This window comes from Ambystoma mexicanum, chromosome 13 (assembly GCF_040938575.1).
Source record: "Ambystoma mexicanum isolate Mex_15411 chromosome 13, UKY_AmexF1_1, whole genome shotgun sequence".
Taxonomy (NCBI): domain Eukaryota; kingdom Metazoa; phylum Chordata; class Amphibia; order Caudata; family Ambystomatidae; genus Ambystoma; species Ambystoma mexicanum.
In genome coordinates, this window is record NC_090938.1 from 271782499 (window position 1) to 272070856 (window position 288358).

Here is a 288358-nt window from a genome sequence, read left to right on the forward strand (position 1 = left end):
CTGCTTCTTCAGGTCGCAGGGCTGTTTGTCTAATGGGAAATAGATGCGTCATTGTAAGTAGGCTAGTTCCCATTAGACGAGAGGACCTTTCTGCCTCTCCAGGTCAGAGGGCCGTTTCTCTAAGGGGAAAAAGATGATTCAGTGTGAGTAGGCTAGTTCCCATTAGACGAGAGGAACTTTCTGCCTCTCCGGGTCAGAATGCTCTTTCTTTAATGGGAAATAGATGCTTCAGCGTGAGTAGGCTAGTTCCCATTAGACTAGAAGGCCTTTCTGCCTCTCCAGGTTGGAGGGCTGTTTCTCTAATGGAAAAGAGCTGCGTCAGTGTGAGTAGCCTAGTTCCCGTTAGACAAGAGGACCTTTCTGCTTCTGCAGGTCAGAGGGCTGTTTCTCTTATGGGAAATATATGCTTCATTGTTAGTAGGATAGTTCCCATTAGACGAGAGGACCTTTCTGCCTCTCCGGGTCAGAAGACCGTTTCTCTAATGGGAAATATATGCTTCATTGTGAGTAGGCTAGTTCCCATTAGAAGACAGAACCTTTCTGCCTCTCCAGGTCAGAGGGCATTTCTCTAACGTGCAATAGCTAGTTCAGTGTGAGTATGCCAGTTCCCATTAGACAAGAGGACCTTTCTACCTCTCCAGGTTGGAGGGTTGTTTCTTTAACTGGAAAGAGCTGTGTCAGTGTGAATAGGCTAGTGCCCATTAGGCAAGAGGACCTTTCTGCTTCCCCTGGTCAGAGGGCCGTTTCTCTAATGGGAAATAGATGGTTCAGTGTGAGTAGGCTACTTCCCATTAGAAGAGAGTACCCTTCTGCCTCTCCAGGTGGGAGGGCCGTTTCTCTAATGGGAATTAGCTGCTTCAGTGTGAATAGGCATTAGACGAGAGGACCTTTCTGCCTCTCCAGGTTGGATGGCTGTTTCTCTAATGGGAAAGAGCTGCGTCAGTATGAGTAGCCTAGTTTCCATTAGACAAGAGGACCTTTCTGCTTCTGCAGGTCAGAGGGCTGTTTCTCTAATGGGAAATAGATGCTTCGGTGTGAGTAGGATAGTTCTGATTAGACAAGAGGACCTTTCTGACTCTCCAGGTCAGAGGGCCATTTCTCTAATGGGAAATAGCTGCGTCAGTGTGAGTAGGCTAATTCCCATTAGACGAGAGGACCTTTCCGTTTCTGCAGGTCAGAGGGCTGTTTCTCTAATGGGAAATAGATGCTTCATTGTGAGTAGGCTATTTCCCATTAGACAAGAGGACCTTTCTGACTCTCCAGGTCAGAGGGCCATTTCTCTAATGGGAAATAGCTGCGTCAGTGTGAGTAGGCTAATTCACATTAGACGAGAGGACCTTTCTGTTTCTGCAGGTCAGAGGGCTGTTTCTCTAATGGGAAATAGATGCTTCATTGTGAGTAGGCTATTTCCCATTAGACAAGAGGACCTTTCTGCCTCTCCAGGTTTGAGGGCCATTTCTCTAATGGGAAAGAGCTGCGTCAGTGTGAGTAGGCTAATTCCCATTAGACGAGAGGACCTTTCTGTTTCTGCAGGTCAGAGGGCTGTTTCTCTAATGGGAAATAGCTGCTTCAGTGTGAGTAGGCTAGTTCCCATTAGACGAGAGGACCTTTCTGCTTCTTCAGGTCGCAGGGCTGTTTCTCTAATGGGAAATAGATGCGTCATTGTGAGTAGGCTGGTTCCAATTAGATGAGAGGACCTTTCTGCCTCTCCAGGTCAAAGGGCCGTTTCTCTAATGGGAAACAGATGATTCAGTGTGAGTAGGCTACTTCCCATTAGATGAGAGGAACATTCTGCCTCTCCGGGTCGAAGGGCCATTTCTCTAATGGGAAATAGATGCTTCAGTGTGAGTAGGCTAGTTCTCATTAGACAAGAGGAACTTTCTGACTCTCCAGGTCGGAGGGCCGTTTCTCTAATAGGAAATAGCTGCTTCAGTGTGAGTAGGCTAGTTCCCATTAGACAAGAGGACCTTTCTGCCACGCCAAGTTGGAGGGCCATTTTTCTAATGGGAAAGAGCTGTGTCAGTGTGAGTAGGCTAGTTCCAATTAGACGAGAGGATCTTTCTGCTTCTTCAGGTCGCAGGGTGCTTTCTTTATGGGAAATAGATGCATCCTTGTGAGTAGGCTAGTTCCCATCAGGCGAGAGGACCTTTCTGCCTCTCCAGGTCAGAGGGCCGTTTCTCTAAGGGGAAAAAGATGATTCAGTGTGAGTAGGCTAGTTCCCATTAAACGAGAGGAACTTTCTGCCTCTCCGGGTCAGAATGCTCTTTCTTTAATGGGAAATAGATGCTTCAGCGTGAGTAGGCTAGTTCCCATTAGACTAGAAGGCCTTTCTGCCTCTCCAGGTTGGAGGGCTGTTTCTCTAATGGAAAAGAGCTGCGTCAGTGTGAGTAGCCTAGTTCCCGTTAGACAAGAGGACCTTTCTGCTTCTGCAGGTCAGAGGGCTGTTTCTCTTATGGGAAATATATGCTTCATTGTTAGTAGGATAGTTCCCATTAGACGAGAGGACCTTTCTGCCTCTCCGGGTCAGAAGACCGTTTCTCTAATGGGAAATATATGCTTCATTGTGAGTAGGCTAGTTCCCATTAGAAGACAGAACCTTTCTGCCTCTCCAGGTCAGAGGGCATTTCTCTAACGTGCAATAGCTAGTTCAGTGTGAGTATGCCAGTTCCCATTAGACAAGAGGACCTTTCTACCTCTCCAGGTTGGAGGGTTGTTTCTTTAACTGGAAAGAGCTGTGTCAGTGTGAATAGGCTAGTGCCCATTAGGCAAGAGGACCTTTCTGCTTCCCCTGGTCAGAGGGCCGTTTCTCTAATGGGAAATAGATGGTTCAGTGTGAGTAGGCTACTTCCCATTAGAAGAGAGTACCCTTCTGCCTCTCCAGGTGGGAGGGCCGTTTCTCTAATGGGAATTAGCTGCTTCAGTGTGAATAGGCATTAGACGAGAGGACCTTTCTGCCTCTCCAGGTTGGATGGCTGTTTCTCTAATGGGAAAGAGCTGCGTCAGTATGAGTAGCCTAGTTTCCATTAGACAAGAGGACCTTTCTGCTTCTGCAGGTCAGAGGGATGTTTCTCTAATGGGAAATAGATGCTTCGGTGTGAGTAGGATAGTTCTGATTAGACAAGAGGACCTTTCTGACTCTCCAGGTCAGAGGGCCATTTCTCTAATGGGAAATAGCTGCGTCAGTGTGAGTAGGCTAATTCCCATTAGACGAGAGGACCTTTCCGTTTCTGCAGGTCAGAGGGCTGTTTCTCTAATGGGAAATAGATGCTTCATTGTGAGTAGGCTATTTCCCATTAGACAAGAGGACCTTTCTGACTCTCCAGGTCAGAGGGCCATTTCTCTAATGGGAAATAGCTGCGTCAGTGTGAGTAGGCTAATTCACATTAGACGAGAGGACCTTTCTGTTTCTGCAGGTCAGAAGGCTGTTTCTCTAATGGGAAATAGATGCTTCATTGTGAGTAGGCTATTTCCCATTAGACAAGAGGACCTTTCTGCCTCTCCAGGTTTGAGGGCCATTTCTCTAATGGGAAAGAGCTGCGTCAGTGTGAGTAGGCTAATTCCCATTAGACGAGAGGACCTTTCTGTTTCTGCAGGTCAGAGGGCTGTTTCTCTAATGGGAAATAGCTGCTTCAGTGTGAGTAGGCTAGTTCCCATTAGACGAGAGGACCTTTCTGCTTCTTCAGGTCGCAGGGCTGTTTCTCTAATGGGAAATAGATGCGTCATTGTGAGTAGGCTGGTTCCAATTAGATGAGAGGACCTTTCTGCCTCTCCAGGTCAAAGGGCCGTTTCTCTAATGGGAAACAGATGATTCAGTGTGAGTAGGCTACTTCCCATTAGATGAGAGGAACATTCTGCCTCTCCGGGTCGAAGGGCCATTTCTCTAATGGGAAATAGATGCTTCAGTGTGAGTAGGCTAGTTCTCATTAGACAAGAGGAACTTTCTGACTCTCCAGGTCGGAGGGCCGTTTCTCTAATAGGAAATAGCTGCTTCAGTGTGAGTAGGCTAGTTCCCATTAGACAAGAGGACCTTTCTGCCACGCCAAGTTGGAGGGCCATTTTTCTAATGGGAAAGAGCTGTGTCAGTGTGAGTAGGCTAGTTCCAATTAGACGAGAGGATCTTTCTGCTTCTTCAGGTCGCAGGGTGCTTTCTTTATGGGAAATAGATGCATCCTTGTGAGTAGGCTAGTTCCCATCAGGCGAGAGGACCTTTCTGCCTCTCCAGGTTGGAGGGCCGTTTCTCTAATGGGAAATAGATGCTTCAGATTGAGTAGGCTAGTTCCCATTAGACAAGGGGAACTTTCTGGCCTCTCTAGGTTGGAGGTCCCTTTCTCTATTGGGAAATAGATGCTTCATTGTGAATAGACTAGTTCCCATCAGATGAGAGGACCTTTCTGCCTCTGCAGGTCGAAGGGCCGTTTCTCTAATGGGAAATAGATGCTTCAGTGTGAGTGGGCTAGTTCCCATTAGACGAGAGGACCTTTCTGCTTCTTCAGGTCGCAGGGCTGTTTCTCTAATGAGAAATAGATGCGTCATTGTGAGTAGGCTGGTTCCCATTAGACGAGAGGACCTTTCTGCCTCTCCGGGTCAGAGGGCCGTTTCTCTAATGGGAAATAGATGCTTCAGTGTGAGTAGGCTAGTTCCGATTAGACGAGAGGGTCTTTCTGCCTCTCTAGGTTGGAGGGCTGTTTCTCTAATGAGAAATAGATGCTTCCTTGTGAATAGTTTAGTTCCCATTAGACAAGAGGACCTTTCTGGCCTCTCCAGGTTGGAGGGCCGTTTCTCTAATAGGAAATAGATGCTTCATTGTGAGTAGGCTATTTCCCATTAGACAAGAGGACCTTTCTGCTTCTCCAGGTCGGAGGGCCGTTTCTCTAATGGGACATAGCTGCTTCTGTGTGAGTAGGCATTAGACGAGAGGAACTTTCTACCTCTCCAGGTTGGAGGGATGTTTCTCTAATGGGAAAGAGCTGCGTCAGTGTGAGTAGCCTAGTTCCCATTAGACAAGAGGACCTTTCTGCTTCTGCAGGTCAGAGGGATGTTTCTCTAATGGGAAATAGCTGCTTCAGTGTGAGTAGGCATTAGACGAGAGGACATTTCTGCCTCTCCAGGTTGGAGGGCCGTTTCTCTAATGGTAAGTAGCTGCTTCAGTGTGAGTGGGCTAGTTCCCTTTAGACGAGAGGACCTTTCGGCCTCTCCAGGTCGGAGGGCAGTTTCTCTAATGGGAAATAGCTGCTTCAGTGTGAGTAGGCTAGTTCCCATTAGACAAGAGGAACTTTCTGCCTCGCCAAGTTGGAGGGCCGATTTTCTAATGCAAAACAGCTGCGTCAGTGTGAGTAGGCTAGTTCCCATTATACAAGAGGACCTTTAGGCCTCTCCAGGTCAGAGGGCCATTTCTCTAATGGGAAATAGCTGCTTCAGTGTGAGTAGGCTAGTTCCCATTAGACAAGAGGACCTTTCTGCCTCCCCAGGTTGGAGGGCCGTTTCTCTATTGGGAAATAGCTGCTTCAGTGTGAGTAGGCTAGTTCCCATTAGATGAGAGGAACTTTCTGCTTCTTCAGGTCGCAGGGCTGTTTGTCTAATGGGAAATAGATGCGTCATTGTAAGTAGGCTAGTTCCCATTAGACGAGAGGACCTTTCTGCCTCTCCAGGTCAGAGGGCCGTTTCTCTAAGGGGAAAAAGATGATTCAGTGTGAGTAGGCTAGTTCCCATTAGACGAGAGGAACTTTCTGCCTCTCCGGGTCAGAATGCTCTTTCTTTAATGGGAAATAGATGCTTCAGCGTGAGTAGGCTAGTTCCCATTAGACTAGAAGGCCTTTCTGCCTCTCCAGGTTGGAGGGCTGTTTCTCTAATGGAAAAGAGCTGCGTCAGTGTGAGTAGCCTAGTTCCCGTTAGACAAGAGGACCTTTCTGCTTCTGCAGGTCAGAGGGCTGTTTCTCTTATGGGAAATATATGCTTCATTGTTAGTAGGATAGTTCCCATTAGACGAGAGGACCTTTCTGCCTCTCCGGGTCAGAAGACCGTTTCTCTAATGGGAAATATATGCTTCATTGTGAGTAGGCTAGTTCACATTAGAAGACAGAACCTTTCTGCCTCTCCAGGTCAGAGGGCATTTCTCTAACGTGCAATAGCTAGTTCAGTGTGAGTATGCCAGTTCCCATTAGACAAGAGGACCTTTCTACCTCTCCAGGTTGGAGGGTTGTTTCTTTAACTGGAAAGAGCTGTGTCAGTGTGAATAGGCTAGTGCCCATTAGGCAAGAGGACCTTTCTGCTTCCCCTGGTCAGAGGGCCGTTTCTCTAATGGGAAATAGATGGTTCAGTGTGAGTAGGCTACTTCCCATTAGAAGAGAGTACCCTTCTGCCTCTCCAGGTGGGAGGGCCGTTTCTCTAATGGGAATTAGCTGCTTCAGTGTGAATAGGCATTAGACGAGAGGACCTTTCTGCCTCTCCAGGTTGGATGGCTGTTTCTCTAATGGGAAAGAGCTGCGTCAGTATGAGTAGCCTAGTTTCCATTAGACAAGAGGACCTTTCTGCTTCTGCAGGTCAGAGGGCTGTTTCTCTAATGGGAAATAGATGCTTCGGTGTGAGTAGGATAGTTCTGATTAGACAAGAGGACCTTTCTGACTCTCCAGGTCAGAGGGCCATTTCTCTAATGGGAAATAGCTGCGTCAGTGTGAGTAGGCTAATTCCCATTAGACGAGAGGACCTTTCCGTTTCTGCAGGTCAGAGGGCTGTTTCTCTAATGGGAAATAGATGCTTCATTGTGAGTAGGCTATTTCCCATTAGACAAGAGGACCTTTCTGACTCTCCAGGTCAGAGGGCCATTTCTCTAATGGGAAATAGCTGCGTCAGTGTGAGTAGGCTAATTCACATTAGACGAGAGGACCTTTCTGTTTCTGCAGGTCAGAGGGCTGTTTCTCTAATGGGAAATAGATGCTTCATTGTGAGTAGGCTATTTCCCATTAGACAAGAGGACCTTTCTGCCTCTCCAGGTTTGAGGGCCATTTCTCTAATGGGAAAGAGCTGCGTCAGTGTGAGTAGGCTAATTCCCATTAGACGAGAGGACCTTTCTGTTTCTGAAGGTCAGAGGGCTGTTTCTCTAATGGGAAATAGCTGCTTCAGTGTGAGTAGGCTAGTTCCCATTAGACGAGAGGACCTTTCTGCTTCTTCAGGTCGCAGGGCTGTTTCTCTAATGGGAAATAGATGCGTCATTGTGAGTAGGCTGGTTCCAATTAGATGAGAGGACCTTTCTGCCTCTCCAGGTCAAAGGGCCGTTTCTCTAATGGGAAACAGATGATTCAGTGTGAGTAGGCTACTTCCCATTAGATGAGAGGAACATTCTGCCTCTCCGGGTCGAAGGGCCATTTCTCTAATGGGAAATAGATGCTTCAGTGTGAGTAGGCTAGTTCTCATTAGACAAGAGGAACTTTCTGACTCTCCAGGTCGGAGAGCCGTTTCTCTAATAGGAAATAGCTGCTTCAGTGTGAGTAGGCTAGTTCCCATTAGACAAGAGGACCTTTCTGCCTCGCCAAGTTGGAGGACCATTTTTCTAATGGGAAAGAGCTGTGTCAGTGTGAGTAGGCTAGTTCCAATTAGACGAGAGGATCTTTCTGCTTCTTCAGGTCGCAGGGCGCTTTCGTTATGGGAAATAGATGCATCCTTGTGAGTAGGCTAGTTCCCATCAGGCGAGAGGACCTTTCTGCCTCTCCAGGTTGGAGGGCCGTTTCTCTAATGGGAAATAGATGCTTCAGTTTGAGTAGGCTAGTTCCCATTAGACAAGGGGAACTTTCTGGCCTCTCTAGGTTGGAGGGCCCTTTCTCTAATGGGAAATAGATGCTTCATTGTGAATAGACTAGTTCCCATTAGATGAGAGGACCTTTCTGCCTCTGCAGGTCGAAGGGCCGTTTCTCTAATGGGAAATAGATGCTTCAGTGTGAGTGGGCGAGTTCCCATTAGACGCGAGGACCTTTCTGCTTCTTCAGGTCCAAGGGCTGTTTCTCTAAAGAGAAATAGATGCGTCATTGTGAGTAGGCTGGTTCCCATTAGACGAGAGGACCTTTCTGCCTCTCCGGGTCAGAGGGCCGTATCTCTAATGGGAAACAGATGATTCAGTGTGAGTAGGCTAGTTCCCATCAGACGAGAGGACCTTTCTGCCTCTCCGGGTCAGAAGGCCGTTTCTCTAATGGGAAATAGATGCTTCAGTGTGAGTAGGCTAGTTCCCATTAGACAAGAGGACCTTTCTGGCCTCTCCAGGTTGGAGGGCCGTTTCTCTAATAGGAAATAGATGCTTCATTGTGAGTAGGCTATTTCCCATTAGACGAGAGGACCTTTCTGCTTCTCCAAGTCGGAGGGCTGTTTCTCTAATGGGACATAGCTGCTTCTGTGTGATTAGGCATTAGACGAGAGGAACTTTCTACCTCTGCAGGTTCGAGGGATGTTTCTCTAATGGGAAAGAGCTGCGTCAGTGTGAGTAGCCTAGTTCCCATTAGACAAGAGGACCTTTCTGCTTCTGCAGGTCAGAGGGATGTTTCTCTAATGGGAAATAGATGCTTCAGTGTGAGTAGGCTAGTTCCCATAAGACGAGAGGACCTTTCTGACTCTCCAGGTCGGAGGGCCGTTTCTCTAATGGGAAATAGCTGCTTCAGTGTGAGTAGGCTAGTTCCCATTAGACAAGAGGAACTTTCTGCCTCGCCAATTTGGAGGGCCGTTTCTCTAATGGGAAATAGCTGCTTCAGTGTGAGCAGGTATTAGACGAGAGGATCTTTCTACCTCTCCAAGTTGGAGGGCTGTTTCTCTAATGGGAAAGAGCTGTGTCAGTATGAGTAGCCTAGTTCCCATTAGACAAGAGGACCTTTCTGCTTCTGCAGGTCAGAGGGCTGTTTCTCTAATGGGAAATAGATGCTTCAGTGTGAGTAGTCTAGTTCCAATTAGACGAGAGGAACTTTCTGATTCTCAAGGTCGGAGGGCCGTTTCTCTAATAGGAAATAGATGCTTCATTGTGAGTAGGCTAGTTCCCATTAGATGAGAGGAACGTTCTGCTCTCCGTGTCGAAGGGCCATTCTGTAATGGGAAATAGATGCTTCAGTGTGAGTAGGCTAGTTCTCATTAGACGAGAGGAACTTTCTGACTCTCCAGGTCGGAGGGCCGTTCCTCTAATGGGAAATAGCTGCTTCAGTGTGGGTAGGCTAGTTCCCATTAGACAAGAGGACCTTTCTGCCTCTCCAGGTTGAAGGGCCATTTCTCTAATAGGAAATAGATGCTTCAGTGTGAGTAGGCTGGTTCCAATTAGACGAGAGGAACTTTCTGGTTCTCGAGGTCGGAGGGCCGTTTCTCTAATAGGAAATAGATGCTTCATTGTGAGTAGACTAGTTCCCATTCGATGAGAGGAACGTTCTGCCTCTTCGGGTCGAAGGGCCATTTCTCTAAAGGGAAATAGATGCTTCAGTGTGAGTAGGCTAGTTCTCATTAGACGAGAGGAACTTTCTGACTCTCCAGTTCGGAGGGCCGTTTCTCTAATGGGAAATAGCTGCTTCAGTGTGAGTAGGCTAGTTCCCATTAGACAAGAGGAACTTTCTGCCTCTCCAGGTTGAAGGGCCGTTTCTCTAATAGGAAATAGATGCTTCAGTGTGAGTAGGCTGGTTCCAATTAGACGAGAGGAACTTTCTGGTTCTCGAGGTCGGAGGGCCGTTTCTCTAATAGGAAATAGATGCTTCATTGTGAGTAGACTAGTTCTCATTCGATGAGAGGAAAGTTCTGCCTCTCCGGGTCGAAGGGCCATTTCTCTAATGGGAAATAGATGCTTCAGTGTGAGTAGGCTAGTTCTCATTAGACGAGAGGAACTTTCTGACTCTCCAGGTCGGAGGGCCGTTTCTCTAATGGGAAATAACTGCTTCAGTGTGAGTAGGCTAGTTCCCATTAGACAAGAGGAACTTTCTGCCTCGCCAAGTTGGAGGGCCGTTTCTCTAATGGGAAATAGCTGCTTCAGTGTGAGCAGGTATTAGACGAGAGGATCTTTTTACCTCTCCAAGTTGGAGGGCTGTTTCTCTAATGGGAAAGAGCTGCGTCAGTATGAGTAGCCTAGTTCCCATTAGACAAGAGGACCTTTCTGCTTCTGCAGGTCAGAGGGCTGTTTCTCTAATGGGAAATAGATGCTTCATTGTGAGTAGGCTATTTCCCATTAGACAAGAGGACCTTTCTGACTCTCCAGGTCAGAGGGCCATTTCTCTAATGGGAAATAGCTGCGTCAGTGTGAGTAGGCGAATTCACATTATACGAGAGGACCTTTCTGTTTCTGCAGGTCAGAGGGCTGTTTCTCTAATGGGAAATAGATGCTTCATTGTGAGTAGGATATTTCCCATTAGACAAGAGGACCTTTCTGCCTCTCCAGGTTTGAGGGCCATTTCTCTAATGGGAAAGAGCTGCGTCAGTGTGAGTAGGCTAATTCCCATTAGACGAGAGGACCTTTCTGTTTCTGCAGGTCAGAGGGCTGTTTCTCTAATGGGAAATAGCTGCTTCAGTGTGAGTAGGCTAGTTCCCATTAGACGAGAGGACCTTTCTGCTTCTACAGGTCGCAGGGCTGTTTCTCTAATGGGAAATAGATGCGTCATTGTGAGTAGGCTGGTTCCAATTAGACGAGAGGACCTTTCTGCCTCTCCAGGTCAGAGGGCCGTTTCTCTAATGGGAAACAGATGATTCAGTGTGAGTAGGCTACTTCCCATTAGATGAGAGGAACATTCTGCCTCTCCGGGTCGAAGGGCCATTTCTCTAATGGGAAATAGATGCTTCAGTGTGAGTAGGCTAGTTCTCATTAGACAAGAGGAACTTTCTGACTCTCCAGGTCGGAGGGCCGTTTCTCTAATAGGAAATAGCTGCTTCAGTGTGAGTAGGCTAGTTCCCATTAGACAAGAGGACCTTTCGGCCTCGCCAAGTTGGAGGACCATTTTTCTAATGGGAAAGAGCTGTGTCAGTGTGAGTAGGCTAGTTCCAATTAGACGAGAGGATCTTTCTGCTTCTTCAGGTCGCAGGGCGCTTTCTTTATGGGAAATAGATGCATCCTTGTGCGTAGGCTAGTTCCCATCAGGCGAGAGGACCTTTCTGCCTCTCCAGGTTGGAGGGCCGTTTCTCTAATGGGAAATAGATGCTTCAGTTTGAGTAGGCTAGTTCCCATTAGACAAGGGGAACTTTCTGGCCTCTCTAGGTTGGAGCGCCCTTTCTCTAATGGGAAATAGATGCTTCATTGTGAATAGACTAGTTCCCATTAGATGAGAGGACCTTTCTGCCTCTGCAGGTCGAAGGGCCGTTTCTCTAATGGGAAATAGATGCTTCAGTGTGAGTGGGCGAGTTCCCATTAGACGCGAGAACCTTTCTGCTTCTTCAGGTCCAAGGGCTGTTTCTCTAAAGAGAAATAGATGCGTCATTGTGAGTAGGCTGGTTCCCATTAGACGAGAGGACCTTTCTGCCTCTCCGGGTCAGAGGGCCCTTTCTCTAATGGGAAACAGATGATTCAGTGTGAGTAGGCTAGTTCCCATTAGACGAGAGGACCTTTCTGCCTCTCCGGGTCAGAAGGCCGTTTCTCTAATGGGAAATAGATGCTTCAGTGTGAGTAGGCTAGTTCCGATTAGACGAGAGGGTCTTTCTGCCTCTCTAGGTTGGAGGGCTGTTTCTCTAATGGGAAATAGATGCTTCCTTGTGAATAGGCTAGTTCCCATTAGACAAGAGGACCTCTCTGGCCTCTCCAGGTTGGAGTGCCGTTTCTCTAATAGGAAATAGATGCTTCATTGTGAGTAGGCTATTTCCCATTAGACGAGAGGACCTTTCTGCTTCTCCAGGTCGGAGGGCCGTTTCTCTAATGGGACATAGCTGCTTCTGTGTGAGTAGGCATTAGACGAGAGGAACTTTCTACCTCTGCAGGTTCGAGGGATGTTTCTCTAATGGGAAAGAGCTGCGTCAGTGTGAGTAGCCTAATTCCCATTAGACAAGAGGACCTTTCTGCTTCTGCAGGTCAGAGGGATGTTTCTCTAATGGGAAATAGATGCTTCAGTGTGAGTAGGCTAGTTCTCATAAGACGAGAGGACCTTCCTGACTCTCCAGGTCGGAGGGCCGTTTCTCTAATGGGAAATAGCTGCTTCAGTGTGAGTAAGCTAGTTCCCATTAGACAAGAGGAACTTTCTGCCTCGACAAGTTGGAGTGCCGTTTCTCTAATGGGAAATAGCTGCTTCAGTGTGAGCAGGTATTAGATGAGAGGATCTTTCTACCTCTCCAAGTTGGAGGGCTGTTTCTCTAATGGGAAAGAGCTGCGTCAGTATGAGTAGCCTAGTTCCCATTTGACAAGAGGACCTTTCTGCTTCTGCAGGTCAGAGGGCTGTTTCTCTAATGGGAAATATATGCTTCAGTGTGAGTAGTCTAGTTCCAATTAGACGAGAGGAACTTTCTGATTCTCAAGGTCGGAGGGCCGTTTCTCTAATAGGAAATAGATGCTTCATTGTGAGTAGGCTAGTTCCCATTAGATGAGAGGAACGTTCTGCCTCTCCGTGTCGAAGGGCCATTCTGTAATGGGAAATAGATGCTTCAGTGTGAGTAGGCTAGTTCTCATTAGACGAGAGGAACTTTCTGACTCTCCAGGTCGGAGGGCCGTTCCTCTAATGGGAAATAGCTGCTTCAGTGTGGGTAGGCTAGTTCCCATTAGACAAGAGGACCTTTCTGCCTCTCCAGGTTGAAGGGCCGTTTCTCTAATAGGAAATAGATGCTTCAGTGTGAGTAGGCTGGTTCCAATTAGACGAGAGGAACTTTCTGGTTCTCGAGGTCAGAGGGCCGTTTCTCTAATAGGAAATAGATGCTTCATTGTGAGTAGACTAGTTCCCATTCGATGAGAGGAACGTTCTGCCTCTCCGGGTCGAAGGGCCATTTCTCTAACGGGAAATAGATGCTTCAGTGTGAGTAGGCTAGTTCTCATTAGACGAGAGGAACTTTCTGACTCTCCAGTTCGGAGGGCCGTTTCTCTAATGGGAAATAGCTGCTTCACTGTGAGTAGGCTAGTTCCCATTAGACAAGAGGAACTTTCTGCCTCTCCAGGTTGAAGGGCCGTTTCTCTAATAGGAAATAGATGCTTCAGTGTGAGTAGGCTGGTTCCAATTAGACGAGAGGAACTTTCTGGTTCTCGAGGTCGGAGGGCCGTTTCTCTAATAGGAAATAGATGCTTCATTGTGAGTAGACTAGTTCCCATTCGATGAGAGGAACGTTCTGCCTCTCCGGGTCGAAGGGCCATTTCTCGAATGGGAAATAGATGCTTCAGTGTGAGTAGGCTAGTTCTCATTAGACGAGAGGAACTTTCTGACTCTCCAGGTCGGAGGGCCGTTTCTCTAATGGGAAATAGCTGCTTCAGTGTGAGTAGGCTAGTTCCCATTAGACAAGAGGAACTTTCTGCCTCGCCAAGTTGGAGGGCCGTTTCTCTAATGGGAAATAGCTGCTTCAGTGTGAGCAGGTATTAGACGAGAGGATCTTTCTACCTCTCCAAGTTGGAGGGCTATTTCTCTAATGGGAAAGAGCTGCGTCAGTATGAGTAGCCTAGTTCCCATTAGACAAGAGGACCTTTCTGCTTCTGCAGGTCAGAGGGCTGTGTCTCTAATGGGAAATAGATGCTTCAGTGTGAGTAGTCTAGTTCCAATTAGACGAGAGGAACTTTCTGATTCTCAAGGTCGGGGGGCCGTTTCTCTAATAGGAAATAGATGCTTCATTGTGAGTAGGCTAGTTCCCATTAGATGAGAGGAACGTTCTGCCTCTCCGTTTCGAAGAGCCATTCTGTAATGGGAAATAGATGCTTCAGTGTGAGTAGGCTAGTTCTCATTAGACGAGAGGAACTTTCTGACTCTCCAGGTCGGAGGGCCGTTCCTCTAATGGGAAATAGCTGCTTCACTGTGGGTAGGCTAGTTCCCATTAGACAAGAGGACCTTTCTGCCTCTCCAGGTTGAAGGGCTGTTTCTCTAATAGGAAATAGATGCTTCAGTGTGAGTAGGCTGGTTCCAATTAGACGAGAGGAACTTTCTGGTTCTCGAGGTCGGAGGGCCGTTTCTCTAATAGGAAATAGATGCTTCATTGTGAGTAGACTAGTTCCCATTCGATGAGAGGAACGTTCTGCCTCTCCGGGGCGAAGGGCCATTTCTCTAATGGGAAATAGATGCTTCAGTGTGAGTAGGCTAGTTCTCATTAGACGAGAGGAACTTTCTGACTCTCCAGTTCGGAGGGCCGTTTCTCTAATGGGAAATAGCTGCTTCAGTGTGAGTAGGCTAGTTCCCATTAGACAAGAGGACCTTTCTGCCTCGCCAAGTTGGAGGCCCGTTTTTCTAATGGGAAAGAGCTGCATCAGTGTGAGTAGGCTAGTTCCCATTAGAGGAGAGGACGTTTCTGCCTCTCCAGGTTGGAGGGTCGTTTCTCTAATGGGAAATAGATGCTTCCTTGTGAGTAGGCTAGTTCCCATTAGACGAGAGGACCTTTCTGCCTCTCCAGGTGGAGGGCGGTTTCTCTAATAGGAAATAGGTGTTACGCTCACCTGGCTCCCACAGGGGCGTCGATCTGAAATGGACAGCTGCGGTCTCCACCAATGTGATGCGTAGTGCCGAGATGACAGACTGGACTGGCCCACCTAGCTTCGTTTGCTTGGCCCGTAGGAGTATTCTTCTGCAAATGGAGAAAGTGAATTAACCACCCGTGGAGTTGAGCGTTAACCCCCACCCCCGCTGTTCTCCCCAATGATCACCTTTAATGTCCCCTCTTATAGTCTCACCTGATGGTTTCGAAAGATGAGCTCTCCATCCTGCATTGAGCGCAGGGGCGCGTAGATAACCAGTTGCTTCACTGGTTCGAAGGAATAGGTGAGTTCCAGAACAATTTTGACTCTGAGATTTCCAGCAACACGCCGTAGGTATATAGTTCGTAAGAGTTCAAATGTCTGACTTTCACTCTTGTCCGATTCCTTGCAGGTTGCAGCTTGACCCTAGCGAAGAGTTCCTCGTGGCAACCGGTAACATTCAGGTAAGGATTTGTATTATCCAACACAGTTCGATAAAATAATGTCAGTATGTAACCTATTGCTTTCTTCCTTATTCAGGTGCTGGGAGAAATTATGAAGTCTCAGGGAATAATGCCTCTGGCGGTAAAATTAGGTAAGTCTATTGTGGTGAGGAGGATTCCCCTTGTATGTCCCTTTGTTTCACCTTGCTGTCCTTTTGTTTCCCCTTAGGGGCCGGGGTACAGCGAAGATGCGGTGGAGGCTCCGCCGACCCGTGAAGAGGAATAGTACCCCCGGCGGTAAAATCAGGTAAGTCTATGGGGGGTAACTAATATTGCCTCTGTTTATTCCCTTGGCTCACCTTGCTATTCTTGTGTTCCCCTTAGGTGCCGGAGTGTGGCGGGAACATGCAGAAGGATGCAGTGAATTGTAAAGATGATGCGAAGGCCGGTGAGTTCAGCGCGGCGCTGCAGCAGGCGAGGCGACGCGCATAAAATAACTTCTTTCTTCGAGCGCGAAGACGTGGTGGATCGGGAATTCAGGTAAGGATCAAAGGTATTGCTCTTGTTCTAACCTTTTCTCCTTCTTTTCCCTTTTTCTAGGAGCTCCAGACTCGAGGCGGGCGTGGCAGAAGACTGGATGCAGACTTGCAGGCACGGTGAGCGTTACGCTGCTGGATGCAGAATAACGCGAAGCGTGTGCTGCTCTTCGTGCGTGGTTTAAATAGCCTCCAAAGTAGTCCCAGGTAAGTATTCCTCCCTGATCCCACCCGAGTAAAAAATAGTCCCTAGGTAAAGTAGTCCCTTCCAAGCCTATTTTGGCTTGGAGCTCTGCAGCATGGTCTGCATCAGGTAAGTTTGCAGCATGGTCTGCATCAGGTAAGTTTCAATCTATGAGCCTGGCGCTTATGGCGCCAGGACTGACTCTCCATGTGAGCTTGGCGCCATAGACGCGAGGACTGCACCCAAATGGCCCCTAGCAGGGGTTGTTGGGCTTACTGGGAATAACTTGATGCCTGCTTCCGGGGCTGCTGGACTTGATCTGGATCCCCGGGGGTAGGCATCATGACAATAGGTGCTTCAGTTTGAGTAGGCTCTTTCCCATTAGACAAGGGGAACTTTCTGGCCTCTCCAGGTTGGTGGTCCATTTCTCTAATGGGAAATACATGCTTCATTGTGAGTCGACTACTTCCAATTAGATGAGAGGACCTTTCTGCCTCTCCAGGTCGAAGGGCCGTTTCTCTAATGGGAAATAGATGCTTCAGTATGAGTGGGCTAGTTCCCATTAGACGAGAGGACCTTTCGCCTCTCCAGGTCGGAGGGCCGTTTCTCTAATGGGAAATAGCTGCTTCAGTGTGAGCAGGCTAGTTCCCATTAGACAAGAGGAATTTTCTGCCTCATCAAGTTGAAGGGCCACTTTTCTAATGCAAAAGAGCTGCTTCAGTGTGAGTAGGCTAGTTCCCATTAGACAAGAGGAACTTTCTGCCTCTCCAGGTCAGAGGGTCGTTTCTCTAATGGGAAATAGCTGCTTCAGTGTGAGTAGGCTAGTTCCCATTAGACGAGAGGACCTTATTGCTTCTTCAGGTCGCAGGGCTGTTTCGCTAATGGGAAATAGATGCGTCATTGTGAGTAGGCTAGTTCCCATTAGACGAGAGGACCTTTCTGCCTCTCTAGGTCAGAGGGCCGTTTCTTTAATGGGAAACAGATGATTCAGATTGAGTAGGCTAGTTCCCATTAGACGAGAGGACCTTTCTCCCTCTCCGGGTCAGAAGGCTATTTCTCTAATGGGAAATAGATGCTTCAGTGTGAGTAGGCTAGTTCCGATTAGACGAGAGGGCCTTTCTGCCTCTCCAGGTTGGAGGGCTGTTTCTCTAATGGGAAATAGATGCTTCTTTGTGAATAGTCTAGTTCCCATTAGACGAGAGGACCTTTCTGGCCTCTCCAGATCGGAGGGCCGTTTCTGTAATGGGAAATAGCTGCTTCAGTGTGAGTAGGCATTAGACGAGAGGATCTTTCTGCCTCTCCAGGTTGGAGGGCTGTTTCTCTAATGGGAAAGAGCTGCGTCAGTGTGAGTAGCCTAGTTCCCATTAGAGAAGAGAACCTTTCTGCTTCGGCAGGTCAGAGGGCTGTTTCTCTAATGGGAAATAGATGCTTCAGTGTGAGCAGGCTAGTTCTCATAAGACGAGAGGACCTTTCTGACTCTCGAGGTCGGAGGCCCGTTTCTCTAATGGGAAATAGCTGCTTCATGTGAGTAGGCTAGTTCCCATTAGACAAGAGGAACTTTCTGCCTCGCCAAGTTGGAGGGCCGTTTCTCTAATGGGAAATAGCTGCTTCAGTGTGAGTAGGCATTAGACGAGAGGACATTTCTGCCTCTCCAGGTTGGAGGGCTGTTTCTCTAATGGGAAAGAGCTTCGTCAGTATGAGTAGCCTAGTTCCCATTAGATAAGAGGACCTTTCTGCTTCTGCAGGTCAGAGGGCTGTTTCTCTAATGGGAAATAGATGCTTCAGTGTGAGTAGGCTAGTTCTCATAAGACGAGAGGACCTTTCTGACTCTCCAGATCGGAGGGTTGTTTCTCTAATGGTAAGTAGCTGCTTCAGTGTGAGTGGGCTAGTTCCCTTTAGACGAGAGGACCTTTTGGCCTCTCCAGGTCGGAGGGCAGTTTCTCTAATGGGAAATAGCTGCTTCAGTGTGAGTAGGCTAGTTGCCATTAGACAAGAGGACCTTTCTGCCTCGCCAAGTTGGAGGGCCAATTTTCTAATGCAAAAGAGCTGCGTCAGTGTGAGTAGGCTAGTTCCCATTAGACAAGAGGACCTTTCTGCCTCTCCAGGTCAGAGGGCCATTTCTCTAATGGGAAATAGCTGCTTCAGTGTGAGTAGGCTAGTTCCCATTAGACGAGAGGACCTTTCTGCTTCTTCAGGTCGCAGGGCTGTTTCTCTAATGGGAAATAGATGCCTCATTGTGAGTAGGCTGGTTCCAATTAGACGAGAGGACCTTTCTGCCTCTCCAGGTCAGAGGGCCGTTTCTCTAATGGGAAACAGATGATTCAGTGTGAGTAGGCTACTTCTCATTAGATGAGAGGAACATTCTGCCTCTCCGGGTCGAAGGGCCATTTCTCTAATGGGAAATAGATGCTTCAGTGTGAGTAGGCTAGTTCTCATTAGACAAGAGGAACTTTCTGACTCTCCAGGTCGGAGGGCCGTTTCTCTAATAGGAAATAGCTGCTTCAGTTTGAGTAGGCTAGTTCCCATTAGACAAGAGGACCTTTCTGCCTCGCCAAGTTGGAGGGCCATTTTTCTAATGGGAAAGAGCTGTGTCAGTGTGAGTAGGCTAGTTCCAATTAGACGAGAGGATCTTTCTGCTTCTTCAGGTCGCAGGGCGCTCTCTTTATGGGAAATAGATGCATCCTTGTGAGTAGGCTAGTTCCCATCAGGTGAGAGGACCTTTCTGCCTCTCCATGTTGGAGGGCCGTTTCTCTAATGGGAAATAGATGCTTCAGTTTGAGTAGGCTAGTTCCCATTAGACAAGGGGAACTTTCTGGCCTCTCTAGGTTGGAGGGCCCCTTCTCTAATGGGAAATAGATGCTTCAGTGTGAGTGGGCTAGTTCCCATTAGACGAGAGGACCTTTCTGCTTCTTCAGGTCGCAGGGCTGTTTCTCTAATGAGAAATAGATGCGTCATTGTGAGTAGGCTGGTTCCCATTAGACGAGAGGACCTTTCTGCCTCGCCGGGGCAGAGGGCCGTTTCTCTAATGGGAAACAGATGATTCAGTGTGAGTAGGCTAGTTCCCATTAGACGAGAGGACCTTTCTGCCTCTCCGGGTCAGAAGGCCGTTTCTCTAATGGGAAATAGATGCTTCAGTGTGAGTAGGCTAGTTCCGATTAGACGAGAGGGTCTTTCTGCCTCTCTAGGTTGGAGGGCTGTTTCTCTAATGGAAAATAGATGCTTCCTTGTGAATAGGCTAGTTCCCATTAGACAAGAGGACCTTTCTGGCCTCTCCAGGTTGGAGGGCCGTTTCTCTAATAGGAAATAGATGCTTCATTGTGAGTAGGCTATTTCCCATTAGATGAGAGGACCTTTCTGCTTCTCCAGGTCGGAGGGCCGTTTCTCTAATGGGACATAGCTGCTTCTGTGTGAGTAGGCATTAGACGAGAGGAACCTTCTACCTCTCCAGGTTGGAGGGATGTTTCTCTAATGGGAAAGAGCTGCGTCAGTGTGAGTAGCCTAGTTCCCCTTAGAGAAGAGAACCTTTCTGCTTCTGCAGGTTAGAGGGATGTTTCTCTAATGGGAAATAGATGCTTCAGTGTGAGTAGGCTAGTTCTCATAAAACGAGAGGACCTTTCTGGCTCTCCAGGTCGGAGGGCCGTTTCTCTAATGGGAAATAGCTTCTTCAGTGTGAGTAGGCTAGTTCCCATTAGACAAGAGGAACTTTCTGCCTCGCCAAGTTGGAGGGCCGTTTTTCTAATGGGAAATAGCTGCTTCAGTGTGAGCAGGTATTAGACGAGAGGACCTTTCTACCTCTCCAAGTTGGAGGGCTGTTTCTCTAATGGGAAAGAGCTGCGTCAGTATGAGTAGCCTAGTTCCCATTAGACAAGAGGACCTTTCTGCTTCTGCAGGTCAGAGGGCTGTTTCTCTAATGGGAAATAGATGCTTCAGTGTGAGTAGTCTAGTTCCAATTAGATGAGAGGAACTTTCTGGTTCTCGAGGTCGGAGGGCCGTTTCTCTAATAGGAAATAGATGCTTCATTGTGAGTAGGCTAGTTCCCATTAGATGAGAGGAACGTTCTGCCTCTCCGTGTCAAAGGGCCATTTTGTAATGGGAAATGGATGCTTCAGTGTGAGTAGGCTAGTTCTCATTAGACGAGAGGAACTTTCTGACTCTCCAGGTCGGAGGGCCGTTCCTCTAATGGGAAATAGCTGCTTCAGTGTGGGTAGGCTAGTTCCCATTAGACAAGAGGACCTTTCTGCCTCTCCAGGTTGGAGGGCCGTTTCTCTAATAGGAAATAGATGCTTCAGTGTGAGTAGGCTGGTTCCAATTAGACGAGAGGAACTTTCTGGTTCTCAAGGTCGGAGGGCCGTTTCTCTAATAGGAAATAGATGCTTCATTGTGAGTAGTCTAGTTCCCATTCGATGAGAGGAACGTTCTGCCTCTCCGGGTCGAAGGGCCATTTCTCTAATGGGAAATAGATGCTTCAGTGTGAGTAGGCTAGTTCTCATTAGACGAGAGGAACTTTCTGACTCTCCAGGTCGGAGGGCCGTTTCTCTAATGGGAAATAGCTGCTTCAGTGTGAGTAGGCTAGTTCCCATTAGACAAGCGGACCTTTCTGCCTCGCCAAGTTGGAGGGCCGTTTTTCTAATGGGAAAGAGCTGCATTAGTGTGAGTAGGCTAGTTCCCATTAGAGGAGAGGACCTTTCTGCCTCTCCAGGTTGATGGGCCATTTCTCTAATAGGAAATAGATGCTTCAGTGTGAGTAGGCTGGTTCCAATTAGACGAGAGGAACTTTCTGGTTCTCGAGGTCGGAGGGCCGTTTCTCTAATAGGAAATAGATGCTTCATTGTGAGTAGACTAGTTCCCATTCGATGAGAGGAACGTTCTGCCTCTCCGGGGCGAAGGGCCATTTCTCTAATGGGAAATAGATGCTTCAGTGTGAGTAGGCTAGTTCTCATTAGACGAGAGGAACTTTCTGAATCTCCAGTTCGGAGGGCCGTTTCTCTAATGGGAAATAGCTGCTTCAGTGTGAGTAGGCTAGTTCCCATTAGACAAGAGGACCTTTCTGCCTCGCCAAGTTGGAGGCCCGTTTTTCTAATGGGAAAGAGCTGCATCAGTGTGAGTTGGCTAGTTCCCATTAGAGGAGAGGACGTTTCTGCCTCTCCAGGTTGGAGGGTCGTTTCTCTAATGGGAAATAGCTGCTTCAGTCTGAGTAGGCTAGTTCACATTAGACGAGAGGATCTTTCTGCTTCTTCAGGTCGCAGGGCTGTTTCTCTAATGGGAAATAGATGCTTCCTTGTGAGTAGGCTAGTTCCCATTAGACGAGAGGACCTTTCTGCCTCTCCAGGTGGAGGGTGGTTTCTCTAACAGGAAATAGGTGTTACGCTCACCTGGCTCCCACAGGGGCGTCGATCTGAAATGGACAGCTGCGGTCTCCAGGTCTCCACCAATGTGATGCGTAGTGCCGAGATGACAGACTGGGCTGGCCCACCTAGCTTCGTTTGCTTGGCCCGTAGGAGTATTCTTCTGCAAATGGAGAAAGGGAATTAACCACCCGTGGAGTTGAGCGTTAACCCCCACCCCTGCTGTTCTCCCCACTGATCACCTTTAATGTCCCCTCTTATAGTCTCACCTGATGGTTTCGAAAGATGAGCTCTCCATCCTGCATTGAGCGCAGGGGCGCGTAGATAACCAGTTGCTTCACTGGTTCGAAGGAATAGGTGAGTTCCAGAACAATTTTGACTCTGAGATTTCCAGCAAGACGCCGTAGGTATATAGTTCGTAAGAGTTCAAATGCCTGACTTTCACTCTTGTCTGATTCCTTGCAGGTTGCAGCTTGACCCTAGCGAAGAGTTCCTCGTGGCAACCGGTAACATTCAGGTAAGGATTTGTATTATCCAACACAGTTCGATAAAATAATGTCAGTATGTAACCTATTGCTTTCTCCCTTATTCAGGTGCTGGGAGAAATTATGAAGTCTCAGGGAATAATGCATCTGGCGGTAAAATTAGGTAAGTCTATTGTGGTGAGGAGGATTCCCCTTGTATGTCCCTTTGTTTCACCTTGCTGTCCTTTTGTTTCCCCTTAGGGGCCGGGGTACAGCGAAGATGCGGTGGAGGCTGCGCCGACCCGTGAAGAGGAATAGTACCCCCGGCGGTAAAATCAGGTAAGTCTATGGGGGGTAACTAATATTGCCTCTGTTTATTCCCTTGGCTCACCTTGCTATTCTTGTGTTCCCCTTAGGTGCCGGAGTGTGGCGGGGAACATGCAGAAGGATGCAGTGAATTGTAAAGATGATGCGAAGGCCGGTGAGTTCAGCGCGGCGCTGCAGCAGGCGAGGCGACGCGCATAAAATAACTTCTTTCTTCGAGCGCGAAGACGTGGTGGATCGGGAATTCAGGTAAGGATCAAAGGTATTGCTCTTGTTCTAACCTTTTCTCCTTCTTTCTCCCTTTTTCTAGGAGCTCCAGACTCGAGGCGGGCGTGGCAGAAGACTGGATGCAGACTTGCAGGCACGGTGAGCGTTACGCTGCTGGATGCAGAATAACGCAAAGCGTGTGCTGCTCTTCGGGCGTGGTTTAAATAGCCACCAAAGTAGTCCCAGGTAAGTATTTCTCCCCGATCCCACCCGAGTAAAAAATAGTCCCTAGGTAAAGTAGTCCCTTCCAAGCCTATTTTGGCTTGGAGCTCTGCAGCATGGTCTGCATCAGGTAAGTTTGCAGCATGGTCTGCATCAGGTAAGTTTCAATCTATGAGCCTGGCCCCTATGGCGCCAGGACTGACTCTCCATGTGAGCTTGGCGCCATAGACGCCAGGACTGCACCCAAATGGCCCCTAGCAGGGGTTGTTGGGCTTACTTGGAATAACTTGATGCCTGCTTCCGGGGCTGCTGCACTTGATCTGGATCCCCGGGGGTAGGCATCATGACAATAGGTGCTTCAGTTTGAGTAGGCTCTTTCCCATTAGACAAGGGGAACTTTCTGGCCTCTCCGGGTTGGTGGTCCATTTCTCTAATGGGAAATACATGCTTCATTGTGAGTAGACTACTTCCAATTAGATGAGAGGACCTTTCTGCCTCTCCAGGTCGAAGGGCCGTTTCTCTAATGGGAAATAGATGCTTCAGTATGAGTGGGCTAGTTCCCATTAGACGAGAGGACCTTTCGCCTCTCCAGGTCGGAGGGCCGTTTCTCTAATGGGAAATAGCTGCTTCAGTGTGAGCAGGCTAGTTCCCATTAGACAAGAGGAATTTTCTGCCTCATCAAGTTGAAGGGCCACTTTTCTAATGCAAAAGAGCTGCTTCAGTGTGAGTAGGCTAGTTCCCATTAGACAAGAGGAACTTTCTGCCTCTCCAGGTCAGAGGGTCGTTTCTCTAATGGGAAATAGCTGCTTCAGTGTGAGTAGGCTAGTTCCCATTAGACGAGAGGACCTTTCTGCTTCTTCAGGTCGCAGGGCTGTTTCTCTAATGGGAAATAGATGCGTCATTGTGAGTAGGCTAGTTCCCATTAGACGAGAGGACCTTTCTGCCTCTCCAGGTCAGAGGGCCGTTTCTTTAATGGGAAATAGATGCTTCAGCGTGAGTAGGCTAGTTCCCATTAGACGAGAGGGCCTTTCTGCCTCTCCAGGTTGGAGGGCTGTTTCTCTAATTGGAAATAGATGCTTCTTTGTGAATAGTCTAGTTCCCATTAGACGAGAGGACCTTTCTGGCCTCTCCAGATCGGAGGGCCGTTTCTGTAATGGGAAATAGCTGCTTCAGTGTGAGTAGGCATTAGACGAGAGGATCTTTCTGCCTCTCCAGGTTGGAGGGCTGTTTCTCTAATGGGAAAGAGCTGCGTCAGTGTGAGTAGCCTAGTTCCCATTAGAGAAGAGAACCTTTCTGCTTCGGCAGGTCAGAGGGCTGTTTCTCTAATGTGAAATAGATGCTTCAGTGTGAGCAGGCTAGTTCTCATAAGACGAGAGGACCTTTCTGACTCTCGAGGTCGGAGGCCCGTTTCTCTAATGGGAAATAGCTGCTTCAGTGTGAGTAGGCTAGTTCCCATTAGACAAGAGGAACTTTCTGCCTCGCCAAGTTGGAGGGCCGTTTCTCTAATGGGAAATAGCTGCTTCAGTGTGAGTAGGCATTAGACGAGAGGACATTTCTGCCTCTCCAGGTTGGAGGGCTGTTTCTCTAATGGGAAAGAGCTGCGTCAGTACGAGTAGCCTAGTTCCCATTAGACAAGAGGACCTTTCTGCTTCTGCAGGTCAGAGGGCTGTTTCTCTAATGGGAAATAGATGCTTCAGTGTGAGTAGGCTAGTTCTCATTAGATGAGAGGACCTTTCTGACTCTCCAGATCGGAGGGTCGTTTCTCTAATGGTAAGTAGCTGCTTCAGTGTGAGTGGGGTATTTCCCTTTAGACGAGAGGACCTTTCTGCCTCTCCAGGTCAGAGTGCCATTTCTCTAATGGGAAATAGCTGCTTCAGTGTGAGTAGGCTAGTTCCCATTAGATGAGAGGACCTTTCTGCTTCTTCAGGTCGCAGGGCTGTTTCTCTAATGGGAAATAGATGCGTCATTGTGAGTAGGCTGGTTCCAATTAGACGAGAGGACCTTTCTGCCTCTCCAGGTCAGAGGGCCGTTTCTCTAATGGGAAACAGATGATTCAGTGTGAGTAGGCTACTTCCCATTAGATGAGAGGAACATTCTGCCTCTCCGGGTCGAAGGGCCATTTCTCTAATGGGAAATAGATGCTTCAGTGTGAGTAGGCTAGTTCTCATTAGACAAGAGGAACTTTCTGACTCTCCAGGTCGGAGGGCCGTTTCTCTAATAGGAAATAGCTGCTTCAGTTTGAGTAGGCTAGTTCCCATTAGACAAGAGGACCTTTCTGCCTCGCCAAGTTGGAGGGCCATTTTTCTAATGGGAAAGAGCTGTGTCAGTGTGAGTAGGCTAGTTCCAATTAGACGAGAGGATCTTTCTGCTTCTTCAGGTCGCAGGGCGCTTTCTTTATGGGAAATAGATGCATCCTTGTGAGTAGGCTAGTTCCCATCAGGTGAGAGGACCTTTCTGCCTCTCCATGTTGGAGGGCCGTTTCTCTAATGGGAAATAGATGCTTCAGTTTGAGTAGGCTAGTTCCCATTAGACAAGGGGAACTTTCTGGCCTCTCTAGGTTGGAGGGCCCTTTCTCTAATGGGAAATAGATGCTTCAGTGTGAGTGGGCTAGTTCCCATTAGACGAGAGGACCTTTCTGCTTCTTCAGGTCGCAGGGCTGTTTCTCTAATGAGAAATAGATGCGTCATTGTGAGTAGGCTGGTTCCCATTAGACGAGAGGACCTTTCTGCATCTCCGGGTCAGAGCGCCGTTTCTCTAATGGGAAACAGATGATTCAGTGTGAGTAGGCTAGTTCCCATTAGACGAGAGGACCTTTCTGCCTCTCCGGGTCAGAAGGCCGTTTCTCTAATGGGAAATAGATGCTTCAGTGTGAGTAGGCTAGTTCCGATTAGACGAGAGGGTCTTTCTGCCTCTCTAGGTTGGAGGGCTGTTTCTCTAATGGAAAATAGATGCTTCCTTGTGAATAGGCTAGTTCCCATTAGACAAGAGGACCTTTCTGGCCTCTCCAGGTTGGAGGGCCGTTTCTCTAATAGGAAATAGATGCTTCATTGTGAGTAGGCTATTTCCCATTAGATGAGAGGACCTTTCTGCTTCTCCAGGTCGGAGGGCCGTTTCTCTAATGGGACATAGCTGCTTCTGTGTGAGTAGGCATTAGACGAGAGGAACCTTCTACCTCTCCAGGTTGGAGGGATGTTTCTCTAATGGGAAAGAGCTGCGTCAGTGTGAGTAGCCTAGTTCCCATTAGAGAAGAGAACCTTTCTGCTTCTGCAGGTTAGAGGGATGTTTCTCTAATGGGAAATAGATGCTTCAGTGTGAGTAGGCTAGTTCTCATAAGACGAGAGGACCTTTCTGACTCTCCAGGTCGGAGGGCCGTTTCTCTAATGGGAAATAGCTTCTTCAGTGTGAGTAGGCTAGTTCCCATTAGACAAGAGGAACTTTCTGCCTCGCCAAGTTGGAGGGCCGTTTTTCTAATGGGAAATAGCTGCTTCAGTGTGAGCAGGTATTAGACGAGAGGACCTTTCTACCTCTCCGAGTTGGAGGGCTGTTTCTCTAATCGGAAAGAGCTGCGTCAGTATGAGTAGCCTAGTTCCCATTATACAAGAGGACCTTTCTGCTTCTGCAGGTCAGAGGGCTGTTTCTCTAATGGGAAATAGATGCTTCAGTGTGAGTAGTCTAGTTCCAATTAGATGAGAGTAACTTTCTGGTTCTCGAGGTCGGAGGGCCGTTTCTCTAATAGGAAATAGATGCTTCATTGTGAGTAGGCTAGTTCCCATTAGATGAGAGGAACGTTCTGCCTCTCCGTGTCAAAGGGCCATTCTGTAATGGGATATAGATGCTTCAGTGTGAGTAGGCTAGTTCTCATTAGACGAGAGGAACTTTCTGACTCTCCAGGTCGGAGGGCCGTTCCTCTAATGGGAAATAGCTGCTTCAGTGTGGGTAGGCTAGTTCCCATTAGACAAGAGGACCTTCCTGCCTCTCCAGGTTGGAGGGCCGTTTCTCTAATAGGAAATAGATGCTTCAGTGTGAGTAGGCTGGTTCCAATTAGACGAGAGGAACTTTCTGGTTCTCAAGGTCGGAGGGCCGTTTCTCTAATAGGAAATAGATGCTTCATTGTGAGTAGACTAGTTCCCATTCGATGAGAGGAACGTTCTGCCTCTCCGGGTCGAAGGGCCATTTCTCTAATGGGAAATAGATGCTTCAGTGTGAGTAGGCTAGTTCTCATTAGACGAGAGGAACTTTCTGACTCTCCAGGTCGGAGGGCCGTTTCTCTAATGGGAAATAGCTGCTTCAGTGTGAGTAGGCTAGTTCCCATTAGACAAGCGGACCTTTCTGCCTCACCAAGTTGGAGGGCCATTTTTCTAATGGGAAAGAGCTGCATCAGTGTGAGTAGGCTAGTTCCCATTAGAGGAGAGGACCTTTCTGCCTCTCCAGGTTGGAGGGTTGTTTCTCTAATGGGAAATAGCTGCTTCAGTGTGAGTAGGCTAGTTCACATTAGACAAGAGGATCTTTCTGCTTCTTCAGGTCGCAGGGCTGTTTCTCTAATGGGAAATAGATGCTTCCTTGTGAGTAGGCTAGTTCCCATTAGACGAGAGGACCTTTCTGCCTCTCCAGGTGGAGGGCCGTTTCTCTAATAGGAAATAGGTGTTACGCTCACCTGGCTCCCACAGGGGCGTCGATCTGAAATGGACAGCTGCGGTCTCCACCAATATGATGCGTAGTGCCGAGATGACAGACTGGACTGACCCACCTAGCTTCGTTTTCTTGGCCCGTAGGAGTATTCTTCTGCAAATGGAGAAAGGGAATTAACCACCCATGGAGTTGAGCGTTAACCCCCACCCCCGCTGTTCTCCCCACTGATCACCTTTAATGTCCCCTCTTATAGTCTCACCTGATGGTTGGAAAGATGAGCTCACCATCCTGCATTGAGCGCAGGGTCGCGTAGATAACCAGTTGCTTCACTGGTTCGAAGGAATCGGTGAGTTCCAGAACAATTTTGACTCTGAGATTTCCAGCAAGATGCCGTAGGTATATAGTTCGTAAGAGTTCAAATGTCTGACTTTCACTCTTGTCCGATTCCTTGCAGGTTGCAGCTTGACCCTAGCGAAGGGTTCCTCGTGGCAACCGGTAACATTCAGGTAAGGATTTGTATTATCCAACACAGTTCGATAAAATAATGTCAGTATGTAACCTGTTGCTTTCTCCCTTATTCAGGTGCTGGGAGAAATTATGAAGTCTCGGGGAATAATGCCTCCGGCGGTAAAATTAGGTAAGTCTATTGTGGTGAGGAGGATTCTCCTTGTTTGTCCCTTTGTTTCACCTTGCTGTCCTTTTGTTTCCCCTTAGGGGCCGGGGTACGGCGAAGATGCGGTGGAGGCTGCGCCGACCCGTGAAGAGGAATAGTACCCCCGGCGGTAAAATCAGGGAAGTCTATGGGGCGTAACTAATATTGCCTCTGTTTATTCCCTTGGCTCACCTTGCTGTTCTTGTGTTCCCCTTAGGTGCCGGAGTGCAGCGGGAACTTGCAGAAGGATGCAGTGATTAGTGAAGATGCTGCGAAGGCCGGTGAGTTCAGCGCGGCGCTGCAGCAGGTGAGGCGACCGCATAAAATAACTTCTTTCTTCCAGCTCGAAGGCGCGGTGGATCGGGAATTCAGGTAAGGATCAAAGGTATTGCTCTTGTTCTAACCTTTTCTCCTTCTTTCTCCCTTTTTCTAGGAGCTCCAGACTCGAGGCGGGCGTGGCAGAAGACTGGATGCAGACTTGCAGGCACGGTGAGCGTTACGCTGCTGGTTGCAGAATAACGCGAAGCGTGTGCTGCTCTTCGGGCGTGGTTTAAATAGCCTCCAAAGTGGTCCCAGGTAAGTATTCCTCCCCGACCCCACCCGAGTAAAAAATAGTCCCTAGGTAAAGTAGTCCCTTTCAAGCCTCTTTTGGCTTGGAGCTCTGCAGCATGGTCTGCATCAGGTAAGTTTGCAGCATGGTCTGCATCAGGTAAGTTTTAATCTATGAGCCTGGCGCCTATGGCGCCAGGACTGTCTCTCCATATGAGCCTGGCGCCATAGACGCCAGGACTGCACCCAAATGGCCCCTAGCAGGGGTTGTTGGGCTTACTTGGAATAACTTGATGCCTGCTGGACTTGATCTGGATCCCCGGGGGTAGGTGTCATGATCTCTGCTTCCAAAAGATCAGGACTTGCCCGACTCCCTTGGAAGCAGACCCATAACCCCAGTTCCGAGTGCCAGCCAGTCCCAATTGGGACCTTTTGGACCCTGTCCTGGCCCCAGTGGCACCAGGCTCATAAAGATGCCCAGTCCCAGCGCTGGAAGCGCCGGGCTCATAATGCTTGGGTGGACTTACCTGCAGCAGACCATGCTGCTTACTTACCTGCCAGTTGAACCCCTGATCCACTTCTGTTTGGGACTACTTTTCCTGTTGGGTGGGGCAGGAGCCACTCCCTAGGTTCAGAACACTGGAACTCTTCTGGAAAGCAGGAACTCTTTTCTTACCTAGGCGTGGCTGTGGAAGGAGACACCTAAGCACTACAGGAGGCTATTTAAACCACACCCGATGGATGACTCTTGCTTTGTGTTATTCTGCATTCTCTGCAGCAGAACGCTCATCGTGTCTTCTGCTTCTGATCCTGGGCCTAAGGGGACAAAGGCTTGCCATCCTGGAATCCAGTGTTCAGCAGCACCTGTAAAGACAAAGAAAGAACAGGTTAGCACTACGGTCTTCAGTGGCAGCGCATCTCTTACCTGGTCCATCGGCTGTCACCAACGCCTCGCGCTGCATTCCGGCATCTGCAAGACAAAGGCTTACCTACTCTTCGCATGCTCCGGAGGTCTTCGCACTGCATTCCGGCATCTGAAAGACAAAAGCTTACCAGCTCTTCGCACGCTCCGGAGGCCTTCGGCGCTGCATCCCGCATCTGAAAGACAAAAGAAGGTGCGTTTAAAGACATTGGGCAACTTTATTACTCACCTGCCATTACTCCTTCCCACGCCAAATCCAGTGGGTATTCCAGCACCCTTCAGCTTCTCTAAAGCTCCGAACTTGTACCTGCAAGATAAAAGGGACAGTTAGTGCGCATCGTGAAGCAGGCTACAAGCGCTTACTTACGTGCTTTCAGGCGCTTCTATTCCTCACGCAGGTTCGATCCTCAACTCTCATCAGCCCGCCATCCGCCATCGCCGGAACCCTGCAAAACAAGAGATATCATTACAAAAGACTTTTAAGACATTTGAAGTGCCCAGAATTTACCGTTCGTGCAGTTAACGACGGACAGCAGTCCTCTGAGGTCAAGAGGCCTGCACCCTTATCCAGTGAAGAAACTGGTTACGGCACCATGCCCCAAGGCAGATGGAGAGCTCGGCGTTCACTTACCTAAGGTGAGGGCGTTAACCTTTGGGGTTCTACAGGAGAAGAGAAAGGGAAGAGGAGAGAGGCACCCAATAACCCCAGTTCATTAATCCCATATTTTCTATCTGCAGACATCTTACTCTTCGAGTCAGACATACAGTGCACAGAGGTCCAGCCCAAAGAGCCAACCATGTGTTACACATCACCTTTGAAGATACGGCATTCACCCAGTCAAGACCGGCGCCTCTGCGGGAATCAGGTGAGCGTTACAGAACACAAAGCCTACCGCAAAACTCCCACCCAGGCGCTATGGAAACCTCGGATACCGACCAGCTAGCCCAGTTACTTGGGGAACTAAGAGCAGAAGTGCATGCAGCCCGTCAGGAAACGAATGCTCTAAGAAGGGAACTGATTATTTCCAAGGAGCGAACAGACGATCTCGCTAGACAATTGCTACAGTCACAAGCCGGACAAACTCTGTTAACCGCATCAGGGGCAAATCTTCCTTCAACATCCTCTACGAACCCAGTGCAGATCAACCTACCTGGGAATGTACCTCTGGCTCCGCCCGAACGATTTTCTGGTGACCCAAAGAGGTTTGCAGTATTTATTAATCAGTGCCGGTTGCACTTCTTATGCCGGCCAGCAGCCTTTCCAACTGATCAAGCTAAGGTAGCTTTCGTGCTTTCGTACCTTAGTGGCAATGCGGCAGACTAGTCGATCCCTCTAGTTAATCAAGATGATCCGGTTCTCCATGATTTTCAAGCTTTTCAGCTCAGTATGGAAAAACAGTTTGCAAGACATTCACAGGGGCAGGCCTTGGACAATGAGCTCCTTTCATTGCGACAGGGTAATCAAGACCTTTTGGCTTATATTGCGTCTTTCAACAGACTTATAGTGGAAACTCGATGGCCTGAGGACAAAAGGATTACGCTGTTTTATAGAGGTCTACGTGGAGAGCTCAAAGATGTGTTAGCCCAAGTAGTGAATCCCCCGCAAGACTGTTCGGACTATATTGACTTAGTCGTTCAAATTGACCACAGACTGCAGAACAGGAAGGCCGATCGTTCCAAGTTTGATGCTCGAGTATTTTCCAAACCACCAACTCCTACCAAAGGAGTAGACTCCGGGGAACCCATGCAAATAGGGGGCCTGAAAGGACCACTAACACAAAAGGAAAGGAGAAAACAGCTGCAATTATGCCTCTATTGCGGAAACTCGGGGCACTTTCTTCGAGACTGTCCGGTGAAACCAGCCAAGAAGGCAGTAGGAGCTGCAGTTACCAGGGTCACAAACTCTGAGCAGGGAAACGACCTCACCCGACAAGAATAGAGGTCCTCTTGCCGAGCGTTAAAACCAGTTCAGTGACCTCGCATTTCGTGATACCTATGGTCCTCATTAGCCCTGAACATCCGGATCGATTACATGGAATTGAAGCTTACGTCGACAGCGGTGCCATCGGCAATTATGTGGATCATGAAATGGTTTTGAGGATGAATCTGACTCTTTGTCCAAAGGCTGTAAAGGACGTCATTACTACGGTGGATGGTGCGGAGATAGCCTCCGGACCAGCAATGCATACCACCCAAGAAGTGACGCTAGTAAGTCAAGATGGACACCATGAGAAGATCGTGTTCGATGTGATCAAGGCCCCTCAGTTCCAGATTATTCTAGGAATTCCTTGGTTAGAGAAGCACAACCCTCAGATCGATTGGCGAGCAAGAACGGTTCAGTTTCCAGAATGTGTCTCTACTTGTCACCCTCGACCTGGTGTTGCACTGGCAGCAATTTCCTCGGAGGCTCCCCAGTTACCTCCTGAATACCGAGAATTCCAAGATGTTTTCCGGAAGGATGAGGCTAACTCTCTACCTCCTCATAGGTCTTATGACTGCCAGATAGACCTGATACCTGGATCTACCCCTCCTTGTAGTAGAATTTATGCCCTCACCGAGCCTGAGAATCTTCACCTCCGACAATACCTGGATCAATACCTAGCGAATGGGTTTATTCGTCCTTCCAAGTCCCCTGCTTCCTCAGCTTTGTTCTTCGTTCCAAAAAAAGAAGGGGACCTTAGAACCTTAGAACTTGGGGGACCTTAGAACTTGTATAGATTATCGCGCCCTGAATCAGATCACCGTTAAGAATAGATAACCGTTACCTTTGATCCCTGAACTCCTGGACCAAGTCAGAAAAGCATGCATATATACAAAGCTGGATCTTAGAGAAGCCTACCACTTGGTACGAGTAAAAGAGGGCGATGAATGGAAGACGGCCTTCCGCACCAAGTATGGGCTATTTGAATATCAGGTCATGCCCTTCGGACTTTGCAATGCCCGGCCGCCTTTCAATATTTTATGAACGATGTCCTCAGAGAGCTCATAGATGTGTGTGTTGTTATTTACATTGACGACATCCTCGTTTATTCTTCATCGGAAACTGAACATCGGAAACACGTGAAAATGGTCCTCGAGAGATTGCGTCAACACAAACCTTTCGCTAAGTTGGAAAAATGTGTTTTCAACGTGACTGAAGTTGAATTCTTGGGATTCATATTATCACCTAGCGGAGTGCGTATGGATTCAAAGAAGGTCGATGCAATTCTCAAATGGCCATCGCCATCCTCCGTAAAAGGTGTTCAAAGCATGTTAGGCTTCGCTAACTTTTACCGCAGGTTTATCCCCGAATTCTCTCAAATAGTCCAGCCCATCACCGCCTTGTTAAAGAAAAACAAACGTTTTGAATGGTCTACCGAGGCGGAACAAGCTTTCCAGAATTTGAAGACTAGATTTATCTCTGCACCGATCTTAAAACATCCTCGCCCAGAACTCCCCTACATCGTTGAAACTGATGCTTCGAGCCTTGCCATGGGGGCAGTTCTATCACAAAAGGACCCAGTAACCAATCAGTTGCATCCCGTGGCATTTTGGTCCCGCAAATTCTCGCCTCCTGAAATCAATTACACTATTACTGATAAGGAACTTCTAGATATCAAGTCCGCCTTTAAGGCTTGGCGGCATTATCTTCTGGGGGCCCGACACACCGTTACTGTGATTACAGATCACCGAAACCTGCAATATTTGAAAACCGCAAAAGCTCAATCCTCTAGGCAACTCCGTTGGGCACTATTCTTTGCCGAGTTTGACTTCATAATTACCTATCGACCTGGTGCAAAAAATGGTAAAGCTGATGCCCTTTCTCGGATGGGAGTGGAAGAACATTTGATCAATCCTAAACCTGTACCTATCATACCCGAACAAAGAATTCTAGGTGTAATCGCCACACAATCCATAGAGGAAGTTAAGGATAAAGCCAGGCTACTGGTAACTCCAGCAGACATACAGAATTGGCATCTGCAGGGAAAGGACTTTACGGTGAAGGACAACCTATTATATTTCTCTTGTTATCACGATTCTTTAATGAAAGGACATCCCGGTATGACCAAGACCTCGGAAAAGATCAAGCGCTACTTCTGGTGGCCGTCTTGGAAAAAAGATATCAGAGACTTTATAATGTCCTGTGGAGTATGCGCCCAAAACAAGAGTCAAAAGGAAAAACCAGCCGGCCTCTTACGCCCTATTGACATCCCGCCTCGCCCTTGGCATACGCTTTCAATGGACTTCATCACCGATCTACCTCCATGCTCCGGATACAATACGATCCTAGTAATCGTGGACCTATTATCCAAGATGGCGCATTTCATTCCACTCAAAGGCTTACCAACAGCAGCAACTCTGGCCCGAGAATTTCTCGAAAACATCGTCCGACTGCACGGTTTTCCTTCAGTTCTAATTTCGGATCGAGGTAGTCAATTTATTTCTCATTTTTGGCGAAGTTGCTGTCGGTCGGCTCAAATTGATGTGAGACTTTCGACCAGCCACCACCCTCAAACCGACGGACAAACCGAGAGGACCAATCAAACTCTGGAACAGTATTTGCGCTGCATGCTACAACAAACTGAAAAAACTTGGAAAGATATCCTTTGGATAGCCGAATATGCCTACAATAACTCTGTTCACTCGGGAACTGGGAAGACCCCGTTTTTTCTTTTATACGGTAGTCACCCTCGAACCTCGGAGTTGGATCCACTCCAAGATCTTGGAACACCAGCAGTAGACCACCTGCATTCTACAATCACCCAAGCCTTTAAGGAAGCCGTTTCTCACCTTCAAAGGGCTAAAGAACAATACAAGAAAGGTGCAGACCAACATCGGAAGGAAGCCCCCCAATATCAAGTAGGAGATCAAGTCTGGTTATCCACCAAATATCTACCTCTAAAAGGACCACGCACATTCAACCCAAGATACCTTGGTCCCTATTCCATCACTACCATAGTAAATCCAGTAGCGGTCAAGTTGGACTTGCCCCCTCACATGAAGATACATCCGGTCTTCCACGTCTCTCTATTAAAACCCGAGCAACCTCAAACCTGACTAACTACATCTCCAAAACCTATTCTAGTTGATGGAGAACTCGAGTTTGAAGTCAAAAGCATCCTGGATTCCAAGATCTCCAAATCTAAACTATTTTACCTGATTGACTGGAAAGGCTACTGTCTCCAAGAAAGATCCTGGAAACCTGCAGAATATGTCCACGCCCCTCGTCTAATCAAAAGATTTCATCGAACATTTCCTAACAAGCCCAAACCCCCGGAGAAGCCCGGTTTGGGAGGGGCCTTGAGGGGGGGTGCTGTCATTATCTCTGCTTCCAAAAGATCAGGACTTGCCCGACTCCCTTGGAAGCAGACCCATAACCCCGGTTCCGAGTGCCAGCCAGTCCCAATTGGGACCTTTTGGACCCTGTCCTGGCGCCAGTGGCACCAGGCTCATAAAGATGCCCAGTCCCAGCGCTGGAAGCGCCGGGCTCATAATGCTTGGGTGGACTTACCTGCAGCAGACCATGCTGCTTACTTACCTGCCAGTTGAACCCCTGATCCTCTTCTGTTTGGGACTAATTCTCCTGTTGGGTGGGGCAGGAGCCACTCCCTAGGTTCAGAACACTGGAACTCTTCTGGAAAGCAGGAACTCTTTTCTTACCTAGGCGTGGCTGTGGAAGGAGACACCTAAGCACTACAGGAGGCTATTTAAACCACACCCGATGGATGAATCTTGCTTTGTGTTATTCTGCATTCTCTGCAGCAGAACGCTCATCGTGTCTTCTGCTTCTGATCCTGGGCCTAAGGGGACAAAGGCTTACCATCCTGGAATCCAGTCTTCAGCAGCACCTGTAAAGACAAAGAAAGAACAGATTAGCACTACGGTCTTCAGTGGCAGCGCATCTCTTACCTGGTCCATCGGCTGTCACCAACGCCTCGCGCTGCATTCCGGCATCTGAAAGACAAAGGCTTACCTACTCTTCGCATGCTCCGGAGGTCTTCGCACTGCATTCCGGCATCTGAAAGACAAAAGCTTACCAGCTCTTCGCACGCTCCGGAGGCCTTCGGCGCTGCATCCCGCATCTGAAAGACAAAAGAAGGTGCGTTTAAAGACATTGGGCAACTTTATTACTCACCTGCCATTACTCCTTCCCACGCCAAATCCAGTGGGTATTCCAGCACCCTTCAGCTTCTCTAAAGCTCCGAACTTGTACCTGCAAGATAAAAGGGACAGTTAGTGCGCATCGTGAAGCAGGCTACAAGCGCTTACTTACGTGCTTCCAGGCGCTTCTATTCCTCACGCAGGTTCGATCCTCAACTCTCATCAGCCCGCCATCCGCCATCGCCGGAACCCTGCAAAACAAGAGATATCATTACAAAAGACTTTTAAGACATTTGAAGTGCCCAGAACTTACCGTTCGTGCAGTTAACGACGGACAGCAGTCCTCTGAGGTCAAGAGGCCTGCACCCTTATCCAGTGAAGAAACTGGTTATGGCACCCTGCCCCAAGGCAGATGGAGAGCTCGGCGTTCACTTACCTAAGGTGAGGGCGTTAACCTTTGGGGTTCTACAGGAGAAGAGAAAGGGAAGAGGAGAGAGGCACCCAATAACCCCAGTTCATTAATCCCATATTTTCTATCTGCAGACATCTTACTCTTCGAGTCAGACATACAGTGCACAGAGGTCCAGCCCAAAGAGCCAACCGTGTGTTACACATCACCTTTGAAGATACAGCATTCACCCAGTCAAGACCGGCGCCTCTGCGGGAATCAGGTGAGCGTTACAGAAGGCATCATGACAATAGGTGCTTCAGTTTGAGTAGACTAGTTCCCAGTAGACAAGGGGAACTTTCTGGCCTCTCCAGGTTGGTGGTCCGTTTCTCTAATGGGAAATACATGCTTCATTGTGAGTAGACTAGTTCCAATTAGATCAGAGGACCTTTCTTCCTCTCCAGGTCGAAGGGCCGTTTCTCTAATGGGAAATAGATGCTTCAGTGTGAGTGGGCTAGTTCCCATTAGACGAGAGGACATTTCGGCCTCTCCAGGTCGGCGGGCCGTTTCTCTAATGGGAAATAGCTTCTTCAGTGTGAGTAGGCTAGTTCCCATTAGACAAGAGGAATTTTCTGCCTCATCAAGTTGGAGGGCCACTTTTCTAATGCGAAAGACCTGCGTCAGTGTGAGTAGGCTAGTTCCCATTAGACAAGAGGACCTTTCTGCCTCTCCAGGTCAGAGGGTTGTTTCTCTAATGGGAAATGGCTGCTTCAGTGTGAGTAGGCTAGTTCCCATTAGACGAGAGGACCTTTCTGCTTCTTCAGGTTGCAGGGCTGTTTCTCTAATGGGAAATAGATGTGTTATTGGGAGTAGGCTAGTTCCCATTAGACGAGAGGACCTTTCTGCCTCTCCAGGTTGGAGGGCTGTTTCTCTAATGGGAAATAGATGCTTCTTTGTGAATAGTCTAGTTCCCATTAGACGAGAGGACCTTTCTGGCCTCTCCAGATCGGAGGGCCGTTTCTCTAATGGGAAATAGCTGCTTCAGTGTGAGTAGGCATTAGACGAGAGGATCTTTCTGCCTCTCCAGGTTGGAGGGCTGTTTCTCTAATGGGAAAGAGCTGCGTCAGTGTGAGTAGCCTAGTTCCCATTAGAGAAGCAAAACTTTCTGCTTCTGCAGGTCAGAGGGCTGTTTCTCTAATGGGAAATAGATGCTTCAGTGTGATTAGGCTAGTTCTCAGAAGACGAGAGGACCTTTCTGACTCTCCAGGTCGGAGGGCTGTTTCTCTAATGGGAAATAGCTGCTTCAGTGTGAGTAGGCTAGTTCCTATTAGACAAGAGGAACTTTCTGCCTCGCCAAGTTGGAGGGCCGTTTCTCTAATGGGAAATAGCTGCTTCAGTGTGAGTAGGCATTAGACGAGAGGACATTTCTGCCTCTCCAGGTTGGAGGGCTGTTTCTCTAATGGGAAAGAGCGTGCGTTAGTATGAGTAGCCTAGTTCCCATTAGACAAGAGGACCTTTCTGCTTCTGCAGGTCAGAGGGCTGTTTCTCTAATGGGAACCAGATGCTTCAGTGTGAGTAGGCTAGTTCTCATTAGACGAGAGGACCTTTCTGACTCTCCAGATCGGAGGGCCGTTTCTCTAATGGTAAGTAGCTGCTTCAGTGTGAGTGGGCTAGTTCCCATTAGACGAGAGGACCTTTCGGCCTCTCCAGGTCGGAGGGCAGGTTCTCTAATGGGAAATAGCTGCTTCAGTGTGAGTAGGCTAGTTCCCATTAGACAAGAGGACCTTTCTGCCTCGCCAAGTTGGAGGGCCAATTTTCTAATGCAAAAGAGCTGCGTCAGTGTGAGTAGGCTAGTTCCCATTAGACAAGAGGACCTTTCTGCCTCTCCGGGTCAGAGGGCCATTTCTCTAATGGGAAATAGCTGCTTCAGTGTGAGTAGGCTAGTTCCCATTAGACAAGAGGACCTTTCTGACTCTCCAGATCGGAGGGCCGTTTCTCTAATGGTAAGTAGCTGCTTCAGTGTGAGTGGGCTAGTTCCCATTAGACGAGAGGACCTTTCGGCCTCTCCAGGTCGGAGGGCAGTTTCTCTAATGGGAAATAGCTGCTTCAGTGTGAGTAGGCTAGTTCCCATTAGACAAGAGGACCTTTCTGCCTCGCCAAGTTGGAGGGCCAATTTTCTAATGCAAAAGAGCTGCGTCAGTGTGAGTAGGCTAGTTCCCATTAGACAAGAGGACCTTTCTGCCTCTCCGGGTCAGAGGGCCATTTCTCTAATGGGAAATAGCTGCTTCAGTGTGAGTAGGCTAGTTCCCATTAGACAAGAGGACCTTTCTGACTCTCCAGATCGGAGGGCCGTTTCTCTAATGGTAAGTAGCTGCTTCAGTGTGAGTGGGCTAGTTCCCATTAGACGAGAGGACCTTTCGGCCTCTCCAGGTCGGAGGGCAGTTTCTCTAATGGGAAATAGCTGCTTCAGTGTGAGTAGGCTAGTTCCCATTAGACAAGAGGACCTTTCTGCCTCGCCAAGTTGGAGGGCCAATTTTCTAATGCAAAAGAGCTGCGTCAGTGTGAGTAGGCTAGTTCCCATTAGACAAGAGGACCTTTCTGCCTCTCTGGGTCAGAGGGCCATTTCTCTAATGGGAAATAGCTGCTTCAGTGTGAGTAGGCTAGTTCCCATTAGACAAGAGGACCTTTCTGCCTCCCCAGGTTGGAGGGCCGTTTCTCTAATGGGAAATAGATGCTTCAGTGTGAGTAGGCTAGTTCACATTAGACGAGAGGACCTTTCTGCTTCTTCAGGTCGCAGGGCTGTTTCTCTAATGTGAAATAGATGCGTCATTGTAAGTAGGCTAGTTCCCATTAGACGAGAGGACCTTTCTGCCTCTCCAGGTCAGAGGTCCGTTTCTCTAATGGGAAAAAGATGCTTCAGCGTGAGTAGGCTAGTTCCCATTAGACTAGAAGGCCTTTCTGCCTCTCCAGGTTGGAGGGCTGTTTCTCTAATGGAAAAGAGCTGCGGTAGTGTGAGTAGCCTAGTTCCCGTTAGACAAGAGGACCTTTCTGCTTCTGCAGGTCAGAGGGCTGTTTCTCTTATGGGAAATATATGCTTCATTGTTAGTAGGCTAGTTCCCATTAGACGAGAGGACCTTTCTGCCTCTCCGGGTCAGAAGACTGTTTCTCTAATGGGAAATATATGCTTCATTGTGAGTAGACTAGTTCCCATTAGAAGACAGGACCTTTCTGCCTCTCCAGGTCAGAGGGCATTTCTCTAACGCGCAATAGCTAGTTCAGTGTGAGTAGGCAAGTTCCCATTAGACAAGAGGACCTTTCTACCTCTCCAGGTTGGAGGGCCGTTTCTCTAACTGGAAAGAGCTGTGTCAGTGTGAATAGGCTAGTGCCCATTAGACAAGAGGACCTTTCTGCTTCCCCAGGTCAGAGGGCCGTTTCTCTAATGGGAAATAGATGCTTCAGTGTGAGTAGTCCACTTCCCATTAGAAGAGAGAACCCTTCTGCCTCTCCAGGTGGGAGGGCCGTTTCTCTAATGGGAATTAGCTGCTTCACTGTGAATAGGCATTAGAAAGGAGGACCTTTCTGCCTCTCCAGGTTGGAGGGTTTTTTCTCTAATGGGAAATATCTGCTTCAGGGTGAGTAGGCTAGTTCCCATTAGACAAGAGGACCTTTCTGCCTCTCCAGGTTGGAGGGCCGTTTCTCTAATGGGAAAGAGCTGTGTCAGTGTGAGGAGCCTCGTTCCCATTAGACAGGAGGACCTTTCTGCTTCTCCAGGTCAGAGGGCTGTTTCTCTTATGGGATATATATGCTTCATTATTTGTAGGCTAATTCTCATTAGACGAGGGGAACTTTTTGCCTCTCCAGTTTGGAGGGCCATTTCTCTAATGGGAAATAGCTGCTTCATTGTGAGTAGGCATTGGACGAGAGGACCTTTCTGCCTCTGCAGGTTGGAGGGTTGTTTCTCTAATGGGAAATAGCTGCTTCATTGTGAGTAGGCTAGTTCCCATTAGACGAGAGGACCTTTCTGCCTCTCCAGGTTGGAGGGCAGTTTCTCTAATGGGAAAGAGCAGCGTCAGTGTGAGTAGTCTAGTTCCCATTACACGAGAGGACCTTTCTGCTTCTCCACGTCAGAGGGCCGTTTCTCTTATGGGAAATAGACGTTTCATTGTGAGTAGACTAGTTCCCAACAGAAGGGAGGAACTTTCTGCCTCTCCAGGTCGTAGTGTAGGCAAATGATGTACTCACCACCCCAATACAAAGGATAGTTCAAGCAGTGTTTTTGTAAATGCTAACCCTCATAATCAAGGGGATACCAAATATGACAACGATATATCAACTGTTATATTTGGTATCCCCAGAAAAAAAGGATGTGATAACTTCCAGCAGGCGTCCCAGTGTAGAATTATGATGTGTTGCCCTCCCAAATACAAGGGATAATACAAGCAGTGTTTTGTTAAATGCTAACTCTCAAAATCAAGGGGATACCAAATATTACAATGCTATATCAGCTGTTATATTTCACAATCCCCAGAAAAAAAGGATGGGAGGAATTACAGAAGGAGGCATAGTACAGGCAAATGATGTATTCACCCCCCCCACCCAATACAAGGGATAGTTGAAGCAGTGCTTTGATAAATGTTAACCATCGAAATCAAGGGGATGCAAATATTACAATGCTATATCAGCTGTTATATTTGGTATCCCCAGAAAAAAAGGATTGGATGACTTCCAGAAGGTGTCACAGTATAGACCGATAATGCACTCCCCCATTCACGGGATAGTTCAAGCAGTGTTTTGTTTTGTTAAATGCTGACCCTCAAAATCAAGGGGATACCAAATATTACAAAGCTTTATCAGCTGGTATATTTGGTATCCCCAGAAAAAAGGAAGGAATGGCATCCAGAAGGAGTCACAGTGTACACCTATGATATACTCCCCTCCCCAATACAAGGGATAGTTCAAACAGTGGTTTGTTAAATGCTAACCCTTAAAATCAAGGGGATACCACATATTACTATGCTATATCAGCTGTTATATTTCAGAATGCCCAGAAAAAAGGATTGGAGGACTTATAGAAGGAGGCAGAGTGTAGGCAGATTATGTATTCACCCCCCCCCACCCGATTCAAGGGATAGTTGAAGCAGCGCTTTGACAAATGTTAACCATCGAAATCAAGGGGATGCAAATATTACAATGCTATATCAGCTGTTATATTGGGTATCCCAAGAAAAAAGGGATGGAATGACTTCCAGAAGGAGTCACAGTGTAGACGTATGATGTACTCCCCTCCCCCAATACCAGGAATCGTTCAAGCAGTGTGTTTTTAAATGCTAAACCTCCGAATCAAGGGAATACCAAATATTACAACACTATATCAGCTGTTATATTTTGTATCACTAGAAAAAAGGATGGGCGGACTTACAGAAGGAAGCATAGTGTAGGCAAATGATGTAACCACCCATGTACAATGGCTAGTTCAAGAAGTGTTTTGTTAAATGCTAACCCTCACAATCAAGGGGATACCAAATATTATAAAGCTATAAAAGCTGTTATATTTGGTATCCCCAGATAAAAAGGATGTGATGGCATCCAGGAGTCACAGTGTAGAATTATGATGTACTCCTCTTCCCAATACAAGGGATAGTTCAAGCAGTGTTTTGTTAAATGCTAACTCTCAAAATCAAGGGGATAGCAAATATTACATAGCTATATCAGCTGTTATATTTGGTATCCCCAGAAAAAAAGGAAGGGATGGCATCCAGAAGGAGTCACAGTGTACACCTTCGATGCACTCCCCTCCACAATACAAGGGATTGTTCAAGCAGTGTTTTTTTAAATGTGAACCCTCAAAATCAATAGGATACCAAATATGACAACGCTATATCAGCTGTTATATTTAGGTATCACCAGAAAAAAAGGATGTGATGACTTCCAGCAGGCGTCCCAGTGTAGAATTATGATGTATTCCCCTCCCCAATACAAGGGATAGTACAAGCACTGTTTTGTTAAATGATATCTCTCAAAATCAAGGGGATACCAAATATTACAATACTTTATCAGCTGTTATATTTTGTAATCCCCAGAAAAAGGATGGAAGGACTTACAGAAGGAGGCATAGAGTAGGCAAATGATGTATTCAACCTCCTCACCCCCACCAGATACAAGGGATAGTTAAAGCAGTGCTTTGAAAAATGTTAACCATCGAAATCAAGGGGATGCAAATATTACAATGCTAGATCAGCTGTTATATTTGGTTTTCCCAGACAAAAAGGATGGGATAACTTCCAGAAGGAGTCACAGTGTAGACGTATGATGTACTCCCCTCCCCCATACCCGGGATAGTTCAATCAGTGTTTTGTTAAATACTAACCCTCAAAAACAAAGGGATACCAAATATTTCAAAGCTATATCAGCTGTTATATTTGGTATCCCCAGAAAAAAAGGAAGGGATGGCATCCAGAAGGAGTCACCGTGTACACCTATGATATACTCCCCTCCCCAATACAAGGGATAGTTCAAACAGTGGTTTGTTAAATGCTAACCCTTAAAATCAAGGGGATACCACATATTACTATGCTATATCAGCTGTTATATTTCAGAATCCCCAGAAAAAAGGATTGGAGGACTTATAGAAGGAGGCAGAGTGTAGGCAGATTATGTATTCACCCCCCCCCCCCCCCCCACCCGATTCAAGGGATAGTTGAAGCAGCGCTTTGACAAATGTTAACCATCGAAATCAAGGGGATGCAAATATTACAATGCTATATCAGCTGTTATATTGGGTACCCCAAGAAAAAAGGGATGGAATGACTTCCAGAAGGAGTCACAGTGTAGACGTATGATGTACTCCCCTCCCCCAATACCAGGAATTGTTCAAGCAGTGTGTTTTTAAATGCTAAACCTCCGAATCAAGGGAATACCAAATATTACAACACTATATCAGCTGTTATATTTTGTATCACCAGAAAAAAGGATGGGCGGACTTACAGAAGGAAGCATAGTGTAGGCAAATGATGTAACCACCCATGTACAATGGCTAGTTCAAGAAGTGTTTTGTTAAATGCTAACCCTCACAATCAAGGGGATACCAAATATTATAAAGCTATAAAAGCTGTTATATTTGGTATCCCCAGATAAAAAGGATGTGATGGCATCCAGGAGTCACAGTGTAGAATTATGATGTACTCCTCTTCCCAATACAAGGGATAGTTCAAGCAGTGTTTTGTTAAATGCTAACTCTCAAAATCAAGGGGATAGCAAATATTACATAGCTATATCAGCTGTTATATTTGGTATCCCCAGAAAAAAAGGAAGGGATGGCATCCAGAAGGAGTCACAGTGTACACCTTCGATGCACTCCCCTCCACAATACAAGGGATTGTTCAAGCAGTGTTTTATTAAATGTGAACCCTCAAAATCAATGGGATACCAAATATGACAACGCTATATCAGCTGTTATATTTAGGTATCACCAGAAAAAAAGGATGTGATGACTTCCAGCAGGCGTCCCAGTGTAGAATTATGATGTATTCCCCTCCCCAATACAAGGGATAGTACAAGCACTGTTTTGTTAAATGATATCTCTCAAAATCAAGGGGATACCAAATATTACAATACTTTATCAGCTGTTATATTTTGTAATCCCCAGAAAAAGGATGGAAGGACTTACAGAAGGAGGCATAGAGTAGGCAAATGATGTATTCAACCTCCCCACCCCCACCAGATACAAGGGATAGTTAAAGCAGTGCTTTGATAAATGTTAACCATCGAAATCAAGGGGATGCAAATATTACAATGCTAGATCAGCTGTTATATTTGGTTTTCCCAGACAAAAAGGATGGGATAACTTCCAGAAGGAGTCACAGTGTAGACGTATGATGTACTCCCCTCCCCCATACCCGGGATAGTTCAATCAGTGTTTTGTTAAATACTAACCCTCAAAAACAAAGGGATACCAAATATTTCAAAGCTATATCAGCTGTTATATTTGGTATCCCCAGAAAAAAAGGAAGGGATGGCATCCAGAAGGAGTCACCGTGTACACCTATGATGATCTCCCCACCCCAATACAAGGGATAGTTCAAAGAGTGTTCTGTTAAATGCTAACTCTCAAAATCTAGGGGATACCAAATATTACAGTGCTATATCAGCTGTTATATTTCATAATTCGCAGACAAAAGGATGGGCTAACTTCCATCAGGTGTCCCAGTGTAGAATTATGATGTATTTCCCTCCTCAAAACAAGGTATAGTTCAAGCAGTGTTTTGTTAAATGCTAACTCTCAAAATCAAGACGGATACCAAATTTTACAATGTGATTTCAGCTGTTATATTTCGTTATCCCCAGAAAAAAGGATGGGATGACTTCCAGATGGAGTCACAGTGTAGACGTATGATGTACTCCCCTCCCCCAATACCAGGAATAGTTCAAGCTGTGTTTTTTTAAATGCTAAACCTCAAAATCAAGGGAATACCAAATATTACAACACTATATCAGCTGTTATATTTTGTATCACGAGAAAAATGGATGGGCGGATTTACAGAAGGAAGCATAGTGTAGGCAAATTATGTACTCATCACCCCTATACAATGGCTAGTTCAAGAAGTGTGTTGTTAAATGCTAACCCTCACAATCAAGAGGATAACAAATATTACAATGCTATATCAGCTGTTATATTGGGTATCCCAAGAAAAAAGGGATGGGATGACTTCCAGAAGGAGTCACAGTGTACACGTATGATGTACTCCCCTCCCCCAATACCAGGAATAGTTCAAGCAGTGTTTTTTTAAATGCTAAACCTCCAAATCAAGGGAATACCAAATATTACAACACTAAATCAGCTGTTACATTTGGCATCCCCTGTAAAACAAAGGATGTGATGACTTCCAGCAGGTGTCCCAGTGTAGAATTATGATATATTCCCCTCCCCAATACAAGGGATAGTACAAGCAGTGTTTTGTTAAATGCTATCTCTCAAAATCAAGGGGATACCAAATATTACAATACTATATCAGCTGTTATATTTCCTAATCCCCAGAAAAAGGATGGGAGGACTTACAGAAGGAGGCATAGAGTAGGAAAATTATGTATTCAACCTCCCCACCCCCACCAGATACAATGGATAGTTGAAGCAGTGCTTTGATAAATGTGAACCATCGAAATCAAGGGGATGCACATATTACAATGCTAGATCAGCTGTTATATTTGGTTTCCCCATACAAAAAGGATGGGATAACTTCCAGAAGGAATCACAGTGTAGACGTATGATGTACTACCCTCCCCCGATACAAGGGCTAGTTCAAGCAGTGTTTTGTTAAATGCTAACCCTCAAAATCAAGGGGATGCCAAATATTACAAAGCAATATCAGCTGTTATATTTGGTATCCCCAGAAAAAAAAGAAGGGATGGCATCCAGAAGGAGTCACAGTATACAGCTTTGATGTACTCCCCTCCCCAATACAAGGGATAGTTCAAGCAGTGTTTAGTTAAATGCTAACCCTCAAATTCAAGGGGATACCAAATATTACAAAGCTATATCAGCTGCTATATTTGGCATCCTCAGATAAAAAGGAATGGATAGCATCCAGAAGGAGTAACAGTGTACACCTATGATGTACTCCCCTGCCCAATACAAGGGATAGTTCATGCAGTGTTTTCTTAAATGCTAACTCTCAAAATCCAGGGGATACCAAATATTACAATGCTATATCAGTGATTATGTTTTGTATCCCAGAAAAAAGGAAGGGATGACATCCAGAATGAGTCACGGTGTATACCTACGATGTACTCCCCTGCCCAATACAAGGGATAGTTCATGCAGTGTTTTCTGAAATGCTAACTCTCAAAATCCAGGGGATACCAAATATTATAACGCAATATCAGCTGTTATATTTGGTAACCCTCAGAAGAAAAGGATCTGATGACTTTCAGTAGGTGTCTCAGTATAGAATAATCCTCAATACAATAGATAGTACAAGCAGTGTTTTGTTAAATGCTAGCACTCAAAATCAAGGGAGTACCAAATATTACAATGCTATATCAGCTGATATATTTGGTATCCCCAGATAAAAAGGATTGGATGACTTCCAGAAGGAGTCACATTGTAGACGTATGATGTACTCACCTCCCCCAATACCAGGGATAGTTCAAGCAGTGTTTTGTTAAATGCAAACCCTCAAAATGAAGTGGATACCAAATATTACAAGACTCTGTCAGCTGTTATATTTTGTATCCCCAGAAAAAAAGATGGGCAGACTTACAGAAGGAGGACTAGGGTAGGCAAATGATGTACTCACCACTCCGATTCTGGGCTAGTTCAAGCATTGTTTTGTTAAATACTAACCCTGAAAATCTTACAATCTCTAAACCAGTATTTAGTATTAATGCAGTACTCACAGTTCTCCTTGGCTTGTGTGGACAGGTCCTGCCTTGGGTGTGAAGACTGGTCCTTGAAGAATTGGGTGGAGCGTCCCCTTAGGTGTGCAGAGGCCAGAACTGGGCTCTGTGCACCCTGGGGGGCGCACCCTTGGGAAGCCCTCTTGGGGCAAAAAACCCAACAGACAGAATAGGAGCTGGACTGGCGGCCGATGTATCTGGAATCCTCTGGTCAGGTCTGCACAAAGTCCAGGTGCCAAGGAATGGGATATGAGGAGGCACTGTAACCAGCAGTATTCAGGGTCCGGTAGCTGTCAAAGGATCCAAAAATGTGCGTAGAATAGTAGAGTGGAATTGGATGGCCCAGGTAGCAGATAGCCACTAGTAGCAGGTGAAATGACAGCGGTTTACCATGGAAAAAAAGCACCGCTAGGGAAGGAAGGAACAAAGGCTAGCCGCCAGAAGGAGGCGTGGCCAAAATTGCAACATCCTTGGAGACGAACCCTGATAGAATGGAGGAAGCCTCAGGCAACAGTGGAACTGCAGAAAAAAATTAAAGAAGCTACCGCAAGAAGTGTGCGGAAGCTCAGGAGAAGCAGAGCAGCCGCGGAGAAGAAGGAAGAGCAGACGCTGCAGGAAGAAAGCAGTGGGCGCAAAGCAAAAGGAAAGAAAAAATATTAAAAGGGTAGAAGACTAAGACTGTGGAAAAAATAGCGTCAGAAAAGTAGTGAAGAAACACACACAGCAAACAGAAGACATCTCGGAGGAGTGGAGGAAAGACAGGGAAACAAGAACAGAACGGAGTAGCAAAAAGCTGCAAATGTAAAGGAAGGAAAGCAGGTAAGGCAATGCTAAGGCAATATTGGGCGACTAGCAACGCACTTACCTGCTCCGCTCCAGCGCAGTTATAGGAATGAGAGGAACAGAGAATTCAGGCTCCGCCATCGTAGATGGAGGACTAGACCTGTCGCCACAGTGCTCTGTAAGGGAACCAAGAAGCCGCCATCTTGGTTTCTATTTAGCATAGCGTGGATGGTGTAAGGACCGGGAGGTTCTAACACAAAATCAAGGGGATACCAAATGTCACAAAGCTATATCAGCTGTTATATTTGGTATCCCCAGAAAAAAATGAATGGATGGCATCCAGAAGGAGTCACAGTGTGCACCTATGATGTACTCCCCTCCCCAATACAAGGGATAGTTAAAAGTGTTTTGTTAAATGCTAACCTTCACAATCAAGGGGATACCAAATATTACAAAGCTATATTAGCTGTTATATTTGGTATCCCCAGAAATAGGAAGGGATGGCATCCAGGAGGAGTCACAATGTACACCTATGATGTACTCCCCCCCCCCAATTCAAGGGATAGTTCAAGCAGTGTTTTGTTAAATGCTAACCCTCAAAATCAAGGGGATATCAAATATTACAATGCTATATCAGATGTTATATTTTGTATACCCAGAAAAAAAGGATGGGATGACTTCCAGCAGACGTCACAGTGTAGAATTATGATGTACTTCCTTCCCCAATACAATGCTAATTTAAGTGGCCTTTTGTTAAATTTTAGCCCATGAAATGAAGGTGGCACCAAATATTACATGCTATGTTGTTTGGTCGTTGTATAGCGCTTACTGCCATTAGTATGGCCTAGAACCGCTATGAGGTTAAATGCCCTTGGAAGACTGTAGTCTGATGATTGAGAAGTGATGAGGGCTTGTAAAATGCATGTGTGTATTTATAGCAATTACGAAGGTAGCTTAGGTTGGGAGTGGCTAGGTCCCTACCAGCAACCTTTGATTATAAGTAGGTGGGGCTGGTGCTATGAAAGTATTGAAGGAGTCACAGGAGTCATGCGAGTCCCTACGAGTCAAGCTATGTGAAAGGGCTGGACAAAGTTTTGCATGGGAATCAGCTGTATTCTACTTGAAAAAGCCACTTGGGCCAAGGGTGATCAGAGCCGTAGCCAGAATTGTCTAACAAGTGTGGCCTGAATCTAATGTAGTTGGACCCACTGCAGTGACATTAACACCGCTCAGGCCCTACCTTGTCTTCGCCTCAGAGGTTGATGTGTGTTTAGGCTATGTGTATTGCAGTTGCTTGTGGCTGTGCAGGCCTATCCCCCGCAGGGGCACAACTGTATTCCCTCGGATGCAGTGCATGATTATTTTCTTGCAGAGCATATCATATAGGTCTGTTTAGGAAGCGCTATGTATCCCCTATTTGCTTCTCCTCTGCTTCCAGTTTCCTGGGAAAGAGTGGGTGAATGGTTCAAGCCCGAGTGATCCGACTAATACTGTTAGGGTGCCGATGGGAAGTGCCAGTTCTTGAGAGCCTTCCTGTAGGTGAGATGGTCCTCTATGCAGCGGATAGTTAGTGGAAGTGAGTTCCATATGGTGGGTGATCGAACATTATCTATCATATTTGGCATCCCCACAAAAGAGGAAAGGATAAGAGGACTCCAACAAGGAGAATATAGTGCAGATAAAGTCTGTAATCACTACCCAATACAACGGCTGTTGAAGCAGCATTTTTGTTTAATGTGTCCTTTGAAATCTAGTGGATAGCAAATATTACAGCGCTGAATTTGCCGTTTTAGTTGGCATCCGCAATAGACCTAGATGGTAGGACTCCAAGAAAGAAAATATCATGCAGGCACTTATTCTACTTACCTCTTCAAAACAAGGCCCTATAATCTGGTGTTTTGTTAAATTTGAACCCTCAAAATCAAAGGTATACTAAATATTGCTGCACTGAATTCTTTATTATGTTAGCAACCCCATGTAAAATGGCGGGGAGTACTCAAAGTTTCCATGGGGCTTGTGCCTTGACTGAGTAAGGAGTCAATCAGCACAAATGTTTTTGGGTATGCAGTGAATATAACGAAATGAAAATAACGAATAACTTTTTTAACTAAAAATAATTAATGAAAAAATTTCGAATTTTTGGTTCAAAGTATATGTGGGGAGTGGGTAAGGGATTAAAACAGGTAGAGAGGGTTTTGGGATGGGGTAATAAGGTTAGGCAAACTGGAAGTTTGGGGGGGGGCCCAAATTGAAAAACATGGATCCATGTTTTTGCAATGCATGCTGCATACTCTCTAGCAGTACCGCTAAATTCTTAACAAGGCCACTGTATTGTAGCTTAATTAAGACACTATATTGGCTACTACATTTGGCTACTACATTTGGCATCCCAACAACAAAATTATGAGAGGACTCGAAAGAAGAATGTTGTGCAGGCACATACTCTACTGTCTCCACCCCCAAATACAAGGGAGGTTCAAGTAGCATGTTGTTAAATGTTAACCTTTGAAATCAAGGAAATACCCAATATTACAGCACGGAATCAGCTGCTATAGCTAGCATCCACACAAACATGGATGAGAGGACTCCAAGCAGGAGAGTATAATGCAAACACATCCACTGTTCACCTCCCCAATTCAAGGCCAAATCAAGTATATTTGTAAAGGATTAACCCTCGAAATTAAGGGGTTACCAAATAATACAGGACTGAATATGATATCATAATTGGTATTCCCAGAAAAATGAGTCGGAGTACTCCAAAAAAGAGAAAGGAAACGTTACTCACTGCAGGAACTACTGTACTTCTTGTAAAAGTTCTCTTTCCTCCATAGTTATGTGAGTTCCTGCATAGATTCCTGCAGGATTGGATGGCTTGTAACTCTCTAGCCTTAAACAATAATAAAACCGAACTAATGATAGTATCCTCCAAGAACACCCGGAGCAAACTAGATACTGATTACTCCAACTTCCTTATTACAGGCAACATCATCACAGTCCAGAGGAAGGTAAAAACTCTGGGAGTTGTCTTAGACGACGAATTATCCATGAAGCTGCATGTCTCTTACATCAGGTCTAGCTGCGGACTGATCAATAAGCGAATCAATTACATCCGTCCATTTCTAACAGCCGAAAACTGTGCTCTTCTATCCACGGCATTGATAAACTCCAGACTGGACTATTGCAATAGCCTATTGTCTGGTACTACTGCCACAAATATACAATCCTTACAAGTGGCCCAGAACAATGCTGTGCGGACCATCTTCACTCAATCTCGTTGCTCCCAGATCTCCATTTTCAGGATGAAGCTTCATTGGCTACCAGTTAAACATCGCAATTCACATAAAATGCTTACTACAACACACAAATACCTCTCTTTCAGCAGTCCCATCTACTTGTCTGAACGCATTAACATCAAGAGCAATGGAAGAAATCTTTGTTCATCCTCTGCCACAGTCCTTGCTTCCCCCAGATTTAAGACTGCAACATTTGGAACCACCACGCTTGATGTTCAGGGCCCTCTACTGTGGAATGCTCTGCCGGCCGGGCTACGACAAATCAAAAACTACCTCTTATTTAAAAAAGCCATAAAAACTTACCTTTTGAACATGGAGTAATCCTTATGACCCCTTTCTGATCCTGCTTGCTCTCTCTTGTTGTCCTGTCTATGTCTGTGTTTTTTGTGTTCCCTGAGGCCAATGGGCATGTGGCGCGTTATAAGAATTAAATTTAAATAAAATAAAATAGCGGGAATGCGGCTGGAGCTATGGCAAGCCCAAGTGCTCTTCCGCTTTAAGTAGTTAGAGAGTGGAGCGGGCCATGTGCATGTAGCGCTACCACGCCCTGTGCCCTGCCTCCTGCGCGCTTCCCCCTCAGTCTTTGACCCATTGAGAGGACTGGAAGGACCTATTTAACTAGCTTAGGTGGATTGAGAGCAGGTGGATGGAGTAAAGGGGACAATGGACTAGGAGTACAGTAGTTGCTACGTTGAGCAACTTTTCCTTACTCTTTCATCCCGTCCTCTTTCCTCCATATTTATTGGGAAGTATAAAACACTACTGTAACCGAAGGAGGATGGCATCTACACTGTTGCAAAGATATTCCTTATGACTGCTTGTCTGAATCGGGCGTGAAACCTGGATCTTGAATCCAGTGAGTCGTGTTTACAGAAAGCTGAAGGGGAAGCTCATATCTCTGCTTTGACTTTGGAAGGCTACTGCCATGTTCTTAGCTCTCGTCAAGTGGGCATGCAGGTCTTGGAGGGAGTTTGCCCTGCGTTTGGTAAGCGTGAGACTATATCTGGCTATAGTGGTTTTAGCCACCGGCCTACCTTGATGTCCCCCACCAAAGGTTAAAAACAGTCTATCTGAGGACCTGTGAGGCCTAGCCCTCTTGATAAAACACCCCAAGGCCCTTCGATCCTCCAAACAATGGAGACATGTATCTGCTTCTGTCTGAGGTTTGGGGAAAAATACCATTCTTGATTTATGTGGTCAGTAAGACCCCTTTGTTTCTGTTGAAGGACAGGTAGGGCTCCTGGATGAATGAAACCTGCAGTTTGCTGATAGGAAGGGCTGGGGTAATTGCCACTAGAAAATATGTTTTCCATGTCACCAGACGTAAATCAAATAGCGCGATTGGCTTGAAGGGCTTGTCCATGAGAGCTATAAAGACTATATTCAGATTACAGCTCACAATAGAATGTCGTGTCAGAGGGAAAAGATGGACAATTCCCCCGAAGTGTCGTTCGATGGCTGGATTGGCAAAGGAGACCAGCTTGTCATTATTTGAGAGGTATGTCCCGATAGCCACTAGATACAGTCTGTTTGAGTCTTGAGTGCTAATTTCTATAGTCAAGGAGCAATCCTTTGTGTTAATTTGGAGTAGGTTTCTTTGGTAGATAAGTGAAAGTGGGCGGAAGAGAAAAACAATCCTGACACTAGATTGTGTTACCAATTAGAGAGACAAACAGGTGTCCACAAGCTTGTGGAACACTCACGTCTCCTGCACACCTCATTTTATTGTGATCCAATCAACATTTCAAAAAGTCTGGCTAACTATTTGGGGATACCTGTTATATTTAACTTTATAGAAATAATTTCACTTCAATAGTTTTATTTCATCAGACTAACTCAGGTTTAACCAATTCCCAAAATGCATAGAGCAACTTATATGATGCATGGATTACTGATTTGAGAATCTTGATCATTGTCTTGTTGTTGAAAGGCAATTGTGTTTACAATATAAAGTGTTTGAAAAAATATATTTTTACATAAATAATCAAGATTGTTGATATATGAAAACTACAGAAGTGAAATTATTTCTATAAAGTTAAACATAAAAGGCATCCATAAGTAATTAGCCAGACTGTTTGAAATGTTGATTGGATCAGAATAAAATTAGGTGTGCAGGGGATGGGAGTGTTCCAGAAGCTTGTGGACACCTATTTGTCTCTCTGATGAGACTAGTCCCAGAATTAACAATACTTGTGAAGAAGGAAAGGATGTCATCTATGGATGCATGTAGACAGACAATCCCTTAACTTTCCCAGCATCCAATGGCAAAAAAGGAAACTATTTTCCTTTGTGCTGATATCACATACAAGGCTTCCAGGATGTCCCAATTACCAGAAGGTTGTCTTCCAATAATCCCAAGTGAGAATAGATCAATGTTTTAGGTGTGAGAGCACCAAAGTAAGTGATCATGGGCAAAGGTCTATTACTTTCCCCCCTTTCTGGTGAAGCAGGTCCAAAATGAGGAAGAGAAGGAGAGGTGGTCCACTTGCCATAAGTAGTAGCTCTGAGAACCAATGTCTGTGCGGCATTGGGGGGCTGTTAGGAGATGTTCGCAATGACTGGAGGCTCTGAATGTCTGCAAGACTTTGGGAATCGGAGGGAGAGGGGGAAATGCATATGCAAACTGGTTGTTCCAAGAGACTGGCAATGCATTTCCCTGGGAATGTTTCCCTTTTTCCTGACATTAGGCATAATGAAGACACTTGTTCAGTTCCAATGTGAATAGATCCAGTGAGGGAAGACCTCTGGAGGTAAAAATCTTCCAGAGGATCTGCTTGCTCAACTCCCATTTGAAATTGCCGAAGGATCTCCTGCTTAGCTTGTCTGCTGGAACATTGTCTGTTCCTGCTAGATGAGCTGCTTGTGGCAGTATATTGTTAATCCTCGCCCACTCCCATAGTGCACAGCCAGAGCACATAGTTTCCCCGACCTGGTGCCTCCCTGCTTGTTGATGTAGAGCATTGTTGTCAGGTTGTCCATCAGCATAAGGATTTTGGAGATCTCTATCACTGGCAAGAATGCGTGCAAGGATAGGAAGGGCACCTTTGATTTCAGGAAATGTATTTGCTCCTCAGAGTCATCCTCGTTCCATTTGTCATGCACATGGAGATCTCACAAAGTTGCTCTCCACCCTGATAGGGAAGAGTCTGTTGGGATGGTAAACTGGTGATGAAGATCCTGGAATGCAGTGCCTATTCAGAGGCTCCTGGATCGGCCCACCACAGACGATACTGCTGGAGTCAGGTCTTTCCACCTTGATTAGGGAGTCAGAGATGTAGCTGGGTGCGACACATCCTCAATCTGGCGATTGGCATTGGCAGAACACTGTTCACTATCAAACCCAACAGACATAGGAACTACTGAGCTTCTCTCTGTCTCATTTCCCTGCCTCCTACTCTCTTCCCTGCTATTCCTCCCACAGTCTCATCACTGGTCTTCACCCGGGCTGCTGTGCCATGGCAGACTGGGACTTTTCTTTTCCCAGGCTACACGACAGAGCATCCTAGAACTTTTCAGCCTTGCTGTTCATCCGGGCTGACCATTGAGCCAGCCTGGGACTTTCTTTACTGCTCCGCTCTCTGGGTGGAGCGTACTCACCACTCTTCCGCTCCCGGGTCACACCTAGCATATGCAGCACAGGAGGACTTTTAGTAGGTGCGCACCTTACCAGGTCCGCGAGGTCAGCTGACTGGGGCATGGCTGGACAGCCTGGTTTGGGCTGCCCCTTCACTCAGCCCAGACTGGGCTGCTCCTCTTCTGTCCGGGCGGCCCCACGCACGCCACCGGTCCCATTGTTATTTCTAGGCCCATCCAGTCTAGCCACAAGGTGGGCCGACACCCCCCACGTCCATGTGTCTGCTGAGCTACCCCTGCCAAGCAGCTAGCTCACTCCTTGGGGGCTTCCTCATGTGAGATCCGGTGCTTCACAGTCTCTGTGCCTTGGAGGACTGCTCAAGACAGCGGCCCCTCGTGGGGTTATTTTCTTTTTGTGCCCCTTTCATTTTCAATTATCTTTTTTTTTCTTCACTGGATTATTTTCTTCCTTGACCAGTCCATGTTTGGGCAATGGAGTTCTGTTTCATTGTTCTCACCTTTCTTTACTTTTTTTTAAAATTCCATCCATCTTCAAGGAAACACACACACAACATTTAATAAAGTACATTTATTAACCCTGGTGTATGTGTCTTAATTTCTAGGATCCCTTAGTGGACAAGCATGTAGCCCCTAGTATGCAAGTCTCTTGGGTGCCCCAGGCTACATCAGTGTTCTCATAGTCACACCTTGTACTGTCTTTCCTCGCCACGTATCTCACACAAATGTATACTTACAATAGAGAGCCACTAACACTCCTAAGACAATACCTCGCCTACGCCAAAAACCTCCACGATCCGCAGCTCCCTCCTTTCTTCTGTTGGACTTTTGGTCGCCATTCACCTCCTCCTCTGACCTCACCCGATTCACCAACACTTCTCATTTCCTGTCCCTTACTTATATATCTCTGCCTGTGTAAGGGATGGTCATCTGTCCCTATCCAAATCCTATTGCTGCCTTCCTCCCCCAGGTATGTCTGTGAGAGAAAAGGCTTTGAAACGGGTCTTAGCCCGCCGACATTCTCTTCATGGACCTGCCACAAGGAGATCTGGCAGTGCTGGAAGATGGAGTGCAAAGTTCGTTTTTAGGGACCCTATCATTAAGTCTGGGGACCTTTGCCTTTACAAGTGCATGGTGGTCTAGTGGATCAGGATACCGGCGAGTTCAAGCCATTGCAAGGCTGAGCTGTGCTTCTGTTCTGCGTCCCTGCATGGTGGGAGCCGGACTTTCTCTACCTCTCGCCCACTCCACTATAGTGATCAGGTCTCAGTGGCGCTGGAGCGCTGGAATTGTAAGTAGTCACTTCTGATCTTCCTGCCTTTTCTCCACATGTCTCTGTGTTCACTGGCTGTTCTTCTCTTATTGTGGACTCTGAAATGGAACGAGAAGAATGGCGAGCATATGCATGCAGAGGCACAGCTTGAAACATAGCTCTTCAGAGAAACAAGTGGGCACAAGAAGGAGGGGAAGGAATTGAGTCCCTCTCTGCTGCCACCATCCCCTTCAGGGGTAGGCAAAAAGATATATGAGATTTAGAAATGACACCCCAGTCCTGGCAGTAGGAGATAGAGCAATAGAAGGGGGGGGGGGAGAAGAGGGAAAGAGTGGAGGGGCGTGTTTGAAGCAGGGAAGAAGATAACCTCGATTTTAGAAGGATTCTGATGAAGATAATGGAATGCCATCCAAGCAGAGAGATTGAGTTGTAGGTCTGAAGAAAAGGAAAGGACGATTTGAGAGTCATGTGCTTAGAGATGGTGGGAGACTCCAAAGGAGGAACTAATGAAATCTAGAGGAGTCCTATATAAGGAGAAAAGAAAAGGGCCTAGGACGGAAAACACCATAAATAAGTGGAAACGAAGGGGAGAATTAATGAGGCAGGAAACAGAGAAGGTGCCTGCTGAACGATAAAAAGCAAACCACAGTAACCAAGATTGTGGTGAGAGTACAGAAGAATAGGAGTATTCCACAGTGTTGAAAGCAGCCGAGAGATCAAGGAGGACAAGACGAAAAGAGATCTTAGAGTAACACACAGTAAGGAGAGAGTTGGAGACTGCAAGAAGAGCTGTTTCCATGGAATGCAGAGGTCGTAAGCCTGATTGATGAGGGGAGATAAGTGCATTAGAAATTATATGAGGAGAGATCTGGGAGTAAACTATGCGCTCCAGATGTTTAGAGAGAAAAGGCAGACGAGAGATAGGACAGAAGTTAGCTGGAAAGGAAGGGACCAAGGAAGGATTTTTGAGGATAGCTAAAATAGATTATTAAAGGAAGAAGGAAATATAGCATTTGAGAGTGAGGAGTTGAAAAGAGCCATATGAAACGGAATGAGAAGGGGGATCAACTGAAGGAACAAGAGAGGAAAGGAAAGGGCTGGTAGAGTGGTTCTTGACCACCTTTTTATAAGGCCCAATTATTGGCCTTGTCACACTAGTTACACTCTAGGAAACATTTAAGGAGTACACAATGGGTATTATACAGTGGTGTGGAAGGAATGATTATCGAAAGGGAAAAGCATGAATTGTCCTCCTTATGGACCCTTGATAATGAGCATGCCAGAACAGAGACCATGCTCTCATACATTCTCTACAACCAAACCTGTACTGTATCTTGTTTGTGGCAGATCAAAAGGGTCATATTCCTTTGTTAACCGGGTTTAGCAAGGTGATTTTGTGAGGGTCAAATCAAGGTAGGGCTCTGGCATGGCTTCCTCATTAAGACCAAGGGTTTGCCTATCCTGGATATCCACAACATGTAGAGTATGCTTCGTAGATAGCTGATAAAGAGATCAACCAGGTGTTCACGTCCTTTCATAGAGAGCTATACGCTGACAGTGATTTGGTATCTCATACAGGATACCCTGGAAGTCTCTCCGTTTGCCATGTCATGAAGAGCTGAATGCTCCTTTCACTGTGCATTGAACCAAGATTCACCGGTACAATGGAGGTCTCTAAGGAATGCACCCCCTGCTATCTCCGTACCTCCTGTGGTTGTGGGGGAGGTGAATCAGTTTTGTGTACTTCCTGATTGCGTGGGTGAGACGATAATCGCACTGCTAGTAAAGTGAACTGCGACCCCCAAGCTCCCAAGGCATGTGGTCCATTGAGACCCTGATCGATGATCAATGTAGACGATAACATTTCTCCCAAAATTCTTGTGGGCAGGCTGCTGAAATATGCTGTTCTACATCCTCACTCAAACCAATCATACAGTGGTTGCTGCATTTGTTGACTCTGAGAAAGCATTTGATTCTGTGTCCTGAGGGTACATGCTCACTGTCATGGGTAAAATGTGGGGCTGAGGGTTACTTCTCAGACTATTCTTTTTCTACTCCTGTCCTAGACAAAGGGTATTTGGTGCTGGGCATTCTTGTGCATGTTTCCCATTGTGATTAGTACTAAGCAGGGATCCCAACTCTCTCTGCTCCTCTTTACCTCACACAGGGGATTGACACTTGTAGGCCACAAAGACATTATTTCATTTTATACAGTTGATATCTTACCATAAGGGAAGAACTCCTCTCATAACCTAGCCCCAATCACACAGGTGATGGCAAGATTTGGGGGCTATTTCAGCCTGCAAATGAACTGATCCAAATCACATTGTATTCCCTTGACCGGCTCCATAGATGCCCTGCTGAGTTGGAGCATTACAGGTAGATTGGGCCTCTATTACCTGCTTAGGGATTTGGGTTTGTACTGGAGCCACCGCGCATCAGCGTGGGAACCAAAGGGTCATGCCTGGTGGCCCGCCTCTCCCCTACAAGCGGCTGGCGAGGTGGGGGATGGCTACGATCGACATAGTGGTTAAACTCAGTAATACTACCCCACAGCGCTCATTTCGTGTCGAGTTGAGATCCATCAAGAGGTTGCTCTGGGGACACATGGTTGTGCAGGTGAGATTCAAGAGAGAAGGAAGGTGGATGGTATCTTACAGTTACACTCCATATGGTTTTAAACTCGCAGGTGAATCTATGTATGTTTTCCTTTGAGGATCCTGTGGTGAGTCAGAAGAAGGAGTGACTTAATTTAAGGCATTTTCGTGACTTATTTTGAAATTAAAAGGAAAATAAAATAACTCCTCTCTAGCCCTAAGCTAGGAGTTATGCCTACCTAACAAACTAACTCAGGTGTTCGTCTGTTGTTGAGTCTCCAAAAATAATCACTGTCCTCTGTCGAATTCTAATCTGCTCTGCCCCTATCACTATTCCAAACCAACGAGGGTACAGGAGAATGACTTCCTTCTCCTGTACTTTGCTCTTAGCAAAAGGCACTTCAATAATTAATCTTTAAGTAGTTTCTAGTCACTATTTTCATCAGTTCATAACGTTTTACTTTAACACTGACTTTAGCACTGGGCTTTTCTTTCCTGAGATGCCTTTCTTCTTCCTCTTCATTCAATATATTCTTTATGCCCTGGGATATAGTGCACAATTCCTTTCCTTGCTGAGCCAGCCAATAACACTCTTGTCCACTTTCTCAGTATCTTACCACACACTCTTATCACAAAGTCTATTTCTTCCAACACATGTAATCACTTGGTTTACACTCCCTGCTGTCACTGGGATGAGTATGAATATGCCAATGATGATTGTTACTCAATTCTTCTCCTTTACGTTTACTGAGATGAGAATGTTTGGTCCAGTAATCATTCAGCTTTAATTTCCAGTTGTCTTTATTACTGGGACGGGTGGGACTGTACCAGTAATATTGCACAATTGACCTTCTCTTCTCAATATTACTAGGACAAGTATGGTTGCGCCAGTAATGATCCACACTTGGTCTTCTCACATTAATATTACTGGGACGAGTATGATTCTGGTGTTCATCATCTTCAAAATCCCTCACGGGTTTCCCACTGTCCGCGTTACTTGCTCTCCAGGAGTTTGACGTTGTGATGCTGAAAATGCATTGGAGGGACAGGGCCTCCCAGTCCTTGTCCTGTAGTCCTTTTTCATTTGTGTTCTGTATTGTTTTCTGCCCAGGAGTCATGTGGGACTCCTGTCAGTGCAGCTCTTCCTGTTTTTGGTTTGTTGTACAGCCCCATGGGATACCCTTATGGCACCCATGGGTGGGGGTACAACCCTGTGCCCCTAGTGTATGTTTTTGGGCACCTGTGTGTGGCCCACAGAGCAGGGTATGGGCTGGTGGCAGCTCCATGCTGAATTTGACAGGTACTCTGAGTATCCTCCATTTTGGGATACCCAGGCTCTGCCATTGGAATCAGTTGATTCCTGATAGGAAACAAGAGGGCCCCTGAGGCCGCACCGGAGAAGGCCAGACCAACGATGCGCCGAGGAGCATCCGCTGCTGAGTTTCCCGCCACCCAAAGACCGTAGATATGCTGGACGACTCAACGCCCTTGCTGGGCCACAGTTCTTCCCAATCTCTTTGCGGTCCTGAACTATCAACATCGAGGTGCCCCACACGCTTCTTCCTTGCAGGACATCTTCAAATCATCGTCGATGAGCACCGCAGGGACCGAAGCTGCCGCCTCAATGCTGACTTCACTTTCTTTGAGGGATCTCGACGATCCGTGGATCCTGTTTAAAAGGGAGATGCTCAAGAGGATCCGTCAACGACTCGTCATCGAAATCTACTATTCCAGGTACATTGGGGTGGTAGAAACATTATAGAAGGTATTAAGACTTATTGAACAATATATGGACTGGGCTGGTAGTGTATCTTTATTTTACAGGTTGCCCAGGTGGGGAGATCTCCACACAGAACTGTGTTTAACGTTAGGGGCCAGTATTCTGCCAATTGTTCTAACCAACTGCTTTCCTCCTATATCTATTGTTGGTTACCTTTATTAAGTGATTTGTGTGACATTTAACCAGAGTACAGTTGATGCACTTTAATGAAATCTGATAATAATTGTGGTACCACTTAGAACTGAATATATTTGCCATTGTAGATTAACTGAGCACAAAGTGAGTTATTGTGATTGTGTATATAACTTGAACCTTAATTATATAAAGACTGTGTTTTAACTAATACAGTGTGTGGACATTCCTTTGTGGGTGCTTGGGGACTACACTGTACTTAAGAACCAGCCTGCATCACTTTCTGAGAATCTAGGCCTTGATTGCTCATCCATTGCTACCAATCTTTACACTGGTGTCAGCGGTGGAATGCTTATAGTTTTAAGAATCAGTATATAACCATGCCACTTACAAAATATCTGCACTTTGTTAAATTGAGGTTTAGTTGTGTACAAGATAACTGCATTACAAGCAATGGAGTCTATTGCAAATGGTAAACTAACTAGGATGAGCTTAGAAGCTCTCCAGAGTGCTTGTGAAGCCAGGGAGCTAGACTTTGTGGATAAGTCTAGGACTGAGCTGATAGCTGCCCTGGTGGACTACCAGACTGATGCTGAAACTCTTGAAGGGGGGATGCAACCAATGAGGCCCCTGGGGATGTTGCTGAATCTGGTTCTTGGAATGCCACCATTCCTGCTGCCTCAGTTCCAACCCCCAGTAATTCTGTGGAACTTGAGTTATTAAGGATGAAATTGGCCTTTGAATACCGCAAGTTGGAAATAACACGTGGAACTCAAGAATAGGGATCTTGAACTCAAAGACAAGGACACTGAATGTCAGAGAATCCAACTAGAGAAAGCTAGAGTGGAGACTTCAGCTAAACACGTTGAGAGTGTCAGGTCCCCAGCCACCAAGTTTATGAAATATTTGGTTGGTGTGTTTGTGGAGGGTTCAGATATCCTCCAATGGGTTGAAGCGTTTGAAATGGCTTGTGCAATTCATCATGTAGAAAAGAGAGATTGGGCGAAGTGTTTGTTAAGCAGAGTGCCTCAAACTGGATATGACTGTATTCTGAAACTGAGTGTGGAAGAAAGGGGTCAGTATGAGTGCATGAAGTCTTAAAGGTTCAGGGATTTTAAGAAAAGAGAAAATATGTCTTGGGTTGACTGGGTGAGTGCTGCACACTGAACATGATGGGGTGGATTGATAGATACAAGGTGAAAACTTGTGTTGAATTGTCCCACCTTTTGTTTTGTTTAGCATTTTTCTGAAGCCTGTTCACCAGAGCTGCATCAGTATGTTGCTGACCAGAACATTTTGGATCCCTTTAAGCTGTCCGGGCTAGCTGACAAGTGGGTCTCCCACCGGGTGTCCCCTAAGGACTCCAGTGGGAAGGACAAGGACAAAGAAAAGGGCACCTCTCAAAAAGCTGAGGAGTCCCAGTAGCAATCACAGTCAGGTAAACCAAAACCTTCCTCTCCTAAGACCCACAAATCTAGTGGGGATAATTCATCTGTGGATGGGAATAAGAGTAGTGGTCCACCTGCTGCAAAGCAGGCTCCCAATGGTTCCAGTACCGTAACCCGCATTCCTGCCACTTGTTGGGACTGTGGAGCTCTGGATCACAAGAAGGGTGACCCCAAGTGTAAAGGTAAGGCACTTGGAGTCCAGGCGGTCAGCCTGAGCTACCCTTACCCCATGTCTGAGGTGGAGGCCACTGTCCTCCCTTCCTCTACAGGGAACACATTTGCGGCTCCTGTACATATTTCCTTAGAGTCCCTTGGGGCCTGGGACCAGTATGCGGAAGTACTGGCGACTATCCCACAGAACACCTGTAGGTTTTTGAGAAGTGTCCTCTTGAATGGCCAGACTTCTACTGGTTTGAGAGACAATGGGGCAAGCATGACAGTGGTGGACAAGACCCTGCTCAAGCCAGAAGACTATGTAGGTGCTCCTCTGAGAACCACCAGGTTAGCTCGTGGGCCTTCCAAATTATCTCCTGTAGCCTTAGTCACACTCATGATTGGAGACAAGACAGCAAAGTGTCCTGCCCTGGTTCAGGACAATGTCCCTGCTAACATTCTGTTAGGAAATGATCTAGTAGAGTTGGGGTTGATCTCGCATGGTCTACCCATGACTGCTGCTGCAGTCACTAGGTCACAGGTGACACAGGGTCTGGCTGTGAGTCAGGTACCCGAGCCAAAGGCAAAGCCTAAGGCAAGAAGACGCAAGAACAAGAAGGCCACATCTGTGAAAGGGGCTCCTTCTCTTCCTGCTGTTCCTACAGCACCCATTGGGATCCATTCTCCGGACTTGCTGGGTCCAGTGGAAAACCCAAACTCACCTCTTGAGGGAGAAGAGGCAGAAGACCCTCCTACGTGAGAGGTTCTCAACCCGGAGGATCACCCCGACCTTTAATGCCTCCCAGGCAGACTTCTGTAAGGGACAGAGAGAGTGCCACTCTCTCTCTCGAGGGTCTGAGGAAACAGGCCCTGTCCCAGGCACAAGGAGAAGTGCCTAGAACATTCCGAATCTATTGGGAGGGTGAGCTCCTTGTTTGTGAGCCCCCTAAGCCTAAACCTGGAGCCCTCAAGGGGTTGCTGGTACCCCAGGTTTTCAGGCCCTTCCTACAGGCCTTCCTACTGCAGTTGGCGCATGAGGTGCCCTTGGCTGGTCATCTTGGTACCAAGAAGACTAAGCAGAAGCTCCCTGTCCATTTCTACTGACCTCGGATGGGAGTAGAAGTGGAGTCCCACTGCAGGACCTGCCCAACTTGTCAGTTATCTGGCAAGACTGGAGGCAGTGGCATTGCCCCACTGCAACCAATGCCAGTGGTTGGCACACCGTTTGAGAGGGTGGGGATCAACATTGTCGGTCCCCTTGACCATCCCATTTCGGGTGGACATAGGTTCATCCTGGTCTTGGTTGATCATGCCACCAGGTACCCTGAGGCTATACCCATTCGGACTGTTACTGCCAAGGTGGTTGCCAGGGCTCTCCTGGGCATTTTCACCCGTGTTGGATTCCCCAAGGAGGTTGTCTCTGACAGAGGATCTAACTTCATGTCTAGTTACATGGAAACCATGTGGAAAGAGTGGGGGTAACCTACAAGTTCTCCACCTCTTACCATCTCCAGACCAATGGTCAGGTTGAGAGATTTAATAAAACTCTCAAGGGCCTGCTAGGTGCTTTGGAAGAGCCCCTAAGGGGGACATGGGATCTCCTCCTGCCATGCCTGCTGTTCGCTTACAGAGAGGTACCTCAAGAGGGTGTTGGTTTCAGCCCCTTTGAGTTACTCTTTGGATATCCTGTGAGGGGCCCCTTGCCTTGATCAGAGAAGGTTTGGAAGCTACCCCTCCAGGTCCCGCCAAGCAAGTGGGGGACTATGTACTTGCTTGGCGGGAGGAGATCCCATGTCCTCCTTAGGGGCTCTTCCAAAGCACCTAGCAGGCCCTTGAGAGTTTTATTAAATCTCTCATCCTGACCATTGGTCTGGAGATGAGGCCTCAGACGGAGGATGACACAGATGATGGGTCAGGTGACAGCAAATCTCAAGGCCAGCCAGGAATTGAACAAGTGCTGGCATGACCTTAAAGCCTCGCAAGTGGATTGGACTCTGGGACAGAACATCCTTGTGATGGAGCCTACCAAGCCTAGAGCTTTGGCAGACAAGTGGACTGGACCCTTCAGGATCATCTCCAAGATGGGCAAAGTCAATTATCTGGTAGACATGGGAGTCCCTGGTGTAGCCCCTCAGGTATTCCATGTGAACAGACTCAAGCATTTCCACAGGCGAGCAGAAGTCTCATGTCTCTTGCTAGCTTCAGAAGAGGATGAGAGTGAGCCCCTTCCTGATTTGCTGGATAGCAACCCTCAGGATGGCTACGTGGAAGGAGTGCATCTCTCTCCGGATCTGGTGACAGAGCAGCAGGGGGACTGCAGGGCTTTGCTCCATCAGTATGCCTCTCTGTTTTTACTGATTAACAAGGGGGGTCCTGGGAGTCCCTCTGCCAGACATTAGTCCTGGTTACGAGAGACTTACCCAGAGTCTTTAGCTCACTATCTTTCACAGAGAAGAAATATCCCAAACATATCAGTCTTTGTCCTGCCCTGGGGCAGTCCAGCACCGAAATGCTAGGCAATTCTCCTCTGAACAAGAGTACCAACAGAAACCCCAGACACGTGTTTCGGTCTGGTTGGACCTCATCAGTAGGGTGGATCTGTGCCCCTCTAAGAATAGTGAGCAAGGGGTCCACGTCTGGATTCCCCTAGTAACTTAGGGTGAGACCCAAAGTTACTTAGATATGCAGATTAACAATGGGGGTCCTGGGAGTCCCTCTGCCAGACATTAGTCCTGGTTACGAGAGACTTACCCAGAGTCTTTAGCTCACTATCTTTCACAGAGAAGAAATATCCCAAACATATCAGTCTTTGTCCTGCCCTGGGGCAGTCCAGCACCGAAATGCTAGGCAATTCTCCTCTGAACAAGAGTACCAGCAGAAACCCCAGACACGTGTTTCGGTCTGGTTGGACCTCATCAGTAGGGTGGATCTGTGCCTCTCTAAGAATAGTGAGCAAGGGGTCCACGTCTGGATTCCCCTAGTAACTTAGGGTGAGACCCAAAGTTACTTAGATATGCAGATTAACAAGGGGGGTCCTGGGAGTCCCTCTGCCAGACATTAGTCCTGGTTACGAGAGACTTACCCAGAGTCTTTAGCTCACTATCTTTCACAGAGAAGAAATATCCCAAAAATATCAGTCTTTGTCCTGCCCTGGGGCAGTCCAGCACCGAAATGCTAGGCAATTCTCCTCTGAACGTGTTTCGGTCTGGTTGGACCTCATCAGTAGGGTGGATCTGTGCCTCTCTAAGAATAGTGAGCAAGGGGTCCACGTCTGGATTCCCCTAGTAACTTAGGGTGAGACCCAAAGTTACTTAGATATTACTAGGGGAATCCAGACGTGGACCCCTTGCTCACTATTCTTAGAGAGGCACAGATCTACCCTACTGATGAGGTCCAACCAGACCGAAACACGTGTCTGGGGTTTCTGTTGGTACTCTTGTTCAGAGGAGAATTGCCTAGCATTTCGGTGCTGGACTGCCCCAGGGTAGGACAAAGACTGATATGTTTGGGATATTTCTTCTCTGTGAAAGATAGTGAGCTAAAGACTCTGGGTAAGTCTCTCGTAACCAGGACTAATGTCTGGCAGAGGGACTCCCAGGACCCCCCTTGTTAATCTCTGTTTTTACTGACACGAGGCCTTACACCGTGGTGTAGGCACGAAATTGACACTGGTGACAGTGTGCCTCTCAAAAGCAGGTGCTACTGTATGTCAGATACCGTTAAGAACCACATCCAGGCTGAGGTCGCCAAGATGTTGGATCTGGATGTTATTGAATCCTCAACCAGTCCCTGGTCCAGTCCCGTGGTCTTTGTCCCCAAGGCAAGTTCCCAGGCAGGTAGCAAGGATTGGAGGTTCTGTGTGGACTACTGAAGAGTAAATGCCGTCACCAAAACTGACGCACACCCATTGACCAGGGCTGATGAGCTTGTGGACACCATAGGTGCTGGCAAATTTTGAGCACCTTTAACCTTACCTCAGGCTATTGGCAAATAGCTCTGACGGATCATGCTAAGGAAAAGACGGCGCTCTCAATACCTGAGGGACTCTACCAGTTTAGGGTCATGCCTTTTGGGTTGAAGAATGCCTCTGCCACCTATCAGAGATTGGTCAATCATGCGCTCAGTGGGCTGGAGGCCTTTTGTGTGGCCTACTTAGACGACATTGCTGTCTACAGTTTCACCTGGGAAGAGCATTTGGCACATCTGGATAAGGTGTTGCAGACCTTGAAAAGGGCTAACCTCACTATCAACGCCACCAAGTGCCAGATAACTCAGGAGAAACTCACGTATCTTGGTCATGAGGTAGGTGGGGGTCAAATCCAACCTTTCCTCAGTAAAGTACAAGATGTACATGACTGGGAGACTCCCACTACACAAACCCAGGTGAGAGCCTTTTTGGGCCTCACTGGGTATTATCGCAATTTCTTGCCATACTATGGAACCATAGATGCACCCCTGACAGCTCTGACTTCACCCAAACAGCCTAGGAAGATTAATTGGACTGTAGACTGTCAGAGGGCCTTTGATGGCGTGAAAGAAAGTCTGTGTAGGGCACCTGTGTTGTGTGTGCCTGACCACAGCAAACCCTTTATCGTCCAGACGGATGCCTGCGGTACCGGAATTGGAGCTGTCTTGTCCCAGTTAGATAACAAAGGGAGGGAACATCCTATCATGTTCATCAGTAGACAACTCAAGGGTAGAGAACTTAGGTGGGCTACTGTTGAAAAGGTATGTTTCATTATAGTTTGGAGCCTTAGGTGTTTTAGGCCCTACCTTATGGGGTCTACGTTCAAGGTCCAAACAGATCATAAGCCCCTGAAGTGGCTTATGCAGATGAAGGGTGAGAACCCAAAACTGCTCAGGTGGTCCATTAGCCTGCAAGGGCTAGACTTCACCATAGAGCATAGACCAGGGAAGAGTCACAATAATGCAGATGGCCTTTCCAGAAGGTATGTTGACCATCTGGATGAGGGTGTCTATCTCGTGGGAGATTAGGCACCCTAGCATCAGTCTGGGGGTGGAGGGGCGACTGTGATGCTGGAAATGCATTGGAAGGACAGGACCTCCCTGTCCTTGTCATGTAGTCCTTTTTCATTTGTGTTCTGTATTGTTTGCTGCCCAGGAGTCCATGTGGGACTCCTGGCAGTGCAGCTCTTCCTGTTTTTGGTTTGGCGTACAGCCCCATGGGATACCCTTATGGCCCCCATGGGTGGGGGTACAACCCTGTGCCCCTAGTGTATGTTGTAGGGCACCTGTGTGTGGCCCACAGAGCAGGGTATGGGCTGGTGACAGCTCCATGCTGAATTTAACAGGCATCCTCCATTTTGGGATACCCAGGCCCTGCCATTGGAATCAGTTGATTCCTGATAGGAAACAAGATGGCCTCTGTGGCCTCTTGCTTTCTGTTGCCTGTTACCTTGTTTTCCCAAAGTCCTGGGAAGCCCTAACTCTGTCCCTTCCCCCTGACTGGCTGTTTGGTAGAAGTTCCATATATGGTGTTGTTGTGAAGTCCAGGCAAGACTGGCTGGAGCCTTCCCAGTGACTGTATGTTATGGGTGCACCCTTTGGGTGGGACCTGAGTGAATGGAGTTTGTGACCAATATGCACTTCTTGTTGTGGATGTCTGTTATCTGGTGTTTGACACAATGACTGAGACAGCCCTGCCCGAAACTGGTATGAATGCAGTGTGTAGTGCTGAATGGCTGGGCACTTGTCCCAATACACATTCCTTGTTGTGAGTGTCTAAGAGGGAGGAGAATGGCCTGAATGCACTGTATGCCTGATTGGCTGACTGACTGCTGAATGCCCTTCTGAGTGATTGGGTGCCTGAGTGTGACCCAGCAGAATGAATGGGAGATCAACTGGTATATCTGGGGGCCTCTCACTGCTAGAAATCATTCAGAAGCTGGAGTTGAAACTGACCTTGAAACTGAAGCTGAATCTTGACGCCGAGCCTGACGAAGAAGGTTGACTGCTGTCTCCCTTTGCCGAAATCAGAAAGCCGCTGAGCCGTCGAGACTGATCGAAGAGAGGACCTGGTTAGGCACCCTCTTCCCATGCTCCGAGCGACAATCGAGCACCGCTAATCTTCGCCGAAGCTCCCTGGAAGTCCGACTCTCGACAGGCTGCCGACCGGAGACGCAGACTGCTGAGGAGAATGAAGATAAGCACTGGACATTCTGTCCACCGTCGTCGACCAGGGTTCACAGGTTTGCTATAACCGCTGGAGGCCCTTCAAAGCCGTGTTGCCTACAAGAGGGGACCACTTGACGCCATGCCATAAATGACCGGAGTCGCAATGCTCCCTTGCCTAAGACTTTTGATTCACGGATGCGCTCGTCCGCACTGCCGCCCGCCTTATCCTGCCGGAGAAGGCCATGCCGTCGACGCACTGAGGAGCATCCACCGGTGGGTTTGCCACCACCCAAACATCGTAGCGACGTCGGACGACTCAATGCCCTTGCTGGGCCACAGTTATTCACAAACTCTTTGCAGTCCTGAATTATCGACATCGAGGTGCCCCCACACGCCTCTTCCTTGCAGGACGTCTTCAAATCCCCGTCAACGACCACCTCTGGGACCGAAGCTACCGTCTCGATGCCGAGTTCACTTTCTTCGAGGAATCCCGATGATCCGAGGTTCCTGCTTTAAAGGAAGCCGCTCAAGAAGGATCCTTCGACGACTCGTCGTCGAAATCTACTATTCCAGGTACATTGGGTGGTAGAAACATAAGAGAAGGAAATAAGACTTATTAAACAATATTTAGACTGGGCTGGTAGTGTATCTTTATTTTACAGGTTCCCCAGGTGGGGGGATCTCCACCCAGAACTGTGTTTACCGGTAGGGGCCAGTATTCTGCCAATTGTTCTAACCAACTGCTTTCCTCCTATATCTATTGTTGGTTACCTTTATTAAGTGGTATGTGTGACATTTAACCAGAATACAGTTGATGCACTTTAATGAAATCTGATAATAATTGTGGTACTACTTAGAACTGTATATATTTGCCATTGTAGATTAACTGAGCACAAAGTAAGTTATTGTGATTGTGTATATAACTTGAACCTTAATTATATAAAGACTGTGTTTTAACTAATACAGTCTGTGGACATTCCTTTGTGGGTGCTTGGGGACTACACTGTACTTAAGAACCAGCCTGCATCACTTTCTGAGAAGCTAGGCCTTGATTGCTCGTCCATTGCTACCAACAATAGAGAATCTTGGCTGGGGTCCTCTTTGCCTCTTCTCTACCATATGGAGAGCAGGAGTACAGACACCCCGCTCCAGTCTTTACAGACGTCACCATACCTGCTCACAGGATTGGAGCTCCTCTTTTTCTGGTCAGGACGGCTTCCCTGTTCTCTTCGACTCTCTGGGTTTCTTGGCATCCTTTTGGCGGTGCCCATGTACCAGTGGCCTCGGCGCAGTTAGCAGACTGGTTGGGGTTTCCTTACCCTTGCTTCTCCGGCTCCCAGCTCTCCCGGCTCATCCCTCGCAGGACAAAGTTGCCTTCACGGAACACAGGACCTCCTAGATTCGATCAGCTGTGACTGCAACGCAGGTTTGAAGCTCCTGTGTTTCTCCTTCCCGGCGATGACTCTCCAATAGGAGTCCTTCATCTCTTTTTATGTCACTTGGCTGGGCCCTCCCCAGTGGAGGATTATAGTCCTCTTACTCTTTCCACTGAGTGATCAGCATCACTCGCTCATTCTTCCTCTTCACAGTACCAGTAGTATTTATTTCTTATGGTTGATTCATAAACCTTAGGTCACAATAACAAACAGTGGTTTGATCTTCTTGAGGCTGTGGATGGTCCCAGAGTGAGTAACTCAGGGAGTTCCTTGGTGGAACAGGAGTCCTTGACACCAAGGGGGGAGTCTCTCCCGGTGAAGTCCTGCTTGCCTGTACCGCTAGGCAAGGTATCGCCTAGCGGGCTCACCTCCCTATCCTCCCAGGGAAAGGCTCCCCCCTTGGGAGAAGTGACTGAATCTTGTGATTCGTCACAATCCCTTCTGAGCAATCAACCTCCAGTTGGGGTGCCACATCACTACCAAAACTGCTCTCAGACCCTGCTCTTAACAATTTAGCCCTAACATCTCACTCCTATTTGCAAAGTGGCTGGGATTGTTGTGTATGAGTGGTCCCATTTAAAATGTTCCTGCCCTAAGGGTAACACACCAGAAGAGCTTAATAGAGCTTACACTATGTAGATCATTGGAGCTACCGGGCCTAGTCTTTCACATGGCCGAGGGCAACAAGAGACAATCTAATTTGTCTTTTTTCAAATAAAGATCTTCCTGCTGCACCCAGACAGAAGACTCACACCTCCAAGATGACTTCAACAAGAGAATAAAATGGGTCAGTGGTGGCCTTGGAATCCTTGATAGCTGAGGCTCCGGCCAATGCACAGCAAGGGGACCAGTCCAAATTGTCCATCAAACTTACCCAAATGAAATTGGGCTTGACCCAGTTAACAGCAAATTCAACAAAGGATTGAGAAGTAAAACGGATGTATATCTGAGGTAGGGCATCAAGGAGGGTTTCTGAAAGACAGCAGTTCAGAAGTGAGCCACGCCATAAAAGCACTGCAACAGGATGTGAATGGGATCCAAGCCAAGAATGAATATTGTATGGGTGGTCTGCATACCTGAATCTATTCCGGCGAGCAACATGAAAATCTTTATGATGACGTTCATTAGGGAAGCGCTCTGTGACCCCTAACTATCTACGCAGTTCTTGATGGCGAGGGCACATTGAGTAGCCAGTCCAAATCCTCCACCTGGTCAAAATGCCCGCCAAATGATTGTCAGACTGTTGAACTATAGACATCGAGATCTGATTCTACGGCGAGCCCGTGAATTAGCCAAACTAAACGATCTAGAGGCTAGAATCTCCTTTTACCCAGACTTTACACCATCCATCCAAAAGGCCCGACTATCATTCACCTCTGTAAAGCTCAAATTGTGGGACAAAGGCTTGAAATATGCGATATTGTACCCGTCCAATCTTCTTATCATTCAAAACAATAAAACACACTTGTTTACTGGCCCAAAAGGAAGCACACTCTTATCTGGACTCCCTCCCAGCCTTTGAAAATACCAGAATCCCTGAGTTGAGCAGGATCTGGGAGTTGTGAGGCAGGCATGGTACCAAGAGTTAGACACAGACACAAAGATACAAGTTTCAACACCTTTATACTTTCTGGATGGGGTTGGAGACTTCCTAACTGGCCCTATATCTAGAATGGGAGAAGTCTCGAACCATCAAAGAAAAAATAACATAGTCAATGTCAGTCAGTCAAAATAAGAAAAGTCTATGTCAGAAACCTATGCTTGCCCTCACGCTTTTACAATAGCTAAGTGTGGGGAAATGTATCAAAACAAAAGAGTATATCAAAAGAAAGTCAGAATGGCAATGGAGGTGGTTCACAACTCCCTTCCCCAAGTTCAAGTCACTGGGGTTCTTTAAGAGTTCCTTTCGGGAGGCCAGTTCGCACAGTTCAAATAGTTCACACAAGTCTTTCAGGCTTCCCTAGCAATGGGTTGGAAAGCATGCAAGGGTCCAGCGGTGCGCTTTTGGTGGAGTGACCTCCAAAAGTGGACGCTTGCTGAAACCTCAGTGTGGCAAGATGCGGCCTGCCACGGCCAGGGAACACACAATGTGGACTTAGATTCCTGGAAGCATATGGTGTAGGAATTGTGGCCTTCGGCACATGAGAATGCCAGGGTGCCAGTATTACACAGGCACAATTAACGGGCTAGTGGGAAGAGAAGGTGAGGGAAAGTAGGGTGTATGGTGTAGTACAATGCATGTGGAATAGGCTGGGTTGGAGATGGGGGGGATATGGAGGGTGTGTGGTTATGCAGACACAATCCGCTGTACAATGTCATGTAATGTTATGGGAGTCTGTAAATTACACTGTTGTTACCAAACCAATAAATATGTTATTTAAAAAAAAGGCTTTCAGGCTTCCCTCGCCTGATTCAGTTTCAACTCAACACAACACAGTTCTCTCAGGCTTCACTCGCCTGATTCACCAACAGATCAATATAACACAGTTCTCTCAGGCTTCCCTCATCTGATTCACCATCAGCTCAAAGTAACACAGTTCAAGTATAACGATATTTCAGGGTGACTCTGTCACCATAGGCCCCTCAGGCTTCCCCTACCTGAGTCTGGACTTTTCTTTACTTTAGAAAACGATTCAAAACAGTTTTACAACAGGCCCCTCAGGCTTCCCTCACCTGATTTCGGACCTCTCTGGGCTTTATCTTCTTTCAATTCGTATTTCACTCCAAAGTATTCCCTTCCCCAACCTTCTTGGTTGTCGGTTCACTTTCACGTCGAAGACTTTCGAAATTGCATAGAATTCCTCAGGTCTATGCATGACCAATTCGACACAATGCATCTTTGTAATCATAGTTCGAGATTCTTTCACAGTTCACAGTGATTTTCGATAATGCGTTTCGTTCTGAAGGACCATTCTGTTACACTGTACTTCTGAACAATCAAGTCTTTCTCTACACGCATCTGCCGTCACACGTATAACCTTGCTTGCAACTTTGTTATCATTCACGTCTTCACAAACCAGGCACTCTTTTCATCCAAGGACTCACCAGCTGTGATTGCTTTCAACACATCCTTCACTGCTCTCATGTCCGAGATCAGGGTCTCTTCCTCTTGCCCCTCGGACCATCCCAGACACTCTTGTTGTTCCGGTAGAAACTAGTAACCTTTACGCACATCAAAGAAAGGATTCCTCCAGCTTTTTGGCTTTGCTCTCGGAACCCTTTCGGCTTCGTGGAGACACGGATCCCTCACCTGGCTTTCGCTTGCTCTCCTCTGCAGTCTGCTAGCCCCTTGGCCTTACATTCCCCTGAACCTGGTTCCCAACAGCCCTTGCTCAGCTGTTCCTTCTCGTACCCATCCTCGTTCTCTGAGTGCTTCTTTGCTCTACCTCTTATACTCTGTTTGGCCGTCAATGTGCTTCAGGTGTGTGTAATTGTGACTGAGTTCCTGACCCTGCATGGCCTCATTAGTGGGACAGGGCCATTGCATCTTACTAGCGGTGATCTTCCTAATCCCAGTCTTCTTCTTCTGCGTCTCAGTAGTCGGGTTGTCAGAGAGAGAATGTGATTTATGGGGGTTGTAGTATCCCATAAATGCAGAGGGAATATTGGGTGATAGCTGTCAGGAAATGGGGGATACCATGTATCGCCTTCGGGTGTCTCTTCCCCACTTCCTGAGGACCCCTACCCAGGTGATCCTCCCTCGCTTGCCCGCCCCCAGGGTCGGGACCCAATAGCAATGGCCCTTCCCTGGCCAGCTGAGTAAGGTACCCTCAGGGACTGGGCAGCGAAACACCCTTAGGTTTTTCACAGAGTAGAATATCGGAATGCACCCTCAACACCTTGACAGAAGGGTATAATTGAATGATGTAAGTTGAATAAACAGTGTCCCCGATGTCCCCACAATATTACGGTTTAACTCTTCTCTTTCATTGCACCTTTGACTCTATCACAAGGATGCCTACTGGGGTATCGTCCCCCAGCATATGCTTAATGATATAACTTCTAAGTCCATTTATGTCAAAATTTGACGATTCTGGAGCTCGTGCCTCGCCCACTCGAAGTGGGGGCGAAAAGGATGAGCGACTCGACTTTGCCTTTGGGCAGTTGCTCAAGATTTGATATTTCGGTTTGTTTGATGGTATGGATTGGTATTGTCACTGCGTGCTGTGGTCTGGAAATGTGGTTGGGGAGGGAATGGCTCGGCTTCCGGAGAGCAATGCAATGCAAAACTTAAAATTACTTCATATCACAGCACAGGGTTATCACAACATGCAGCCTCTTTAGTGCAACATCATGACGTCACCAAATCACTTCTAACGGGATACCCCAATTCCCCCCTCCTGGATGTGTGTATGTTATTAAATTGGAATGTTAAGGGTCTCAATATGCCTATAAAGGCCCACAGGGTACAATCCTACTATAACCGGGAGGGGCGAAAACAATCCTACTGCAATAAATGCAGCTCTCAAGCCAGGACACTGAGTCCTTTGCTAAGCTTTCAGGCTCCTCCAGATTTGTATATCCTTCTCTTCTAAATCACATGGAGTTCTCACCTTAATTGATAAGTCCCTTAGATTCAAAGTAGATAGTCATGAGCGAGATCTGACGGCCGCTAATTGATAGTTACAGGCACACTTGCCCACACTAACATGACCATTGTCAATAGATACGCCCCAAATATTGATTACCCTACATTTCATAATCTCCTGCTTGGTAAATGTCAGTCAGTCTTGTATTTTGTTTATTTGTATAGCGCTCCCAGCCCGTTGGCATCTGGGCACATTTCTTACATAGCAGTTGCATAGGTACAATGACAAATGTCACAAATTACAGAATGTATTTACATAGAGAGAAAAAAAGCGCAGAGGTACACAAAATGCACTTGATTTCCAAGGGTACATTTGTTATACATTAAAAGAGAAGCATTTGCCTGGGATTGGATATTTATGGAATTGCAGACAAGTCGAGTGGTCGTGTGTCTATGGTTCTTGAGCAAGGAGCCAGGTTTTGGCGTTCCTCCTGAATGGGTGGTAGGCTTGTTCAGTCCTGAGTGGTACAGGAAGATTGTTCCATAATTTGGCTGCAAGGACAGGGAAGCTACTCCCACCTGCCTTTTGTAGCTTGGAGCCAGGTACTTTAAGGCAGTGTGCTAGGCTGATCTCAGAGGGGGGTCAGAGGCGGTGCAGTGAAGCTTTTGGTTAGGTAGCTGGGTGCTAGGTTAGAGAGACATTTGTGGGTAAGTGAAAGGCTTTTATAGGCGATCCTTTGCTTAACCGAAAGCCAATTCAGGTTACGTCTTACAACGGAAACATGATGCGATCTGGGAATATTCAATGCTGCCCTGATGGCATTATTTTGCAGACCTTGCCTCTTTCTCAGGTTATGTTGACTGGTTCCCAGGTAGAGAGTGTTAAAATAGTCTAGCTTGGAGAGTACTAGAGCTCTGGCTATGGAAATGCAGTTGGGTGTAGAGAGACATGGTCTGCAGGCCTTGATTAATTTGCATGTGTATGCTGTAGAGGAGGCCGAAGCGTTAACCTGTCTTGATAGGTTTAGAGATGAGTCTATGTAGATGGAAAGAGTTTTCACATCTTTGGACACCTTGATGGAACTGCCATCAATATTCAAAGTTTCAAATTGTTTGACTAATTTGTTAAGTTTAAGCTTGGAGCCTAAGAGGAGAAGCTCTGTCTTCTCGTCATTAAGACATAGACCTTGTTTGGCCATCCAGGCTTGAATGATACTGTAGATGTTGTTAAGTACTTTGGTGTCTGTGTCATAGTCTCCAGTGACAGGGATGAGTATCTTGGTGTCATCTGCGTAGTAAGTGTAGGCGACACCCAGGTTGTCCAGGTCATCGAACAGGGGCTTTGTAAATACATTGTATAGGGTAGGGGAAACGCAAGAGCCTTGGGGGACACCGCACGTGACAGGTGCGGGGTTGGCCCGGGTAGCTGGCGAAAAAACTCTCATTGATCTATTCTCTAAAAATTACTGTATCATGTAATGGATCTGTTGGAAAAGAGTGCTGCTGATGTTAGGTGCGAGCACAGGATTTTGTGGTCTACTAGGTCGAACGCCGCTGACAGTTCTAGTAGAAGGAGGAGGGCAAGTTTACCTTTGTCTTTTAACTCCTCAATTTGTGTCTTTCAGTCAATTAGGGCCGTCACAGTACCGTGCCTTGGCCTGAAGACTGATTGCCTTAGGCACAGGAGGTTTTTTGTTTCTAAATGATCTTGGATCTGCAGATACGCTGTTCTATCAATGATTTTGAGGAGAAATGGGACTGTGGTGATCGGTCTATAGTTAGTGGGGTATTAGGGTGAAGAGTTGGCTTCTTGAGTAACGGGAGGACCCATGTGTCTTTAAAGTTGTTGGGAACTATGCCTGTTTCAAATGAGGTGTTGATTAGTGTGGTGATCAGGCAGTCAGTCAATATGTTTATTTGGATCAAATAATCCATCGGACACATACAAAGTACAACAACACAATACATAATAAAATAAAATTACCGCCCACTCTTGCTTATAAAATAAAATATTCCAGAATAAAAATACCAATCAAATCACAACTCTCTGTAAAAGTGAATAATGATAACACAGAGTGCAAACAATTCATAGAATTCAATACAATCCAATAGGGTGCATACTTTAAAATTCATAGGTTATGAACATTCATAAGAATTGCTGAGGGGGGAAAGAGAACCACAAAATACCCCCAGTTCATTAGGGCCAAAACTCCTTCAAGTTTTCCAGTAGATGACTATTCTTTTCAGAACACTTGGGTTAACAGCCCCTTTCTTTGAAACATGGCTCTTTTAAAAAATGATAGTAGTGCCCAAGCTGTCAGGACAAAATATGCTATCAAAAGAAACAGAAATGCCGGCCTATAGGTGCGGATGTTAGCTGACCTAAGGACCGGCAGTAGGGTTTACCGTCTGATACTTTCATAGGCTGGGCAGAACAATAAAAGATGATCCATGTCCTCTCTAGAATCACCATATGCTTTACTTTAATTTATTGAACTCATAGTGCGCAGCAATGGACCCGTGGGCTTGATGGCGCAGGCAAGACAAATACATAGAACATAAGCAAGGGTCAGGCAGGGAGAAAAATTAGCAGAAGCAAGAGGTTTAATCAAACAACCAATTGTTTTACTTTTTCTTGAAAGGATCTAGTTTTGTTTCCAGCCTAAGATCCAACGGCATGCTATTCCAGGCAGACGGTGCCGCTATGGCGAAAGCTCCTTTTTCCGCCCTTTTGGATTTGCTTCTTGGGATCATTAGCATTTTTGCCTCGTTTGATCTGAGTGATCGGTAGGTGGTCTTGAACGTAATAAGTTCATTCAGATAACAGGGCATAATGCCCAAAAGGCTCTTAAAAGGTAATCAGGAGGAGGCAGAATGAATTCTCCCCTCCACATGGAGCCAATGCAACGTTCTTCTGGCTGGCGTGACACGGTCACGTCTAGCTAGACCTGTGACAACCCTTACAGCCCCGTTTTACATAACCTGGTGCCGGTTTATTTCGGTTTTACTAATGCCAGTCAATAGACTGTAACAATAGTGCATTTTTAACCTACTATGGCTCTTGCTAGCGTTTCCGCATTAATCTGGGAAATCATGGGTTGCAAAAATGTGCAAAGAGTCTTAGATAGTAGGCAGCTCCGGAGACCACTCTCCCCACGTGGGCCTTCATGGAGAGGTGCTGGTCCAAGATGACTCCAAGGGACTTTACTTTCTTGAGGGTATCAATCTTTATTTCTCCAAGTTGGAAATTTCTGTACCAGGGGTCCAGCTTGGAGATCAATCTAGGAGACCTCACAATCATAAGTTCCGCCTTGGACCTATTCAAAGCCAATCCATTCATGACAATCCAATTATCAATGCATGTTTATGCTTTATTTATCCGGTCTTCGTCTTGTGCATGATCATACATAGAGTATCATCCGCAAAATGTGTAAACCAGATACCTTCTTGCTCGTGCATCGCAAAAAAAAGGAGCTGTAAAGATGTTATAAAAACAAGGAGATAGACTTGCTCCTTGCGGAACTTCATATTCAGTCGGCACTGTAGCTGTTTCGGCAATTTCCAAGCAGGCAGAGCTGACCCGGTTCTGGAGGAAAGAGGCTACCCAGCGGTAAGCATTGGTAGAAAACGCTGCCACTTATTCGAGCCTGGTGACCAACAACATATGGTCAACCAGGTCGAAAGTGGCAGAGAGATCCAACAGCATAAGCATGGTTGTGTCTCCCTTGCCGAGGTTGGACAAGAGCCTAGATTTAAGGGAGCTGGGCTGCCCGCCACATCAGAGTACCCACTCCATTTAGATGTAGTTCCCTTCAGCTGCAGGCAAACAAATCTAGCGCAGGTGATCAGCCAGCAAACTCTTTTAGTAGAACCCCAAATTAAATAGGGCTGAATCTCCTTCACCCGGCTGATCACTGCATGTGCTTTGTCTGAATTGGTTGCGAACTCCATTAAATCCCTTTTCATCTTGAATGCTTCTCCCAGGCTGCTTTTATAGGATCTCATTTGGCCTTTGGTCAACATGTTATCTGGGGGTGAATGTTCCCTGATGTTTCCGCGGGACAAAGCTTGATCAATACAGTAGAGCCACATGATTTTCCTCCAATTATCCCTTGCCATTAAAGAGCTAATGATGAAGTGGCATAGGGTAGTGTATTGATTCGCCGAATCCAGAAGGTTATTGGTGCCAGGGCCCATTGGTCCTCTCAGAATTCCATTCCCAGTTCCTTGTGAATAGAGATACAGTGGGTGGATCCCGGGAGACCCAATAGCTTTCTGAAAAATGTATTCTCCTTCACTTAAATATCAGGGGCTTTCTGAAAACCCCATACTGGTGCTCCATATAAGGTCACTGCTTTCATCTGGGCAGAGTAGATTTTTAAGACAACATCCAGCGGTTATCCCTGGCAGCAGCACAAAAAACTAGAGATCCCTCCCACTTGTTGACTTAACTTAGCTGATTGTTTCTTGATATGCGCATTATCTTTGATTGTCTCTGGGAATCTAACCCCCAGATAGTCAAATTCCTTAACTCTGGGGATTATCTCCCCATTGCAAAGCATTCGATGCTTCTTCGCCGACCTCTTTCGTCCCATACATCCCATTACTGCAAATTTCTTTGTGTTAATTTTGAGACCCAGATTTTCCATAAAGGCTGCGTAGGCAGATATCAGCACCTGGAGGGCCCTTGGAGTCCTTGCAATTAGCACAGAGCCATCTGCGTATGCCAGGACTGGAAATGCCCTGCCCCCCAGATACAGATAATCTGCCTTGTATCCACCAGAGCCTTGAGAAGCCCATAATATAAAGGGTGAAATGAATCAAGGACAAGACACACCACTGCTAGACTCCACACCTGACCCTAAAGCATGCAGTCCACTGTACCCCTGAACCACTGCGCACACAAGGCTTGTTCTCCCTATGCAGTTCTTGTAACACCACCAAGATGGCCTCTCGACAACCCATGGAGCCGAGTATCACCCACAACCTTTATCTATCCACTTTGTTGAAGGCCATGCTCAGATCCATGAATGCAAGATACACTCCCTCCCACTACAGAAAACTGAGTTCGAAACAAGTAGGTATAGATTGAGAGTCTGTTCCATAGTACCCACCCATGGACGAAATCCAAGCTGGACATCAGAGAGGACCACCCTCTCCGATAACCAGGACTCAATCTGCCACAGCAGAACCCTTCCGAAGATTTTAAAAGAGGTGTCCAATAACGAGATGGGTCTGTAGTGCATAGAACCCGCTGGGTACCCTTTCTTAAAGATGGGAAAAATATAGCTGATTTCCACGAGGGTGGATATGAGCCTGTATCCATGCAAGCATTGAACACCTTGGTCAGCAAAGGAGCCCAAAAATTCAAATTATCCTGAAAAAGGACTTAGGGGATCGCATCAAGGCACGGTGCTCGTTTCCCAGCCTGTTGAGTGATGGCCGGAGACACATCCTCTAGCCTAAACTGTGGTGGAGGGTACCTTCTTCCAAGGCTTTCCGCTTGAACCCCACCACCAAACAGTTTGCCAAAATACCCCACCCATGCTGCTTCTTCCATATGCGTAACGCTAGACCTCTCCATTTTAACAGTGAATGGGCCCCCTTTCACAAATTCCCCAAAAGCTTTCTGGTCATTGCACCTTGAGGCACCCAAGAAGCCCTCCCAAGCTTCCTCTTCAATTTCAGTGTTCCTTCTCTTTAACTCCCCATGATAGTGCACTCTGGCCTGATCAATATCCCCCTTGTGCCGATCGGTGCTTTCAAGGCCTTAGGAGTGCTTTCTTGGCATTGGTACAGGCCTCATCATACCACTCTCTTTTATGTGGCTTCACATTCTTTTTACAATGTATCGTAAAGCCCATGGGCAAAGCACCCTATAGCTTCGTGAACTGTTCAACTACCTGCCCAGGGGTTGCAGTGCTGTTCAAAATATCATAGATAAGGGATAGTTTCTCTGACAAAGTGTGTAAGTATAGGTTGAAGTCCTGTATTCTTTCCCATTTAATTTTCCTAATCGAGGCGAGTTTTGGTTTTACCAAGCACACAAGGGTGTCTTGGAGCCCACCCACCTACCACTCCATTCAGTTTCAGACAGATTGGGTGATGATCCCTACTGACATCCATAAGCACTTCAAAACCCACAATCCTATCCTACAATTCTAGGGAGATACAAAAATAGACAATCGTCGACGAACCTTGGTGATTATTGATGGTAAGGTTACCCAGTATATTGCGTGGTATGCATCCGTTTACCATGCTCATCCCCCATTCAATGAGCCATAAACACATTTGGAGTCCTTTTGCACACACCCGTCCATCTTTCATCGTGGGCAAGGAAATGTTCAGTGACCAGTCCTCCAGTGAATCTAATAGATTCTTTGGCAGACCTACACCCAATTTGAGGTTAAAAGCTCCTCCTCACCTGTATTGCTCCTTACGATTCCTCCTGGTTAGAAATAACTAATCAATAAACACCTTGACCTTGGCTAACCTGTCTTCCTCAGCCTTATGGGGCTGTTAAAGAGGTTAAAAATTATTAATGAGTCCCCCGTAGGGGGTGAAATACAGAGCACCTGTAGGTAGTCCATGTTAGTCTCCACTACCCTAACCCTACAGGTTAGGGAGGCCTTAATGAAAATGGCCAGACCCCCATAACATCATCCTTTAGCATTTCCTTTCACTGAGATCCCCTACGATGTGGAGCCAATTAACAGTGGGGTGTCCAAGGCTCAGGTCTTTTGCAGGAGAATGACATTGTGGGTTTTTGAAAACTCCACAGTTCCTTCCTCTTCGAATTTCCCCCTAAGACATAATGAATGCCAATGCAGCACTTCAAACCTCAAAAGTCCTGGTATCGGATGGTCTAATGGCTGTATTTTTTTATTAATTTTGTCCAAAAGTGTCCCTGTGCTTGTTGAAAGTCTGGCAAGAAGCTTTACAGCAAGGCGCCCTCCCTCCTTCTTTGGTGAAGCCATGACTACGCTAATCCTGAAGCCCAAAAAATACCCCAATAATTGTGCCTCCTATAGACCCATAGCGCTATTACCTACGTGTGGTGGCACATATCTAGTTGGCAGATATTAACTCTTGTCAGGAAGTTCTGTGGATGAGGGGGCGGATAGAAAAAGGGGGTGAGTGGTGTAAGGAACTCATGGTGGCAACAGTAAAGACAGACACAAGTGATGACAGTTCAAAGGTGTTTATTAAACTATATGCCGGTTGGAAAAACGCCTAACCTAAACCTAAATCTAAGATAGGAGCAAGCGTCAACCATCAAATGAAAATAAGGCAGTTCTTGTGACGTTGTGTCAAATGAAAAAGGGCCTATACTAAGAATCCTTTTGCCAAACCTTACAACTAAGACAAAAAGGGTGTGGGATAGTTTTCAAGAAAAGAAAGAAGAGTTCACAAATAATATGTCAGGATGTGGTGGCCTGGATCTTCCTTCCCCACGTTTTGGGCATGGGTTGAGGTGGAATCTTTGAGCACAGCACAGTCTCAAGCTCTCCCAGCGTGAAACGACAGTTCTGTTTTAGCTTATCAGGAGCCTCGATGGCCAAGTCTCTTTTACCTTCAAAAAGTCTCTTGCCTTCGAGGGTGACTAAAATAACAAACAAACACAAAGTTCCTTTTCAGGTATCAATCACTTTCCATGAATCAAATATACAGTCCCTTTTTAGTGGGTCTTGGGTGATCCCCACTGTTACGCTCACCTGGTTCCACGGGGCGCCACCCAGCAATCGGTGTCCAGGTATCCCTCCCTGCGATGCCCAGTAGTGACCAGCGGAAGAATCCTGCCAGAAATACAGGTAAACAATGTTTAGGACCGGGTAACTGGGATTAACAGCCTCCCACCACCCGGTATGTCTGCGGTCCATCTGGTCCCTCTCACCTTGTTCTTGATGTTGGCGGGATCTCCGTCCTGCAGTCTCGGCAGGGGCGCGTGGTGCTTTGCGGGCTATGGCGGTCGAGTTACTTCACTGATGCCGGCCCGACGTGAGTCTTTCAGGTAGGTCTTATTGCTATGATGTTTTGCTGTCCTAGCATGCCTTTCTTGAATTAACAATGTCTTTTTTCTCTTCCTTAGGTACGTGGAAGTCCAATTTGTGGCGAAGATTGGATTCGGGGTTCGCTGGTAAGTATTAGCATTTTTGGAGCACCTAGGCACGGCGAGTTGGCGCTTAACGCAGCGCTAAGGTGCCTTGCCTTTGATAACCTGTTATCTTTTGTCTTCACAGGTCGCGGTGCTCCGCCGGAGTGTAGAATTCCAGAGATGTTGCGGAATGAAGTGCGAGTGGGAAGGTAAGCCTTTTGGCGGAGTTCGTTAATTGTGTAAAATGTCTAATGCCTTGTCTTTCCCTTTCTGCAGGTCCGTCGATCCGAAAGAGCGCTGGTTCCAGGATGCCAGTCGGAAGAGCTAAGGACCGCTAAGGATGGAATTCAGGTAAGCTGCAAGCTTCTCTAACGATGTCTTCTTTCTTTTTCTGCAGATGCTGTTTTCACCGAGGTTCGTGGCTGAAGCTGAATGCGGTGAGCATCACGTTGCAGAATTGCAAACTAATGCGAAGCGTGTCAGTCCAGTCGGGCGTGGTTTAAATAGCTTCAAGAAAGAAGTCCAGGTAAAAGAGTTCCAAGGTGCCACACCCAAACCATCCTTCTGCAAGCCAGGTTCCAAGAAGCCTGATTCTGTGGATGCTTCCACATTGAATGACAGTAACAAAAAGTAGTTCCCAAGCACAAACTCATTATTAAGTATGAGCCTGGCACCAAAGGCACCAGGACTGGCCCCAAGAAGGCCTAGGTTGGGATTTAGTGGAGACTGGGGTCAAGGCCCCCCATGGCCTATGGGTAGGCCAGGGGGGCTTCGGGGAGAGGGTTGTGACACCCACCCTGGGATCCTCCTCTTCCAGGCCTGGATCGTAAAACAGTTCCTATCGATATCAAGGCATTCGGTGGTTGAGTCTCCTGTTCCTGAGGGCCTGATAGGTTTACAAAAATGACTAACAAACACAAAGTTCTGTTCTATGTATTTCTCGGGTAATGGCTTCACCCCTGGTTCCCCCTCTTCTGGTGCAGACCCCTTGTTGCTTGCAGCCTCCCTCCAACGGGTTAACTATGGCTTATTTCTCGGGTGATGGCTTCACCCGTGGGTCCCCCTCTTCCGGGTGCAAACTCCTCTTTTCTTTCAGCCTGTAACGCTCACCTGATTCCCGCAGAGGCGCCGGTCTTGACTGGGCGAATACCGTATCTTCAAAGGTGATGTGTAACACACGGTTGGCTCTTTGGGCTGGACCTCTGTGCACTGTATGTCTGACTCGAAGAGTAAGATGTCTGCAGATAGAAAATATGGGATTAATGAACTGGGTTATTGGGTGTCTCTCTCTTCTTCCCTTTCTCTTCTCCTGTAGAACCCCAAAGGTTAACGCTCTCACCTTAGGTAAGTGAACGCCGTGCTCTCCATCTGCCTCGGGGCAGGGTGCCGTAGCCAGTTTCTTCACTGGATAAGGGTGCAGGCCTCTTGACTTCAGAGGACTGCTGTCCGTCGTTTACTGCACGAACGGTAAGTTCCGAGCATTTCAAATGTCTTTAAAAGTCTTTTGTAATGATGTCTCTTGTTTTGCAGGGTTCCGGCGATGGCGGATGACGGGCCGAAGTGAGTTGAGGGTGGAACCCGTGTGAGGAATAGAAGCGCCTGGAAGCACGTAAGTAAGCGCTTGTTGCATGCTTCACGATGCGCACTAACTGTCCTTTTATCTTGCAGGTACAAGTTCGGAGCTGCTGAAGGGTGCCGGAATACCCACTGGGTTCGGCGTGGGAAGGAGTAATGGCACGTGAGTATTAAAGTTACCCAATGTCTTTAAACGCACCTTCTTTTGTCTTTCAGATGCGGGATGCAGCGCCGAAGGCCTCCGGAGCGTGCGAAGAGTTGGTAAGCTTTTGTCTTTCAGATGCCGGAATGCAGTGCGAAGACCTCCGGAGCACGCGAAGAGTAGGTAAGCCTTTGTCTTTCGGATGCCGGAATGCAGCGCGAGGCGTTGGTGACAGCCAATGGACCAGGTAAGAGATGCGCTGTCACTGAAGACCGTAGTGCTAACCTGTTCTTTCTTGTCTTTATAGGTGTTGCTGAAGACTGGATTCAGGATGGTAAGCCTTTTTCCCTTAGGCCCAGGATCAGATGCAGAAGACACGATGAGCGTTCTGCTGCAGAGGATGCAGAATAACGCAAAGCAAGATTCATCCGTCGGGTGTGGTTTAAATAGCCTCCTGTAGTGCTTTGGTGTCTCCTTCCACAGCCTCGCCTAGAAGAAAAAGAGTTCCTGCTTTCCAGAAGAGTTCCAGTGTTCTGAACCTAGCGAGTGGCTCCTGCCCCACCCAACAGGAAAAGTAGTCCCAAACAGAAGAGGATCAGAGGCTCAACTGGCAGGTAAGTAAGCAGCATGGTCTGCTGCAGGTAAGTCCAGCCAAGCATTATGAGCCCGGCGCTTCCAGCGCTGGGACTGGGCATATTTATGAGCCTGGTGCCACTGGCGCCAGGACAGGGTCCAAAAGGTCCCAATTGGGACTGATTGGCACTTGGAACCTGGGTTATGGGTCTGCTTCCAAGGGAGCTGGGTAAGTCCTGACCTTTTGGAAGCAGAGATCATGACAGCACCCCCCCTCAAGGCCCCTCCCAAACCGGGCTTCTCCGGGGGTTTGGGCTTGTCAGGAAATGTTCGGTGAAATCTTTTGATTAGACGAGGAGCGTGGACATATTCTGCAGGTTCCCAGGATCTTTCTTGGGGGCCGTAGCCTTTCCAGTCAATTAGGTAAAATAGTTTAGATTTGGAGATCTTGGAGTCCAGAATGCTTTTGACTTCAAACTCGAGTTCTCCATCGACTAGGATAGGTTTTGGAGATTTAGTTAGTCGGGTTTGAGGTTGCACGGGTTTTAATAGAGAGACGTGGAAGACCGGATGTATCTTCATGTGAGGGGGCAAGTCCAACTTGACCGCTACTAGGTTTACTATGGTAGTGATGGAATAGGGACCAAGGTACCTTGGGTTGAATGTGCGTGGTCCTTTTAGAGGTAGATATTTGGTGGATAACCAGACTTGATCTCCTACTTGATATTGGGGGGCTTCCTTCCGATGTTGATCTGCTCCTTTCTTGTATTGTTCCTTAGCCCTTTGAAGGTGAGAAACGGCTTACTTAAAGGCTTGGGTGATTGTAGAATGCATGTAGTCTACTGCTGGTGTTCCAAGATCTTGGAGTGGATCCAACTCCGAGGTTCGAGGGTGACTGCCGTATAAAAGAAAAAACGGGGTTTTCCCAGTTCCCGAGTGGACAGAGTTATTGTAGGCATATTCGGCTATCCAAAGGATATCTTTCCAAGTTTTTTCAGTTTGTTGCAGCATGCAGCGTAAATACTGTTCCAGAGTTTGATTGGTCCTCTCGGTTTGTCCGTCGGTTTGAGGGTGGTGACTGGTCGATAGTCTCACATCAATTTGAGCCGACCGACAGCAACTTCGCCAAAAATGAGAAATAAATTGACTACCTCGATCCAAAATTAGAACTGAAGGAAAACCGTGCAGTCGGACGATGTTTTCGAGAAATTCTCGGGCCAGAGTTGCTGCTGTTGGCAAGCCTTTGAGTGGAATGAAATGCGCCATCTTGGAGAATAAGTCCACGATTACTAGGATCGTATTGTATCAGGAGCATGGAGGTAGATCGGTGATGAAGTCCATAGAAAGCGTATGCCAAGGGCGAGGTGGGATGTCAATAGGGCGTAAGAGGCTGGCTGGTTTTTCCTTTTGACTCTTGTTTTGGGCGCATACTCCACAGGACATTATAAAGTCTCTGATATCTTTTTTCCAAGACGGCCACCAGAAGTAGCGCTTGATCTTTTCTGAGGTTTTGGCCATACCGGGATGTCCTTCCATTAAAGAATCGTGATAACAAGAGATTACCTTTTTCTGTAAATCTGTGCTGGGCAGGTATAATCGTTCTTGGAAATACAATAAGTTGTCCTTAACTGCAAAGTCCTTTCCCTGCAGATGCCAATTCTGTATGTCTGCTGGAGTTACAAGTTGCCTGGCTTTATCCTTAACTTCCTCTATGGATTGTGTGGCGATTACACCCAGAATTCTTTGTTCGGGAATGATAGATACAGGTTTAGGGTTGATCAAGTGTTCTTCCACTCCCATCCGAGAAAGGGCATCAGCTTTACCATTTTTTGTACCAGGTCGATAGGTAATTATGAAGTCAAACTCGGCACAGAATAGTGCCCAACGGAGTTGTCTAGAGGATTGGGCTTTTGCGGTTTTTAAATATTGCAGGTTTCGGTGATCCGTAATCACAGTAACGGTGTGTCGGGCCCCCAGAAGATAATGCCGCCAAGCCTTAAAGGCAGACTTGATAGCCAGAAGTTCCTTATCAGTAATCGTGTAATTGATTTCAGGAGGCGAGAATTTGCGGGACCAAAATGCCACGGGATGCAACTGATTGGTTACTGGGTCCTTTTGTGATAGAACTGCCCCCATGGCAAGGCTCGAAGCATCAGTTTCAACGATGTAGGGGAGTTCGGGGCGAGGGTGTTTTAAAATTAGTGCACAGATAAATTTAGTCTTCAAATTCTGGAAAGCTTGTTCCGCCTCGGTAGACCATTCAAAACGTTTGTTTTTCTTTAACAAGGCGGTGATGGGCTGGACTATTCGGGAGAATTCGGGGATAAACCTGCGGTAAAAGTTAGCGAAGCCTAACATGCTTTGAACACCTTTCACGGAGGATGGTGATGGCCATTTGAGAATTGCATCGACCTTCTTTGAATCCATACGCACTCCGCTAGGTGATAATATGAATCCCAAGAATTCAACTTCAGTTACGTTGAAAACACATTTTTCCAACTTAGCGAAAAGTTTGTGTTGACGCAATCTCTCGAGGACCATTTTCACGTGTTTCCGATGTTCAGATTCCGATGAAGAATAAACGAGGATGTCGTCAATGTAAACAACAACACACACATCTATGAGCTCTCTGAGGACATCGTTCATAAAATATTGAAAGGCGGCCGGGGCATTGCAAAGTCCGAAGGGCATGACCTGATATTCAAATAGCCCATACTTGGTGCGGAAGGCCGTCTTCCATTCATCGCCCTCTTTTACTCGTACCAAGTGGTAGGCTCCTCTAAGATCCAGCTTTGTATATATGCATGCTTTTCTGACTTGGTCCAGGAGTTCAGGGATCAAAGGTAACGGATATCTATTCTTAACGGTGATCTGGTTCAGGGCGCGATAATCTGTACAAGTTCTAAGGTCTCCTTCTTTTTTTGGAATGAAGAACAAAGCTGAAGAAGCAGGGGACTTGGAAGGACGAATAAACCCATTCGCTAGGTATTGATCCAGGTATTGTCGGAGGTGAAGGTTCTCAGGCTCGGTGAGGGCATAAATTCTACTACAAGGAGGAGTAGATCCAGGTATCAGGTCTATCTGGCAGTCATAAGACCTATGAGGAGGTAGAGAGTTAGCCTGATCCTTCCGGAAAACATCTTGGAATTCTAGGTATTCGGGAGGTAACTGGGGAGTCTCCGAAGAAATTGCTGCCAGTGCAACACCAGGTGGAGGGTGACAAGTAGAGACACATTCTGGAAACTGAACCGTTCTTGCTCGCCATTCGATCTGAGGATTGTGTTTCTCTAACCAAGGTATTCCTAGAATAATCTGGAACTGAGGGGCCTTGATCACATCGAACACAATCTTCTCATGGTGTCCATCTTGACTTACTAGCGTCACTTCTTGAGTGGTATGCGTTACTGGTCCGGAGGCTATCTCCGTACCATCCACCGTAGTAATGACGTCCTTTACAGCCTTGGGACAAAGAGTTAGATTCATCCTCAAAACCATTTCATGATCCACATAATTGCCGATGGCACCGCTGTCGACGTAAGCTTCAATCGCTTGTAATCGATCCGGATGATCAGGGCTAATGAGGACCATAGGTATCACGAAATGCGAGGTCACGGAACTGGTTTTAATGCTCGGCAAGAGGACCTCTATTCTTGTCGGGCGAGGTTGTTTCCCTGCTCAGAGTTTGTGACCTTGGTAACTGCAGCTCCTACTGCCTTCTTGGCTGGTTTCACCGGACAGTCTCGAAGAAAGTGCCCTGAGTTTCCGCAATAGAGGCATAATTGCAACTGTTTTCTCCTTTCCCGCTCCTTTTGTGTTAGTGGTCCTTTCAGGCCCCCTATTTGCATGGGTTCCCCGGAGTCTACTCCTTTGGATGGAGTTGGTGGTTTGGAGAATACTCGAACATCAAACTTGGAACGATCGGCCTTCCTGTTCTGCAGTCTGTGATCTATTTGAACGACTAAGTCTATATAGTCCGAACAGTCTTGCGGGGGATTCACTACTTGGGCTAACACATCTTTGAGCTCTCCACGTAGACCTCTATAAAACAGCGTAATCCTTTTGTCCTCAGGCCATTGAGTTTCCACTACCAGTCTGTTGAAAGACGCAATATAAGCCAAAAGGTCTTGATTACCCTGTCGCAACGAAAGAAGCTCATTGTCCAAGGCCTGCCCCTGTGAATGTCTTGCGAACAGTTTTTCCATACTGAGCTGAAAAGCTTGAAAATCATGGAGAACCGGATCATCTTGATTAACTAGAGGGATCGACCAGTCTGCCGCATTGCCACTAAGGTACGAAAGCACGAAAGCTACTTTAGCTTGATCAGTTGGAAAGGCTGGTCTGATCCTGGGTTCCCTTAGTCCCAGGATCAGATGCAGAAGACACGATGAGCGTTCTGCTGCAGAGGATGCAGAATAACGCAAAGCAAGATTCATCCATCGGGTGTGGTTTAAATAGCCTCCTGTAGTGCTTAGGTGTCTCCTTCCACAGCCTCGCCTAGAAGAAAAAGAGTTCCTGCTTTCCAGAAGAGTTCCAGTGTTCTGAACCTAGGGAGGGGCTCCTGCCCCACCCAACAGGAAAAGTAGTCCCAAACAGAAGAGGATCAGAGGCTCAACTGGCAGGTAAGTAAGCAGCATGGTCTGCTGCAGGTAAGTCCACCCAAGCATTATGAGCCCGGCGCTTCCAGCGCTGGGACTGGGCATATTTATGAGCCTGGTGCCACTGGCGCCAGGACAGGGTCCAAAAGGTCCCAATTGGGACTGATTGGCACTCGGAACCTGGGTTATGGGTCTGCTTCCAAGGGAGTTGGGTAAGTCCTGACCTTTTGGAAGCAGAGATCATGACACAGCCTCCCTCCACCGGGTTTAATATGGCTTTCTCTTGGTTCCCAAATCTTAATGTCTTTTCTAATAGTTCATAGTGGACATCCCTCTACCGGGTTCACGTTTGTCAAAGCACTATTTCTTGGGATTTTAGACTTTGTCCCCTCTTCGTCAGCATCCATCTTCCAGGTTCAATCTTGTCAACTTCACATTCACATTTACTTTCAATGTATGAGGAATTCACTTCCCTTGCTTTGTAAAGGTACTTAGGTCAATGGCTTTCGACTGTATGGGGATTTTGCTTTGCCTCCTGTATGATCACTTTGAGCTATCTTGGCAGCTCTCCTATAGCCTTTTTGGTATCTGTATTTTCACTCAGACGGGGATCGACCAGAGTTTCTCGGAGCAGCAACCACGTGGTGCCGGTCCCCTTCTGCAGCTGATATCCCCTTTACAATTTTACAGTTCTTTGAACTTCTCTTAGTTTGCCACTTTGCGACTTTCATTCCCCACAGTCCGGTTCTTATCGGTTTCCCCTTTGACTCACCGGCTGTGATGAATCACTTGGCTTGCCTCGCAACTGGAGCCAAGGCCAGTACCACAGTATCAGGAGTCTCCCTCGCTCCGGCTTATCAGTGTTGATACCCTCTGTGTACCGTTGACATCTGCCGCAGGATACTTGGGCTATTGTCCTCGGTCTTACGATTCCTTCTGCAGAGGATTTGTTGGGTTTTGTCGAGAAGGGCAAGGTTGTGTCTCTCCTCGTCGGCCTCTCGATGTTTGCCGCCTTTCTCCTCCTCTTGAACTGCCTGGTCTGGACAGCTGTCTCGTTGTGCGGTCTGCCTTGCTCGTACTATGCTCTCTTGATCCCCCTTGTATCCCACTGGGGAAGGGAAAGGGCTGTCAGGTGTGTGTGATTCTGATCAATTGCCTGACTTTGCCTGACCCTGGTATTGTGACAAATCAGGTAAACAGCCCTTGTGTTATTGTCTTTCATGTTGTGCGAAAGTATTCATGTCGGAAAAGGGGGGCAGTGTTTTTTAATATCCTACAGAAGAAAATGGGGAAAAGGTGCTGAAGAAAGGGGGATACTGCGTCTCACCCATCGGTGTCCCACTTCCACTCCCTGAGGACCCCCCCATCCAGGTGATCCACCCTCACTAGTCCACCCCCAGGAATTGGATCCAATAGCGATGGCCGTGTCCTGGCCACCTGGATGACTGATCACTGGGATTTAGCCAGGGAGACACCTTCAGGTTTCCCAGAGGCGTAGGGTGGCGCAAGCTTTAATCAGCCACTGAGTGACTAGTGTATGTTTTTTATAATGAAGGGAAAGTGTGAAAGGGAATTGTATCTGGGGAATTACAAGAAACTGGAGGCTCTGCCAAAGCCAGGGTGAGTTGGCAGTTAGTTGACAAGTTGTCCCACTGAGCTTGATCATAACCCTGGGGAATGGCTTCCTCCGAGGGTTTGTGTCAGGTTGCTTGATTGTCGTGAAGAGTATTGAAACCTCCGTCCCCAAGTACCACAGAGAGAGAATACAAGAGTACTCCCTATGCGATCATTGAGGCCACAGGTGGGTAGTTCTTGCAGCTCAGATCCACAGGAAATGTTGAAACCCAAGGCAGCTGTAAAGAAAATCTTTATTAGCAATCAACTAAGCAAACAGGCAGAATAAAGAACAGGGCTTACCTAAACTGATGGGTGAGGAAGCCCAGAACCTAAGATAGTTGGTAATTCCGTGGATGGGCACGTGAGCTGGTTTCCCCGATGACAGTAGGGGGTAGAACTGTAGGCTGGGTTAAAACCCAACTTGCCCTCCTGTAACTTGATGAAAGAAAGGACCAAAAATCCAAAGTACTTGATAACGTAATGCAGTGAAGAGACCAATGCCAAGTCCAATTCAGGGTAATCCAAGACAGTCCAAAAGGCATTCCGAGTACGAGAGGATCCAGCAAACAGAGCCAAAGACGTGAGCAAAAGCAAATCCAAAAACAATCCAAGAGTCAAGAAGCCGTGAAAACATAAGATATCCAAACGCTGTACAGAGTCCTCCAAAGAACAGCTGTGAAGCGCGGACGTGCGGAAGTTCAGCGCTTAAATAGCGGAAGCTTCAGCGTCAGCTGATCCGCAACACGTGACCCGCGGAAGCGACACGTGAGCGTGGTCTCCATGATCGCGGACTTGACTTTCTGCGAGCAGCGTCCTGTAGCCGGCGTCTGCGAGCTCCCTCTTGCAGATGCCATGGCAGACGCCAATGAAGGAATGGAGAACCCCTGAGTCTGCATGTGTGGCCCTTGAAGTAAACCCGCTCACGTGACAACCTTCCACTGTGAGGGACATGGAGTGGAAACCTGACTGAGGTAACTGGTGTATTGTGAGTGTTGCCTGTCCTATTGTCTGAGCCTGTCCTATTGTCTGACCTAGATGTTTGCGAAAAAGGGACAGAATGAGAGGACAGAGTGACAGTTTGACAGCTGAGAACTAGGTCTGCCTCCAGTCACAGTCTCCAGCTACAGCACACACAGACTCGTTTTTGGGATACTGAGAATGGTAGGATCCCTCTCTGACTGTTTCATTGTATTTCACTTACGCACATGTGTGAAGCAGCTGCATCCCCCATGTACAGCCGCCAATCACTCACATAAATATTAGAGCAGTGTCTTCTGCTTCTGGAACATGTCTCTGAAGTACAGGCAAGGCCCAGTTCGGTCCAGAATCTTGCAACGTGCCACCTCAGCAATCTCTACCCCATGAGGCCGATGGGCAGCTGTAAACTCGGTCTGCCGCAGGGAGTCCCTCTGTATCTGGAGGGTGATAGGGCACCGCTGCCACACCAGCTCAGGGAAGCCTTTCAAAAGCTACTTACTGGTGGTGCTGGTGTAGCAGCAACATCCTATTTAAATTAAAAGCTCTAAGCCGCTGTGTTGGAGCGGAGAGCTTATCACTTAAATAGTGTGCCGCTGCCACACCAGCATGGGCAGTCTTTCAAAGGCTGTCCCATTCTGGTGTAGCAGCAGCTCACTAGTTTATGAAAAAAGCCCCGCTCCCATGCTGGAGCACCCAGTGCCAGCACGAGAGCGGGTATTTTTTGTTTAAATAGGGTGCCTTAACCATGCCAGCTTGGCGGAGCCCTTGAAAGTCTCCCCTGAGTTGGCATGGCATCTGCACCCTTTGAAAAGCTACTCTGCCACGCTGGGAAGCAGCAGCGCCCAACTAAGTTGGACGCTGCTGTCGCCCAGCACAGTGGAGCCTTTTATTTTACATGAGGTGCATCGGCCACTGCCATGCCAGCACAAAGGAGCTCTTTAAAGGCCCCTCCATGATGGTGTGGCAGAGGCTAGGGTGCCTCATGTAAATTATGTTAATGTGGCATCCCAGGCAACTTCCCAGGTCGCATATGCCTAAGGTTGGAGCTTCCTTAATACCCGCAGGGACAGACACATGCAAATTATCTGATTTTGTTACACGTTAACATCAAAATGGTTTAATCATAGTGCTGCTAGAAAGAACCACATTTTTTGATGAAATGAGCTACCCGCCTTTCTAAGAAGGGACATTTGTTTTTATGAGGAGCAAATTGTAATATATGTTTCCGTTTTTCGGGGGTGTGCTGTAGGGGCCACTGCTTTTCCTTGTATAGAATGGTCGGTATGTGCAGTGCATGTAACAGACAATTCAGAGCAGGCATATTAACCCTTTGTGCAATCTAACTGGGAATGGGACATTCTGACCCGTAGGATATAAGTATATCTCTGCAAAAGAGACATGAACACCCCTGACTAAATTACAGGGACTCAAACATTTATCTCTTATTTGATTCATTTTTTATTTAACTTTTTATTTTAGTAGAATTATTTGAGTACTGATTAAATGTTGAATATTTAGGCTTTGTCTCCACTGGGTGCTGGTTTAGTTCCCTGTGAGCCAGAATGAATGCCCTAAATGATTTTTCATTTTGCATTATTCATATTAGCAAAGTTTTTATTTTAGGATCAGACAGCAGGCAACCATTGACAAACACAGTCGGGCATTGCTGACTTTCGCCAACGTCCAAACCAGCCACGGTTGCCTATCCCCAAGCCAATCATTGCCAACCATGGCCCACATCCCCAATCATAGCCAACCATTGCCAAACATCGCCAATCGTGGTCAAGTCTTGCCGATCGTGGATGGCGATTGTGGACCATGGCCGACTATAGCCATCGGTTGAGCCAGTAAGGTTTTTCCGTGGGTTGAATCCCCACCAAAGAGATCTGAGGATCACCTCTAGACTGAGCCTTTTATGCTTTCGGGTCTATCAAAGACCTTGAAATTATGAGGTTAATGGTCAAGGTGTATTATTGAAGTGGCAAGAGTACATTTAGTTTATGGAGGGTGTTTTGCCAAAGATTATGTGAGAGGGACGGGTAGAGAGAGAGAAAGACAAACACAATTCAAGCACCCAATGTGGCATCCTGAAAATCATCATGGAAGGGATAAACACATGCTATAAGTGTAATCCCCACCTCTGGAACACAACCAATCACTGGGGAACCCTTGAATGGCATTAATATGCATGGCAATTAATCTGTTTTTACATACTGCCTGCGCCGGCTGTATGCATCTCCTTCTTAACAAATGTATGATATACACAGCCTATAAGCTAGCTAGACTGGTAATATTGCTTTGGAGAGGATTACTACACTTGCTACAGTGATCTGCATGTGAGCAGGAGTAGGTGACAATTTTATTTTATTTATTTCAAATATTTTCATGGTAAAACATATTCTAATGAGGCCTCACAGCGTTGAAAACATTGACAGCTTGCAAGGTTGCTGAAATAGGAACTGTTCCATTATTTTTAAAGGTATTTCTATTGACATATACAAAGAAACAAGATTATTTCCCCTGCCCCCGCGCATCCCACCCCCTCACCCCACCCCGCATCCAAACCAAAATGCTTACCAATTACAGATTCACAGTATATTCCTCAGCTTCATTTACATAATGTTCATAATCCTCAAATTGTGTGGACACCATTGTTGCACAAAGTCCCTATTGAGATACTCCAGCACATCAACCCATTCCTGCCGCAATTGTTCTTGTTCTCCTTGCAGGTTATATACATCATCCACTCCAAGGCTACAAACCCCCACAGTTTAATCAGCCAATCTCGAACTCCCGGCGGCTTCTTCTGCATCCAAGCGCCGCAATAACCAACCACGCGCCGATCGCCATCAACATAAAGGCCTTGCTCTGCGTTTTAGTGAGTACTATATTCTCTGTGTCTAATAGACCACATAGCCACACTGTTGGAGACCATTTATCAGTTTTAGGAAAGGATTTAGTTACCTGTTGCATGATCTCCCCCCAAAAATTCTCTAATTCTGGGCAATCCCACCAAATTTGCCGCCGGTCCCCCTTCGTTCCGCACTCTCTCGAACTTTCCTACGAAGAGGCTGGAAACATTGTATGGAGTTTCTCAGGCATATAATGCCACCGATACATAACCCTGTACCATGCCTCCATTATCTGTATGCATATCGTTAGTTTAGGGATATTTTTCCACAAAAATACCCAATACTCCTTCGGCAATTCAGTCCCCAATGTTTTCTTCCATTTAAGCGTATACCTCCAATTCTGTTCTTTTTTCACATGAAGGAAGATCAAATACAGTTTAGAGACCATTTGTCTATTCCCAGAGTGGGTAGTGACGCGTTTCTCAAATAGCGTGAGGTCTCTCTCCACCGCTTCCCTCAACCCCAAACTATTCAGCCAATGTTGTAGTTGGTAATATTCAAGCCTAACCCTTTCCTCTAGCCCCAGTCTGGGTTTACACTATTCAAACGTGCTCAAGGCCCCTCCCTGTACCATATCCCCTATCTTTATACAGCTCACTTTTCACCATTCCTAAAATGATTCCCTCACCTTCCCTGGGTAAATCTGTGGATTCTCAAACAGTGGGGTGAATGGTGACGGGCGTGTAGATAAAGCCCCTCTATCCAGCAGGCGATCGCATATCTCTACCACTACTGATAGCACACTGCTAGCTTTTATATTCAGGGGTCTATCATGTCATTCCAGCCATAACATCCCATCTAGTGGGCATCCAGCCGCTGCTCGATCCATTTGTACCCATCATTTCCCAGTGTCCCCGTTAAACCATTCACGGGGCACCCGTAACTGTGCAGCCTCAAAATACTTTTCAAAGTGTGGCAAGCCCAGTCCCCAATATTCCCTAGATGCTGTTAAAATACGAAAAACCACTGTCGGTTTCGTATGCCGCTAGATATACTTCTTAATTTCTTTATTAAGTTCCTTAAAGTATGATCTAGAGATCATTACTGGAAGAGTTTGAAACTTATACAGCCATCTGGGTAGAATCACCATCTTAACTGTGGCTATCCTACCGAACCATGATATGGATTCCATCTTCCTAGATCTTTTTTCACTTGCTCTAACGCCTGTGTGTAATTGCATTCATATAATTGAGAAACCGTCCTGGTTATATTGAACCTCAAGTATTTTATATACTTATCCGCCTCTGTAAATCGCGAATAGGCAGATAACTCGTCCTTCTGACTTGGGGACAGACCTAGCTCCTAAATTTCCAACTTCCCCCTATTAACTTTCAACTCTGCCACCCGTTAGATTCTCCAATTCCTCCAATAAATTTGGTATTGATTGGTTGGGTTCTTGCAGCATCAATAACATATCATCTGCGAAAGCTGCAATCTTATGAACCACACTCCCAAACCTAATGTCCTATATTCCATCTCTTGCCCTATTTTTACTTAGAAATAGTTCCAGGTACAAAGCGTATAAGAGGGGCGAAAGTGGGCACCCTTGATGGGTACCCATACTAATTCTGTGGCTACGTGAGATCTGTGTATTAATCACCAATCATAATGTAGGAGACTGATCATCGGCCCGCACCATTTGAACAAATTTAGGTCCCATGCTAATTTTCCCATCACTTCACTGGGTGCTAGGTTAGCGAGACATTTGTGGGTAAGTGAAAGACTTTTATAGGCGATCCTTTGCTTAACCGAAAGCCAATTCAGGTTGCGTCTTACAACGGAAACATGATGCGATCTGGGAATATTCAATGCTGCCCTGATGGCATTATTTTGCAGACCTTGCATCTTTCTCAGGTTATGTTGTCTGGTTCCCAGGTAGAGAGTGTTACAATAGTCTAGCTTGGAGAGTACTAGAGCTCTGGCTATGGAAATGCAGTTGGGTGTAGAGAGACATGGTCTGCAGGCCTTGATTAATTTGCATGTGTATGCTGTAGAGGAGGCCGAAGCGTTAACCTGTCTTGATAGGTTTAGAGATGAGTCTATGTAGATGGAAAGAGTTTTCACATCTTTGGACACCTTGATGGAACTGCCATCAATATTCAAAGTTTCAAATTGTTTGACTAATTTGTTAAGTTTAAGCTTGGAGCCTAAGAGGAGAAGCTCTGTCTTCTCGTCATTAAGACATAGACCTTGTTTGGCCATCCAGGCTTGAATGATACTGTAGATGTTGTTAAGTACTTTGGTGTCTGTGTCATAGTCTCCAGTGACAGGGATGAGTATCTTGGTGTCATCTGCGTAATAAGTGTAGGCGACACCCACGTTGTCCAGGTCATCGAACAGGGGCTTTGTAAATACATTGTATAGGGTAGGGGAAACGCAAGAGCCTTGGGGGACACCGCACGTGACAGGTGTGGGGTTGGCCCGGGTAGCTGGCGAAAAAACTCTCATTGATCTATTCTCTAAAAATGACTGTATCATGTGATGGATCTGTTGGAAAAGAGTGCTGCTGATGTTAGGTGCGAGCACAGGATTTTGTGGTCTACTAGGTCGAACGCCGCTGACAGTTCTAGTAGAAGGAGGAGGGCAAGTTTACCTTTGTCTTTTAACTCCTCAATTTGTGTCCTTCAGTCAATTAGGGCCGTCACAGTACCGTGCCTTGGCCTGAAGCCTGATTGCCTTAGGCCCAGGAGGTTTTTTGTTTCTAAATGATCTTGGATCTGCAGATACGCTGTTCTATCAATGATTTTGAGGAGAAATGGGACCGTGGTGATCGGTCTATAGTTAGTGGGGTAATAGGGTGAAGAGTTGGCTTCTTGAGTAACGGGAGGACCCATGTGTCTTTAAAGTTGTTGGGAACTATGCCTGTTTCGAATGAGGTGTTGATTAGTGTGGTGATCAGGCAGTCAGTCAATATGTTTATTTGGATCAAATAATCCATCGGACACATACAAAGTACAACAACACAATACATAATAAAATAAAATTACCGCCCACTCTTGCTTATAAAATAAAATATTCCAGAATAAAAATACCAATCAAATCACAACTCTCTGTAAAAGTGAATAATGATAACACAGAGTGCAAACAATTCATAGAATTCAATACAATCCAATAGGGTGCATACTTTAAAATTCATAGGTTATGAACATTCATAAGAATTGCTGAGGAGGGAAAGAGAACCACAAAATACCCCCAGTTCATTAGGGCCAAAACTCCTTCAAGTTTTCCAGTAGATGACTATTCTTTTCAGAACACTTGGGTTAACAGCCAGCCTATAGGTGCGGATGTTAGCTGACCTAAGGACCGGCAGTAGGGTTTACCGTCTGATACTTTCATAGGCTGGGCAGAACAATAAAAGATGATCCATGTCCTCTCTAGAATCACCACATGCTTTACTTTAATTTATTGAACTCATAGTGCGCAGCAATGGACCCGTGGGCTTGATGGCGCAGACAAGACAAATACATAGAACATAATCAAGGGTCAGCCAGGCAGAAAAATTAGCAGAAGCAAGAGGTTTAATCAAACAACCAATTGTTTTACTTTTTCTTGAAAGGATCTAGTTTTGTTTCCAGCCTAAGATCCAACGGCATGCTATTCCAGGCAGACGGTGCCGCTATGGCGAAAGCTCCTTTTTCCGCCCTTTTGGATTTGCTTCTTGGGATCATTAGCATTTTTGCCTCGTTTGATCTGAGTGATCGGGAGGTGGTCTTGAACGTAATAAGTTCATTCAGATAACAGGGCATAATGCCCAAAAGGCTCTTAAAAGGTAATCAGGAGGAGGCAGAATGAATTCTCCCCTCCACATGGAGCCAATGCAACGTTCTTCTGGCTGGCGTGACACGGTCACGTCTAGCTAGACCTGTGACAACCCTTACAGCCCCGTTTTACATAACCTGGTGCCGGTTTATTTCGGTTTTACTAATGCCAGTCAATAGACTGTAACAATAGTGCATTTTTAACCTACTATGGCTCTTGCTAGCGTTTCCGCATTAATCTGGGAAATCATGGGTTGCAAAAATGTGCAAAGAGTCTTAGATAGTAGGCAGCTCCAGAGACCACTCTCCCCACGTGGGCCTTCATGGAGAGGTGCTGGTCCAAGATGACTCCAAGGGACTTTACTTTCTTGAGGGTATCAATCTTTATTTTTCCAAGTTGGAATTTCTGTACCAGGGGTCCAGCTTGGAGATCAATCTAGGAGACCTCACAATCATAAGTTCCGCCTTGGACCTATTCAAAGCCAATCCATTCATGACAATCCAATGCATGTTTATGCTTTATTTATCCGGTCTTCGTCTTGTGCATGATCATACATAGAGTATCATCCGCAAAATTTGTAAACCAGATACTTTCTTGCTCGTGCATCGCAAAAAAAAGGAGCTGTAAAGATGTTATAAAAACAAGGAGATAGACTTGCTCCTTGCGGAACTTCATATTCAGTCGGCACTGTAGCTGTTTCGGCAATTTCCAAGCAGGCAGAGCTGACCCGGTTCTGGAGGAAAGAGGCTACCCAGCGGTAAGCATTGGTAGAAAACACTGCCACTTATTCGAGCCTGGTGACCAACAACATATGGTCAACCAGGTCGAAAGTGGCAGAGAGATCCAACAGCATAAGCATGGTTGTGTCTCCCTTGCCGAGGTTGGACAAGAGCCTAGATTTAAGGGAGCTGGGCTGCCCGCCACATCAGAGTACCCACTCCATTTAGATGTGGTTCCCCTCAGCTGCAGGCAAACAAATCTAGCGCAGGTGATCAGCCAGCATACTCTTTTAGTAGAACCCCAAATTAAATAGGGCTGAATCTCCTTCACCCGGCTGATCACTGCATGTGCTTTGTCTGAATTGGTTGCGAACTCCATTAAATCCCTTTTCATCTTGAATGCTTCTCCCAGGCTGCTTTTATAGGATCTCATTTGGCCTTTGGTCAACAGGTTATCTGGGGGTGAATGTTCCCTGATGTTTCCGCTGGACAAAGCTTGATCAGTACAGTAGAGCCACATGATTTTCCTCCAATTATCCCTTGCCATTAAAGAGCTAATGATGAAGTGGCATAGGGTAGTGTATTGATTCGCCGAATCCAGAAAGTTATTGGTGCCAGGGCCCATTGGTCCTCTCAGAATTCCATTCCCAGTTCCTTGTGAATAGAGATACAGTGGGTGGATCCCGGGAGACCCAATAGCTTTGTGAAAAATGTATTCTCCTTCACTTAAATATCAGGGGCTTTCTGAAAACCCCATACTGATGCTCCATATAAGGTCACTGCTTTCATCTGGGCAGAGTAGATTTTTAAGACAACATCCAGCGGTTATCCCTGGCAGCAGGACAAAAAACTAGAGATCCCTCCCACTTGTTGACTTAACTTAGCTGATTGTTTCTTGATATGCGCATTATCTTTGATTGTCTCTGAGAATCTAACCCCCAGATAGTCAAATTCCTTGACTCTGGGGATTATCTCCCCATTGCAAAGCATTCGATGCTTCTTCGCCGACCTCTTTCGTCCCATACATCCCATTACTGCAAATTTCTTTGTGTTAATTGTGAGACCCAGATTTTCCATAAAGGCTGCGTAGGCAGATATCAGCACCTGGAGGGCCCTTGGAGTCCTTGCAATTAGCACAGAGCCATCTGCGTATGCCAGGACTGGAAATGCCCTGCCCCCCAGATACAGATAATCTGCCTTGTATCCACCAGAGCCTTGAGAAGCCCATAATATAAAGGGTGAAATGAATCAAGGACAAGACACACCACTGCTAAACTCCACACCTGACCCTAAAGCATGCAGTCCACTGTACCCCTGAACCACTGCGCACACAAGGCTTGTTCTCCCTATGCAGTTCTTGTAACACCACCAAGATGGCTTCTGGACAACCCATGGAGCCGAGTATCACCCACAACCTTTATCTATCCACTTTGTTGAAGGCCATGCTCAGGTCCATGAATGCAAGATACACTCCCTCCCACTACAGAAAACTGAGTTCGAAACAAGTAGGCATAGATTGAGAGTCTGTTCCACAGTACCCATCCATGGACGAAATCCAAGCTGGACATCAGAGAGGACCACCCTCTCCGATAACCAGGACTCAATCTGCCCCAGCAGAACCCTTCCGAAGATTTTAAAAGAGGTGTCCAATAACGAGATGGGTCTGTAGTGCATAGAACCCGCTGGGTCCCCTTTCTTAAAGATGGGAAAAATATAGCTGATTTCCACGAGGGTGGATATGAGCCTGTATCCATGCAAGCATTGAACACCTTGGTCAGCAAAGGAGCCCAAAAATTCAAATTATCCTGAAAAAGGACTTAGGGGATCGCATCAAGGCCCGGTGCTCGTTTCCGAGCCTGTTGAGTGATGGCCTGAGACACATCCTCTAGCCTAAACTGTGGTGGAGGGTACCTTCTTCCAAGGCTTTCCGCTTGAACCCCACCACCAAACAGTTTGCCAAAATACCCCACCCATGCTGCTTCTTCCATATGCGTAACGCTAGACCTCTCCATTTTAACAGTGAATGGGCCCCCTTTCACAAATTCCCCAAAAGCTTTCTGGTCATTGCACCTTGAGGCACCCAAAAAGCCCTCCCAAGCTTCTTCTTCAATTTCAGTGTTCCTTCTCTTTAACTCCCCATGATAGTGCACTCTGGCCTGATCAATATCCCCCTTGTGCCGATCAGTGCTTTCAAGGCCTTAGGAGTGCTTTCTTGGCATTGGTACAGGCCTCATCATACCACTCTCTTTTATGTGGCTTCACATTCTTTTTACAATGTATCGTAAAGCCCATGGGCAAAGCACCCTATAGCTTCGTGAACTGTTCAACTACCTGCCCAGGGGTTGCAGTGCTGTTCACAATATCATAGATAAGGGATAGTTTCTCTGACAAAGTGTGTAAGTATAGGTTGAAGTCCTGTATTCTTTCCCATTTAATTTTCCTAATCGAGGCGAGTTTTGGTTTTACCAAGCACACAAGGGTGTCTTGGAGCCCACCCACCTACCACTCCATTCAGTTTCAGACAGATTGGGTGATGATCCCTACTGACATCCATAAGCACTTCAAAACCCACAATCCTATCCTACAATTCTAGGGAGATACAAAAATAGACAATCGTCGACGAACCTTGGTGATTATTGATGGTAAGGTTACCCAGTATATTGCGTGGTATGCATCCGTTTACCATGCTCATCCCCCATTCAATGAGCCATAAACACATTTGGAGTCCTTTTGCACACACCCGTCCATCTTTCATTGTGGGCAAGGAAATGTTCAGTGACCAGTCCTCCAGTGAATCTAATAGATTCTTTGGCAGACCTACACCCAATTTGAGGTTAAAAGCTCCTCCTCACCTGTATTGCTCCTTACGATTCCTCCTGGTTAGAAATAACTAATCAATAAACACCTTGACCTTGGCTAACCTGTCTTCCTCAGCCTTATGGGGCTGTTAAAGAGGTTCAAAATTATTAATGAGTCCCCTGTAGGGGGTGAAATACAGAGCACCTGTAGGTAGTCCATGTTAGTCTCCACTACCCTAATCCTACAGGTTAGGGAGGCCTTAATGAAAATGGCCAGACCCCCATAACATCGTCCTCTAGCATTTCCTTTCACTGAGATCCCCTACGATGTGGAGCCAATTAACAGTGGGGTGTCCAAGGCTCAGGTCTTTTGCAGGAGAATGACATTGTGGGTTTTTGAAAACTCCACAGTTCCTTCCTCTTCGAATTTCCCCCTAAGACATAATGAATGCCAATGCAGCACTTCAAACCTCAAAAGTCCTGGTATCGGACGGTCTAATGGCTGTATTTTTTTATTAATTTTGTCCAAAAGTGTCCCTGTGCTTGTTGAAAGTCTGGCAAGAAGCTTTACAGCAAGGCGCCCTTCCTCCTTCTTTGGTGAAGCCATGACTACGCTAATCCTGAAGCCCAAAAAATACCCCAATAATTGTGCCTCCTTTAGACCCATAGCGCTATTACCTACGTGTGGTGGCACATATCTAGTTGGCAGATATTAACTCTTGTCAGGAAGTTCTGTGGATGAGGGGGCGGATAGAAAAAGGGGGTGAGTGGTGTAAGGAACTCATGGTGGCAACAGTAAAGACAGACACAAGTGATCACAGTTCAAAGGTGTTTATTAAACTATATGCCGGTTGGAAAAACGCCTAACCTAAACCTAAATCTAAGATAGGAGCAAGCGTCAACCATCAAATGAAAATAAGGCAGTTCTTGTGGCGTTGTGTCAAATGAAAAAGGGCCTATACTAAGAATCCTATTGCCAAACCTTACAACTAAGACAAAAAGGGTGTGGGATAGTTTTCAAGAAAAGAAAGAAGAGTTCACAAATAATATGACAGGATGTGGTGGCCTGGATCTTCCTTCCCCACGTTTTGGGCATGGGTTGAGGTGGAATCTTTGAGCACAGCACAGTCTCAAGCTCTCCCAGCGTGAAACGACAGTTCTGTTTTAGCTTATCAGGAGCCTCGATGGCCAAGTCTCTTTTACCTTCAAAAAGTCTCTTGCCTTCGAGGGTGACTAAAATAACAAACAAACACAAAGTTCCTTTTCAGGTATCAATCACTTTCCATAAATCAAATATACAGTCCCTTTTTAGTGGGTCTTGGGTGATCCCCACTATTACGCTCACCTGGTTCCACGGGGCGCCACCCAGCAATCGGTATCCAGGTATCCCTCCCTGCGATGCCCAGTAGTGACCAGCGGAAGAATCCTGCCAGAAATACAGGTAAACAATGTTTAGGACCGGGTAACTGGGATTAACAGCCTCCCACCACCCGGTATGTCTGCGGTCCCTCTGGGCTTCCTCTCACCTTGTTCTTGATGTTGGCAGGATCTCCGTCCTGCTGTCTCGGCAGGGGCGCGTGGTGCTTTGCGGGCTATGGCGGTCGAGTTACTTCACTGATGCCGGCCCGAAGTGAGTCTTTCAGGTAGGTCTTATTGCTATGATGTTTTGCTGTCCTAGCATGCCTTTCTGGAATTAGCAATGTCTTTTTTCTCTTCCTTAGGTACGTGGAAGTCCAATTTGTGGCGAAGATTGGATTCGGGGTTCGCTGGTAAGTATTAGCATTTTTGGAGCACCTAGGCGCGGCGAGTTGGCGCTTAACGCAGCGCTAAGGTGCCTTGCCTTTGATAACCTGTTATCTTTTGTCTTCACAGGTCGCAGTGCTCCGCCGGAGTGTAGAATTCCAGAGATGTTGCGGAATGAAGTGCGAGTGGGAAGGTAAGCCTTTTGGCGGAGTTCGTTAATTGTGTAAAATGTCTAATGCCTAGTCTTTCCCTTTCTGCAGGTCTGTCGATCCGAAAGAGCGCTGGTTCCAGGATGCGGTCGGAAGAGCTGAGGACCGTTCGGGTTGGATTTCAGGTAAGCTGCAAGCTTTTCTAACAATGTCTTCTTTCTTTTTCTGCAGATGCTGTTTATCCGAGGTTCGTGGCTGAAGCTGAACGCAGTGAGCGTCACGTTGCAGAATTGCAAACTAACGCGAAGCGTGTCAGTTCAGTCGGGCGTGGTTTAAATAGTTTCAAGAAAGAAGTCCAGGTAAAAGAGTTCCAAGGTGCCACACCCAAACCATCCTTCTGCAAGCCAGGTTCCAAGAAGCCAGATTCTGTGGATGATTCCACATTGAATGACAGTAACAAAAAGTAGTTCCCAAGCACAAACTCATTATTAAGTATGAGCCTGGTGTCAAAGGCACCAGGACTGGCCCCAAGAAGGCCTAGGTTGGGATTTAGTGGAGACTGGGGTCAAGGCTCCCCCTGGACCATCGGTAGGCCAGGGGGGCTTCGGGGTGAGGGTCGTGACAGCACTCCCCCCCAAGGCCCCTCTCAAGGTGTTCCTTCTGTCCGGTCCAGGTTTAGTCGGGAAGTTTCGATGGTACCTTTTGATTAGACGTGGTGCGTGAACATTTTCGCTGGGTTCCCAGGATCTATCTTGGGGTCCAAACCCTTCCAATCTATTAGATAGTATAGCTTGCCCCTAGAGTACTTAGAATCCAGCGTACCTTTAATTTCAAATTCTGGTTCCCCGTCGACAAGAATAGGTTTAGGTGCCGTTCCAATACGTGTGCCTGGTTGCATCGGTTTTACCAGGGACACATGGAATACTGGGTGGATACGTAGATTGGATGGCAAATCTAATTTGACGGCCGCTGGATTGCCTTGATAGTATAGGGACCCACATACTTGGTTGAAAGGTCCGGGTTCCTTTGATGGGGATAAATCTGGTGGCTAACCAGACCTTGGGCCTCATTACACGGTAGGTGGTGGACCAAAGTGCTATTAGCACCTTGGTCCTTGCCGGTAAAATACCGGCACCGCCTTGGAGGAAAGGGGAATTACCGCCCTATTCCAAGGTTGGCGGGGCGGTAATTCCCTCTTCCCCCATTGCCCTTCCCCATTCCCATTTTTGCCCCATAGGGTATAATGGGAATGGGGAAGGTGCTAATTACGGTACCGAAAATTGCGGTACTGTAATTAGCACCCTGGTCCCTTTGAGGGTTGGTTTTTAATGCCTGCCAAAAAGCAGACGTTAAAGTACCAACCCGCAAAGGGACCTCCTAGTAAGGCGGTAAGGGTTAACGGTCACCGGTACCATTACCGGTGACCGTTAACCCTTACCGCCTTCCGTGTAATGAGGCACCTTGTCTCCTACTTGATAAGTGGGGGCCGTAGTCCTGTGTTGGTCGGCGAATTGTTTTTGTTTGTCTTTGGCGTGCGTTAGATGTTCTTTGGCCTTTTAAAAGCTTGAGTGATGTTGGTGTGAAGTGTTACTACCGTGGGCATTTCTAATCTGGTTGGGAGGTCCAATTCCGAGGTACGCGGGTGTCTGCCATAAAGAGTATAAAAGGGCGTTTGTCCCGTACTGGAATGTAAGGAGTTGTTATAAGTGTACTCGGCTATCCATAGCAAGTCTTTCCAGTCTCTTAGCTCGTGATGTAACATACATCGCAGGTACTGCTCTAGGGTCTGGTTGGTCCTTTCGGTCTGGCTGTCTGTTTGAGGGTGATGGCTAGTGGATAGCCGAACGTCAATTTGTGCCATAGCACAGCACTTCCTCCAAAAGTTAGAAACGAACTGACTACCTCGATCGGAGATCAGGACTGACGGAAAGCCATGTAATTTAACAATATTGTCCAGAAATACCTTGGCTAACGTGGATGCATCTGGAAGACCCTTGAGTGGAATAAAGTGGGCCATTTTTGAGAATAGGTCGACAACTACAAGAATGGTTTTAAACCCTTGACTAGTAGGTAGCTCAGTGATGAAATCGAGGGAAAGAGTGTGCCATGGCGCTGGAGGAATGTCCAAAGGTTTCAGAAGGCCAGATGGTTTGTGTTTTTGCAAATTATTCTGTGCGCAGACTCCACAAGACTGAATGTATTGGATGATATCTCTTCGCCAGGTGGGCCACCAGAAGTTCTGTTTAACCTTGGCTAAGGTTTTGGTAATTACGGGGTGTCCCTCGATTAGGGAGTCATGGTAACTTGAAATAACCTGTTGTTGTAAGTTCTTGGTGGGTATGTATAAGCGATTCTTGAAGAATGGTAGTTGGTCTTGGACGGAATACTGTTCTCCTTGCACTTGCCACGCAAGGTAGGCATCCGGATTCATGCTCTGTTGAATTTCTTTTTTCATTTCTGTGTGGGTGAAGGCAGTAGTAAGGCCTAAGAGCTTGTCTACTGGTATGATGGGGACTGGACCTGGAGCCGTATGAACCAAGTCATTAGTGTCAGTACGAGAAAGTGCGTCAGCCTTTCCATTCTTGACGCTGGGTCGAAACGTTATGACAAAATCATATTCGGCGAAGAAGAGAGCCCATCGCAGCTGGCGTGAAGATTGGGCTTTGGCTGTCTTAAGATATTGCAGGTTTCGATGGTCAGTGATTACTGTAATGGTATGTCTGGCTCCCAGAATGTAGTGTCGCCAGGCTTTAAAGGCGGACTTGATTGCCAAGAGTTCTTTGTCTGTTATTGCATAATTTATTTCTGGGGGTGAGAACTTCTTTGACCAGAAGGCCACGGGATGTAGCTGGCCAGTTTCGGGATCCTTTTGAGAGAGGACAGCTCCCATTGCTATACTGGAAGCGTCCGTTTCCACGATGTACGGGAGGTCTGGACGTGGATGTCGCAGGATTGGGGCTGAGGTGAATCTTTTTTTTGGTTCCTGAAAAGCCTTTTCTGCATCTTCAGTCCAGGCGAATTTTTTGTTATTTTTTGCAGTAATGCAGTGATTGGGTGTACGATTTGAGAGAAGTCTGGTATAAACCATCGATAAAAGTTCGCAAAGCCTAACATGCTTTGTACTCCTTTTACAGACGTTGGTGATGGCCATTTCAGAACGGCGTCGACTTTGTGCAGGTCCATCCTGATTCCTCCGGGAGCAAGAATGAAGCCTAGAAACTCTACTTCAGTTACGTGAAAATTGCACTTTTCCATCTTGGCAAATAAAAGATGTTCACAGAGTTTGGCGAGGACTGAACGGACATGTTTGACATGGTCTTGTTTGGAAGTTGAGTACACCAGGATGTCATCAATGTACACTAAGGCGCAGATATCAATTAGCTCCCTCAGGACGTCATTCATGAAGTATTGGAATGCTGCCGGTGCGCTGCATAACCCAAAGGGCATGACTTGATATTCGAACAAATCATATTTAGTACGGAATGCAGTTTTCCATTTGTCACCGCTTCTGACCCGAACCAGGTGATATGCTCCCCGAAGGTCCAATTTGGTGTAAATTTGAGCATCTTTGACCTGGTCCAGCATTTCCGGAATGAGTGGCAAAGGGTAACGGTTCTTTACAGTGCTCTGGTTCAATGCGCGGTAGTCAATACAGGTCCTTAAGTCCCCTTCTTTTTTCGGTACGAAGAACAAAGGACTGGCTGCAGGGGACTTCGACAGATGGATGAATCCGTTTGCGAGGTATTGGTCCAAATAGGACTTCAGGTGAAGGTTTTCGGGTTCAGTTAGAGCATAGATTCTCCCACAGGGGACTTGGGCACTAGGGACAAGGTCGATTTGACAGTCATAGGGCCTGTGGGGTTGCAGGGTATTTGCCTGGTCCTTCTGGAATACATCCTGGAAATCGCGGTATTCCTCAGGCAGATTACTGATTGCACCCAAGACAGATGTCGTTGTTCGGGGAGTTGTTGAACTACTTCAAGCTGTCTTCTGTTCTTGGTAATAACAGGTTAGAGAACAGTCACTGGGGAAGGTTAATTTCCTGTCTCGACAGTTAATCAAAGGATTATGAGCGACTAACCATGGCATCCCTAATATAAGCCGAAATTGAGGCGCTTTGATGATGTCAAACGAAATGAGTTCTCTATGCCCATCCTGACACAGCAATGTTATTTCAGCTGTGCATTGGGTAACGGGTTCGGAAGCAATTTCAGTTCCATCAACTGTAGTCACCTTATCAGTAGTCGGCTTGAAACATAAGGAGAGTCCCATCTCTGCAACCAGATCCTGATCAATATAATTTCCGACTGCCCCACTGTCGATGTAAGCCTAAATGGCATGCATTCTTGAGGACCGTTGGTTGTTGATTAGGATTACTGGTATTGCAAAGTGTGAGATCGGTTCCTCCTTTCTCTCACTCGACAAACTGACCTCTACGTTTGTCGAGCTGGGTAGTTTTCCGACTTAGGTTCTTTTTCCTCATCTTTCTCAGTGGCCCCGATGACCTTCCTAGGGGGTTTTACTGGGCAGTCCTTCAGAAAGTGTCCTGATTTTCCACAGTACAGGCATAGTTGTAGCTGCCTTCTTTTGTCTCGCTCTTGTTTGGTTAACGGGGGTCGTACTCCCCAAGTTGCATGGGCTCCACAGGGTTTTCTTGTACATGAGTTACATTGTCTCTTGACCAATCATACACTGCCCGTGGATCCATTTTGGAGCGATCTGCTTTTCGGTCTTGCAGCCGATGATCTAATTGCATGACTAAGTTTATGAACTCCGAACAGTCTCGAGGGGGGTCCACTACTTGAGCTAGAACGTCTTTTAACTCTCCACTTAACCCCTGATGAAACAACGTGGTTCTCTTGTTTTCAGGCCACCTAGCTTCAGCGACCAATCTGTTGAAAGTTGCGATGTACGTTACCAAATCCTGATTTCCTTGTCGGAGGGAAAGGAATTCATTGTCCACAGCTTGTTCTCGAGTGTGACGGGCAAACAGCTTCTCCATCTCCCTCTGAAATCCCCCAAAGTCATGTAATATAGGATCATCATGGGTCACTAACGGTACTGACCAATCTGCTGCGCTACCGCTCAAATACGATAGAATAAAGGCCACCCGAGCTTGGTCATTCAGAAATGCTCCTGGCCTGCAAAGAAAGTGAAGGTGGCATTGAGTCATGAAAGAGGCATATTTCTGTAGATCGCCTGTAAATCGTTCCGGTGGGGCTAAAGGAACTGCTCCTGGTAGAGTAATTTGCACCGGAGTTCAAGAAGAGGTAGGCAGTGTAGGGTTCTGCATCGTTGGATTGCCTCCCGGCAGGGGTGTCTGGCCTGCCTGTGATGTCAAGTATTGTCTGCTAAAGTCTTCTGTGCGCTACTTAGTCACAATTAAATCTCTTCGGAGAGCATTAGTCTCCTGACGGGGAGAATGAACCTCGGCACGTAATTCTCCAATCAGTTGGGCCAATTGGTCTAGTTCTGAGGTTCCCATGGCGCCCAGGTGGATTTTAGTTTGGAGGCTTCGCGTTCTGTTTTGCTTACCTGGTTCCACGGGGGCGCCACCCAGCAATCGGTGTCCAGGTATCCCTCCCTGCGATGCCCAGTAGTGACCAGCGGAAGAATCCTGACAGAAATACAGGTAAACAATGTTTAGGACCGGGTAACTTGGATTAACAGCCTCCCACCACCCGGTATGTCTGCGGTCCCTCTGGGCTTCCTCTCACCTTGTTCTTGATGTTGGCGGGTTCTCTGTCCTGCTGTCTCAGCAGGGGCGCGTGGTGCTTTGCGGGCTATGGCGGTCGAGTTACTTCACTGATGCCGGCCCGACGTGAGTCTTTCAGGTAGGTCTTATTGCTATGATGTTTTGCTGTCCTAGCATGCCTTTCTTGAATTAACAATGTCTTTTTTCTCTTCCTTAGGTAGGTGGAAGTCCAATTTGTGGCGAAGATTGGATTCGGGGGTTCACTGGTAAGTATTAGCGTTTTTGGAGCGCCTAGACGCGGCGAGTTGGCGCTTAACGCAGCGCTAAGGTGCCTTGCCTTTGTTAACCTCTTATCTTTTGTCTTCACAGGTCGCGGTGCTCCGCCGGAGTGTAGAATTCCAGAGATGTTGCGGAATGAAGTGCGAGTGGGAAGGTAAGCCTTTTGGCGGAGTTCGTTAATTGTGTAAAATGTCTAATGCCTTGTCTTTCCCTTTCTGCAGGTCCGTCGATCCGAAGGAGCGCTGGTTCCAGGATTCCGATCAGAAGAGCTAAGGACCGCTAAGGATGGAATTCAGGTAAGCTGCAAGCTTCTCTAACGATGTCTTCTTTCTTTTTCTGCAGATGTTGTTTTCTCCGAGGTTCGTGGCTGAAGCTGAACGCGGTGAGCATCACGTTGCAGAATTGCAAACTAATGCGAAGCGTGTCAGTCCAGTCGGGCGTGGTTTAAATAGCTTCAAGAAAGAAGTCCAGGTAAAAGAGTTCCAAGGTGCCACACCCAAACCATCCTTCTGCAAGCCAGGTTCCAAGAAGCCTGATTCTGTGGATGCTTCCACATTGAATGACAGTAACAAAAAGTAGTTCCCAAGCACAAACTCATTATTAAGTATGAGCCTGGCACCAAAGGCACCAGGACTGGCCCCAAGAAGGCCTAGGTTGGGATTTAGTGGAGACTGGGGTCAAGGCCCCCCATGGCCTATGGGTAGGCCAGGGGGGCTTCGGGGAGAGGGTTGTGACACCCACCCTGGGATCCTCCTCTTCCAGGCCTGGATCGTAAAACAGTTCCTATCGATATCAAGGCATTCGGTGGTTGAGTCTCCTGTTCCTGAGGGCCTGATAGGTTTACAAAAATGACTAACAAACACAAAGTTCTGTTCTATGTATTTCTCGGGTAATGGATTCACCCCTGGTTCCCCCTCTTCTGGCGCAGACCCCTTGTTGCTTGCAGCCTCCCTCCAACGGGTTAACTATGGCTTATTTCTCGGGTGATGGCTTCACCCGTGGGTCCCCCCCTTCCGGGTGCAAACTCCTCTTTTCTTTCAGCCTCCCTCCACCGGGTTTAATATGGCTTTCTCTTGGTTCCCAAATCTTAATGTCTTTTCTAATAGTTCATAGTGGACATCCCTCTACCGGGTTCACGTTTGTCAAAGCACTATTTCTTGGGATTTTAGACTTTGTCCCCTCTTCGTCAGCATCCATCTTCCAGGTTCAATCTTGTCAACTTCACATTCACATTTACTTTCAATGTATGAGGAATTCACTTCCCTTGCTTTGTAAAGGTACTTAGGTCAATGGCTTTCGACTCTATGGGGATTTTGCTTTGCCTCCTGTATGATCACTTTGAGCTATCTTGGCAGCTCTCCTATAGCCTTTTTGGTATCTGTATTTTCACTCAGACGGGGATCGACCAGAGTTTCTCGGAGCAGCAACCACGTGGTGCCGGTCCCCTTCTGCAGCTGATACCCCCTTTACAATTTTACAGTTCTTTGAACTTCTCTTAGTTTGCCACTTTGCGACTTTCATTCCCCACAGTCCGGTTCTTATCGGTTTCCCCTTTGACTCACCGGCTGTGATGAATCACTTGGCTTGCCTCGCAACTGGAGCCAAGGCCAGTACCACAGTATCAGGAGTCTCCCTCACTCCGGCTTATCAGTGTTGATACCCTCTGTGTACCGTTGACATCTGCCGCAGGATACTTGGGCTATTGTCCTCGGTCTTACGATTCCTTCTGCAGAGGATTTGTTGGGTTTTGTCGAGAAGGGCAAGGTTGTGTCTCTCCTCGTCGGCCTCTCGATGTTTGCCGCCTTTCTCCTCCTCTTGAACTGCCTGGTCTGGACAGCTGTCTCGTTGTGCGGTCTGCCTTGCTCGTACTATGCTCTCTTGATCCCCCTTGTATCCCACTGGGGAAGGGAAAGGGCTGTCAGGTGTGTGTGATTCTGATCAATTGCCTGACTTTGCCTGACCCTGGTATTGTGACAAATCAGGTAAACAGCCCTTGTGTTATTGTCTTTCATGTTGTGCGAAAGTATTCATGTCGGAAAAGGGGGGCAGTGTTTTTTAATATCCTACAGAAGAAAATGGGGAAAAGGTGCTGAAGAAAGGGGGATACTGCGTCTCACCCATCGGTGTCCCACTTCCACTCCCTGAGGACCCCCCCATCCAGGTGATCCACCCTCACTAGTCCACCCCCAGGAATTGGATCCAATAGCGATGGCCGTGTCCTGGCCACCTGGATGACTGATCACTGGGATTTAGCCAGGGAGACACCTTCAGGTTTCCCAGAGGCGTAGGGTGGCGCAAGCTTTAATCAGCCACTGAGTGACTAGTGTATGTTTTTTATAATGAAGGGAAAGTGTGAAAGGGAATTGTATCTGGGGAATTACAAGAAACTGGAGGCTCTGCCAAAGCCAGGGTGAGTTGGCAGTTAGTTGACAAGTTGTCCCACTGAGCTTGATCATAACCCTGGGGAATGGCTTCCTCCGAGGGTTTGTGTCAGGTTGCTTGATTGTCGTGAAGAGTATTGAAACCTCCGTCCCCAAGTACCACAGAGAGAGAATACAAGAGTACTCCCTATGCGATCATTGAGGCCACAGGTGGGTAGTTCTTGCAGCTCAGATCCACAGGAAATGTTGAAACCCAAGGCAGCTGTAAAGAAAATCTTTATTAGCAATCAACTGAGCACAGTACAAGCAAACAGGCAGAATAAAGAACAGGGCTTACCTAAACTGATGGGTGAGGAAGCCCAGAACCTAAGATAGTTGGTAATTCCGTGGATGGGCACGTGAGCTAGTTTCCTCGATGACAGTAGGGAGTAGAACTGTAGGCTGGGTTAAAACCCAACTTGCCCTCCTGTAACTTGATGAAACAAAGGACCAAAATCCAAAGTACTTGATAACGTAATGCAGTGAAGAGACCAATGCCAAGTCCAATTCAGGGTAATCCAAGACAGTCCAAAAGGCGTTCCGAGTTCGAGAGGATCCAGCAAACAGAGCCAAAGACGTGAGCAAAAGCAAATCCAAAAACAATCCAAGAGTCAAGAAGCCGTGAAAACACAAGATATCCAAACGCTGTACAGAGTCCTCCAAAGAACAGCTGTGAAGCGCGGACGTGCGGAAGTTCAGCGCTTAAATAGCGGAAGCTTCAGCGTCAGCTGATCCGCAACACGTCACGTGACCCGCGGAAACGACACGTGAGCGTGGTCTCCATGATCGCGGACTTGACTTTCTGTGAGCAGCGTCCTGTAGCCGGCGTCTGCAAGCTCCCTCTTGCAGATGCCATGGCAGACGCCAATGAAGGAACGGAGAACCCCTGAGTCTGCATGTGTGGCCCTTGGGGTAAACCCGCTCACGTGACAACCTTCCACTGTGAGGGACATGGAGTGGAAACCTGACTGGGGTAACTGGTGTATTGTGAGTGTTGCCTGTCCTATTGTCTGACCATGTCCTATTGTATGACCTAGATGTTTGCGAAAAAGGGACAGAATGAGAGGACAGCATGACAGAGACCCCCCCCAAAGGCCCACGACCCCGTGGGCACAACGGATTGTCCCTATAGAAACTGGAAACCAAACAAGGGGCATGTACATCACCATGAGCGCTCCTCCGGGCCATAACCCTTCCAATCCACCAGGTACTGCAAACCCCCTTTGAAGAAACGAGAACCCAGAATAGCAGACACTTCAAAAACATCCGGGGAGGAAGGGGAAACTGGAGCACCAGGGGAACGAAGACGGGTAGAACCAGGGTAAGGTTTGAGAAGAGAGCCATGAAAGACGGGATGAAGCCACCATGAAACCGGGACTCGAAGGCGATAGGCCACAGGGTTGATCACTCGGGAGACCACAAAAGGACCAACGAAGCGGGGCAACAACTTGTGGCAACCCGGTAGATGCAGATGACGAGAAGAAAGCCAAACTCTATCCCCCACAGCAAACGAAGGGGCCACAGAATGTTTCCGGTCTGCGGCAGCCTTCATGGAATCCTGGGCTTCTTTGAGATGCAGCAAGGTCTGCGCGTGGACAGCCGAGATGTCTCTGATGCAAGAAGAGGCAGCCGGATTACCAGAAAGCGAAATATCCGGGATGGGCAGGATTTTAGGGTGCTGACCATACAAGACATAGAAGGGAGAGAAACCAGTGGAAGAGTGCACCGCATTGTTATAGGCGAATTCAGCCAAATGCAAGATGCGAAACCAGGATTGTTGATGCTGGAGAATCAGTCAACGCAGATACTGCTCCATGGTTTGATTAACCCTCTCGGTCTGTCCATCCGTCTCCGGATGGTAGGCCGAAGAGTAACGTGATCCCCACTAATCTAGTCAAGGCGCGCCAAAAACGAGAAGTGAACTGAGGACCCCTGACGGATACCAACACTGATGGTAAACCAAAAAGGCATACGATGGACTTGAAAAACAATCCTGCCAGAACAGGAGCAGAGGGAATGCCCGAGCATGGAATAAATCGTGCCATTTTGGTGAACCAGTCTACCACAATCCAGATGGAATCAAAACCTTGAACACGGGGAAGGTCCATCACGAAATCCATCGTCACGGTATGCCAGGGCCTCGGGGGTATGGGAAGAGGCTGCAGGAGACCCAACGGTCGTCCTTTCCTATGTTTGGATTGGGCACAAACAGAGCAAGTGTTAACATAGCATTCCACATCCCTTCTCATGGAAGGCCACCAACACCAACGTTGTAGAAGCCAAAGTGTTCTTCGCTGCCCAGGATGTGCATGAACAGGGAGATCATGGGACCATTCAAGAGCCAGATTACGAATATCAGTGGTGGATAGAAACAACTTGTTCTGAAAGAAAGGCAGACCGTCTTGTAATACCAAATCCCAATCTGAAAGTAAGGATGGGTGTGTGGAAACCCACTTACGGACCATATCCAGCAGAGTCAGAGAAGGAGTACAGAGGCATATCACATGTTTCTTATCTAGCAGGGACTCAGGATAGATTGGCAATGAAACCCCCCCAGGAGAGCGAGACAAAGCATCAGCCTTACCATGAACGTTACCCGAACGATGCATGATCTGGAAATCGTAAGCGACAAAAAACAGATGCCACCTAACATGTCTGCTATTCGAGCATTTCAGAGAAGCTAAATCGCGTAGATTCTGATGATCCGAGAATACCGTCACCCGATGTTTTGCACCCAGGAGATGGTGACGCCATACTTGGAAAGCCTCTTTGACAGCCAGAAGTTCTTTTTCGGTCACTGTATAGTGACACTCTGTGGGTGTAAACTTCCGGGAATGAAAGTCGACTGGATGCAAGCATCCAGTAGAGACACATTCTTGAGACAGTATTGCCCCTAAGGCAGTGGTCTTCAAACTTTTTATGCCATGGCCCCCCTGAGCAGAAAATAAATTGTTCGGGACCCCCCTGCCCCGCCCCTCTGTGTTGGTGTTTTTTTTTTTTTTTATAGAGAGGGCTGCAGAATGCGTGGTGCCATAATTATGAAGGGATATGCTGTTGGGGAGACATTCCAAGACACTAGGACAATCACATCCAATCCAAACATAGAAACCGTGCAAGTAAACACAAAATTCTCCAGTAGGGCTTTTATTTTCTCAAAATACATTCCTATTAGTATATTCAGCAGAAGGCAATTTGATTTTACAGAGCAAGCACTAATGGGAAGGGTGGGCCTGTCTCTCTGCAGAAAGTGAGTCAATGTGTGGCTTTATTTTTGAGACCGCCACTCTGAGGTTGCCCTCCACTTCCAGCCTTGTGCGGTATTTAGTTTTCAGTACAGCCAATGCTGAAAAGCCTATTTCGCACAAGTAGGAAGACCCAAAGGGTAAGAGAGACTGTATAGCAGACCTTGCCAATGTAGGATACTCCAGGATTACCTTCAGCCAAAAGTCACCCACTGCAATGTTCCTAAATTCAGATTGCAGAATAGTGTCCGACTGAACCTCAATCAGCTCCTCCAGGGCATCAAATGGAAGATGCACCACCTCCATGCTCTCATTGGCTAAAATTGCTCCACACACCACACACTGAGGCCTCGTTTCACCTCTGATCACAACGGAAGTAAATCCAAGGTCTAAATATGTGCCATCAAACTTTCTGGCTTTTGCAGGTTTTTTTCCTGTGTCAATGTCTGCGTCTGCCTTCCTTTTCACACTACCGTTTTTGGGCAAAAAGAAGTGCTCCATTTCAAAATGGGTTCCTCACCTATGAAAAAATGTAAACTCCCATATTAATGCCTTTTCATATGCTTTGTTGATAACCTCATTTACGTACCGAATGAGGTACAGTAGGATTTGAAAACGATAATTCAAAAACAAAAATGCAAAACATGTAGCTGTGACAAAATCACACATGCACTAGAAGGCTTTTGAGCAAAAATGAGGGGCTGAAAAAAACATGGTCCTCCAATAGTGCACCACATGTTTTGTGGTGTTCTACATGTACTATGGGTCCCGACTTGAAGATCTGGTTAGTTTGTAGAATCCAAAGAAAGGCAAGGGACATTGCTAACTGCTTGTGCTGGCCACAATCCATTGGGGCATTATGTGGTGGTCCTCCAAGAAAGAAATTGTACCTTTGCCTCCAATAAGCCTTGAGACAACCATAGCCGCTTCACCCACCCCTTCACAATTCACTATTCACTTGTACAGAGACCTCATTTCTCACCCGCTTAGAGTGGAACCAGTCTGCGGCATACAGCTTGTAATGCAAAGCGCACATATTAAGCAGCATCACAAAAAAACAGGACTGAATACATCACTGAGCTAAATGAATTCTGACTGGCAACATGGGGGCAGTTGCTCCCCCTCCCTGAAGACTTAGTGAAGGCCCCTCTCATGTGAAAAGTTTGAAATGCCCTGGCGACTGTAATTTGAAACTGAGGAAATGCCCTGGCGCCTGTAATTTGAAACGGATGAAATGCCCTGGCGCCTTCCCTGGCCACTGGTGCTGCAAGAGACATGAGGACCATGGGGTCTTTTTTCTATTCACTTGTACGGAGTCCCCACAGACCTCTTTTCTCCCCTGCTTAGAGTGGAACCAGTCAGCGGTATACAGCTTGTAATGCAAAGCGCACATTTTAAGCACCAGCACACAAAAAAAACAGAGCACTGAATATATCACCGAGCTAAATGAATTCTGACTGGAAACATGGGGGCAGTTGCTCCTCCTGCCCCCAAGACTCAGTGAAGGCCCCTCTCATGTGAAAAGTTTGAAATGCCCTGGCGCCTCCAATTCGAAAGCGATATAATGCCCTGGCGCTGTCCCTGGACACTGCTCCTGCAGGAGAAATAAGGACTGTGGGGACCTCTGTTCTATCAACTAGAACAGAGGCCCCCACGCCTCGATTTTCCTTGTGTTTCTGGTCACTTTATTTATTGGTCATGTATGTAAATGCCACTTACCTTTTTGAAAGTAAAAAGAATAGAAAAGCAGGAACCTGGTGACAGCATGTAACTCCGGAGTTGATGGACGCAATCTGAAGCAGGATCACTGAAGCTGCAGGTGAGTACTATTTATTGTTGGAAGACGTGGCGCCTTCCATCCTCATTGGCTGTCAGTCAGCCAGATTGAGCTAGCAGCACAGCTTGAGGCCCTTGCCAAATGCAAGTTTAGAGAAGCTGGCTGTTATGGATTGGCTCACTCTCCCTACCACCCCTCCCATCTGAAAGTAGGGCAGTTTGTCACTAATGTGCCATCATTAGTGGTTTCCTGCTCTGCATTCATATGGGAGGGGCTGGTCATCCCTGCAAAACAAGGTGTGCGCTTTACCTTGTTTCATGAATAGGCTCCTAATGGAGCCTGCAGGGCCTCACAAAAGCCAGGCCCCCTGACCTCAGTGTGACAGGGGTCGGGCCTTTGTGGGGCCTCAGGCTCCATTAGGAGCCTATTCATGAAGACAAAAGAAAAAGCGCACACCTTCTTTTGCCGACTTGTCATCACGGCAAACAAAGTGTGTGTGTGTTTTTTTTTTTCTTTCTAAATAGGCTTCTAATGCGAGCCTGAGACCTGACAAAGCCCAGCCCCTGTCGCACTAAGCATGTGTGGCAGGGGCCGTGGATCGGGCTGTTGCTCTTTGATGAAGCAACAGCCTGATCCTTTGGTAATGGATGCTAATGTTTACTTTCAAGCTGTGGATGCGCGGACCCCTGGGCATGAGGCTGCGACCCACCAGAGGGCCGCGACCCACAGTTTGAATAACGCTGCCCTAAGGCGAACGAGGACGCGTCCGCCTCAACTATAAAAGGGAGATCATTGTCAGGGTGTTGTAGGACAGGAGCAGTGGTAAATGCAGCTTTTAGGGTATCAAATGCAAGTTGTTGATCGTTGGACCAATTAAATGGAACTAGAGGACTGGTCAAAAGAGTAAGAGGTGCTGCTATGGAAGAAAATCCAGAAAAGAATCTTCTATAGTAGTTAGCAAAACCCAAAAAAGACTGTAATGCTTTAAGGTTGGTGGGGGACGGCCACTCCAAAACCGCTTTGACTTTGGCATGGTTCATAGTGAGACAATCAGGAGTGATGTGAAACCCTAAAAATTCAATGTTGTCAGTGTGGAATTGACATTTTTCGGGTTTCGCAAAAAGGGAGAACATTAGTACCTCCCTTACGTGTCTGATGTGTTCCTCTTGAGAACGTGAAAAAATGAGAATGTCATCCAGGTAGACCACCATAAATACATCCAGAATATCACTAAATATTTCATTCATGAAGCGCTGGAATGTAGCAGGCGCATTGCAAAGGCCGAAAGGCATGACCAAATATTCATATAATCCGTAACGAGTGCAAAAGGCCGTTTTCCACTCATCACCCTTTCTCACACATACTAGATTATACGCACCTCTGAGATCCAACTTAGTGTATACTGAAGCATGCATGAGGCAATCCAATAGGGGCGTGATGAGAGGAATAGGATACCTGTCCTTTTTAGTGATGGCCTTTAGACGTCGGTAATCAACACATGGGCAAAGGTCTCCCTCCTTCTTTGGGACAAAGAAGATAGGGCTGGCTGCTGGAGATGAAGATGGACGTATGTGACCCTTACGTAGGGACTCTTGAATGTACGTTTTCAAAGCTTGTTCCTCAGTAGGAGATAGCGAATATATACGACCCTTTGGGACTACAGAATCTGGAAGTAATTCAATAGGGCAATCGTACAACCTATGAGGTGGAAGGATTTCTGATGATCCCTTATCAAAGACATCCAGGTAGTCTCGATAAGGCTCTGGAATTGCCTCAGTTACAAGACCAACAATGTGCGTGTCTGCCAAGGTAACGGGAGAAGGTTCCAAAGTGAGTTGTGAACAGTACTGAGAAATTGGGCTGGAGTGCTCTCAGTAGAGGGTGTAGTAAGGCAAAACTCCTAGCAAACCTCTGACTCAAAGAACACAGAACCAGTCTTCCAATTGATCAAAGGGTTATGCAGACGCAACCAAGGGATGTCTAAGATAAGGCCATATTGAGGCATGGAGATCAAGTCAAAGCTAATGGTTTCTTTGTGGTTAGTTTGTATGACCAAAGTAAGAGGTGCTGTCTGTTGTTTAACTGGGCCAGAGACTAACAAACTCCCAACTCCTGTACGGGTTCTGGTCGGGTCTTGGCGATAAGAGGGAGTTTAAGTGTGTGGATCATATTGATATCGATATAATTGCCAGTGGCATCAGAATCGATGATGACAGTTACTGAATGTGAGACCTCAATACTGGGTTGTAACAATGCATGTACCATCACAGATCTGATGGTGCCAAACGCAGGTACCTGGTCCGGGGAGTGACTTATAGCGCTCAAACCCACCCCCGGGTCTATGGTCGAGCTGCCCGAAAACCCTGAGCTTTAGCCTTTGTGCGACGTGGACATTCTTTCACAAAGTGACCAATCAACCCACAATAATAGCAAGCATTGTCCACCCTCCTGCGCTCCGTTTCCGTGGAAGTTAAAGGACTACGTAGACCTCCCACTTGCATAGGTTCAGGAACAGACTCAGAATGAGAGGAACCTGTAGAAGTGATAGAACCAGAAAACCCAGCTCAAGCTTTCCGTTCTGAACGCCTGGCATCAACCTGGAGAGCCAGATCTACTAAATCGGGGAACGCTGTGGGCAAGGAAGGAACTACTGATAAAGCGTCCTTCATAGCGTTGTTCAGACCTTTGTATAATACCACAGCCCTCTTGTTCTCAGGCCATGAAGTCTCGGCTGACGGTTGAATTTTGTAATATATTCAATGAGTGTTCCCCTGCCTTGATGTAATTCTAATAGTTCTAGATCCCTGGACTGAGCTTTGTGACGGGTGTCAAAGACACGGGACATTTCTGTGACCAGGAGGTCAAAATCGTATAATGCTGGGTTATTGTTCTCAAGAAGTGGGTTGGCCCAGGCAGCGGCTGTTCCAGATAAATGTGATAACAGAAAGGCAGCCTTAGAAGTAGGATCGGGGAAGGAGGCAGGTCGACACAGGAAGTGTAACTTGCACTGATTTATAAATGTGCGGTACTTGGTGGGATCCCCCTGGAATCTTTCAGGTGCAGCCAATGGAAAAGGAGTGGGTAGAATCACGGGAGCAGGAGTGGTTGGGACTGGGGCCTGGGGAACTGGGGCAGGTGATGCCGCGTCCCCGAACTCTGCATCTGCAGATAATGGATTACGGGTACTCTGAATAGCATCTAAACGTTGGTGAAGGGCTGTGGTGGCTGCAGCCATGTCCGCTCTTAGTACTGTGATTGCTTGAATCATAGCTGCCATGGGGTCATACGCGGCACCCTGCATACTCTGCACGACAAAGAATGGCTTCACAGTCTGTCAGGTTGCTTGATTGTCGTGAAGAGTATTGAAACCTCCGTCCCCAAGTACCACAGAGAGAGAATACAAGAGTACTCCCTATGCGATCATTGAGGCCACAGGTGGGTAGTTCTTGCAGCTCGGATCCACGGGAAATGTTGAAACCCAAGGCAGCTGTAAAGAAAATCTTTATTAGCAATCAACTAAGCAAACAGGCAGAATAAAGAACAGGGCTTACCTAAACTGATGGGTGAGGAAGCCCAGAACCTAAGATAGTTGGTAATTCCGTGGATGGGCACGTGAGCTGGTTTCCCCGATGACAGTAGGGAGAAGAACTGTAGGCTGGGTTAAAACCCAACTTGCCCTCCTGTAACTTGATGAAAGAAAGGACCAAAATCCAAAGTACTTGATAACATAATGCAGTGAAGAGACCAATGCCAAGTCCAATTCAGGGTAATCCAAGACAGTCCAAAAGGCATTCCGAGTTCGAGATGATCCAGCAAACAGAGCCAAAGACGTGAGCAAAAGCAAATCCAAAAACAATCCAAGAGTCAAGAAGCCGTGAAAACATAAGATATCCAAACGCTGTACAGAGTCCTCCAAAGAACAGCTGTGAAGCGCGGACGTGCGGAAGTTCAGCACTTAAATAGCAGAAGCTTCAGCGTCAGCTGATCCGCGACACGTCACGTGACCCGCGGAAGCGACACGTGAGCATGGTCTCCATGATCGCGGACTTGACTTTCTGCGAGCAGCGTCCTGTAGCCGGCGTCTGCGAGCTCCCTCTTGCAGGCGCCATGGCAGACGCCAATGAAGGAATGGAGAACCCCTGAGTCTGCATGTGTGGCCCTTGAAGTAAACCCGCTCACGTGACAACCTTCCACTGTGAGGGACATGGAGTGGAAACCTGACTGAGGTAACTGGTGTATTGTGAGTGTTGCCTGTCCTATTGTCTGAGCCTGTCCTATTGTCTGACCTAGATGTTTGCGAAAATGGGACAGAATGAGAGGACAGCGTGACAGTTTGACAGCTGAGAACTAGGTCTGCCTCCAGTCACAGTCTCCAGCTACAGCACAAACAGACTCATTTTTGGGATACTGAGAATGGTAGGATCCCTCTCTGACTGTTTCAATGTATTTCACTTACGCACATGTGTGAAGGAGCTGCATCCCCCATGTACAGCCGCCACTCACTCACATAAATACTAGAGCAGTGTCTTCTGCTTCTGGAACATGTCTCTGAAGTACAGGCAAGGCCCAGTTCGGTCCAGAATCTTGCAACGTGCCACCTCAGCAATCTCTACCCCATGAGGCCGATGGGCAGCTGTAAACTCGGTCTGCCGCAGGGAGTCCCTCTGTATCTGGAGGGTGATAGGGCACCGCTGCCACACCAGCTCAGGGAAGCCTTTCAAAAGCTACTTACTGGTGGTGCTGGTGTAGCAGCAACATCCTATTTAAATTAAAAGCTCTAAGCCGCTGTGTTGGAGCGGAGAGCTTATCACTTAAATAGTGTGCCGCTGCCACACCAGCATGGGCAGTCTTTCAAAGGCTGTCCCATTCTGGTGTAGCAGCAGCGCACTAGTTTATGAAAAAAGCCCCGCTCCCATGCTGGAGCACCCAGTGCCAGCACGAGAGCGGGTATTTTTTGTTTAAATAGGGTGCCTTAACCATGCCAGCTTGGCGGAGCCCTTGAAAGTCTTCCCTGAGTTGGCATGGCATCTGCACCCTTTGAAAAGCTACTCTGCCACGCTGGGAAGCAGCAGCGCCCAACTAAGTTGGACGCTGCTGTCGCCCAGCACAGTGGAGCCTTTTATTTTACATGAGGTGCATCGGCCACTGCCATGCCAGCACAAAGGAGCTCTTTAAAGGCCCCTCCATGATGGTGTGGCAGAGGCTAGGGTGCCTCATGTAAATTATGTTAATGTGGCATCCCAGGCAACTGCCCAGGTCGCATATGCCTAAGGTTGGAGCTTCCTTAATACCCGCAGGGACAGACACATGCAAATTATCTGATTGTGTTACACGTTAACATCAAAATGGTTTAATCATAGTGCCGCTAGAAAGAACCACCTTTTTTGTTGAAATGGGCTACCCTCCTTTCTAAGAAGGGACATTTGTTTTTATGAGGAGCAAATTGTAATATATGTTTCCGTTTTTCTGGGGTGTGCTGCAGGGGCCACTGCTTTTCCATTGTATAGAATGGTCGGTATGTGCAGTGCATGTAACAGACAATTCAGAGCAGGCATATTAACCCTTTGTGCAATCTAACTGGGAATGGGACATTCTGACCCGTAGGATATAAGTATATCTCTGCAAAAGAGACATGAACACCCCTGACTAAATTACAGGGACTCAAACATTTATCTCTTATTTGATTCATTTTTTATTTAACTTTTTATTTTAGTAGAATTATTTGAGTACTAATTAAATGTTGAATATTTAAGTTTTGTCTCCACTGGGTGCTGGTTTAGTTCCCTGTGAGCCAGAATGAATGCCCTAAATGATTTTTCATTTTGCATTATTCATATTAGCAAAGTTTTTATTTTAGGATCAGAGAGCAGGCAACCATTGACAAACACAGTCGGCCACTGCTGACTTTCGCCAACGTCCAAACCAGCCACGGTTGCCTATCCCCAAGCCAATCATTGCCAACCATGGCCCACATCCCCAATCATAGCCAACCATTGCCAAACATCGCCAATCGTGGTCAAGTCTTGCCGATCGTGGATGGCGATTGTGGACCATGGCCGACTATAGCCATCGGTTGAGCCAGTAAGGTTTTTCCGTGGGTTGAATCCCCACCAAAGAGATCTGAGGATCACCTCTAGACTGAGCCTTTTATGCTTTCAGGTCTATCAAAGACCTTGAAATTATGAGGTTAATGGTCAAGGTGTATTATTGAAATGGCAAGAGTACATTTAGTTTATGGAGGGTGTTTTGCCAAAGATTATGTGAGAGGGACGGGTAAAGAGGGAGAAAGACAAACACAATTCAAGCACCCAATGTGGCATCCTGAAAATCATCATGGAAGGGATAAACACATGCTATAAGTGTAATCCCCACCTCTGGAACACAACCAATCACTGGGGAACCCTTGAATGGCATTAATATGCATGGCAATTAATCTGTTTTTACATACTACCTGCGCCGGCTGTATGCATCTCCTTCTTAACAAATGTATGATATACACAGCCTATAAGCTAGCTAGACTGGTAATATTGCTTTGGAGAGGATTACTACACTTGCTACAGTGATCTGCATGTGAGCAGGAGTAGGTGACAATTTTATTTTATTTATTTCAAATATTTTCATGGTGAAACATATTCTAATGAGGCCTCACAGCGTTGAAAACATTGACAGCTTGCAAGGTTGCTGAAATAGGAACTGTTGCATTATTTTTAAAGGTATTTCTATTGACATATACAAAGAAACAAGATTATTTCCCCTGCCCCCGCGCATCCCACCCCCTCACCCCACCCTGCATCCAAACCAAAATGCTTACCAATAACAGATTCACAGTATATTCCTCAGCTTCATTTACATAATGTTCATAATCCTCAAATTGTGTGGACACCATTGTTGCACAAAGTCCCTATTGAGATACTCCAGCACATCAACCCATTCCTGCCGCAATTGTTCTTGTTCTCCTTGCAGGTTATATACATCATCCACTCCAAGGCTACAAACCCCCACAGTTTAATCAGCCAATCTCGAACCCCCGGCGGCTTCTTCTGCATCCAAGCGCCGCAATAACCGACCATGCGCCGATCGCCATCAACATAAAGGCCTTGCTCTGCGTTTTAGTGAGTACTATATTCTCTGTGTCTAATAGACCACATAGCCACACTGTTGGAGACCATTTATCAGTTTTAGGAAAGGATTTAGTTACCTGTTGCATGATCTCCCCCCAAAAATTCTCTAATTCTGGGCAATCCCACCAAATTTGCCGCCAGTCCCCCTTCGTTCCGCACTCTCTCCAACTTTCCTCCGAAGAGGCTGGAAACATTGTATGGAGTTTCTCAGGCATATAATGCCACTGATACATAACCCTATACCATGCCTCCATTATCTGTATGCATATCGTTAGTTTAGGGATATTTTTCCACAAGAATACCCAATACTCCTTCGGCAATTCAGTCCCCAATGTTTTCTTCCATTTAAGCGTATACCTCCAATTCTGTTCTTTTTTCACATGAAGGAAGATCAAATACAGTTTAGAGACCATTTGTCTATTCCCAGAGTGGGTAGTGACGCATTTCTCAAATAGCGTGAGGTCTCTCTCCACCGCTTCCCTCAACCCCAAACTATTCAGCCAATGTTGTAGTTGGTAATATTCAAGCCTAACCCTTTCCTCTAGCCCCAGTCTGGGTTTACACTATTCAAACGTGCTCAAGGCCCCTCCCTGTACCATATCCCCTATCTTTATACAGCTCACTTTTCACCATTCCTTAATTGATTCCCTCACCTTCCCTGGGTAATTCTGTGGATTCTCAAACAGTGGGGTGAATGGTGACGGGCGTGTAGATAAAGCCCCTCTATCCAGCAGGCGATCGCATATCTCTACCACTACTGATAGCACACTGCTAGCTTTTATATTCAGGGGTCTATCATGTCATTCCAGCCATAACATCCCATCTAGTGGGCATCCAGCCGCTGCTCGATCCATTTGTACCCATGATTTCCCAGTGTCCCCGTTAAACCATTCACGGGGCACCCGTAACTGTGCAGCCTCAAAATACTTTTCAAAGTGTGGCAAGCCCAGTCCCCAATATTCCCTAGATGCTGTTAAAATACGAAAAACCACTCTCGGTTTCGTATGCTGCTAGATATACTTCCTAATTTCTTTATTAAGTTCCTTAAAGTATGATCTAGAGATCATTACTGGAAGAGTTTGAAACTTATACAGCCATCTGGGTAGAATCACCATCTTAACTGTGGCTATCCTACCGAACCATGATATGGATTCCATCTTCCTAGATCTTTTTTCACTTGCTCTAACGCCTGTGTGTAATTGCATTCATACAATTGAGAAACCGTCCTGGTTATATTAAACCACAAGTATTTTATATACTTATCCGCCTCTGTAAATCGCAAATAGGCAGATAACTCGTCCTTCTGACTTGGGGACAGACCTAGCTCCTAAATTTCCAACTTCCCCCTATTAACTTTCAACTCTGCCACCCGTTAGATTCTCCAATTCCTCCAATAAATTTGGTATTGATTGGTTGGGTTCTTGCAGCATCAATAACATATCATCTGCGAAAGCCGCAATCTTATGAACCACACTCCCAAACCTAATGTCCTTTATTCCATCTCTTGCCCTATTTTTACTTAGAAATGGTTCCAGGTACAAAGCGTATAAGAGGGGCGAAAGTGGGCACCCTTGACGGGTACCCATACTAATTCTGTGGCTACGTGAGATCTGTGTATTAATCACCAATCATAATGTAGGAGACTGATAATCGGCCCGCACCATTTGAACAAATTTAGGTCCCATGCTAATTTTCCCATCACTTTAAACAAAAAAGGCCATTCTACCCGATCAAGCGCCTTTTCGGCATCAAGGGAAAGTATGACTGCAGGGATTTGTTTAATTTGAACCTTTTCTAGGATATGTGCAACTCTTCTAATATTATCCGAAGTGTGTCTACCTACTATAAATCCTGATTGATCCATATGTATTAATGAAGGCAAGCAAGGTGCTAATCTTGCTGCCAGGATACTTGCATAAAACTTTGCATCAATGTTTAAAAAAGCAATATGTCTATAGGACCCACATCTCGTTGGGTCCTTCCCCGGTTTCCCAAATACTACAACTTTAGCCTCTGACATTGTAGGTGTGACTGCCCCTTAAATACCGATCACATTGAAAACTTCCATCAACTTCAGGGCCAGTTGCTTAGCACACTTTTCAAAAAACAGCGCCGGAAATCGATCCGGTCCCAGAGCCCTATTTAATGACAAAGCCTTTCTAGCTGTCATCACTTCTTCCTCTGTTATCGTCTTATCCAGGTCTGCCAGCTCTTCTGGAGTTATTTTAGGCAAGTCTATTCTAGTAAAATATTCTTGAATCTCTCCCACCCCCGGATAGTCTGACGTATACAATATTTCATAATGTTGAGCAAATGCTTCAGTTATTTTCACCATCCCCATCGCCACTGACCCATCAGATCGATTTATTTGTTGTATCAATTTTGCAGCGTCTGCACTCCTCAGTTGAAGAGCCAACAGCCTGTCCACCTTGTTGGCCCGGATATAATATCCCAGCTTGCATATCAACAAAGAACTCTCAGCCTTTCTAGTTCTCAATAGGTTTAGCTGGTTATTCACCACTTTCAATGTATTAGTTAACCGCCACGTCCTCAGACTGGCGGTAGCTATCTGAGTCTCCCGCAGTTGAGATTCTAGTTCTAGCTTGGCCTCATCTTCTCCCTCTGTGCTTTGAGCACTATAAACTGTCCCCGGATAACTGCTTTGAAAGCATCCCATCTGACCTCTGGAGACACCTCATGAGAGGTATTCATAGCAAAATATTCCTCTATCTTGGCTCGAACCACATCGGCTATTACCTCATTGTGTGGAAGATCTCTAGGAAATCTCCATGCCCATAACCCCACCCGTGGACCAAAATCCCTAAACTGAACGACCAAAGGGGCATGATCCTTCAGTGCTATTGCTCCCAAATCAACTTCTTTCACCTCACCCAACGATTCTACCATCACCCACACATAGTCTATTCTTGATAGCGAATGGTAAACATGTGAGAAACATGTAAACCCCTTATCATCGCTCTTTTTCATTCTCCACACATCCTGCAATGTTAAGTTCTCAAAACTTCTCTTCAACACTTGCGAGGGTTGTATCGTGCCTACCCCCCGCCCCCAGACCTATCTACTTTAGGATCCTAAGCCATGTTAAAGTCCCCTGCTAAAATTATGTCACCGCTAGCAAATTCTTCCAGTTTATTTAATACTTCCAATATATATGCTAACTGCCCTGTATTTGGCACATACACCATAGCTAATGTTCGGATCTACGTGATTTTACCGAACCAAAAACTTCCACTCCCAAAAGTCTGTTTATTTTTTTTTTCAATTTTCCGCAAATATATATTTGGGGGGAGACCCCCCAAAGCCCCCCACCTTACCCCTATGCCTGTTTTATTCACTTTATCCCTATATATATATATATATATATATATATATATATATATATATATATATATATACTTTAGCGGGTCGAACTTTTGCCAGTAGATAATTTTGTACAATACCTAATGTTAGCGATTTAAATTCTATACTTTCTGCTGCAACACTGTCATCTTCAACAAATGTTTAATGCCTATAAGAACACCCAGAATCTTCCCCCACCGCATTAGACTTGAATACTCTGTCAAACATTCGAAATCTCCCCAGCGCCCTATCCACTTTTCTAATATGTGTATCTTGCAACATTAAAATATCAACAGTCTCTTTTAATTATCATCTCTACCTTTCTCTGTTTAGCCAGCGAATTCAACCCCCTAACATTATATGAAAATACTTTGAATATTTACTATATATTTGGTTTCGCGACTAACTGTGTAATCTTCCCCATGAATACCTCTTCTTTTTCCTTCTGTTCAGTATTCCCACCCTCCCTCCCTCACTTTCCCACCCCCCTTCCCAGGCCCAGGCCGATGATCCTATGATAACCTCAGGACAGATACCTCAAGCTAAGGCCTGATAGAATTCCTGGGGACATTCCAAGCGGGAAGTCTCCTACAACCTCCCTTGAGTTCCAAGAATTTCCCGCCGATCCCCCACCCTGACCAACCATTATATCTTCCCAGTGTTATACTCATTTATAGTTGCTAAGGTCCTCCCACCTCAGAATAAACATTATCAGCCTTTTTAGGAGGTGCCAGTGCCACTCCCTTCCAACCTACCTCCCAAACCTCTCCCTCGAGGGCCCTTTAAAACAGGTACCACAACCCCCTCGCTTCCCCTTTACCAGTGACCAATCCCAACGCTGCATCCCTTGCTGAGCAGAAGACCCTGCCCGGCTCTCTTCATGCCTCTCTTCCTCTTCTATATGTAGCAGTGTCAGGCCCACGGCACTCGCAGTTATGCGATGTTGTGTCCCTTCCAGGATAAATAACAACAAACAAAAAGGAAAGGTCCACTTGTACAAAATGTGTCTTGCTTTCAGAGTCTGTGTGTCAGGGTTATGACCAGGAATGTGTGTGGTGTGACAGGTGGGGGTAACTGGAGAGGAAAAAAGCAGCGAAGCTCAGAGCACAGGGGTCAAAACTCCAACGTGAGCGGTTGCACTCTTCAGAGCTCCAGCCTCAGTGGATAACGCGAGGGGCCACGCCCCAAGGAATCTCCATTCCAGCCCCTCGCTCATAGATAAGTGGTGCATGCTCAGCTGCAGAGAAGGGACGCATATTGCTGGGGAAAGGAGTCATAGGGGATCATGCACAGGGGGCACCGCCCCAAGTCCTTAAACCCCTCTGCGCTTCTGAAAGCTAAGTCTTGCACATATTGTTTAACTTGGCATAGTGCATGGAGCAGCGCCTGCCTCACTGCGCCGCATGTTGAGACCGTGCATGTCAATCGGGCGCTGCATGTTTGACTACTAATTAGTCACGTGCGGCTACAGCAAATTCTAAACCTGTGGTTTGGGAAGCCGCAAGCTCAGAAACGGATTGATGCTCTGAGCCACGTGCGGTGTAGAATTACTGTATGAGAAGGGCCACACGCGGCTGACAGACGCGCAGGGCTCCCGCGTGCGGTTCATATAAACGCACGCCAAAAGCCAAAAACAGTTGGCAGCTGCACATAAAAACCACGTGCGGTACTAAGGAACGCACTACCTGAGCCAGGTGCAGCATCTAGAATAAACAGTGTGTTCTAAGAAGCCCGCATGAGTATGGCTTAGACAATACTATAGTGCATGAGACAAGTCTGTAGTGCATGAACGTTTGTGACACTGTGTTGTAATCAGAACCATGCAGAGCAATTCTAGTTTAAGCTCTTGTTGCATCGTTTGAACCGCTTCTGAGAAAAAAAGACCTGGAGTGCGCAGGCAGGAGGCCAGCACTCAACCCCAAAGCTAAGTGCCCTTTGGTTTCTTGTTCTAGCTTGACTGAAAACACAGCCAAAGAAGGATGCATGTATGTATGAATGCGTGGAATGGGGTTGCGGACGCCTGTGTAAGTTTGTACTTGCAGGTGCCAAAACCTCAGAGGGGGGTGGTTGGTTCGTGCCACTCCTGGACTCCTGGAGCCGTGACACTGTGTAACTTGACCCATGTCTCTCTGCTTCTGGAGCATTGCTGATACAGCTGAATCTGCATACCATTGATCGCTACTTCACCAGCTGCCCGTGCTGCCCGTTGAATGTTCTCTTTCACAGATTAATTTGTCATAGCAGCCACCACATCCCTGGGTTTAGCCCCTGTCTCTCTCCTTCTCGGGCCCACCCTATGAATCTGATCAATTCCTATGTCCTCCGGCTGTATGTCCGTCAGCAAGCTACCAAAACATTGTTGAACCGTAGCCTTCAAATCTACGTCCGTAACCGATTCACTTAAGCCTTTGATACGAATGTTAACTCTTCTTCATCGGTTCTCTAAATCTTCAACTTGTAGCTCCAAGTTATGGGAAACTCTCGCCAAGTGCTCCAATAATTCACTGTTTTGTCGGACCTCCTCAGACTTTTCTGTGAAGCCTTGTTCTGTGATATTGACTCTGCCACACAGCTCTTTCAATTCCCCTTTAAAGGAATAGTGTGCTCAAAAATATTATTGTCCCAAGCGTTTGGACATGTGGTTTTAAGCAAACTGTGATCGATCGTAAAAACATTTCCTATGCACCTTACCATAGTTTTCCTCACTTTTACACATGTGAAATCAAGCAGCAGGGCGTGGCCACCTTATGCTAATCTTATCCGTTGCCGCATCGGCCTAAACTCAAGTGCCCCTGCGGCACTAAATCATATCCCCCGCCCCTGAAGCTGACATCACTATTCCTATGATATGTTCCACCTATTTTCATAACGTTAGTGGGCAGCGTAGCCAAACGCACCCAGTCATCACCTACGTATAAACGTCACATGCCGCAGAACCTGGAATATCAACACCCACATCCTCTCACAGCACAGCGCATCTTAAATTGGAATAGAAAACACTATTTTTGAAGGAAACATCAATACTCTGCAAATTATAATATGCTTTTATTTCACAACAAACCCTCTGTGAACATCCGTCAATTTCAATTTTCAATTCTGTTTTCTTCAAGCATCAAATCTTTAGCATGAGTCACACAGTGTTCCTTTTGATGGAAAAAGCGCCTTTGATGCACCTTGAATCACAAGTCATTGGCATCGGCTTCTTGCTAGACCACCGTAAACGATGATGGGTTACTCCTCGTCGCTGGTACCGCAAAAAGGCATATAGGTCCGGGGCGATCGTCCCACAACAGATTGACATCCATCCATTCAGTTGTATCTGGCCCTTCCAGTTGAAGAAGCCATCAATTGGTATCTGGAAACGTTGACATTCGCAGTAAGGAAGGATGTAGCTGTGTAGAAAACATAAAGAAAATATATTTCAGTAGCCGTTCTTTATTGAAATGTATCGAAACCTGGAAACAATGGAAACCCAGAGAAACATTGTGCAAAGATGTGCTTCAGAGTTTATTGTCGTCTATTAAGTTTAGCTCGCAATCTGTTGCGGAAGCTGACAGAAAAATTCTAACAACACATAGAGGGCATTATAATGGAATATTAGCAAAGAACTTTGGGTGCTGGACTGCCCATGTGCCCGGGACAAAGACAAATACATACGGGTTGTGTTTGCGTGTCACCACAGTATGCCACAACCAACAACCCATTACAATGCAAGATGGCAATACCGGCCAGAAAATGAAACCTTGATTCATTTTCTACTAGCTCGTCTACCATCAAACTTACATTATATTTGGTATTTCCATTTTCGTGGCGTAACGCAGAGTGCCCGCTCGTGCCCACTCAGTCCAACGCTTCTCATATGATGAAATAACATGTTGCTTTGTCCAATTTTAAAATGGTGAACCATATCTTTTTTTTTAAACATCACAGCATCCTACAACCCATAGCGAATCCTCACTTTCTTCCAAGCGTAACAACAATTGAACCTTGTTAGGAGCAAGTACGTTAAGTTTCGTTTTCCCGAAGGAAACCCACAAATTAAAAACATGCTGTACAATGAGCTTCGGTGTGAACTCTCCACAAGCAACATCAAACGCTGTGACCTTCAATCCTTGCAGTGATTAGCCCGGCCAACCGACCAGGCATTTCAAATATGTTTGAAAAATAAACAAATTGTCAGTGTTTGATCATTGCTAAAGCCAACATTGAATGACTGTATTTTCCATGAGAACTGACTCTCGCGGAGCTGGCAGGGGAAGGGTGCTGGCTGTGCGCGGCGTTCAGAGAGGGAGAAGCTGATAATTCGGGGCCTAGAAAAGGATTGTGTTATGAAGAGACCTAATGTACTCGACTCTACACCATTTCATCCCCATTGCCACGTCTCCGTGGGCCCTGTTTTCGCAGAGGAATGTGCTCTGCGGATAACGTGAGACACTGACAAGTCATAAATCCACGTGTCTTTCCATCTCCACTGAACTTCCCGTGCACTAACAACCTCACCCTGCAGTTCCTTTCATGCTGATATCCATCTGACCCTCCTGTGCCCTGATCAGTGAAGGACCCACAAGAGCTGGCTGAATGCGGGAAGGGGGAAGACTTACACTGTATGGCATCCTACAATAGGCACTTCTTACGAAGAAAAGTTGGCAAAGAGGATACATTTGAAAACACAATTTGGACGCTATGACTACCTATGTCGAGCTTTACAGACACCAAGCAACCACAGATATGCATGTTATCTTTCGTGATTTAAATGAATGATTCATAAACAGGATTAAAAGTGCATAATTAAATACTTCTTAATACTTTTAATAGCTTTGAAATTCGAGTTTAATAGCATTCCATTGTTCATGTACAAAGTACCAACATTGGGGAACATATCCCAACAGTTATATTGACCAACACGGCAAATCATTTGTACCGGGAAGTAAACTGTTCAACGACTTCTGCTTTAGGTGGACAGGGCTCGGTTGCAATGTTTTGCGGCATTGTTTGTCCCCTAGGAATAAAATCATGATCGATTCCATGAGTATACATGGCCAACACAGTCAAAGCGAGATCTTTCACAAAATCGAATTCCATTTCCTGGTATATACTGGCTTGGCCACCCATATTTTGCTTCGCTTTGCAAATGCCATGGTGTAACGGGGCTTCCCAAAGTATCCACCAGTTTTTGACTGTTCTCTGCTGATATTCTCGTTATGCTCTAATACCGCTAGTAGTGTTCTACATTGTATGGCGTCAATGCCGAAATGCAACCTCTTGGGTCTGTACTCTAGGCACATATTGTAGAACACCTCCAAATCTCTGGTGTGACAGAATTCTGTGAGTCCCTTTAGGTCTCTTGAAAGACTTTTTATCAAACACGATCTTTTCAAGAGCTTTGTGTGGAGGTGAAGATGGAACCAACCACTTCTTCTTGCGTTCCTGCGATAAAGGTCCATGTTCACATTCATGAAAATGTTGGTTTTCGGTCCATGAGTGAACATTGGAACAGTGGTGCATCAATGAGCGCCATTTTTCAATTAGAATTTCCACAGACCCATGACAAGTTTTGGAGCTCCAACAAAGATGGTTTGTGAAAGACTGAGACCACTGAAAAATATTTCCCGAACCTTTCTTTTTCCCAGCAGCAGAAATTTTTTTATTCACTGATTTGGCAACGTGCCATACATCAAATTGATGACAAATGTTTGGAAACTGCTCTCGCATGGCCTCGGCTATTTGCATTCCCTCGATTGAAGATGTTCGACAGATTTTAAAAAACCATGTTTCTCCATGGCCACAGAGGATTTACATTCGGTCACCTACACAATCGCCAAACTCACCATTTTTTTTGTTTCCATGTCTTGAAAGTGGTATGTGCAGTACTTTGCTGAAAATCCTGGGCTATCACACTGTCTGTCGCCAGCTAGCCTGAACCGTTTGCCAGAGAATGTGTTTTCAATTGAGATTTGTTCAATTTTCCACACTTCACTAATAGCGGGTGTGAAGGGTGGATTTATAGTCGGAGACAGACTAGTGCTAAAATAATATTTATTTTTGGCTTAAGGCAGCAGATGCTGAAAGAAAAACTGTTAAGTCCTCCCGGTTATCTTCACCGGTATCTTGTCCTCCTGTAATACAACGGCGTTGGGCCTGGCTTGGTCCTATCTCGAGCCGCTGTCCGGATAGGCCCACCACTCTGGTTCGCTCTCCTCTCTCCTCCCCGTGTCCTGTGTAATGAGAACCACCCATTAGTCATCCTGGTCGCTCTTTTATCACAGCCGGAGGTATCAAGCCCCCACCAATCCCTGAGGGTTTGAGTTAGCCCCCTTTTTATTGGTTCCTGGGACATGGTCCCACCTCTCTTAAGGGTTGCCATCCCAGTGTGTTGCTCTTCCCGATCCCCTGGTGGTGGAGGGCGGTGGTGTTGGCCCCGTTCCCCTGCTGGTGGAGGGCGGTGGTGTTGGCCATGCGGTTGTGGCCGCGACGCGTAGGGACGCGTCCTGAGGCTGGGCCCTCCCCCCCTGCAACGTGCAGCTCCAGCAGCGTCATGAGCAGCACGGGACCAGCGAGCCGGGCGCTGCTCCCCCGTGTCCCGGCGCCGTCGTGAACACTGCTCCCCACCCCCCGGACTGGGGCGAACAGGTGAGTGACGAGCGGCCCCGCCGCGGCTGCACATAGCGGCTTCCTCCGCGGCCCCGCCGGGTCCACCCGTAGCGGCTTTAGTCGCGCGGCTAGCCTCCGCGGGTTTTCCTTTCCCCTCTCTGGCCGCGGACTCGGCAGCGCCTCCCGACTCGTGTGGGCCGGCTTCACGCCGCGGCCGCCGCGGCACCATCCGAGGCGCTGCTGCTTCACACATCCCCACCCCAATCCCAGGCCGTTCGGGCCAGGGTGAACACCTAGACAGATAGTCAGCCACCAGCTGAAACCTGGCAGGTCTGTGCAATGTGACGAAATCAAATGGCTGAAGGGAGAGAAACCAGCGGAGGACCCTCTGGTTCGTGTCCTTATGTTGGGCCAGCCACTGGAGGGGTGCATGGTCGGTGTACAGAGTGAACCGGCGACCCAACAGATAGTACCGGAGCGAGTCAACAGCCCACTTGATGGCCAAACACTCCTTCTCAATGGTTGAGTAAGCCGCTTCATGGGGTAACAATTTCCGACTGATGAAGCACACCGGTTGCAGGCCCTCCCCATTCTTCTGCGATAACACAGCTCCCAGGCCCTGGTTTGAGGCGTCCGTTTGTAAAAAGAAATGTTTCTGGAAGTCCGGGCAACAGAGGACCGGGTTGGACGTGATCCTTTGTTTTAGGTGTGCTATGGCGTTCAAGGCCTTCGGGTCGTTGGTCAGGTTGGGATTCCCCTTGAGTCTCAATGCGTCCGTTAAGGGAGCGGCTATCGAGGAGAAGTCAGGGATAAATCTTCTGTAATACCCGATCAATCCCAGGAAAGCTCGTATTTGTTTCCTGTTGGTAGGAGTCGGTATATCTTGGATAGCCTGTGTTTTGGACAACTGCGGTTTCAGCACTCCCCCACCCACTATGTGGCCCAGATATTTGGTTTCGTTGGTTCCCATCGTGGTCTTCCTGGGGTTGATATGTAGGCCTGTCTTCTGTAATTCAGCCACTACTTGTTCCAGATGGTTCAGATGCGATTCCCAGGATTGGCTGTATACCACAATATCGTCCAGGTAGGCAGCGGCGTATCCAGTATGTGGTCTCAGTATGATGTCCATCAATCTCTGGAATGTGGCGGGAGCCCCGTGGAGACCAAAGGGTAGGACTTTATACTGATATAAGCCTCGTGGGGTGGAAAAGGCAGTTTTCTCCCTGTCCTGGGAGCGAAGGGGTATTTGCCAATAGCCCTTGGTTAAATCGAGAGTGCTTAAGAAACAGGCTGCTCCAAGGCCCTCCAGGAGTTCGTCCATCCGAGGCATCGGATAGGCTTCGTATCGGGACACCGCGTTCAATTGTCTGTAGTCCATACAGAAACGAACCGAGCCATCCGGCTTAGGGACAAGCACTATGGGTGATGACCAAACGCTGACCGAAGGCTCGATGATGTCCATCCTTAGCATCTCGTCCACTTCGGAATTGATGATGGTTCGCCTGGCTTCGGGTATCCGGTAGGGTCTAAGCCTCACAGGTGGTCCGGGATCTGTTTTGATGACATGCTCAAGCACATCTGTTCTTCCAGGTAATGCGGAAAAGGCGTCAGCATAAGGGGACAACCGGTTCCTGATGTCCGTCTTCATTTCGAGGGTAAGGGTGTCTCCCCAATTGACTGAATCTAGGGTATCAGGAACGGTGTTCGGGATCTCGTCCGGTTTGGCTTCCTCTATGCATACAAAGGCGCCCAGAAGAGGCTCATTCCATTTTTTTAGAAGGTTGATATGATAGACCTTTTCAGGGGTGGTACGATCAGGCTGGTGTACCCGGTAGGTTACTGGGCTTAGTACTTCCGTGACCTTGTACGGCCCTCTCCATCTAGCCAACAGTTTATTGGTGCTAGTGGGCAGGAGTACCAATACCTGGTCCCCTGGGTTAAAGGTTCTCATACGGCTCCCCTTGTTATAGTTTCTTTCTTGTGTTGTCTGTGCACGTCCAAGGTTATCTTGGGCCAGGGTACGAAGTGCGGTTAGGTGTTCCTTTAATTCCTCTGTATACTCGTTTAAAGACACTTCTTCTGTGGTTTCCCATTCCTCTTTAACCAGGTCTAGTATTGTTTGAGGTTGTCTCCCAAACAAGAGCTCGAAGGGAGAAAAACCGGTGGACGACTGGGGGGTGTCTCTTAACACCATTAACACTAGGGGAATCACCCGATCCCAGTTTTTTCCGTCTGGTCCCGTCACCCTTCTTAACATCTTCTTGATTGTTTGATTATAACGTTCTACCAGCCCATCAGTCTGGGGATGATATACTGAGGTTCTCAACTGGTTGATCTGGAACTGTCCACATACTTGTTTTAAGAGGGTCGACATAAAATTGGTCCCCTGGTCGGTGATTATCTCGGAGGGAATCCCTACTCGGGCAAAGAATGGAATTAGCTGGTCGCATAACAACCGGGCCGATGTTCCCTTTAGGGGAAAGGCCTCGGGGTATCGAGTGGCATAGTCGACTACGACCAGTAAGTATCTATAACCACGGCTGGCTGGTTCCAGGGGCCCCACTATGTCCATGCCGATCCTCTGGAATGGGATTGAAATGAGGGGCATTTTCTGTAGTGGTGCCCTTGCGGGTAGAACCCCGCTAGTCAATTGGCAGGTGGGGCAGTTCTTGCAGTGTTGGGCAACCTCCCCATATATGCCGGGCCAGTAAAACCTCTTTAGTAGGTTTTGTTGGGTTTTAAGAGAGGCCATGTGACCTCCACAGGGATGGTTGTGGGCCAATTGTATCACTATAAGTCGATGGCTCTTTGGTAGCACCAGTTGTTCCTTCATGGCGTCGTCGTCACCCTTATACCTTCGGTATAGGAGACCTTGTCGCAGTAGAAACCCTGGGCCTCTGGCGATGTTGGGTTCCCCTTCCCGGGCGGCCCTTTCTCTGGCCACTCGTAGGGTGGGGTCAGTTAGGGTCTCCCCCCTTATGGTGTCTTCGTTGTCTTCTAGCTTCCAGTCGATAGGCCGGGTCATATAACTGGCCTGACACCATGCCATCCGGGTCCTCCTCTTTCGCCCGGGTGGGGGTTCCTGGGAGACGGGGTCGGTTCCTGTAACATCGGATTTGGACGGGGACTGCCCCTCCCTGGCATCCCTTAATGTCTGACCGAAACCGGGGAGGTCGGTCCCAATTACCACCGGGGTTGGGAGACAAGGTAGGACGGCAACCCTCAAGGGAGAGGAGGTTTCATTCAAGTCAATTACTACATCCTTCATCGAATAACATTTGGTGTCCCCATGAATGCATCGGATAGGTACGGTTACATTAGGTAAGCAGGGAGCGTTACTCACAGTTGGTGATATGGCGGTCTGCCTGCTGCCGCTGTCCAAAAGGGCACGTGATGGTCGGCCGTCGACTCGAACGTCCACCACATATGGTCCTGGGACACCGTTCTCGTCTATCGGGGTCAGATAGCCGATGTCCATGGGTTCGACTGTTCTTCTCCTGGGACAAAACCGGGCTATGTGGCCCCACTCGTTGCACTCATAGCACTGCGGTTGCTTGTAACCAGAGGTCGGTGCTGGGGCCTTCTCCTCGTTTCCTGGTCTCTTGTCTTCGGGTCTCCTGTTGTTCTCATCGGGAGGTCTCCATCTTATGGGTAAGGCTCGGTTACCCCTAATCATTTGGGGGTCGGATATCGGGATGGCGGTGCGGGCCGATACCCCTGTAGCTGGTAGTCGGAAGTGGCCTGCCTTCTGGTATGCCGATGCAATATCCACGGCTTCGGTCAGGGTGGGTTGATGGTGTTGCCTAACCCATTTCTGCATCTGGCCGGGCAGGGCTTCGATGAATTGTTCCAGAATGATTTTATCGATTAGGGGTTGGTTAGCGGGGTTTGGAGCCGACAACCACTTCTCTGCTAGGTCCTTTATCCTATAGTACAGCTGGCGTGGATTCTCCCCGGTCCTGAGCCTGGTTTCCCTCAGTCGGATCCGGTAGGCCTCGTCGTCCAGGCCCAAGCGGTCTAGTACGGCAGCCTTGATCTCCCCGTACGGCGTGTTGCCGTTGGGGTTTACCGCCTGATAGGCACCCTGCATCACCCCGGACAGTAGGGGGGCGACGTACTGACCCCACCGGTCAGGAGGCCACTGTGCGTTTCTGGCTATACGTTCAAAACTCGTAAAGAAGAAGGCGGGATCCTCTCCGTCCTTATACTTTTGTAGGAGGGCCGAGGGCACCAGTGGTTGGTTTCTAGTGCTGGCCACTGCATCGGTGAGACGGGACATGGCCTCATGCTGGTTGTCCTGTGCGGTGGTCAATATAGAGCCTTGCAGCTGTATGGCTTGTTGAAAGGCTTGCCGATCCGCAGCTGCTTGTTGGGACTGCAGTTGTAGCATCTGTTGCAATTGTTGTTGGCCCTCAGACAAGGTCTTTATCAATGACTCCATCGCGCTGTCTAAAATCCCACCTTCGTCGCCAGTGTGAAGGGTGGATTTATAGTCGGAGACAGACTAGTGCTAAAATAATATTTATTTTTGGCTTAAGGCAGCAGATGCTGAAAGAAAAACTGTTAAGTCCTCCCGGTTATCTTCACCGGTATCTTGTCCTCCTGTAATACAACGGCGTTGGGCCTGGCTTGGTCCTATCTCGAGCCGCTGTCCGGATAGGCCCACCACTCTGGTTCGCTCTCCTCTCTCCTCCCCGTGTCCTGTGTAATGAGAACCACCCATTAGTCATCCTGGTCGCTCTTTTATCACAGCCGGAGGTATCAAGCCCCCACCAATCCCTGAGGGTTTGAGTTAGCCCCCTTTTTATTGGTTCCTGGGACATGGTCCCACCTCTCTTAAGGGTTGCCATCCCAGTGTGTTGCTCTTCCCGATCCCCTGGTGGTGGAGGGCGGTGGTGTTGGCCCCGTTCCCCTGCTGGTGGAGGGCGGTGGTGTTGGCCATGCGGTTGTGGCCGCGACGCGTAGGGACGCGTCCTGAGGCTGGGCCCTCCCCCCCTGCAACGTGCAGCTCCAGCAGCGTCATGAGCAGCACGGGACCAGCGAGCCGGGCGCTGCTCCCCCGTGTCCCGGCGCCGTCGTGAACACTGCTCCCCACCCCCCGGACTGGGGCGAACAGGTGAGTGACGAGCGGCCCCGCCGCGGCTGCACATAGCGGCTTCCTCCGCGGCCCCGCCGGGTCCACCCGTAGCGGCTTTAGTCGCGCGGCTAGCCTCCGCGGGTTTTCCTTTCCCCTCTCTGGCCGCGGACTCGGCAGCGCCTCCCGACTCGTGTGGGCCGGCTTCACGCCGCGGCCGCCGCGGCACCATCCGAGGCGCTGCTGCTTCACAGCGGGTAACAAAAATTCTCTTTGATATTTATAGTATTTATAGTACTGTGTTTTAGGTAGGAACTGAATTCCAACAAATTGACAGAAACTTACTAAAAGTGGAACCACTGAAAAGCAAAGCTGCTGAACATAGTAGATTTCCAGCTGGCACTTTTCCGAGCATCGGTTGAGCGTACCACGGAAATGTCTTATGGAGCTGGACACAGCTGGCTTGGAGTTTCAGGTTAGTGCCTTGTAAAACACGAGTCACATTCACCAATGGCAGCCCGCATATTGTCCCACTCACTGCATGGACACATTTCAGCCTCAGTATAATCTCTGCTAGGCAGCTGTCAAATACAATGTATTTGTGCTCCTTTATTAGCAAATTGTTGTGCGCGAATGTGGTTTGTGACTCAAGTGTGATGGACAAATCGGCCCAACTGCCCATACTGAAGTCGAGATCTTTGGCAAGTTCCTCTGTCAATTGCGTAGAAGCTTCAGTTTCTGTTAGTTCTGCTTGTGCAATTTGCACACAAATTGGAGAAACTGTCAACATCAAATGTTTATTGGGTAGAATTATTTTTGCCGGTGTATATTGTGTCAAGTGGTCTGTGAGGTATTCCAATCCATCTGCATTATATTCAGTATCATCTTGTGTATTTCTCACATTGTAGCAATTTTCCAAGTACACCTTGCTGGCTTCGCCGATCATATTCAATTCATTTTCTGGCCATTGGACATAAGCATCTCAAATCTGCTTATTGACTGGACCACGCTGCGCCTCAAATTGTAGTTGCTCCATGGTGAAATCTGTTTGGCAAGCAGCATATTTGGTTTCATTTGTTGTCTGCGTCTTCATACTTCTTTTCTTTCTGGGCCTCTAGGAGATGGGTTGTAAAACATGTTCAATGTATAGCACATACACAACAGATAGCACTTAAAATACAAAACAATGTTATGCAGAAAAGACAAGCCAAAAACACTTGTAGAAAACAAAATTGTTTGTTATTTACCCTTGTTTTCTTGATTTTCTGTAAAACAGTGGTCTTCTCTGTAACCACCACACCCGCAAGCTGATCCGCCACCTGTGATCCCTGTGCCTCTACTTCTAATTCCACACCTTGTGTAAATTCCTTGAATGGAATATTCATTAAAAATAAAAAAAATAGTCAATCGTATTGGAAATTAAAAACTTTAATTGCACACAGCGCTTACAAACATACCCTTGCAAAGAGTCTACATCGTTTTGTCAAAATATACATTTAAAATTTCACTGGATTGATGGCAAGTGTACTTGATCAGAGAGCACTGTGCAAAACATACTGATTGTGATGTTGCCTCAAACATTTTGCAATGTATTCTGCATTAGGGAGGAAGTGTAACGTTGGAACTGAAATCATAAAAGTTTGAAACACTGCATGTTTATATGAATGTCACTGTCTAATAGTATCCTATGTGGGATTTACTTTCTTTCATTCAAGGGAACTGTCAGTAAGCATACCTCATACTCTGGACCTGCTCCAAAGGACAATGTAATTGTAGTCGAAGTACCAGCATCCCCCTGTAACACAGTACTTGTTTTAGTACAGATGAAAACAGCGAAATGGAAATGAGACAATGAGATGCAGACAATGGTACATATTAAGAGAAACCCTAAATGACACAGGGCTTCATTCCGAGTTCGGAGATAACCACACCGCTATTTGCGACATGGCTGCCTCCGAACTCGTCGAAACTCCGGCCTGGTGAATGGAGTAATTACTGGTCCATTCCGAGGTCAGAGGGACCGGTAATTCCCCATTCACCAGGGCCATTCCCCATTCCCATTTGAGCCCCCATAGGACTCAATGGGAAGGGGGGAGGCGGCAATAATGGTACCCTCATTTATGGTACCGTTATTGACCCTGTAGTCCCTTTGCGAGTCCCATCCTTAACGCCTGCTAAGAGCAGGCTAAAAGCAGGCGTTAAGGAAGGACCCGCAAAGGGAATTCGTAACAGGGCAGTAAGGGTTTAACGGTACCGGTCTCGTTACCGGTGACCGTTAACCCGTACTGCTCTACTCGGAATGAGGCCCATATAGTGTAAACAACCGACCGGATGCACTAATAGAATTCATATTCTTTTAAATTCCAAGCATAATATATTCTGGAAATTGAAAAATAAAATTACCTGATAGGCGCTTGAAGTTGTTGTTGACTCAGGTAAATAAATGGATGCAGAATCTTGCTCCTTTATTTTCAGTGCATTGTGATGAAGTGGCAAAAGGGACAATAAGATTTACATTTGATATGTCAGAAGATCCAACTGTCGAGAATATGAACTTCTGCAAGTCTGTAGAGTTCACCATTGATATACTGGACATGTTGGCGATTTCACCAGGGTCTGTGCTTCCATCAGTAAGATCTCCTAAAAAAATTGATATGTCAAGCATACTGATTACGAAAAGATTATGCTTCTTTTTACGGGCAGTATGGCATTGTTTTCTATGGTCATATTCACTTGCTTTAATGCTCCATAAACCCGCAACAGATGCGTATTAAAATGTGGTATAGTTTCAAAAGAAATAGAATCTGGTAAATATGTAAACTTTAGTAAGAAACATTTACACCGAAAGCACCAATCCGTTCATGTAGTTGTTACCTGTTCAGTACCCCACAGCTAATTCATCATCCGGGACTCACCTGAGGCAGCGGGTGCATGAGTAGAGTTGGAATAGCATTTGGAAGCAATTTACGAGACGTTCTGAGTCAATGCTTTTTTGTGTACTGCATTTGGTTGTACATTTCATCTGTAAAGTGCAGGCTGCAGATGCGGAATTGATTGGCCCTCGAGTCTCCGAAGATTTCCTGGCCTCCACATTCAAACTCGTCCACCCGAAAACCACATCGAACCCATTCTCTTATTAAATCAAGATCCCTTGGGAATTTATGCAGGATTGTGCCCTCACGTTTGATCTGGCTCCTGGAACGGCAACCGAAAACCATACAAGCAGCCATCCTTGAAAAATAGATAAGATCTGTAATGTCAAAATGTAATGAATGCATTAGATTGATGGACTTATATAAAAGTTTTCTATGCAATGTTTGTTTTGGTCAAAGAATAAAAACCTGTGTAGTGTAGTTGAATATATACTTGGATAACGCTGATACAGAATTGATTGATTCATGCATCAAAAGGAAACATGCTTGTAGACATGGTCAGAGAAAGATGCAATTCTATCACAATTGACACTGATGAAATTTGCTACATATCGAGATCAGAACACTTTAAACATTAGACAATGGTAAAGTCATTGAGATTAATGAACATTACACTACTGGGTACACTCGGTCGAAATTGCTAGAAATTTTTAGATCAGAAAGGGATGATTATAGTGAAGTTAATAGGTGACCTGCCCTTACCTTGACTAACAAACAATTAGATTCAGCAAGCAGGGTAGTTAGTAGCAGGAGAACAGGTCGCGCGATCAAGAGTTAGACTTCCAGTGCGCACAGGTGTTCATAGGTAGCACGATCACGATTTGACTTCCATTGCTCACAGATGTTCTCAGGATAAATAGCAAGGGGTTTATAAAGAACTAGAAAAGTGGGTGTGTACGTAAATTAGTGACATGTTTATGTCACGGTCTGCCCCTGGAGGAGCCTGGAGACACTGAGTCTGGCGCCGCCATGTGAACAATGACCCCTGTGTGGAAGATACCTTTGAAGTGTACATGGTGTTTGACACATTGGCAGATCCCGCCATGCCTGCCCCCTTGGGAACGCGTGGCCAAAGGTGCGAACTGCCATTGAGACCGGAGGGGGCATGGTTGCCTATGAGGCATGCAGAAAAGGCCCGGAACATTGCTGAAGGGAGACACACTTATGTGGATTGCAGGGTTGCGGTCTGCCTAGGGGCGGGAGGAGCCTGGAGACACTGGGTCTGGCGAGACCATGTGAACAATCGCCCCTGTGCGGAAGATACCTTTGAAGTGTACATGGTGTTCGACACATCAGCCGATCCCTCCATGCCTGCCCCCTCGGGAGCACACGGCCACAGGTGCGAACTGCCATTGCGACTGGAGGGGGCATGCAGAAAAGGCCCGGAAAACTTCTAAAGGGAGACACACTTATGTGGATTGCAGGGGCGCGGTCTGCCTCGGGGGGGGGGGGACCTGGAGACACTGGGTCTGGTGAGGCCATGTGAACAATGGCCCCTGTGCGGAAGATAGCTTTGAAGTGTACATGGTGTTTGGCACCTCGGCCGATCCCACCCTGGCAGCCCGCTTGGGAGCACAGGTGCGAACTGCCATTGATACAGAAGGGGAAATGGTTGTGTTAGGGGAGATGTGGTGTGTACTGCCCGCTGTACCATTCTCGCCCCAGGTAAAAGATGTGAGTCAAGGGGGGATCCATCTCTGCCCCTCCAGTATCTATGTGTATCATCTATTTCTTAATATAAGTGTATTAACGCTGTGATAGTGTATGTAGGTTTGACTCCATTTAGTCTCTCCTAAATGCCATCATTTGCGAGGCCTCTGTCGCTCTGCTGAATTGTCTGCTTTCCCTCTCAGAGCGACGTGCACAGCCAGGCCCGCCACATCCACCCCCTGACAGTGCTGCTCTATTCCTGTTCTCACGAAAACTCAGCTATTTCATTGTTGCTATTAGCAAGTATCAAGAACTGACATGATTTGCTGATCGCAGACTGTGGGACCAATGCCTGCTCCAGACCCAGTGCCACATCCATCTCTGGTGACCGACTCATGCCCTTTGTACCCCCTCACTGCTAAGCTAAGGTCCAGTGCCCTCATGCCCTCGATTCCCTTTGAATGCAGCTGCCTATCAAGTCCTCCCTCTGGACCACCCTAAATTGCCCACCATATAACAATCTTTGTGCAGTCATATATCCACTCCTAAAACTAACACGTATCTCCCATGTGTCTGGAACCAAGAGGCTCAGGGGAAACAACTCACTGATCAGCTCTTCTGATAAGGCACCTAAAAGGAAGACCCTTGCCCCATGCACCCATAAAATCTTGGGTTACAATGCCCATATATTTGTCTGCATTTTGGAAACGACCGCTTTTGATGAAATAACCAATGCCATTCATCTTTCAGCAAGAGGGGTCTGATTTATGGGAGCCAGGAAATGCTGGGTCTGGCGAGGCCATGTGAACAATGGCCCCTGCGCGGAAGATACCTTTGAAGTGTACTTGGTGTTTGACACCTTGGCCGCTCCCGCCTTGCCAGCCCCCCTGTGAGCGCACAGCCACAGATGCCAACTGCCATTGATACTGGAGGGGGCATGGATTATTGGTGATGGGGTGAGCATTTACAGGGCACCAACCGTTGCTGTATGTCACCCAAACAAGTGAGCATGTCCTTGATTTACTGAAAAATTTAAAAAACTATTGATAAAAGAAGATTTTTGTTGCTGATGTTGATGGCACAAATGTACTAAAAATTGTATACTTCTGGTTGCAGCACAGTGTGGGTAAATCCCAAGTACTGTCCGCTGTCGCTGGGGAACTTGGAGCGAATGGCTCCAACGACACAGGCGGGTATTATTCGTCCAACGCGGTATTCAAGCCTCCCATGAAGCCACCATGTAAATGAACGATAGGCCACCAGCCTATTCCACCTGCGGAAGAGAAGCATACATACTGTATTTAAATGAACCTCATAAGTGCACAAACCTTATTTGAAAATGCACCCTGTATCCATAGTTGCCCATACAAATGTTACTTCATGGATCAATCAACTTGAGCTTTAAAGTGTAGACACATTACAAAAGTGAACACCCATGCAATCCTTAATGTTTGGGGCACAGAGAAATGTTGTTTCTTGGTTGTACGTGAGAGACACATAAAATGAACACTATGATTTCCCCAAAGCGCGAGAGATGTATTAACTTGCAAGACCACATTCATTTGGCAGTGATAGATCAAAGTTACGACAATATAGGAGACAAACATGAAATGTTAGTGGCTTCAGTGGTCAAAGTGACATCACATCTGGAGTACACTTACTCGTTACTTGGATTGCGAGGGCAAACTGTTGCGCGAAGTTCGTGCATAAGCACCATCATGATCCTCAACACAGACCTTGTGAGGCAGGCTGCCTTGAAGTCATGCATCTCAGTAACGCATAGCGGTGGTGTGCCTTCTTCCGATATGTAGGCCTTGCATCCTGAGTTTTAACTGCAGCAGCAGCTCTCCTTCTCGGTTGGCATGACCTCGCACCGATTGCAGGTACACCAGGTGGAGACATCTTCCATGCGACTAGGCTCTGGCTCAGAATCCGGTGATTCGTCCTTCTAACTGTCATCCCATGCCCCATCGTTTGCGCATCTTTCTCGTTCAACTAATTCTGCCTCGGAATACTGCGGCTCGTGCTGGTAGGGCTGTATTGTTGCCATTATATGACAAAATTAAAATCGATAGTAATGCTAGTACTAGTATATGTTTGCACGGGCTACGAGCAATGAAGAGAGCTGAACAGAGCAGAAATGAGTCACAGTATATTCGAAAAAAATACAGTGAAACGATTGAAAAAGCAACTCTGATGTTGTCTGATGAGAAGCAGCCTGTTTATACTTATTGAGGAAAGAGACGTCCTGCCATTTCCATGGAGACACGCCATTAGCTCGCGCACAGAGAACGTTGACACGAGATGTGCATTTGCGTTGTGAAATGCGCTGTACGTGTCTAGTGATGTCAGCTTCAGGGGCGAGGGTTATGATTTAGTGCCTTGAGTGCACTATTCCTTTAACTTCCACTATGGAGGCACTCAACTCTTCCCGCAGTGATGTAAATTGCAGTTGAAAATTATCTATAAGCCTCCCTTCCATCCCCTGCAAAGACTCCTTAAGGTTCTCTTTGCTAAACGCCATTTCTCCAGGCTCCATACCGTCTCTTTTCAATTCATCCCCACTGTGCTTTTTAGTCGAGCCTGCCTGTAAATCTCCACCTTGCTTCCAGCACCGCTTGAGCTGCCCTTCTTGTTCCACCGATGGCTGCCTCTGTCTAGTGTGGACAGCCATGTCATTTGATTTTGACATCAGGGCCTTAGTCGCGTTTTATGTTCCCTCACGGTGGTACTAATACAGTTCGACTTACTCCTATTTTCAACCCTCACTGCCTGGGCGGCCGTCGATCACTGATCATTTTCAATTATAAGTGGTTACAGGCTTCCACTACCTGCAACCAGTGTGGCTTTGTAGCTTGTCCCCTCTATTCCCCCTCAGCAACACTCACTGAATATGAACTGAAGAGAATTGGCCCGAACCCTCAATATGAACCCACAGTACAGCAAATTGGTTGGCAACTTGTTTCTGCCTTGATCAAAAATGATGGCCCACAGTTCCAATGCTCCACCACCTTCAAGGTGCCTCGATCCAGGTAACTCTGCTCTTTTATTGCAGATGACCCCACTCACTGTCTCTGCTTTCCTGAATGTTACACCTTCTTCTGGGACAAAGTTAGTCCAACCATGGGTTTCACTTGTGCATTCTCTGTATTATCTAGCCACCCGAAAAGGTCCATGTAATAATGCCGTCCAGACCCAGTACTGGTCTTTCTGCAGTTCAGTGCCACCAATACTTATATACATCCGCGCCTTTCCTTCAGGTAACTGGGCCTCCGTATATCACCATCCACCATAGTATGTCTCTATCCCTGCCAGAAATCCTGGAAACCTCAAAGGGCACAAAGCGTCAGCTCCTCCTCAACCCTTCAACCAGACTGCGATATACAATCTTTCCCTTCCCCACTGTGAGCCCACACAGCTGCTATATAAGCCCTACCGTAGCCATTGCAAGGGCATACACTTTACCCTGCTTTGGGCTCTTGTCATTACTACCTACTGTCTGTCTGCATTAATGCTGCTTTGAGCCCATTGCAGCCATCACAGCTGCATGCCGGCTTCACCCACTGTAATAGGCGATGCTCTGTTGCTCTGTTACACGTTGGAGCATTTCCACACTTAAAGTCTCCCCCAATCGGGCCCCCGCTGCCATGTACCTGTCCAGAGGGGGAACGTTGCCTGCTCATCGATGCCTCCCGCTGTGCACGGTCCGCGTAACTCTTCAATGTACCTCTCTGCCTGGGGGGATAACGCATTACAGTTGCCAGCACATTCTACGTCTCCATGGTAATATATACTGCGCTCCATCCAGGCTGCCCCTGCTCCTGTGAACTCCGCCGACACGAACAACAGATGATAATCACTTTACTTAACGCCGTAACTGCATCACGCTGGTCTTCACCGACGTCCTTTCCCTTCCTTTGTCATTATGATAGAACTGCACATTTAAAGTCTGGCACCATAACACAGTTCTTCGTTTGCCTCACGTCTCTCCTGCACCGGCCGGGCCTCCACTTTCTCAGTTCTGGGGCAACTCCCCCACTGGTCATTCCGTTTAAAGTGATATTTGCACCCACTGTCTAAAAAAGGGAGTGGGAGCCGATCCACCACCAGGAAATGCCCTTTAAGCGCTCTCCGTTGGGTCTTCCTCAATGGTGCCCAGCCCACCAGAAGACTTGTATATGGGCCTGCTTATTCTCGGCCAGGGTCGGAGCAAGGGATCCAACGTACCTACTCACTGGCGGCCATCTTGGATCCTCCAAGAGTATCATCTGGTATGGCAGACTTTGCTAAACCAGGGGATTACACTAAGAACTGCACTAGAAGCAGCTAACATGCTTTGTTTGTTTGTTTGTTTTATTATTTATAATGCGCGAGCATACCCGGGGGTATCAGGGCGCAGCCTTTACAAGAATTTTCGAAGCTTAGTTACAGTACAAAGAATATGCATGATACAAGAATAGAATACAACAATGTTATGTACAAAACAGTAGTGGGCCAACAAAGCCAGCAGTTCGTTATATACAGGTAAGCAGGAAGGCACACATGGTTACAGTTTGAGCGGGTAGTGCTGGGCACTTCATGGTGTTAGTGGGTCTCCAGTTTCAGCCAGGAGACTACCAGGGAGCAGATGTTCTGATAGGGCATGTCTTCTCTAAGGTTTGTAGGCAGAGAATTCCATAACTTGGCAGCTTTTACCGCAAAGCTGTTGCCGCCTATGGTGGCCCGTTTGTAGTGGGGAACAGATGGACAGTTTTTGTATGAAGTTCTGGTGGGTCTTAATGAGGACTGTCGGTGGAATCTGTTGATCAGGTAAGTTGGGGCTGCATTGTTAAGCGACTTGTGAGTAAGTGATGCAGTTTTCAGTAGAATTGTATCTCTGGTGGAGAGCCAGTTGTTTTGTTGATGAGTCCTGTAACGTGTTCTCTTCTGGAAATGCCCAGAGCTGCTCTGAGGGCGTTGTTCTGCAGGGTTTGCAGTTTGCTTGTGGTGGCCTTAGTGGCTCCCAGGTAAAGGGCATTACAGTAGTCGAGGCGAGACAAAATAAGAGCTCTGGCGATTGTCAGACAGCTGGAGTCAGACAGGAAGGGTTTAGCTGCGCGGATTAATTTACATGTATAAGCCGTAGAGGATGCAAGGGAGCTCACTTGTCTTTTGAGGCAGCTTGTGGCAGTGGGGCTTCAGAGGAAAGGCTTGTTGAGCGAACTACACTATGCACACCAGCATGGTGTGATGGCAGCATAGATGCTTTATGAAGAATAATAGAGTATCTTGTTAACAATAACAAGACTATGGGCCTCATTATGACCCTGGCGGTCCAGAAACTATGGTACCGGTAAGCATGTCGGTACCCTAGTTCCCGGACCGCCATACTACGGGCAGTGCTCGCGGGTGCCTGACAGCCCGCCAGGTTTTTCCTGGCGGGCTGACCGGGACCCGCGAGCACATCACGTCGGATGCACCGGCACAACTCTGTATGTGCCGGTGCATCTGACGTCCCCACCCCCATTCAGCCCTACGGGGCAGAAGGGGGATGAGGAGGCCCTTGATTCCGGCACCAGAAAATGGGCAAGTACCGGGTCCGCCTAACTCGGCATGACCCGGTTCTTGTCCATTCACGGGTGCCGGAAAAAATGCAACTCTGGCGGCAGCCGTGCCGTTTTTACCGGCACGGCTACCGCCAGAGTTGTAATGAGGCCCCATGTTCTTCAGTTAAGGAAGTCAACTTTATCTGTAGGAATGCTCATTTCTACACATATCTCTCAGGCACATTACCTTCTTGTTCCTCTTCCTTGTCCCAGTACCTATTTTTAAGGTATCAGCCTCTTTGACAGAAACCCTTTAGGTGTCGGCATGTGAGGAGGGCCATAGCTTGTAGATGTTGTTTGGCACACAGCTTGCAGGCTTAATTGGTGCTGTAAACACGCTACTGTTGTAATAAAAATGCTAAAGCCAGGTCTGCATTCAGCCACTTGATTTATAAGCACTCTGTGTTTATTTCATCAAAGTCCTCTTAAGCACAAGCATTGGCAAAGCCACCAGTTTGGCATGTGTATAATATTAGTAACTTGACGGGCACTGCTTAGATGCCCAGGTACTCGCACCATTTTGCACCTGCAACTATCAATGGACAGTTAATATCAATACGACTGTGTCTGGAAAGTGCCTTTACCATGCCTACACAAAAGCCCAAACTGCTGGCATTGCTTTTTTTTTTAATATAATTTTATTAATTTTTCAACACAACCAAAAATACAAACCAAACACGCAGTGCAATTTACAACCGTTGCATTAACATCAATTAGTCTTCGCCCACTGCCCGCCCAATCCCACCCCCCTTCACGGGCCTGTTTGTCCTTCACATTCAGTATCTGCTATACGTGGCAGGGTGTCACCTTCCTCGGATTCCTCTGGATCCGATATTGTTCCGAATAGTCCAGCTATTAATGATTTCCATGCCATCAGGGTACCCACTTCTTCTTCCCCACTCATGCTACTTGCTTCCTGCCATACCACTGTTTCAGCCTCAACCCATTTCTGTAACTCCCTCCACCACACCTCCACCCGTGGCCTGTGACACTTTTTCCATCCCATAGCAATCCTCCACTTTGCAAGCACATATGCTAAGTCTTTCAGTTTCCCAACATGCTTCAGTTTTCGTGGTCTGGGAAACCCTCCCAGCAGGCAGGCCCAGGCCGTGTCTATGATGAGGGTGACCCCTTTCTCTGCTAGTTTTGGTGCCACTTCTTTCCAGAAACACTCAATTACTGGGCATGACCAAAACATGTGTGTCATATCAGCGTTCTCTTCATCGCACTTAGGGCACGCCTGTCGCCCAGCATTTCTAAACTTAGATATCATCAGAGGGGTCATACACGCTCTATGCGTTACATACAGCTGTATTTGCTTTAATCTGGCATTCCTAGATACCTTCTTGTGGTATCCCAGGGCACGCTCCCACATCCCATCCTCCATCTGGGCTCCCACCTCTGCTTCCCAATCCAATCTCAAATGTGTCAATTCTTTCCCAACCTTAATCATTACCATCTCATACAATCGAGAGATCTCATGCCCCCCCTCAGCTATGTCATATATCATCCCCATAATGGCGTCTGGTTGCTCCGCCAACACTGTCTCAGGCCACATTTTCTGAATTTTCCGCACCAACCTGTGATACGTAACATACTGGCCCTCGTGCAATCCCGCCTCTTGCCCCAATCCTTCGAAATCTCTGATGGTGCCCTCCTGCCAAATGTCCCCCAACGTTATCAGCCCGACCGACTCCCAGTAGGTTCTGATAATCACCCTCAGCTGCTTATCTCCTTCTGCCAAAGCAACCAGCGGCACCTGCGGGGAACACGGGAGCGGGTCCCCCATCATCCTACATGCCCGGCGCCACATTTTCCAACCCAGCACAATCATCCCCGGGCGCTCCTTCATTTCTGACTCAGGCAACCAGACAATTTCCTTCAGGTAAAACGGTGCACAGTCCCGCCCAAACAATCTAAATTCGGGGGTCACTTCATCGGAGAGCCATTTGGCCACATATTGCAGTTGTCCCGCTACATAATACACCTCAAAATTAGGTAGTTTAATACCCCCTTTCTCATGAAAATTTTGCAACTTCCATAGCGCCACTCTATTCCGGGTACCATGCCACAGGAAGTCTCTACACATACCATTCAGTTGAACAAAAAACCTCTTGGGAATCATGTGTGGAATAGTACTAAAATAATGTAGGAGCCTAGGCAGGACCACCATCTTAAGCATCGCCCCTCGTCCCATCATTGCCAAGGGCAATTTCTCCCAAAACCGCATACATTTACGGATTTTTCCAATGGCCATCTCGGTATTATGCCTATGTTCCTCTTCCGCTGTATGATACACATTTATGCCAAGGTATCGGAAGGAACCAATAGTCCATGGCACTGGCAACACCGGCAACCTTTCTACAGGGGTTCCCTTATAACTACCCAACAGGAAGATGCTGGACTTTTGGGGATTCACAGCTATGCCGGACAGCCGCGCATACCTCTCCATCACCTCCAGAATATACTGAAGATTTTCTTCTGGGTATCTCAAATACAATAACAAATCGTCCGCATATAGGGATATCAGGTGTCTTTCCCCTCCTACTTCAATACCTATCGTGTCATATTGTTGCCTGAGGTATATTGCCAGGGGCTCCAGAGCCAGAATGTACAACATCGGGGACCAGGGGCACCCCTGTCTAGTGCCCCTGCTAAGTTGCCATCTCTCAGATATCACCGCTCCTGTCCGAACCCTGGCTAGCGGCTCACTATACAGCATCCTTGCCCATCTGACGTACCCTGGGCCCATCCCATACTCTTCCAGGGCCGCTAGCAGCCACGGCCATCTAACCGAGTCGAAAGCTTTTACTGCGTCTAAAGACACAACTGCCATTTCTCTTTCACTATCACTACCCCACTCGACCACCCAATGGAGTCACCTGTGATTGTGAGTTATGTTCCTGTTCGGGACATAGCCCGTTTGGTCTGGATGTATTAATTTACTAATTACTTTCTGCAATCTATTCGCCAGGACCGCTGTCAATATCTTGCCGTCCTGATTCAGCATCGACAAAGGCCTGCAGCAGCCACAGCTATGCCCTGGTTTATTAGGTTTGGGGAGCGGTATTATGATCGCTTCTCTGAGCGACTCCGGCAACCGTCCCACTTCAAACGCTTCATTAAGCATTTCTAGCATTGGGGGGAGTACTTCTTCCCTATATGCTTTATAAAATTCACTAGGGAACCCATCTGCTCCTGGGGTCTTACTGGTAGGCAGCTGCCTAACAACCTCCTCCAATTCCTCCAAAGTAATTGGTGCGTCAAGTTCTTCTCTTTCTTCTGCACTGATCTTGGGCAATCCAATATCCTCCAAAGTTTCAAATATCTCATCCTGGCTGCCCCCCCTCTGTCTGCGTATAATTCCCTGTAATAATCTGCAAATTCCCTATTGACTCCCGCTTGGGTGTCCGCTACCTCACCATCTTCTCTAGTTATTGTTCTAATCGGGGGCATAGGGGTTTCACTCTTGTATAGCCACGCCAAGAGGCGGCCCGTTTTATCCCCACCCGCATGTTGTCGCTCAACGTACTTTTTGTAATTAAGGTTGCAGAGCCTTTCCCAGTGTTCCGCACACTTCTGCTGTAGTTTAAGTACTAGCTCTGTGTCTACACTTCCATGTTTTAGTTCGCTTTCTAAATCATCTTCCGTTCTCTGTAAGTCAGCCAGGACCCCGCCCTGCAGGCCTTTCGATTTAGCAATGGCTACACCCCGCATCACCACCTTGAAGGCCTCCCATAGTGTACCTGCCGAGTCAACACTGCCTGTGTTTACCTCGAAATAGTTGATGATCTCATCTCTGATATCCTCTCTAAAAAACGGATCTTTGAGCGCCTCTGCACGGAGGCGCCATGTCGTAATCCGCACCCTAGGGTGGCAATATTGCCATCCCAGGACCAGGGGCGAGTGATCCGACAGGACCCTCGCCTTGTATTCTATGTGGATGATCTCTATCATTACATCTGGTGTGGCAAAAACATAATCAAGCCTTGTAACTGCTGCCATTGCTAATGCTTGTTGTATCAGTGTGCTCTGTCTTGTCAATGTTCCTGTTGCTGTCTGTCACAGACACACCTTGTACCCACCGACTTTCCTTATGTATTGCTCTTTGTGGTTGTTTCTATTTGTACCTCTTTTATGGAAAATTGTATTTGAAAGGTTGCATTTCTTGATTTATGTAAGGAATCAGTGGCGATATATGACGAGGATGTATCACTTTGTTGAAATTTCTGTTCACACTCTTTGTTGAATATAACATTTTGACAAAAAAAGTGTAGAACCTAATGGAGGATGTCTTATGTGGTGTGTTAAAGCCCCTCAATCAGGAGGATGGGTGAAATGCACGCTGCCCCTTACAGAATCTTACTTTCATCAGTGGGCCACCTCTCCCGTTCGGCACCTCAATGACGGTGCCCAACAGAAAGGTGTCCTGCTGGCAGGACAATGTGTGCTGAGCAATTCCTGCTCAGAACAGTCATTGTCCTGGCAACAGGACACCTTACTCTTTTCTGATACCTCTGCCAGGACAATGTCCCAAGGAGCTCCAGGGAGCAGCAGAGGTGCTCTCAAGTTGATTTGTGTTAACAGAGCATTTCAATGTGAGTCATTAGGCACTGATGGGAAGGAGAGGGGACTATTAGTAGGGACTTTTGTCCCTTTAGAAATGTGCATGGGAGAGAGTGATCAGCAGTGACACGGTTGCATAATGCTGCAGGCTTTATGAAATAATAACTACGGCTTTACTCTAGGGGGATTTGTTAGGCTCACATTAATCTGCATGATGCTATTGTGACTTTGCGTGCAGGATGGAGAGAATAAAACTAAAGCCACCCTGTTATTGCTCAACATATTTCTATAATGATGTATAGTGTAAGTTCATAATGAAAGGGTAGTTTCTTATGTAATGTGCTTTGCTTCCAAGGCATTGCTATAAATTAATTATTATTTAAGCACATGAAATGCAAAGGGAATCATTAATAAATATCTATATAAACTAAACCTATGAAGATGTGCTCAGTTGCTTAAATTGTCCACATCCCGGTTTCACTATTTAATCAAAGTGTGTGATCCTGGGCAGATAATGTAATCACAGTGGGCCTCATTATAAGTTTGACGGTACGGTGCGAACAGTGCCGGTACCGTACCGGCACTGTTGGCACTTTACCGTCAAACTACAAGTTTTGCTCGCGGGTGCCTGACAGCCCACCAGGTCTGACCTGGCGAGCTGTGTGGCACCTGCGAGCAAAACCCGCAGATGCACCGGCACCGTTGTGAACAGTGCCGGTGTATCTATGCTCCCCATCTCCATTCTGCCCTATGTGGCAGAATGGGGATGGCGAGCACGGTAATACCGCCACCCGCGAATTATCGGGCCGTTAAACTCGTGATGACCCGATAATTGGCTATTTGTGGGTGGCGGTGCCAGATGCGAGATTTGCAGTAGCATACGGCTACCGCCAAACTCGTAATGAGGCCCAATGTGTCTTATCTGTAGCTCTGTAAGTGATTCACTTCAAAGCTTATGTGTTAATATATCATGCTGTTATTTTTTTTTTTAAAGCCCGACTATAGAGTTGCTCCATATAAAACTGACATTTAGGTATTTTGCACCACAAAATGATTTGCCACTTGGCTTATTTATGACAAGTTATTCTAAAGTCACTTCCATGGTGCCTCCAATTATCAAAAACTGATGATGCTCCTTGTGATGTCCTTTTCTGTGCAGTAATTTCTGTTGGTGCAATCCATATGCAAATTAGGTTTGTATGTATTTTGCCCCAGAGTGTTATGTCCTTGCCTGGGCCACCCAGGACAGGTGGGCCAAGGCTCGGGGCACCCAGCTGACATCCTGGGGGCACCCAGCTAGCATACTTCGGCAGGGAGCACCCTACAGCCCATGAGCACAGTCTGTTCCATGGCCTGGGGGCACCGAGGCCACCACGACAGACGGCGCCAATGTTGCCCAGCAGGGGAGCCGGCGTCCACCAGCAGGGTTGCCCATCAGGGGATCTGCTGGGGTACACAGGTAGCGTTGCCCAGCAGGGACTCTACTCAAGTGGGAGCCAGCAGTCATGGACAGCGTTGCCCCGCAGGGGCACTGTCCTGGTGGAAGGCCCTGCAGGACAGGCCCTTAGCCAGCTATGCAGCACCAGCTGGTGCTGGCAAGAACGAAACGGCACTCCTTAGTCCATTAGTTACAACCTGATGAGCCCTCATTGCTTTTATTAGTTTAGTCACGTGGTCACATCCATGAGACATGAGCACGAGCCCTGGGACATACTATGCTCCCAGGGGGTGCATAGCTCTCAACTTACATGCTTTTGGCGGGTGTCACCTGCCTTGTAAACGGCTGACTCACCCGCCAAGCCTCCTGCATGCTCATCCATTCCAATGGGCGTCTCACCTGCCAAAAACATAATCGGGTGATTTCACCCGCCTATAAGACAAAAATGGTTGAGAGCTATGGGGGTGAGACACTACACAAAGTGCCTGGACAGAGCTCTCCTAGATGAGTTCCCGGTATCTGTATTGATACAGCAGTTTTATTCGTTTGTTGTGTTAAAATGCCATAGGCCATTAGTAATGTTACCAAAAAAGTAGATTGGGGCAGGGGTGGGCGGTTTGTGGGCGTGAATGGAATTGCCTGCGCTGCTTTTGGGGGGGGGGAAGTAGCAGGACTTCGTTGTGGATTCACTCTAGCCGGGAGGGGTCATATACATACATTTCCCGCGAATGAGAATAACAGTGGCTGGCAAGGAGCAGCTAGTCTGTGAGACAGCGCCCTGCACTGGCCGGCCTCAGCCCCCAGCATGCCTAATTCTGCAGTATTATTTGTTTGTTGTGTTAAAATGCCATATGCCACTAGTAATGTTACCAAAAAAGTAGATTCTATGGCAAGACAAGAGGCTCCTATTATGCATTCAATCTTTACTCTGAAACCACAGCAGCAAAGAAAAAACCTTTACAAACAAAAAAGTTGTAAAGAACAGAACTAAATAGAGTTCAATGTCAATGTCAATGTAAGGAAGCTCCCCAATCCATCATGGAGGAAGGTCACGCCCTGCAGGAGACCAATGAGCAGGGACCCTTCCTTATATAAGTCCATTACTCTAAACCCAACCCCTCTTTCTTTGCTGCTGATGCCACAGTTAAGTTACTCCTTACAGTCCTTTCTTTACTGTGCTGCCTTGGCTATTTTGTTTTCAGTGTGTTCTCTGTGGAGTGTTTGCTTTCATAGCGTCCTCCTGTGAGGAAGTGTACCAGTGTTTTTTCACTTTTAACCAGAAAGTATTTATTTGTTTAAGGCAGTTGCCTCAGACCTACTGTTCCTCTCAGCTGCCCACCGCGTGTTTGCTTTCATAGCATCCTCTTGTGAGAAAGTGTACCAGTGTTTTTCATTTTTAACCAGAAAGTATTTATTTGTTTAAGGCAGTTGCCTCAGACCTACTGTTCTTCTCAGCTGCCCACCACGCGTGCCGTGCCTTTGAAGCCCTCACTTCAGGCGGTCGCGGGCGGGTGTTGTTTATTTACCAGACCCCCCTCACACCCCATTTTAAGAGCACTGCGGCTCAGCGTGTTCTTGTCATTGTGGTGTAGGTTTATTACACCAAGAATTTATTACATGCTGCTCGCGTGTTTGTGTTGTTTTGTTCCCCTTATCAGTGACACGCGCTGCCTCTCAAGAAGCTAGGCTTCAAGCTCGCAGCGCGTCAATATAACGTGGTAGTGTAGAAGGAATTTATCACACGCTGTTCGCGTGTTTGTGTCTTTAGCTTCGATTCCTTATCAGTGACGCACGCAGCCTGTCAAGCTAGGCTTCAGGCCCGCAGCGCACCACTGTGAATTTGTAATGAAGAAGGAATTCATTGCACGCTGCTCGCGTGCATGTTTGTTTGTTTTCCCTTATCAAGAGCGCGCGCGGCCTGTCAAGATGCTACGATTCAGGCCCGCAGCTCGTCACCTTATTTTTTATAATACAAAGTTGATTTATGGCGCGCTGCTCGCGTGTTTGTTTATTTTAGCTTTCCCTCATTTTCAGTGATGTAGGTTGGAGAGGGGGCATTTCTTACAAATATTTACAGATATATATATATTTTTAGGGGTTTTAGGAAGTGAGAAGGAGCTGGGCCCAACAACACAAGGTCCCGAGTTGGAATTTTCTGTGGAACTTAGTGTTTTTGGTTTATTTTTCTTTTATTTTAATTTATCAAAGTGTTTACGGTGTGTAACGCCCGCCCCTGCCCCTGGTTCAAACCTTTCAAAAGCTTGGCTTCAGGTTTTGCATGGGGGGGGGAGCCTTTTGTAAGGCAACTTCAGGTCTTGCTTGCAGGCGTGAACTGGGAACTAAAAAAGGTCCGGGAAATAATTACTGGGGACCAAAAGAGGTCCTGGAGATAATGTTCAAGTGGCCCCATATGACACATTTTCAACAAACCCAAATTTTTTCCTGAGAAAATTTGGAAATGCGACACAAAAGAGGCCCAGGGTGCAGAGGCCCTCCGGGAGAAATCCCCAGAGTTCCCTATAGGCCAGTCCAACCCTGCTTCCTGGCAAGACTGTGCAGTACACGGGGTGATTTCCATACCCGCACTTAGGAACACAAATGGTTTGGTTTTCAGCATGTTTTAAGAAGATAAATGTATTCATTTCATTATGGGTTTTTTTCTTCTGGAAGATTTGTGGCACAGCTGGTTTGTCTTGCGGTAGGCATACCATGACCTGCTCGGTTTCTGGCTTTGATTGCATTATTCGGCAAAGTTAACCCCTTGTATGCTGCTGAGTGCCACACCCTGCTAGGGTGAGCAGCTTGGAGGTGCGTTTGCACAACATCTTTTTCTTATGTTCCCCTCTATTTCAACCAGAATATGAGTTGTTGGATGGATTTTAACCCTTACCTGCGGGGTTTGTGGTTATATGTTAAGAGCAATAATAGAATTTTCATTTTTTCTTCTAATAAAAGTGAGATTTTCTGGTTTCAGCTCTTTACGTACATTGGCTAACTAATATTTTCACAGGACAATTCAGTCCTTTGCTCATCATTGCCCCTCCGACCCCCTTCCTCTCCCCCCATCCTTTTTTCTCCCTCCTTGGGTAGCAGGGAAAGGAATAGGATTAATACTGACAGTTCCTTTTTGGATTTGGTAACTGTTACCCGCAGTTCATTTTTCTTTCCTATATTGATAACACAGTGGCCTGGGGGGGTTTACCTCCAGAATAAGGGCTAGTTAAACTTAGATCTCCCATTTTTGGGTGGCCCTCTTCCTGGATTAGACTGCTTCAGGTTATCCTTTGGGTCCCAAATAAAGGGGTAAGGCCCAGGAATGGGGGTAAATAAGACTTTGAGGATTGTCAAGGAAGGTTATAGAATGTGTTGGGTCAGATCACCCAGATTTGGTCTGGCTTGGCCTGTTGATGTGTGGGTACCTGCGGAGATAGATGTTAGGGATGGTTAGCCTGCTAGACATCATTAACACCTTTATTTCTATGGAACAGAGTAAGTACTTTTCTCATGTGCCTTCATCCTATTTGGACATTAAGTAAGGTTGCTTTCTTTGGGATATTGCCCCTCAGGGGAAAAGAGACCGCTCCTTTCACTGTTTTTCTGGGCTCTTCCCGTCCTCGACAAAGCACATCAAGAGGTGTGCATTATTAATCCTCTGCTCGAGGGGTTTGAACACAAATGTATTGGCTACTTTGCCGGCAGGGGCCTTGCTTGACCTAGAGTATCTCCTTAATGCCTCATGTGATGGCCAGAGTTTTCTTAGAGTTTTGGGTATTTCCTCCCCTTTTTGTCCGTTTCCCGTGCCTCCTTCCCTAGAGCTAATTAAGACAAGATTAACCTCATAGGTTCTCAGTTGTGAACGAAATAACTATGCTCCCGCTACATGGGGGTGAAAGAAGGGGGATTTGTTGTCCAATAATAATGATCTTGCAAGCTCTAACTTCTATTGGTATACATATTTAAATGGAAGGGTTTATTATCTTATGGGTGCCCTTCTCCCAGCGGACGGTAGTATAAAGTTGGACCTCAGGGATGAGGGACAGGTGGTTCCTCTGTTTCCTCCTCATTACAAGTCTTATCTTGGTTCCACTGATGGGTTAAACTTAACATTGTCCTCCCTTCGGTATGGCCCTTTCCCCATCGGTCTGATGCTTCATCAGGTTAATAAAACTAGTGATCTCTCCTCAATTCCAAGGAGGGTTTTCGGATTATTTTTTTTTTGTTGTCAGTTAGCGGTGTCCCTTCTGCAATTATGGGTTTGTTTTGTTATGAGTATAAGTGATTAGAAAGCTCTTCCGGATAGCAGTCTCTCTTTCGTAAGAAAGTAATCCATCTGCCCTTGATGGGAGTTTTTCCCTCAGTTAACTAACATGGATGGACAGATGGTGAGTTCCAGCTGAGTCATAGTTCCAATTTTCCTCGTAAGATTCTGTTGTTTCACACTTTGGTTTCTGTTCCCTGAGGTCACATTTGTGCTCCTTCAGTGGCTCAGGCTCATCAATGCCTACAACGGCTCGGCCCTTTCCTGTTCCCTCTCCGGGAGTCTTTCCTGGATCAAATACCAACAGATGGGCTGAGGATGTAAGGATGGGACATCTTTTCACAGGCAGTGGTTGTCCTCTTTAGGGAAGAAACTGCTTGCCAGCAGTCTGGAGTTGTTAGCGGACTATATTGTAGTCAGGAGTTTTTCTCTAGGTTCCAGGTCAGACATCTCCAGGACAGGAACAACGTAATGTTAGACATGACTCTCTTGGCCAAGAGGTTGTACGTTTGGGTTACAATTTGGTGGTTCTTTTCCTTGTCCCTTATATGTTAGGTTCCCCGGCTTGAGGTTAGAATATGGATCCCAGTGTACTTCCTTCAGACTGTTTCCTACTGGGTTGGCCGTTTCCTGGTAGTATAGTTCCCTTGTTTGCCAGGATAGCAATAGTTTTGGTTCAGCTGCGCATGCAATTGACATAGCTGGTGTGAGCCTTCGCAGGGGGTTGCTCCCGGCCTTATAGGAATCTTCAGTGGGGTTTACTTGTATAGTTCCTCTCTACGCGTGGCCTATCTCTGTTCTGAAGTGGGTAAACAATGGATAGGCAGTGTCTGGTCTGCAGGGCTTTCAGGTGCTTTAGTTGGAACTCCAAACAAGCTAGGTGTTTTTTCTTCTAGGGGACGTTTTACATCGCGTCCGACTAGAGCATTTTGTTTTATAAGGAAGGGTTGTCTGGGCTACAACTGCTTCTTCCAAGTTATCCAGGTGGTATATTTCTTCCTGTTTAAATGTTTTGCGATTTCAGGCCACTAGATATGGACAGTTTAATGTCTCTCTGAAGGGGAGTGTCATTTTCTTTGTTAACAGTAGGGGTAGCGTAGGGTTTCGACCTCCTATTATCAGGGGTTTTCAACATTTTTATGTATGAGTTATTAAGTGTTTTACAATGTTTCAGTGGGATTACAAGGGGTCTTAGTATCCTAATACATCTCAGCTGCTTTACTGTGGGAACTCGCTGCGGGGTCCCTTGCCCCTTTGACCAAATGGAATAAGTAGGTTATTCGGGAAAAAGGGTATTCTCCTTTGGTTCTTCAGTTAAACATGCTTCAGTGTTTAGGATTTTTCCTGAGGGGACGGAAAAAGTTATCAAGCAGCTGATTGGTCAAGGGAAGAATAATTGGAATAATTATCACGAGTATAATAATAATGTTGGGATTGATGTGATGCAAGGGCTTTAAACTTGGATGATAAGAGCCTCTTGTCTTTCCATAGAATGACTAAACCCCCTCACTAACGTGAGAAGGGGGTTTAGATTCTATTAAAGACAAAGAGGCGAGTATTATCCCTCCCTCCCACCCTTGATATAATATGTTATGGCATTTATAGCGCGCCTATGCACAGGTGTTTCAAGAAAGAATATTTTTTGGTTTACTGTTATTCCCATCCACCCACCCTTCTTGCTTGTTGTTCTTACAGCTACGAGTTGAGGTTCTGATCAGAAGGGTGACTCACAGTTTCAAGAAGTGGAGTGCGTGCTGCGAGAGCTTCGCTGGATTTGTCACCATCGTTTATCATCTGATCTGTGCAGTGGACGTCTGGTTCAAGACAGCTACAGAAAGAGGAGTTGGGTTTAGAGTAATGGACTTATATAAAGAAGGGTGCCTGCTCATTGGTCTACTGCAGGGCATGACCTGTACTCCATGATGGATTGGGGAGCTCCCTTACATTGACATTGAACTCTATTTAGTTCTGTTCTTTACAACTTTTTTGTTTGTAAACGTTTTTTCTTTGCTGCTGTGGTTTCAGAGTAAAGATTGAATGCATAATACTCGCCTCTTTGTCTTTAATAGAATCTAAACCCCCTTCTCACATTAGTGAGGGGGATTAGTCATTGGGGGCAGGCGTGGGCCCAAATGAGACCATATGGAATTGCACCACTCCTTTTGACGGGGAAAGTTGCAGGACTTAGTCTGGCTCCATTCTTGCTGGATACTCGCTGACTGGACAATTTAGAGAGGCTTAAGAAACATTTCACATAAGATGTAACTGTCTTGTTCTTAACAGAACGGAGCGGAGCTCGAGAGTCCGAGTCATTAATGGCTTCCTCAGTCGAACCCTCGTATTTTAATGACAGGTTAAAGTTTATGAAATGCAGAGATTCGTTCCGTTATGGGTATAGATTATTCTGAGAGAACGCTTTATATCAACGGCTTCCTCAAAAGCAGCCTTGCATTTTAATGAAAAGCTTTCTCTCCGAATAATAGGCGTTTATCTATTACAACAATGGAGGCAGCTCGCTCCATACTCTGCAGGCTCACAAAGGCTGGCTAAGGTTTAATATAGCCAATCAGCAATCAGCCAAAGACCAGGGGATGCCAGAGCGGTATGGGATACCAAATGTTAATGAACACCGGCAGCCAAAGCCTTCCCGCTCACTGAAGAAGAGGAAACTCTGGAACAATCACAATGATGATGTAGGAAGTCACGTGAACAAGAGTAGGCGGGCCGTTGCTATGGTCAGTTTCGCGGATGGGAACTAGACACTCCCATATTATTACAGGCCTTCTGAGCAAACCGATGATTAAGTGCGCACACCTGAGATTTAGTGATTACGCGCGCAAACCTGAAATTTAGCACTACGTCATCACGCAGACGTCATTAGTATAAAATACGTAAGGCAAGATGGCGACTGGTTTTGCCGCCAACCGCAGGTCCGGGGTTCACAGGTAAGCAAGCGCTACAAGTTCTCTGCTTATTATAAGCGACCTCGGGCTTCTACACCCCAAGTCGCTTATAATATTGCCAGGTCACTTGTTGCGGTTTTTGTGTGGTTGTCTGTGAAAGGAGAACTATTGTCCGTCCTTTCACAGTTTTCTATTGTCATGCACACGCTGGCATGACTTGCTGCAATTGCGTTCTCTTAACCGCAGCGCGCCCTTCCTAACCAAATGTTTTGCCACTGATGGTCTCTACTCCCCCCAACCACAGGGTTCATTAGCATAGTAAAAAGCTCTACACATACACGTAATGCTGCAGTTGGAAACCTTTTGTGGACTGTCTCACATGGTGGGGTTTTTCTGTTTGCCTTGTGGCATTGTCGTTATGGGAAGGAGGGGATACGCTGAAATATGTACAAAATAAAGAGTCTGGAAGTGCATCCACGGTGTGTTTTTCCTTTTTTTCCCCCCTTTGTTTTGCGAAGCATTCATCTCATTATAAACGGGAGCTCAGGCCTCTGCCTGCAACAAAAGACTGGGACAGTTGTGGCTACCAGACGAGAAACCGAGAAGCTTGCCGAAATGGAAACATTTTTTCCAAATCTTTTTTAAGCACCTTTTCAGTAAAAGTCAACATTTATGTTAAATAAAGCAATTTGAATCTACTGATTTATTTCTGCAGATTAATTCCACCTACAGAATTTCAAAACCTTACCATGCTATAGGCTCCTTATGAAAGACACAAGGCTACGGAGAAAAGGGGTGGTCAAACACACGCAAGAAAGTGTGGCAGAACATGATAGATATAACAGGGTCAATGGGGTGCGAGGGGCACAGAATTGGGAAAATTAGAAGGGGAAAGCAAGAGTAAGAACAGGTAAAAGTAAGAAAGGGTAAAAGAAAATGAGAGAAGGCTGAGAGACGCTAAAGAAGAAAGAGGGAGAGAACACGAGCGATGAGCGGAGGGAGATTTATTATATAGCACATACGCTTAAGTGCTTCATATAGAACACAAATACATACACTATCACCCATCCTGTGTTGGTACTCGTTTATCAACCGCAGGAGAAAAAATGGCTAAGTTGACATTGCCGGGAGTCGAATCTGCAGATCACACACACATTGAGTAGCGAGTGCTCTACCCACTGAGCTATCTTACCAATTATAGCTACCAGAAACCGAGCCATATGATGATGGCCACAGCCCAGGAGCCACAATGAAACATTCTTTTTAGGAGTAGCAAGCGAGACCACAGGGGTCGCATGCAACCCCTAAATGACATCCCTGAAGAGAGTACAAAAGGATAGGTGGGTGAGAGTGAAGAATGGAGCTAGGACAGGTGAGGAAGATGGGTGAAGCGCAAGGGCAAGAGAGAAGACGAGAAAGAAAGGACAAACAGATAGTGTCAAGAATAGGAGCTCTTGGGAGGAAGGAGGGTGACACAGAATACTAGAAAACAAGCCAGTAGCACAACAAGTACAATATGATTTTGGGGAATAAGATGGTGAGCAACCTAGTGTACATTTCATCAATAGCGTCCAATATTTTGATCATGACAGGTTAGGTAGGACCTATGCTGATACTCAATTCCCCATCTTTCTGTGATTCAACCTGGGATGTGAAGCATTTGCCCCAATTCTTTTACCAAATCAAGAAATCCCTCTAATCCCCTTTCTTTGAATTAGGCAGAGAGGCTATTTGTCCAGACCTTTCTGACTTTACCAGAATCACATTACAAATGTGCGGCTTGCAATCTTTTTGAAGACTCAATATTTTGAAAGGCATGTATAAAAGATTGTGGGCAATTCGCCTTTTGGCATGTTACCTACTCCCAGCAATTGCCTCTGACCATGGATAGGTGGCTCTGTACAGTTGTTTCCTCCATCCCTTTCAGTGACCTCGATAATAAGGGCAGGGGGCATGACTTCACATTTTTGTTTCGCTAGGTGTGTGATCCTGGGCAAGTATAGAGGACTCGCCTTAGCAGGGCCCACTTTAATTTTCACGGCTATTGCTCCCATTCAAGAGTTGCATGGGCCAACTTGGAATAGTTAATTATGTACTAGAACCGAATTAGGTACAACCTCATTTATGGAGGCACTAAATGTTATATTTTTGTAACTTCGCTTTGCACATCCCAGGTCCTTTACTGGCATGCCCTCACCCAACGATACACTCCCTTCAAGACAGGTTGTGTTAACTTTGGACCGCTCTTACAGCGACGCACAGGTGCCTTTCTTGTGTAATGACATCCGATATTAAGAACAGACGCTTTGTGTACATCCCATTTCCCTCACTAGGGATCATGTATCAAGATATGCAGCTCTCACTCTTCACCCTTCGGTGGAAACTTTGTGGGTGTCTGCTCTGGGTTTGTTGGGGGTTTTGGAAATTGCACAACAGCCCAGTATTCACGACAGAAGTGGGTCATCTGTTTTCCTTCCAGGTAACAGTGTGTCTGTGTGTCTTTACTGTCGCCCAGCTGCTGCATATGCAGGTCTATCTCGAGTCCATGTGAACTGGGTGGCTTCTGCGGGAGATTACCTGCCCAGGCCCAGAGCGGAGCCTTGCCTTGCTTTGTATGAGAGCCGACAAGTAAGGGCGTGGGGGGGTTTCTTCTCGCTTTCCCCTTCCTGTGTCTCGCTGACTTTATGGGAAGTTCAAGGAGCAACAGCAATATATATTATATATATATATATATATATAGAGAGAGGACTGTTACTTGACGCTTTAGCCTAATGTGTACTGTTGAACCAAAGCAAGACTCCAGCTCCCAGAATGCTTTGAGTGCTTGAAAAGAAATGTAAGGTGTGTTGTCATCCAGGACTGTGTTGTGTAGTTGGTAAGACTTGTAATCTGGAGTTCTGCATTTTTCAGTACTGCTAAGCAACCTGGTTATCAGGTGTATGTGGTCCCATTGGGAAAAATTGGAAGGGGACCAAAACTGCATCTCCCAGAATACACTTTTTGTTTGTTTCTCAGCTGGAAAATCAGTGGTGAATTACATCTAGTTTTTGGGCCAACCTAGTGCCCAGGGGTCAGATTCTCAAATATGCCCTGCTGCAAAAAATGTAGCAAATTAATGCAATGTTCCTGCTTAATGTAGAATATAACAAAACGGTTTAGGACCCCATCTCGATCGTTTAAGGATGTTTTCACTAGGCAGTGTAGCTCATACTTTAGTGTAACCTCATTCTAGACTACTTTATCCTCATAACAAGCAGTACTGAGCTCCTACATCCTACTCCATACTTGTGCAATGATGGCACTATTTAGAACCATCGCATTGCACATCCCAGTTCCCTCACAGGGGACCACAAATCACTGCATTCCCTCTCCCAATCACAACAGTGCCCAAGACAGCCTAGGCAAAGCTTGGTAGAGCTTAGAAGTTAAGCTCAAGCTTCACAGTTGGTTAAGAAATGGAATTGCACTAGGACCAGCTCCCTGCCATGGGTGCCACCTATACAGAGATGCTTTATATGTAAGTAGAACTGAGGCATGGGAAAACAAAAGGGGTGTGTGGTCTGCTTGCCTTAAATCCTTTCCCTTTATAGTGGGCGGGAGGGCAACACTGTGGATCCTTAGCCTATGTAATTTAAAATGTGAATTTAATTCCAATTTGGTGGAACACTCTGGGGCAGTTGATTTTTGTTAAAATTCAAAATTAACAAAATTCACTTCCCGGTGTTTCCTGAAACTATAATTTAATTGGGCGATCCCAAGGCATAAAATAAGCAGTCTCGTATAGCAATTTGCAATGCAATTGTGTAGGTTTACTAATTAGACACTTTTGAAGCAAAAATAGCTATTTGCCCTGTTAAATGAAAGCACAGCTCCCCCTGATTTGGGTGGCTCTCTACCCTTCTTTCCTCTGTTCACTGCAGTAATCATCTCCTTCACTAAGTGCCAAAGGCCTGTGTGGGAGTGCTGTCAAGATTTCTTTATGCACATAATTGCAAGCCAGCAGTAATCAGGGTGACACTTTATTCAGCCAACTAAATCCTTTCTGGCAAAGGCCAGTATGTGTTAACTTTATATTTCTTAAGTCATGCAATACCATTCCTTGCATAATTGCAGTATTGCTACTGTAAAACAGTGCAGTGTCTCCATGCTTTACAGTAAACTTTAGGTTAATATACCTAAATCTCAATGTCAACTATATTTCATTTTATTGGGGAAGATGCATCATATAGAAGAGTGAACACTTGTACATGATTACACAGCCACATACTTTGGATGGTAAACTTAGTTCTGTGACCTACTGGTCACATACAGCTGCAACCGGACATACTAGTGCTCAACCCATGAGCTGAACCCATACTCCTGTACATCCCATCTTATCGCCCCTGTTGCTTTATACCAGCTAGCCTGAAAGTGAGATGGCCACAAAATACAATTTTCCACCTACCTTGTCCAGTTCTCTGCCTGCTACGCCATCCACTCTGCTTAGTCTTACTGTCCTTCCTCTTACATAATGAATACACAAAACGAACTAGATATGTACACAAAGTAGTGATCAATATTTCCATCCAGTCTGTACAGTTACAGATCTGCTGCAATACCATCCGCTGTATTTAGCTTCTAGAGCTCACTTTGCTCTGATTATGATTGCCTTGTATAACAGCACAAACGTGAGAGGTGTCCAAACTGTGTCCATAGCATTTTTATCATATCTATTTGTGTCCAATCATGGAGGTAACCTTTTACAGACATTCCTCCAGGGCACTCAAAGTCTACTTGCTCACTTGAGTAGGCTTTATGAAGTGAATGTACCATTTGCAGGGGACATTTAATATTTACTTTGTTTGCATTAAATGTCAAACATTTCACTGTGCATGTCTGGCCTCTGGGTTGCAGCTGCATGCCAAACATAGTGGGTTTTTGGTGACTTGCACCATCTTACAGAAAGCGCATGTACATTTTGTCATCTGTTGCCATGGGTTTAGTGCATTTCCCTTAGGCCGAGTAGGTAAACATAGTTACTAAACCCGCACGTCTAGCAGAAAATCCTAAATTCTCAAATCATCCCATTGTTTACCACCCAGCTTCCCCAACATAGGCCATTCAGTCGAGGGCGGTCTAAAATTCAAAATTACCAAATCATTCCAGTTTTTCTGTCAGACTTTCCCCAGCCCAAACAATAGAGGTCAAAGGGTTGTAAAAAGGACTTTACGTTAAGTTATGTAATTTGCTGTTTGTATAGCACCCAAATGTTATGGCTTCGAGGATGGGGGGGAGGAGACCCATCTAATAAACGCAGTCTATGAAAGCAATATGGACACAGTACCAAAATAAACTGCTGAGTTGCCCTGTGTCCATATGAATCGCCCTGTGTCCATATGAGTAGCCCTGTGTCCATATGAGTAGCCCTGGCCCTGTGTCTATATTGCTTTTTTTTTTTATTTTTTTTTTATTTGTATATAGTTCAATGAACCTTTACAAAATAGCACATTATTACAAACAAAAATTTCAAATAACCAGACAAAATGCAAAACATCTCAATAAAACTGATAAAAGTAGAACAAAGCTTTAACACAATTTTTAAAGGAAAGCAACCCAATAACAAACAAATTTAACACTGAAATAACAAAATCTCTTTCTCAATTACTTTCAAGAACTCTACTAAGGCAAAGATTAATGATCTCTCGTTTCCTTGCATCAGTCGAGTCCAAAGAGATATCATACAATCTGCATAATTCACATTTATAAATCGTAGAAAAAGCTTAGTCCGTACATCTCTAAAATATGGGCATTCTAAAATCAAATGTTTTAGCGTTTCCTTCTGTTCACTACACCTCGAAAATCGACACTTCGTGGCGCCAGAGTTAGTTCCTGCAATTCCCCAGAATTTTGTTCGTTCGAGAGTATGAAATTGATTTAATCTAAATCTCATATAATACATTCTGGTTTTATTACACGGAAATAACGCTATATAATCACAACAGCCATCTCTTTTGTGTAGGAATTTTGCATATTCCTTATAGGTATTCAAATTTGATATTTCCTCTAGAGTTTTACACCAGTCGTACGCAAATAATTTATGTTTAACATAGTTAGGACGTATAAGCAAATCATCACGATCAGTGCCCAAATTATTTAAAATTTTAGCCATGGTTTCAAGGTAGCTAGTAAACGAACTGGATGAGCAACCCTTAGTAAATTCAAAAAGATCCTGATATAAAGAATTATCAGGATAGTTAAGTATTTTGGAATAGTTAGAGAGAGCCCGCCAGGTAAACCTAGTAGATAAAGAAATCAATCCCAACTCATGTCTAATAACACAGTTCGGGATTGATATAGATAAACATAAAGCTCTCTTCACTAAAGTACCCTGTATGGAATCAAGTTGCTTGTACAAATTACCAACATAAATATCCATCGCGTATAAAAGAATTGGCTCAACCTTTAATGTAAGAAACTCTAATAACGGAGTCATTGAAAACTTACACAACTTATAAAAGATAAATTTCATCTGACTTAAGAGTGGTCTGGCTTTCAACTTTAGATATTCCACCCATGACTTTATACTATTCACATTGCTCAAACGATATCCTAAGTAAATGGATTCTTGTAATTCGCACAAACGAGTCCCCCCCCATATTCCAGTTGAACTTCTTAAGTTTCTTATTTGATTTAAAAATCATTATGCATGTCTTGGATGAATTAGGTTGTAGATTATGTTCATACGCAAACTTTATGAATGTATTTATCTTAGCTTGAAGACCAGCAGGAGTTAGATCAAAAAAGATAAGGTCATCTGCAAAGGCTAGCCAGTGTATTCTTAGTGAGCATAGCCTTGCTGGTAACATCAGAGTGGATTCCCAAAGTTTATCTATATCAGAGAGATAAAGATTGAACAGTAGTGCAGCAAAATTGCAGCCCTGTTTTAAACCAAGATGAAGTTGCACAGATTCAGTTAGCGAACCACCCTGAGTTAGACGAATTCTACTAGATGTATTGGTATGGAATTTCTTAATCCAATAAATCAGATATTCCGGAATTCCCAACTTACGCATTTTGGTCCATAATACATTCCGCACAACAGTGTCAAACGCAGAAGACATGTCAATGGACGCAATGTAGATTGTGCTCAATTCATTATTATTCACTCCGGCAATCAGATGTTTCATTATAGTGGCATTTAGGGTTGTTCCCATTTGTCGTCTAAATCCCACTTGGCATTTCGAATAGGTCTTATAAGTTGCTAGATGTTTATCAAGCTCATAGATAACTAAAATAGCGAACACCTTTGCCGCCGCATCTGTTAACGATATCAGTCTATAATTCTCGGGCAATCTAGGATCACCTTTTTTATACAATGGGATAAGAATGGAAGTGACCCATGAAGACGGAATAGTGCCACTCATTAAAATATCGTCAAACTTAATTTTTAAGATCATACTCCAGAAAATCGGATCGGACCGATATACGCAAGATGGGATCCCATCGGGGCCAGGGGCACGAGATTTAGATAATTTTTTGATAGCCCACATAATATCAGAGGTAGTCCATACAAATTTTATGTCAGTGTTTGATAGCTCTACATCATCTTGGTTTTTAACAAAACGAACTGGTAGTTCATATTTTTGCTTAACATAAGCTGTCCAAGTTTCAGCGTTAATTATAGATCCATTACGTATATCCGTCATATCCCCTTTTTTAAGGGCAGCCCAAATATCGCGGGAATTTCTACTACAAATAGCTTTGATCATATCACAATTTTCTTTGTTGTATTGCTCTATGTGTACTCCCTTCACTTTAAATTTGTATTCTTGGACTATACTCTTCTTTTTTAATGAATAAAGTTTATCAGGAAGTTTCGCTAATTCAAGCCTTCGTATATCGCGATTTCTAGTTTTTTTCAGTATTTTAATCTTATAATTAAATCTATGTTTGTGATTTGTCACAAAAGAAGCTTGTTTTATTCCAAATTTATTAAGAGCTTCTTTAATGCTATCATTGATCATCTGATTTAAATATTCTATAGAATATAATTCCGGCATTAGAAAATTGACCACATGTTTTAGATGATTTGATACATTCTCTACTAGTCTCTTGCATAAGGTAGGATTCCATCTAAGAGATATATTTTCTCTTTTAATCTCAATGGCATGCATACACTGATTAACATGCCATTGATTCGTAACAATAGAAGTATTAATGGTAATGGGAGCATGATCGCTATAGATTATATCCCCAATTGTAACAGCATCAATGCATGATAGCAACGAATCAGATACACAAAAAAAATCAATCATTGAAGTAATATTGCCCCTTTTCCAGGTATATTTGTTTGAATCCATATCAAACTTCACAAATGACATACCCCAGTCATCGAAATAATCCCGAAATATAGTTCCTCTCTTAAAGCTGTTTGAATTTACCTGTTTATGGTCTTTATAATACACTGGTGATTCAATACATTGTGAATTAAAATCACCACCGATAATAGTATCATATTTAGAGTAAAATGTTGACGCTTGGTCAAAACAACAATCTATGTCATCAAGTATATCCGACAATTTATATTTCAAATGATTGCAATATACATTCATTACTAGAATAATCCCTGTGTCAGATTTGTTTAAATTTAAGAAGACCGCTAGAACATGAATAGATGAATATACCAAGGTTATATTACAGGCAATGGAATTATCGACAGAAATTGTTAGCCCACCAAAAGGTCTTCCCTCAACCCCTTTACTGGCAGGAGAACAATATGATTGATAGTCAGGGATAACAAGTGGTTCAATTTTCATTGTTTCTTGGAACATGAAAATTGATGGCAATTTAACAAGAGTGGAAAGCCAAGTCTCAATATTTTTAAAGCCACATGAGTTCCATGACAGTACCGTAAGTACTGTCTTATCCTTTACTTATGAAGTAAATAAGTTAGGACTTGCCGCAAATACCGTTTTTAATAGTGGTTCAATCCACGCCATTTCACCATTGGTACGAGCAGTCGTCAATAGTTGTGAAATACACATTTTTTGATATCCTACGCTCGTCGTCGAGTCTCCGTTTATATTTTGCTCAGAGGATACGGATTTTTGATTATCAAATAAAAATTCTCCTGCCAACTTTTCATCATTGAATGTGAATAACGAGAAACCCATTTCATGTAGTTCCCTTCTAAAGGACCAAATAAGTTTCAACACATATTCAGAAAATAAATGACATGTCATACGGTAATTGTTAGTTGGAGCCAAAGAAATACAATCAATATCACTAGACGCAATTATTCTCAATGATGGAATTGTATATAGAAGATCCAAAAAAAATCTCCTATTAATACGTGCATCACCTAGAATTTCTTGCTTACCTTCCAGGCCCAATATATTAATGCATTTCTTACTATTTACCATAGTGTGACAGGGCAGATGTCCGGTATTTTTACCTTGTTCCAATTGCAAATTATCCACATTAGCATTTGCTAAACCATTAGACCTTACCATATGTTCATCTAAATTCAGCACACTTTTCAAATTATTTAGGGTTTCATTATGTTGTCTATCTGCAAGTTCAGATGAGTTAAGTTCTCTGCATATGGGAATGCTTACAAGTGATTGACAAGTCAGTTTAGGCTGTGCAATGTTTTCAACACCACATTTTTGCGCTTTTAAAAACTGATTAATTATTTCAAGTGGTGGAATACCAGCTTTTAAAGCATTAAGCATAAAATCATGTGCATTCATTACATCATTATTTATACAAGGCAAACTTTGCTTAACTTTTTCATTGATATCACCAGTCATCTCAGATGTTCCACCTTTTTGAGTACTTATCATAGAATCATATACCTTCATTACATCATTATTTATGCCTGGCATTAGTTGATTATCTTTTTCATGCATATCATTAATGGCACTGCTACCATCACCCAGATTCTGATCAGGAAGACTTCCAATGTGCAACTGATTAGATATAGTGGTAAGCTTTCCTCCACCATTTTGGATAACTGGTACTTTACCTATCGCAGTAGTTGGATCAATTACAGGTTTTTTTAAAATTTCGGAATACAAAGACGAAACCATTTTAGGTAATACAACAGAAGATGATATAATGCCTTTGTTCAATACAATAGGAGGATTGTGAGATAGTCCAGATCTATTTGAGGTCTGTTTCCTACCTACACTTTTAAAGTAGGTCGGCAGTATTTTTTGAGTTGTCTGTACTTCCACTTCATCTTCAATTGTATTAACGGAATCAATTGGAATATCAGGTATAGTTAGCGAGTTTGCACAGTTTGAGTGTACTTCAACACTAACCATTTTAACATTATTGTTCGAAATTAAAGGCAGTGTTGTATCTATTGACTCTTTCTCCTTTCTAATCTTTGCCCCCAGGTGTGATTGGCATTCTGCAGAAAGCTGTTCCACATCAATCACATCTTCACCACCACTTTCGGAGATCACAGAGATTTCTTTTTTTGATTTCTTCATTTTTTCATTTGCAGATCTCCGTTTTTTTTCGGCACGTTTAACACACCGTTTTTGATTTTTCCGAAATCTTCTAGAAGCATAGCCTACATAGTCAATTTCACTATCGGCAGTACCTGCATTTTGTTTTTGTTCCTCTATGAGTTTAATTAAGGCTGATGGACTATCCGCAGTATTCCCACTTAATTCTGGTGATATATTAGGGGTTGAAGGTTCAAGTTTATTTTTAAGTTCAACTATTGTAGAACTGATAGAACCTAATTCGCATAGGAGCAAGTCGAATCCTTTAGAAGGTTGATTGACAAGACCTTGTTGGTCTAAAGAGTCAGTGACTTCGGTTTGTGTACTTTGTTCATGACGAATGTTAGCTTTGGCCTCATTGGGTTTTTTTACCTCTCTATTGAGCCCTTCCAGTGCAAGAATAAATCCTTCCATCCTATTGACTTTGGACATAATCTCACTCATAGAGTATTTTATATCCCTTAATTCTAAGTGAGTGACATCATGACCTTTGTCCAGCAAGTCCAATATCCGTATTATCACTGGGAAAGTGAATGGTTCTTGCTCTTTAGAGATAGGGGATGAATTAGGTTCACTCCCAATATTTTGTGAATATGGAACATGGAGATCAGGGCTTATAGGAAGTTCCGAGTGAGAGGCATTATCTAAAGCTATAACATTAGCAGGTGACAATGGCAGATGTAAATTTGATGGTAAATATACATCAGAGTTATCTGCGTTCGTGTGCGAATCACGATTTCTAGGTATTAGTGGAGTCAGTAAACCAATGGATAACCTAATGCGGGAGTCCAAATCAGCCAGGATTTCAAGATCTGAATTGCTATTATGAGGCTGCAATTCATTAATAGAGCCTGGATATAAGTCATCAGGCTCTTTTGATTCTATGTTCAAGTCAACCGGATGTCTTGTAATATCCATATCAACAATACTTATAGAAGATGCCCCATTATTAATTTGGTCGGTAGGATTAAGGGAAACCGCCATTTCAGAGCACTTTCTACTTCTCAGACCACTGGCCATCATCTATTGTAGCTAAATAAATGCCCAATAAAATGACTCACGCTTATTTTTAATTTTTTTTTTTTTTTTTTTTTTTTTCCCCAAAGTAAATAAAGATTTTTTATTAGCAAAATCCTACCTTAAAAAATAGTAGAGGACTCTGCGAGTAAGTACTTGCACCAACACAAGAGGAAAAAGACCTATACTTAATCCATGCGTATTTAAGAACGCCCACCCGCTCACCCGAACAGCCAAACAGCCTGAAGCACTTCCATGCACTTCGGTGCGCGAGCACAGACGTTTTCAAATGGTGCACACCAATCCCGCTGCTCGGGGGGCGGAGCTACCTGCAACCCTTTGAATTGTGGCTGTAAGAAAAAGGAAGGTAGTAACTAACGTTGTAGAGACACTAGCACTACAACAGGAGCACAAACACAAACACTAGACCTAAATCCCCAAAAAAGCGCTATAACGAGATTCGAGCAAACTATTTACTTCAGGTAGTCCAAGCACGTTGCGAGACGCTGGCACTTCCTCTTGCCGACGGCTCTCGCTCATGCAGTCAAAAGGTCCAAGTTGAGTCTGGCAGGATCTGCAGCCAAACAGCCTGAAGCACTTCCATGCACTTCGGTGCGCGCGCGGTGCGCGAGCACAGACGTTTTCAAATGGTGCACACCAATCCCGCTGCTCGGGGGGCGGAGCTACCTGCAACCCTTTGAATTGTGGTTCAGGTAGTCCAAGCACGTTGCGAGACGCTGGCACTTCCTCTTGCCGACGGCTCTCGCTCATGCAGTCAAAAGGTCCAAGTTGAGTCTGGCAGGATCTGCAGCCAAACAGCCTGAAGCACTTCCATGCACTTCGGTGCATGTCTATATTGCTTTCACAGACTGTGGTTATCAGACAGGCCTGTCTCCCCGCACCCCCCTACACCCCTTCAAAGCCATAACATTTGGGTGCTATACAAATATGAAATTACATAACTTAACGTAAAGTGCTTTTTACAACCCTTTGAATTTGATCCCTGTTCCCGCAGTAGTGCTTAAATGCACATTCCACTAATGTTTACGCTTTTTCTTTGCCTGTTAACATCAAACGGAATTGAATTCTAAAGTGATACCTCTATTCATTTTCGACAACTCCTCAATGCGCCCAATGAAAATGAAGCCTCACCATATGTCAGTTCCCAGGATCCTCTGTTTGGAATTATACAGACACGCACTGTATGGACTCGCAGTATTCAGTATTGCTTCAGTGTTTCTCTTTAGACTGACAAATTGTGAAAAGAATGTGATGGTGTCTGCTAACAGACAGTTATGCCATGCAAGAATAGCAGGCATGTGATGTAACTGCTACTTCGGGTGATATGTAGGTGGTCATGATTAGTGCATATTCTCCCTTGAACAAACCTATATTTTATTAAATCTCATGTTTGTTTATTTTTTAGGGAAGTGGAGGAAGAAGGCTCAGCCCTTTTAGGTAGAAATTAATGTTTTGTTATAAGAAGCAATCTTTGGGAATCTGCGCCAGATGTGGCAACGAGGAAGCTTCATCTTAGACTAACACTGTGCACCTTTATTGCTTGTGTGCAGTATGAACATCTGCCATGAAGAATGTTATGAAGTACAAATATAAAGCAATATATTTACAAACAAACTGCAAGACATGGAGAAAGATACCACTGCATAGTCATTACATTGGCAGGTCCCTCAATTATATTAATGAGAATATTAATTACGACATTGCCACTTTGATAAACATCTTTGTCTGCGATTAAGGTGGATGACTTTCAAAGAAATTGCATTAAGTAAATCTGACTCATGGAGAGGGCTTTACAATTCACAAAAATAGGTACTCCGGGTAACTTTGTTTTACTCCTGAACAGTGTGTTCTCATGGGTAATTCTAAAGTCCCTATCCCTCTTTCTAGTCCCTGGACTCTAATCCCAAGTCTGTGCTCTGTCCTAGCCTCTTTCTTGCTTGAGTACTTAGTTTCTTATATTGGTTTCTCTTCCATCTCAATATCCAGTTCCAGCGCCAAACCCATAGAAGGTCTTGAATTGCCAGGAGATTATGCCTGAAAGTGGTTGTATTTTGATGTGCCATTCCGTATTCACTGCACATTTCAATGAAATGTTATGAGCTTTTATTAAACCAAACACGAAAAACAGATTGTTCAATCTAACTCAACATACAAAAGAAAAGTTCAGTATTTCTAACTGGACAAGCAAAGAAAAAGTCAACACATGTTTCAACCTATGGCAGGTTTTCATCGGGGCTAAATTGAGATGACATCTGTAGATCGCTTCCCAATCTGCACCGAATACAAACTGAATAGCTTGCGCTTCAATTAACTTGATATTTAGGGCTTTCCTCGTGGGCGCCCACGAGGAAAGCCGTCGGAGGGAGCCTGAAAGAGATCCCTCCAATATAGACGCTATGGAACACTATTTGTACATAAGTGATACAAGAAGGTAATGTACCTGGAATGTTGTGACCCCAGTTAAGACCAAACCATTTTCACTCAGAATCTCAGGCGTAGAAGCGAGTCTCAGGAACACAGGCTATGTTATATTTATTTTCCTTTGGGGTGGAATGTTCTAAATATCAAGATACTTCAAGTGCAAGCTATTCAGCTTGTATTTGTTGCAGATTAGATCTACAGATACGGTCTCAATTTAGCCCTGATAACCTGTGATAGGTTGAAAGGCATGTTGGCTTTTTCTTTGCTTGTTAGTTATAAATGACAGAACTTTTTCTTTTGTATGTTGGTTAGTAAACAATCTGTTATTCGTCTTTGGTTTAATGAAACCTCGTAAAACATTTCTTTGAAATTTGAATTGAATACAAAATTTGAGGCATACACTGCTGGCAATTGAAGACCTTAGTGATATTTTAGATATTTGTATGATCCTTGGTACTCTCTAGCTTGCCAACCACATTGCTTTCAAATTGTAGATTTACATATATCACTACTAGGTGGTGCAGCTCAGACCTTAGTGTAACCTCATTCTAGACTACATTATCCTTATAACAAGCAGTGCTGAGCTCCTTCAGCGACTTACACGCTCCATACTTGTGCAATGATGGCACTATTTAGAACCATCGCATTGCACATATCAGTTCCCTCATAGGGGATGGCGAATCACTGCATTCCCTCTCCCAATCACAACAGTGCCCAAGACAGCCTAGGCAAAGCTTGGTAGAGCTTAGAAATTGTGCATTTCCCTTAGGCCGAGTAGGTAAACATAGTTGCTAGACCCGCAGGTCTAGCAGAACATCCTAAATTCTCAAATCATCCCATTGTTTACCATCCAGCTTCCCCAACATAGGCCATTCAGTGGAGGGCGGTCTAAAACCCCAATTACCAAAACATTCCAGTTTTTCTGTCAGACTTCCCCAAAGGCAAACCATAGAGGTCAAAGGGTTGTAAAAAGCAGTTAATGTTAATCAAGTTATGTAATTTGATATTTGATATTTGTATAGCAGCGAAATGTTATGGCTTTGAAGTGGAGAGGGGTGGAGAGGCCCGCCTGATAACTGCAGTCTGTGAAAGCAATATGGAAACAGGACCAAAACAAACTGCTGAGTCGCCCTGTGTCCATAGTAGTCGGCCTGGCCCTGTGTCCATATGAGTCGCCCCGGCACTGTGTCTATATGAGTCGCCCTGTGTCCATATGAGTTAGTCCATATGAGGCGCCCTGGCCCTGTGTCCATATGCGTCTGTCCATATGAGTCGCCCTGTGTCCATATGTGTCACCCTGTGTCCATATGAGTCGCCCTGTGTCCATATGAGTTAGTACATATGAGTCGCCCTGGCCCTGTGTCCATATGTGTCTCCATATGAGTCACCCTGTTTCCATATGAGTCGCCCTGGCCCTGTGTCCATATGAGTCACCCTGTGTCCATATGAGTTAGTCCATATGAGTTGCCCTGGCCAAGTGTCCATATGTATCTGTCCATATGAGTCGCCCTGTGTCCATATGAGTCACCCTGGCCCTGCGTCCATATTGCTTTCACAGACTGCGGTTATCAGACAGGACACCCCCCGCCTCGACGCCATAACATTTGGGTGCTATACAAATATGAAATTTCATAACTGAACGTAAAGTGCTTTTTACAACCCTTTGAATTTGATCCCTGTTCCCGCAGTGGTGCATAAATGCACATTTCACTAATCTTTAAGCTTTTTTTTTCCCTGTTAACATCAAACGGAATCTAATTCTAAAGTGATACCTCTATTCATTTTCGACAACTCCTCAATGCGCCCAATGAAAATGAAGCCTCACCATATGTCAGTTCCCAGGATCCTCTGTTTGGAATTATACAGACACGCACTGTATGGGCTCGCAGTATTCAGTATTGCTTCAGTGTTTCTCTTTAGACTGACAAATTGTGAAAAGAATGTGATGGTGTCTGCTAACAGACAGTTATGCCATGCAAGAATAGCAGGCATGTGATGTAACTGCTACTTTGGGTGATATGTAGGTGGTCATGATTAGTGCATATTCTCCCTTGAACAAAAATATATTTTATTAAATCTCATATTTGTTTATTTTTTAGGGAAGTGGAGGAAGAAGGCTCAGCCCTGGTACGTAGAAATGAATGTTCTGTTATAAGAAGCAATCTTTCGGAATCTGTCCCAGATGTGGTAACGATGAAGCTTCATCTTAGACTAATACTGTGCACCTTTATTGCTTGTGTGCAGTATGGACATCTTCCATGAAGAATGTTATGAAGTACAAATGTAAAGTGATATATTTACAAACAAACTACAAGAGAGGGAGACAGATACCACTGCATGGTCTTTACGTTGGTAGGTCCCTCAATGATATTAATGAGAATATTAATTACGACATTGCCACTTTGATAAACATCTTTGTCTGCGATTAAGGTGGATGACTTTCAAAGAAATTGCATTAAGTAAATCTGACTCATGGAGAGGGCTTTACAATTCACAAAAATAGGTACTCCGGGTAACTTTGTTTTACTCCTGAACAGTGTGTTCTCATGGGTAATTCTAAAGTCCCTATCCCTCTTTCTAGTCCCTGGACTCCAATCCCAAGTCTGTGCTCTGTCCTAGCCTCTTTCTTGCTTTAGTACTTAGTTCCTTTTATTGGTTTCTCTTCCACCTCAATATCCAGTTCCAGCGCCAAACCCATAGAAGGTCTTGAATTGCCAGGAGGATATGCCTAAAAGTGGTTGTATTTTGATGTCCCATTCCGTATTCACTGCACATTTCAATGAAATGTTTTATGAGCTTTTATTAAACCAAACACGAAAAACAGATTGTTCACTCTAACTCAACATACAAAAGAAAAGTTCAGTATTTCTAACTGGACAAGCAAAGAAAAAGTCAACACATGTTTCAACCTATCGCAGGTTTTCATCGGGGCTAAATTGAGATCACATCTGTAGATCGCTTCCTAATCTGCATCGAATACAAGCTGAATAGTTTGCGCTTGAATAACTTGATATTTAGGGCTTTCCTCGTGGGCGCCCACTAGGAAAGCCGTCGGAGGGAGCCTGAAAGTGATCCCTCCAATATAGATGCTTGGAACACTATTTGTACATAAGTGATTCAAGTAGGTAATGTACCTGGAATGTTGTGACCCCAGTTAAGACCAAACCATTTTCACTCAGAATCTCAGGCGTAGAAGCGAGTCTCAGGAACACAGGCTATGTTATATTTATTTTCCTTTGGGGTGGAATGTTCTAAATATCAAGTTACTTCAGGTGCAAGCTATTCAGCTTGTATTTGTTGCAGATTAGACCTACAGATACGGTCTCAATTTAGCCCTGATAACCTGTGATAGGTTGAAAGGCATGTTGGCTTTTTCTTTGCTTGTTAGTTATAAATGACAGAACTTTTTCTTTTGTATGTTGGTTAGTAAACAATATGTTATTCGTCTTTGGTTTAATGAAACCTCGTAAAACATTTCATTGAAATTTGAAGTGAATACAAAATTTGAGGCATACACTGTTGGCAATTGAAGACCTTAGTGATATTTTAGATATTTGTATGATCCTTGGTACTCTCTATCTTGCCAACCACGTTGCTTTCAAATTGTAGATTTACATATATCACTACTAGGGGGTGTAGCTCAGACCTTAGTGTAACCTCATTCTAGACTACATTATCCTTATAATAAGCAGTGCTGAGCTCCTACAGCGACTTACACGCTCCATACGTGTGCAATGATGGCACTATTTAGAACCATCGCATTGCACATATCCGTTCCCTCATAGGGGACGGCGAATCACTGCATTCCCTCTCCCAATCACAACAGTGCCCAAGACAGCCTAGGCAAAGCTTGGTAGAGCTTAGAAGTTGTGCATTTCCCTTAGGCCAAGTAGGTAAACATAGTAACTAGACCCACAGGTCTAGCAGAACATCCTAAATTCTTAAATCATCCCATTGTTTACCATGCAGCTTCTCCAACACAGGCCATTCAGTGGTGGGTGGTCTAAAACCCCAATTTCCAAATCATTCCAGTTTTTCAGTCAGACTTCCCCAAACCCAAACCATAGATGTCAAAGGGTTGTAAAAAGCACTTTGTTAATTAAGTTATGTAATTTGATATTTGTATAGCACCCAAATGTTATGGCTTTGAAGTGGGGAGGGGTGGAGAGGCCCGCCTGATAACTGCAGTCTGTGAAAGCAATATGGACACAGGACCAAAACAAACTGCTGAGTCGCCCTGTGTCCATAGGAGTCGGCCTGGCCCTGTGTCCATATGAGTCGCCCCGGCACTGTGTCCATATGAGTAGCCCTGTGTCCATATGAGTTAGTCCATATGAGGCGCCCTGGCCCTGTGTCCATATGCGTCTGTCCATATGAGTCGCCCTGTGTCCATATGTGTCACCCTGTGTCCATATGAGTCGCCCTGTGTCCATATGAGTTAGTACATATGAGTCGCCCTGGCCCTGTGTCCATATGTGTCTCCATATGAGTCACCCTGTTTCCATATGAGTCGCCCTGGCCCTGTGTCCATATGAGTCACCCTGTGTCCATATGAGTTAGTCCATATGAGTTGCCCTGGCCAAGTGTCCATATGTGTCTCCATATGAGTCACCCTGTGTCCATATGAGTCACCCTGTGTCCATATGAGTTAGTCCATATGAGTTGCCCTGGCCAAGTGTCCATATGTATCTGTCCATATGAGTCGCCCTGTGTCCATATGAGTCACCCTGGCCCTGCGTCCATATTGCTTTCACAGACTGCGGTTATCAGACAGGACAACCCCCGCCTCGACGCCATAACATTTGGGTGCTATACAAATATGAAATTTCATAACTGAACGTAAAGTGCTTTTTACAACCCTTTGAATTTGATCCCTGTTCCCGCAGTGGTGCATAAATGCACATTTCACTAATCTTTAAGCTTTTTTTTTGCCTGTTAACATCAAACGGAATCTAATTCTAAAGTGATACCTCTATTCATTTTCGACAACTCCTCAATGCGCCCAATGAAAATGAAGCCTCACCATATGTCAGTTCCCAGGATCCTCTGTTTGGAATTATACAGACACGCACTGTATGGGCTCGCAGTATTCAGTATTGCTTCAGTGTTTCTCTTTAGACTGACAAATTGTGAAAAGAATGTGATGGTGTCTGCTAACAGACAGTTATGCCATGCAAGAATAGCAGGCATGTGATGTAACTGCTACTTCGGGTGATATGTAGGTGGTCATGATTAGTGCATATTCTCCCTTGAACAAACGTATATTTTATTAAATCTCATGTTTGTTTATTTTTTAGGGAAGTGGAGGAAGAAGGCTCAGCCCTTTTAGGTAGAAATTAATGTTTTGTTATAAGAAGCAATCTTTGGGAATCTGCGCCAGATGTGGCAACGATGAAGCTTCATCTTAGACTAACACTGTGCACCTTTATTGCTTGTGTGCAGTATGGACATCTGCCATGAAGAATGTTATGAAGTACAAATATAAAGCAATATATTTACAAACAAACTGCAAGACATGGAGAAAGATACCACTGCATAGTCATTACATTGGCAGGTCCCTCAATGATATTAATGAGAATATTAATTACGACATTGCCACTTTGATAAACATCTTTGTCTGCGATTAAGGTGGATGACTTTCAAAGAAATTGCTTTAAGTAAATCTGACTCATGGACAGGGCTTTGCAATTCACAAATATAGGTACTCGGGGTAACTTTGTTTTACTCCTGAACAGTATTTTCTCATGGGTAATTCTAAAGTCCCTATCCCTCTTTCTAGTCCCTGGACTCTAATACCAAGTATGTGCTCTATCCTAGCCTCTTTCTTGCTTTAGTCCTTAGTTCCTCATATTGGTTTCTCTTCCACCTCAATATCCAGTTCCAGCGCCAAACCCATAGAAGGTCTTGAATTGCCAGGAGGATATGCCTAAAAGTGGTTGTATTTTGATGTCCCATTCCGTATTCACTGCACATTTCAATGAAATGTTTTATGAGCTTTTATTAAACCAAACACGAAAAACAGATTGTTCACTCTAACTCAACATACAAAAGAAAAGTTCAGTATTTCTAACTGGACAAGCAAAGAAAAAGTCAACACATGTTTCAACCTATCGCAGGTTTTCATCGGGGCTAAATTGAGATCACATCTGTAGATCGCTTCCTAATCTGCATCGAATACAAGCTGAATAGTTTGCGCTTGAATTAACTTGATATTTAGGGCTTTCCTCGTGGGCGCCCACGAGGAAAGCCGTCGGAGGGAGCCTGAAAGTGATCCCTCCAATATAGATGCTTGGAACACTATTTGTACATAAGTGATTCAAGTAGGTAATGTACCTGGAATGTTGTGACCCCAGTTAAGACCAAACCATTTTCACTCAGAATCTCAGGCGTAGAAGCGAGTCTCAGGAACACAGGCTATGTTATATTTATTTTCCTTTGGGGTGGAATGTTCTAAATATCAAGTTACTTCAGGTGCAAGCTATTCAGCTTGTATATGTTGCAGATTAGACCTACAGATACGGTCTCAATTTAGCCCTGATAACCTGTGATAGGTTGAAAGGCATGTTGGCTTTTTCTTTGCTTGTTAGTTATAAATGATAGAACTTTTTCTTTTGTATGTTGGTTAGTAAACAATCTGTTATTCGTCTTTGGTTTAATGAAACCTCGTAAAACATTTCATTGAAATTTGAAGTGAATACAAAATTTGAGGCATACACTGCTGGCAATTGAAGACCTTAGTGATATTTTAGATATTTGTATGATCCTTGGTACTCTCTAGCTTGCCAATCACGTTGCTTTCAAATTGTAGATTTACATATATCACTACTAGGTGGTGTAGCTCAGACCTTAGTGTAACCTCATTCTAGACTACATTATCCTTATAACAAGCAGTGCTGAGCTCCTACAGCGACTTACACGCTCCATACTTGTGCAATGATGGCACTATTTAGAACCATCGCATTGCACATATCAGTTCCCTCATAGGGGACGGCGAATCACTGCATTCCCTCTCCCAATCACAACAGTGCCCAAGGCAGCCTAGGCAAAGCTTGGTAGAGCTTAGAAATTGTGCATTTCCCTTAGGCCGAGTAGGTAAACATAGTTACTAGACCCGCAGGTCTAGCAGAACATCCTAAATTCTCAAATCATCCCATTGTTTACCATCCAGCTTCCCCAACATAGGCCATTCAGTGGAGGGCGGTCTAAAACCCCAATTACCAAAACATTCCAGTTTTTCTGTCAGACTTCCCCAAAGGCAAACCATAGAGGTCAAAGGGTTGTAAAAAGCAGTGTATGTTAATCAAGTTATGTAATTTGATATTTGTATAGCAGCGAAATGTTATGGCTTTGAAGTGGGGAGGGGTGGAGAGGCCTGCCTGATAACTGCAGTCTGTGAAAGCAATATGGACACAGGAAAATAAACTAATGAGTCTTCCTGTATCCTTAGTAGTCGGCCTGGCCCTGTGTCCATATGAGTCGCCCCGGCTCTGTGTCTATATGAGTCGCCCTGTGTCCATATGAGTTAGTCCATATGAGGCGCCCTGGCCCTGTGTCCATATGCGTCTGTCCATATGAGTCGCCCTGTGTCCATATGTGTCGCCCTGTGTCCATATGGGTTGCCATGGCCCTGTGTCCATATGAGTCGCCCTGTGTCCATATGAGTTAGTACATATGAGTCACCCTGGCCCTGTGGCCATATGTGTCTGTCCATATGAGTCACCCTGTTTCCATATGAGTCGCCCTGTGTCCATATGAGTTAGTCCATATGAGTTGCCCCGGCCAAGTGTCCATATGTATCTGTCCATATGAGTCGCCTTGTGTCCATATGAGTCGCCCTGGCTCTGTGTCCACATTGCTTTCACAGACTGCGGTTGTCAGACAGGACCCCCCCTCTCGAAGCCATAACATTTGGGTGCTATACAAATATGAAATTACATAATTGAACGTAAAGTGCTTTTTACAACCCTTTGAATTTGATCCCTGTTCCCGCAGTAGTGCTTAAATGCACATTTCACTAATCTTTAAGGTGTTTTTTGCCTGTTAACATCAAACGGAATCTAATTCTAAAGTGATACCTCTATTCATTTTCGACAACTCCTCAATGCGCCCAATGAAAATGAAGCTTCACCATATATGAGTTCCTAGGATCCTCTGTTTGGAATTATACAGACACGCACTGTATGGGCTCGCAGTATTCAGTATGGCTTCAGTGTTCCTCTTTAGACTGGCAAATTGTGAGGAGAATGTGATGGTGTCTGCTAACAGACAGTTATGCCATGCAAGAATAGCAGGCATGTGATGTAACTGCTACTTTGGGTGATATGTAGGTGGTCATGATTAGTGCATATTCTCCCTTGAACAAAAATATATTTTATTAAATCTCATATTTGTTTATTTTTTAGGGAAGTGGAGAAAGAAGGCTCAGCCCTGGTAGGTTGAAATGAATGTTCTGTTATAAGAAGCAATCTTTCGGAATCTGTCCCAGATGTGGTAACGATGAAGCTTCATCTTAGACTAATACTGTGCACCTTTATTGCTTGTGTGCAGTATGGACATCTGCCATGAAGAATGTTATGAAGTACAAATGTAAAGTGATATATTTACAAACAAACTACAAGACAGGGAGAAAGATACCACTGCATGGTCTTTACGTTGGTAGGTCCCTCAATTATATTAATGAGAATATTAATTACGACATTGCCACTTTGATAAACATCTTTGTCTGCGATTAAGGTGGATGACTTTCAAAGAAATTGCATTAAGTAAATCTGACTCATGGAGAGGGCTTTACAATTCACAAAAATAGGTACTCCGGGTAACTTTGTTTTACTCCTGAACAGTGTGTTCTCATGGGTAATTCTAAAGTCCCTATCCCTCTTTCTAGTCCCTGGACTCCAATCCCAAGTATGTGCTCTGTCCTAGCCTCTTTCTTGCTTTAGTACTTAGTTCCTTATATTGGTTTCTCTTCCACCTCAATATCCAGTTCCAGCGCCAAACCCATAGAAGGTCTTGAATTGCCAGGAGATTATGCCTGAAAGTGGTTGTATTTTGATGTGCCATTCCGTATTCACTGCACATTTCAATGAAATGTTATATGAGCTTTTATTAAACCAAACACGAAAAACAGATTGTTCACTCTAACTCAACATACAAAAGAAAAGTTTAGTATTTCTAACTGGACAAGCAAAGAAAAAGTCAACACATGTTTCAACCTATGGCAGGTTTTCATCGGGGCTAAATTGAGATGACATCTGTAGATCGCTTCCTAATCTGCACCGAATACAAACTGAATAGCTTGCGCTTGAATTAACTTGATATTTAGGGCTTTCCTCGTGGGCGCCCACGAGGAAAGCCGTCGGAGGGAGCCTGAAAGAGATCCCTCCAATATAGACGCTATGGAACACTATTTGTACATAAGTGATACAAGTAGGTAATGTACCTGGAATGTTGTGACCCCAGTTAAGACCAAACCATTTTCACTCAGAATCTCAGGCGTAGAAGCGAGTCTCAGGAACACAGGCTATGTTATATTTATTTTCCTTTGGGGTGGAATGTTCTAAATATCAAGTTACTTCAAGTGCAAGCTATTCAGCTTGTATTTGTTGCAGATTAGATCTACAGATACGGTCTCAATTTAGCCCTGATAACCTGTGATAGGTTGAAAGGCATGTTGGCTTTTTCTTTGCTTGTTAGTTATAAATGACAGAACTTTTTCTTTTGTATGTTGGTTAGTAAACAATCTGTTATTCGTCTTTGGTTTAATGAAAACACGTAAAACATTTCTTTGAAATTTGAATTGAATACAATATTTGAGGCATACACTGCTGGCAATTGAAGACCTTAGTGATATTTTAGATATTTGTATGATCCTTGGTACTCTCTAGCTTGCCAACCACATTGCTTTCAAATTGTAGATTTACATATATCACTACTAGGTGGTGTAGCTCAGACCTTAGTGTAACCTCATTCTAGACTACATTATCCTTATAACAAGCAGTGCTGAGCTCCTACAGCGACTTACACGCTCCATACTTGTACAATGATGGCACTATTTAGAACCATCGCATTGCACATATCAGTTCCCTCATAGGGGACGGCGAATCACTGCATTCCCTCTCCCAATCACAACAGTGCCCAAGACAGCCTAGGCAAAGCTTGGTAGAGCTTAGAAGTTGTGCATTTCCCTTAGGCCAAGTAGGTAAACATAGTAACTAGACCCACAGGTCTAGCAGAACATCCTAAATTCTTAAATCATCCCATTGTTTACCATGCAGCTTCTCCAACACAGGCCATTCAGTGGTGGGTGGTCTAAAACCCCAATTTCCAAATCATTCCAGTTTTTCAGTCAGACTTCCCCAAACCATAACCATAGAGGTCAAAGGGTTGTAAAAAGCACTTTGTTAATTAAGTTATGTAATTTGATATTTGTATAGCACCCAAATGTTATGGCTTTGAAGTGGGGAGGGCTGGAGAGGCCCGCCTGATAACTGCAGTCTGTGAAAGCAATATGGACACAGGACCAAAACAAACTGCTGAGTCGCCCTGTGTCCATAGGAGTCGGCCTGGCCCTGTGTCCATATGAGTCGCCCCGGCACTGTGTCCATATGAGTAGCCCTGTGTCCATATGAGTTAGTCCATATGAGGCGCCCTGGCCCTGTGTCCATATGCGTCTGTCCATATGAGTCGCCCTGTGTCCATATGTGTCACCCTGTGTCCATATGAGTCGCCCTGTGTCCATATGAGTTAGTACATATGAGTCGCCCTGGCCCTGTGTCCATATGTGTCTCCATATGAGTCACCCTGTTTCCATATGAGTCGCCCTGTGTCCATATGAGTCACCCTGTGTCCATATGAGTCACCCTGGCCCTGCGTCCATATTGCTTTCACAGACTGCGGTTATCAGACAGGACACCCCCCGCCTCGACGCCATAACATTTGGGTGCTATACAAATATGAAATTTCATAACTGAACGTAAAGTGCTTTTTACAACCCTTTGAATTGGATCCCTGTTCCCGCAGTGGTGCATAAATGCACATTTCACTAATCTTTAAGCTTTTTTTTTGCCTGTTAACATCAAACGGAATCTAATTCTAAAGTGATACCTCTATTCATTTTCGACAACTCCTCAATGCGCCCAATGAAAATGAAGCCTCACCATATGTCAGTTCCCAGGATCCTCTGTTTGGAATTATACAGACACGCACTGTATGGGCTCGCAGTATTCAGTATTGCTTCAGTGTTTCTCTTTAGACTGACAAATTGTGAAAAGAATGTGATGGTGTCTGCTAACAGACAGTTATGCCATGCAAGAATAGCAGGCATGTGATGTAACTGCTACTTCGGGTGATATGTAGGTGGTCATGATTAGTGCATATTCTCCCTTGAACAAACCTATATTTTATTAAATCTCATGTTTGTTTATTTTTTAGGGAAGTGGAGGAAGAAGGCTCAGCCCTTTTAGGTAGAAATTAATGTTTTGTTATAAGAAGCAATCTTTGGGAATCTGCGCCAGATGTGGCAACGATGAAGCTTCATCTTAGACTAACACTGTGCACCTTTATTGCTTGTGTGCAGTATGGACATCTGCCATGAAGAATGTTATGAAGTACAAATATAAAGCAATATATTTACAAACAAACTGCAAGACATGGAGAAAGATACCACTGCATAGTCATTACATTGGCAGGTCCCTCAATGATATTAATGAGAATATTAATTACGACATTGCCACTTTGATAAACATCTTTGTCTGCGATTAAGGTGGATGACTTTCAAAGAAATTGCTTTAAGTAAATCTGACTCATGGACAGGGCTTTGCAATTCACAAATATAGGTACTCGGGGTAACTTTGTTTTACTCCTGAACAGTATTTTCTCATGGGTAATTCTGAAGTCCCTATCCCTCTTTCTAGTCCCTGGACTCTAATACCAAGTATGTGCTCTGTCCTAGCCTCTTTCTTGCTTTAGTCCTTAGTTCCTCATATTGGTTTCTCTTCCACCTCAATATCCAGTTCCAGCGCCAAACCCATAGAAGGTCTTGAATTGCCAGGAGGATATGCCTAAAAGTGGTTGTATTTTGATGTCCCATTCCGTATTCACTGCACATTTCAATGAAATGTTTTATGAGCTTTTATTAAACCAAACACGAAAAACAGATTGTTCACTCTAACTCAACATACAAAAGAAAAGTTCAGTATTTCTAACTGGACAAGCAAAGAAAAAGTCAACACATGTTTCAACCTATCGCAGGTTTTCATCGGGGCTAAATTGAGATCACATCTGTAGATCGCTTCCTAATCTGCATCGAATACAAGCTGAATAGTTTGCGCTTGAATTAACTTGATATTTAGGGCTTTCCTCGTGGGCGCCCACGAGGAAAGCCGTCGGAGGGAGCCTGAAAGTGATCCCTCCAATATAGATGCTTGGAACACTATTTGTACATAAGTGATTCAAGTAGGTAATGTACCTGGAATGTTGTGACCCCAGTTAAGACCAAACCATTTTCACTCAGAATCTCAGGCGTAGAAGCGAGTCTCAGGAACACAGGCTATGTTATATTTATTTTCCTTTGGGGTGGAATGTTCTAAATATCAAGTTACTTCAGGTGCAAGCTATTCAGCTTGTATATGTTGCAGATTAGACCTACAGATACGGTCTCAATTTAGCCCTGATAACCTGTGATAGGTTGAAAGGCATGTTGGCTTTTTCTTTGCTTGTTAGTTATAAATGACAGAACTTTTTCTTTTGTATGTTGGTTAGTAAACAATCTGTTATTCGTCTTTGGTTTAATGAATCCTCGTAAAACATTTCATTGAAATTTGAAGTGAATACAAAATTTGAGGCATACACTGCTGGCAATTGAAGACCTTAGTGATATTTTAGATATTTGTATGATCCTTGGTACTCTCTAGCTTGCCAATCACGTTGCTTTCAAATTGTAGATTTACATATATCACTACTAGGTGGTGTAGCTCAGACCTTAGTGTAACCTCATTCTAGACTACATTATCCTTATAACAAGCAGTGCTGAGCTCCTACAGCGACTTACACGCTCCATACTTGTGCAATGATGGCACTATTTAGAACCATCGCATTGCACATATCAGTTCCCTCATAGGGGACGGCGAATCACTGCATTCCCTCTCCCAATCACAACAGTGCCCAAGACAGCCTAGGCAAAGCTTGGTAGAGCTTAGAAATTGTGCATTTCCCTTAGGCCGAGTAGGTAAACATAGTTACTAGACCCGCAGGTCTAGCAGAACATCCTAAATTCTCAAATCATCCCATTGTTTACCATCCAGCTTCCCCAACATAGGCCATTCAGTGGAGGGCGGTCTAAAACCCCAATTACCAAAACATTCCAGTTTTTCTGTCAGACTTCCCCAAAGGCAAACCATAGAGGTCAAAGGGTTGTAAAAAGCAGTGTATGTTAATCAAGTTATGTAATTTGATATTTGTATAGCAGCGAAATGTTATGGCTTTGAAGTGGGGAGGGGTGGAGAGGCCTGCCTGATAACTGCAGTCTGTGAAAGCAATATGGACACAGGAAAATAAACTAATGAGTTTTCCTGTATCCTTAGTAGCCGGCCTGGCCCTGTGTCCATATGAGTCGCCCCGGCACTGTGTCTATATGAGTCGCCCTGTGTCCATATGAGTTAGTCCATATGAGGCGCCCTGGCCCTGTGTCCATATGCGTCTGTCCATATGAGTCGCCCTGTGTCCATATGTGTCGCCCTGTGTCCATATGTCCATATGGGTTGCCATGGCCCTGTGTCCATATGAGTCGCCCTGTGTCCATATGAGTTAGTACATATGAGTCACCCTGGCCCTGTGGCCATATGTGTCTGTCCATATGAGTCACCCTGTTTCCATATGAGTCGCCCTGTGTCCATATGAGTTAGTCCATATGAGTTGCCCCGGCCAAGTGTCCATATGTATCTGTCCATATGAGTCGCCCTGGCTCTGTGTCCACATTGCTTTCACAGACTGCGGTTGTCAGACAGGACCCCCCCTCTCGAAGCCATAACATTTGGGTGCTATACAAATATGAAATTACATAATTGAACGTAAAGTGCTTTTTACAACCCTTTGAATTTGATCCCTGTTCCCGCAGTAGTGCTTAAATGCACATTTCACTAATCTTTAAGGTGTTTTTTGCCTGTTAACATCAAACGGAATCTAATTCTAAAGTGATACCTCTATTCATTTTCGACAACTCCTCAATGCGCCCAATGAAAATGAAGCTTCACCATATGTGAGTTCCTAGGATCCTCTGTTTGGAATTATACAGACACGCACTGTATGGGCTCGCAGTATTCAGTATGGCTTCAGTGTTCCTCTTTAGACTGGCAAATTGTGAGGAGAATGTGATGGTGTCTGCTAACAGACAGTTATGCCATGCAAGAATAGCAGGCATGTGATGTAACTGCTACTTTGGGTGATATGTAGGTGGTCATGATTAGTGCATATTCTCCCTTGAACAAAAATATATTTTATTAAATCTCATATTTGTTTATTTTTTAGGGAAGTGGAGAAAGAAGGCTCAGCCCTGGTAGGTAGAAATGAATGTTCTGTTATAAGAAGCAATCTTTCGGAATCTGTCCCAGATGTGGTAACGATGAAGCTTCATCTTAGACTAATACTGTGCACCTTTATTGCTTGTGTGCAGTATGGACATCTGCCATGAAGAATGTTATGAAGTACAAATGTAAAGTGATATATTTACAAACAAACTACAAGACAGGGAGAAAGATACCACTGCATGGTCTTTACGTTGGTAGGTCCCTCAATTATATTAATGAGAATATTAATTACGACATTGCCACTTTGATAAACATCTTTGTCTGCGATTAAGGTGGATGACTTTCAAAGAAATTGCATTAAGTAAATCTGACTCATGGAGAGGGCTTTACAATTCACAAAAATAGGTACTCCGGGTAACTTTGTTTTACTCCTGAACAGTGTGTTCTCATGGGTAATTCTAAAGTCCCTATCCCTCTTTCTAGTCCCTGGACTCCAATCCCAAGTCTGTGCTCTGTCCTAGCCTCTTTCTTGCTTTAGTACTTAGTTCCTTATATTGGTTTCTCTTCCACCTCAATATCCAGTTCCAGCGCCAAACCCATAGAAGGTCTTGAATTGCCAGGAGATTATGCCTGAAAGTGGTTGTATTTTGATGTGCCATTCCGTATTCACTGCACATTTCAATGAAATGTTATATGAGCTTTTATTAAACCAAACACGAAAAACAGATTGTTCACTCTAACTCAACATACAAAAGAAAAGTTCAGTATTTCTAACTGGACAAGCAAAGAAAAAGTCAACACATGTTTCAACCTATGGCAGGTTTTCATCGGGGCTAAATTGAGATGACATCTGTAGATCGCTTCCTAATCTGCACCGAATACAAACTGAATAGCTTGCGCTTGAATTAACTTGATATTTAGGGCTTTCCTCGTGGGCGCCCACGAGGAAAGCCGTCGGAGGGAGCCTGAAAGAGATCCCTCCAATATAGACGCTATGGAACACTATTTGTACATAAGTGATACAAGTAGGTAATGTACCTGGAATGTTGTGACCCCAGTTAAGACCAAACCATTTTCACTCAGAATCTCAGGCGTAGAAGCGAGTCTCAGGAACACAGGCTATGTTATATTTATTTTCCTTTGGGGTGGAATGTTCTAAATATCAAGTTACTTCAAGTGCAAGCTATTCAGCTTGTATTTGTTGCAGATTAGATCTACAGATACAGTCTCAATTTAGCCCTGATAACCTGTGATAGGTTGAAAGGCATGTTGGCTTTTTCTTTGCTTGTTAGTTATAAATGACAGAACTTTTTCTTTTGTATGTTGGTTAGTAAACAATCTTTTATTCGTCTTTGGTTTAATGAAACCTCGTAAAACATTTCTTTGAAATTTGAATTGAATACAATATTTGAGGCATACACTGCTGGCAATTGAAGACCTTAGTGATATTTTAGATATTTGTATGATCCTTGGTACTCTCTAGCTTGCCAACCACATTGCTTTCAAATTGTAGATTTACATATATCACTACTAGGTGGTGTAGCTCAGACCTTAGTGTAACCTCATTCTAGAGTACATTATCCTTATAACAAGCAGTGCTGAGCTCCTACAGCGACTTACACGCTCCATACTTGTGCAATGATGGCACTATTTAGAACCATCGCATTGCACATATCAGTTCCCTCATAGGGGACGGCGAATCACTGCATTCCCTCTCCCAATCACAACAGTGCCCAAGACAGCCTAGGCAAAGCTTGGTAGAGCTTAGAAGTTGTGCATTTCCCTTAGGCCAAGTAGGTAAACATAGTAACTAGACCCACAGGTCTAGCAGAACATCCTAAATTCTTAAATCATCCCATTGTTTACCATGCAGCTTCTCCAACACAGGCCATTCAGTGGTGGGTGGTCTAAAACCCCAATTTCCAAATCATTCCAGTTTTTCAGTCAGACTTCCCCAAACCCAAACCATAGAGGTCAAAGGGTTGTAAAAAGCACTTTGTTAATTAAGTTATGTAATTTGATATTTGTATAGCACCCAAATGTTATGGCTTTGAAGTGGGGAGGGGTGGAGAGGCCCGCCTGATAACTGCAGTCTGTGAAAGCAATATGGACACAGGACCAAAACAAACTGCTGAGTCGCCCTGTGTCCATAGGAGTCGGCCTGGCCCTGTGTCCATATGAGTTGCCCCGGCACTGTGTCCATATGAGTAGCCCTGTGTCCATATGAGTTAGTCCATATGAGGCGCCCTGGCCCTGTGTCCATATGCGTCTGTCCATATGAGTCGCCCTGTGTCCATATGTGTCACCCTGTGTCCATATGAGTCGCCCTGTGTCCATATGAGTTAGTACATATGAGTCGCCCTGGCCCTGTGTCCATATGTGTCTCCATATGAGTCACCCTGTTTCCATATGAGTCGCCCTGGCCCTGTGTCCATATGAGTCACCCTGTGTCCATATGAGTTAGTCCATATGAGTTGCCCTGGCCAAGTGTCCATATGTATCTGTCCATATGAGTCGCCCTGTGTCCATATGAGTCACCCTGGCCCTGCGTCCATATTGCTTTCACAGACTGCGGTTATCAGACAGGACACCCCCCGCCTCGACGCCATAACATTTGGGTGCTATACAAATATGAAATTTCATAACTGAACGTAAAGTGCTTTTTACAACCCTTTGAATTTGATCCCTGTTCCCGCAGTGGTGCATAAATGCACATTTCACTAATCTTTAAGCTTTTTTTTTGCCTGTTAACATCAAACGGAATCTAATTCTAAAGTGATACCTCTATTCATTTTCGACAACTCCTCAATGCGCCCAATGAAAATGAAGCCTCACCATATGTCAGTTCCCAGGATCCTCTGTTTGGAATTATACAGACACGCACTGTATGGGCTCGCAGTATTCAGTATTGCTTCAGTGTTTCTCTTTAGACTGACAAATTGTGAAAAGAATGTGATGGTGTCTGCTAACAGACAGTTATGCCATGCAAGAATAGCAGGCATGTGATGTAACTGCTACTTCGGGTGATATGTAGGTGGTCATGATTAGTGCATATTCTCACTTGAACAAACCTATATTTTATTAAATCTCATGTTTGTTTATTTTTTAGGGAAGTGGAGGAAGAAGGCTCAGCCCTTTTAGGTAGAAATTAATGTTTTGTTCTAAGAAGCAATCTTTGGGAATCTGCGCCAGATGTGGCAACGATGAAGCTTCATCTTAGACTAACACTGTGCACCTTTATTGCTTGTGTGCAGTATGGACATCTGCCATGAAGAATGTTATGAAGTACAAATATAAAGCAATATATTTACAAACAAACTGCAAGACATGGAGAAAGATACCACTGCATAGTCATTACATTGGCAGGTCCCTCAATGATATTAATGAGAATATTAATTACGACATTGCCACTTTGATAAACATCTTTGTCTGCGATTAAGGTGGATGACTTTCAAAGAAATTGCTTTAAGTAAATCTGACTCATGGACAGGGCTTTGCAATTCACAAATATAGGTACTCGGGGTAACTTTGTTTTACTCCTGAACAGTATTTTCTCATGGGTAATTCTAAAGTCCCTATCCCTCTTTCTAGTCCCTGGACTCTTAATACCAAGTATGTGCTCTGTCCTAGCCTCTTTCTTGCTTTAGTCCTTAGTTCCTCATATTGGTTTCTCTTCCACCTCAATATCCAGTTCCAGCGCCAAACCCATAGAAGGTCTTGAATTGCCAGGAGGATATGCCTAAAAGTGGTTATATTTTGATGTCCCATTCCGTATTCACTGCACATTTCAATGAAATGTTTTATGAGCTTTTATTAAACCAAACACGAAAAACAGATTGTTCACTCTAACTCAACATACAAAAGAAAAGTTCAGTATTTCTAACTGGACAAGCAAAGAAAAAGTCAACACATGTTTCAACCTATTGCAGGTTTTCATCGGGGCTAAATTGAGATCACATCTGTAGATCGCTTCCTAATCTGCATCGAATACAAGCTGAATAGTTTGCGCTTGAATTAACTTGATATTTAGGGCTTTCCTCGTGGGCGCCCACGAGGAAAGCCGTCGGAGGGAGCCTGAAAGTGATCCCTCCAATATAGATGCTTGGAACACTATTTGTACATAAGTGATTCAAGTAGGTAATGTACCTGGAATGTTGTGACCCCAGTTAAGACCAAACCATTTTCACTCAGAATCTCAGGCGTAGAAGCGAGTCTCAGGAACACAGGCTATGTTATATTTATTTTCCTTTGGGGTGGAATGTTCTAAATATCAAGTTACTTCAGGTGCAAGCTATTCAGCTTGTATATGTTGCAGATTAGACCTACAGATACGGTCTCAATTTAGCCCTGATAACCTGTGATAGGTTGAAAGGCATGTTGGCTTTTTCTTTGCTTGTTAGTTATAAATGACAGAACTTTTTCTTTTGTATGTTGGTTAGTAAACAATCTGTTATTCGTCTTTGGTTTAATGAAACCTCGTAAAACATTTCATTGAAATTTGAAGTGAATACAAAATTTGAGGCATACACTGCTGGCAATTGAAGACCTTAGTGATATTTTAGATATTTGTATGATCCTTGGTACTCTCTAGCTTGCCAATCACGTTGCTTTCAAATTGTAGATTTACATATATCACTACTAGGTGGTGTAGCTCAGACCTTAGTGTAACCTCATTCTAGACTACATTATCCTTATAACAAGCAGTGCTGAGCTCCTACAGGGACTTACACGCTCCATACTTGTGCAATGATGGCACTATTTAGAACCATTGCATTGCACATATCAGTTCCCTCATAGGGGACGGCGAATCACTGCATTCCCTCTCCCAATCACAACAGTGCCCAAGACAGCCTAGGCAAAGCTTGGTAGAGCTTAGAAATTGTGCATTTCCCTTAGGCCGAGTAGGTAAACATAGTTACTAGACCCGCAGGTCTAGCAGAACATCCTAAATTCTCAAATCATCCCATTGTTTACCATCCAGCTTCCCCAACATAGGCCATTCAGTGGAGGGCGGTCTAAAACCCCAATTACCAAAACATTCCAGTTTTTCTGTCAGACTTCCCCAAAGGCAAACCATAGAGGTCAAAGGGTTGTAAAAAGCAGTGTATGTTAATCAAGTTATGTAATTTGATATTTGTATAGCAGCGAAATGTTATGGCTTTGAAGTGGGGAGGGGTGGAGAGGCCTGCCTGATAACTGCAGTCTGTGAAAGCAATATGGACACAGGAAAATAAACTAATGAGTCTTCCTGTATCCTTAGTAGTCGGCCTGGCCCTGTGTCCATATGAGTCGCCCCGGCACTGTGTCTATATGAGTCGCCCTGTGTCCATATGAGTTAGTCCATATGAGGCGCCCTGGCCCTGTGTCCATATGCGTCTGTCCATATGAGTCGCCCTGTGTCCATATGTGTCGCCCTGTGTCCATATGTCCATATGGGTTGCCATGGCCCTGTGTCCATATGAGTCGCCCTGTGTCCATATGAGTTAGTACATATGAGTCACCCTGGCCCTGTGGCCATATGTGTCTGTCCATATGAGTCACCCTGTTTCCATATGAGTCGCCCTGTGTCCATATGAGTTAGTCCATATGAGTTGCCCCGGCCAAGTGTCCATATGTATCTGTCCATATGAGTCGCCTTGTGTCCATATGAGTCGCCCTGGCTCTGTGTCCACATTGCTTTCACAGACTGCGGTTGTCAGACAGGACCCCCCCTCTCGAAGCCATAACATTTGGGTGCTATACAAATATGAAATTACATAATTGAACGTAAAGTGCTTTTTACAACCCTTTGAATTTGATCCCTGTTCCCGCAGTAGTGCTTAAATGCACATTTCACTAATCTTTAAGGTGTTTTTTGCCTGTTAACATCAAACGGAATCTAATTCTAAAGTGATACCTCTATTCATTTTCGACAACTCCTCAATGCGCCCAATGAAAATGAAGCTTCACCATATGTGAGTTCCTAGGATCCTCTGTTTGGAATTATACAGACACGCACTGTATGGGCTCGCAGTATTCAGTATGGCTTCAGTGTTCCTCTTTAGACTGGCAAATTGTGAGGAGAATGTGATGGTGTCTGCTAACAGACAGTTATGCCATGCAAGAATAGCAGGCATGTGATGTAACTGCTACTTTGGGTGATATGTAGGTGGTCATGATTAGTGCATATTCTCCCTTGAACAAAAATATATTTTATTAAATCTCATATTTGTTTATTTTTTAGGGAAGTGGAGAAAGAAGGCTCAGCCCTGGTAGGTAGAAATGAATGTTCTGTTATAAGAAGCAATCTTTCGGAATCTGTCCCAGATGTGGTAACGATGAAGCTTCATCTTAGACTAATACTGTGCACCTTTATTGCTTGTGTGCAGTATGGACATCTGCCATGAAGAATGTTATGAAGTACAAATGTAAAGTGATATATTTACAAACAAACTACAAGACAGGGAGAAAGATACCACTGCATGGTCTTTACGTTGGTAGGTCCCTCAATTATATTAATGAGAATATTAATTACGACATTGCCACTTTGATAAACATCTTTGTCTGCGATTAAGGTGGATGACTTTCAAAGAAATTGCATTAAGTAAATCTGACTCATGGAGAGGGCTTTACAATTCACAAAAATAGGTACTCCGGGTAACTTTGTTTTACTCCTGAACAGTGTGTTCTCATGGGTAATTCTAAAGTCCCTATCCCTCTTTCTAGTCCCTGGACTCCAATCCCAAGTCTGTGCTCTGTCCTAGCCTCTTTCTTGCTTTAGTACTTAGTTCCTTATATTGGTTTCTCTTCCACCTCAATATCCAGTTCCAGCGCCAAACCCATAGAAGGTCTTGAATTGCCAGGAGATTATGCCTGAAAGTGGTTGTATTTTGATGTGCCATTCCGTATTCACTGCACATTTCAATGAAATGTTATATGAGCTTTTATTAAACCAAACACGAAAAACAGATTGTTCACTCTAACTCAACATACAAAAGAAAAGTTCAGTATTTCTAACTGGACAAGCAAAGAAAAAGTCAACACATGTTTCAACCTATGGCAGGTTTTCATCGGGGCTAAATTGAGATGACATCTGTAGATCGCTTCCTAATCTGCACCGAATACAAACTGAATAGCTTGCGCTTGAATTAACTTGATATTTAGGGCTTTCCTCGTGGGCGCCCACGAGGAAAGCCGTCGGAGGGAGCCTGAAAGAGATCCCTCCAATATAGACGCTATGGAACACTATTTGTACATAAGTGATACAAGTAGGTAATGTACCTGGAATGTTGTGACCCCAGTTAAGACCAAACCATTTTCACTCAGAATCTCAGGCGTAGAAGCGAGTCTCAGGAACACAGGCTATGTTATATTTATTTTCCTTTGGGGTGGAATGTTCTAAATATCAAGTTACTTCAAGTGCAAGCTATTCAGCTTGTATTTGTTGCAGATTAGATCTACAGATACGGTCTCAATTTAGCCCTGATAACCTGTGATAGGTTGAAAGGCATGTTGGCTTTTTCTTTGCTTGTTAGTTATAAATGACAGAACTTTTTCTTTTGTATGTTGGTTAGTAAACAATCTTTTATTCGTCTTTGGTTTAATGAAACCTCGTAAAACATTTCTTTGAAATTTGAATTGAATACAATATTTGAGGCATACACTGCTGGCAATTGAAGACCTTAGTGATATTTTAGATATTTGCATGATCCTTGGTACTCTCTAGCTTGCCAACCACATTGCTTTCAAATTGTAGATTTACATATATCACTACTAGGTGGTGTAGCTCAGACCTTAGTGTAACCTCATTCTAGAGTACATTATCCTTATAACAAGCAGTGCTGAGCTCCTACAGCGACTTACACGCTCCATACTTGTACAATGATGGCACTATTTAGAACCATCGCATTGCACATATCAGTTCCCTCATAGGGGACGGCGAATCACTGCATTCCCTCTCCCAATCACAACAGTGCCCAAGACAGCCTAGGCAAAGCTTGGTAGAGCTTAGAAGTTGTGCATTTCCCTTAGGCCAAGTAGGTAAACATAGTAACTAGACCCACAGGTCTAGCAGAACATCCTAAATTCTTAAATCATCCCATTGTTTACCATGCAGCTTCTCCAACACAGGCCATTCAGTGGTGGGTGGTCTAAAACCCCAATTTCCAAATCATTCCAGTTTTTCAGTCAGACTTCCCCAAACCCAAACCATAGAGGTCAAAGGGTTGTAAAAAGCACTTTGTTAATTAAGTTATGTAATTTGATATTTGTATAGCACCCAAATGTTATGGCTTTGAAGTGGGGAGGGGTGGAGAGGCCCGCCTGATAACTGCAGTCTGTGAAAGCAATATGGACACAGGACCAAAACAAACTGCTGAGTCGCCCTGTGTCCATAGGAGTCGGCCTGGCCCTGTGTCCATATGAGTCGCCCCGGCACTGTGTCCATATGAGTAGCCCTGTGTCCATATGAGTTAGTCCATATGAGGCGCCCTGGCCCTGTGTCCATATGCGTCTGTCCATATGAGTCGCCCTGTGTCCATATGTGTCACCCTGTGTCCATATGAGTCGCCCTGTGTCCATATGAGTTAGTACATATGAGTCGCCCTGGCCCTGTGTCCATATGTGTCTCCATATGAGTCACCCTGTTTCCATATGAGTCACCCTGTGTCCATATGAGTTAGTCCATATGAGTTGCCCTGGCCAAGTGTCCATATGTATCTGTCCATATGAGTCGCCCTGTGTCCATATGAGTCACCCTGGCCCTGCGTCCATATTGCTTTCACAGACTGCGGTTATCAGACAGGACACCCCCCGCCTCGACGCCATAACATTTGGGTGCTATACAAATATGAAATTTCATAACTGAACGTAAAGTGCTTTTTACAACCCTTTGAATTTGATCCCTGTTCCCGCAGTGGTGCATAAATGCACATTTCACTAATCTTTAAGCTTTTTTTTTGCCTGTTAACATCAAACGGAATCTAATTCTAAAGTGATACCTCTATTCATTTTCGACAACTCCTCAATGCGCCCAATGAAAATGAAGCCTCACCATATGTCAGTTCCCAGGATCCTCTGTTTGGAATTATACAGACACGCACTGTATGGGCTCGCAGTATTCAGTATTGCTTCAGTGTTTCTCTTTAGACTGACAAATTGTGAAAAGAATGTGATGGTGTCTGCTAACAGACAGTTATGCCATGCAAGAATAGCAGGCATGTGATGTAACTGCTACTTCGGGTGATATGTAGGTGGTCATGATTAGTGCATATTCTCCCTTGAACAAACCTATATTTTGTTAAATCTCATGTTTGTTTATTTTTTAGGGAAGTGGAGGAAGAAGGCTCAGCCCTTTTAGGTAGAAATTAATGTTTTGTTCTAAGAAGCAATCTTTGGGAATCTGCGCCAGATGTGGCAACGATGAAGCTTCATCTTAGACTAACACTGTGCACCTTTATTGCTTGTGTGCAGTATGGACATCTGCCATGAAGAATGTTATGAAGTACAAATATAAAGCAATATATTTACAAACAAACTGCAAGACATGGAGAAAGATACCACTGCATAGTCATTACATTGGCAGGTCCCTCAATGATATTAATGAGAATATTAATTACGACATTGCCACTTTGATAAACATCTTTGTCTGCGATTAAGGTGGATGACTTTCAAAGAAATTGCTTTAAGTAAATCTGACTCATGGACAGGGCTTTGCAATTCACAAATATAGGTACTCGGGGTAACTTTGTTTTACTCCTGAACAGTATTTTCTCATGGGTAATTCTAAAGTCCCTATCCCTCTTTCTAGTCCCTGGACTCTAATACCAAGTATGTGCTCTGTCCTAGCCTCTTTCTTGCTTTAGTCCTTAGTTCCTCATATTGGTTTCTCTTCCACCTCAATATCCAGTTCCAGCGCCAAACCCATAGAAGGTCTTGAATTGCCAGGAGGATATGCCTAAAAGTGGTTGTATTTTGATGTCCCATTCCGTATTCACTGCACATTTCAATGAAATGTTTTATGAGCTTTTATTAAACCAAACACGAAAAACAGATTGTTCACTCTAACTCAACATACAAAAGAAAAGTTCAGTATTTCTAACTGGACAAGCAAAGAAAAAGTCAACACATGTTTCAACCTATTGCAGGTTTTCATCGGGGCTAAATTGAGATCACATCTGTAGATCGCTTCCTAATCTGCATCGAATACAAGCTGAATAGTTTGCGCTTGAATTAACTTGATATTTAGGGCTTTCCTCGTGGGCGCCCACGAGGAAAGCCGTCGGAGGGAGCCTGAAAGTGATCCCTCCAATATAGATGCTTGGAACACTATTTGTACATAAGTGATTCAAGTAGGTAATGTACCTGGAATGTTGTGACCCCAGTTAAGACCAAACCATTTTCACTCAGAATCTCAGGCGTAGAAGCGAGTCTCAGGAACACAGGCTATGTTATATTTATTTTCCTTTGGGGTGGAATGTTCTAAATATCAAGTTACTTCAGGTGCAAGCTATTCAGCTTGTATATGTTGCAGATTAGACCTACAGATACGGTCTCAATTTAGCCCTGATAACCTGTGATAGGTTGAAAGGCATGTTGGCTTTTTCTTTGCTTGTTAGTTATAAATGACAGAACTTTTTCTTTTGTATGTTGGTTAGTAAACAATCTGTTATTCGTCTTTGGTTTAATGAATCCTCGTAAAACATTTCATTGAAATTTGAAGTGAATACAAAATTTGAGGCATACACTGCTGGCAATTGAAGACCTTAGTGATATTTTAGATATTTGTATGATCCTTGGTACTCTCTAGCTTGCCAACCACGTTGCTTTCAAATTGTAGATTTACATATATCACTACTAGGTGGTGTAGCTCAGACCTTAGTGTAACCTCATTCTAGAGTACATTATCCTCATAACAAGCAGTGCTGAGCTCCTACAACGACTTACACGCTCCATACTTGTGCAATGATGGCACTATTTAGAACCATCGCATTGCACATATCAGTTCCCTCATAGGGGACGGCGAATCACTGCATTCCCTCTCCCAATCACAACAGTGCCCAAGACAGCCTAGGCAAAGCTTGGTAGAGCTTAGAAGTTGTGCATTTCCCTTAGGCCGAGTAGGTAAACATAGTAACTAGACCCGCAGGTCTAGCAGAACATCCTAAATTCTTAAATCATCCCATTGTTTACCATGCAGCTTCTCCAACACAGGCCATTCAGTGGTGGGTGGTCTAAAACCCCAATTTCCAAATCATTCCAGTTTTTCAGTCAGACTTCCCCAAACCCAAACCATAGAGGTCAAAGGGTTGTAAAAAGCACTTTGTTAATTAAGTTATGTAATTTGATATTTGTATAGCACCCAAATGTTATGGCTTTGAAGTGGGGAGGGGTGGAGAGGCCCGCCTGATAACTGCAGTCTGTGAAAGCAATATGGACACAGGACCAAAACAAACTGCTGAGTCGCCCTGTGTCCATAGGAGTCGGCCTGGCCCTGTGTCCATATGAGTCGCCCCGGCACTGTGTCCATATGAGTAGCCCTGTGTCCATATGAGTTAGTCCATATGAGACGCCCTGGCCCTGTGTCCATATGCGTCTGTCCATATGAGTCGCCCTGTGTCCATATGTGTCACCCTGTGTCCATATGAGTCGCCCTGTGTCCATATGAGTTAGTACATATGAGTCGCCCTGGCCCTGTGTCCATATGTGTCTCCATATGAGTCACCCTGTTTCCATATGAGTCGCCCTGGCCCTGTGTCCATATGAGTCACCCTGTGTCCATATGAGTTAGTCCATATGAGTTGCCCTGGCCAAGTGTCCATATGTATCTGTCCATATGAGTCGCCCTGTGTCCATATGAGTCACCCTGGCCCTGCGTCCATATTGCTTTCACAGACTGCGGTTATCAGACAGGACACCCCCCGCCTCGACGCCATAACATTTGGGTGCTATACAAATATGAAATTTCATAACTGAACGTAAAGTGCTTTTTACAACCCTTTGAATTTGATCCCTGTTCCCGCAGTGGTGCATAAATGCACATTTCACTAATCTTTAAGCTTTTTTTTTGCCTGTTAACATCAAACGGAATCTAATTCTAAAGTGATACCTCTATTCATTTTCGACAACTCCTCAATGCGCCCAATGAAAATGAAGCCTCACCATATGTCAGTTCCCAGGATCCTCTGTTTGGAATTATACAGACACGCACTGTATGGGCTCGCAGTATTCAGTATTGCTTCAGTGTTTCTCTTTAGACTGACAAATTGTGAAAAGAATGTGATGGTGTCTGCTAACAGACAGTTATGCCATGCAAGAATAGCAGGCATGTGATGTAACTGCTACTTCGGGTGATATGTAGGTGGTCATGATTAGTGCATATTCTCCCTTGAACAAACCTATATTTTATTAAATCTCATGTTTGTTTATTTTTTAGGGAAGTGGAGGAAGAAGGCTCAGCCCTTTTAGGTAGAAATTAATGTTTTGTTCTAAGAAGCAATCTTTGGGAATCTGCGCCAGATGTGGCAACGATGAAGCTTCATCTTAGACTAACACTGTGCACCTTTATTGCTTGTGTGCAGTATGGACATCTGCCATGAAGAATGTTATGAAGTACAAATATAAAGCAATATATTTACAAACAAACTGCAAGACATGGAGAAAGATACCACTGCATAGTCATTACATTGGCAGGTCCCTCAATGATATTAATGAGAATATTAATTACGACATTGCCACTTTGATAAACATCTTTGTCTGCGATTAAGGTGGATGACTTTCAAAGAAATTGCTTTAAGTAAATCTGACTCATGGACAGGGCTTTGCAATTCACAAATATAGGTACTCGGGGTAACTTTGTTTTACTCCTGAACAGTATTTTCTCATGGGTAATTCTAAAGTCCCTATCCCTCTTTCTAGTCCCTGGACTCTAATACCAAGTATGTGCTCTGTCCTAGCCTCTTTCTTGCTTTAGTCCTTAGTTCCTCATATTGGTTTCTCTTCCACCTCAATATCCAGTTCCAGCGCCAAACCCATAGAAGGTCTTGAATTGCCAGGAGGATATGCCTAAAAGTGGTTGTATTTTGATGTCCCATTCCGTATTCACTGCACATTTCAATGAAATGTTTTATGAGCTTTTATTAAACCAAACACGAAAAACAGATTGTTCACTCTAACTCAACATACAAAAGAAAAGTTCAGTATTTCTAACTGGACAAGCAAAGAAAAAGTCAACACATGTTTCAACCTATTGCAGGTTTTCATCGGGGCTAAATTGAGATCACATCTGTAGATCGCTTCCTAATCTGCATCGAATACAAGCTGAATAGTTTGCGCTTGAATTAACTTGATATTTAGGGCTTTCCTCGTGGGCGCCCACGAGGAAAGCCGTCGGAGGGAGCCTGAAAGTGATCCCTCCAATATAGATGCTTGGAACACTATTTGTACATAAGTGATTCAAGTAGGTAATGTACCTGGAATGTTGTGACCCCAGTTAAGACCAAACCATTTTCACTCAGAATCTCAGGCGTAGAAGCGAGTCTCAGGAACACAGGCTATGTTATATTTATTTTCCTTTGGGGTGGAATGTTCTAAATATCAAGTTACTTCAAGTGCAAGCTATTCAGCTTGTATTTGTTGCAGATTAGATCTACAGATACAGTCTCAATTTAGCCCTGATAACCTGTGATAGGTTGAAAGGCATGTTGGCTTTTTCTTTGCTTGTTAGTTATAAATGACAGAACTTTTTCTTTTGTATGTTGGTTAGTAAACAATCTTTTATTCGTCTTTGGTTTAATGAAACCTCGTAAAACATTTCTTTGAAATTTGAATTGAATACAATATTTGAGGCATACACTGCTGGCAATTGAAGACCTTAGTGATATTTTAGATATTTGTATGATCCTTGGTACTCTCTAGCTTGCCAACCACATTGCTTTCAAATTGTAGATTTACATATATCACTACTAGGTGGTGTAGCTCAGACCTTAGTGTAACCTCATTCTAGAGTACATTATCCTTATAACAAGCAGTGCTGAGCTCCTACAGCGACTTACACGCTCCATACTTGTGCAATGATGGCACTATTTAGAACCATCGCATTGCACATATCAGTTCCCTCATAGGGGACGGCGAATCACTGCATTCCCTCTCCCAATCACAACAGTGCCCAAGACAGCCTAGGCAAAGCTTGGTAGAGCTTAGAAGTTGTGCATTTCCCTTAGGCCAAGTAGGTAAACATAGTAACTAGACCCACAGGTCTAGCAGAACATCCTAAATTCTTAAATCATCCCATTGTTTACCATGCAGCTTCTCCAACACAGGCCATTCAGTGGTGGGTGGTCTAAAACCCCAATTTCCAAATCATTCCAGTTTTTCAGTCAGACTTCCCCAAACCCAAACCATAGAGGTCAAAGGGTTGTAAAAAGCACTTTGTTAATTAAGTTATGTAATTTGATATTTGTATAGCACCCAAATGTTATGGCTTTGAAGTGGGGAGGGGTGGAGAGGCCCGCCTGATAACTGCAGTCTGTGAAAGCAATATGGACACAGGACCAAAACAAACTGCTGAGTCGCCCTGTGTCCATAGGAGTCGGCCTGGCCCTGTGTCCATATGAGTTGCCCCGGCACTGTGTCCATATGAGTAGCCCTGTGTCCATATGAGTTAGTCCATATGAGGCGCCCTGGCCCTGTGTCCATATGCGTCTGTCCATATGAGTCGCCCTGTGTCCATATGTGTCACCCTGTGTCCATATGAGTCGCCCTGTGTCCATATGAGTTAGTACATATGAGTCGCCCTGGCCCTGTGTCCATATGTGTCTCCATATGAGTCACCCTGTTTCCATATGAGTCGCCCTGGCCCTGTGTCCATATGAGTCACCCTGTGTCCATATGAGTTAGTCCATATGAGTTGCCCTGGCCAAGTGTCCATATGTATCTGTCCATATGAGTCGCCCTGTGTCCATATGAGTCACCCTGGCCCTGCGTCCATATTGCTTTCACAGACTGCGGTTATCAGACAGGACACCCCCCGCCTCGACGCCATAACATTTGGGTGCTATACAAATATGAAATTTCATAACTGAACGTAAAGTGCTTTTTACAACCCTTTGAATTTGATCCCTGTTCCCGCAGTGGTGCATAAATGCACATTTCACTAATCTTTAAGCTTTTTTTTTGCCTGTTAACATCAAACGGAATCTAATTCTAAAGTGATACCTCTATTCATTTTCGACAACTCCTCAATGCGCCCAATGAAAATGAAGCCTCACCATATGTCAGTTCCCAGGATCCTCTGTTTGGAATTATACAGACACGCACTGTATGGGCTCGCAGTATTCAGTATTGCTTCAGTGTTTCTCTTTAGACTGACAAATTGTGAAAAGAATGTGATGGTGTCTGCTAACAGACAGTTATGCCATGCAAGAATAGCAGGCATGTGATGTAACTGCTACTTCGGGTGATATGTAGGTGGTCATGATTAGTGCATATTCTCACTTGAACAAACCTATATTTTATTAAATCTCATGTTTGTTTATTTTTTAGGGAAGTGGAGGAAGAAGGCTCAGCCCTTTTAGGTAGAAATTAATGTTTTGTTCTAAGAAGCAATCTTTGGGAATCTGCGCCAGATGTGGCAACGATGAAGCTTCATCTTAGACTAACACTGTGCACCTTTATTGCTTGTGTGCAGTATGGACATCTGCCATGAAGAATGTTATGAAGTACAAATATAAAGCAATATATTTACAAACAAACTGCAAGACATGGAGAAAGATACCACTGCATAGTCATTACATTGGCAGGTCCCTCAATGATATTAATGAGAATATTAATTACGACATTGCCACTTTGATAAACATCTTTGTCTGCGATTAAGGTGGATGACTTTCAAAGAAATTGCTTTAAGTAAATCTGACTCATGGACAGGGCTTTGCAATTCACAAATATAGGTACTCGGGGTAACTTTGTTTTACTCCTGAACAGTATTTTCTCATGGGTAATTCTAAAGTCCCTATCCCTCTTTCTAGTCCCTGGACTCTTAATACCAAGTATGTGCTCTGTCCTAGCCTCTTTCTTGCTTTAGTCCTTAGTTCCTCATATTGGTTTCTCTTCCACCTCAATATCCAGTTCCAGCGCCAAACCCATAGAAGGTCTTGAATTGCCAGGAGGATATGCCTAAAAGTGGTTATATTTTGATGTCCCATTCCGTATTCACTGCACATTTCAATGAAATGTTTTATGAGCTTTTATTAAACCAAACACGAAAAACAGATTGTTCACTCTAACTCAACATACAAAAGAAAAGTTCAGTATTTCTAACTGGACAAGCAAAGAAAAAGTCAACACATGTTTCAACCTATTGCAGGTTTTCATCGGGGCTAAATTGAGATCACATCTGTAGATCGCTTCCTAATCTGCATCGAATACAAGCTGAATAGTTTGCGCTTGAATTAACTTGATATTTAGGGCTTTCCTCGTGGGCGCCCACGAGGAAAGCCGTCGGAGGGAGCCTGAAAGTGATCCCTCCAATATAGATGCTTGGAACACTATTTGTACATAAGTGATTCAAGTAGGTAATGTACCTGGAATGTTGTGACCCCAGTTAAGACCAAACCATTTTCACTCAGAATCTCAGGCGTAGAAGCGAGTCTCAGGAACACAGGCTATGTTATATTTATTTTCCTTTGGGGTGGAATGTTCTAAATATCAAGTTACTTCAGGTGCAAGCTATTCAGCTTGTATATGTTGCAGATTAGACCTACAGATACGGTCTCAATTTAGCCCTGATAACCTGTGATAGGTTGAAAGGCATGTTGGCTTTTTCTTTGCTTGTTAGTTATAAATGACAGAACTTTTTCTTTTGTATGTTGGTTAGTAAACAATCTGTTATTCGTCTTTGGTTTAATGAAACCTCGTAAAACATTTCATTGAAATTTGAAGTGAATACAAAATTTGAGGCATACACTGCTGGCAATTGAAGACCTTAGTGATATTTTAGATATTTGTATGATCCTTGGTACTCTCTAGCTTGCCAATCACGTTGCTTTCAAATTGTAGATTTACATATATCACTACTAGGTGGTGTAGCTCAGACCTTAGTGTAACCTCATTCTAGACTACATTATCCTTATAACAAGCAGTGCTGAGCTCCTACAGGGACTTACACGCTCCATACTTGTGCAATGATGGCACTATTTAGAACCATTGCATTGCACATATCAGTTCCCTCATAGGGGACGGCGAATCACTGCATTCCCTCTCCCAATCACAACAGTGCCCAAGACAGCCTAGGCAAAGCTTGGTAGAGCTTAGAAATTGTGCATTTCCCTTAGGCCGAGTAGGTAAACATAGTTACTAGACCCGCAGGTCTAGCAGAACATCCTAAATTCTCAAATCATCCCATTGTTTACCATCCAGCTTCCCCAACATAGGCCATTCAGTGGAGGGCGGTCTAAAACCCCAATTACCAAAACATTCCAGTTTTTCTGTCAGACTTCCCCAAAGGCAAACCATAGAGGTCAAAGGGTTGTAAAAAGCAGTGTATGTTAATCAAGTTATGTAATTTGATATTTGTATAGCAGCGAAATGTTATGGCTTTGAAGTGGGGAGGGGTGGAGAGGCCTGCCTGATAACTGCAGTCTGTGAAAGCAATATGGACACAGGAAAATAAACTAATGAGTCTTCCTGTATCCTTAGTAGTCGGCCTGGCCCTGTGTCCATATGAGTCGCCCCGGCACTGTGTCTATATGAGTCGCCCTGTGTCCATATGAGTTAGTCCATATGAGGCGCCCTGGCCCTGTGTCCATATGCGTCTGTCCATATGAGTCGCCCTGTGTCCATATGTGTCGCCCTGTGTCCATATGTCCATATGGGTTGCCATGGCCCTGTGTCCATATGAGTCGCCCTGTGTCCATATGAGTTAGTACATATGAGTCACCCTGGCCCTGTGGCCATATGTGTCTGTCCATATGAGTCACCCTGTTTCCATATGAGTCGCCCTGTGTCCATATGAGTTAGTCCATATGAGTTGCCCCGGCCAAGTGTCCATATGTATCTGTCCATATGAGTCGCCTTGTGTCCATATGAGTCGCCCTGGCTCTGTGTCCACATTGCTTTCACAGACTGCGGTTGTCAGACAGGACCCCCCCTCTCGAAGCCATAACATTTGGGTGCTATACAAATATGAAATTACATAATTGAACGTAAAGTGCTTTTTACAACCCTTTGAATTTGATCCCTGTTCCCGCAGTAGTGCTTAAATGCACATTTCACTAATCTTTAAGGTGTTTTTTGCCTGTTAACATCAAACGGAATCTAATTCTAAAGTGATACCTCTATTCATTTTCGACAACTCCTCAATGCGCCCAATGAAAATGAAGCTTCACCATATGTGAGTTCCTAGGATCCTCTGTTTGGAATTATACAGACACGCACTGTATGGGCTCGCAGTATTCAGTATGGCTTCAGTGTTCCTCTTTAGACTGGCAAATTGTGAGGAGAATGTGATGGTGTCTGCTAACAGACAGTTATGCCATGCAAGAATAGCAGGCATGTGATGTAACTGCTACTTTGGGTGATATGTAGGTGGTCATGATTAGTGCATATTCTCCCTTGAACAAAAATATATTTTATTAAATCTCATATTTGTTTATTTTTTAGGGAAGTGGAGAAAGAAGGCTCAGCCCTGGTAGGTAGAAATGAATGTTCTGTTATAAGAAGCAATCTTTCGGAATCTGTCCCAGATGTGGTAACGATGAAGCTTCATCTTAGACTAATACTGTGCACCTTTATTGCTTGTGTGCAGTATGGACATCTGCCATGAAGAATGTTATGAAGTACAAATGTAAAGTGATATATTTACAAACAAACTACAAGACAGGGAGAAAGATACCACTGCATGGTCTTTACGTTGGTAGGTCCCTCAATTATATTAATGAGAATATTAATTACGACATTGCCACTTTGATAAACATCTTTGTCTGCGATTAAGGTGGATGACTTTCAAAGAAATTGCATTAAGTAAATCTGACTCATGGAGAGGGCTTTACAATTCACAAAAATAGGTACTCCGGGTAACTTTGTTTTACTCCTGAACAGTGTGTTCTCATGGGTAATTCTAAAGTCCCTATCCCTCTTTCTAGTCCCTGGACTCCAATCCCAAGTCTGTGCTCTGTCCTAGCCTCTTTCTTGCTTTAGTACTTAGTTCCTTATATTGGTTTCTCTTCCACCTCAATATCCAGTTCCAGCGCCAAACCCATAGAAGGTCTTGAATTGCCAGGAGATTATGCCTGAAAGTGGTTGTATTTTGATGTGCCATTCCGTATTCACTGCACATTTCAATGAAATGTTATATGAGCTTTTATTAAACCAAACACGAAAAACAGATTGTTCACTCTAACTCAACATACAAAAGAAAAGTTCAGTATTTCTAACTGGACAAGCAAAGAAAAAGTCAACACATGTTTCAACCTATGGCAGGTTTTCATCGGGGCTAAATTGAGATGACATCTGTAGATCGCTTCCTAATCTGCACCGAATACAAACTGAATAGCTTGCGCTTGAATTAACTTGATATTTAGGGCTTTCCTCGTGGGCGCCCACGAGGAAAGCCGTCGGAGGGAGCCTGAAAGAGATCCCTCCAATATAGACGCTATGGAACACTATTTGTACATAAGTGATACAAGTAGGTAATGTACCTGGAATGTTGTGACCCCAGTTAAGACCAAACCATTTTCACTCAGAATCTCAGGCGTAGAAGCGAGTCTCAGGAACACAGGCTATGTTATATTTATTTTCCTTTGGGGTGGAATGTTCTAAATATCAAGTTACTTCAAGTGCAAGCTATTCAGCTTGTATTTGTTGCAGATTAGATCTACAGATACGGTCTCAATTTAGCCCTGATAACCTGTGATAGGTTGAAAGGCATGTTGGCTTTTTCTTTGCTTGTTAGTTATAAATGACAGAACTTTTTCTTTTGTATGTTGGTTAGTAAACAATCTTTTATTCGTCTTTGGTTTAATGAAACCTCGTAAAACATTTCTTTGAAATTTGAATTGAATACAATATTTGAGGCATACACTGCTGGCAATTGAAGACCTTAGTGATATTTTAGATATTTGCATGATCCTTGGTACTCTCTAGCTTGCCAACCACATTGCTTTCAAATTGTAGATTTACATATATCACTACTAGGTGGTGTAGCTCAGACCTTAGTGTAACCTCATTCTAGAGTACATTATCCTTATAACAAGCAGTGCTGAGCTCCTACAGCGACTTACACGCTCCATACTTGTACAATGATGGCACTATTTAGAACCATCGCATTGCACATATCAGTTCCCTCATAGGGGACGGCGAATCACTGCATTCCCTCTCCCAATCACAACAGTGCCCAAGACAGCCTAGGCAAAGCTTGGTAGAGCTTAGAAGTTGTGCATTTCCCTTAGGCCAAGTAGGTAAACATAGTAACTAGACCCACAGGTCTAGCAGAACATCCTAAATTCTTAAATCATCCCATTGTTTACCATGCAGCTTCTCCAACACAGGCCATTCAGTGGTGGGTGGTCTAAAACCCCAATTTCCAAATCATTCCAGTTTTTCAGTCAGACTTCCCCAAACCCAAACCATAGAGGTCAAAGGGTTGTAAAAAGCACTTTGTTAATTAAGTTATGTAATTTGATATTTGTATAGCACCCAAATGTTATGGCTTTGAAGTGGGGAGGGGTGGAGAGGCCCGCCTGATAACTGCAGTCTGTGAAAGCAATATGGACACAGGACCAAAACAAACTGCTGAGTCGCCCTGTGTCCATAGGAGTCGGCCTGGCCCTGTGTCCATATGAGTCGCCCCGGCACTGTGTCCATATGAGTAGCCCTGTGTCCATATGAGTTAGTCCATATGAGGCGCCCTGGCCCTGTGTCCATATGCGTCTGTCCATATGAGTCGCCCTGTGTCCATATGTGTCACCCTGTGTCCATATGAGTCGCCCTGTGTCCATATGAGTTAGTACATATGAGTCGCCCTGGCCCTGTGTCCATATGTGTCTCCATATGAGTCACCCTGTTTCCATATGAGTCACCCTGTGTCCATATGAGTTAGTCCATATGAGTTGCCCTGGCCAAGTGTCCATATGTATCTGTCCATATGAGTCGCCCTGTGTCCATATGAGTCACCCTGGCCCTGCGTCCATATTGCTTTCACAGACTGCGGTTATCAGACAGGACACCCCCCGCCTCGACGCCATAACATTTGGGTGCTATACAAATATGAAATTTCATAACTGAACGTAAAGTGCTTTTTACAACCCTTTGAATTTGATCCCTGTTCCCGCAGTGGTGCATAAATGCACATTTCACTAATCTTTAAGCTTTTTTTTTGCCTGTTAACATCAAACGGAATCTAATTCTAAAGTGATACCTCTATTCATTTTCGACAACTCCTCAATGCGCCCAATGAAAATGAAGCCTCACCATATGTCAGTTCCCAGGATCCTCTGTTTGGAATTATACAGACACGCACTGTATGGGCTCGCAGTATTCAGTATTGCTTCAGTGTTTCTCTTTAGACTGACAAATTGTGAAAAGAATGTGATGGTGTCTGCTAACAGACAGTTATGCCATGCAAGAATAGCAGGCATGTGATGTAACTGCTACTTCGGGTGATATGTAGGTGGTCATGATTAGTGCATATTCTCCCTTGAACAAACCTATATTTTGTTAAATCTCATGTTTGTTTATTTTTTAGGGAAGTGGAGGAAGAAGGCTCAGCCCTTTTAGGTAGAAATTAATGTTTTGTTCTAAGAAGCAATCTTTGGGAATCTGCGCCAGATGTGGCAACGATGAAGCTTCATCTTAGACTAACACTGTGCACCTTTATTGCTTGTGTGCAGTATGGACATCTGCCATGAAGAATGTTATGAAGTACAAATATAAAGCAATATATTTACAAACAAACTGCAAGACATGGAGAAAGATACCACTGCATAGTCATTACATTGGCAGGTCCCTCAATGATATTAATGAGAATATTAATTACGACATTGCCACTTTGATAAACATCTTTGTCTGCGATTAAGGTGGATGACTTTCAAAGAAATTGCTTTAAGTAAATCTGACTCATGGACAGGGCTTTGCAATTCACAAATATAGGTACTCGGGGTAACTTTGTTTTACTCCTGAACAGTATTTTCTCATGGGTAATTCTAAAGTCCCTATCCCTCTTTCTAGTCCCTGGACTCTAATACCAAGTATGTGCTCTGTCCTAGCCTCTTTCTTGCTTTAGTCCTTAGTTCCTCATATTGGTTTCTCTTCCACCTCAATATCCAGTTCCAGCGCCAAACCCATAGAAGGTCTTGAATTGCCAGGAGGATATGCCTAAAAGTGGTTGTATTTTGATGTCCCATTCCGTATTCACTGCACATTTCAATGAAATGTTTTATGAGCTTTTATTAAACCAAACACGAAAAACAGATTGTTCACTCTAACTCAACATACAAAAGAAAAGTTCAGTATTTCTAACTGGACAAGCAAAGAAAAAGTCAACACATGTTTCAACCTATTGCAGGTTTTCATCGGGGCTAAATTGAGATCACATCTGTAGATCGCTTCCTAATCTGCATCGAATACAAGCTGAATAGTTTGCGCTTGAATTAACTTGATATTTAGGGCTTTCCTCGTGGGCGCCCACGAGGAAAGCCGTCGGAGGGAGCCTGAAAGTGATCCCTCCAATATAGATGCTTGGAACACTATTTGTACATAAGTGATTCAAGTAGGTAATGTACCTGGAATGTTGTGACCCCAGTTAAGACCAAACCATTTTCACTCAGAATCTCAGGCGTAGAAGCGAGTCTCAGGAACACAGGCTATGTTATATTTATTTTCCTTTGGGGTGGAATGTTCTAAATATCAAGTTACTTCAGGTGCAAGCTATTCAGCTTGTATATGTTGCAGATTAGACCTACAGATACGGTCTCAATTTAGCCCTGATAACCTGTGATAGGTTGAAAGGCATGTTGGCTTTTTCTTTGCTTGTTAGTTATAAATGACAGAACTTTTTCTTTTGTATGTTGGTTAGTAAACAATCTGTTATTCGTCTTTGGTTTAATGAATCCTCGTAAAACATTTCATTGAAATTTGAAGTGAATACAAAATTTGAGGCATACACTGCTGGCAATTGAAGACCTTAGTGATATTTTAGATATTTGTATGATCCTTGGTACTCTCTAGCTTGCCAACCACGTTGCTTTCAAATTGTAGATTTACATATATCACTACTAGGTGGTGTAGCTCAGACCTTAGTGTAACCTCATTCTAGAGTACATTATCCTCATAACAAGCAGTGCTGAGCTCCTACAACGACTTACACGCTCCATACTTGTGCAATGATGGCACTATTTAGAACCATCGCATTGCACATATCAGTTCCCTCATAGGGGACGGCGAATCACTGCATTCCCTCTCCCAATCACAACAGTGCCCAAGACAGCCTAGGCAAAGCTTGGTAGAGCTTAGAAGTTGTGCATTTCCCTTAGGCCGAGTAGGTAAACATAGTAACTAGACCCGCAGGTCTAGCAGAACATCCTAAATTCTTAAATCATCCCATTGTTTACCATGCAGCTTCTCCAACACAGGCCATTCAGTGGTGGGTGGTCTAAAACCCCAATTTCCAAATCATTCCAGTTTTTCAGTCAGACTTCCCCAAACCCAAACCATAGAGGTCAAAGGGTTGTAAAAAGCACTTTGTTAATTAAGTTATGTAATTTGATATTTGTATAGCACCCAAATGTTATGGCTTTGAAGTGGGGAGGGGTGGAGAGGCCCGCCTGATAACTGCAGTCTGTGAAAGCAATATGGACACAGGACCAAAACAAACTGCTGAGTCGCCCTGTGTCCATAGGAGTCGGCCTGGCCCTGTGTCCATATGAGTCGCCCCGGCACTGTGTCCATATGAGTAGCCCTGTGTCCATATGAGTTAGTCCATATGAGACGCCCTGGCCCTGTGTCCATATGCGTCTGTCCATATGAGTCGCCCTGTGTCCATATGTGTCACCCTGTGTCCATATGAGTCGCCCTGTGTCCATATGAGTTAGTACATATGAGTCGCCCTGGCCCTGTGTCCATATGTGTCTCCATATGAGTCACCCTGTTTCCATATGAGTCGCCCTGGCCCTGTGTCCATATGAGTCACCCTGTGTCCATATGAGTTAGTCCATATGAGTTGCCCTGGCCAAGTGTCCATATGTATCTGTCCATATGAGTCGCCCTGTGTCCATATGAGTCACCCTGGCCCTGCGTCCATATTGCTTTCACAGACTGCGGTTATCAGACAGGACACCCCCCGCCTCGACGCCATAACATTTGGGTGCTATACAAATATGAAATTTCATAACTGAACGTAAAGTGCTTTTTACAACCCTTTGAATTTGATCCCTGTTCCCGCAGTGGTGCATAAATGCACATTTCACTAATCTTTAAGCTTTTTTTTTGCCTGTTAACATCAAACGGAATCTAATTCTAAAGTGATACCTCTATTCATTTTCGACAACTCCTCAATGCGCCCAATGAAAATGAAGCCTCACCATATGTCAGTTCCCAGGATCCTCTGTTTGGAATTATACAGACACGCACTGTATGGGCTCGCAGTATTCAGTATTGCTTCAGTGTTTCTCTTTAGACTGACAAATTGTGAAAAGAATGTGATGGTGTCTGCTAACAGACAGTTATGCCATGCAAGAATAGCAGGCATGTGATGTAACTGCTACTTCGGGTGATATGTAGGTGGTCATGATTAGTGCATATTCTCCCTTGAACAAACCTATATTTTATTAAATCTCATGTTTGTTTATTTTTTAGGGAAGTGGAGGAAGAAGGCTCAGCCCTTTTAGGTAGAAATTAATGTTTTGTTCTAAGAAGCAATCTTTGGGAATCTGCGCCAGATGTGGCAACGATGAAGCTTCATCTTAGACTAACACTGTGCACCTTTATTGCTTGTGTGCAGTATGGACATCTGCCATGAAGAATGTTATGAAGTACAAATATAAAGCAATATATTTACAAACAAACTGCAAGACATGGAGAAAGATACCACTGCATAGTCATTACATTGGCAGGTCCCTCAATGATATTAATGAGAATATTAATTACGACATTGCCACTTTGATAAACATCTTTGTCTGCGATTAAGGTGGATGACTTTCAAAGAAATTGCTTTAAGTAAATCTGACTCATGGACAGGGCTTTGCAATTCACAAATATAGGTACTCGGGGTAACTTTGTTTTACTCCTGAACAGTATTTTCTCATGGGTAATTCTAAAGTCCCTATCCCTCTTTCTAGTCCCTGGACTCTAATACCAAGTATGTGCTCTGTCCTAGCCTCTTTCTTGCTTTAGTCCTTAGTTCCTCATATTGGTTTCTCTTCCACCTCAATATCCAGTTCCAGCGCCAAACCCATAGAAGGTCTTGAATTGCCAGGAGGATATGCCTAAAAGTGGTTGTATTTTGATGTCCCATTCCGTATTCACTGCACATTTCAATGAAATGTTTTATGAGCTTTTATTAAACCAAACACGAAAAACAGATTGTTCACTCTAACTCAACATACAAAAGAAAAGTTCAGTATTTCTAACTGGACAAGCAAAGAAAAAGTCAACACATGTTTCAACCTATTGCAGGTTTTCATCGGGGCTAAATTGAGATCACATCTGTAGATCGCTTCCTAATCTGCATCGAATACAAGCTGAATAGTTTGCGCTTGAATTAACTTGATATTTAGGGCTTTCCTCGTGGGCGCCCACGAGGAAAGCCGTCGGAGGGAGCCTGAAAGTGATCCCTCCAATATAGATGCTTGGAACACTATTTGTACATAAGTGATTCAAGTAGGTAATGTACCTGGAATGTTGTGACCCCAGTTAAGACCAAACCATTTTCACTCAGAATCTCAGGCGTAGAAGCGAGTCTCAGGAACACAGGCTATGTTATATTTATTTTCCTTTGGGGTGGAATGTTCTAAATATCAAGTTACTTCAGGTGCAAGCTATTCAGCTTGTATATGTTGCAGATTAGACCTACAGATACGGTCTCAATTTAGCCCTGATAACCTGTGATAGGTTGAAAGGCATGTTGGCTTTTTCTTTGCTTGTTAGTTATAAATGACAGAACTTTTTCTTTTGTATGTTGGTTAGTAAACAATCTGTTATTCGTCTTTGGTTTAATGAAACCTCGTAAAACATTTCATTGAAATTTGAAGTGAATACAAAATTTGAGGCATACACTGCTGGCAATTGAAGACCTTAGTGATATTTTAGATATTTGTATGATCCTTGGTACTCTCTAGCTTGCCAATCACGTTGCTTTCAAATTGTAGATTTACATATATCACTACTAGGTGGTGTAGCTCAGACCTTAGTGTAACCTCATTCTAGACTACATTATCCTTATAACAAGCAGTGCTGAGCTCCTACAGCGACTTACACGCTCCATACTTGTGCAATGATGGCACTATTTAGAACCATCGCATTGCACATATCAGTTCCCTCATAGGGGACGGCGAATCACTGCATTCCCTCTCCCAATCACAACAGTGCCCAAGACAGCCTAGGCAAAGCTTGGTAGAGCTTAGAAATTGTGCATTTCCCTTAGGCCGAGTAGGTAAACATAGTTACTAGACCCGCAGGTCTAGCAGAACATCCTAAATTCTCAAATCATCCCATTGTTTACCATCCAGCTTCCCCAACATAGGCCATTCAGTGGAGGGCGGTCTAAAACCCCAATTACCAAAACATTCCAGTTTTTCTGTCAGACTTCCCCAAAGGCAAACCATAGAGGTCAAAGGGTTGTAAAAAGCAGTGTATGTTAATCAAGTTATGTAATTTGATATTTGTATAGCAGCGAAATGTTATGGCTTTGAAGTGGGGAGGGGTGGAGAGGCCTGCCTGATAACTGCAGTCTGTGAAAGCAATATGGACACAGGAAAATAAACTAATGAGTCTTCCTGTATCCTTAGTAGTCGGCCTGGCCCTGTGTCCATATGAGTCGCCCCGGCATTGTGTCTATATGAGTCGCCCTGTGTCCATATGAGTTAGTCCATATGAGGCGCCCTGGCCCTGTGTCCATATGCGTCTGTCCATATGAGTCGCCCTGTGTCCATATGTGTCGCCCTGTGTCCATATGTCCATATGGGTTGCCATGGCCCTGTGTCCATATGAGTCGCCCTGTGTCCATATGAGTTAGTACATATGAGTCACCCTGGCCCTGTGGCCATATGTGTCTGTCCATATGAGTCACCCTGTTTCCATATGAGTCGCCCTGTGTCCATATGAGTTAGTCCATATGAGTTGCCCCGGCCAAGTGTCCATATGTATCTGTCCATATGAGTCGCCTTGTGTCCATATGAGTCGCCCTGGCTCTGTGTCCACATTGCTTTCACAGACTGCGGTTGTCAGACAGGACCCCCCCTCTCGAAGCCATAACATTTGGGTGCTATACAAATATGAAATTACATAATTGAACGTAAAGTGCTTTTTACAACCCTTTGAATTTGATCCCTGTTCCCGCAGTAGTGCTTAAATGCACATTTCACTAATCTTTAAGGTGTTTTTTGCCTGTTAACATCAAACGGAATCTAATTCTAAAGTGATACCTCTATTCATTTTCGACAACTCCTCAATGCGCCCAATGAAAATGAAGCTTCACCATATGTGAGTTCCTAGGATCCTCTGTTTGGAATTATACAGACACGCACTGTATGGGCTCGCAGTATTCAGTATGGCTTCAGTGTTCCTCTTTAGACTGGCAAATTGTGAGGAGAATGTGATGGTGTCTGCTAACAGACAGTTATGCCATGCAAGAATAGCAGGCATGTGATGTAACTGCTACTTTGGGTGATATGTAGGTGGTCATGATTAGTGCATATTCTCCCTTGAACAAAAATATATTTTATTAAATCTCATATTTGTTTATTTTTTAGGGAAGTGGAGAAAGAAGGCTCAGCCCTGGTAGGTAGAAATGAATGTTCTGTTATAAGAAGCAATCTTTCGGAATCTGTCCCAGATGTGGTAACGATGAAGCTTCATCTTAGACTAATACTGTGCACCTTTATTGCTTGTGTGCAGTATGGACATCTGCCATGAAGAATGTTATGAAGTACAAATGTAAAGTGATATATTTACAAACAAACTACAAGACAGGGAGAAAGATACCACTGCATGGTCTTTACGTTGGTAGGTCCCTCAATTATATTAATGAGAATATTAATTACGACATTGCCACTTTGATAAACATCTTTGTCTGCGATTAAGGTGGATGACTTTCAAAGAAATTGCATTAAGTAAATCTGACTCATGGAGAGGGCTTTACAATTCACAAAAATAGGTACTCCGGGTAACTTTGTTTTACTCCTGAACAGTGTGTTCTCATGGGTAATTCTAAAGTCCCTATCCCTCTTTCTAGTCCCTGGACTCCAATCCCAAGTCTGTGCTCTGTCCTAGCCTCTTTCTTGCTTTAGTACTTAGTTCCTTATATTGGTTTCTCTTCCACCTCAATATCCAGTTCCAGCGCCAAACCCATAGAAGGTCTTGAATTGCCAGGAGATTATGCCTGAAAGTGGTTGTATTTTGATGTGCCATTCCGTATTCACTGCACATTTCAATGAAATGTTATATGAGCTTTTATTAAACCAAACACGAAAAACAGATTGTTCACTCTAACTCAACATACAAAAGAAAAGTTCAGTATTTCTAACTGGACAAGCAAAGAAAAAGTCAACACATGTTTCAACCTATGGCAGGTTTTCATCGGGGCTAAATTGAGATGACATCTGTAGATCGCTTCCTAATCTGCACCGAATACAAACTGAATAGCTTGCGCTTGAATTAACTTGATATTTAGGGCTTTCCTCGTGGGCGCCCACGAGGAAAGCCGTCGGAGGGAGCCTGAAAGAGATCCCTCCAATATAGACGCTATGGAACACTATTTGTACATAAGTGATACAAGTAGGTAATGTACCTGGAATGTTGTGACCCCAGTTAAGACCAAACCATTTTCACTCAGAATCTCAGGCGTAGAAGCGAGTCTCAGGAACACAGGCTATGTTATATTTATTTTCCTTTGGGGTGGAATGTTCTAAATATCAAGTTACTTCAAGTGCAAGCTATTCAGCTTGTATTTGTTGCAGATTAGATCTACAGATACGGTCTCAATTTAGCCCTGATAACCTGTGATAGGTTGAAAGGCATGTTGGCTTTTTCTTTGCTTGTTAGTTATAAATGACAGAACTTTTTCTTTTGTATGTTGGTTAGTAAACAATCTTTTATTCGTCTTTGGTTTAATGAAACCTCGTAAAACATTTCTTTGAAATTTGAATTGAATACAATATTTGAGGCATACACTGCTGGCAATTGAAGACCTTAGTGATATTTTAGATATTTGCATGATCCTTGGTACTCTCTAGCTTGCCAACCACATTGCTTTCAAATTGTAGATTTACATATATCACTACTAGGTGGTGTAGCTCAGACCTTAGTGTAACCTCATTCTAGACTACATTATCCTTATAACAAGCAGTGCTGAGCTCCTACAGCGACTTACACGCTCCATACTTGTACAATGATGGCACTATTTAGAACCATCGCATTGCACATATCAGTTCCCTCATAGGGGACGGCGAATCACTGCATTCCCTCTCCCAATCACAACAGTGCCCAAGACAGCCTAGGCAAAGCTTGGTAGAGCTTAGAAGTTGTGCATTTCCCTTAGGCCAAGTAGGTAAACATAGTAACTAGACCCACAGGTCTAGCAGAACATCCTAAATTCTTAAATCATCCCATTGTTTACCATGCAGCTTCTCCAACACAGGCCATTCAGTGGTGGGTGGTCTAAAACCCCAATTTCCAAATCATTCCAGTTTTTCAGTCAGACTTCCCCAAACCATAACCATAGAGGTCAAAGGGTTGTAAAAAGCACTTTGTTAATTAAGTTATGTAATTTGATATTTGTATAGCACCCAAATGTTATGGCTTTGAAGTGGGGAGGGCTGGAGAGGCCCGCCTGATAACTGCAGTCTGTGAAAGCAATATGGACACAGGACCAAAACAAACTGCTGAGTCGCCCTGTGTCCATAGGAGTCGGCCTGGCCCTGTGTCCATATGAGTCGCCCCGGCACTGTGTCCATATGAGTAGCCCTGTGTCCATATGAGTTAGTCCATATGAGGCGCCCTGGCCCTGTGTCCATATGCGTCTGTCCATATGAGTCGCCCTGTGTCCATATGTGTCACCCTGTGTCCATATGAGTCGCCCTGTGTCCATATGAGTTAGTACATATGAGTCGCCCTGGCCCTGTGTCCATATGTGTCTCCATATGAGTCACCCTGTTTCCATATGAGTCGCCCTGTGTCCATATGAGTCACCCTGTGTCCATATGAGTCACCCTGGCCCTGCGTCCATATTGCTTTCACAGACTGCGGTTATCAGACAGGACACCCCCCGCCTCGACGCCATAACATTTGGGTGCTATACAAATATGAAATTTCATAACTGAACGTAAAGTGCTTTTTACAACCCTTTGAATTGGATCCCTGTTCCCGCAGTGGTGCATAAATGCACATTTCACTAATCTTTAAGCTTTTTTTTTGCCTGTTAACATCAAACGGAATCTAATTCTAAAGTGATACCTCTATTCATTTTCGACAACTCCTCAATGCGCCCAATGAAAATGAAGCCTCACCATATGTCAGTTCCCAGGATCCTCTGTTTGGAATTATACAGACACGCCCTGTATGGGCTCGCAGTATTCAGTATTGCTTCAGTGTTTCTCTTTAGACTGACAAATTGTGAAAAGAATGTGATGGTGTCTGCTAACAGACAGTTATGCCATGCAAGAATAGCAGGCATGTGATGTAACTGCTACTTCGGGTGATATGTAGGTGGTCATGATTAGTGCATATTCTCACTTGAACAAACCTATATTTTATTAAATCTCATGTTTGTTTATTTTTTAGGGAAGTGGAGGAAGAAGGCTCAGCCCTTTTAGGTAGAAATTAATGTTTTGTTCTAAGAAGCAATCTTTGGGAATCTGCGCCAGATGTGGCAACGATGAAGCTTCATCTTAGACTAACACTGTGCACCTTTATTGCTTGTGTGCAGTATGGACATCTGCCATGAAGAATGTTATGAAGTACAAATATAAAGCAATATATTTACAAACAAACTGCAAGACATGGAGAAAGATACCACTGCATAGTCATTACATTGGCAGGTCCCTCAATGATATTAATGAGAATATTAATTACGACATTGCCACTTTGATAAACATCTTTGTCTGCGATTAAGGTGGATGACTTTCAAAGAAATTGCTTTAAGTAAATCTGACTCATGGACAGGGCTTTGCAATTCACAAATATAGGTACTCGGGGTAACTTTGTTTTACTCCTGAACAGTATTTTCTCATGGGTAATTCTAAAGTCCCTATCCCTCTTTCTAGTCCCTGGACTCTTAATACCAAGTATGTGCTCTGTCCTAGCCTCTTTCTTGCTTTAGTCCTTAGTTCCTCATATTGGTTTCTCTTCCACCTCAATATCCAGTTCCAGCGCCAAACCCATAGAAGGTCTTGAATTGCCAGGAGGATATGCCTAAAAGTGGTTATATTTTGATGTCCCATTCCGTATTCACTGCACATTTCAATGAAATGTTTTATGAGCTTTTATTAAACCAAACACGAAAAACAGATTGTTCACTCTAACTCAACATACAAAAGAAAAGTTCAGTATTTCTAACTGGACAAGCAAAGAAAAAGTCAACACATGTTTCAACCTATTGCAGGTTTTCATCGGGGCTAAATTGAGATCACATCTGTAGATCGCTTCCTAATCTGCATCGAATACAAGCTGAATAGTTTGCGCTTGAATTAACTTGATATTTAGGGCTTTCCTCGTGGGCGCCCACGAGGAAAGCCGTCGGAGGGAGCCTGAAAGTGATCCCTCCAATATAGATGCTTGGAACACTATTTGTACATAAGTGATTCAAGTAGGTAATGTACCTGGAATGTTGTGACCCCAGTTAAGACCAAACCATTTTCACTCAGAATCTCAGGCGTAGAAGCGAGTCTCAGGAACACAGGCTATGTTATATTTATTTTCCTTTGGGGTGGAATGTTCTAAATATCAAGTTACTTCAGGTGCAAGCTATTCAGCTTGTATATGTTGCAGATTAGACCTACAGATACGGTCTCAATTTAGCCCTGATAACCTGTGATAGGTTGAAACGCATGTTGGCTTTTTCTTTGCTTGTTAGTTATAAATGACAGAACTTTTTCTTTTGTATGTTGGTTAGTAAACAATCTGTTATTCGTCTTTGGTTTAATGAAACCTCGTAAAACATTTCATTGAAATTTGAAGTGAATACAAAATTTGAGGCATACACTGCTGGCAATTGAAGACCTTAGTGATATTTTAGATATTTGTATGATCCTTGGTACTCTCTAGCTTGCCAATCACGTTGCTTTCAAATTGTAGATTTACATATATCACTACTAGGTGGTGTAGCTCAGACCTTAGTGTAACCTCATTCTAGACTACATTATCCTTATAACAAGCAGTGCTGAGCTCCTACAGGGACTTACACGCTCCATACTTGTGCAATGATGGCACTATTTAGAACCATTGCATTGCACATATCAGTTCCCTCATAGGGGACGGCGAATCACTGCATTCCCTCTCCCAATCACAACAGTGCCCAAGACAGCCTAGGCAAAGCTTGGTAGAGCTTAGAAATTGTGCATTTCCCTTAGGCCGAGTAGGTAAACATAGTTACTAGACCCGCAGGTCTAGCAGAACATCCTAAATTCTCAAATCATCCCATTGTTTACCATCCAGCTTCCCCAACATAGGCCATTCAGTGGAGGGCGGTCTAAAACCCCAATTACCAAAACATTCCAGTTTTTCTGTCAGACTTCCCCAAAGGCAAACCATAGAGGTCAAAGGGTTGTAAAAAGCAGTGTATGTTAATCAAGTTATGTAATTTGATATTTGTATAGCAGCGAAATGTTATGGCTTTGAAGTGGGGAGGGGTGGAGAGGCCTGCCTGATAACTGCAGTCTGTGAAAGCAATATGGACACAGGAAAATAAACTAATGAGTCTTCCTGTATCCTTAGTAGTCGGCCTGGCCCTGTGTCCATATGAGTCGCCCCGGCACTGTGTCTATATGAGTCGCCCTGTGTCCATATGAGTTAGTCCATATGAGGCGCCCTGGCCCTGTGTCCATATGCGTCTGTCCATATGAGTCGCCCTGTGTCCATATGTGTCGCCCTGTGTCCATATGTCCATATGGGTTGCCATGGCCCTGTGTCCATATGAGTCGCCCTGTGTCCATATGAGTTAGTACATATGAGTCACCCTGGCCCTGTGGCCATATGTGTCTGTCCATATGAGTCACCCTGTTTCCATATGAGTCGCCCTGTGTCCATATGAGTTAGTCCATATGAGTTGCCCCGGCCAAGTGTCCATATGTATCTGTCCATATGAGTCGCCTTGTGTCCATATGAGTCGCCCTGGCTCTGTGTCCACATTGCTTTCACAGACTGCGGTTGTCAGACAGGACCCCCCCTCTCGAAGCCATAACATTTGGGTGCTATACAAATATGAAATTACATAATTGAACGTAAAGTGCTTTTTACAACCCTTTGAATTTGATCCCTGTTCCCGCAGTAGTGCTTAAATGCACATTTCACTAATCTTTAAGGTGTTTTTTGCCTGTTAACATCAAACGGAATCTAATTCTAAAGTGATACCTCTATTCATTTTCGACAACTCCTCAATGCGCCCAATGAAAATGAAGCTTCACCATATGTGAGTTCCTAGGATCCTCTGTTTGGAATTATACAGACACGCACTGTATGGGCTCGCAGTATTCAGTATGGCTTCAGTGTTCCTCTTTAGACTGGCAAATTGTGAGGAGAATGTGATGGTGTCTGCTAACAGACAGTTATGCCATGCAAGAATAGCAGGCATGTGATGTAACTGCTACTTTGGGTGATATGTAGGTGGTCATGATTAGTGCATATTCTCCCTTGAACAAAAATATATTTTATTAAATCTCATATTTGTTTATTTTTTAGGGAAGTGGAGAAAGAAGGCTCAGCCCTGGTAGGTAGAAATGAATGTTCTGTTATAAGAAGCAATCTTTCGGAATCTGTCCCAGATGTGGTAACGATGAAGCTTCATCTTAGACTAATACTGTGCACCTTTATTGCTTGTGTGCAGTATGGACATCTGCCATGAAGAATGTTATGAAGTACAAATGTAAAGTGATATATTTACAAACAAACTACAAGACAGGGAGAAAGATACCACTGCATGGTCTTTACGTTGGTAGGTCCCTCAATTATATTAATGAGAATATTAATTACGACATTGCCACTTTGATAAACATCTTTGTCTGCGATTAAGGTGGATGACTTTCAAAGAAATTGCATTAAGTAAATCTGACTCATGGAGAGGGCTTTACAATTCACAAAAATAGGTACTCCGGGTAACTTTGTTTTACTCCTGAACAGTGTGTTCTCATGGGTAATTCTAAAGTCCCTATCCCTCTTTCTAGTCCCTGGACTCCAATCCCAAGTCTGTGCTCTGTCCTAGCCTCTTTCTTGCTTTAGTACTTAGTTCCTTATATTGGTTTCTCTTCCACCTCAATATCCAGTTCCAGCGCCAAACCCATAGAAGGTCTTGAATTGCCAGGAGATTATGCCTGAAAGTGGTTGTATTTTGATGTGCCATTCCGTATTCACTGCACATTTCAATGAAATGTTATATGAGCTTTTATTAAACCAAACACGAAAAACAGATTGTTCACTCTAACTCAACATACAAAAGAAAAGTTCAGTATTTCTAACTGGACAAGCAAAGAAAAAGTCAACACATGTTTCAACCTATGGCAGGTTTTCATCGGGGCTAAATTGAGATGACATCTGTAGATCGCTTCCTAATCTGCACCGAATACAAACTGAATAGCTTGCGCTTGAATTAACTTGATATTTAGGGCTTTCCTCGTGGGCGCCCACGAGGAAAGCCGTCGGAGGGAGCCTGAAAGAGATCCCTCCAATATAGACGCTATGGAACACTATTTGTACATAAGTGATACAAGTAGGTAATGTACCTGGAATGTTGTGACCCCAGTTAAGACCAAACCATTTTCACTCAGAATCTCAGGCGTAGAAGCGAGTCTCAGGAACACAGGCTATGTTATATTTATTTTCCTTTGGGGTGGAATGTTCTAAATATCAAGTTACTTCAAGTGCAAGCTATTCAGCTTGTATTTGTTGCAGATTAGATCTACAGATACGGTCTCAATTTAGCCCTGATAACCTGTGATAGGTTGAAAGGCATGTTGGCTTTTTCTTTGCTTGTTAGTTATAAATGACAGAACTTTTTCTTTTGTATGTTGGTTAGTAAACAATCTTTTATTCGTCTTTGGTTTAATGAAACCTCGTAAAACATTTCTTTGAAATTTGAATTGAATACAATATTTGAGGCATACACTGCTGGCAATTGAAGACCTTAGTGATATTTTAGATATTTGCATGATCCTTGGTACTCTCTAGCTTGCCAACCACATTGCTTTCAAATTGTAGATTTACATATATCACTACTAGGTGGTGTAGCTCAGACCTTAGTGTAACCTCATTCTAGAGTACATTATCCTTATAACAAGCAGTGCTGAGCTCCTACAGCGACTTACACGCTCCATACTTGTACAATGATGGCACTATTTAGAACCATCGCATTGCACATATCAGTTCCCTCATAGGGGACGGCGAATCACTGCATTCCCTCTCCCAATCACAACAGTGCCCAAGACAGCCTAGGCAAAGCTTGGTAGAGCTTAGAAGTTGTGCATTTCCCTTAGGCCAAGTAGGTAAACATAGTAACTAGACCCACAGGTCTAGCAGAACATCCTAAATTCTTAAATCATCCCATTGTTTACCATGCAGCTTCTCCAACACAGGCCATTCAGTGGTGGGTGGTCTAAAACCCCAATTTCCAAATCATTCCAGTTTTTCAGTCAGACTTCCCCAAACCCAAACCATAGAGGTCAAAGGGTTGTAAAAAGCACTTTGTTAATTAAGTTATGTAATTTGATATTTGTATAGCACCCAAATGTTATGGCTTTGAAGTGGGGAGGGGTGGAGAGGCCCGCCTGATAACTGCAGTCTGTGAAAGCAATATGGACACAGGACCAAAACAAACTGCTGAGTCGCCCTGTGTCCATAGGAGTCGGCCTGGCCCTGTGTCCATATGAGTCGCCCCGGCACTGTGTCCATATGAGTAGCCCTGTGTCCATATGAGTTAGTCCATATGAGGCGCCCTGGCCCTGTGTCCATATGCGTCTGTCCATATGAGTCGCCCTGTGTCCATATGTGTCACCCTGTGTCCATATGAGTCGCCCTGTGTCCATATGAGTTAGTACATATGAGTCGCCCTGGCCCTGTGTCCATATGTGTCTCCATATGAGTCACCCTGTTTCCATATGAGTCACCCTGTGTCCATATGAGTTAGTCCATATGAGTTGCCCTGGCCAAGTGTCCATATGTATCTGTCCATATGAGTCGCCCTGTGTCCATATGAGTCACCCTGGCCCTGCGTCCATATTGCTTTCACAGACTGCGGTTATCAGACAGGACACCCCCCGCCTCGACGCCATAACATTTGGGTGCTATACAAATATGAAATTTCATAACTGAACGTAAAGTGCTTTTTACAACCCTTTGAATTTGATCCCTGTTCCCGCAGTGGTGCATAAATGCACATTTCACTAATCTTTAAGCTTTTTTTTTGCCTGTTAACATCAAACGGAATCTAATTCTAAAGTGATACCTCTATTCATTTTCGACAACTCCTCAATGCGCCCAATGAAAATGAAGCCTCACCATATGTCAGTTCCCAGGATCCTCTGTTTGGAATTATACAGACACGCACTGTATGGGCTCGCAGTATTCAGTATTGCTTCAGTGTTTCTCTTTAGACTGACAAATTGTGAAAAGAATGTGATGGTGTCTGCTAACAGACAGTTATGCCATGCAAGAATAGCAGGCATGTGATGTAACTGCTACTTCGGGTGATATGTAGGTGGTCATGATTAGTGCATATTCTCCCTTGAACAAACCTATATTTTATTAAATCTCATGTTTGTTTATTTTTTAGGGAAGTGGAGGAAGAAGGCTCAGCCCTTTTAGGTAGAAATTAATGTTTTGTTATAAGAAGCAATCTTTGGGAATCTGCGCCAGATGTGGCAACGATGAAGCTTCATCTTAGACTAACACTGTGCACCTTTATTGCTTGTGTGCAGTATGGACATCTGCCATGAAGAATGTTATGAAGTACAAATATAAAGCAATATATTTACAAACAAACTGCAAGACATGGAGAAAGATACCACTGCATAGTCATTACATTGGCAGGTCCATCAATGATATTAATGAGAATATTAATTACGACATTGCCACTTTGATAAACATCTTTGTCTGCGATTAAGGTGGATGACTTTCAAAGAAATTGCTTTAAGTAAATCTGACTCATGGACAGGGCTTTGCAATTCACAAATATAGGTACTCGGGGTAACTTTGTTTTACTCCTGAACAGTATTTTCTCATGGGTAATTTTAAAGTCCCTATCCCTCTTTCTAGTCCCTGGACTCTAATACCAAGTATGTGCTCTGTCCTAGCCTCTTTCTTGCTTTAGTCCTTAGTTCCTCATATTGGTTTCTCTTCCACCTCAATATCCAGTTCCAGCGCCAAACCCATAGAAGGTCTTGAATTGCCAGGAGGATATGCCTAAAAGTGGTTGTATTTTGATGTCCCATTCCGTATTCACTGCACATTTCAATGAAATGTTTTATGAGCTTTTATTAAACCAAACACGAAAAACAGATTGTTCACTCTAACTCAACATACAAAAGAAAAGTTCAGTATTTCTAACTGGACAAGCAAAGAAAAAGTCAACACATGTTTCAACCTATCGCAGGTTTTCATCGGGGCTAAATTGAGATCACATCTGTAGATCGCTTCCTAATCTGCATCGAATACAAGCTGAATAGTTTGCGCTTGAATTAACTTGATATTTAGGGCTTTCCTCGTGGGCGCCCACGAGGAAAGCCGTCGGAGGGAGCCTGAAAGTGATCCCTCCAATATAGATGCTTGGAACACTATTTGTACATAAGTGATTCAAGTAGGTAATGTACCTGGAATGTTGTGACCCCAGTTAAGACCAAACCATTTTCACTCAGAATCTCAGGCGTAGAAGCGAGTCTCAGGAACACAGGCTATGTTATATTTATTTTCCTTTGGGGTGGAATGTTCTAAATATCAAGTTACTTCAGGTGCAAGCTATTCAGCTTGTATATGTTGCAGATTAGACCTACAGATACGGTCTCAATTTAGCCCTGATAACCTGTGATAGGTTGAAAGGCATGTTGGCTTTTTCTTTGCTTGTTAGTTATAAATGACAGAACTTTTTCTTTTGTATGTTGGTTAGTAAACAATCTGTTATTCGTCTTTGGTTTAATGAAACCTCGTAAAACATTTAAATGAAATTTGAAGTGAATACAAAATTTGAGGCATACACTGCTGGCAATTGAAGACCTTAGTGATATTTTAGATATTTGTATGATCCTTGGTACTCTCTAGCTTGCCAATCACGTTGCTTTCAAATTGTAGATTTACATATATCACTACTAGGTGGTGTAGCTCAGACCTTAGTGTAACCTCATTCTAGACTACATTATCCTTATAACAAGCAGTGCTGAGCTCCTACAGCGACTTACACGCTCCATACTTGTGCAATGATGGCACTATTTAGAACCATCGCATTGCACATATCAGTTCCCTCATAGGGGACGGCGAATCACTGCATTCCCTCTCCCAATCACAACAGTGCCCAAGACAGCCTAGGCAAAGCTTGGTAGAGCTTAGAAGTTGTGCATTTCCCTTAGGCCAAGTAGGTAAACATAGTAACTAGACCCACAGGTCTAGCAGAACATCCTAAATTCTTAAATCATCCCATTGTTTACCATGCAGCTTCTCCAACACAGGCCATTCAGTGGTGGGTGGTCTAAAACCCCAATTTCCAAATCATTCCAGTTTTTCAGTCACACTTCCCCAAACCCAAACCATAGAGGTCAAAGGGTTGTAAAAAGCACTTTGTTAATTAAGTTATGTAATTTGATATTTGTATAGCACCCAAATGTTATGGCTTTGAAGTGGGGAGGGGTGGAGAGGCCCGCCTGATAACTGCAGTCTGTGAAAGCAATATGGACACAGGACCAAAACAAACTGCTGAGTCGCCCTGTGTCCATAGGAGTCGGCCTGGCCCTGTGTCCATATGAGTCGCCCGGCACTGTGTCCATATGAGTAGCCCTGTGTCCATATGAGTTAATCCATATGAGGCGCCCTGGCCCTGTGTCCATATGCGTCTGTCCATATGAGTCGCCCTGTGTCCATATGTGTCACCCTGTGTCCATATGAGTCGCCCTGTGTCCATATGAGTTAGTACATATGAGTCGCCCTGGCCCTGTGTCCATATGTGTCTCCATATGAGTCACCCTGTTTCCATATGAGTCGCCCTGGCCCTGTGTCCATATGAGTCACCCTGTGTCCATATGAGTTAGTCCATATGAGTTGCCCTGGCCAAGTGTCCATATGTATCTGTCCATATGAGTCGCCCTGTGTCCATATGAGTCACCCTGGCCCTGCGTCCATATTGCTTTCACAGACTGCGGTTATCAGACAGGACACCCCCGCCTCGACGCCATAACATTTGGGTGCTATACAAATATGAAATTTCATAACTGAACGTAAAGTGCTTTTTACAACCCTTTGAATTTGATCCCTGTTCCCGCAGTGGTGCATAAATGCACATTTCACTAATCTTTAAGCTTTTTTTTTGCCTGTTAACATCAAACGGAATCTAATTCTAAAGTGATACCTCTATTCATTTTCGACAACTCCTCAATGCGCCCAATGAAAATGAAGCCTCACCATATGTCAGTTCCCAGGATCCTCTGTTTGGAATTATACAGACACGCACTGTATGGGCTCGCAGTATTCAGTATTGCTTCAGTGTTTCTCTTTAGACTGACAAATTGTGAAAAGAATGTGATGGTGTCTGCTAACAGACAGTTATGCCATGCAAGAATAGCAGGCATGTGATGTAACTGCTACTTCGGGTGATATGTAGGTGGTCATGATTAGTGCATATTCTCCCTTGAACAAACCTATATTTTGTTAAATCTCATGTTTGTTTATTTTTTAGGGAAGTGGAGGAAGAAGGCTCAGCCCTTTTAGGTAGAAATTAATGTTTTGTTCTTAGAAGCAATCTTTGGGAATCTGCGCCAGATGTGGCAACGATGAAGCTTCATCTTAGACTAACACTGTGCACCTTTATTGCTTGTGTGCAGTATGGACATCTGCCATGAAGAATGTTATGAAGTACAAATATAAAGCAATATATTTACAAACAAACTGCAAGACATGGAGAAAGATACCACTGCATAGTCATTACATTGGCAGGTCCCTCAATGATATTAATGAGAATATTAATTACGACATTGCCACTTTGATAAACATCTTTGTCTGCGATTAAGGTGGATGACTTTCAAAGAAATTGCTTTAAGTAAATCTGACTCATGGACAGGGCTTTGCAATTCACAAATATAGGTACTCGGGGTAACTTTGTTTTACTCCTGAACAGTATTTTCTCATGGGTAATTCTAAAGTCCCTATCCCTCTTTCTAGTCCCTGGACTCTAATACCAAGTATGTGCTCTGTCCTAGCCTCTTTCTTGCTTTAGTCCTTAGTTCCTCATATTGGTTTCTCTTCCACCTCAATATCCAGTTCCAGCGCCAAACCCATAGAAGGTCTTGAATTGCCAGGAGGATATGCCTAAAAGTGGTTGTATTTTGATGTCCCATTCCGTATTCACTGCACATTTCAATGAAATGTTTTATGAGCTTTTATTAAACCAAACACGAAAAACAGATTGTTCACTCTAACTCAACATACAAAAGAAAAGTTCAGTATTTCTAACTGGACAAGCAAAGAAAAAGTCAACACATGTTTCAACCTATTGCAGGTTTTCATCGGGGCTAAATTGAGATCACATCTGTAGATCGCTTCCTAATCTGCATCGAATACAAGCTGAATAGTTTGCGCTTGAATTAACTTGATATTTAGGGCTTTCCTCGTGGGCGCCCACGAGGAAAGCCGTCGGAGGGAGCCTGAAAGTGATCCCTCCAATATAGATGCTTGGAACACTATTTGTACATAAGTGATTCAAGTAGGTAATGTACCTGGAATGTTGTGACCCCAGTTAAGACCAAACCATTTTCACTCAGAATCTCAGGCGTAGAAGCGAGTCTCAGGAACACAGGCTATGTTATATTTATTTTCCTTTGGGGTGGAATGTTCTAAATATCAAGTTACTTCAGGTGCAAGCTATTCAGCTTGTATATGTTGCAGATTAGACCTACAGATACGGTCTCAATTTAGCCCTGATAACCTGTGATAGGTTGAAAGGCATGTTGGCTTTTTCTTTGCTTGTTAGTTATAAATGACAGAACTTTTTCTTTTGTATGTTGGTTAGTAAACAATCTGTTATTCGTCTTTGGTTTAATGAAACCTCGTAAAACATTTCATTGAAATTTGAAGTGAATACAAAATTTGAGGCATACACTGCTGGCAATTGAAGACCTTAGTGATATTTTAGATATTTGTATGATCCTTGGTACTCTCTAGCTTGCCAACCACGTTGCTTTCAAATTGTAGATTTACATATATCACTACTAGGTGGTGTAGCTCAGACCTTAGTGTAACCTCATTCTAGAGTACATTATCCTCATAACAAGCAGTGCTGAGCTCCTACAACGACTTACACGCTCCATACTTGTGCAATGATGGCACTATTTAGAACCATCGCATTGCACATATCAGTTCCCTCATAGGGGACGGCGAATCACTGCATTCCCTCTCCCAATCACAACAGTGCCCAAGACAGCCTAGGCAAAGCTTGGTAGAGCTTAGAAGTTGTGCATTTCCCTTAGGCCGAGTAGGTAAACATAGTAACTAGACCCGCAGGTCTAGCAGAACATCCTAAATTCTTAAATCATCCCATTGTTTACCATGCAGCTTCTCCAACACAGGCCATTCAGTGGTGGGTGGTCTAAAACCCCAATTTCCAAATCATTCCAGTTTTTCAGTCAGACTTCCCCAAACCCAAACCATAGAGGTCAAAGGGTTGTAAAAAGCACTTTGTTAATTAAGTTATGTAATTTGATATTTGTATAGCACCCAAATGTTATGGCTTTGAAGTGGGGAGGGGTGGAGAGGCCCGCCTGATAACTGCAGTCTGTGAAAGCAATATGGACACAGGACCAAAACAAACTGCTGAGTCGCCCTGTGTCCATAGGAGTCGGCCTGGCCCTGTGTCCATATGAGTCGCCCCGGCACTGTGTCCATATGAGTAGCCCTGTGTCCATATGAGTTAGTCCATATGAGACGCCCTGGCCCTGTGTCCATATGCGTCTGTCCATATGAGTCGCCCTGTGTCCATATGTGTCACCCTGTGTCCATATGAGTCGCCCTGTGTCCATATGAGTTAGTACATATGAGTCGCCCTGGCCCTGTGTCCATATGTGTCTCCATATGAGTCACCCTGTTTCCATATGAGTCGCCCTGGCCCTGTGTCCATATGAGTCACCCTGTGTCCATATGAGTTAGTCCATATGAGTTGCCCTGGCCAAGTGTCCATATGTATCTGTCCATATGAGTCGCCCTGTGTCCATATGAGTCACCCTGGCCCTGCGTCCATATTGCTTTCACAGACTGCGGTTATCAGACAGGACACCCCCCGCCTCGACGCCATAACATTTGGGTGCTATACAAATATGAAATTTCATAACTGAACGTAAAGTGCTTTTTACAACCCTTTGAATTTGATCCCTGTTCCCGCAGTGGTGCATAAATGCACATTTCACTAATCTTTAAGCTTTTTTTTTGCCTGTTAACATCAAACGGAATCTAATTCTAAAGTGATACCTCTATTCATTTTCGACAACTCCTCAATGCGCCCAATGAAAATGAAGCCTCACCATATGTCAGTTCCCAGGATCCTCTGTTTGGAATTATACAGACACGCACTGTATGGGCTCGCAGTATTCAGTATTGCTTCAGTGTTTCTCTTTAGACTGACAAATTGTGAAAAGAATGTGATGGTGTCTGCTAACAGACAGTTATGCCATGCAAGAATAGCAGGCATGTGATGTAACTGCTACTTCGGGTGATATGTAGGTGGTCATGATTAGTGCATATTCTCCCTTGAACAAACCTATATTTTATTAAATCTCATGTTTATTTTTTAGGGAAGTGGAGGAAGAAGGCTCAGCCCTTTTAGGTAGAAATTAATGTTTTGTTCTAAGAAGCAATCTTTGGGAATCTGCGCCAGATGTGGCAACGATGAAGCTTCATCTTAGACTAACACTGTGCACCTTTATTGCTTGTGTGCAGTATGGACATCTGCCATGAAGAATGTTATGAAGTACAAATATAAAGCAATATATTTACAAACAAACTGCAAGACATGGAGAAAGATACCACTGCATAGTCATTACATTGGCAGGTCCCTCAATGATATTAATGAGAATATTAATTACGACATTGCCACTTTGATAAACATCTTTGTCTGCGATTAAGGTGGATGACTTTCAAAGAAATTGCTTTAAGTAAATCTGACTCATGGACAGGGCTTTGCAATTCACAAATATAGGTACTCGGGGTAACTTTGTTTTACTCCTGAACAGTATTTTCTCATGGGTAATTCTAAAGTCCCTATCCCTCTTTCTAGTCCCTGGACTCTAATACCAAGTATGTGCTCTGTCCTAGCCTCTTTCTTGCTTTAGTCCTTAGTTCCTCATATTGGTTTCTCTTCCACCTCAATATCCAGTTCCAGCGCCAAACCCATAGAAGGTCTTGAATTGCCAGGAGGATATGCCTAAAAGTGGTTGTATTTTGATGTCCCATTCCGTATTCACTGCACATTTCAATGAAATGTTTTATGAGCTTTTATTAAACCAAACACGAAAAACAGATTGTTCACTCTAACTCAACATACAAAAGAAAAGTTCAGTATTTCTAACTGGACAAGCAAAGAAAAAGTCAACACATGTTTCAACCTATTGCAGGTTTTCATCGGGGCTAAATTGAGATCACATCTGTAGATCGCTTCCTAATCTGCATCGAATACAAGCTGAATAGTTTGCGCTTGAATTAACTTGATATTTAGGGCTTTCCTCGTGGGCGCCCACGAGGAAAGCCGTCGGAGGGAGCCTGAAAGTGATCCCTCCAATATAGATGCTTGGAACACTATTTGTACATAAGTGATTCAAGTAGGTAATGTACCTGGAATGTTGTGACCCCAGTTAAGACCAAACCATTTTCACTCAGAATCTCAGGCGTAGAAGCGAGTCTCAGGAACACAGGCTATGTTATATTTATTTTCCTTTGGGGTGGAATGTTCTAAATATCAAGTTACTTCAGGTGCAAGCTATTCAGCTTGTATATGTTGCAGATTAGACCTACAGATACGGTCTCAATTTAGCCCTGATAACCTGTGATAGGTTGAAAGGCATGTTGGCTTTTTCTTTGCTTGTTAGTTATAAATGACAGAACTTTTTCTTTTGTATGTTGGTTAGTAAACAATCTGTTATTCGTCTTTGGTTTAATGAAACCTCGTAAAACATTTCATTGAAATTTGAAGTGAATACAAAATTTGAGGCATACACTGCTGGCAATTGAAGACCTTAGTGATATTTTAGATATTTGTATGATCCTTGGTACTCTCTAGCTTGCCAATCACGTTGCTTTCAAATTGTAGATTTACATATATCACTACTAGGTGGTGTAGCTCAGACCTTAGTGTAACCTCATTCTAGACTACATTATCCTTATAACAAGCAGTGCTGAGCTCCTACAGCGACTTACACGCTCCATACTTGTGCAATGATGGCACTATTTAGAACCATCGCATTGCACATATCAGTTCCCTCATAGGGGACGGCGAATCACTGCATTCCCTCTCCCAATCACAACAGTGCCCAAGACAGCCTAGGCAAAGCTTGGTAGAGCTTAGAAATTGTGCATTTCCCTTAGGCCGAGTAGGTAAACATAGTTACTAGACCCGCAGGTCTAGCAGAACATCCTAAATTCTCAAATCATCCCATTGTTTACCATCCAGCTTCCCCAACATAGGCCATTCAGTGGAGGGCGGTCTAAAACCCCAATTACCAAAACATTCCAGTTTTTCTGTCAGACTTCCCCAAAGGCAAACCATAGAGGTCAAAGGGTTGTAAAAAGCAGTGTATGTTAATCAAGTTATGTAATTTGATATTTGTATAGCAGCGAAATGTTATGGCTTTGAAGTGGGGAGGGGTGGAGAGGCCTGCCTGATAACTGCAGTCTGTGAAAGCAATATGGACACAGGAAAATAAACTAATGAGTCTTCCTGTATCCTTAGTAGTCGGCCTGGCCCTGTGTCCATATGAGTCGCCCCGGCATTGTGTCTATATGAGTCGCCCTGTGTCCATATGAGTTAGTCCATATGAGGCGCCCTGGCCCTGTGTCCATATGCGTCTGTCCATATGAGTCGCCCTGTGTCCATATGTGTCGCCCTGTGTCCATATGTCCATATGGGTTGCCATGGCCCTGTGTCCATATGAGTCGCCCTGTGTCCATATGAGTTAGTACATATGAGTCACCCTGGCCCTGTGGCCATATGTGTCTGTCCATATGAGTCACCCTGTTTCCATATGAGTCGCCCTGTGTCCATATGAGTTAGTCCATATGAGTTGCCCCGGCCAAGTGTCCATATGTATCTGTCCATATGAGTCGCCTTGTGTCCATATGAGTCGCCCTGGCTCTGTGTCCACATTGCTTTCACAGACTGCGGTTGTCAGACAGGACCCCCCCTCTCGAAGCCATAACATTTGGGTGCTATACAAATATGAAATTACATAATTGAACGTAAAGTGCTTTTTACAACCCTTTGAATTTGATCCCTGTTCCCGCAGTAGTGCTTAAATGCACATTTCACTAATCTTTAAGGTGTTTTTTGCCTGTTAACATCAAACGGAATCTAATTCTAAAGTGATACCTCTATTCATTTTCGACAACTCCTCAATGCGCCCAATGAAAATGAAGCTTCACCATATGTGAGTTCCTAGGATCCTCTGTTTGGAATTATACAGACACGCACTGTATGGGCTCGCAGTATTCAGTATGGCTTCAGTGTTCCTCTTTAGACTGGCAAATTGTGAGGAGAATGTGATGGTGTCTGCTAACAGACAGTTATGCCATGCAAGAATAGCAGGCATGTGATGTAACTGCTACTTTGGGTGATATGTAGGTGGTCATGATTAGTGCATATTCTCCCTTGAACAAAAATATATTTTATTAAATCTCATATTTGTTTATTTTTTAGGGAAGTGGAGAAAGAAGGCTCAGCCCTGGTAGGTAGAAATGAATGTTCTGTTATAAGAAGCAATCTTTCGGAATCTGTCCCAGATGTGGTAACGATGAAGCTTCATCTTAGACTAATACTGTGCACCTTTATTGCTTGTGTGCAGTATGGACATCTGCCATGAAGAATGTTATGAAGTACAAATGTAAAGTGATATATTTACAAACAAACTACAAGACAGGGAGAAAGATACCACTGCATGGTCTTTACGTTGGTAGGTCCCTCAATTATATTAATGAGAATATTAATTACGACATTGCCACTTTGATAAACATCTTTGTCTGCGATTAAGGTGGATGACTTTCAAAGAAATTGCATTAAGTAAATCTGACTCATGGAGAGGGCTTTACAATTCACAAAAATAGGTACTCCGGGTAACTTTGTTTTACTCCTGAACAGTGTGTTCTCATGGGTAATTCTAAAGTCCCTATCCCTCTTTCTAGTCCCTGGACTCCAATCCCAAGTCTGTGCTCTGTCCTAGCCTCTTTCTTGCTTTAGTACTTAGTTCCTTATATTGGTTTCTCTTCCACCTCAATATCCAGTTCCAGCGCCAAACCCATAGAAGGTCTTGAATTGCCAGGAGATTATGCCTGAAAGTGGTTGTATTTTGATGTGCCATTCCGTATTCACTGCACATTTCAATGAAATGTTATATGAGCTTTTATTAAACCAAACACGAAAAACAGATTGTTCACTCTAACTCAACATACAAAAGAAAAGTTCAGTATTTCTAACTGGACAAGCAAAGAAAAAGTCAACACATGTTTCAACCTATGGCAGGTTTTCATCGGGGCTAAATTGAGATGACATCTGTAGATCGCTTCCTAATCTGCACCGAATACAAACTGAATAGCTTGCGCTTGAATTAACTTGATATTTAGGGCTTTCCTCGTGGGCGCCCACGAGGAAAGCCGTCGGAGGGAGCCTGAAAGAGATCCCTCCAATATAGACGCTATGGAACACTATTTGTACATAAGTGATACAAGTAGGTAATGTACCTGGAATGTTGTGACCCCAGTTAAGACCAAACCATTTTCACTCAGAATCTCAGGCGTAGAAGCGAGTCTCAGGAACACAGGCTATGTTATATTTATTTTCCTTTGGGGTGGAATGTTCTAAATATCAAGTTACTTCAAGTGCAAGCTATTCAGCTTGTATTTGTTGCAGATTAGATCTACAGATACGGTCTCAATTTAGCCCTGATAACCTGTGATAGGTTGAAAGGCATGTTGGCTTTTTCTTTGCTTGTTAGTTATAAATGACAGAACTTTTTCTTTTGTATGTTGGTTAGTAAACAATCTTTTATTCGTCTTTGGTTTAATGAAACCTCGTAAAACATTTCTTTGAAATTTGAATTGAATACAATATTTGAGGCATACACTGCTGGCAATTGAAGACCTTAGTGATATTTTAGATATTTGCATGATCCTTGGTACTCTCTAGCTTGCCAACCACATTGCTTTCAAATTGTAGATTTACATATATCACTACTAGGTGGTGTAGCTCAGACCTTAGTGTAACCTCATTCTAGAGTACATTATCCTTATAACAAGCAGTGCTGAGCTCCTACAGCGACTTACACGCTCCATACTTGTACAATGATGGCACTATTTAGAACCATCGCATTGCACATATCAGTTCCCTCATAGGGGACGGCGAATCACTGCATTCCCTCTCCCAATCACAACAGTGCCCAAGACAGCCTAGGCAAAGCTTGGTAGAGCTTAGAAGTTGTGCATTTCCCTTAGGCCAAGTAGGTAAACATAGTAAATAGACCCACAGGTCTAGCAGAACATCCTAAATTCTTAAATCATCCCATTGTTTACCATGCAGCTTCTCCAACACAGGCCATTCAGTGGTGGGTGGTCTAAAACCCCAATTTCCAAATCATTCCAGTTTTTCAGTCAGACTTCCCCAAACCCAAACCATAGAGGTCAAAGGGTTGTAAAAAGCACTTTGTTAATTAAGTTATGTAATTTGATATTTGTATAGCACCCAAATGTTATGGCTTTGAAGTGGGGAGGGGTGGAGAGGCCCGCCTGATAACTGCAGTCTGTGAAAGCAATATGGACACAGGACCAAAACAAACTGCTGAGTCGCCCTGTGTCCATAGGAGTCGGCCTGGCCCTGTGTCCATATGAGTCGCCCCGGCACTGTGTCCATATGAGTAGCCCTGTGTCCATATGAGTTAGTCCATATGAGGCGCCCTGGCCCTGTGTCCATATGCGTCTGTCCATATGAGTCGCCCTGTGTCCATATGTGTCACCCTGTGTCCATATGAGTCGCCCTGTGTCCATATGAGTTAGTACATATGAGTCGCCCTGGCCCTGTGTCCATATGTGTCTCCATATGAGTCACCCTGTTTCCATATGAGTCACCCTGTGTCCATATGAGTTAGTCCATATGAGTTGCCCTGGCCAAGTGTCCATATGTATCTGTCCATATGAGTCGCCCTGTGTCCATATGAGTCACCCTGGCCCTGCGTCCATATTGCTTTCACAGACTGCGGTTATCAGACAGGACACCCCCCGCCTCGACGCCATAACATTTGGGTGCTATACAAATATGAAATTTCATAACTGAACGTAAAGTGCTTTTTACAACCCTTTGAATTTGATCCCTGTTCCCGCAGTGGTGCATAAATGCACATTTCACTAATCTTTAAGCTTTTTTTTTGCCTGTTAACATCAAACGGAATCTAATTCTAAAGTGATACCTCTATTCATTTTCGACAACTCCTCAATGCGCCCAATGAAAATGAAGCCTCACCATATGTCAGTTCCCAGGATCCTCTGTTTGGAATTATACAGACACGCACTGTATGGGCTCGCAGTATTCAGTATTGCTTCAGTGTTTCTCTTTAGACTGACAAATTGTGAAAAGAATGTGATGGTGTCTGCTAACAGACAGTTATGCCATGCAAGAATAGCAGGCATGTGATGTAACTGCTACTTCGGGTGATATGTAGGTGGTCATGATTAGTGCATATTCTCCCTTGAACAAACCTATATTTTATTAAATCTCATGTTTGTTTATTTTTTAGAGAAGTGGAGGAAGAAGGCTCAGCCCTTTTAGGTAGAAATTAATGTTTTGTTATAAGAAGCAATCTTTGGGAATCTGCGCCAGATGTGGCAACGATGAAGCTTCATCTTAGACTAACACTGTGCACCTTTATTGCTTGTGTGCAGTATGGACATCTGCCATGAAGAATGTTATGAAGTACAAATATAAAGCAATATATTTACAAACAAACTGCAAGACATGGAGAAAGATACCACTGCATAGTCATTACATTGGCAGGTCCCTCAATGATATTAATGAGAATATTAATTACGACATTGCCACTTTGATAAACATCTTTGTCTGCGATTAAGGTGGATGACTTTCAAAGAAATTGCTTTAAGTAAATCTGACTCATGGACAGGGCTTTGCAATTCACAAATATAGGTACTCGGGGTAACTTTGTTTTACTCCTGAACAGTATTTTCTCATGGGTAATTCTAAAGTCCCTATCCCTCTTTCTAGTCCCTGGACTCTAATACCAAGTATGTGCTCTGTCCTAGCCTCTTTCTTGCTTTAGTCCTTAGTTCCTCATATTGGTTTCTCTTCCACCTCAATATCCAGTTCCAGCGCCAAACCCATAGAAGGTCTTGAATTGCCAGGAGGATATGCCTAAAAGTGGTTGTATTTTGATGTCCCATTCCGTATTCACTGCACATTTCAATGAAATGTTTTATGAGCTTTTATTAAACCAAACACGAAAAACAGATTGTTCACTCTAACTCAACATACAAAAGAAAAGTTCAGTATTTCTAACTGGACAAGCAAAGAAAAAGTCAACACATGTTTCAACCTATCGCAGGTTTTCATCGGGGCTAAATTGAGATCACATCTGTAGATCGCTTCCTAATCTGCATCGAATACAAGCTGAATAGTTTGCGCTTGAATTAACTTGATATTTAGGGCTTTCCTCGTGGGCGCCCACGAGGAAAGCCGTCGGAGGGAGCCTGAAAGTGATCCCTCCAATATAGATGCTTGGAACACTATTTGTACATAAGTGATTCAAGTAGGTAATGTACCTGGAATGTTGTGACCCCAGTTAAGACCAAACCATTTTCACTCAGAATCTCAGGCGTAGAAGCGAGTCTCAGGAACACAGGCTATGTTATATTTATTTTCCTTTGGGGTGGAATGTTCTAAATATCAAGTTACTTCAGGTGCAAGCTATTCAGCTTGTATATGTTGCAGATTAGACCTACAGATACGGTCTCAATTTAGCCCTGATAACCTGTGATAGGTTGAAAGGCATGTTGGCTTTTTCTTTGCTTGTTAGTTATAAATGACAGAACTTTTTCTTTTGTATGTTGGTTAGTAAACAATCTGTTATTCGTCTTTGGTTTAATGAAACCTCGTAAAACATTTAAATGAAATTTGAAGTGAATACAAAATTTGAGGCATACACTGCTGGCAATTGAAGACCTTAGTGATATTTTAGATATTTGTATGATCCTTGGTACTCTCTAGCTTGCCAATCACGTTGCTTTCAAATTGTAGATTTACATATATCACTACTAGGTGGTGTAGCTCAGACCTTAGTGTAACCTCATTCTAGACTACATTATCCTTATAACAAGCAGTGCTGAGCTCCTACAGCGACTTACACGCTCCATACTTGTGCAATGATGGCACTATTTAGAACCATCGCATTGCACATATCAGTTCCCTCATAGGGGACGGCGAATCACTGCATTCCCTCTCCCAATCACAACAGTGCCCAAGACAGCCTAGGCAAAGCTTGGTAGAGCTTAGAAGTTGTGCATTTCCCTTAGGCCAAGTAGGTAAACATAGTAACTAGACCCACAGGTCTAGCAGAACATCCTAAATTCTTAAATCATCCCATTGTTTACCATGCAGCTTCTCCAACACAGGCCATTCAGTGGTGGGTGGTCTAAAACCCCAATTTCCAAATCATTCCAGTTTTTCAGTCACACTTCCCCAAACCCAAACCATAGAGGTCAAAGGGTTGTAAAAAGCACTTTGTTAATTAAGTTATGTAATTTGATATTTGTATAGCACCCAAATGTTATGGCTTTGAAGTGGGGAGGGGTGGAGAGGCCCGCCTGATAACTGCAGTCTGTGAAAGCAATATGGACACAGGACCAAAACAAACTGCTGAGTCGCCCTGTGTCCATAGGAGTCGGCCTGGCCCTGTGTCCATATGAGTCGCCCGGCACTGTGTCCATATGAGTAGCCCTGTGTCCATATGAGTTAATCCATATGAGGCGCCCTGGCCCTGTGTCCATATGCGTCTGTCCATATGAGTCGCCCTGTGTCCATATGTGTCACCCTGTGTCCATATGAGTCGCCCTGTGTCCATATGAGTTAGTACATATGAGTCGCCCTGGCCCTGTGTCCATATGTGTCTCCATATGAGTCACCCTGTTTCCATATGAGTCGCCCTGGCCCTGTGTCCATATGAGTCACCCTGTGTCCATATGAGTTAGTCCATATGAGTTGCCCTGGCCAAGTGTCCATATGTATCTGTCCATATGAGTCGCCCTGTGTCCATATGAGTCACCCTGGCCCTGCGTCCATATTGCTTTCACAGACTGCGGTTATCAGACAGGACACCCCCGCCTCGACGCCATAACATTTGGGTGCTATACAAATATGAAATTTCATAACTGAACGTAAAGTGCTTTTTACAACCCTTTGAATTTGATCCCTGTTCCCGCAGTGGTGCATAAATGCACATTTCACTAATCTTTAAGCTTTTTTTTTGCCTGTTAACATCAAACGGAATCTAATTCTAAAGTGATACCTCTATTCATTTTCGACAACTCCTCAATGCGCCCAATGAAAATGAAGCCTCACCATATGTCAGTTCCCAGGATCCTCTGTTTGGAATTATACAGACACGCACTGTATGGGCTCGCAGTATTCAGTATTGCTTCAGTGTTTCTCTTTAGACTGACAAATTGTGAAAAGAATGTGATGGTGTCTGCTAACAGACAGTTATGCCATGCAAGAATAGCAGGCATGTGATGTAACTGCTACTTCGGGTGATATGTAGGTGGTCATGATTAGTGCATATTCTCCCTTGAACAAACCTATATTTTGTTAAATCTCATGTTTGTTTATTTTTTAGGGAAGTGGAGGAAGAAGGCTCAGCCCTTTTAGGTAGAAATTAATGTTTTGTTCTTAGAAGCAATCTTTGGGAATCTGCGCCAGATGTGGCAACGATGAAGCTTCATCTTAGACTAACACTGTGCACCTTTATTGCTTGTGTGCAGTATGGACATCTGCCATGAAGAATGTTATGAAGTACAAATATAAAGCAATATATTTACAAACAAACTGCAAGACATGGAGAAAGATACCACTGCATAGTCATTACATTGGCAGGTCCCTCAATGATATTAATGAGAATATTAATTACGACATTGCCACTTTGATAAACATCTTTGTCTGCGATTAAGGTGGATGACTTTCAAAGAAATTGCTTTAAGTAAATCTGACTCATGGACAGGGCTTTGCAATTCACAAATATAGGTACTCGGGGTAACTTTGTTTTACTCCTGAACAGTATTTTCTCATGGGTAATTCTAAAGTCCCTATCCCTCTTTCTAGTCCCTGGACTCTAATACCAAGTATGTGCTCTGTCCTAGCCTCTTTCTTGCTTTAGTCCTTAGTTCCTCATATTGGTTTCTCTTCCACCTCAATATCCAGTTCCAGCGCCAAACCCATAGAAGGTCTTGAATTGCCAGGAGGATATGCCTAAAAGTGGTTGTATTTTGATGTCCCATTCCGTATTCACTGCACATTTCAATGAAATGTTTTATGAGCTTTTATTAAACCAAACACGAAAAACAGATTGTTCACTCTAACTCAACATACAAAAGAAAAGTTCAGTATTTCTAACTGGACAAGCAAAGAAAAAGTCAACACATGTTTCAACCTATTGCAGGTTTTCATCGGGGCTAAATTGAGATCACATCTGTAGATCGCTTCCTAATCTGCATCGAATACAAGCTGAATAGTTTGCGCTTGAATTAACTTGATATTTAGGGCTTTCCTCGTGGGCGCCCACGAGGAAAGCCGTCGGAGGGAGCCTGAAAGTGATCCCTCCAATATAGATGCTTGGAACACTATTTGTACATAAGTGATTCAAGTAGGTAATGTACCTGGAATGTTGTGACCCCAGTTAAGACCAAACCATTTTCACTCAGAATCTCAGGCGTAGAAGCGAGTCTCAGGAACACAGGCTATGTTATATTTATTTTCCTTTGGGGTGGAATGTTCTAAATATCAAGTTACTTCAGGTGCAAGCTATTCAGCTTGTATATGTTGCAGATTAGACCTACAGATACGGTCTCAATTTAGCCCTGATAACCTGTGATAGGTTGAAAGGCATGTTGGCTTTTTCTTTGCTTGTTAGTTATAAATGACAGAACTTTTTCTTTTGTATGTTGGTTAGTAAACAATCTGTTATTCGTCTTTGGTTTAATGAAACCTCGTAAAACATTTCATTGAAATTTGAAGTGAATACAAAATTTGAGGCATACACTGCTGGCAATTGAAGACCTTAGTGATATTTTAGATATTTGTATGATCCTTGGTACTCTCTAGCTTGCCAACCACGTTGCTTTCAAATTGTAGATTTACATATATCACTACTAGGTGGTGTAGCTCAGACCTTAGTGTAACCTCATTCTAGAGTACATTATCCTCATAACAAGCAGTGCTGAGCTCCTACAACGACTTACACGCTCCATACTTGTGCAATGATGGCACTATTTAGAACCATCGCATTGCACATATCAGTTCCCTCATAGGGGACGGCGAATCACTGCATTCCCTCTCCCAATCACAACAGTGCCCAAGACAGCCTAGGCAAAGCTTGGTAGAGCTTAGAAGTTGTGCATTTCCCTTAGGCCGAGTAGGTAAACATAGTAACTAGACCCGCAGGTCTAGCAGAACATCCTAAATTCTTAAATCATCCCATTGTTTACCATGCAGCTTCTCCAACACAGGCCATTCAGTGGTGGGTGGTCTAAAACCCCAATTTCCAAATCATTCCAGTTTTTCAGTCAGACTTCCCCAAACCCAAACCATAGAGGTCAAAGGGTTGTAAAAAGCACTTTGTTAATTAAGTTATGTAATTTGATATTTGTATAGCACCCAAATGTTATGGCTTTGAAGTGGGGAGGGGTGGAGAGGCCCGCCTGATAACTGCAGTCTGTGAAAGCAATATGGACACAGGACCAAAACAAACTGCTGAGTCGCCCTGTGTCCATAGGAGTCGGCCTGGCCCTGTGTCCATATGAGTCGCCCCGGCACTGTGTCCATATGAGTAGCCCTGTGTCCATATGAGTTAGTCCATATGAGACGCCCTGGCCCTGTGTCCATATGCGTCTGTCCATATGAGTCGCCCTGTGTCCATATGTGTCACCCTGTGTCCATATGAGTCGCCCTGTGTCCATATGAGTTAGTACATATGAGTCGCCCTGGCCCTGTGTCCATATGTGTCTCCATATGAGTCACCCTGTTTCCATATGAGTCGCCCTGGCCCTGTGTCCATATGAGTCACCCTGTGTCCATATGAGTTAGTCCATATGAGTTGCCCTGGCCAAGTGTCCATATGTATCTGTCCATATGAGTCGCCCTGTGTCCATATGAGTCACCCTGGCCCTGCGTCCATATTGCTTTCACAGACTGCGGTTATCAGACAGGACACCCCCCGCCTCGACGCCATAACATTTGGGTGCTATACAAATATGAAATTTCATAACTGAACGTAAAGTGCTTTTTACAACCCTTTGAATTTGATCCCTGTTCCCGCAGTGGTGCATAAATGCACATTTCACTAATCTTTAAGCTTTTTTTTTGCCTGTTAACATCAAACGGAATCTAATTCTAAAGTGATACCTCTATTCATTTTCGACAACTCCTCAATGCGCCCAATGAAAATGAAGCCTCACCATATGTCAGTTCCCAGGATCCTCTGTTTGGAATTATACAGACACGCACTGTATGGGCTCGCAGTATTCAGTATTGCTTCAGTGTTTCTCTTTAGACTGACAAATTGTGAAAAGAATGTGATGGTGTCTGCTAACAGACAGTTATGCCATGCAAGAATAGCAGGCATGTGATGTAACTGCTACTTCGGGTGATATGTAGGTGGTCATGATTAGTGCATATTCTCCCTTGAACAAACCTATATTTTATTAAATCTCATGTTTATTTTTTAGGGAAGTGGAGGAAGAAGGCTCAGCCCTTTTAGGTAGAAATTAATGTTTTGTTCTAAGAAGCAATCTTTGGGAATCTGCGCCAGATGTGGCAACGATGAAGCTTCATCTTAGACTAACACTGTGCACCTTTATTGCTTGTGTGCAGTATGGACATCTGCCATGAAGAATGTTATGAAGTACAAATATAAAGCAATATATTTACAAACAAACTGCAAGACATGGAGAAAGATACCACTGCATAGTCATTACATTGGCAGGTCCCTCAATGATATTAATGAGAATATTAATTACGACATTGCCACTTTGATAAACATCTTTGTCTGCGATTAAGGTGGATGACTTTCAAAGAAATTGCTTTAAGTAAATCTGACTCATGGACAGGGCTTTGCAATTCACAAATATAGGTACTCGGGGTAACTTTGTTTTACTCCTGAACAGTATTTTCTCATGGGTAATTCTAAAGTCCCTATCCCTCTTTCTAGTCCCTGGACTCTAATACCAAGTATGTGCTCTGTCCTAGCCTCTTTCTTGCTTTAGTCCTTAGTTCCTCATATTGGTTTCTCTTCCACCTCAATATCCAGTTCCAGCGCCAAACCCATAGAAGGTCTTGAATTGCCAGGAGGATATGCCTAAAAGTGGTTGTATTTTGATGTCCCATTCCGTATTCACTGCACATTTCAATGAAATGTTTTATGAGCTTTTATTAAACCAAACACGAAAAACAGATTGTTCACTCTAACTCAACATACAAAAGAAAAGTTCAGTATTTCTAACTGGACAAGCAAAGAAAAAGTCAACACATGTTTCAACCTATTGCAGGTTTTCATCGGGGCTAAATTGAGATCACATCTGTAGATCGCTTCCTAATCTGCATCGAATACAAGCTGAATAGTTTGCGCTTGAATTAACTTGATATTTAGGGCTTTCCTCGTGGGCGCCCACGAGGAAAGCCGTCGGAGGGAGCCTGAAAGTGATCCCTCCAATATAGATGCTTGGAACACTATTTGTACATAAGTGATTCAAGTAGGTAATGTACCTGGAATGTTGTGACCCCAGTTAAGACCAAACCATTTTCACTCAGAATCTCAGGCGTAGAAGCGAGTCTCAGGAACACAGGCTATGTTATATTTATTTTCCTTTGGGGTGGAATGTTCTAAATATCAAGTTACTTCAGGTGCAAGCTATTCAGCTTGTATATGTTGCAGATTAGACCTACAGATACGGTCTCAATTTAGCCCTGATAACCTGTGATAGGTTGAAAGGCATGTTGGCTTTTTCTTTGCTTGTTAGTTATAAATGACAGAACTTTTTCTTTTGTATGTTGGTTAGTAAACAATCTGTTATTCGTCTTTGGTTTAATGAAACCTCGTAAAACATTTCATTGAAATTTGAAGTGAATACAAAATTTGAGGCATACACTGCTGGCAATTGAAGACCTTAGTGATATTTTAGATATTTGTATGATCCTTGGTACTCTCTAGCTTGCCAATCACGTTGCTTTCAAATTGTAGATTTACATATATCACTACTAGGTGGTGTAGCTCAGACCTTAGTGTAACCTCATTCTAGACTACATTATCCTTATAACAAGCAGTGCTGAGCTCCTACAGCGACTTACACGCTCCATACTTGTGCAATGATGGCACTATTTAGAACCATCGCATTGCACATATCAGTTCCCTCATAGGGGACGGCGAATCACTGCATTCCCTCTCCCAATCACAACAGTGCCCAAGACAGCCTAGGCAAAGCTTGGTAGAGCTTAGAAATTGTGCATTTCCCTTAGGCCGAGTAGGTAAACATAGTTACTAGACCCGCAGGTCTAGCAGAACATCCTAAATTCTCAAATCATCCCATTGTTTACCATCCAGCTTCCCCAACATAGGCCATTCAGTGGAGGGCGGTCTAAAACCCCAATTACCAAAACATTCCAGTTTTTCTGTCAGACTTCCCCAAAGGCAAACCATAGAGGTCAAAGGGTTGTAAAAAGCAGTGTATGTTAATCAAGTTATGTAATTTGATATTTGTATAGCAGCGAAATGTTATGGCTTTGAAGTGGGGAGGGGTGGAGAGGCCTGCCTGATAACTGCAGTCTGTGAAAGCAATATGGACACAGGAAAATAAACTAATGAGTCTTCCTGTATCCTTAGTAGTCGGCCTGGCCCTGTGTCCATATGAGTCGCCCCGGCATTGTGTCTATATGAGTCGCCCTGTGTCCATATGAGTTAGTCCATATGAGGCGCCCTGGCCCTGTGTCCATATGCGTCTGTCCATATGAGTCGCCCTGTGTCCATATGTGTCGCCCTGTGTCCATATGTCCATATGGGTTGCCATGGCCCTGTGTCCATATGAGTCGCCCTGTGTCCATATGAGTTAGTACATATGAGTCACCCTGGCCCTGTGGCCATATGTGTCTGTCCATATGAGTCACCCTGTTTCCATATGAGTCGCCCTGTGTCCATATGAGTTAGTCCATATGAGTTGCCCCGGCCAAGTGTCCATATGTATCTGTCCATATGAGTCGCCTTGTGTCCATATGAGTCGCCCTGGCTCTGTGTCCACATTGCTTTCACAGACTGCGGTTGTCAGACAGGACCCCCCCTCTCGAAGCCATAACATTTGGGTGCTATACAAATATGAAATTACATAATTGAACGTAAAGTGCTTTTTACAACCCTTTGAATTTGATCCCTGTTCCCGCAGTAGTGCTTAAATGCACATTTCACTAATCTTTAAGGTGTTTTTTGCCTGTTAACATCAAACGGAATCTAATTCTAAAGTGATACCTCTATTCATTTTCGACAACTCCTCAATGCGCCCAATGAAAATGAAGCTTCACCATATGTGAGTTCCTAGGATCCTCTGTTTGGAATTATACAGACACGCACTGTATGGGCTCGCAGTATTCAGTATGGCTTCAGTGTTCCTCTTTAGACTGGCAAATTGTGAGGAGAATGTGATGGTGTCTGCTAACAGACAGTTATGCCATGCAAGAATAGCAGGCATGTGATGTAACTGCTACTTTGGGTGATATGTAGGTGGTCATGATTAGTGCATATTCTCCCTTGAACAAAAATATATTTTATTAAATCTCATATTTGTTTATTTTTTAGGGAAGTGGAGAAAGAAGGCTCAGCCCTGGTAGGTAGAAATGAATGTTCTGTTATAAGAAGCAATCTTTCGGAATCTGTCCCAGATGTGGTAACGATGAAGCTTCATCTTAGACTAATACTGTGCACCTTTATTGCTTGTGTGCAGTATGGACATCTGCCATGAAGAATGTTATGAAGTACAAATGTAAAGTGATATATTTACAAACAAACTACAAGACAGGGAGAAAGATACCACTGCATGGTCTTTACGTTGGTAGGTCCCTCAATTATATTAATGAGAATATTAATTACGACATTGCCACTTTGATAAACATCTTTGTCTGCGATTAAGGTGGATGACTTTCAAAGAAATTGCATTAAGTAAATCTGACTCATGGAGAGGGCTTTACAATTCACAAAAATAGGTACTCCGGGTAACTTTGTTTTACTCCTGAACAGTGTGTTCTCATGGGTAATTCTAAAGTCCCTATCCCTCTTTCTAGTCCCTGGACTCCAATCCCAAGTCTGTGCTCTGTCCTAGCCTCTTTCTTGCTTTAGTACTTAGTTCCTTATATTGGTTTCTCTTCCACCTCAATATCCAGTTCCAGCGCCAAACCCATAGAAGGTCTTGAATTGCCAGGAGATTATGCCTGAAAGTGGTTGTATTTTGATGTGCCATTCCGTATTCACTGCACATTTCAATGAAATGTTATATGAGCTTTTATTAAACCAAACACGAAAAACAGATTGTTCACTCTAACTCAACATACAAAAGAAAAGTTCAGTATTTCTAACTGGACAAGCAAAGAAAAAGTCAACACATGTTTCAACCTATGGCAGGTTTTCATCGGGGCTAAATTGAGATGACATCTGTAGATCGCTTCCTAATCTGCACCGAATACAAACTGAATAGCTTGCGCTTGAATTAACTTGATATTTAGGGCTTTCCTCGTGGGCGCCCACGAGGAAAGCCGTCGGAGGGAGCCTGAAAGAGATCCCTCCAATATAGACGCTATGGAACACTATTTGTACATAAGTGATACAAGTAGGTAATGTACCTGGAATGTTGTGACCCCAGTTAAGACCAAACCATTTTCACTCAGAATCTCAGGCGTAGAAGCGAGTCTCAGGAACACAGGCTATGTTATATTTATTTTCCTTTGGGGTGGAATGTTCTAAATATCAAGTTACTTCAAGTGCAAGCTATTCAGCTTGTATTTGTTGCAGATTAGATCTACAGATACGGTCTCAATTTAGCCCTGATAACCTGTGATAGGTTGAAAGGCATGTTGGCTTTTTCTTTGCTTGTTAGTTATAAATGACAGAACTTTTTCTTTTGTATGTTGGTTAGTAAACAATCTTTTATTCGTCTTTGGTTTAATGAAACCTCGTAAAACATTTCTTTGAAATTTGAATTGAATACAATATTTGAGGCATACACTGCTGGCAATTGAAGACCTTAGTGATATTTTAGATATTTGCATGATCCTTGGTACTCTCTAGCTTGCCAACCACATTGCTTTCAAATTGTAGATTTACATATATCACTACTAGGTGGTGTAGCTCAGACCTTAGTGTAACCTCATTCTAGAGTACATTATCCTTATAACAAGCAGTGCTGAGCTCCTACAGCGACTTACACGCTCCATACTTGTACAATGATGGCACTATTTAGAACCATCGCATTGCACATATCAGTTCCCTCATAGGGGACGGCGAATCACTGCATTCCCTCTCCCAATCACAACAGTGCCCAAGACAGCCTAGGCAAAGCTTGGTAGAGCTTAGAAGTTGTGCATTTCCCTTAGGCCAAGTAGGTAAACATAGTAAATAGACCCACAGGTCTAGCAGAACATCCTAAATTCTTAAATCATCCCATTGTTTACCATGCAGCTTCTCCAACACAGGCCATTCAGTGGTGGGTGGTCTAAAACCCCAATTTCCAAATCATTCCAGTTTTTCAGTCAGACTTCCCCAAACCCAAACCATAGAGGTCAAAGGGTTGTAAAAAGCACTTTGTTAATTAAGTTATGTAATTTGATATTTGTATAGCACCCAAATGTTATGGCTTTGAAGTGGGGAGGGGTGGAGAGGCCCGCCTGATAACTGCAGTCTGTGAAAGCAATATGGACACAGGACCAAAACAAACTGCTGAGTCGCCCTGTGTCCATAGGAGTCGGCCTGGCCCTGTGTCCATATGAGTCGCCCCGGCACTGTGTCCATATGAGTAGCCCTGTGTCCATATGAGTTAGTCCATATGAGGCGCCCTGGCCCTGTGTCCATATGCGTCTGTCCATATGAGTCGCCCTGTGTCCATATGTGTCACCCTGTGTCCATATGAGTCGCCCTGTGTCCATATGAGTTAGTACATATGAGTCGCCCTGGCCCTGTGTCCATATGTGTCTCCATATGAGTCACCCTGTTTCCATATGAGTCACCCTGTGTCCATATGAGTTAGTCCATATGAGTTGCCCTGGCCAAGTGTCCATATGTATCTGTCCATATGAGTCGCCCTGTGTCCATATGAGTCACCCTGGCCCTGCGTCCATATTGCTTTCACAGACTGCGGTTATCAGACAGGACACCCCCCGCCTCGACGCCATAACATTTGGGTGCTATACAAATATGAAATTTCATAACTGAACGTAAAGTGCTTTTTACAACCCTTTGAATTTGATCCCTGTTCCCGCAGTGGTGCATAAATGCACATTTCACTAATCTTTAAGCTTTTTTTTTGCCTGTTAACATCAAACGGAATCTAATTCTAAAGTGATACCTCTATTCATTTTCGACAACTCCTCAATGCGCCCAATGAAAATGAAGCCTCACCATATGTCAGTTCCCAGGATCCTCTGTTTGGAATTATACAGACACGCACTGTATGGGCTCGCAGTATTCAGTATTGCTTCAGTGTTTCTCTTTAGACTGACAAATTGTGAAAAGAATGTGATGGTGTCTGCTAACAGACAGTTATGCCATGCAAGAATAGCAGGCATGTGATGTAACTGCTACTTCGGGTGATATGTAGGTGGTCATGATTAGTGCATATTCTCCCTTGAACAAACCTATATTTTATTAAATCTCATGTTTGTTTATTTTTTAGAGAAGTGGAGGAAGAAGGCTCAGCCCTTTTAGGTAGAAATTAATGTTTTGTTATAAGAAGCAATCTTTGGGAATCTGCGCCAGATGTGGCAACGATGAAGCTTCATCTTAGACTAACACTGTGCACCTTTATTGCTTGTGTGCAGTATGGACATCTGCCATGAAGAATGTTATGAAGTACAAATATAAAGCAATATATTTACAAACAAACTGCAAGACATGGAGAAAGATACCACTGCATAGTCATTACATTGGCAGGTCCCTCAATGATATTAATGAGAATATTAATTACGACATTGCCACTTTGATAAACATCTTTGTCTGCGATTAAGGTGGATGACTTTCAAAGAAATTGCTTTAAGTAAATCTGACTCATGGACAGGGCTTTGCAATTCACAAATATAGGTACTCGGGGTAACTTTGTTTTACTCCTGAACAGTATTTTCTCATGGGTAATTCTAAAGTCCCTATCCCTCTTTCTAGTCCCTGGACTCTAATACCAAGTATGTGCTCTGTCCTAGCCTCTTTCTTGCTTTAGTCCTTAGTTCCTCATATTGGTTTCTCTTCCACCTCAATATCCAGTTCCAGCGCCAAACCCATAGAAGGTCTTGAATTGCCAGGAGGATATGCCTAAAAGTGGTTGTATTTTGATGTCCCATTCCGTATTCACTGCACATTTCAATGAAATGTTTTATGAGCTTTTATTAAACCAAACACGAAAAACAGATTGTTCACTCTAACTCAACATACAAAAGAAAAGTTCAGTATTTCTAACTGGACAAGCAAAGAAAAAGTCAACACATGTTTCAACCTATCGCAGGTTTTCATCGGGGCTAAATTGAGATCACATCTGTAGATCGCTTCCTAATCTGCATCGAATACAAGCTGAATAGTTTGCGCTTGAATTAACTTGATATTTAGGGCTTTCCTCGTGGGCGCCCACGAGGAAAGCCGTCGGAGGGAGCCTGAAAGTGATCCCTCCAATATAGATGCTTGGAACACTATTTGTACATAAGTGATTCAAGTAGGTAATGTACCTGGAATGTTGTGACCCCAGTTAAGACCAAACCATTTTCACTCAGAATCTCAGGCGTAGAAGCGAGTCTCAGGAACACAGGCTATGTTATATTTATTTTCCTTTTGGGTGGAATGTTCTAAATATCAAGTTACTTCAGGTGCAAGCTATTCAGCTTGTATATGTTGCAGATTAGACCTACAGATACGGTCTCAATTTAGCCCTGATAACCTGTGATAGGTTGAAAGGCATGTTGGCTTTTTCTTTGCTTGTTAGTTATAAATGACAGAACTTTTTCTTTTGTATGTTGGTTAGTAAACAATCTGTTATTCGTCTTTGGTTTAATGAAACCTCGTAAAACATTTCATTGAAATTTGAAGTGAATACAAAATTTGAGGCATACACTGCTGGCAATTGAAGACCTTAGTGATATTTTAGATATTTGTATGATCCTTGGTACTCTCTAGCTTGCCAATCACGTTGCTTTCAAATTGTAGATTTACATATATCACTACTAGGTGGTGTAGCTCAGACCTTAGTGTAACCTCATTCTAGACTACATTATCCTTATAACAAGCAGTGCTGAGCTCCTACAGCGACTTACACGCTCCATACTTGTGCAATGATGGCACTATTTAGAACCATCGCATTGCACATATCAGTTCCCTCATAGGGGACGGCGAATCACTGCATTCCCTCTCCCAATCACAACAGTGCCCAAGACAGCCTAGGCAAAGCTTGGTAGAGCTTAGAAGTTGTGCATTTCCCTTAGGCCAAGTAGGTAAACATAGTAACTAGACCCACAGGTCTAGCAGAACATCCTAAATTCTTAAATCATCCCATTGTTTACCATGCAGCTTCTCCAACACAGGCCATTCAGTGGTGGGTGGTCTAAAACCCCAATTTCCAAATCATTCCAGTTTTTCAGTCAGACTTCCCCAAACCCAAACCATAGAGGTCAAAGGGTTGTAAAAAGCACTTTGTTAATTAAGTTATGTAATTTGATATTTGTATAGCACCCAAATGTTATGGCTTTGAAGTGGGGAGGGGTGGAGAGGCCCGCCTGATAACTGCAGTCTGTGAAAGCAATATGGACACAGGACCAAAACAAACTGCTGAGTCGCCCTGTGTCCATAGGAGTCGGCCTGGCCCTGTGTCCATATGAGTCGCCCCGGCACTGTGTCCATATGAGTAGCCCTGTGTCCATATGAGTTAATCCATATGAGGCGCCCTGGCCCTGTGTCCATATGCGTCTGTCCATATGAGTCGCCCTGTGTCCATATGTGTCACCCTGTGTCCATATGAGTCGCCCTGTGTCCATATGAGTTAGTACATATGAGTCGCCCTGGCCCTGTGTCCATATGTGTCTCCATATGAGTCACCCTGTTTCCATATGAGTCGCCCTGGCCCTGTGTCCATATGAGTCACCCTGTGTCCATATGAGTTAGTCCATATGAGTTGCCCTGGCCAAGTGTCCATATGTATCTGTCCATATGAGTCGCCCTGTGTCCATATGAGTCACCCTGGCCCTGCGTCCATATTGCTTTCACAGACTGCGGTTATCAGACAGGACACCCCCCGCCTCGACGCCATAACATTTGGGTGCTATACAAATATGAAATTTCATAACTGAACGTAAAGTGCTTTTTACAACCCTTTGAATTTGATCCCTGTTCCCGCAGTGGTGCATAAATGCACATTTCACTAATATTTAAGCTTTTTTTTTGCCTGTTAACATCAAACGGAATCTAATTCTAAAGTGATACCTCTATTCATTTTCGACAACTCCTCAATGCGCCCAATGAAAATGAAGCCTCACCATATGTCAGTTCCCAGGATCCTCTGTTTGGAATTATACAGACACGCACTGTATGGGCTCGCAGTATTCAGTATTGCTTCAGTGTTTCTCTTTAGACTGACAAATTGTGAAAAGAATGTGATGGTGTCTGCTAACAGACAGTTATGCCATGCAAGAATAGCAGGCATGTGATGTAACTGCTACTTCGGGTGATATGTAGGTGGTCATGATTAGTGCATATTCTCCCTTGAACAAACCTATATTTTGTTAAATCTCATGTTTGTTTATTTTTTAGGGAAGTGGAGGAAGAAGGCTCAGCCCTTTTAGGTAGAAATTAATGTTTTGTTCTAAGAAGCAATCTTTGGGAATCTGCGCCAGATGTGGCAACGATGAAGCTTCATCTTAGACTAACACTGTGCACCTTTATTGCTTGTGTGCAGTATGGACATCCGCCATGAAGAATGTTATGAAGTACAAATATAAAGCAATATATTTACAAACAAACTGCAAGACATGGAGAAAGATACCACTGCATAGTCATTACATTGGCAGGTCCCTCAATGATATTAATGAGAATATTAATTACGACATTGCCACTTTGATAAACATCTTTGTCTGCGATTAAGGTGGATGACTTTCAAAGAAATTGCTTTAAGTAAATCTGACTCATGGACAGGGCTTTGCAATTCACAAATATAGGTACTCGGGGTAACTTTGTTTTACTCCTGAACAGTATTTTCTCATGGGTAATTCTAAAGTCCCTATCCCTCTTTCTAGACCCTGGACTCTAATACCAAGTATGTGCTCTGTCCTAGCCTCTTTCTTGCTTTAGTCCTTAGTTCCTCATATTGGTTTCTCTTCCACCTCAATATCCAGTTCCAGCGCCAAACCCATAGAAGGTCTTGAATTGCCAGGAGGATATGCCTAAAAGTGGTTGTATTTTGATGTCCCATTCCGTATTCACTGCACATTTCAATGAAATGTTTTATGAGCTTTTATTAAACCAAACACGAAAAACAGATTGTTCACTCTAACTCAACATACAAAAGAAAAGTTCAGTATTTCTAACTGGACAAGCAAAGAAAAAGTCAACACATGTTTCAACCTATTGCAGGTTTTCATCGGGGCTAAATTGAGATCACATCTGTAGATTGCTTCCTAATCTGCATCGAATACAAGCTGAATAGTTTGCGCTTGAATTAACTTGATATTTAGGGCTTTCCTCGTGGGCGCCCACGAGGAAAGCCGTCGGAGGGAGCCTGAAAGTGATCCCTCCAATATAGATGCTTGGAACACTATTTGTACATAAGTGATTCAAGTAGGTAATGTACCTGGAATGTTGTGACCCCAGTTAAGACCAAACCATTTTCACTCAGAATCTCAGGCGTAGAAGCGAGTCTCAGGAACACAGGCTATGTTATATTTATTTTCCTTTGGGGTGGAATGTTCTAAATATCAAGTTACTTCAGGTGCAAGCTATTCAGCTTGTATATGTTGCAGATTAGACCTACAGATACGGTCTCAATTTAGCCCTGATAACCTGTGATAGGTTGAAAGGCATGTTGGCTTTTTCTTTGCTTGTTAGTTATAAATGACAGAACTTTTTCTTTTGTATGTTGGTTAGTAAACAATCTGTTATTCGTCTTTGGTTTAATGAAACCTCGTAAAACATTTCATTGAAATTTGAAGTGAATACAAAATTTGAGGCATACACTGCTGGCAATTGAAGACCTTAGTGATATTTTAGATATTTGTATGATCCTTGGTACTCTCTAGCTTGCCAATCACGTTGCTTTCAAATTGTAGATTTACATATATCACTACTAGGTGGTGTAGCTCAGACCTTAGTGTAACCTCATTCTAGACTACATTATCCTTATAACAAGCAGTGCTGAGCTCCTACAGCGACTTACACGCTCCATACTTGTGCAATGATGGCACTATTTAGAACCATCGCATTGCACATATCAGTTCCCTCATAGGGGACGGCGAATCACTGCATTCCCTCTCCCAATCACAACAGTGCCCAAGACAGCCTAGGCAAAGCTTGGTAGAGCTTAGAAATTGTGCATTTCCCTTAGGCCGAGTAGGTAAACATAGTTACTAGACCCGCAGGTCTAGCAGAACATCCTAAATTCTCAAATCATCCCATTGTTTACCATCCAGCTTCCCCAACATAGGCCATTCAGTGGAGGGCGGTCTAAAACCCCAATTACCAAAACATTCCAGTTTTTCTGTCTGACTTCCCCAAAGGCAAACCATAGAGGTCAAAGGGTTGTAAAAAGCAGTGTATGTTAATCAAGTTATGTAATTTGATATTTGTATAGCAGCGAAATGTTATGGCTTTGAAGTGGGGAGGGGTGGAGAGGCCTGCCTGATAACTGCAGTCTGTGAAAGCAATATGGACACAGGAAAATAAACTAATGAGTCTTCCTGTATCCTTAGTAGTCGGCCTGGCCCTGTGTCCATATGAGTCGCCCCGGCATTGTGTCTATATGAGTCGCCCTGTGTCCATATGAGTTAGTCCATATGAGGCGCCCTGGCCCTGTGTCCATATGCGTCTGTCCATATGAGTCGCCCTGTGTCCATATGTGTCGCCCTGTGTCCATATGTCCATATGGGTTGCCATGGCCCTGTGTCCATATGAGTCGCCCTGTGTCCATATGAGTTAGTACATATGAGTCACCCTGGCCCTGTGGCCATATGTGTCTGTCCATATGAGTCACCCTGTTTCCATATGAGTCGCCCTGTGTCCATATGAGTTAGTCCATATGAGTTGCCCCGGCCAAGTGTCCATATGTATCTGTCCATATGAGTCGCCTTGTGTCCATATGAGTCGCCCTGGCTCTGTGTCCACATTGCTTTCACAGACTGCGGTTGTCAGACAGGACCCCCCCTCTCGAAGCCATAACATTTGGGTGCTATACAAATATGAAATTACATAATTGAACGTAAAGTGCTTTTTACAACCCTTTGAATTTGATCCCTGTTCCCGCAGTAGTGCTTAAATGCACATTTCACTAATCTTTAAGGTGTTTTTTGCCTGTTAACATCAAACGGAATCTAATTCTAAAGTGATACCTCTATTCATTTTCGACAACTCCTCAATGCGCCCAATGAAAATGAAGCTTCACCATATGTGAGTTCCTAGGATCCTCTGTTTGGAATTATACAGACACGCACTGTATGGGCTCGCAGTATTCAGTATGGCTTCAGTGTTCCTCTTTAGACTGGCAAATTGTGAGGAGAATGTGATGGTGTCTGCTAACAGACAGTTATGCCATGCAAGAATAGCAGGCATGTGATGTAACTGCTACTTTGGGTGATATGTAGGTGGTCATGATTAGTGCATATTCTCCCTTGAACAAAAATATATTTTATTAAATCTCATATTTGTTTATTTTTTAGGGAAGTGGAGAAAGAAGGCTCAGCCCTGGTAGGTAGAAATGAATGTTCTGTTATAAGAAGCAATCTTTCGGAATCTGTCCCAGATGTGGTAACGATGAAGCTTCATCTTAGACTAATACTGTGCACCTTTATTGCTTGTGTGCAGTATGGACATCTGCCATGAAGAATGTTATGAAGTACAAATGTAAAGTGATATATTTACAAACAAACTACAAGACAGGGAGAAAGATACCACTGCATGGTCTTTACGTTGGTAGGTCCCTCAATTATATTAATGAGAATATTAATTACGACATTGCCACTTTGATAAACATCTTTGTCTGCGATTAAGGTGGATGACTTTCAAAGAAATTGCATTAAGTAAATCTGACTCATGGAGAGGGCTTTACAATTCACAAAAATAGGTACTCCGGGTAACTTTGTTTTACTCCTGAACAGTGTGTTCTCATGGGTAATTCTAAAGTCCCTATCCCTCTTTCTAGTCCCTGGACTCCAATCCCAAGTCTGTGCTCTGTCCTAGCCTCTTTCTTGCTTTAGTACTTAGTTCCTTATATTGGTTTCTCTTCCACCTCAATATCCAGTTCCAGCGCCAAACCCATAGAAGGTCTTGAATTGCCAGGAGATTATGCCTGAAAGTGGTTGTATTTTCATGTGCCATTCCGTATTCACTGCACATTTCAATGAAATGTTATATGAGCTTTTATTAAACCAAACACGAAAAACAGATTGTTCACTCTAACTCAACATACAAAAGAAAAGTTCAGTATTTCTAACTGGACAAGCAAAGAAAAAGTCAACACATGTTTCAACCTATGGCAGGTTTTCATCGGGGCTAAATTGAGATGACATCTGTAGATCGCTTCCTAATCTGCACCGAATACAAACTGAATAGCTTGCGCTTGAATTAACTTGATATTTAGGGCTTTCCTCGTGGGCGCCCACGAGGAAAGCCGTCGGAGGGAGCCTGAAAGAGATCCCTCCAATATAGACGCTATGGAACACTATTTGTACATAAGTGATACAAGTAGGTAATGTACCTGGAATGTTGTGACCCCAGTTAAGACCAAACCATTTTCACTCAGAATCTCAGGCGTAGAAGCGAGTCTCAGGAACACAGGCTATGTTATATTTATTTTCCTTTGGGGTGGAATGTTCTAAATATCAAGTTACTTCAAGTGCAAGCTATTCAGCTTGTATTTGTTGCAGATTAGATCTACAGATACGGTCTCAATTTAGCCCTGATAACCTGTGATAGGTTGAAAGGCATGTTGGCTTTTTCTTTGCTTGTTAGTTATAAATGACAGAACTTTTTCTTTTGTATGTTGGTTAGTAAACAATCTTTTATTCGTCTTTGGTTTAATGAAACCTCGTAAAACATTTCTTTGAAATTTGAATTGAATACAATATTTGAGGCATACACTGCTGGCAATTGAAGACCTTAGTGATATTTTAGATATTTGCATGATCCTTGGTACTCTCTAGCTTGCCAACCACATTGCTTTCAAATTGTAGATTTACAAATATCACTACTAGGTGGTGTAGCTCAGACCTTAGTGTAACCTCATTCTAGAGTACATTATCCTTATAACAAGCAGTGCTGAGCTCCTACAGCGACTTACACGCTCCATACTTGTACAATGATGGCACTATTTAGAACCATCGCATTGCACATATCAGTTCCCTCATAGGGGACGGCGAATCACTGCATTCCCTCTCCCAATCACAACAGTGCCCAAGACAGCCTAGGCAAAGCTTGGTGGAGCTTAGAAGTTGTGCATTTCCCTTAGGCCAAGTAGGTAAACATAGTAACTAGACCCACAGGTCTAGCAGAACATCCTAAATTCTTAAATCATCCCATTGTTTACCATGCAGCTTCTCCAACACAGGCCATTCAGTGGTGGGTGGTCTAAAACCCCAATTTCCAAATCATTCCAGTTTTTCAGTCAGACTTCCCCAAACCCAAACCATAGAGGTCAAAGGGTTGTAAAAAGCACTTTGTTAATTAAGTTATGTAATTTGATATTTGTATAGCACCCAAATGTTATGGCTTTGAAGTGGGGAGGGGTGGAGAGGCCCGCCTGATAACTGCAGTCTGTGAAAGCAATATGGACACAGGACCAAAACAAACTGCTGAGTCGCCCTGTGTCCATAGGAGTCGGCCTGGCCCTGTGTCCATATGAGTCGCCCCGGCACTGTGTCCATATGAGTAGCCCTGTGTCCATATGAGTTAGTCCATATGAGGCGCCCTGGCCCTGTGTCCATATGCGTCTGTCCATATGAGTCGCCCTGTGTCCATATGTGTCACCCTGTGTCCATATGAGTCGCCCTGTGTCCATATGAGTTAGTACATATGAGTCGCCCTGGCCCTGTGTCCATATGTGTCTCCATATGAGTCACCCTGTTTCCATATGAGTCACCCTGTGTCCATATGAGTTAGTCCATATGAGTTGCCCTGGCCAAGTGTCCATATGTATCTGTCCATATGAGTCGCCCTGTGTCCATATGAGTCACCCTGGCCCTGCGTCCATATTGCTTTCACAGACTGCGGTTATCAGACAGGACACCCCCCGCCTCGACGCCATAACATTTGGGTGCTATACAAATATGAAATTTCATAACTGAAAGTAAAGTGCTTTTTACAACCCTTTGAATTTGATCCCTGTTCCCGCAGTGGTGCATAAATGCACATTTCACTAATCTTTAAGCTTTTTTTTTGCCTGTTAACATCAAACGGAATCTAATTCTAAAGTGATACCTCTATTCATTTTCGACAACTCCTCAATGCGCCCAATGAAAATGAAGCCTCACCATATGTCAGTTCCCAGGATCCTCTGTTTGGAATTATACAGACACGCACTGTATAGGCTCGCAGTATTCAGTATTGCTTCAGTGTTTCTCTTTAGACTGACAAATTGTGAAAAGAATGTGATGGTGTCTGCTAACAGACAGTTATGCCATGCAAGAATAGCAGGCATGTGATGTAACTGCTACTTCGGGTGATATGTAGGTGGTCATGATTAGTGCATATTCTCCCTTGAACAAACCTATATTTTATTAAATCTCATGTTTGTTTATTTTTTAGGGAAGTGGAGGAAGAAGGCTCAGCCCTTTTAGGTAGAAATTAATGTTTTGTTATAAGAAGCAATCTTTGGGAATCTGCGCCAGATGTGGCAACGATGAAGCTTCATCTTAGACTAACACTGTGCACCTTTATTGCTTGTGTGCAGTATGGACATCTGCCATGAAGAATGTTATGAAGTACAAATATAAAGCAATATATTTACAAACAAACTGCAAGACATGGAGAAAGATACCACTGCATAGTCATTACATTGGCAGGTCCCTCAATGATATTAATGAGAATATTAATTACGACATTGCCACTTTGATAAACATCTTTGTCTGCGATTAAGGTGGATGACTTTCAAAGAAATTGCTTTAAGTAAATCTGACTCATGGACAGGGCTTTGCAATTCACAAATATAGGTACTCGGGGTAACTTTGTTTTACTCCTGAACAGTATTTTCTCATGGGTAATTCTAAAGTCCCTATCCCTCTTTCTAGTCCCTGGACTCTAATACCAAGTATGTGCTCTGTCCTAGCCTCTTTCTTGCTTTAGTCCTTAGTTCCTCATATTGGTTTCTCTTCCACCTCAATATCCAGTTCCAGCGCCAAACCCATAGAAGGTCTTGAATTGCCAGGAGGATATGCCTAAAAGTGGTTGTATTTTGATGTCCCATTCCGTATTCACTGCACATTTCAATGAAATGTTTTATGAGCTTTTATTAAACCAAACACGAAAAACAGATTGTTCACTCTAACTCAACATACAAAAGAAAAGTTCAGTATTTCTAACTGGACAAGCAAAGAAAAAGTCAACACATGTTTCAACCTATCGCAGGTTTTCATCGGGGCTAAATTGAGATCACATCTGTAGATCGCTTCCTAATCTGCATCGAATACAAGCTGAATAGTTTGCGCTTGAATTAACTTGATATTTAGGGCTTTCCTCGTGGGCGCCCACGAGGAAAGCCGTCGGAGGGAGCCTGAAAGTGATCCCTCCAATATAGATGCTTGGAACACTATTTGTACATAAGTGATTCAAGTAGGTAATGTACCTGGAATGTTGTGACCCCAGTTAAGACCAAACCATTTTCACTCAGAATCTCAGGCGTAGAAGCGAGTCTCAGGAACACAGGCTATGTTATATTTATTTTCCTTTGGGGTGGAATGTTCTAAATATCAAGTTACTTCAGGTGCAAGCTATTCAGCTTGTATATGTTGCAGATTAGACCTACAGATACGGTCTCAATTTAGCCCTGATAACCTGTGATAGGTTGAAAGGCATGTTGGCTTTTTCTTTGCTTGTTAGTTATAAATGACAGAACTTTTTCTTTTGTATGTTGGTTAGTAAACAATCTGTTATTCGTCTTTGGTTTAATGAAACCTCGTAAAACATTTCATTGAAATTTGAAGTGAATACAAAATTTGAGGCATACACTGCTGGCAATTGAAGACCTTAGTGATATTTTAGATATTTGTATGATCCTTGGTACTCTCTAGCTTGCCAATCACGTTGCTTTCAAATTGTAGATTTACATATATCACTACTAGGTGGTGTAGCTCAGACCTTAGTGTAACCTCATTCTAGACTACATTATCCTTATAACAAGCAGTGCTGAGCTCCTACAGCGACTTACACGCTCCATACTTGTGCAATGATGGCACTATTTAGAACCATCGCATTGCACATATCAGTTCCCTCATAGGGGATAGCGAATCACTGCATTCCCTCTCCCAATCACAACAGTGCCCAAGACAGCCTAGGCAAAGCTTGGTAGAGCTTAGAAATTGTGCATTTCCCTTAGGCCGAGTAGGTAAACATAGTTACTAGACCCGCAGGTCTAGCAGAACATCCTAAATTCTCAAATCATCCCATTGTTTACCATCCAGCTTCCCCAACATAGGCCATTCAGTGGAGGGCGGTCTAAAACCCCAATTACCAAAACATTCCAGTTTTTCTGTCAGACTTCCCCAAAGGCAAACCATAGAGGTCAAAGGGTTGTAAAAAGCAGTGTATGTTAATCAAGTTATGTAATTTGATATTTGTATAGCAGCGAAATGTTATGGCTTTGAAGTGGGGAGGGGTGGAGAGGCCTGCCTGATAACTGCAGTCTGTGAAAGCAATATGGACACAGGAAAATAAACTAATGAGTCTTCCTGTATCCTTAGTAGTCGGCCTGGCCCTGTGTCCATATGAGTCGCCCGGCATTGTGTCTATATGAGTCGCCCTGTGTCCATATGAGTTAGTCCATATGAGGCGCCCTGGCCCTGTGTCCATATGCGTCTGTCCATATGAGTCGCCCTGTGTCCATATGTGTCGCCCTGTGTCCATATGTCCATATGGGTTGCCATGGCCCTGTGTCCATATGAGTCGCCCTGTGTCCATATGAGTTAGTACATATGAGTCACCCTGGCCCTGTGGCCATATGTGTCTGTCCATATGAGTCACCCTGTTTCCATATGAGTCGCCCTGTGTCCATATGAGTTAGTCCATATGAGTTGCCCCGGCCAAGTGTCCATATGTATCTGTCCATATGAGTCGCCTTGTGTCCATATGAGTCGCCCTGGCTCTGTGTCCACATTGCTTTCACAGACTGCGGTTGTCAGACAGGACCCCCCCTCTCGAAGCCATAACATTTGGGTGCTATACAAATATGAAATTACATAATTGAACGTAAAGTGCTTTTTACAACCCTTTGAATTTGATCCCTGTTCCCGCAGTAGTGCTTAAATGCACATTTCACTAATCTTTAAGGTGTTTTTTGCCTGTTAACATCAAACGGAATCTAATTCTAAAGTGATACCTCTATTCATTTTCGACAACTCCTCAATGCGCCCAATGAAAATGAAGCTTCACCATATGTGAGTTCCTAGGATCCTCTGTTTGGAATTATACAGACACGCACTGTATGGGCTCGCAGTATTCAGTATGGCTTCAGTGTTCCTCTTTAGACTGGCAAATTGTGAGGAGAATGTGATGGTGTCTGCTAACAGACAGTTATGCCATGCAAGAATAGCAGGCATGTGATGTAACTGCTACTTTGGGTGATATGTAGGTGGTCATGATTAGTGCATATTCTCCCTTGAACAAAAATATATTTTATTAAATCTCATATTTGTTTATTTTTTAGGGAAGTGGAGGAAGAAGGCTCAGCCCTGGTACGTAGAAATGAATGTTCTGTTATAAGAAGCAATCTTTCGGAATCTGTCCCAGATGTGGTAACGATGAAGCTTCATCTTAGACTAATACTGTGCACCTTTATTGCTTGTGTGCAGTATGGACATCTGCCATGAAGAATGTTATGAAGTACAAATGTAAAGTGATATATTTACAAACAAACTACAAGACAGGGAGAAAGATACCACTGCATGGTCTTTACGTTGGTAGGTCCCTCAATTATATTAATGAGAATATTAATTACGACATTGCCACTTTGATAAACATCTTTGTCTGCGATTAAGGTGGATGACTTTCAAAGAAATTGCATTAAGTAAATCTGACTCATGGAGAGGGCTTTACAATTCACAAAAATAGGTACTCCGGGTAACTTTGTTTTACTCCTGAACAGTGTGTTCTCATGGGTAATTCTAAAGTCCCTATCCCTCTTTCTAGTCCCTGGACTCCAATCCCAAGTCTGTGCTCTGTCCTAGCCTCTTTCTTGCTTTAGTACTTAGTTCCTTATATTGGTTTCTCTTCCACCTCAATATCCAGTTCCAGCGCCAAACCCATAGAAGGTCTTGAATTGCCAGGAGATTATGCCTGAAAGTGGTTGTATTTTGATGTGCCATTCCGTATTCACTGCACATTTCAATGAAATGTTATATGAGCTTTTATTAAACCAAACACGAAAAACAGATTGTTCACTCTAACTCAACATACAAAATAAAAGTTCAGTATTTCTAACTGGACAAGCAAAGAAAAAGTCAACACATGTTTCAACCTATGGCAGGTTTTCATCGGGGCTAAATTGAGATGACATCTGTAGATCGCTTCCTAATCTGCACCGAATACAAACTGAATAGCTTGCGCTTGAATTAACTTGATATTTAGGGCTTTCCTCGTGGGCGCCCACGAGGAAAGCCGTCGGAGGGAGCCTGAAAGAGATCCCTCCAATATAGACGCTATGGAACACTATTTGTACATAAGTGATACAAGTAGGTAATGTACCTGGAATGTTGTGACCCCAGTTAAGACCAAACCATTTTCACTCAGAATCTCAGGCGTAGAAGCGAGTCTCAGGAACACAGGCTATGTTATATTTATTTTCCTTTGGGGTGGAATGTTCTAAATATCAAGTTACTTCAAGTGCAAGCTATTCAGCTTGTATTTGTTGCAGATTAGATCTACAGATACGGTCTCAATTTAGCCCTGATAACCTGTGATAGGTTGAAAGGCATGTTGGCTTTTTCTTTGCTTGTTAGTTATAAATGACAGAACTTTTTCTTTTGTATGTTGGTTAGTAAACAATCTTTTATTCGTCTTTGGTTTAATGAAACCTCGTAAAACATTTCTTTGAAATTTGAATTGAATACAATATTTGAGGCATACACTGCTGGCAATTGAAGACCTTAGTGATATTTTAGATATTTGTATGATCCTTGGTACTCTCTAGCTTGCCAACCACATTGCTTTCAAATTGTAGATTTACATATATCACTACTAGGTGGTGTAGCTCAGACCTTAGTGTAACCTCATTCTAGAGTACATTATCCTTATAACAAGCAGTGCTGAGCTCCTACAGCGACTTACACGCTCCATACTTGTGCAATGATGGCACTATTTAGAACCATCGCATTGCACATATCAGTTCCCTCATAGGGGACGGCGAATCACTGCATTCCCTCTCCCAATCACAACAGTGCCCAAGACAGCCTAGGCAAAGCTTGGTAGAGCTTAGAAGTTGTGCATTTCCCTTAGGCCAAGTAGGTAAACATAGTAACTAGACCCACAGGTCTAGCAGAACATCCTAAATTCTTAAATCATCCCATTGTTTACCATGCAGCTTCTCCAACACAGGCCATTCAGTGGTGGGTGGTCTAAAACCCCAATTTCCAAATCATTCCAGTTTTTCAGTCAGACTTCCCCAAACCCAAACCATAGAGGTCAAAGGGTTGTAAAAAGCACTTTGTTAATTAAGTTATGTAATTTGATATTTGTATAGCACCCAAATGTTATGGCTTTGAAGTGGGGAGGGGTGGAGAGGCCCGCCTGATAACTGCAGTCTGTGAAAGCAATATGGACACAGGACCAAAACAAACTGCTGAGTCGCCCTGTGTCCATAGGAGTCGGCCTGGCCCTGTGTCCATATGAGTCGCCCCGGCACTGTGTCCATATGAGTAGCCCTGTGTCCATATGAGTTAGTCCATATGAGACACCCTGGCCCTGTGTCCATATGCGTCTGTCCATATGAGTCGCCCTGTGTCCATATGTGTCACCCTGTGTCCATATGAGTCGCCCTGTGTCCATATGAGTTAGTACATATGAGTCGCCCTGGCCCTGTGTCCATATGTGTCTCCATATGAGTCACCCTGTTTCCATATGAGTCGCCCTGGCCCTGTGTCCATATGAGTCACCCTGTGTCCATATGAGTTAGTCCATATGAGTTGCCCTGGCCAAGTGTCCATATGTATCTGTCCATATGAGTCGCCCTGTGTCCATATGAGTCACCCTGGCCCTGCGTCCATATTGCTTTCACAGACTGCGGTTATCAGACAGGACACCCCCCGCCTCGACGCCATAACATTTGGGTGCTATACAAATATGAAATTTCATAACTGAACGTAAAGTGCTTTTTACAACCCTTTGAATTTGATCCCTGTTCCCGCAGTGGTGCATAAATGCACATTTCACTAATCTTTAAGCTTTTTTTTTGCCTGTTAACATCAAACGGAATCTAATTCTAAAGTGATACCTCTATTCATTTTCGACAACTCCTCAATGCGCCCAATGAAAATGAAGCCTCACCATATGTCAGTTCCCAGGATCCTCTGTTTGGAATTATACAGACACGCACTGTATGGGCTCGCAGTATTCAGTATTGCTTCAGTGTTTCTCTTTAGACTGACAAATTGTGAAAAGAATGTGATGGTGTCTGCTAACAGACAGTTATGCCATGCAAGAATAGCAGGCATGTGATGTAACTGCTACTTCGGGTGATATGTAGGTGGTCATGATTAGTGCATATTCTCCCTTGAACAAACCTATATTTTATTAAATCTCATGTTTGTTTATTTTTTAGGGAAGTGGAGGAAGAAGGCTCAGCCCTTTTAGGTAGAAATTAATGTTTTGTTCTAAGAAGCAATCTTTGGGAATCTGCGCCAGATGTGGCAACGATGAAGCTTCATCTTAGACTAACACTGTGCACCTTTATTGCTTGTGTGCAGCATGGACATCTGCCATGAAGAATGTTATGAAGTACAAATATAAAGCAATATATTTACAAACAAACTGCAAGACATGGAGAAAGATACCACTGCATAGTCATTACATTGGCAGGTCCCTCAATGATATTAATGAGAATATTAATTACGACATTGCCACTTTGATAAACATCTTTGTCTGCGATTAAGGTGGATGACTTTCAAAGAAATTGCTTTAAGTAAATCTGACTCATGGACAGGGCTTTGCAATTCACAAATATAGGTACTCGGGGTAACTTTGTTTTACTCCTGAACAGTATTTTCTCATGGGTAATTCTAAAGTCCCTATCCCTCTTTCTAGTCCCTGGACTCTAATACCAAGTATGTGCTCTGTCCTAGCCTCTTTCTTGCTTTAGTCCTTAGTTCCTCATATTGGTTTCTCTTCCACCTCAATATCCAGTTCCAGCGCCAAACCCATAGAAGGTCTTGAATTGCCAGGAGGATATGCCTAAAAGTGGTTGTATTTTGATGTCCCATTCCGTATTCACTGCACATTTCAATGAAATGTTTTATGAGCTTTTATTAAACCAAACACGAAAAACAGATTGTTCACTCTAACTCAACATACAAAAGAAAAGTTCAGTATTTCTAACTGGACAAGCAAAGAAAAATTCAACACATGTTTCAACCTATTGCAGGTTTTCATCGGGGCTAAATTGAGATCACATCTGTAGATCGCTTCCTAATCTGCATCGAATACAAGCTGAATAGTTTGCGCTTGAATTAACTTGATATTTAGGGCTTTCCTCGTGGGCGCCCACGAGGAAAGCCGTCGGAGGGAGCCTGAAAGTGATCCCTCCAATATAGATGCTTGGAACACTATTTGTACATAAGTGATTCAAGTAGGTAATGTACCTGGAATGTTGTGACCCCAGTTAAGACCAAACCATTTTCACTCAGAATCTCAGGCGTAGAAGCGAGTCTCAGGAACACAGGCTATGTTATATTTATTTTCCTTTGGGGTGGAATGTTCTAAATATCAAGTTACTTCAGGTGCAAGCTATTCAGCTTGTATATGTTGCAGATTAGACCTACAGATACGGTCTCAATTTAGCCCTGATAACCTGTGATAGGTTGAAAGGCATGTTGGCTTTTTCTTTGCTTGTTAGTTATAAATGACAGAACTTTTTCTTTTGTATGTTGGTTAGAAAACAATCTGTTATTCGTCTTTGGTTTAATGAAACCTCGTAAAACATTTCATTGAAATTTGAAGTGAATACAAAATTTGAGGCATACACTGCTGGCAATTGAAGACCTTAGTGATATTTTAGATATTTGTATGATCCTTGGTACTCTCTAGCTTGCCAATCACGTTGCTTTCAAATTGTAGATTTACATATATCACTACTAGGTGGTGTAGCTCAGACCTTAGTGTAACCTCATTCTAGACTACATTATCCTTATAACAAGCAGTGCTGAGCTCCTACAGCGACTTACACGCTCCATACTTGTGCAATGATGGCACTATTTAGAACCATCGCATTGCACATATCAGTTCCCTCATAGGGGACGGCGAATCACTGCATTCCCTCTCCCAATCACAACAGTGCCCAAGACAGCCTAGGCAAAGCTTGGTAGAGCTTAGAAATTGTGCATTTCCCTTAGGCCGAGTAGGTAAACATAGTTACTAGACCCGCAGGTCTAGCAGAACATCCTAAATTCTCAAATCATCCCATTGTTTACCATCCAGCTTCCCCAACATAGGCCATTCAGTGGAGGGCGGTCTAAAACCCCAATTACCAAAACATTCCAGTTTTTCTGTCAGACTTCCCCAAAGGCAAACCATAGAGGTCAAAGGGTTGTAAAAAGCAGTGTATGTTAATCAAGTTATGTAATTTGATATTTGTATAGCAGCGAAATGTTATGGCTTTGAAGTGGGGAGGGGTGGAGAGGCCTGCCTGATAACTGCAGTCTGTGAAAGCAATATGGACACAGGAAAATAAACTAATGAGTCTTCCTGTATCCTTAGTAGTCGGCCTGGCCCTGTGTCCATATGAGTCGCCCCGGCATTGTGTCTATATGAGTCGCCCTGTGTCCATATGAGTTAGTCCATATGAGGCGCCCTGGCCCTGTGTCCATATGCGTCTGTCCATATGAGTCGCCCTGTGTCCATATGTGTCGCCCTGTGTCCATATGTCCATATGGGTTGCCATGGCCCTGTGTCCATATGAGTCGCCCTGTGTCCATATGAGTTAGTACATATGAGTCACCCTGGCCCTGTGGCCATATGTGTCTGTCCATATGAGTCACCCTGTTTCCATATGAGTCGCCCTGTGTCCATATGAGTTAGTCCATATGAGTTGCCCCGGCCAAGTGTCCATATGTATCTGTCCATATGAGTCGCCTTGTGTCCATATGAGTCGCCCTGGCTCTGTGTCCACATTGCTTTCACAGACTGCGGTTGTCAGACAGGACCCCCCCTCTCGAAGCCATAACATTTGGGTGCTATACAAATATGAAATTACATAATTGAACGTAAAGTGCTTTTTACAACCCTTTGAATTTGATCCCTGTTCCCGCAGTAGTGCTTAAATGCACATTTCACTAATCTTTAAGGTGTTTTTTGCCTGTTAACATCAAACGGAATCTAATTCTAAAGTGATACCTCTATTCATTTTCGACAACTCCTCAATGCGCCCAATGAAAATGAAGCTTCACCATATGTGAGTTCCTAGGATCCTCTGTTTGGAATTATACAGACACGCACTGTATGGGCTCGCAGTATTCAGTATGGCTTCAGTGTTCCTCTTTAGACTGGCAAATTGTGAGGAGAATGTGATGGTGTCTGCTAACAGACAGTTATGCCATGCAAGAATAGCAGGCATGTGATGTAACTGCTACTTTGGGTGATATGTAGGTGGTCATGATTAGTGCATATTCTCCCTTGAACAAAAATATATTTTATTAAATCTCATATTTGTTTATTTTTTAGGGAAGTGGAGAAAGAAGGCTCAGCCCTGGTAGGTAGAAATGAATGTTCTGTTATAAGAAGCAATCTTTCGGAATCTGTCCCAGATGTGGTAACGATGAAGCTTCATCTTAGACTAATACTGTGCACCTTTATTGCTTGTGTGCAGTATGGACATCTGCCATGAAGAATGTTATGAAGTACAAATGTAAAGTGATATATTTACAAACAAACTACAAGACAGGGAGAAAGATACCACTGCATGGTCTTTACGTTGGTAGGTCCCTCAATTATATTAATGAGAATATTAATTACGACATTGCCACTTTGATAAACATCTTTGTCTGCGATTAAGGTGGATGACTTTCAAAGAAATTGCATTAAGTAAATCTGACTCATGGAGAGGGCTTTACAATTCACAAAAATAGGTACTCCGGGTAACTTTGTTTTACTCCTGAACAGTGTGTTCTCATGGGTAATTCTAAAGTCCCTATCCCTCTTTCTAGTCCCTGGACTCCAATCCCAAGTCTGTGCTCTGTCCTAGCCTCTTTCTTGCTTTAGTACTTAGTTCCTTATATTGGTTTCTCTTCCACCTCAATATCCAGTTCCAGCGCCAAACCCATAGAAGGTCTTGAATTGCCAGGAGATTATGCCTGAAAGTGGTTGTATTTTGATGTGCCATTCCATATTCACTGCACATTTCAATGAAATGTTATATGAGCTTTTATTAAACCAAACACGAAAAACAGATTGTTCACTCTAACTCAACATACAAAAGAAAAGTTCAGTATTTCTAACTGGACAAGCAAAGAAAAAGTCAACACATGTTTCAACCTATGGCAGGTTTTCATCGGGGCTAAATTGAGATGACATCTGTAGATCGCTTCCTAATCTGCACCGAATACAAACTGAATAGCTTGCGCTTGAATTAACTTGATATTTAGGGCTTTCCTCGTGGGCGCCCACGAGGAAAGCCGTCGGAGGGAGCCTGAAAGAGATCCCTCCAATATAGACGCTATGGAACACTATTTGTACATAAGTGATACAAGTAGGTAATGTACCTGGAATGTTGTGACCCCAGTTAAGACCAAACCATTTTCACTCAGAATCTCAGGCGTAGAAGCGAGTCTCAGGAACACAGGCTATGTTATATTTATTTTCCTTTGGGGTGGAATGTTCTAAATATCAAGTTACTTCAAGTGCAAGCTATTCAGCTTGTATTTGTTGCAGATTAGATCTACAGATACGGTCTCAATTTAGCCCTGATAACCTGTGATAGGTTGAAAGGCATGTTGGCTTTTTCTTTGCTCGTTAGTTATAAATGACAGAACTTTTTCTTTTGTATGTTGGTTAGTAAACAATCTTTTATTCGTCTTTGGTTTAATGAAACCTCGTAAAACATTTCTTTGAAATTTGAATTGAATACAATATTTGAGGCATACACTGCTGGCAATTGAAGACCTTAGTGATATTTTAGATATTTGCATGATCCTTGGTACTCTCTAGCTTGCCAACCACATTGCTTTCAAATTGTAGATTTACATATATCACTACTAGGTGGTGTAGCTCAGACCTTAGTGTAACCTCATTCTAGAGTACATTATCCTTATAACAAGCAGTGCTGAGCTCCTACAGCGACTTACACGCTCCATACTTGTACAATGATGGCACTATTTAGAACCATCGCATTGCACATATCAGTTCCCTCATAGGGGACGGCGAATCACTGCATTCCCTCTCCCAATCACAACAGTGCCCAAGACAGCCTAGGCAAAGCTTGGTAGAGCTTAGAAGTTGTGCATTTCCCTTAGGCCAAGTAGGTAAACATAGTAACTAGACCCACAGGTCTAGCAGAACATCCTAAATTCTTAAATCATCCCATTGTTTACCATGCAGCTTCTCCAACACAGGCCATTCAGTGGTGGGTGGTCTAAAACCCCAATTTCCAAATCATTCCAGTTTTTCAGTCAGACTTCCCCAAACCCAAACCATAGAGGTCAAAGGGTTGTAAAAAGCACTTTGTTAATTAAGTTATGTAATTTGATATTTGTATAGCACCCAAATGTTATGGCTTTGAAGTGGGGAGGGGTGGAGAGGCCCGCCTGATAACTGCAGTCTGTGAAAGCAATATGGACACAGGACCAAAACAAACTGCTGAGTCGCCCTGTGTCCATAGGAGTCGGCCTGGCCCTGTGTCCATATGAGTCGCCCCGGCACTGTGTCCATATGAGTAGCCCTGTGTCCATATGAGTTAGTCCATATGAGGCGCCCTGGCCCTGTGTCCATATGCGTCTGTCCATATGAGTCGCCCTGTGTCCATATGTGTCACCCTGTGTCCATATGAGTCGCCCTGTGTCCATATGAGTTAGTACATATGAGTCGCCCTGGCCCTGTGTCCATATGTGTCTCCATATGAGTCACCCTGTTTCCATATGAGTCACCCTGTGTCCATATGAGTTAGTCCATATGAGTTGCCCTGGCCAAGTGTCCATATGTATCTGTCCATATGAGTCGCCCTGTGTCCATATGAGTCACCCTGGCCCTGCGTCCATATTGCTTTCACAGACTGCGGTTATCAGACAGGACACCCCCCGCCTCGACGCCATAACATTTGGGTGCTATACAAATATGAAATTTCATAAATGAACGTAAAGTGCTTTTTACAACCCTTTGAATTTGATCCCTGTTCCCGCAGTGGTGCATAAATGCACATTTCACTAATCTTTAAGCTTTTTTTTTGCCTGTTAACATCAAACGGAATCTAATTCTAAAGTGATACCTCTATTCATTTTCGACAACTCCTCAATGCGCCCAATGAAAATGAAGCCTCACCATATGTCAGTTCCCAGGATCCTCTGTTTGGAATTATACAGACACGCACTGTATGGGCTCGCAGTATTCAGTATTGCTTCAGTGTTTCTCTTTAGACTGACAAATTGTGAAAAGAATGTGATGGTGTCTGCTAACAGACAGTTATGCCATGCAAGAATAGCAGGCATGTGATGTAACTGCTACTTCGGGTGATATGTAGGTGGTCATGATTAGTGCATATTCTCCCTTGAACAAACCTATATTTTATTAAATCTCATGTTTGTTTATTTTTTAGGGAAGTGGAGGAAGAAGGCTCAGCCCTTTTAGGTAGAAATTAATGTTTTGTTATAAGAAGCAATCTTTGGGAATCTGCGCCAGATGTGGCAACGATGAAGCTTCATCTTAGACTAACACTGTGCACCTTTATTGCTTGTGTGCAGTATGGACATCTGCCATGAAGAATGTTATGAAGTACAAATATAAAGCAATATATTTACAAACAAACTGCAAGACATGGAGAAAGATACCACTGCATAGTCATTACATTGGCAGGTCCCTCAATGATATTAATGAGAATATTAATTACGACATTGCCACTTTGATAAACATCTTTGTCTGCGATTAAGGTGGATGACTTTCAAAGAAATTGCTTTAAGTAAATCTGACTCATGGACAGGGCTTTGCAATTCACAAATATAGGTACTCGGGGTAACTTTGTTTTACTCCTGAACAGTATTTTCTCATGGGTAATTCTAAAGTCCCTATCCCTCTTTCTAGTCCCTGGACTCTAATACCAAGTATGTGCTCTGTCCTAGCCTCTTTCTTGCTTTAGTCCTTAGTTCCTCATATTGGTTTCTCTTCCACCTCAATATCCAGTTCCAGCGCCAAACCCATAGAAGGTCTTGAATTGCCAGGAGGATATGCCTAAAAGTGGTTGTATTTTGATGTCCCATTCCGTATTCACTGCACATTTCAATGAAATGTTTTATGAGCTTTTATTAAACCAAACACGAAAAACAGATTGTTCACTCTAACTCAACATACAAAAGAAAAGTTCAGTATTTCTAACTGGACAAGCAAAGAAAAAGTCAACACATGTTTCAACCTATCGCAGGTTTTCATCGGGGCTAAATTGAGATCACATCTGTAGATCGCTTCCTAATCTGCATCGAATACAAGCTGAATAGTTTGCGCTTGAATTAACTTGATATTTAGGGCTTTCCTCGTGGGCGCCCACGAGGAAAGCCGTCGGAGGGAGCCTGAAAGTGATCCCTCCAATATAGATGCTTGGAACACTATTTGTACATAAGTGATTCAAGTAGGTAATGTACCTGGAATGTTGTGACCCCAGTTAAGACCAAACCATTTTCACTCAGAATCTCAGGCGTAGAAGCGAGTCTCAGGAACACAGGCTATGTTATATTTATTTTCCTTTGGGGTGGAATGTTCTAAATATCAAGTTACTTCAGGTGCAAGCTATTCAGCTTGTATATGTTGCAGATTAGACCTACAGATACGGTCTCAATTTAGCCCTGATAACCTGTGATAGGTTGAAAGGCATGTTGGCTTTTTCTTTGCTTGTTAGTTATAAATGACAGAACTTTTTCTTTTGTATGTTGGTTAGTAAACAATCTGTTATTCGTCTTTGGTTTAATGAAACCTCGTAAAACATTTCATTGAAATTTGAAGTGAATACAAAATTTGAGGCATACACTGCTGGCAATTGAAGACCTTAGTGATATTTTAGATATTTGTATGATCCTTGGTACTCTCTAGCTTGCCAATCACGTTGCTTTCAAATTGTAGATTTACATATATCACTACTAGGTGGTGTAGCTCAGACCTTAGTGTAACCTCATTCTAGACTACATTATCCTTATAACAAGCAGTGCTGAGCTCCTACAGCGACTTACACGCTCCATACTTGTGCAATGATGGCACTATTTAGAACCATCGCATTGCACATATCAGTTCCCTCATAGGGGATGGCGAATCACTGCATTCCCTCTCCCAATCACAACAGTGCCCAAGACAGCCTAGGCAAAGCTTGGTAGAGCTTAGAAATTGTGCATTTCCCTTAGGCCGAGTAGGTAAACATAGTTACTAGACCCGCAGGTCTAGCAGAACATCCTAAATTCTCAAATCATCCCATTGTTTACCATCCAGCTTCCCCAACATAGGCCATTCAGTGGAGGGCGGTCTAAAACCCCAATTACCAAAACATTCCAGTTTTTCTGTCAGACTTCCCCAAAGGCAAACCATAGAGGTCAAAGGGTTGTAAAAAGCAGTTTATGTTAATCAAGTTATGTAATTTGATATTTGTATAGCAGCGAAATATTATGGCTTTGAAGTGGAGAGGCCCGCCTGATAACTGCAGTCTGTGAAAGCAATATGGACACAGGACCAAAACAAACTGCTGAGTCGCCCTGTGTCCATAGTAGTCGGCCTGGCCCTGTGTCCATATGAGTCGCCCCGGCACTGTGTCTATATGAGTCGCCCTGTGTCCATATGAGTTAGTCCATATGATGCGCCCTGGCCCTGTGTCCATATGCGTCTGTCCATATGAGTCGCCCAGTGTCCATATGGGTCGCCATGGCCCTGTGTCCATATGAGTTGCCCTGTGTCCATATGAGTTAGTCCATATGAGTTGCCCCGGCCAAGTGTCCATATGTATCTGTCCATATGAGTCGCCCTGTGTCCATATGAGTCGCCCTGGCTCTGTGTCCACATTGCTTTCACAGACTGCGGTTGTCAGACTGGACCCCCCCCCTCTCAAAGCCATAGCATTTGGGTGCTATACAAATATGAAATGACATAATTGAACGTAAAGTGCTTTTTACAACCCTTTGAATTTGATCCCTGTTCCCGCAGTAGTGCTTAAATGCACATTTCACTAATCTTTAAGCTGTTTTTTGCCTGTTAACATCAAACGGAATCTAATTCTAAAGTGATACCTCTATTCATTTTCGACAACTCCTCAATGCGCCCAATGAAAATGAAGCTTCACCATATGTGAGTTCCTAGGATCCTCTGTTTGGAATTATACAGACACGCACTGTATGGGCTCGCAGTATTCAGTATGGCTTCAGTGTTCCTCTTTAGACTGGCAAATTGTGAGGAGAATGTGATGGTGTCTGCTAACAGACAGTTATGCCATGCAAGAATAGCAGGCATGTGATGTAACTGCTACTTTGGGTGATATGTAGGTGGTCATGATTAGTGCATATTCTCCCTTGAACAAAAATATATTTTATTAAATCTCATATTTGTTTATTTTTTAGGGAAGTGGAGGAAGAAGGCTCAGCCCTGGTACGTAGAAATGAATGTTCTGTTATAAGAATCAATCTTTCGGAATCTGTCCCAGATGTGGTAACGATGAAGCTTCATCTTAGACTAATACTGTGCACCTTTATTGCTTGTGTGCAGTATGGACATCTTCCATGAAGAATGTTATGAAGTACAAATGTAAAGTGATATATTTACAAACAAACTACAAGAGAGGGAGACAGATACCACTGCATGGTCTTTACGTTGGTAGGTCCCTCAATTATATTAATGAGAATATTAATTACGACATTGCCACTTTGATAAACATCTTTGTCTGCGATTAAGGTGGATGACTTTCAAAGAAATTGCATTAAGTAAATCTGACTCATGGAGAGGGCTTTACAATTCACAAAAATAGGTACTCCGGGTAACTTTGTTTTACTCCTGAACAGTGTGTTCTCATGGGTAATTCTAAAGTCCCTATCCCTCTTTCTAGTCCCTGGACTCCAATCCCAAGTCTGTGCTCTGTCCTAGCCTCTTTCTTGCTTTAGTACTTAGTTCCTTATATTGGTTTCTCTTCCACCTCAATATCCAGTTCCAGCGCCAAACCCATAGAAGGTCTTGAATTGCCAGGAGATTATGCCTGAAAGTGGTTGTATTTTGATGTGCCATTCCGTATTCACTGCACATTTCAATGAAATGTTATATGAGCTTTTATTAAACCAAACACGAAAAACAGATTGTTCACTCTAACTCAACATACAAAATAAAAGTTCAGTATTTCTAACTGGACAAGCAAAGAAAAAGTCAACACATGTTTCAACCTATGGCAGGTTTTCATCGGGGCTAAATTGAGATGACATCTGTAGATCGCTTCCTAATCTGCACCGAATACAAACTGAATAGCTTGCGCTTGAATTAACTTGATATTTAGGGCTTTCCTCGTGGGCGCCCACGAGGAAAGCCGTCGGAGGGAGCCTGAAAGAGATCCCTCCAATATAGACGCTATGGAACACTATTTGTACATAAGTGATACAAGTAGGTAATGTACCTGGAATGTTGTGACCCCAGTTAAGACCAAACCATTTTCACTCAGAATCTCAGGCGTAGAAGCGAGTCTCAGGAACACAGGCTATGTTATATTTATTTTCCTTTGGGGTGGAATGTTCTAAATATCAAGTTACTTCAAGTGCAAGCTATTCAGCTTGTATTTGTTGCAGATTAGATCTACAGATACGGTCTCAATTTAGCCCTGATAACCTGTGATAGGTTGAAAGGCATGTTGGCTTTTTCTTTGCTTGTTAGTTATAAATGACAGAACTTTTTCTTTTGTATGTTGGTTAGTAAACAATCTTTTATTCGTCTTTGGTTTAATGAAACCTCGTAAAACATTTCTTTGAAATTTGAATTGAATACAATATTTGAGGCATACACTGCTGGCAATTGAAGACCTTAGTGATATTTTAGATATTTGCATGATCCTTGGTACTCTCTAGCTTGCCAACCACATTGCTTTCAAATTGTAGATTTACATATATCACTACTAGGTGGTGTAGCTCAGACCTTAGTGTAACCTCATTCTAGAGTACATTATCCTTATAACAAGCAGTGCTGAGCTCCTACAGCGACTTACACGCTCCATACTTGTACAATGATGGCACTATTTAGAACCATCGCATTGCACATATCAGTTCCCTCATAGGGGACGGCGAATCACTGCATTCCCTCTCCCAATCACAACAGTGCCCAAGACAGCCTAGGCAAAGCTTGGTAGAGCTTAGAAGTTGTGCATTTCCCTTAGGCCAAGTAGGTAAACATAGTAACTAGACCCACAGGTCTAGCAGAACATCCTAAATTCTTAAATCATCCCATTGTTTACCATGCAGCTTCTCCAACACAGGCCATTCAGTGGTGGGTGGTCTAAAACCCCAATTTCCAAATCATTCCAGTTTTTCAGTCAGACTTCCCCAAACCCAAACCATAGAGGTCAAAGGGTTGTAAAAAGCACTTTGTTAATTAAGTTATGTAATTTGATATTTGTATAGCACCCAAATGTTATGGCTTTGAAGTGGGGAGGGGTGGAGAGGCCCGCCTGATAACTGCAGTCTGTGAAAGCAATATGGACACAGGACCAAAACAAACTGCTGAGTCGCCCTGTGTCCATAGGAGTCGGCCTGGCCCTGTGTCCATATGAGTCGCCCCGGCACTGTGTCCATATGAGTAGCCCTGTGTCCATATGAGTTAGTCCATATGAGGCGCCCTGGCCCTGTGTCCATATGCGTCTGTCCATATGAGTCGCCCTGTGTCCATATGTGTCACCCTGTGTCCATATGAGTCGCCCTGTGTCCATATGAGTTAGTACATATGAGTCGCCCTGGCCCTGTGTCCATATGTGTCTCCATATGAGTCGCCCTGGCTCCATATGAGTCGCCCTGGCCCTGTGTCCATATGAGTCACCCTGTGTCCATATGAGTTAGTCCATATGAGTTGCCCTGGCCAAGTGTCCATATGTATCTGTCCATATGAGTCGCCCTGTGTCCATATGAGTCACCCTGGCCCTGCGTCCATATTGCTTTCACAGACTGCGGTTATCAGACAGGACACCCCCCGCCTCGACGCCATAACATTTGGTTGCTATACATTTATGAAATTTCATAACTGAACGTAAAGTGCTTTTTACAACCCTTTGAATTTGATCCCTGTTCCCGCAGTGGTGCATAAATGCACATTTCACTAATCTTTAAGCTTTTTTTTTGCCTGTTAACATCAAACGGAATCTAATTCTAAAGTGATACCTCTATTCATTTTCGACAACTCCTCAATGCGCCCAATGAAAATGAAGCCTCACCATATGTCAGTTCCCAGGATCCTCTGTTTGGAATTATACAGACACGCACTGTATGGGCTCGCAGTATTCAGTATTGCTTCAGTGTTTCTCTTTAGACTGACAAATTGTGAAAAGAATGTGATGGTGTCTGCTAACAGACAGTTATGCCATGCAAGAATAGCAGGCATGTGATGTAACTGCTACTTCGGGTGATATGTAGGTGGTCATGATTAGTGCATATTCTCCCTTGAACAAACCTATATTTTATTAAATCTCATGTTTGTTTATTTTTTAGGGAAGTGGAGGAAGAAGGCTCAGCCCTTTTAGGTAGAAATTAATGTTTTGTTCTAAGAAGCAATCTTTGGGAATCTGCGCCAGATGTGGCAACGATGAAGCTTCATCTTAGACTAACACTGTGCACCTTTATTGCTTGTGTGCAGTATGGACATCTGCCATGAAGAATGTTATGAAGTACAAATATAAAGCAATATATTTACAAACAAACTGCAAGACATGGAGAAAGATACCACTGCATAGTCATTACATTGGCAGGTCCCTCAATGATATTAATGAGAATATTAATTACGACATTGCCACTTTGATAAACATCTTTGTCTGCGATTAAGGTGGATGACTTTCAAAGAAATTGCTTTAAGTAAATCTGACTCATGGACAGGGCTTTGCAATTCACAAATATAGGTACTCGGGGTAACTTTGTTTTACTCCTGAACAGTATTTTATCATGGGTAATTCTAAAGTCCCTATCCCTCTTTCTAGTCCCTGGACTCTAATACCAAGTATGTGCTCTGTCCTAGCCTCTTTCTTGCTTTAGTCCTTAGTTCCTCATATTGGTTTCTCTTCCACCTCAATATCCAGTTCCAGCGCCAAACCCATAGAAGGTCTTGAATTGCCAGGAGGATATGCCTAAAAGTGGTTGTATTTTGATGTCCCATTCCGTATTCACTGCACATTTCAATGAAATGTTTTATGAGCTTTTATTAAACCAAACACGAAAAACAGATTGTTCACTCTAACTCAACATACAAAAGAAAAGTTCAGTATTTCTAACTGGACAAGCAAAGAAAAAGTCAACACATGTTTCAACCTATCGCAGGTTTTCATCGGGGCTAAATTGAGATCACATCTGTAGATCGCTTCCTAATCTGCATCGTATACAAGATGAATAGTTTGCGCTTGAATTAACTTGATATTTAGGGCTTTCCTCGTGGGCGCCCACGAGGAACGCCGTCGGAGGGAGCCGGAAAGTGATCCCTCCAATATAGATGCTTGGAACACTATTTGTACATAAGTGATTCAAGTAGGTAATGTACCTGGAATGTTGTGACCCCAGTTAAGACCAAACCATTTTCACTCAGAATCTCAGGCGTAGAAGCGAGTCTCAGGAACACAGGCTATGTTATATTTATTTTCCTTTGGGGTGGAATGTTCTAAATATCAAGTTACTTCAGGTGCAAGCTATTCAGCTTGTATATGTTGCAGATTAGACCTACAGATACGGTCTCAATTTAGCCCTGATAACCTGTGATAGGTTGAAAGGCATGTTGGCTTTTTCTTTGCTTGTTAGTTATAAATGACAGAACTTTTTCTTTTGTATGTTGGTTAGTAAACAATCTGTTATTCGTCTTTGGTTTAATGAAACCTCGTAAAACATTTCATTGAAATTTGAAGTGAATACAAAATTTGAGGCATACACTGCTGGCAATTGAAGACCTTAGTGATATTTTAGATATTTGTATGATCCTTGGTACTCTCTAGCTTGCCAATCACGTTGCTTTCAAATTGTAGATTTACATATATCACTACTAGGTGGTGTAGCTCAGACCTTAGTGTAACCTCATTCTAGACTACATTATCCTTATAATAAGCAGTGCTGAGCTCCTACAGCGACTTACACGCTCCATACTTGTGCAATGATGGCACTATTTAGAACCATCGCATTGCACATATCAGTTCCCTCATAGGGGACGGCGAATCACTGCATTCCCTCTCCCAATCACAACAGTGCCCAAGACAGCCTAGGCAAAGCTTGGTAGAGCTTAGAAATTGTGCATTTCCCTTAGGCCGAGTAGGTAAACATAGTTACTAGACCCGCAGGTCTAGCAGAACATCCTAAATTCTCAAATCATCCCATTGTTTACCATCCAGCTTCCCCAACATAGGCCATTCAGTGGAGGGCGGTCTAAAACCCCAATTACCAAAACATTCCAGTTTTTCTGTCAGACTTCCCCAAAGGCAAACCATAGAGGTCAAAGGGTTGTAAAAAGCAGTGTATGTTAATCAAGTTATGTAATTTGATATTTGTATAGCAGCGAAATGTTATGGCTTTGAAGTGGGGAGGGGTGGAGAGGCCTGCCTGATAACTGCAGTCTGTGAAAGCAATATGGACACAGGAAAATAAACTAATGAGTCTTCCTGTATCCTTAGTAGTCGGCCTGGCCCTGTGTCCATATGAGTCGCCCCGGCACTGTGTCTATATGAGTCGCCCTGTGTCCATATGAGTTAGTCCATATGAGGCGCCCTGGCCCTGTGTCCATATGCGTCTGTCCATATGAGTCGCCCTGTGTCCATATGTGTCGCCCTGTGTCCATAAGTCCATATGGGTCGCCATGGCCCTCTGTCCATATGAGTCGCCCTGTGTCCATATGAGTTAGTACATATGAGTCACCCTGGCCCTGTGGCCATATGTGTCTGTCAATATGAGTCACCCTGTTTCCATATGAGTCGCCCTGTGTCCATATGAGTTAGTCCATATGAGTTGCCCCGGCCAAGTGTCCATATGTATCTGTCCATATGTGTCGCCCTGTGTCCATATGTGTCACCCTGTGTCCATATGTGTCACCCTGTGTCCATATGTGTCACCCTGTGTCCATATGAGTCGCCCTGTGTCCATATGAGTTAGTACATATGAGTCGCCCTGGCCCTGTGTCCATATGTGTCTCCATATGAGTCACCCTGTTTCCATATGAGTCGCCCTGGCCTTGTGTCCATATGAGTCACCCTGTGTCCATATGAGTTAGTCCATATGAGTTGCCCTGGCCAAGTGTCCATATGTATCTGTCCATATGAGTCGCCCTGTGTCCATATGAGTCACCCTGGCCCTGCGTCCATATTGCTTTCACAGACTGCGGTTATCAGACAGGACACCCCCCGCCTCGACGCCATAACATTTGGGTGCTATACAAATATGAAATTTCATAACTGAACGTAAAGTGCTTTTTACAACCCTTTGAATTTGATCCCTGTTCCCGCAGTGGTGCATAAATGCACATTTCACTAATCTTTAAGCTTTTTTTTTGCCTGTTAACATCAAACGGAATCTAATTCTAAAGTGATACCTCTATTCATTTTCGACAACTCCTCAATGCGCCCAATGAAAATGAAGCCTCACCATATGTCAGTTCCCAGGATCCTCTGTTTGGAATTATACAGACACGCACTGTATGGGCTCGCAGTATTCAGTATTGCTTCAGTGTTTCTCTTTAGACTGACAAATTGTGAAAAGAATGTGATGGTGTCTGCTAACAGACAGTTATGCCATGCAAGAATAGCAGGCATGTGATGTAACTGCTACTTCAGGTGATATGTAGGTGGTCATGATTAGTGCATATTCTCCCTTGTACAAACCTATATTTTATTAAATCTCATGTTTGTTTATTTTTTAGGGAAGTGGAGGAAGAAGGCTCAGCCCTTTTAGGTAGAAATTAATGTTTTGTTATAAGAAGCAATCTTTGGGAATCTGCGCCAGATGTGGCAACGATGAAGCTTCATCTTAGACTAACACTGTGCACCTTTATTGCTTGTGTGCAGTATGGACATCTGCCATGAAGAATGTTATGAAGTACAAATATAAAGCAATATATTTACAAACAAACTGCAAGACATGGAGAAAGATACCACTGCATAGTCATTACATTGGCAGGTCCCTCAATGATATTAATGAGAATATTAATTACGACATTGCCACTTTGATAAACATCTTTGTCTGCGATTAAGGTGGATGACTTTCAAAGAAATTGCTTTAAGTAAATCTGACTCATGGACAGGGCTTTGCAATTCACAAATATAGGTACTCGGGGTAACTTTGTTTTACTCCTGAACAGTATTTTCTCATGGGTAATTCTAAAGTCCCTATCCCTCTTTCTAGTCCCTGGACTCTAATACCAAGTATGTGCTCTGTCCTAGCCTCTTTCTTGCTTTAGTCCTTAGTTCCTCATATTGGTTTCTCTTCCACCTCAATATCCAGTTCCAGCGCCAAACCCATAGAAGGTCTTGAATTGCCAGGAGGATATGCCTAAAAGTGGTTGTATTTTGATGTCCCATTCCGTATTCACTGCACATTTCAATGAAATGTTTTATGAGCTTTTATTAAACCAAACACGAAAAACAGATTGTTCACTCTAACTCAACATACAAAAGAAAAGTTCAGTATTTCTAACTGGACAAGCAAAGAAAAAGTCAACACATGTTTCAACCTATCGCAGGTTTTCATCGGGGCTAAATTGAGATCACATCTGTAGATCGCTTCCTAATCTGCATCGAATACAAGCTGAATAGTTTGCGCTTGAATTAACTTGATATTTAGGGCTTTCCTCGTGGGCGCCCACGAGGAAAGCCGTCGGAGGGAGCCTGAAAGTGATCCCTCCAATATAGATGCTTGGAACACTATTTGTACATAAGTGATTTAAGTAGGTAATGTACCTGGAATGTTGTGACCCCAGTTAAGACCAAACCATTTTCACTCAGAATCTCAGGCGTAGAAGCGAGTCTCAGGAACACAGGCTATGTTATATTTATTTTCCTTTGGGGTGGAATGTTCTAAATATCAAGTTACTTCAGGTGCAAGCTATTTAGCTTGTATATGTTGCAGATTAGACCTACAGATACGGTCTCAATTTAGCCCTGATAACCTGTGATAGGTTGAAAGGCATGTTGGCTTTTTCTTTGCTTGTTAGTTATAAATGACAGAACTTTTTCTTTTGTATGTTGGTTAGTAAACAATCTGTTATTCGTCTTTGGTTTAATGAAACCTCGTAAAACATTTCATTGAAATTTGAAGTGAATACAAAATTTGAGGCATACACTGCTGGCAATTGAAGACCTTAGTGATATTTTAGATATTTGTATGATCCTTGGTACTCTCTAGCTTGCCAACCACGTTGCTTTCAAATTGTAGATTTACATATATCACTACTAGGTGGTGTAGCTCAGACCTTAGTGTAACCTCATTCTAGACTACATTATCCTTATAACAAGCAGTGCTGAGCTCCTACAGCGACTTACACGCTCCATACTTGTGCAATGATGGCACTATTTAGAACCATCGCATTGCACATATCAGTTCCCTCATAGGGGACGGCGAATCACTGCATTCCCTCTCCCAATCACAACAGTGCCCAAGACAGCCTAGGCAAAGCTTGGTAGAGCTTAGAAGTTGTGCATTTCCCTTAGGCCAAGTAGGTAAACATAGTAACTAGACCCACAGGTCTAGCAGAACATCCTAAATTCTTAAATCATCCCATTGTTTACCATGCAGCTTCTCCAACACAGGCCATTCAGTGGTGGGTGGTCTAAAACCCCAATTTCCAAATCATTCCAGTTTTTCAGTCAGACTTCCCCAAACCCAAACCATAGAGGTCAAAGGGTTGTAAAAAGCACTTTGTTAATTAAGTTATGTAATTTGATATTTGTATAGCACCCAAATGTTATGGCTTTGAAGTGGGGAGGGGTGGAGAGGCCCGCCTGATAACTGCAGTCTGTGAAAGCAATATGGACACAGGACCAAAACAAACTGCTGAGTCGCCCTGTGTCCATAGGAGTCGGCCTGGCCCTGTGTCCATATGAGTCGCCCCGGCACTGTGTCCATATGAGTAGCCCTGTGTCCATATGAGTTAGTCCATATGAGGCGCCCTGGCCCTGTGTCCATATGCGTCTGTCCATATGAGTCGCCCTGTGTCCATATGTGTCACCCTGTGTCCATATGAGTCGCCCTGTGTCCATATGAGTTAGTACATATGAGTCGCCCTGGCCCTGTGTCCATATGTGTCTCCATATGAGTCACCCTGTTTCCATATGAGTCGCCCTGGCCCTGCGTCCATATTGCTTTCACAGACTGCGGTTATCAGACAGGACACCCCCCGCCTCGACGCCATAACATTTGGGTGCTATACAAATATGAAATTTCATAACTGAACGTAAAGTGCTTTTTACAACCCTTTGAATTTGATCCCTGTTCCCGCAGTGGTGCATAAATGCACATTTCACTAATCTTTAAGCTTTTTTTTTGCCTGTTAACATCAAACGGAATCTAATTCTAAAGTGATACCTCTATTCATTTTCGACAACTCCTCAATGCGCCCAATGAAAATGAAGCCTCACCATATGTCAGTTCCCAGGATCCTCTGTTTGGAATTATACAGACACGCACTGTATGGGCTCGCAGTATTCAGTATTGCTTCAGTGTTTCTCTTTAGACTGACAAATTGTGAAAAGAATGTGATGGTGTCTGCTAACAGACAGTTATGCCATGCAAGAATAGCAGGCATGTGATGTAACTGCTACTTCGGGTGATATGTAGGTGGTCATGATTAGTGCATATTCTCCCTTGAACAAACCTATATTTTATTAAATCTCATGTTTGTTTATTTTTTAGGGAAGTGGAGGAAGAAGGCTCAGCCCTTTTAGGTAGAAATTAATGTTTTGTTCTAAGAAGCAATCTTTGGGAATCTGCGCCAGATGTGGCAACGATGAAGCTTCATCTTAGACTAACACTGTGCACCTTTATTGCTTGTGTGCAGTATGGACATCTGCCATGAAGAATGTTATGAAGTACAAATATAAAGCAATATATTTACAAACAAACTGCAAGACATGGAGAAAGATACCACTGCATAGTTTTGTTTGTTTGTTTGTTTGTTTATTTGGTATAGCGCAGAAACCAAACCCGAAGGGGTAGCTGGGCGCAAACAGTACAAGGTTGCTTAAGAACTTAGTTACAGGAGAAATACACGTTATACATTCGCAGTTAAATCATGAAAGTGCAGTTTATACAGTTCACCTTAGATCAACGGTAGGTATAGTGAGAAAGCAACGGGAAAAGAAGAAAAAAAGAAAAAGGGGAAAAGTGCGGAGCTAGGGTTAAGTCTAGTTGATCGGATGTCATTCAGCTGGTTGCAGATATCTAGTGTCTATGTGGGAGGGGGAGGTCCAGCTAAGTGTCATTGGCACGGATCCAGGTAAGGACTTTTCGCCTGAAACTCGAGTAAGGTTGGTCCATTCTGAGATCCAAGGGGAGTTTGTTCCAAGTTTGCGCAGCTATGATTGGGAAACTAGTGCCGCCGGCTGTACTCTTTTTGAATCTAGGCATCACTAAGGTGAAGGCGTTGGTCAGTCTAGTGGGACGGTTAGAGGTTCTCTTGTGGATTCTGTTGGCCAGATAAGGGGGGGCAATGTTGTTAAGACATTTGGATGTGAGTGAGAGTATTTTAAGGGTGATCCTGTCTTTGATTTTTAGCCAATGGATATTTTTCCTAAAGGTGGAGATGTGGGCTCTGTTAGGAATGTTTAAGGCTACTCTGATAGCGTTATTTTGGAGAGTTTGTAGTTTGTTAAGGATATACTTGTTAGAGCCTGCATAAAGGGCATTGCAGTAATCCAGCTTGGATATGATGAGAGCATTAGCTAATGTGATGCAGCTAGTCTCAGTTAGGAAAGGTCTACATGCTCGGATTAATTTGCAAGTATATGCCGTGGAGGATGCTAGTGAGTTCGTTTGCTTTTTGAAGGTGAGCGCTGAATCAAGATAGACCCGAGGGTTTTGACTGCAGGCATCACTTTGATGACGTTATTGTCAATGTTGAATGCGGCATAGTTGGGGTCAAGTTTTTTGATAGCCAATGCTGAGCCAATGATCAGTAGCTCCGTCTTGTCGTCGTTCAGGCAGAGGCCATGGGATGCCATCCAAGTCTGAATGAGGAGATATATCTTATTTACTAAGTCCGTGTCTTCCAAGAAGTTACCCGAAAGGGGGATTAGAATCTGAGTGTCGTCTGCGTAGTTAGTGTAGATAACACCCAGTCTGTCCAACTTATCAAACAGGGGCTTAGTAAAGATGTTATACATCGTCGGAGAAACACATGATCCTTGGGGAACACCGCAAGAAACTTGTATGGGATCAGCGGCTGCTGAAGGTGAGAAGACTCTCATTGTCCGGTTTGCAAGGAAGGATTGTACCCAAGCTATGGCATCACTTGAGAAATGAGCGGCTGAGCTGAGGTGATTGCATAAGACTGCATGATCTACCAGGTCGAAGGCCGCAGATAGGTCAAGGAGGAGTAGCATCGCTGTTTTACCATTGTCCTTCAACTCGTCAATTTGGGTCTTGAGGTCAATCAAGGCTGTTTCAGTGCCGTGAAGGGGACGGAAGCCAGATTGCCGTGAACCTAGTAAATTGTTAGTTTCTAGGTAGTCCTGGATTTGCAGGTATGCTACTCTGTCTATGATTTTAAGTAGGAAAGGGACAGTAGTGATGGGTCTGTAGTTAGTTGGTATAGCAGGGTCAAGTGTTTGTTTTTTTAGTAAGGGAAGCACCCAGGATTGTTTGAGGTTGTTCGGTACTAGATTAGACTTAAAGGATGCATTAATGATTTTTGAAATGAAAGGTGCTAGGTCACGAGCTGCATCTTTTATAATTTGGGCCGGACAGTTGTCACCTTTACAGTTGGAGGGTTTTAGAGATAGTATAATTTTTTCTGTCTCTAATACGGATTTCTTTCTGAAGCTAAATAGG